Here is a 288,358-nt window from a genome sequence, read left to right on the forward strand (position 1 = left end):
CTTTGACTCCTTCTGATGCGTACTCAAGCCTCACTACTCACCTTTCTGTGGAAAAGACACCTTCTGCATCATGTAGTCGCGATCTCCCACAAAAAAGTCTCATGTATGGTGCTGAGTATTGATATCTCCATGGCTAACAACATTTAACATAACTACTTGTGCTCCCATCATCGTCATTGCATGTTCTTCACCCGCTCAGTGCTTCGGGCACCACTAACTCAGTGACCAAAGAGTCCAAAGTAGTGCTTTGGGAACAACTCTAAAATAGTGTAGAACACGTGGGCTATGTCTTTTGTATACATAGGGTCACGTGTGTAGTGACGGATACGCTGAATTGGTGTGGTGTGGGTGTATATCCGCCATGAGGGAGTTTGTGTGTCGATCTGACAACTAGACCTGCAACTAAGAAATCATTACAATGGAAATGTGGACCTTGTGCTGTTGTTGTGTTTTCGTGGTAGCGTAAGAGTGGCTTTCGATTTTCTATGTTACGATACAGTCACCATGTATGTAGCCTATTTTGTGACGCATTTTATTGTATAATGCGTTTCAAAAACTAGTTGTGGTAGGGTGTTTTTAAATTAAACTGTGTACTCTGCTTACAAGTTTGTTGAGTGTAGAAGCATTTTTTTCCCCTATTTTCTATTCTATCATAATTGTGCTGACTTTTCTCCTTTAGCGTGCAGAACTATATTATTTTATAAAATGTATAGCTGTTAAAATCATCTTTGAAAGTAGAATGGAAGCATGTAAGCTGCTCTCTTTGACATAAAGCAATGCCGGCTCCCACAGGAAGTGGAGAGCCAGCTGGGACCGTGGAGGCCTTGGGGCTATTCCTACGGTCAGCAACGTTACATTTGAGCCACGGGGGATGGGGTCATCGGGTATTATAAAAAAATTGTGATAAAGGCTATTTTTTTATGGTAGATTTATCGTACGCGTTCCAAGCACGTATGGACAACGTTCGGTGCGAAGATTGGAAGCCGTCCTCTAAGCTCTGAAGGAAGAAAAAGGAAGTAAAATAAGAATATTTTTCAGATATTTATGAAGTGTATGTGTTTAGATGTTGGGTGGCTCTAAAAAGAGCCTTTGTGTTTATTCGGCGATTTTAGTACCTACAAGTAAGTACCAATGCAGAGTCTAAAGTTCAAGAGGAAGACTCTGTTTCCCTCATCTGTAAAATGTACACTATCTCTCCTATAGATGTCATACATATTAAAACACAGATTGTTGTGGTAGATGGACCCCATTCTATAGTCTCGGAGAAAGGCAGAAACAGATTTATTCACATGTTTCCTAGCTTTCTCAATCTGTGGACAATAGTGGTTGGACCAGTTCCATTTCTGCCTTTGGCATATATTAGAATAGACAAAGGCAGTTTTGTGGAGAAGTGTCATTAATTGTGCAAAAGTGTCCTTCATAAGCATTTCCAGACCTACCCCAGTCAAAGTGCCCAGGCAATTGCCACCAAAGTGCACAATTATGAGGTCAGGGTGTGAAAAGGATTTCACCAAAGGCATCAATTGATGACACTTTAATCCTCTCTGTCCAATCCATTTAATGTCTACATTTGGTAAACTTAGGTCTTTTCTGTTGTGTGTACCTGTGGCTCCAAAAAATATAGCTGTGTCGCACATTTCACACTGCAAGCATCCTGAAGAGAGGTCTGGATGCACTCTGAAGGTCTCTGTAAATGAAATGGCAGTTTAAAAAGTAAGATTTTATTAAAATTGTGGACAACATGCAGTTTTGAAAAAAGAAAAGAAATGATTGGTTGTTCGAAAACATTCTACACTAATCTAGGATGCATGTTTCTGTTTTTTTAAAAAGTCTGATTTTTATTGGTTAAGAAAAACTGATAGAAAAGAACATTACATAAGATAAGCTAGTATATTCTCAAGGCAGGCACACTTGCTGTTTTAATTTGTATGATTAACTTTTCACATGTGAAGTGGAGAAGTGTGGCTCAGGGGTTAGAGGCGGCAGACCTGGAGCCTGGGTTCGTCCCTGGACCAGGGTTCAATTCCCCGCCTCGGTGGGTCTTGGGCTCAAAAATTCCACTGACTCGTTAATTCTCGCTCTGGTGCCTCCTCGACTCACGGGTTCACACTCTGCGACTCTGGGCAATAGCTTGCTTAATCTCTACAACGGCCCCTCGCGGTGGGATGCCTGGCTTTCACCTTGTGGATACCCTGCCAGGGTTATCTCACAGGGGAATACCAGGACGGGTTCCCTAAGCAAGCGCTGAGATGCCCCAGGGTAAGTCGTGCATTATATAAGTCTCGTTCATTTCATTTCATTTCACACATTGAAGTGTTCTATGGTAATTGGCAAATTGTGGAATGGGGGAAGGGTTGACATTTTTGTCAGTTGGAAAGGGTGCAAAAGTTCAAGCAATATAAAAGTGTGTTTAGTTTTGATTTAATGTGGGAATAAATGTGATTTTTTATTTATTTGTATATGTGTGTAGATTAAGTGTGTAGATTGATAGGAAACATTTGCTATTTGCTATAGGACTTCCTGCCCCCCTAGGAAGGCTTAGGGGGTTTACAATGATCCCCAAGGTCAAAATCTTTGATGGCCTTTGTTTAGCTTTGATGGCCCTGGGATCCACCACCTCCCAGGGTCGGCGCCTGTAGTGTTACGGGAAGCCTATCCCTGGGACACCACTGTTTGCTATGGTAGGGCGAAAATTCTCTTTCAAGCTGGAATGGATCATCTCCTTCCTCGACGGAAGAACACAGAGAGTCCGCCTACCACCGTACAAGTCAGAGGCCTCCGAAGTCATCTGCGGCGTCCCTCAATCAATCAATCAATCAAAGACATTTATAGAGCGCGCTACATACCCGTGGGGTCTCAAGGCGCTGGGGGGGGGTGCCGCTACTGCTCGAACAGCCAGGTCTTCAGCTTCTTCCTGAAGGAGAGGTGGTCTTGGGTCAGGCGCAGGTCGGTCGGGAGGGAGTTCCAGGTCTTGGCGGCCAGGTAGGAGAAGGACCTTCCTCCTGTAGTCGCTCTTCGGATGCGGGGGACGTCGGCGAGGGCGTGGTTGGCTGATCGGAGTAGGCGTTTGGGAGCGTAGAAGTTGACTCGGCTGTTGAGGTAGCTCGGGCCTTGGTCGTGTAGGGCTTTGTGTGCGTGGGTGAGGAGGCGGAAGGGGATTCTTTTGTTGACGGGGAGCCAGTGAAGGTCTCTCAGATGTCCGGAGATGTGGCTGGTTCGTGGGATGTCGAGGATGAGTCTGGCTGAGGCGTTCTGGATCCGCTGGAGTCTCTTCTGGAGCTTGGCGGTGGTACCGGCGTAGAGGGCGTTGCCGTAGTCCAGTCGGCTGGTGACGAGGGCCTGGGTGACGGTCTTCCTGGTCTCGGTGGGGATCCACCAGAAGATCTTCCGTAGCATGCGGAGGATGTTGAAGCATGCCGATGAGACGTTGTTGACTTGCCTGGTCATGGAGAGGGAGGAGTCCAGGATGAAGCCCAGGTTGCGTGCATGGTCTGTCGGTTTGGGTGCGGTGCCCAGGGCGGGAGGCCACCAGGAGTCGTCCCAGGCGGAGGGTGAGGAGCCCAGGATTCGGACCTCCGTCTTGTCCGAGTTCAGTTTCAGGCAGCTGGTCATCATCCACTCGGCTACCTCTTTCATCCCTTCGTGCAGGTTGGCTCTGGCGGCGGCGGGGTCGTTGGTCAGGGAGAGGATCAGCTGGGTGTCGTCGGCGTAGGAGATTATGTTGAGGTTGTGCTGGCGTGCGATGGCCGCTAGGGGGCTCATGTAGACGTTGAAGAGGGTGGGGCTCAGAGAGGATCCTTGAGGGACGCCGCAGATGACTTCGGTGGCCTCTGACTTGTACGGTGATAGACGGACTCTCTGTGTTCTTCCGTCGAGGAAGGAGATGATCCATTCCAGCGCCTTGTCCTGGATTCCGACATTGCTCAGGTGTCCGGAGATGTGGCTGCGACGGGGGATGTGTCGTGCTGAGTGGTTCTGGATCTGCTGGAGTCTCTTCTGCAGTTTGGCGGTGGTTCCGGCGTAGAGGGAGTTGCCGTAGTCCAGACGGCTGGTGACGAGGGCCTGGGTGACCGTCTTCCTGGTCTCGGAGGGGATCCACCAGAAGATCTTACATAGCATGCGCAGGATGTTTAAGCACGACGGGGAGACGGCGTTGACTTGTCTGGTCATGGAGAGGGAGGAGTCCAGGATGAAGCCCAGGTTGCGTGCATGGTCTGTTGGTTTTGGTGCACTGCCTAGGGCGGGGGGCCACCAGGAGTCATCCCAGGCGGAGGGTGAGGATCCCAGGATGAGGACTTCTGTCTTGTCTGAGTTCAGTTTCAGGCGGCTGTTCTTCATCCATTCGGCTACCTCTTTCATCCCTTCGTGAAGGTTGGCTCTGGCGGTGGTGGGGTCGTTGGTGAGGGAGAGGATCAGCTGGGTGTCGTCGGCGTAGGAGATGATGTTGAGGTTGTGCTGGCGTGCGATGTCTGCGAGGGGGCTCATGTAGACGTTTAAGAGGGTTGGACTGAGCGAGGAGCCTTGAGGAGCGCCGCAGATGACTTCGGTGGATTCAGATCTGAACGGGAGGAGGCGGACTCTCTGTGAAGGAGATGATCCACTCCAGTGCCTTCTCCTGGATTCCGACGTTGCTGAGGCGCTGCACTAGTGTACGGTGGCAGACACTGTTGAAGGCCGCGGAGAGGTCTAGGAGGATGAGCGCTGCTGTTTCTCCGTTGTCAAGCAGGGCTCGATGTCATCGGTGGCTGCGATCAGGGTGCTCTCGGTGCTGTGGTTGGCCCGGAAGCCAGACTGCGAGAGGTCGAGGGAGCCGTTCGTCTCGAGGAAGGCGGCCAGCTTCTTGTTGACAGTCTTCTCGATGACTTTTGCAGGGAACGGGAGCAGCGAGATGAGGTGGTAGTTCTTGAGGTCGGTGGGGTCGGCTGATGGCTTCTTTAGTAGAGCACTGAGTTTGGCGTGCTTCCAGCTCTCCGGGAAGGTAGCGGTGTCGAAGGAGGTGTTGATGATGTCCCGCAGCTTCGGCCTTGTTGAAGACGTGGTGCGGGCAGGGGTCGGTCGGAGATCCGGAGTGGATGGAGTTCATCGTGTGGACGGTGTCTTTAGTGCTGATCGGGGTCCAGGCACGGAGGGTGGTGGTGGGGGGCGGTGGTTCGGTCGTGGTGTGCGTCGGTTGAGCGCTGAAGCTGTTGTGTATAGTAGTAAATGTGTTTTGCTATAATGCATGTTGTTTCTTTGTTTAATATCACATTGTGATATTAAACAAATATTATATTATATATTATTGCTTCTTTTATTGGCAGGAAAGTGCCGCTAAAGTGGCGATAATGGGGTTGATAACATGCCCTTGTAAGTTCCCATAGAAGCCCAGGTTATGATATCAACCTGGGCTTCTATGGGAATTCACAAGGCCATATTATCAAGCACATTAAGTTTCCTGCCGATAAAAGCGGCGATAATGTGTCGCCCTTTCTTGATAATATGGCCCTATATTTGTCAATTTTTCCATAATTTCTAGCCTCTCTTTTCATACTTCCCTCTCTCTCCTCTTACTCCTTTCTCTCTCTCATTACTACTGTCTTTTTCTTATATTGTCCTCTGTGGTTATATTGCCCTTCTTTGTGTTTATATTTTCCTGTTTCTCCTCTTATACCTTCTGTCTCCTCATTTTCTTCCCTTTCTCTTCATATTTCATTTTTTTCTTGATACTCCCTGTTGTGTCCTCTTTCTCATTTCTCTCCCTCTATATATAATCTGGGTCGAATTACAAACTCCTTGTGCGTCTTTGTTGTTTTATTGTGTTTGTTTTTTTTATGTAATAGTGGCAGAAATAATGTAGTAAATTGCATATGTATTGTTTTCTCATACTTTTCTTTTTCTTCTAATAGTCTTCTCTCTGTACTCACATTTCTCCTCTCTTTTCTTATACTTTGCACTCTCTACTAATATTATCATCTTTTCTTACTGTCATATTCCTCTCCTCTTTTTCCCCCTGTTCCTATATTCCCCCTATTTTCATATTCTCCTCTCTCTATTACTTCTCCATGTCTCCTCATACTACTGAGTTCTCTTATATTTCCTTTTGTCCTATACTCCTTCTCTCTGTGTTCATATGTTTTTTACTATTTTCAATTTCTGTCCTCCCTGTTTATACTTCTTAAATCTGTTCATATTGTTTGCTCTCTTCTGTTACTCCTCCTTGACTCCCTGCATACACTCTGCAGTACTTTCCTGATAACCTCTGTCTTTTCATACTGATCTCTCTCTTTATATTTGTTTCTCTTGTCATATTTCTGCCTTTTTCATCATATACTTTTCACTCTTCATAATCCTCCATCTGTTTATACTCCTTCTTTTCTCCTCAGACTGTATCCTCTGTTCTTGTACACCCCTTTTTTCCTAATGCTCCACTTTTCCTCACATTCTCCGTGCTCTCTTCTGGGACTGTTCTCTCTGTCCTTATACACACTGTCCTTTGCTAGTATTCCTTTTTTGTACTTATAGTTGTGCGTTTTTTCACATAGTGCTTCTTTTTTCTTTAAAGTCTTTCTCTCTTCTTTTAGTTCCCCCTTCTGTCCTCTTTCTCTCTTTTTTCCTTCTTATACTCTATTTTCTCTCCTCATATTTCCAAAGTACAAATTTAATAACAAATTCTGCACCAAATGCTGTTTTGGATTTCCACGTCCAGTAATATCGAAAGGAAGAGTGAACTTAAGAAGAAATGAAGAGTCAAAATACATAAATGACTATAACCCAGTCATTTTGTCCATGTGGAATGCTAATATGGATATTCAATATGTTGCAGACAATTCCATTGCTGTTGCTCGATATGTAACATCCTACATAACAAAATCAGAAAATACAGAATTGAAGGAAATGTGGGAAGAGATTTCCCATGAGAAGAATCTAAGTAAGAAATGATATACTTACAGTTTGAAGATGTTTTCTCATCGAGAAATTGGAGCGTATGAATGCTCGGATCGCTTATCATCTGCAAGTCTATACTCCAAATCTAGAAGAATCATTTGGGTGAGTCTAGGTCTTGCTGCAACACAAAACCGAGTTCTTAAATCTGTACAAGAAATTAAATATTTAGCTGAAAAAGAGCCAGAAAGTACAGATATTGTGAAAACAAATATGTTGGATACATATCATCCAAATAGAAGTCATCACCTTGAGAACATTTGTCTCTATGAAGTGCTGCAAAACTATATTTTTAAACGGAATATTACAGAAAACATCAATATTGGTATATGTGCTGTGATTGGTTCTGAAGATGTCTGATGAAACAAAGAAAAGGGCATTTGATTAATCACCATAAACTGAGTTGCGAAACACCTGACAAAAGGGAATTTTACTATTTAGCTCTTTTGCAACTTTTCCATCCATGGCGTTCAGAATTGGAATTACTTGGAGATTTCGAGAGCTATGAAGATTCCTTCAATGCAACTAAAGATAATTTAGAATGTACTGTTTTTGCTAATTATGTGAAAATGTTGAATGATGAAATTGAGCAAAAAGCTACAATTGCTGCTGAGATTGCTAGAGACAGTTCTCAAGAGAGTCAAACTTCTGCTCCGTTGATTCAGGACCCACTAGGAGAACCAATTGTTCAAAATGAAGCAGCAAATGCAATGGAAGAGGCGGAAAAAGCAATGTATCAAGCTCAAGAAGATGTAACAAACGTAGGAAACATGAGAGAACAACTAAATCTTGAGCAGAAAGAAATATAAGAGCAAGTGAGAGAACAAATTGACCATGGATTACTTCATGAGAAGAAAGAGTGCTCTTTCTCATCATTTGAACCTATCTGAATGTATGTAAGTGGACAAGCTGGAACAGGCAAACGTTTTTGAATAAAAGTTATCACAACTTTTCTACAGAAAACAACTGAGTCACATTTGTCTTTTGTTGTCACTGCTCCAACTGGATTAGCAGCCCACAATATTAAAGGAATTAGTTTACATCGTTTATTAATGCTACCAGTAGAGCATGAAAACAAATTAGAATACCACAAGCTATCTGTAGAAGCTTGTTGTGAAGTTTCAAGAGTCTTGAGGAAAATAAAACTTCTCATTATTGATGAGGTAAGCATGGTATCAAACTTAATGCTTGCTTTTGTGCATTTAAGAATGCAGCAAATTACTCTGAGAAAAACATATCATATTTTTGAGAGATCTTCTACAAATTACTTCTGTACAAGGACAACCAGTGGTTAAAACACTGGCACATGAAGATACCAGAAAGTCTTTGGAGAGCATTGGAAATGTAAACATTTGTTCATATTTTGAGTATAAGGAACTTATTACAAATATGCGACAGGCAAATGATGCTGATTATGGATCTATTCTTCAAGATATACGAATTGGGATAATGACTGAACATGGCAAATAAGCTTTACAGAGATGATTACCTCCCTATTTGTTTCCAAATGAAAATATTGTCCCAGAGAATATATACATGAGAATTGCAAAAAACAAATCTGTAATCTGCTTATTGCCCACTCTACGTGAATGTTCTATATTCAATGAAGAAATGTTAAAGTTGGAAAATGAAGAAATTATAAAATGGGAAGCTATTGATAAAATAGAACATGAAGGAATCACTAATATTTTTTTTTTTTAAATATTTTTTATTAGCATCATGAGTAACATCAGATACAAATAACTCAAAAAAAGTTCGAAATAGTAAGGATATCAGACAAATCATGTAAGATAAGGCATCAATCAAAACAGTACTAAAAATCAATGTTTCAGTTAAAACATTAAGACATAATTAATCCCCCAATTTTTTTTTCTACTTTTCGTATTTTCTCCTGTCCCTTAGTTACCGCCAAAGAGCTTTCCATATTATAAATGTCTTTAACCAAAAGCCACCATTCCATAACCGTGGGGGGATGACTTTGAATCCAAACCCTGGCAATAGCTAATCTGGCACATGTCATAAGTATATTCATCAAGTCCCGAGATCTGTTATTTTCCCCAGCAACCCCGATCATAATATCAAGTTGCGTGAGTACAATTGGCCTAGCCATTTTGGCTGAAATAACACCAACTACATCCTTCCAAAAAATGGATAACTCAGGGCATGAAAAAAACATATGAACAATATCTGCCCTTTTGAGTGCACATTTAGGACATTTTGTACGATCACTCAAATCATTATTGCAAGCCCATTTTAGAATCCTGTCTGGAGAATAGTACAATTGAAACAAAGTTCTGAACAGCTGTAATTTCAAACTTGACGATTGAACTGCATTATTTAGACTGTTCAGTGAGGAGGTTATCATATCGGGGGTTACATTCACCTTTAACTTTGTACTCCACTTTTCTGCCACCTTACTGATATCATCCTTGTGTAAGACAGAAAAAGTCTTGTAACCATAGCTGATTAGTGCTTTGTCAGAATCTCTATACATACAGCTCCAGATTTCGGATTCAGCTATGCTATCAAGGCCTATTCTACGAATAATATAATCCTTGATCTGATTGTATTTAAACCAAGCCCCTTCTGGTAGATTATGCGTCATCTTTAGCTTTTCAAAAGTAGAAAATCCAATATGGTCATACAGGTCTCCAAGGTTACTTATGCCATTATCCGAAAACATAGTGCTAGCTGAATCATGAAACACTCCTGGCAAACCTGGATTATACCAGAGGGGCGATTTGGCATGAAATAAGGAGATATTATTCCTATTAAGAATAGATCGCCAAATATTAACTGTGTCTCGAATCGTCTTAAACCGTACTCGTTTAAAGTAGTTAGGGTCATTAAGTCTTTATAAAAACATAATAGCCTCCCCCGCTAATATAAATCTATGAAAATAAAGACATTTGTCAGGGATAAGCAAGCTGCGAAAACGAGTTAGAAAAGCAGACCAATAATACAATTTAAAGTCTGGTAACCCAAGTCCACCTTGATCATAGGGGAGTTTAAGCAAAGATAAAGCCCGTCGTGCTTTCTTATATCCCCATATGAAGCTGCTAATGATACCCTCCAGTCTGCTAAAATATGTATTACACACTCTTAAAGGTATAGACCGAAAAAGATATAACAATCTAGGCAAGATCTTCATTTTAATTGAGTTAATTCGCCCCAAAATCCCCAGCGGAAGTTTATGCCATTTCTTAAGGAGAAGAGAAGTTTCTTTTAATAGGGGTTCGTAGTTAAGTGCTATTATTGATTCAGGATTAGAAGAGATTTTTACCCCGAGGTATGTTGCCACATTACATACTCCAACTATTGGTGTGAGTGGAGGAGAGTTTATGATTACTTGCGTTTTGCTGATATTTAACCGATACCCTGATACCAAACCATATTTATCTGCTTCGGTACCTATACCTAGTATCGCATCAGGGACATTTGTAGAGAAAACCGCTACATCATCTGCATAAGCAGTTATTTTTAGTACATTAAGGCCATTTTTAAACGGTATAATCCTCTCTTGCTTATGCAGTGCAATCAAGAAAGGTTCTATTGCTAAAGCAAATAACAAAGGAGATAGAGGACACCCCTGTCGTGTACCACGTTCGATTGGAAAAGTAGGTGAACAAAGTCCTGAATAACATATCTTACCCCTTGGTTGATCATACAGGGATTTAACCCATTTCAAGTACTGACCTTTTATGCCGAATGCAGCCAAAGCTGCCCAAAGGAAGTCCCACCCCACCCGATCAAATGCCTTTTCTGCATCTAAAAGGATCATACCGAGTGGGGTGGGACACGTCCTAGCAACCTCAAATGCTACTATAGCAGTATTAATGTGAGCAGTAGTATCCCGTTTAGGGATAAACCCGTGTTGAAATGGTGAAACCATCTGTGACATTAGTGACGCAAGCCTTGTTGCTAGTATTTTTGCAAATATCTTTGCATCGGCATTAATTAATGATATTGGTCTATAAGACCCTCTCTCTTGTGGGGGTTTGCCCTTTTCAAGAAAAAATATAATTTGAGTATAGTTCCAAGATTTTGGAGCTTGTTCTCCTTTGCCAATAGCCTTGATGACCATTAATAGGAGAGGAATTAGTTCTTCCATGCATTTTTTGTAAAGTTCTAGGGGAATGCGTCTTCGCCTACAGCTTTTCCCAGTGCTAGAGAATTAATAGCTGCCTGAATTTCTCTTGTTGTTATATCTGCTTCTAAGTGATCAGCTTGCTCATCCTCTATATTCTGTACAACATTTTCTGTCAGGTAAGCTTTTATATTATCTCCTGTTGGGGTCGTTTCAGGCGTGTATAGCTTTTGATAGTATGTGGCAAACTGGAGTAAGATTGATTTAGAATCTTGATGTAGTTGTCCGTCGTCACCTTTTATTTCCTTAATCAGCATTTGAGCTCGGTCTTCTGCCACTTTATATGCCAACATTTTTCATATCCTCTCCCCACTTTCATATTGATTCAGCCTGTATTTAGCTAATTTTGAGATGCTTTTCTCCCTAAAGAGATTTTTCAATGCTAATCTTGATTCCATCAATTTTAAATTTAAATCGTCGATTTCTTTTGCCCTTGTAGTAGTAGCTAACATCTTAGATAGTCTATCTTCAATATTAGATATATCATCTAGTATTTTTTTATTTTGAATTCTACCGGCTTTATTTTGTTGCCAGACAAACTGTTGGGTAAACCCACGGATGCTAGCCTTACACGCATCCCACACCATCAAAGGAGATGTAGAAAACCTATTAATATCAATAAAATCCTTTATATATCCTTTCACCAAGCTCACAAACTTAGTATCAGAGAATAAATACCTAGGAAAGGAGAAAGGCCTGGGTGGGCGCATTTCCGTATCAATTTCTATTGAAAATAAAAGCGGGTTATGGTCCGATGTTACCCTAGGGCATATTCACATTGTACTAGCTGACAGAATAGAGTCAGAAGCAAAGACCATATCGATGCGTGAGCAAAGTTTATGGGCAGATGAGTAATAAGTATAACCTGCTATGTGAGGATATAGATACCTCCAAGCATCTTTGATTGCATGTATAGTGGCCAAGTCTATAATAGCAGCCCTTGTCTTACGCATCCTCTGAAACGAACCCTTTCTGGTTGTATCCAAATTATAATCCATGACACAATTAAAATCACCTAACACTATCCGCTCCCCCTCCCAAGTAAGTAACTCCAAATTAACCTGATCGATTATTCTTGGTTCGTCCTGATTTGAGGCATAAATCCCACATATTATATATTGGAGACCTTCCAAAGTCACTTGTACCATGGCCCACCTGCCTGCTTTATCTGTCATTTTTCTGTTGACTTCCACTTTAAACTGTTTATGCTTCAGTATAGCCACACCTCGGATTGAAGCATTAAACTCCGTGCTTACCAAAAGATCATAGCCTAATTCATTCAATAAATGTCTATCCTTGTATGCAATATGAGTCTCAGTTATAACTACTATTTGAGGGTTGAACATCCTAAGCTCTTCATATACCAGACTCCTCTTAGTCCGACTGTTTAATCCAGCCACATTCCATACTAGAAACTTCAATTGATACATTTAATCGATTTTAATATGTATTCTGACATCCCTTCTACCCATAAAAGAAAAGAAAAACACTGTGCCAAACATGTAATCTTTCCTTAGCCAACGAAACACAGATATATTTATACTCATGATGCATTTTTTTTATTATTTCCCCTCCCCCATTTCCCACCCAGTAGCTACCTGCTGGTCCCCCCGTTCGGTTGACTGCCGTTCCCCTGGCAGTCGGTGAGTGGTAAGAGCGCTGATAGGGTCCAGGTATTCAATACTAATCATAGCAACAAAATGAAAAGAAAATCCCGTGCTACACAGTGCTCTTTATCTCGAATATAACCTAGCCACAGGAGCAGTCACCTAAATCCCGCAAAACATTAGAGCTAATAAAAATATAACCAAAAAAAACAAAAAACCAGAAAGCCATATATGCTAAGCATTAGTCATTTCCCCAATCGCCAGGAGGCAATAGCATTTTCAACCTCATTTACTTCCAAAAAGAAATAGGATCGGCCGTTATTAATCACTTTCAGTTTTGCAGGTTCCTGCAAATAAACTTGATATCTTTAATCGGATCGATGAATTGCTTCAGTTTCCATCGTCTTTCAAACGAGAGTTTGCTTAGATCCGATCTCACAAAAAAAATAGTAGAATCAATGGTGACTGGAGTGTTCGGCCGTGCTTTTAAAGAGATAGCTTGTCGGAGCAAGTAGTTACCTATGTAAATCAAAATTGGTCGTGGGAATTTACCACTCTTATCCTTTTGAACTAGGGGTAATCGATGAGCCCGCTGAATCTGAGAGTCCCAATCCCAATCTGAGAGGTCGGGAAAGGCCTTTTGAAATAATTGAGTGATATATGCTCTCGGGTCTGCCCCCTCGGCTCCTTCAGCAATACCAAAAATGTGGAGATTCTGTCTCCTTTGTCTATTTTCTAAGTCTTCCAGCTTAGCTTGCATCTGAAGAAGCTGAGAGGCATGTTTGTTCACTGCTATTTCAGAACGTTGTGATTTCTCCTCTGTTACCACCACTCTTTGCTGCAGTTCCTCTATATCTTGAGTCACAGCCCCCAGTTTACACGCCATCTCTTGCAATGAGGTTTGAGTTCTATTATTGTCTTCCCTCATTTGCTGATAGTGAATTTTAGCTTCTTGTTTCTGTTCATTTAGGAGATGTAGTATTGTCTGAAAAGAAGCAGATACCTCCCCTTGAGGAATCCATTCTGTTGGCCCACTAGATAAAGAAGAAACAATATTTTCCGGATGTATTTCTTGTAGAGTCTCTTCTATCGGAGCTGGTACTGCATCGCATATAGACGCCATAGGAGTATTAGGCAAATCTTGGGTTATACTGCTACTGCTGTTATTACTGCTACTGCTACTGCTACAGCTAATTAACAAAGAAGCAGAGTTGTCTTCCATAAGTATCGTAGAAGGTACAGAAGGGTGTGGATGATCCAATAAACTTTCCCCAGAAGACTTTGTAGACTCCTTAATCAGGCCAGACAGATCGAGTCCATCGGCCTTCGCCTTTGTAGTAATAGAAATAGTGGACTGAGTAGGGCTGAGTGGTATATTGATTTGTTTTGAGTCTTTGGTAATAATATTTTGATCATTAGGGCTATTACCAGACAGTCTCATTGCTATTGACTTTACGCCACCCTTAGCCTGCACCCATTGTCTAATTGGACTGTTTTCAGCAATTGCTTTCATAACACTTGTCTTGGATTTGCTTGTAATTTTTGTGATCTTATTCTTATTTTTACCCTTTGATTTTTTGGTATTGAAAGCTTTATTTTTGTCTTTGATCGCTTTTAAAGGCGTTTTACTCCCTTGATCATTAAGATCCATATATTCTTTGTCTGTCTCAGCGACATCCGGCGGGGACACGCCGAGAGGCGTCACCAAGCGCTTTACAAGCTCCTTTAAATTAAAAAAAAATCCGTATTGTCAGTATTTTCACCTCCCTCACCTTCTTCCACACCCTCGGCATTCCCCTTGTCTGGAGGCATACTAGTTGTACTAGTCATTTCGATGTGAGGGGCTTTCACATTAGTATCGGTATTGATCACCTTATTCAGAGTCTGAGGCTCTAAGGGCTCAATAGCTCCTTTAGCCAGAGTAGTAGACACATTAGTTAGATCTGTAACCCCTTCCTCTGCACCAACCAACTCCCTAGTATCTAACACAGATAAGATATTTAAATTATTTAAAGTGGCATCGCTCTGAGTTACTGCAGTACCACTTTGACAAAATGTCTCAGGTTCTTTTGCTCTTATTTGAATCCCTTCGTTTAGCAACAGGTTATCTGCTGTGTTATCTGCTGTGTTATCCGCTGTATTACCTTTTGCTCGATTTGAGTTTTTTTCCCCGAGTTTGCCGGGGTGCAGTTTTTCCACGTCCAAAGTTGCCTCCATAGCGTTGTTAGTAGATAGAGACTTTTTACATGCTGTTAGTTCGTTTAAAGCCGGCACTGACAAGGATACCGGTGTGGCCGCTGCTCTCCCGCTAGCTGCTGTTGTGCGGGTAGTCCGTGTGGGAGGTTTCGGTGCCATCCCACAAGAGCTCGCCTTCTCCGTCAGTGCTGCTGCCGGTGCCGCGGGGGAACGCTGGGGCAGTCGCAGACCAAACCAGTTGACTGCCGTCAAGTTCACTCAGCTCGTCCAGCCCTTCGTGGATTCTCGAGCAAGACGCGGTATTTTTGAAAGTCTCTGTAGTCTCTGTATGCTGGCGGAGCTCAGCAGGCTCCGGATGCGACTCTCAATCAGCCGTAGCTGCCGCATTCAAGATTCAGTCCTTGCGAACTTTAGTAAGTTCCGAGTTCTTCCGTCTCTTTTACGAAGCAAGTGATTCTAAATTAGAGCATTACAGCTTTACAACGGTTACAGCGTTACAGCTCCTGCGTTGTGTAGCTATATCGGTCGTCCGTTAACCTCGTATCAGCCTGGACCCATTCAGCGTTCTCCACTCCGGCAGTGTCAATCCGCCATCTTGGACCCGGCTCTGTCTTCCAGGAGGAATCACTAATATTTTAACTGAAAAGTTGAAGAGGAAATTTGATTCTTTAGAAAATCGATAAGTAAAACTGCTGGTTTAGAAAATAATTTGTATGCATGTGTAAAATGTAGGGTAATTTTATGATGTTATTTGAATGTGAAAAAAGGTTTAGTAAATGGAGCAATTGGTAAAATTGTTGATTTTCTTAATTATGTAAATAGAGATGGGATTGAATTTTTGCAAATCAAATTTGATGAAATTGCTGAAGTACAACAATGTAGTCATTGTTTAGTTTGGTTTTTGCTTGAAAAATATTTGTATGTACTCAGAAAACAGTTTCCTATTTGTTTCCGCATATGTGGTGACCATTCATAAATCTCAAGGTTTAAGTGTAGATAGGGCTTTAGTGAATATTGGAAGTGCTGTGTTTAAAGAGGGTATGGTATATGTTGCTTTGTCCCGAGTCAGAACTTTATCTGGATTGTACTTGATTGATTTTGATGAGGCAAAGGTTAGTGCAGATGCAAATTGTGTGAAAGATTATAGTAGGTTAAAAGAAGAGAATAAGCACCCAATTTAGATCAATATCCAGTATTTGAAAAGTGTGTGGTAGGTAGAAAAATAAGATTTGAGAATAACTGTAGTGAAACTGTAGAGAAAGAAAAAAAACAAGATGAAGTTGCGCTTGCAAGCAAAAAGAAAAAGGACAGTGCTGAAGAGAGTTCTGGTGACACTGTTTATTTAAAATGTCTGAAAGGTTGGATACATTGTAATGATAGTCAATTAGTTTTTAAGCAAGGTTTGCCTAAAGAGTTACCAAATTCCTACCTAATATTTTTGAAGCCAAAATTTTAAAATCAAAATGTGGCCTTTCAGGATTACTTCTGTTAAGGTAGAATAGTCTGGTGTCGTAGAGTATTTTGTAAGTGAGGAAGAGGAGCTTGAAGGTGATCCTCTTGTTGATATTGAGGCAGTGTAGGTGTATCAGGTGGTGGGTGATTTGGCTGCAGCAGGGGACATTGATGATCACTCAGGTGGAGGTCTTTTGGATTTGTTGTAGTTGTTGTAGGTGTTTGGCTGGAATTCCTGTGTAGACTGTTTTGCCACAGTGTAATCTGCTGCTGATGGCCTGTGTCACTGTTCTTCTTCTTTTGGTTAGGATCCGCTTGTAAATGTTGCAGAGCATGTGGAGGGTGTTATAGCAGTACGAGGAGATGGTGTAGACTTGCTTACACATGGAGAGGGGGGAGTTGAGGATGAATCCTAGGTTGTGGACATGGTTGGTAGGTGTTGGTACTGTCCACAGTGTAGTCAGCTAGGAGGAGTCGCCCAAGGCTGAGGGGCTGGGTCTGAGGATGAGTATGTTAATTTTGTGCGAGTTCATGTTTAGAGAGCTGCTCTTTATGTAGTTGGTGACGTCCTTCATTGTGTCGTGGAGGTTGCTTTTGGTGGTATGTGGCTTCTTGGTGAGGAAGAGGATGAGCTGGGTGTTGTTGGCATAGGAGATGTTGAGGTTGTGATGGTGGGCTACTTGTGTGAGGGTGGACATGTAGATGTTGAATAGCATCGGGTTGAGGGATGAGCACTGGGGTACGGAGCACATAATGTCGGTGGTTTTGGATCAGAAGGCTGGGAGGCAGATGCTCAGGATTACTATTGAACAATTTCCAAAGTAAGAATTTGATGCACACTATTTGGCTGTGCAGAAAAGTATGTGAAACCAATAACGAGTTTTTGTTGTATATTTTGTCAGCATATATTTGTAAGTAACATTATTTTCAGTGTATGAAAATTAATCATAATGTTTTGTTATTTTTTGATTGTTTGAGATGTGTCATATTTACATAAGAAATTGCTCTTAGAAAAAAACATTTAGGATATGTTTTATTTCTATGTTTTAGATTGTTATTGAGAATGTTGAATGTTTTTTTAAAGATAATCTTATTGATTGTCTTTTTTTTTCCTGCTGTTATGTGATGAGTACTATTGAACTCACTGTTTCTAGTGAAATTCAATATATTCTGAGAACATCAAAAAAGGCAAATTTAATACTTTACAAATTAATTTGTGTTGTAAAATATATATTATAACTGTATTTGTTTGTGTCTTCCACATATGGTAATTTTATAATGTATAAATTTTTTTATTTTTTATTATTCTTAAGCTAAGTACAATTAACTGTTAAAAATGGTCGATGGAATGGGCTTCAACTGAGATGAAGTAACATAACATGGATGGAGAACATAAGTGTGTAAAGATGGTTAATATCTTGTAAAGACATTTCAAAAAGTTATGTACTGAGTGTACCTGTCAGAACCCCTAATCAATCAGTGGATACGATAATGACTTATCTAAACCCTAGCTGGCGCAGGAGAGATGAAGAATCCGCAACAAAACAGGGTTGGAGTGCTTTAGTGCAACAGAGGAATTCTAAGATGGCCGCCTCGAGGAAAGAAGCAGTGGCGGTCTAGTCATTTACCACAAACCTGTGGGGAATCCTTGGTGAGGCGCATGCTCCCTAACGAGTGCGCACTTCAGCTAAGACGTTCCCGAGTTCAGACCTGTTTTCAATTGCTCCATAGACATTCCAGAAGAGAAAGCAGAAATATTTCTAAGAGAGCTAAAGAAGGTTCCTGGTTAAACTTACCTTACTTAATTTACTTAATTGTACTAAAACACATCTACTACTTTGGACCAGGTAAGGTGAATAGAGATATTGTACTGTTTTTTACTACTGCATTTTATAATAACAGCCTGTTTTTTTCCGATGTGATAAGGAGTAACTATTTTGATAATTTAAGCCATTTCAAAACTGAACGTTCATATAAATAATTATAATTATATAGTGTTATAAAGAAGTTGGGAATAGTATGTATATAATATTTGTTGATAAAGCTAGTTTTGTGTTCTGTATTAGGAAAAATGATAAAATAAAGTGTTTATGTTTTTGTAGAAGGATCTCAGCATAACAATATTACAATGGAAAATCATGAAAACAATATGGAACACAATTTTGAAAATACTAACACTGTCGTAGAAGAGATGAACATATCTTTTACGAGCAACATTATTGAAGTGGAAGAAATTAATGCTGGAGATATCAGCTATGATTTGTTTGATGAAACCTTTGATGATGCTTTTGTGGAAGTATTAGATGTGATTGAGATTTATCAGATGACTTTTGAAAGTGATAACCAGGAAAATGAAATATCTGATGAAATGATAGTAGAAACTGTATTAACTTATGAAATGTTATAAGAATACATGTATTAATATATAATAACAATGGTGTGAGACACTCTGCTACCAGAATTGTAATAATTTAGCTACTACCCAAAGACTCATGGTGCAAAGTGGGCCTTAGGGTATGGACTGTTTCAAAACGTTATGGACAACATATGTATTTTGTTATGCATCAGCAAACTTGTCTTTTATAGGTTTATTCCATAGTCTTTATCATTAGACCTTCACCAAAAACTCTCACAATACTGTTTTCAATGTTCTAGTGAGTCATTCAGCAGTATGTGCTTATGTATATACTGTTTTAAAAGTGAAGGTGCTATACATTCAGCCAGACACTCTCACTTTCACTCTCACTTGGCAGTTTCACATTCACCATACACTACTAATGTATTCATTCATTCATTTATGAATTAGACTTTCATTTTGACAAAATTTTACAGACTAACATAGAAATATAGAACTGTTTTATTTGTCTTTTTAGTATTCTTTTTTTTGTATTTTTTCAACAATTTAAAAAAAAAGATACGGAACTGGAAGCAATAAAACTGTGGAACAGGAACAAAAAAGTTAAAAATAGAATTAATGTTTTGGACAACGTTGCTCTTCTTTTCTATTCACATTGAGATCAATATACTGCTGATTGTAAGAAAGTAATTTGTTGCAATTCAATTCAATAAAAACTTTATTCGGATACAATTTTGTGTCCATAAATGTATACAGATAATTAAAAAGCGTTATTTAAAATCGTTAAAATATTTAGTACAAAATATAGCACGGGTAGGATACATTTTGTGGTAAAAAGAACCGTAACCAATCATTAGCAGCGAGAATTCATGAAAAAGAGACACATAAACAGAAGACATCAGCACACTTATAATTCCATTAATTTCTAACACGACCCCAGAACACAGTCTATCATTTTACATTCTACACAGAATCATAGTTTGCGCGATACCTAAAACACACTTTTAAAAATCGGGCTATTGGGATGATGTTATACTCAATGTCCAAACATTGAAGGGCAAGAAGGGCCGGACGGCAATGTCGCAAGCCCATGAGTTTCACCAAAGGGATAATCCACCACTTACGTGGAAATTCATAATAGCTGCAAAAAAAGACTATATGCAGTAACGATTGCTCTGACTGCCCATCACATGGGCAGCCGGACAGGGTCCTAGACCAGTCTTTTATCCTCGGAAAGGTTAACTGCCGATGGAAGGTATTAAACCGGAAGCGCATCAAAAGATATTGCATTGACACTGGTTGTAGATATGGCTGAATCCCATGTGAGACTTGCACCGAGACTAGATGGAGATTTTGCAGGTGTTAAGATCTTGGATGCCCAACGAAGCTCACGGAGATGGGATAGACACACATTTTTCAGTTTTTTACGTGAGACTTCAGTTATTTGTTACAATACTTACAATGAAATTTCAGATCTGCAAACTGTGGCTCAATAATAGGATGCGGACTGCTCAGAGGAGGTGGCGGTGCAGTTGAGGTAGTAGGAACTGCAGGTTGATGATTCTCCTGCAACGTTTGTGTTGCCATCCTTGCATAGTTATTTGGATGCAAATTTTTGACATGGTGAACCATGCTGGCTGTATCAAAAGAGTACTTTTTAGTGGGATCACCCCTGGGAAGAGTAACCCCACAGATCTTGCAAGTTACTTTCGGTGCATTGACTTTTTTCAGTTCCTCAGGATATGTAAACAAACTTCCAAATGAAAGCTTCTTTTCTCTTTTCTGAGGTTGCTAAGCAACACATTCGTCCTGAGAGGAATGTTCTGATGAGGTTTCAAAAAGAGCAGCCATTGTATAGTTTGGTTCAAAAGGACTACAGCTCCACAGAATAGATGCTTCTCCTGAGAAAGTCCAAGTAGAATGTTCAAAATGGGAAGGGTTTTTCAACAGTTTAAATAGGAAGTATTATGAACCAATCACAACTTTCTTTTATGCTCACAAGGCTTTGCATACGCTTACAGTGCATTTACAGTGCCTTTACACTGTTAGTACGTACGACGTACAGTTGCATTTTTCGTAATTGCTTTCAAAAGTAATATACAGTTATTAAAGTGTTAAAAAAGTATTTTCATGATTATCCCAGATAATTTCTTCCCTTAGTATGTACATTAAATACATAAATGTATGTTTTAAACAATTAGAAACTTTCGCGCAGTACGTGCACGGGGCGTCGTACATGACGTCACACGAAAGCTTTGATGCCACACATAACGTCAAAACGTATTCCTAACATAGACACTTGTACGCGCAGTGTATGATTACCTGTACAAAGTATATGCAATCACCATACGCGTACAGTACGATTATGCAAAATTATTATTATTATTATTATTATGAGTTTTGTATAGCGCCTGGTTACCCGTAGGCATCCCAGCGCTCACCAGAAAATAACACTAACCAAAAGAGTGCAGGGGTTAAGCAGAAAACAGAAAGGTTTTTAAAAGTTTACGGAACCAGAGAAGACTGGCTTCCGAACACAGTTGTAGGGGCAGTGAGTTCCACAAGGTGGCCACATTTATCGAAAACCTTCTGCCACCCGTTCTGGCCTTCTTCACCCTCCCAACCTGAAGAAGATGTTGATGGTCAGAGCGAAGAGAGCGGGGGGCCAAAACAAAAAGGAAATATATAGAATTTTCTTTTAATATATTGGGAAAAAAATAATAAAATCATTATTTAGAATTTTGTTTTGTTATTATTGTACATTAGGAATATGAAATATAACTTAAAAAATAAAATACCTATAAATAATTATAATACAAATGTAGGAAATTTGTATAAAAATATAATAATGATTACCATCAGTGATGTCATTTGAGATGTCATCAGTGATGTCATTAGTGATGTCACTGACCATGTCATGAGTTATGTAATATGTGACATCATCAGCAGTGAAATGCAGGCACGCGAGTTATAGTTAGCTGAACTAACTATAACGGGAGAATTTCAAAGATTTTGTATGAGTGAAATGTCCAGCTAACTATAACATGTGTGAAACCGATTGTTTTTTCAATGAATTTGCAAGGTTTTTTAAATGCCACTTCCTAACTATAACATGTGTGAAACCTATGGGATTCCTGCAAAACCTTCAGTGTGGAACCTTCAGTGTGGAGGATTCCACACACCTTTTTCTCCCTGGACAAGATTTTCTTGGGAATGAGAGAAGAACCACCTGTCTCCTGGGAGTCTGGGTGGAATTTTGAGTCCAGGAAGTGAGTGCACTCTCCCTTAGAGATCATTCCAATGCTTCCTCTTGTGAGAGCCTATCGTCAGATACATAATTTACTCTTGTGACAATTATATGTCCCATTCACCTTTTCTGGGTAATAGTTGAACAAATACGCCAACAACTGTAACTCAATCCTAATTATCTCATACAGCATAACAGTTCATTCTGTATCTAAACATCTGGAGTTTCTTTTTCCAGACATGAGGCAAGCAAAAACATAGTCAATTGCATGCTGGGAATGGAGAAGACCTGTTGGTTAGATGCTAAAATGTCCATCAAGACGGATGGAGTTTTTCCTCTGCATGTATAATTGAGGTGTAAAAACATCTACCTACATAATGAGTGGATTGCAACCTCCATTAAAAAATCAGACGGAAAAATGCCAAGATAGAAGTCAGCCATCATAGCTCGCTAATAATTGTGAGATGGCTAAACATTGCTGAACAGATTTTTTTTAGAGAGTTTTATTTAGCACAAACTTGACCCAAATTGGGTATCAAAGCGCTTTACATAGCACCAGTTGCATTATATGAAGACACATTATTTTTTTTAGGCACAGGGAGATTATGTGATTTGCCCAGAATCACAGGTTGTTTAGCATCATTGGTGAGACTCAAACCCAGTTCCCCATATTCGACGTCGACTGCCCTAGCAGCTCTGCCAACTACTCTCCCCAGATGTGATTCATACATGACTACCGGCTAGGGTGGGTGGTGAGTAAAAAGGGTGAGCCTTTAAAGAAACAGAAGGGTGAGCAGAAGGAAGGAATAGAGTGGGATGGACTGTCCTCACTGTTATAGTATGTCCATTGCTAGACGTTCTTTCAAATATTTCTTAAAAAGAATTAAACCTAAAATATTCAGGAGAACTGGATGGTTCCACTGCATCGCATAGTGTACCACAAAGCACCAAAATGTATCATTAGAGATAATATTATTACACATGTCACTAGTGCGTTTTAAGGATGTGTTTAAATATTATAAAATACACATTCAGAATTCATATATAATGGAAAGAGGGTGATACCCTATTTTCCAAGGAAAAACAACCACTATATATCTAAACCATCTATTTATGGGCATTAATGAGCACACAAATACACAGAAGAGGTAGAGCATTGCAGAAATAAAAACACAAAATTGAACTTCTGTAAGAAAATGGACAAACATGTTAGTGTAAGATTTAATAATCTTTATTGCTGCACATGGAATCCAATGAATGATCAAATTATCACTCCTCCCAGCAGATATTGACTGAACAACAATCAATTTGACTTTTCAGTAAAGGACAAGATGATATTAATTAATTAAGAAACTGGCAGAGCTAAGGGAAAGTGGTCCCAGCAAAAGCAATGTTCTGTTGTCAAGTAAAGAGAGGCAGAGAGCAGAGCATCAATGGTGTCAGCAGCAATAGGATCAACAAATGAGGAAACAGGGGGACTTTGATTAAGGGCAGGGACAACCTATTCATTTCCTCTCTGTAGACAATATGTCTATCAATTAGGATTTATAAGCACATGAAACAGGTATTTGTTTTTGAGCATGAACAAGTATTAAACCGCTGTAATCTATCACATCATACAATTGATAAACTGTCCTAGGAAACACCTGCAGCTCCTTGATAACATAGTTAGCATCCCCAAGCGCTTTCCTTATAAAACTCTCATCCATACATAGATGGGGAAACTTAAAGCTCCCAGCAGTGTAATAAGTGGTATCGAGGCCCGCTATCAGGATTAAATGCCCTCCATCTTTTAACAGTGATGAGACATTTTTTAAAGCACTGCAGAACTCTTCTTTATTAGTCACGTGGGTCTCCAAACAATGAGGCAACATCAGACAGTCAGCCAATGGCAGGATGGTGGGAGACAAGGGGGCACTTTTGCTGGCATCATATTTAAGAATGTACTTGATTTTTCTTTGTAATATATTTTGCTTCTCAGGCCATGCGTCCCTAAAAAATAAAGTACACACTTTTTTAATTGAATATATTTTAAAACACCTCATTTTCTCATACGGTTTGCATCTTTTTGAAAACTGGTCTGTATGAATAGAAACAATATGGCACTATGTATATATTATATAATATAACATATATAATACTGTCTTGTGGCCTAGAGACCTTTACGTTAAGGAGGCGCACAAACACCTGGATGACACCATATGCAATAGGATCTCTAGTCATAACTAAGTGACTACCAGCAGTAAAGAGTTGAGAACAAATCTTAATTCATACAGAAGTCAAGGTATCCTTAGCAAGGATGAATTCAATTTCTCGAACAATGAATTTCCTGTTCTCCATGTTTTGTAGTTTATGCCCAAAGTGCACAAATGCACATCACCAGTGTCAGGACGTCCCATCATATCAGCCTGTGAAAGTATGTGCAAGTATATCTCTAAATATTTAGGCTTTTTTCTACCGGACCTTCTCACTAACGTACCCACCTATGTCAGGGACACCAGTGATTTCTTGGTCAAAATCAAAGACATTCCCTGGGCTGATGACTGTATTCTAATTTCTCTTGACATCACTTCTCTGTAAACCAGCATGTGTCATGAGGACGGACTGGCTGCCTATCAAAATTTCCTTAACAAGAGACCAATTACCTGCTATAAACACAATGAACCTATTATGTGCCTCATTGAATGGTGTTTGAAACACAATTTCTTACTGTTTGACAGCAAAGTGTACCAACAACTCAGGGGTGTTGCCATGGGAGCCTGCTTTTCCCCTGGTTACGCATGTTTACATGTGGGCTGGTGAGAGGAGCGGGTACTCATGGCAAGCCACTCTGAAGCATGGAATATTAACATCAAGTGTTGCCTCTGCTACATTGATGATGTCTTTGTGATCTGGAGCGGTAACTTTGAAATTGTGAAGGCCCTTTTAACTGGAATTAACAATGAGCTCAATCTAGAGTTCAATGCAAGCAAAACCCCAAGTTTCTTGATGTTAAGCTATATTTTGATCATGGTGAAAGACTACAGCAGGCAACTCCATCCTGCACACCTCCAGTTTCCACCCCAGACTTCTCATTGCGAGCATCCCCTATGGCAAAATGCTTTGCCTATGCAGGATCTGTAGTTCCTCTATTGACCTGACCATATGCCAAAAGGATGCCCACAGCCATTTCATTGTACAGGGGTAAGACATCATAGCAGCCATGAGCAAAGCTAACTCGACACCCAGAGCGGTACTCTTGAATGGTAGGTCCAGCATCAGTCATGCCAAAACTGTTGTATCTACCACTAGCCCAGGCACTGTTAACACCCGCCTTACCATCACCCACAACCCGAGGAGCACGTCATCAGGTCCATTATTAATAACCGTTAGGGTATCATCAAAACTGATCCTACCCTTGGTCCAAAGTCCAGACATCACCTTCAGAAAGGCATACTCCATCCGTGATGCCCTAGTGAGAGGTGTTGGCCCAATCTAGTTGGTTATCTGACATGAAAGGGTTATTCAAATGTAACAATTGCAGATCACTGCTACTTTTCCCTCTGAACACCTAATGATCAAACGTAGACTGTCATGCAGAACTGAGTATGTGAATGTAGTTGTCACCTTGGATACTTGGGGAGCACCAAGGTACAGGTAGATCTCCACATTATTCAACACCTTAGTGCGATGGATAACAGTGACACCACGTATCCAGTGGCACGTCATTTTAAGAAAGTCCATAGTAACAACTTGGAGCACAATAAATATTTTGTGGTAGATTGCGTACCCACACTTAGGCGAGGAGGGAACCGTGAGAGACAACTAAGGCAGCTAGAAACTAGATATATTGTTGAACTCAACACCAAGACTCCTGCATGTCTCAATATGAATGAAGATCTTCATAATGTGCTGTAATGTTGGCTCTAGTGCCACTTCTTCATCCAGTTTCTCAGCCTTTGTATATGCATATGTGATGTTCATGTGATGCCACTGGCTTTACTTGTCACTTATCACCTGTTTTGACCATACTGTTTTAGCGCATTTAGTGTTGCCAACAAAAGGATGTCACTGCTCCATGCAATATTGCCCAGCTATATACTTCACATAGCCGTGATGTATGGATACATGGCTATAGTCCAGTCTTGGATTCAGTGTGGTCTCTCTGTCCACCTTTTGCGCCTTTAGCTACAAATCACTATTAATCTCCATAAGTATGATATCTCTTGGTTGATTGTTTAGCTGTACCTTTTAACTCACGTCTTTCAACTTTTTTAAATTCACATCTGCAATTTATGCACTCATGTCTCATCATGATTAACTATATTACTATTGTTATTGACACACATAGTTGAAAGTATTTGCACTCACATATATTCAACACTCAGCACTTCCCTGGTCCTCGTTTCCCTTCCTTTCACTCACAAGCTTTGGTTTTCAATGCCTTTTCTTGTCTTATCAATCAGTTAGGTTGGGCATGTTTTCTTAGAAATAGTCTACGCGGATTAGACTTAGCGCATTTGTGCCGGGAATTTTAATGTAGTTCAAGTGACAGCTTAACATCAGACAGGGTGTTTTCTATTCCAGTGTTTCAATGAAAGTGTTCATTTTGTGATGCAATACAGAGTCAGTTTGTATAACCCTGTTTGGATTTGGATATTAGACAGCTTCCTTTCCTCAGCTCAGTCTTTCCACCTTAAGACTGTCAGAGATTACGCAAACCTAGTTTCAGACTTGCTAGCCTCACTATGACTGTGTAATGTCAATATGCAACCAACTTTGCATTTTACTGTTTGCGCCCTATTTCCTTAATCCAAACCTCACCTTAACACCTTCGCCGCAAATTTCACCGTGATGTGAGGGGAGGCAGGGTTGGGTGTGTTGCTCCGGTACTTATGAGGCTCCTGGCCATCATAAATTATGGTGGGCATGTGCTCATGACAGCTGGGAGCCGTCAGCCCACTAATTAATTCTCCTGCACAGGTGAGAATCATCCATACGTGCAACTTCATAAAGCCTCCCGGCCATCATGAGCACACGACTACAGTGACTCATGCCGGCCGGGAGCCGTCATGAGCACCGAAGGAGTTAAAAAGGATTGCATTATTGTTTCTTCGCCTGAGTTTACTTTACCTTTATCTATAATCCCTGTTTGAAATGTTATTTCAGTCTATTGTCTATGTCTGCTTTCCGTTTTGTTTTACCGCATTTTTTAAGTCATTATCAGAAGACTCAGTTAATTTACAGCATGACGTAAACACATTGCATTACTGTTAACCAACAGTAGACACTGGAAAGTCACTACCCTTCCCCTTATATAAACCCCAGCACCATTTGAGCTCACTATGTGATAAAGACCGCAGGTGTGCAGCCAAAACGCGTCATCTTGATGTGACACTGCAATAAATCTTCCTAATGTTATCTACAACGGAGTCTGTGTCCGTGTTGTACCCGGCTGGTTCTACTTTGGAATCTTGTTATACATATATATATTCACTGAAAAAACCATAGGTTTCACACCAGTTATAGTTAGGAATTAGCATTTAAAAAACCTATTAAATTCACTGAAAAAACCATAGGTTTCACACCAGTTATAGTTAGCTGGAAATTTTACTGATATAAAACCATTGAAATTCCCACGTTATAGTTAGTCGGACTCACTATAACTTGCGCGTGCAATGCACTGCTGATGACATCACATATTACATCACTCATGACATGGTCAGTGACATCACTCATGACATCACTGATGACACCATCCAGTGAATATGTGCCTTTCTGAAAAAGTAAATATTAGTGAGTAATGTTTAAATATTTAAATATATATATTAGTGTTTTACTTTGTGTATAAGTGGCTACATGTGTTGGTAAGTAGCTACATGCGTATGTATATGGGTTATTAGATGTTTCTCTTAGTATCAGTATGAGTGTCTATATGGTTTGGTGGGGGTATTACTTAGCACATAGATGCATGAGTGACTGACTCTCTGTTTCTATGTTTTGAAGACAGCATATGTACAGGACTGTATGGGTGGATGAGTGTCTATATGTGTTTGTTAGTGAGTGAATGACTGTCTCACTAGTGTCTTTATCAGTAACTACATATGTTTTAATCTAGTATATATGAATATTGATGTATATAAGTGAGTATATGTGAGAGTAAGAGATTGTAAGAGTTCCTGTTTAAATAAGTATGTGTTTCTATAAGTGATTGTTTAAGAGAATAAATATGTGTAATTTTAAATAGAAGTAAGGTGGAAGTGTGTGTATAACTCTATATTCAAATAAATGGATGTCCAATAGTTTATCTGCACGTGTGAATATGTGTGTGAGTAACTTTTGGATGAATGTCGGTGTGTAACAGGATGTATAGGTGTATCACTTCATATGATGAGTGAGTATATGTATGAGTGACTATATAAAACTATTGGTGAATGAGTGGATGTGTATATAGATAGTGGAATTACTGAATTGCTTGTTGTAACTGATATAGGTATCTCCATTTTTTTAAAAATTTCAGTTTCTATTTTTGAATATGTGTCTCAAGGGTTACATTATAGTGAAAGGAGGTCTGTCACTATGTCACAAGGATGGTGTCATGAGTGATGTCACTGACCATGTCATGAGTGATGTAATATGTGATGTCATCAGCAGTGCATTGCACGCGCAAGTTATAGTGAGTCCGACTAACTATAACGTGGGAATTTCAATGGTTTTATATCAGTAAAATTTCCAGCTAACTATAACTGGTGTGAAACCTATGGTTTTTTCAGTGAATTTAATAGGTTTTTTAAATGCTAATTCCTAACTATAACTGGTGTGAAACCTATGGTTTTTTCAGTGAATTTCATAGGTTTTTTAAATGCTAATTCCTAACTATAACTGGTGTGAAACCTTTGGTTTTTTCAGTGAATTTCATAGGTTTTTTTAATGCTAATTCCTAACTTTTTATATAGACTCATACCTATGTGTTTTTTAGTGAATTGCTAAAGTATGTTTTTGTAAAAATGAACACTATAATGTATATTGAGATAATATTTTTAATTTAAAATATTTTTTTTTATATTTCGCTTTCGGTGCGCGCACCGGTGCGCGTACCGTCAGCGCACTAACAAAAAAAAAGAAAAAAAAATGAAGGAGGGACTGTGTAATAGATAGTAAGACAGATAAAAAGTGTAAAAGGAAGTAACTGAGAAAAGAAAAATGAATAAGGGAGCAAAAGAAAGAAGAAATAGGAAGAAGACTAAAGCAGAGGTTAAGGGAGATTGTAAATGGATGTTGAAAGTAAAAAGAAGGACAGTTAAGTATGGGAATGTCAGGTAGTGACGGAATCAGAGGAAAAGAATAGCAGTGATTGAGGGAAAGTAAATATCAGTGAATATAAGTAAAAAGGGGTGAAAGAGGGTACATGTAAGTGAATAAGGGTAACACATGGGGAGTAATAGAGACAAACAAGAGAGAGAGTAAAAGAAGGACTGTCACAAAGGGACTAAGTGAACCAGTAAAAAAGGTAAGTGAAGGAGTGTGCATAGGCAGAAGTACTGAAAGAAATTGAATGTGGTCGGAAGTAAACATGGAACAAAAGAATAAGTGAGGGAAGCAAAGTAAGGAAATAGGGGTGCGGTAGGGTGACAGAAAAATAGTGAAAATAAAACAAAAGGTGATAACAAAAAAGATTTTGTAAACACACTTACCATATAATCAATGCAAACTTGTATCTATGAAAGATAAAAGAAAAAACACGTTATAATTTCTTAAAAATATATAATAAAATAGAAACAACAGTTCATGAGGTTTAAAAATCTACAAAAGTTTACTAAGAAATGATGCAATAGTGAAGGATACAAAAACAGAAAGAAAGTAATGTAGAAAGAGAAAAAAAAAGGAAAAAGAAATAGAAAGAGAACAAATTCCTAAAGGTAAATAAGATACTAAAAGAATGTAAGATATCAAATCAAAATCAGTAAAGATAAGAAAATAAAAGAAAAATGAGTGAAAAGGAGAGAAGTCTGATTGAGAAACTATAAATAAAAAAGAGGAATAGAAGATGATTGAGAGTGAGTGAAGTAAAGTAACAGAGTGAAGGGATGAAAGGAATGAAGTTAGTATAGAACGATGGATAAAACAGGAGTGAGAGAGTAAGTACACAGAAAGACAAAAGGAAGAACTAAGTGAACTACAGTACAATGGATGCGAAAGAAAAAAAAAGGAGAAAAAGAAAGAGAGGGTTAGGAAACTAAAGCAGTGGTACTGTGAGAATATGAAAAAGATAAAAAGTGGTGGAAGGAACAGAGGAAATGCAGACAGTTCCTATTAGATTAAGAAGTTGTGAATGAAGTGCACTAAAGAAACAGCGATGAAAAAAGAGTGTAAATTAGTAAAGAGAGGTAAATAAGGGTGAAAAAGAAAATGAGTATAAGACAATGTGAACACAATATAAATTACACAATGCAAACTACACAATAACTTCTACAATATGTTACATTATTTATTTTTGCTGTTCTCAGAATATATTGAATTTCACTTAAATTAGTGAGATCAAAGTCTTCATCATATAACAGCGGGAAAAAAAAAACACAATCTAAAAGATTGTGTTTAAAAAAACCCATTCAAACATACATCTCATATAAGTACACTAATCTTTGATTCACTTACTTTTCCGTGAGACCAAATTGCAGATAGTGAAGGTCCTTTTGGTGGAAAAAAGTCTGCTGTGCTCTATAACTTCCATTTCATCGACTTCCTATGAAAAAAGATCTAACAACATCATATGTTACACTTTCCTCACGGCCAATTTGTGTCAGATATATCAGTATTTTTTACTTTGAGATCCACTTAAAGTATCTACATGAGATTGCAGATAGTGAAGGTCCTTTTGGTGAAAAAAAGTCTGCTGTGCTCTATAACTTCGATTTCATCAACTTCTAACAACATCATATCTTACATTTTCCTCACGGCCAATTTGTGTCAGATATATCAGTATTTTTTACTTTGAGATCCACTTAAAGTATCTACATGAGATAAATAATTTCAAATATTAGATTAACTAACTAACTAACTAACTTTTATTAACTATTCCCGTCTTCAAAGGCCAATTCCCTTTACTAAAACTTTGGTTTTAAAAACACTAGATAAGAATTTGTAGAGTCATAAGGCAAACGTTGTTTATAAGTTAAATGAGAATCATTGCAGTAACTCCATCCATTTTCAGATTTTAAGTAGCATGTATAATGTCCTGAGGTGGTCGAAGATCCATCATGATAAATAATAGCTTCAGTTGTAAAGGTCCTTCCAGAAATTGATAACTGAGAAGCCACAAAATTTTTGATAGAAGTTGTCAATTTAGTTCCATCAGGTCTACATCGTTGGAAAACTAAAATAATATACTGCCCATACCTTTGTATAAATAATGTGGACAGCATTGTACAGTTACATTGGGTACACACCATATTATGATCTGCTGCTTTAACTAGATTTTTAAAAGACACTGATTTACAGTCTGGTAAAGTCAAATATATAAATCTTTCAGTGTCTATTGTAGTAGTACTTGATAAACTACAATTGTGGCAGTCATGCTGCCATTGATAAGAAAGACTGAAAAGATTATCTACATCTACACCTTCATCTTCCAAAACACCAAACATATACATTAAAAATTCCTGACAATCCTGCTGAATGTTCTGTGAAAATTTATCTTGACCAGAACACAAATCTAAAATATTTCGAATTTCTGTTACACTTTCTATTTGTGCTGTAACACTGCTACATTTCTGAAACACAGAATTCAATAAACCACACAATCTTTGATCCCGATTTTCAACAATCTGTTCTTGTAAACTTTTAAGAAAAAAAACAACATTAACCACTACATTAGCATAGCAGTTGACACCAGAACTGTTTTCAAACTGAAATCCAACAACATTTTCTCCACAATTCTTTTTCTTCCTGTTTTCAATTACAGTTTTCTCTACTTTTTGTCTTTTTGCAACTACCTCACTACAATTATCCTCATTTCTTCTTTTTCGGCCTACCACACGTTTTTCAAACAGAGGATATTGAGGCAAATGTGGAGCATACTCTCTTCTTAACCTATTGTATTCTTTAACACAATCTAGATCGGCAGAAATCTTTGTCTCATCACACGCAATCAAGTACAATCCTGATAAAGTTCTGACTCGAGATAATGCCACATATGCCATACCCTCTTTAAACACAGATCTTCCAATGTTCACCAATGCACTATCTACACTTAAACCTTGAGATTTATGAATTGTCACCGCATACGCCAAACAAACAGGAAACTGTTTTCGGCGAACATATAAGTCTTTTACAAGTAAAAATCTAGCAGAACAACGACTTATTTGTTGTACTTGTTCAATGCCATCAAATTTTATTTTTAAAAATTCAATTCCATCTCTATTTCTGTAATTCACAAAATCAACAACATAACCCATTGCTCCATTTACCAGACCGCTTTCAACATTTAAATTCCTTCTCAAAATGATACGACAATTTAAACACACATTCAGAGTCTTTTCAAAACCAGCTGTTTTTGAAATACTTTTCTCCAATGAATGCAATTTAGTTTTCAAATTTTCTGACAAAACAATTGTTGCACCCATATGCTCTATTTTATCTATTGCTTCCAGTTTCACAATCTCTTCATTTTCTAAGTCTAACATTTTTTGATTGAAGATGGAACATTCTTGCAGAGTTGGCATCAAACATATCCCAGATTTCTTCTCAGTCATTTTTTTAAAAATATTCTCTGGAAGAATGTTTTCATTTGCATACAAATTTGAAATTAATCGACTATGCAAAGCTTTTTTCCCTTTCTCAGTCATTTTTCCAATTCTTACATCTTGTAGAATATTTTTATAATCTTCATCCTTGGCCTGTCGCATATTTTGAAGCAGTTCAGCATATTTAAAATTTAGCCATATATTAACATTTCCAATGCTTCCAAGGGACTTCCTGGTATCTTCATGCGTGAGCATTTTAAACACTGGTTGTCCTTTTACTGGAGTCAACTGCAATAGATCTCCAAAAACAATAATGTGTTTTCCTCCAAATAACACATCATAGTCTGTTTTAAGAATTTCTTGCATTCTCAAATGCACAAAAGCAAGCATTAGATTTGAGACCATGCTTACTTCATCTATGATAAGAAGTTTCATTTTCTTCAAGACTCTTGAAACTTCAGAACACGCATCTCCAGATAGCTTGTTGTAATGCAATTTATTATCATGTTCAACTGGCAGCATCAATAAACGATGTAGAGTAATCCCTTTAATGTTATGTGCTGCCAGACCAGTTGGAGCAGTTACAACACAAGACAGTGGTGAATCAGTCCTTTTCTGCAGATAACTTGCAACGGCTTTAATTAGAAAACTTTTTCCTGTCCCCGCTTCTCCACTTACATACAGTCGGACAGGGTCAAATAATATACATGAGCACTCTTTTTTCTCATGTCTGAATCCATGTTCAATCTGCTCTGTGACTTCATCATATATCTTTTTCTGCTCAATGTTTAGTTGCGTTACCAAATCTTCTAAGTTAACTCCATCCTCTTGAGCTTGTTCCATAGCTCTTTCCACCTCATCCATGGCAGTGGCAGCTTCATTTTGGATAATTGGTCCTCCTAGTGGATCCTGGCTCAATGAAGTAGAACTCTGACTATCTTGAGAACTGTTTCTAGCTATCTCTTCAGCAATTGTGGTTTCTTGCTCCATTTCTTCATTCAACATTTGCAGATAATTTAGAAAAATAGGACATTCTATGGTATCCTTAGTTGCATTAAAAGAGTCTTCATAACAGAGAAAATCTCCAAGTAGTTCCTCTTCTGTACGCCATGGCTTAAAGAGTTGCAAAAGAGCTAAATAGTAAAATTCTCTTTTGTCTGGAACTTCACAACTCAATTTTCGATGATTAATCAAATGGCCTTTTTTCTGCTTCACTAGACATCCTTCATAGCCAATGAGTGCATATTTTCCATTATTGATATCTTCTGTGATGTTCCTCTTATAACTGTAGTTTTGAAGAACTTCATACAAACATGTGTTCTCAAGGTGAGTACTTCTATTTGGATAGTATGTATCCAACATATTTGTCTTCAAAATATCTGTACTGTTTGGTTCTTTTTCCGCCAAATATTCAATTTCTTGTACAGATTTCAAAACTCGGTTTCGTGTTGCAGCAAGACCAAGACTCACCCAAATGATTGTTCTTGATTTGGCATAGAGACTTGCTGATGATAACCGATCAGAACATTCATATGCTCCAATTTCTCGATGCGACAACATCTTCAGACTGAAACTGTATAATTTCTTGCTTAGACTCTTTTCATGTGAAATGTCCTCCCACATTTCCTTCAGTTCTGTCTTTTCTTTTTTGGTGATGTAAGATGTCACATATCGAGCCACAGCAATAGAGTTGTCAGCAACGAACTGAATATCCATGTTAGCATTCCACATGGACAAAATCACTGGGTTGTAATCGTTGATGTACTTAGATTCTTCATTTCTTTTCAAATTATATGTGTTTTTGGGAGATTTTCTCGTCACAGTATGTCGTAGAGATGACATCAAATTATTTACTCTTCCTTTAGAAATCACTGGTCGAGGAAATGCAAAACGACATTTCGTGTAGTACTTTTCCTTGTTTTTAAATTTTCGACGACAGTACTTTCCACAACGATGAGATTGAAAACGTAAAACTTGTTGCCTTAAATTGTTTTCTTCAGTAGATTTTGGAACAGCACATGTTGAATACTCTTCAATGAAACTCATCACTGTTTCATCTGAATCTGATCCAAATTTGGGTGCATCTTTAATCCACAACAACATATGTATATGAGGAGCACCTCTCGCTTGATATTCCTTCCTCCAAAAGAAATCCAAAACCTCTCCAAGGGGAGGATTTTTTTTGTTGGTAATAAAAGACATCATAGCTTCAAATCTATGATTAAAATATCTGCAAACATTCACTGGATCTAAAGAACACAGTTCTCCTGGTGTTTTCAATTCTATATTTGGTATGTTTTCATTTGCCTCTCGTAGAAATTGAAGTAAATCGTCCCAGGCATACTCAGCACAGCTAAGAGTGAGGAACCATGTAGGAGTTCCTAAGTTTCTTAGCATACATTTCAATTCTCCATGACGACGAAACCAATACTCGTTGGTTCCACGTTGACATGCCATGAGATTGATTAGCTGAGATTCCAAAATACTGTCTTGCAGATTAACTTTCTCCATAAAGTCCCTTGCACATACATTTTGCAAATGAGGTCCACTTTTTAATATATGATTAACTGCATAAGAAAGCCCAGACAAATCACTTTCAAACAGTAGATGAAATAAATATGGAATGCATTGACGAAACCTTGGATCTTCTGCATATAATCTTAGAGTCCGGTATTCAGCTGCAGGAATTTGAACTGGTCGATCATCATATCGTCCACCACAACCTGTTGGAAATAATTGTGGAAAACAACGAGCTTCCAAACTTTCTTCCCATACACTAATGGGACTTCCTTTTGCTGCCTTCATTTGAAACAAGTCAATTGCATTTCCCATTACTTCTTTGGAATGCAAAGGATGAACAGTATAATGTTCATATATTTCTTCAGTTCTAGACACATCAACTTTTTCAATTTGACCAACTGAAGAATCACTATCTTCTTCTGTAGCTGTTTCCTCTACTCCAACACTAACATGTTTGTAGTACTCATTGTTTTTAACTAAATACAACGTTGCCTTCTTGACTTTTTTAACATCCACTAAATCTTGCCAAATTTTCTTACTCTTTGTTGGAACCCCATTAACTAGAATAACTAAAGGATCTTCTTCTACTCTTTCTACACCAATTGTATTAATATTTTTCTTTACATCTAGAGGCAAATAAACAACTCTTCCCTTTAATCCTCTCAGTAAATCTGATGGAGGCAATTTCCCTGTCTTAGGCTCCATGCGAACAATAGCCTGAAAAGGATGGACACATTGAATCAAAATAGATTCATAAGTATTTAGATCCATCAATTCAGAAGGAATATCTATCAACTGAAGATTATTATAAACTGCTCTTGCAGGCATTCTATTTTCATTTAATTTTTTCAAACAATAAGTGCAAATACGCTGATCCAAACTCAAATCAAAAGAATTCTCCACCAACAAATAACTTACAAAATCCTCCCATTCACTATTATTTTCCAATTCACTTTTTGCATATAAATCAACTAACCTAGTCTGAATTTTATAATGAGTCCGTCGACAACACACACAAGTTACATTAGGCCTCTCACTTGATTTCACCTTAAACTTGATAATTTCCTCATCAAACTTTTCAATACTTGAAATTTGTCCATTATCTTCTGCATTACCATCCATTACTATATCTATTTCTACACTGTCCTCTTTGTTCCCAAAATAACAAAACTCAATTTCTTCACAAATAGTCTTCACATCCACTTCAGATCCATGCAAAAGAGCACTATTTAACTGTTTAAGCTTAAGTGCAGGACTTTTTGCATAATACAACTTCCTCACTAATTTCCTTACGTTATTATGATGCACTGCTAACATCCTAAAATGATGAAAAACACTCCGACAAACTTTTCTAGAAAGACATGCTAGTGAATGCCCTTGCAAACCTGTGCTTTCTCTCACTCTGCAAGGATCTAACTCTTGCAGGATCTTCATTTTTTGTTTGAGACTTTTTTTACTATATGTACGTAAGAAATTTCGAAGCAAATCAATTGATTCCTGTCGCACACTACAAATACTACTGCATTTCCATGTGTACACTGGACCCTTAGTACGTCTCCCTAAAACTTCATCAGCTAAGACCTCTTCTGCATCTCTAGATACAAGTTTCTCTTTTTCCATCACACAACTATCTTTCACCTCATATGCACGACCACTGGTGTCAACTGCATGCACCAAATCATTTTCCTGAAAGTAACTCTCCTCATTAAAAAAAGGCTCAGAACTTGAACTATGCATCCATTCACCAGAAAATACTTCACAAAAATTACTCCGATTAATAATTCTTTTCCATCTACTGTTCGATTTGAAAACATCCATTGCCTTATTAAGTATCCTAATTCTATTGATTATTAAAATAAATAATTTTTTCTTAACTTCAAAAGCCTGATCAACAATCTTTTCTACACTTTTCTTTTTCTTGTAAAAAGCAGCTTTTAGTTTACTTTTCTTTTCATTTTTTAGCAAATTTAAAACTACCCTATTGCGAAACATTCGCCTACGAATGTCCCTAAAAACATTTACCCTTCTATTGCTAACCATTCTCTTCTCTCCTGGTCCAATGGAAACATTTTTTGTGGGCTTCTCTTTCCTTTTTAGATTTGTTGACTTTTTCTGTATATTCACATTAGCAATTTCATTTTTTTTCCTACGACATATGTTGCGAAGAAAAGACTTAATTGGCTTACCAGAAGCTTTTCTGGTGTTTTTTGAAGTAGTTGTTGAAGAGGATTCCATAAACTCTGTTGTTGATGTTCTCCTTTTCCGTATGGTATTTTTGATATTTCTTTGCCTTGAAGGCATTTTTGCTTCCTTTTCAGAAGTTGATTTGAATCTGTTGTTCTGTTAAAAAAACACATGAAAGACCACTATTAGCAAACAACAAAGTAATGTTAAAAAGCAAACAATATAAACAATAAATTGCAACATATTTAAGTTTATACAATAGCAACACATGGCTTTATTTTTAAAGGCCTTGCGCCACCAGTGCGTCACTTATTACCCATGTTTAAAGTCAAGCATCAGCTGCACATGGCATTCATAAATAAGGGCCAAATGCAAATACCAATCAATTGCACCCAAAAATCGATTTTTCAATAACATGTAAGAAACACTGCGCAAAACCTAAGTACAACCACTCAATATCATCAAACAAAGTCAGGGTCTGATTTATAAAGGCCTTGCGCCACCAGTGCGTCACTTATTACCCATGTTTAAAGTTTTGCATCGGCTGCACATGGCAATCATAAATAAGGGCCAAATACATATACCAATCAATTGCACCCAAAAATCGATTTTTGAATAACATGTAAGAAACACTGTGCAGAACCTATGTACAACCAATCAATATCATCAAACAAAGTCAGGGCCTTATTTATGAAAGCCTTGCGCCACCAGTGTGTCACTTATTACCCATGTTTAAAGTCATGCATCAGTTGCACATGGCAATCATAAATAAGGGCCAAATACATATACCAATCAATTGCACCCAAAAATCGATTTTTCAATAACATGTAAGAAACACGGCGCAGAACCTATGTACAACCAATCAATATCATCAAACAAAGTCAGGGCCTTATTTATGAAAGCCTTGCGCCACCAGTGCGTCACTTATTACCCATGTTTAAAGTCATGCATCAGCTGCACATGGCAATCATAAATAAGGGCCAAATACATATACCAATCAATTGCACCCAAAAATCGATTTTTCAATAACATGTAAGAAACACGGCGCAGAACCTAAGTACAACCACTCAATATCATCAAACAAAGTCAGGGCCTTATTTATGAAAGCCTTGCGCCACCAGTGGGTCACTTATTACCCATGTTTAAAATCATGCATCAGTTGCACATGGCAATCATAAATAAGGGCCAAATACATATACCAATCAATTGCACCCAAAAATCGATTTTTCAATAACATGTAAGAAACACGGCGCTGAACCTAAGTACAACCACTCAATATCATCAAACAAAGTCAGGGCCTTATTTATGAAAGCCTTGCGCCACCAGTGCGTCACTTATTACCCATGTTTAAAGTCATGCATCAGTTGCACATGGCAATCATAAATTAGGGCAAAATACATATACCAATCAATTGCACCCAAAAATCGATTTTTCAATAACATGTAAGAAACACGGCGCAGAACCTAAGTACAACCAATCAATATCATCAAACAAAGTCAGGGCCTTATTTATGAAAGCCTTGCGCCACCAGTGCGTCACTTATTACCCATGTTTAAAATCATGCATCAGTTTCACATGGCAATCATAAATAAGGGCCAAATACATATACCAATCAATTGCACCCAAAAATCGATTTTTGAATAACATGTAAGGAACACTGCACAGAACCTAAGTACAACCACTCAATATCATCAAACAAAGTCAGGCCTTATTTATGAAAGCCTTGCGCCACCAGTGCGTCACTTATTACCCATGTTTAAAGTCATGCATCAGCTGCACATGGCAATCATAAATAAGAGCCAAATACATATACCAATCAATTGCACCCAAAAATCGATTTTTGAATAACATGTAAGAAACACTGTGCAGAACCTATGTACAACCAATCAATATCATCAAACAAAGTCAGAGCCTTATTTATGAAAGCCTTGCGCCACCAGTGCGTCACTTATTACCCATGTTTAAAGTCATGCATCAGCTGCACATGGCAATCATAAATAAGGGCCAAATACATATACCAATCAATTGCACCCAAAAATCGATTTTTGAATAACATGTAAGGAACACTGCACAGAACCTAAGTACAACCACTCAATATCATCAAACAAAGTCAGGCCTTATTTATGAAAGCCTTGCGCCACCAGTGCGTCACTTATTACCCATGTTTAAAGTCATGCATCAGTTGCACATGGCAATCATAAATAAGGGCCAAATACATATACCAATCAATTGCACCCAAAAATCGATTTTTGAATAACATGTAAGGAACACTGCACAGAACCTAAGTACAACCACTCAATATCATCAAACAAAGTCAGGCCTTATTTATGAAAGCCTTGCGCCACCAGTGCGTCACGTATTACCCATGTTTAAAGTCATGCATCAGCTGCACATGGCAATCATAAATTAGGGCAAAATACATATACCAATCAATTGCACCCAAAAATCGATTTTTGAATAACATGTAAGGAACACTGCACAGAACCTAAGTACAACCACTCAATATCATCAAACAAAGTCAGGCCTTATTTATGAAAGCCTTGCGCCACCAGTGCGTCACTTATTACCCATGTTTAAAGTCATGCATCAGTTGCACATGGCAATCATAAATAAGGGCCAAATACATATACCAATCAATTGCACCCAAAAATCGATTTTTGAATAACATGTAAGAAACACTGCGCAAAACCTAAGTACAACCACTCAATATCATCAAACAAAGTCAGGGCCTTATTTATGAAAGCCTTGCGCCACCAGTGCGTCACTTATTACCCATGTTTAAAATCATGCATCAGTTTCACATGGCAATCATAAATAAGGGCCAAATACATATACCAATCAATTGCACCCAAAAATCGATTTTTGAATAACATGTAAGGAACACTGCACAGAACCTAAGTACAACCACTCAATATCATCAAACAAAGTCAGGCCTTATTTATGAAAGCCTTGCGCCACCAGTGCGTCACTTATTACCCATGTTTAAAGTCATGCATCAGTTGCACATGGCAATCATAAATAAGGGCCAAATACATATACCAATCAATTGCACCCAAAAATCGATTTTTGAATAACATGTAAGGAACACTGCACAGAACCTATGTACAACCAATCAATATCATCAAACAAAGTCAGAGCCTTATTTATGAAAGCCTTGCGCCACCAGTGCGTCACTTATTACCCATGTTTAAAGTCATGCATCAGCTGCACATGGCAATCATAAATAAGGGCCAAATACATATACCAATCAATTGCACCCAAAAATCGATTTTTGAATAACATGTAAGGAACACTGCACAGAACCTAAGTACAACCACTCAATATCATCAAACAAAGTCAGGCCTTATTTATGAAAGCCTTGCGCCACCAGTGCGTCACTTATTACCCATGTTTAAAGTCATGCATCAGTTGCACATGGCAATCATAAATTAGGGCAAAATACATATACTAATCAATTGCACCCAAAAATCGATTTTTCAATAACATGTAAGAAACACGGCGCAGAACCTAAGTACAACCAATCAATATCATCAAACAAAGTCAGGGCCTTATTTATGAAAGCCTTGCGCCACCAGTGCGTCACTTATTACCCATGTTTAAAATCATGCATCAGTTTCACATGGCAATCATAAATAAGGGCCAAATACATATACCAATCAATTGCACCCAAAAATCGATTTTTGAATAACATGTAAGGAACACTGCACAGAACCTAAGTACAACCACTCAATATCATCAAACAAAGTCAGGGCCTTATTTATGAAAGCCTTGCGCCACCAGTGCGTCACTTATTACCCATGTTTAAAGTCATGCATCAGCTGCACATGGCATTCATAAATAAGGGCCAAATACATATACCAATCAATTGCACCCAAAAATCGATTTTTCAATAACATGTAAGAAACACTGCACAGAACCTAACTACAACCACTCAATATCATCAAACAAAGTCAGGGCCTCATTTATAAAAGCCTGGCGCCACCAGTGCATCACTTATTACCCATGTTTAAAGTCATGCATCAACTGCACATGGCAATCATAAAAAAGGCCAAATAAAAATACCATTCATTTGCACCCAAAATCGATTTTTAAATAACATGTAAAAAACACTGCGCAGGACTTATATACTAACATACAATTTCACTTCTAAAACATAACTATCTGCTTCCAAATATTCTCCATAGAGAAAATAAATCTCTATCTAAATTAAATGAATCATTACTTACCTTTAGAAATGCTTTTGGAGATTGAAAACAGTGTCAGACACACACACCAATTTTTCTTTAGCAGAGGAGAAGGTGTGCTCTCAATACACTGAAACCAAGACTGGCATAGAAAATCTCTATCTTTGTACACATATGCCTTAATTCAACCAATGAAAACTCTTCCCTCACTATTTTCAAACCAACACCCATCCCCCTCTCAAACCTTTCTATCTGTTACCATAGCAACTCCCTCCTAACTGAACTCTAAGGTTCAAAAGTTTATCTTACAATGTTGCAAATTAACTCAGCAAGGATGTTTGACCTGTCAATACAGCAGCCTATACAGGGTATTTTTGCTTTTGGTGACTTTTTTTAAACCATTCAAATTGCTTCTTTCACACAACATAACCATACACCCTAACTTTCAGTTTTCAACTATCTGAATCCACCAATCATTGCTAGTGATTCAAGAGCACAGAAACTCCACAATTATTTTTTTGTGAACTCCTACTGTTCCAACTGCCATTTCATTCCCACACTTCATCTGACTGGACCAGAACCTTCTCACATCATGTACTCTGTTTGGGTTATTGGACATAGCTACATCCACTGGGCTCAAAGGTATGCAGCTAGCAGAAATTTTCATAACCTTGATTTATCAAATGTGGAAATCAAGTGGATTGGCCACAGAGGATTAAAATGTCACCAATTGATACCATTGGTGAAAACCTTTTTGCATCTGCCAGAACCTGACCTTATAATTGTGCACTGTGGTGGAAACGATCTAGGCACATTAACTGGGGTAGGTCTGGAAATGCTATTAAAGGACACCTTTCATCAATTGATGATACTTTTTCCCCACACTGCCTTGGTATATTCCAATATATGCCAAAGACAGAAATGGAACTGGTCCAACCAATTTGGTCCACAATTTGAGAAAGCACGGAAACATGTAAATAAATCTGTTTCTGCTTACATGAGAGACTATGGAATGGGTTCATTATACAATAATAACTTGCGTTACAACATGCAAGACATCTACAGAGGAGATGGAGTGCACTTCTCAGATGAGGGGAATAGAATATTCCTCCTGAATTTAAGAATGTGTATTGGAACCTACTTGTAGGTACCTAAATCAACCACAGAACCCAAAAGCTCTTTTCAGAGCTACCCTAACTCTGATCATTCAAAGCGTTTATTTTTTTCTAACTTTTTTCACTATTTTTCACCAAAGTACGCTTTCGGGTACGCTTAAAGGTGCGCGCACCAGGCGCTACCCCCGCGAAAAATTAAAGAATTTTTTTTTTTTTTTTAACGTTTATGAGCCTCCTAAGCCCCCCTCAGAAAACCTAGAGGGTCAAGAAGTCTCTACAGTTCCCCCTTCTATCCATTCCGAACATTGTTTACCCTCCATCTTGTGTCTCGATTGTTCCGAAACACAAAATGGAGGACTCCCGTAACGCTGCCAGTGCGCGTAAAGGAGCGCGCACCCCTAAGCGCTCGTTAAAAAAAGGTGGGAAAGTAATTTACGGAAAACCCAATGGAGACACTTTCATCAAATATAGAATACGCCCTACTACATAGCAGTCCCTACCATTTGCCCAAATTTGGTGAAATTCCATTGAGACATTTAGGCTACAGGCCTGTCTAAATATCCTGAGGTAAATTACATGACAAAAACACACTTGTAATGTTAGAATTTACAACCAATTAAAAAGTATCTCTCATTTTCTACGATTATTTCCTGACGTTTGATTGGTTAAGTACAACAATATATATAAAAGAAGAGAGGGAAACACAGCCATTTTGACTACTGCTTCCTGAAGTACACTTGAAAACAAATTTCACTGACAACTTCAACTAATTTCTCTAAGGTAACTTCTAATTATGGAAGTATATTGTACACGTTAAGTTTATTTCTTAAAAAATATTCTGTTAGTGATATGCTATCCCTCTTTAATAGTTAGAGATAGAGATAGACTTCTCTGTAATAGTTATGGATTGAGTTAGGCTTCTCTGGTATACTAGCTCTACTAATATAGTTAATTTATATGCAATTTTCAGAAAGAAAATGGAAGGAGAAAATAAGGCAAATGATACTTCTATCAAAGTAAAGGTGGAAAAACCAGAAGATGAAAAAAAAGAAGTTGATTTCATGGATGACTCTTTGGATGAACAGTTTATAGAATGTTTGGAAGAAATTGAATCATGTACATATAATTATGAGGAAATTCCGGACAATATTATGTTAGAAATTTTATTAAATTATGAAAAAGAATCAGAGGAATAAATTTATCTTTAATAATTTCAATTGTTTCAGACAATATTCTTTTTTATATGTAATTCATGAAGTATTACCAAAAATGTTTAAAATATAAAGTGAGACTTATAGTATACTGTTCAACTATTTTTCTGTTACATAGTAAGTTTACTCATAGTTACTACCTTTCTCCCACTATATTATCTCATATGAATATTTTACACCTCATTTTCATAAGTGAACAGGACAGACTACTCATGATCCCCTAGAAATTCTCAGGGAGTGCTTAAAAGATCTGTTTCTCCTTTCCAGACAGACTATATTATGAATTCCATATACCACAAAAAATACAATAACAACATGCAAGATGTCTACAAAGAAGATGGTGAACATTAAATTTAAGTCTCTTCATTAGTACCTACATGTAGGTACTTACATAAAATAAAAAAATAAAAAAAAAAACAATTCATAAACATACAATTTTTGAAGTGATTATTTTTCCATAGTACCCTCCTCGATACGCTCCCCGGTGCGCGCACCAGGCGCTTCCCCCGCGAAAATCGAAAAAAAAAAAAAAAATTTTGAGGCCCCGCGGGGCCCTTTAATGGCCCCCATATCAAACCTAGGGGGTCAGGGGGGGTCTACCCTGCCCCCTTATGGTCAATTCCACCCTTTGTTTTTGCCACCTCTTATGACTAGATTTTACCGATAGACAAGATGGCGGCCGCTCCGGACTGTTTAGAATGTTTACAGACAACTGAGAGCCAATCAGCTTTCTGCGCGCAAGTCGCGTGTCGCGCCGGGAGCGCTCACCGGTGCGCGCACCGGAGAGCGCCTATAGATATATATATTTTTTTGAACGTTAATTTCTCAAAATCCACTGAAGCACATATCTTGAGACATAGCAAAGGCACATCGGGCTACCAGTCCCTACAATTTTGCCAAGTTTGGTGGAAATCCATTCAGCCGTTCGAGCTAAAAGTGAAATCGACCGCCCTATGGAAATTAACATGGGGAAAACGCGTTTTGGGACCCCCCTTTTATCTCGGCCCCCGCTTGACGAATCCCCCCCAAACTTTCAGGGAAGGACCGGACCGCCATGAGACCATTTTCCTGAAAATTTCAGGCAGATTCGTCAACCGGCGCCAAAGTTATTCAAAATAGAATGTTGAGATTTAACATTGAAAATTATCCTAACTATAACTACCTACTGGCGACCGCCAGTAGGTAATATATATATATATATATATATATATATATATATATATATATATATATATATATATATATATATATATATATATATATATATATATATATATATATTTATATATGTGTGTGTTACCTATTGGCGGTCACCAGTAGGTCATTATAGTTAGTTTTTTGATTTGCTATTAACTCATTTGATGAATCTTCCCAAAAATCCTAACCTGAAAGTTTGGGGATGATTTATCAAGTGGGGAATGAGAAAAAAGGGGGTCCCCAAAAATGATTTTCTCCATGTTAATTTCCATTCAAGTTCAAGTTCAAGTTTAAAAATTGTATAGAGCATTACTCACCCAGAGGGTCTCAAGGCGCTTCAGGAAGGGGGGGTACTTTACTTATCGAATATCCATGTTTTTAGTTGTTTTCTGAAGGAGAGGTGGTTCTGTGTAAGGCGGAGGTAGGTGGGGAGAGAATTCCAGGGCTTGGCCACTAAGTAGGAGAAGGATATTCCCCCCATGGTAGATCTTTGGATGCGTGGAATTGCAGCGAGGGCTTGATTGGACGATCGTAGTTGGCGGGTGGGGGTGTAAAAGGACAGGACCATGTTGAGGTATTCGGGTTCTAGTTCGTAGATTTGTGTGTGTGGGTGAGGAGACGGAACGTTATTCTCTTGTTGACGGGGAGCCAGTGGAGGTCTTTCAGGTGACCAGAAATGTGAGCTTGGCGGGGGATGTCTAGGATGAGTCTGGCTGAGGCGTTTTGGATACGTTGGAGTTTTTTCTGTAGTTTGGCTGTGGTTCCGGCGTAAAGGGTGTTTCCGTAGTCCAGTCAGCTTGTGACCAGTGCATGGGTGACCGTCTTCTTGTTTCGGTGGGGATCCAACTGAATATTTTTTTGAGTATACGTAGGATGTTGAAGCATGATGATGAGACGGCGTTGATTTGTCTGGTCATCGAGAAGGAGGAGTCCAGGATGAAGCCCAGGTTGCGTGCGTGGTCCGTTGTTATGTGTGCGTGTCCCAGGGCCGGTGGCCACCATGAGTCATCCCAGGTGGAGGGGGATGATCCTAAGATGAGGACTTCCGTTTCGTCCGAGTTCAGTTTTAAACGGCTGTTCTTCATCCACTCGGCTACTTCTTTCATCCCTTCGTGTAGGTTGGTTTTGGCGGTGTTTGGGTCTTTGGTGAGGGAAAGGATCAGCTGGGTGTCGTCTGCTGATGTTGAGGTTGTGTTGGCGCGCGATGGATGTGAGGGGACTCATGTATACATTGAAGAGGATGGGACTGAGTGATGATCCTTGTGGTACGCCGCAGATGAATTTGGTGGCCTCTGATCTAAAAGGGGAGAGGCAGACTCTCTGGGTTCTTCCGGAAAGGAACAAGATGATCCAGTCCAATGCTTTTCCTTGTATTCTGACGTTGCTGAGGCGTTGTATAAGGGTGTTATGACAGACTGTGTCGAAGGCTGCGGAGAGGTCAAGTAGGATGAGGGCAGCTGTTTCTCCGTTGTCCAGTAGAGTTCGAATGTCGTCTGTTGCTGCGATGAGGGCAGTCTCTGTGCTGTGTTTGGCTCGGAAGCCGGACTGTGAAGAGTCGAGGGATTTGTTGGATTCTAGGAAGGCGGCGAGCTGACTGTTGACGGCTTTCTCAATGACTTTGGCAGGGAATGGGAGGAGCGAAATGGGGCGGTAGTTCTTAAGTTCAGTGGGGTCTGCTATGGGTTTCTCCAGGAGGGCGCTGAGTTCGGCATGTTTCCAGCTTTCCAGGAAGGTAGAGGAGTTGAGGGAGCAGTTGATGACGTCTCAGAGATGGGGTGCGATAATGGAGTCTGCTTTTTTGAAAATGTGGTGGGGACATGGGTCGGTTGGCGGTCCTGAGTGGATGGAGTTCATCGGGCGGATGGTGTTGTCAGTGGTGATTGGGTTCCAGGCGCAAAGGTTGTTGGAGGGGGGTTTTAGTTCGGAGGTGGGTGGGGTGGACTGGTCTCCAAAGCTGTTATGTATGTTAGCGATTTTGTTGTGGAAGAACGAGGCTAGAGAGTCACAGAGGTCTTGGGAGGTAGTGATGTCGTTGGTGCCGGCAGTGGGGTTGGTGAACTCTTTGACGATGTTGAATAGTTCTTTGCTGTTGTGGGCTTTGTTGTCGAGTCGATCCTTGAATGCTGATTTCTTGGTGGATTGGATCAGTTGGTGGTGTTTGCAGGTGGTGTTCTTGAAGGTCACCAGGTTGTCAGTGGTTGGGTTTTTTCGCCAGGCTTTCTTTAGGGTGCGACAGATCTTCTTGGATTTCTTAAGGTCATCATTGAACCAGGGGGCTTTTTTGCTACCTTGCTTGATTTGATGGTTTTTCAAGGGTGCTAATTATTCAGCGCTGTGGGTGATCCATTGTGTGAGGTTGGTGGCTGCTTGGTTTGGGTCCGATGATTTGGCAGGAGGGTTTTGGTGAAGCGATGTGAAGAGCTGGTCAGTGGTAATTTTGTTCCAGTTTCTGCGGGGAATTGGTTGTGGGTGGTTGTGGGTCATAGTCTTTTTTTAGTTGAAGTGAACGCAGCTGTGGTCAGTCCAATGGAGAGCTGTGGTGTGATTGAAGGAGATGTGCTTGCTGGAGGTGAAGATTGGGTCAATCGTGTGTACGGCATAGTGGGTGGGGGTGTCAACAAGTTGTTTGAGTCCGAGATTGGCGAGGTTTTCCAGAAGGGTGGTGGTGTTGCTGTTGTTGTTCTTTTCCTGGTGGAAGTTGAGGTCTCCCAGTAGAATGCAGTCCTCGAAGGGGAGGGCGTGTGGGCTGATGAAGTCAGTGATGTCTTCGCTGAATTGTGTGCGGGGTCCTGGTGACCTGTAGATGAGGGTGCCTCTGAGTCTGGTCTTGGGGTCAGTGTGGATCTGGAAGTGAAGGTGTTCGGCGGCTGCAATAGTATCGTCGGAGCTTGTCGTGATGCGGATGGTGTTCTTATGGACAATGGTGATGCCTCCTCCTGTTTGGTTAATGCGGTCCTTTCGGATGATCTTGTAGTCGTCGGGGATGGCTATGGCGATGTCGGGCGTTTATGAGGCGATCATCCAGGTTTCTGTAAGAAAGGCGACGTCCGGCGATGTGGTGTCTAGTAGGTTCCAAAGTCCAATGCATGTCTGTGGACCGAGCGGGTGTTGAGCAGGATGCACTTCAGGTGGTTAGTGTCGGAGCTCTGGTTGGAGTTTGTGGATTTGGTGTGGGTTCTGGTGTAGTCAAACTTGCAGGAGTGGCAGGTGAAGGGTCCATGGGTGTGTCATGGGGCGGCTTGGTAGCAATTTGGGAGTCGGCCGGGGTTAAGTGCTGAGAGGGTTGCGGCGTCGTACGTTATGCGGGGCCAGGGGGTTTGGCGCTGGGTGCGGTCCAGGCGCGGATGGGCGTAGACGGGCTTACCTTTGGCGCCCCTTCGGTGCCCATGGGGCGCATCTTCTGCTCTAGAACGCTGCGCGAAAGTGCATCTGTCATAAGTGGATAGTGAAGGGGTGCGGAGCGAGGGACGAGCAGCTGGGAGGCGGGTGCGGGGTGGAGAGATGGGCTAGGAGGCACAACAACAACAAAATGGCAGCAGAAAACAAAAGCAAAACAGGACGAGATTGGGGCACTATGAGGAGCATAGCTATGGCCAGTGGCAGTGGCACAATCAGTCACTAATTAATGTGAGCAATGCAATAGTAGTAATGGGCAATAGAGCGCTATGATGATAGTCAGGCACAACAATTTTTAAAGGCATTGCGAGCACAGCACTATGATAATAGTCAAGCACTACAACATTTAAGGCAATGCGAGAACAGCGCTATGATAATAGTCAAGCACTACAACTTTTAAGGCAATGCGAGCACAGCGCTATGATAATAGTCAAGCACAACAGTTTTTAAAGGCAATGCGAGCACAGCGTTACGATGATGATCAGGCACAAAGTCAAGCACAACAGCTTTTAAAGGCAATGCGAGCACAGCGCTACTATGATGATCAGGCACAAAGTCAAGCACAACAGCTTTTAAAGGCAATGCGAGCACAGCGCTACTATGATGATCAGGCACAAAGTCAAGCACAACAGCTTTTAAAGGCAATGCGAGCACAGCGCTACTATGATGATCAGGCACAAAGTCAAGCACAACAGCTTTTAAAGGCAATGCGAGCACAGCGCTACTATGATGATCAGGCACAAAGTCAAGCACAACAGCTTTTAAAGGCAATGCGAGCACAGCGTTAGGATGATGATCAGGTACAAAGTCAAGCACAACAGCTTTTAAAGGCAATGCGAGCACAGCGCTACTATGATGATCAGGCACAAAGTCAAGCACAACAGCTTTTAAAGGCAATGCGAGCACAGCGCTACTATGATGATCAGGCACAAAGTCAAGCACAACAGCTTTTAAAGGCAATGCGAGCACAGCGTTACGATGATGATCACGCACAAAGTCAAGCACAACAGCTTTTAAAGGCAATGCGAGCACAGCGCTACTATGATTCAGAAAGTGACCTTTTTTTAAGTGGTGTAAATCTGTTCAGTAGTTGCTGAGAAATTCAAAAAATAGGAGTCAAAATATCAATTTTCCATAGGAAACTTTAGCCAAGGCCACAGCCTGAACTGCTGAATGGAATTACCCCAAATTTGGTAAAAATGTACTGCTTGGCACAGAAAGAAACATTTTTAAAAATGGTGTAAATCCTTTTAGCAGTATTTGCTGAGAAATTGATACAAAATTCATCAATATCTAAGGCCTCGGTGGAGTGGCGACCACTCCTGACCAAAAGCTTCATTTTAGTTGGCTGCCAACACTCCAAACCAAGAAGTGGTGGCAGCTATCTTGTAACTCGTAACCGAAACAGTAGTAACACATGAGTTAGTGCATGAGTTGTTGCATGAGTGCATGGGTAGTGAATGGATGATTAGATTGCAGCAAATTGAGTGCATGGTGAATTTATAAGTGCTTGGGTTTTGATGGAGTGATTGCATAAGTACTCACATGTCACCTCCGGCCCCTCCCCCTCCCTTCAATACTGTGCAAATGTGCCCCCATGGCGGCAGGATTTAATTTGGAGAATTAAGTCCCCTATAATCCTGAGGGTCCCTGGGGGCTAACTAGCCCACCAGGTACATCCAGTAAGCGCTACAGAGTTGCGTTGCAGAGAGGTATAAAAAGGGGCATGGTCTTGGACCACCTCTCTGCAACCCAGCTCTGCGGCGCTGACTGAAGGTACATGGTGGGTTAGTTGGCCCCCAGAGACGCTCAGGATTCAACGGGAATAAATCCCCCAAAATATAACCTGCCAGGGGGGGCATTAAAACCTGCCAGGGGGCCCGTTTCACCATGTACTGTCCTTCCAGGCCACTAATCATCCTGTCACTATCCATGTACTCATGCAATGCCCCAAACACTAACACATGCACTGCAACAATTACCCGAACACTACTGATGCGGTCCAGCCATCACCTTGTCACTACCCATACACTCCTCCAATCACCCAGCCAGCACCATGTACTTATCCAATCACTCAGCCAAAATCCAAGCACTTATATATTCACCATGCAATCTTCTTGCAGGACTCTAATCATCCACTCAGTACCCATGTACTCATGCAATGACCCAGGGACTAACACAGGGAAAATACAGTGGAGGTCACATTAATCACTGGAGTAACACAACACAGTTTTCCCTAGTGTATGTCAGTGTTTTCACTGTATTCTAAATGTCTTTCCACTGGCTCTGGTCCTGGTTAGTCAGAGTCAGTTACCACCAGTACCCGTCATTAAAAAGTTGGAGGCACAGGAGGACTTTCTGCTCCTCTGTTGGTTCTTTCTACACTTCGCTTGCTTCTTCCTGCACTTTTCTTCCTATTTCTTCACATGTCCTAACTTTGAAGGCATAGTTAGAAATTAGCATTTAAAATACATTGAAATTCACTGAAAAAAACATAGGTTTCAAGCCTGTTATAGTTAGAAATTGGCATTTAAAAAACTATAGAAATTCACTGAAAAAATCATAGCTTTCAGGGATGTTATAGTTAGTTGGAATTTCACTCATACAAAAGCATAGAAATTCCCCTGTTATAGTTAGTTCAGCCACCACAATGCACTGCTGATGATGTAACATATTACATCATTCATGACATGGTCAGTTAAATCACTGATTACATCACTGATGATATCTCAAATGACATCACGGATGACATCACTGATGCACCGAAAAAATTAACGTTTAATTAGCTGAGTGTTCTAACAACAAGCTTAAGGTTTATTGGCTGTGAACCATTGAAAGTATGAGTGTTGATAGCCATTCCCTTCTCCTCCGCGGAGTCGGAGGGACATCAAATTGGCTGATGTGGAGGAGAAGCTTCCAGAGCTTAATGTTAATTAGATGTAAACCATTAAAAGTAGAAGTGCTGTCAGCAATTCCTTCCCCCTCCGCGGAGTATTACAGACATCTCATTGGGTAATGTATTCCAAGTTGGACGTTCCCAAGCTTAATGTTCATTGACTGTGAAGCATTAAAAGTAGAAGTGTTGGCAGACATTTCCTCCTCCTCTGTGGAACAACATGCACATTTTATTGGCTAAAGTGTTCCGAGTACAAGTTTGCTCCTTATTGGGTTGGAACTGTTCACTGTTGTCAGCCATTTTGTGATGCACTTCAAAGAAGTACGAGGAAACAAAGTTGTAGAGGGGAGGGGAGGAACACTATTAACTCTGTACAGTGGTCACAAGGTGGTGGACAGGGATTGTGAGGAAACATTTGTTTTAAAATGTATTTTAAGGACCACTTATATTCTTGCTGTGGGGTGTACAAATCATGGCTGAAAAATAACAGAGTGTGTTGCGTTCTTCTTTTTATCAAGTTTGTGGGAGGGATACTTTCCAGAGCACTAATTACTCATAATGTGGTGTTTAATTTTCTGACGGGGAGGTGTGGTTGCGCAGCAAAAATTTCAGTCTAGGTTTCAAACAGTTTTTATTTAGCAGATACAAATAAACTTTCTACGGAAACTGACATTGTATATATCAAAGGGGTGACAAATTAAAATTGAATTTCATGAAATATCACTTAAGCGTGGCCACAATCTCCTTTTTTCTGCTATAGTTTGCAAAAGTGTTGCCCTATATTCTTGATAATATAAAAGGGCATGTGTTACTTTTAGATAAAGTAGAAAAGAAGTGCCACAAGAAACATTCCCACACTACATCATCTGAGGACAGAAGATCAAGTAAAGAACACACATGAGTTCATATTACATAGAAATGTTCTTATTATAATTTTCGGAAATTTGTATTCTGTAGAATTTGGAAACGTTCTGTCGTAGTGCTTAGAGGTCGCACACTGTTCCGCTAACAAATCACGTACAAATTAAAGAACATATAGGACAGTACTATTAGAATATACAGTACTGGTAATATATATTCTGTAGGAAAAAGGTGTATAGCGTAGTGTAGTTCCTATTTCGCGTATAGGCTCTGCGCATTGGAATAATATACACTATAGTTTTTGCATAGGACTAAAGTCAGTATGCTCCTATCAAGTATATTACACTGAATTACTTTGTGTGCAAGTTAACACAGAGGTCACTTGAAACTTCTCGTATAAACAAGAAGGGATTCGTTTCTGACAACCACGTAAACAGGCCAGCTTTGTTTCCCTTTAAAATCGGAACAGTTTCACAATCGTGGAACAAATTTTACTCATTCAATCGTGCATGCTTAGTTTCTTCAGAGTTGCACAAAAATAGATAGACAGGTGTTTTCAATAAAAAGATTTATGAGCTGTTACGATCACAAGACAGTATGGAAATATATAATAATTACAGAAATAGTACTGCAATAGCAAGGTCTTTTAGCTATGACATGTATTCATATAAACATACATAAATAACACAGGCTAAAATGTGAAAACTCGTCTGGTGCTTCTAAGTAGTTCTACCCCAGTGTACTTAACCTAAGTGTAGTACGAGGTAAGAAGTAGTTGTTGTTTTCTAAAGTATTATTTAGCTATAGTTTGTATTTATAAACAATTTATACCCGGGGTCAAGTGAAAAAGAACCTAAATGCTCTGACTAACCAAAACTTTAATGGAATATACACAAATTGTATGGATTCCCATCACTCACCTTTCAAGGTGACATGCTTCATCATCTGGGTCTCCTTTAACAGGACTAGAACTCCTCAATAGTGATGGAGGAGCCCAGGATGTTTTAAGATGTACATACAGATATGAGCAAGTGTTTTATGTAGAGTGTATGGGAATAAAAAAAGTGCAATAAGTGATGTGAACTATAAAATTGAAGCGCAACCAGACCCCGAACTTTATTTTAGTCTAATACGATCAAGGGTTAAAAACAGTGCAACGGGACACTTTTAATAAATAAACATGTTTCTGCACTCTCAGGTAGATGTACACCTAGTGCTTTCGTCAGGACCTATTAGATATTAATGCTACTGCTAAGTGAAAAAGTGATATAACACACACAAAAAAATGTGAAAACCATAAAGGATACACTGTGGGCCAGTATTCTCACAGTTAAAAAATCCTTGTGCCTCTTGACAGATCTGTAAAGAACACAAGAGGTACAAACATAGTCTTGAAAAACAGAATATAAGTCCTTAATATCATCTGTGTAGCAAAACGTAGTCATCAGAACTGCCCTCAAAGTGGGTTGAAAATACCATTGAGCCACACCTCAAGAGTATGGAGGAAAAACCTAACCCCACCTGGCAAGAGCTCAGGACGAAGGAGGTACCGCTCTAGAGAGTTAACAAAGTGCACCAAAACCATCATTTATATGGTGAATTGTGCACCCTAGACATTTTAACATGATCACCATATAAATGATGGGTCTGTTACATTAGCATGAACACTCATACCTCAAACACACTCTCGTTCAAAATGCAAACTAGGCCACCCAATATGGCGTTATGTTATTGCTAAAGAGCGCCAGAAGAATAGTAAAAGCCATGTTCAAAGAAGCTCCATGATCTATCCATGGCAGAATAGTGCTTAAACAAAATCTCTCTATAACTAGATATCGTAGTCACCACATCAAGACCCTGGATGTACTGGGTGTGATGCGGACATACGTATAGAAATAGCATGTCTCTTACATTCACTAGATACACCAGGACTCACAGATTCCCCATACAAGCGAGCCCTGGATTCAAGCATTGGAGAAAGGTACAAAGAAGTGCAAGAGAGTAGCAAGATGTGATCTTACCCATCCAGTAGAGAAAACCGGCAAGGTTATGTACAGGAAACATGCACACTCACTGTTACCTAACCGTCGGTTCCTCTGATGGTCTTCCAAGCCGTCGGGGTGATACCAACGCAGGGACTTTGCCATGTTTATAAGGAGCCATTATTAACCGGCTGCACCATCATATTACAATGCGTGATCCCATTCCTCGCAAGATCTCGCTAGACCTCTCTTCTCGCGAGACCATGCCCAGACTACAACCATAGAGATAACACCCTGAAAATAGTAGACCTACTCTCTCTGACCTCCCTATTTGCGGAAGTCCACCAAACATAAGATACCATTGCCCATGAGATCTCTTCAGTGCCTCTACTAATGCCCTGGGAACATGGGACATGTAGTCCCCAAGTCTTCTGAATACATTCTGTATAGTAGATCTGCCCCATAACTATACAGGCTGTTCTTATGTTCTGAAAGTAACACCACTGGGCCCAATTTTACCGATAGTTGATCACTTCAGAATTTTTTTTGAATCTAATCGAGCCTTTCTCACAAATTAGAAAACAGCAACCACACCACAAGAATAAACAAGGTTATCGTGGCAAGTATAAACATTGCTTCTTGATAACCATTCCCAGCCATGATTAGATATCATTAGATATCAAGTTAAACAATGGTTAATGAACAAAAATGCTGGAAGTAGAGTTCGACAACCTATTATGATTTATTCTGTGCAGGCATCAACAAGTCAATTTATGAGAACAGCTGTATGATATCTTGATAGCTGTCACCCACATCACAGAGTGAACCACGGGATAGAGTCATTCAGCCCATCAATATCACTCTTGAGCCTGAAAACCCATCTCTGTTCCCTTAATAAAAGGAATTTCAAAATATCGGTGATGTGTTGTGGGATGAAAGGTTGTTCTAGAATGATCCAGACCATATCTTCTGGCCGGTGGTTCTTCTCTAAATAGTGTGAAGTCAGACGTGTGGCTTGTTTCTTGCATGTCACGGAGTTTTCAATCTTGCGACCAATATGTCTCGAGTTGCATAAAACCTTCTTGAAAATGTTGATGCTGTTCATTTTGCTAAATAAACTCCTCAGGTTGTCGTTTGACACTTACTGTTTCTGTCCTCTATGTACTTTGTTGTTTGAGGGTGGCCTGACCATGTGGGTGGCGGGGCGGCCATTTTGTGAAGCCAAGCATTGTCCTTTTGCCATAGGCATGTATTGTTTTTTTTCTCTTTCTTTTCATGTTGTTGGGGATGGCCAGGCCATGTGGGGCGGCCATTTTGTGTGACCTTCCATTGTGCTTTAGTCTTGTCACTGGCCTACACACTTGTGATTTCTTCTGCCAGTAGGCCTAGAGTCCCAGAGGTAGTCAGCGGGGTTGCTTGATGTAGCGGTTTCCATTTTGTCTGTTGAATTTAACATCATTTAGGGCATGGATGGCAATACATTGAATTTGCATATGTGGTTTATGGGGTGTTGTTAACTGTTTGGGTGTGTGTAAAATCAGGTAAATGCCTTTGTTGTTTGTGTTGTTATTGTGTAACTTTAAAACCTTTTAGCCATGGGGATTTTCTTGTTTTGCATTAAGCTGTGATGTGTAACAGGCATCTTCCTTTTTCTTGTCTATAGACCTGCTTGAGTTTATTGTTTTCTGGCCTTTACCCATGTACCTGATATGTGCCCATGTGGCTGGGAGCTGTGGTGGTAGTGTGCTGTTTTGTTTTGGACAAATTGGCCTGGGTCTTGCCATTGTTTCTGTTGGCTTACTACTGTTCACATCCCCATTGCTATCTGCTGCAGGTCACTGATGCTGCATCCATCCGAAATGATGCACAAATTAAGGATAAACAAGTTCCACTTCCAATTCATTTGCATTTGAGATATTTGCTATTCCTACTCTTACTGAGTGTACTAATACTTCTAGTAGTAATTAAAATTAAAGCTACAAATATTCTACATTCGACTGATGTTATTCCGCCTTCTGTGCTTGTAGGTGCACAAAAGACTGAAGAGTAGGTGTCTGTTATCATTCATCGCCTGTTCTACTGCCAGACGGACATCCTTCTGTACTACGTCACGTGTGTTGTGGCTCACCTGACCAGACATCATTCTCAGCAACTTGTGCAACTGAGTGCTGCTGCTGACATCTGAAGAAGATGGGCCCAAAGAAAGCAGGCACCAGGTCCTCCAAGACCAAGAACATTGCTGAGAAGAAGGATGAGCAGAAGAAGGAAGTGATACTTAAGTCTGGTGTTGACCCAAAAACCTTTTTGGGAAAAAAACATATGCCTGCAGCAGCGGTGACCGGTGTCCAAGCTGGGGCCAGCACCTCTGCATCAGTTGGCCCAAGCCACCAACCCAGGCCCAAGCAGATGAGTTGGGAAGAGGTAGCCAGCCTAATGGTGGAAAGCAGTGATACTGAGCCTGACCTAAACTTAGCGCTATCTCAAAGTAGTACACAATCCACGCAGGAGGGAACAGAGCAGAAAAGTGGTGAACAACAACCAGCGCCCACAATAGTAGATGTTCCAAAACAGCATCCATAAGCACCACCCGCAATAGTAGATGTTCAACCTGAGCCACCGCCCGCAATAGTAGTTGTTCAACAACCACCGCCCGCAATAGTAGATGCTAAATGAAAAGAACAACGACAACCACCGCCTGCAATAGTTGTTGTTCAACAACCACCACCCACAATAGTAGTTGTTGTTCCTCCTGAAGTCAGGGCAGTTCAGGAAATTGAGCCTGATGCAGAGCAAGAAGAAGAGGAATCAACTCATGCAGGAGATCTATTGTTTTCCAAATCCCCACAAAGGAAAAGGGTTATTCCATTGAGTTATTTGCCAAGCATTCCTTCTGATTATCTTGATCTCAATTGGGAGCCACAACAATCTGAGCATGAGAGGGAGAGACATCCCAAGAAGACCAGGCTAAGGAAAAGGAAGGTTCCAGGAAGCCTTACATTTATGGAGTACGATGTTGAACAGTCAATAATGATGGTGATGACGAGTCAGACTCAGTCATCACAAGCATTACTCCTGCGCCTGAGAACATTGAGACCAACATTTTAACCCAAGCGAGAATGGTTGCGACTAGTAGGTATGTAGCACGCATACCTCCAACACAGGCCACACCAAAACTATCTCCAGCTTCAATTTTTACATTTGCACAGGGCCGGCAGCGTCCTACATCCAGCACAAGTTCCACCTCAGCAGAAGTAGGTAGTGGTACTACTGCGCAGCCACATAGTGAAATTCAACATACAACCTCCAGCAGGAGACAAAAGTTAAGCTCCCCAGTGTGGGACTTCTTTACAGTTAGCGCAAATTAGGACAACATTGCTAAATGCTCCATTTGTCATTCCTCTGTTAGTCGTGGTAAGCTCGGTACAAACTATGGTACCGGAGGCCAAATGACCCATTTGAAAAAACACCATGCAATCAAGTGGGAGGACCACCTAGGTAGCATAAAAGGAGGAACCATTAATGTTGGTGGGGAAGTAGTAAAAGGTCCACTCACGGTCGAACAGGAAGAAGAGGGAGACATTCTATCTGGTAGTGGTACACAAAGTACCCCTATCCCCAGCACTGCAGTGGTAGAGCCCACATCCTCCGCATCAGCAACATCTCAGTGGCACCAGAGTAAGAGTAACCTAGAGACACCAAGGAGTACGGGTGCGAAGGCTGCGACACGAAGTACTGCATCGAGCATAACTGAAGGAAATACCGAGCAGCGTACCATTCTTAGCATGTTTAGGCAGGAGGGAAAGTACGAGGCAACCACCCAATAGCACGTTTGTACAATATTAAGCTTGCTAAAATGTTAGCACTGGACCTTCTCCCTTTTTCTTTTGTTGAAGGGGTGGGTTTCCTGGAATTTGTGACAACCCTCTGCCCAAAATGGAATGTTCCCAGCCGCTACTATTTTGCCAGAGTTGCTGTTCCAGCACTACACCACGACATGCTGGAATTGCTTGGAAAAGCCTTGCAGCAGAGTGCTGTTCATAGTATCCACCTGCTTTTGCTTTATCAATAAGAACTAGCTAGAGGTGCGAGACTCTGTTGCGTACGCTTTATCTGGGAAACCGTTGGGTTTGTTTAAAAAGCCCTCACCCACCAACCTAGTTGGTGGCATGCTTCATCATCGGGCCGACCACAGTGGCACCTAGGGTGCCCCAGGTGTGCTTCGACGCCAGTATTGCTGCGGAGCTGGTATACTTGCTGAGTGTGGTGTGCAGTGAGTGAGAAAGTGAGAATTTAAAAGCTATACAGTGGGTTCCAAAGGCTGTCAGACGTGTTGGTGAATTTATGATTCCCTACGTCCGACAGCCTTTTTATCCGCTAACAGGGGCCCAGTCAATAAAATTTACCTACCTTACCCTCGGGTACTGGGACTCACTTTATAGCTTTAAGCGTGGAAGGGTATATTCAGATGTGAGTCTCTTGCTCATTGCACCATCAGGATTCAAGCAAGCCGGGCCGAAGACGGCTGGGATGGTGCAGTGAGCTAAAAACCGGTGATGGATCAAGCCCTGATCTTTGGACTGGGTAAGAGTGGTCTGCTTAATTCAGACACTCTGTTCATCACCACCCCCTTTTCTGAATCATTTTGTCCACCATAAGCGTGGAAGGGTATACTCAGATGTGAGTCCCTTGCTCATTGCACCATCAGGATTAAAGCAAGCCGGGCCGAAGACGGCTGAAATGCCAGAAACCGGTCCCCGGAAGCGTGTTTCCTTCCCAGTATAAGAATTGGCTTGGTAGTCTGGTCTGCCCTGTTCCCATGATGCACTGGGCCAGGGACAGACTAATTTGCATGTAGCTGGGTTCTGAGCTGGGATGGTGCAGTGAGCTAAAAACGGCGATGGATCAAGCCCTGATCTTTGGACTGGGTAAGAGTGGTCTGCTTAATTCAGACACTCTGTTCATCACCACCCCCTTTTCTGAATCATTTTGTCCACCATAAGCGTGGAAGGGTATACTCAGATGTGAGTCCCTTGCTCATTGCACCATCAGGATTCAAGCAAGCCGGCCGAAGACGGCTGAAATGCCAGAAACCGGTCCCCGGAAGCTTGTTTCCTTCCCAGTATAAGAATTGGCTTGGTAGTCTGGTCTGCCCTGTTCCCATGATGCACTGGGCCAGGGACAGACTAATTTGCATGTAGCCAGGTTCTGAGCTGGGATGGTGCAGTGGGCTAAAAAATGGTGATGGATCAAGCCCTGATCTTTGGACTGGGTAAGAGTGGTCTGCTTAATTCAGAGACTCTGTACATCACCACCCCCTTTTCTGAATCATTTTGTCCACCATAAGCGTGGAAGGGTATACTCAGATGTGAGTCCCTTGCTCACTGCACCATCAGGATTCAAGCAAGCCCGGCCGAAGACGGCTGAAATGCCAGAAACCGGTCCTCAGAAGCTTGTTTCCTTCCCAGTATAAGAATTGGCTTGGTAGTCTGGTCTGCCCTGTTCCCATGATGCACTGGGCCAGGGACAGACTAATTTGCATGTAGCCGGGTTCTGAGCTGGGATGGTGCAGTGAGCTAAAAAACGGTGATGGATCAAGCCCTGATCTTTGGACTGGGTAAGAGTGGTCTGCTTAATTCAGACACTCTGTTCATCACCACCCCCTTTTCTGAATCATTTTGTCCACCATAAGCGTGGAAGGGTATACTCAGATGTGAGTCCCTTGCTCATTGCACCATCAGGATTAAAGCAAGCCGGGCCGAAGACGGCTGAAATGCCAGAAACCGGTCCCCGGAAGCGTGTTTCCTTCCCAGTATAAGAATTGGCTTGGTAGTCTGGTCTGCCCTGTTCCCATGATGCACTGGGCCAGGGACAGACTAATTTGCATGTAGCTGGGTTCTGAGCTGGGATGGTGCAGTGAGCTAAAAAACGGCGATGGATCAAGCCCTGATCTTTGGACTGGGTAAGAGTGGTCTGCTTAATTCAGACACTCTGTTCATCACCACCCCCTTTTCTGAATCATTTTGTCCACCATAAGCGTGGAAGGGTATACTCAGATGTGAGTCCCTTGCTCATTGCACCATCAGGATTCAAGCAAGCCGGGCCGAAGACGGCTGAAATGCCAGAAACCGGTCCCCGGAAGCTTGTTTCCTTCCCAGTATAAGAATTGGCTTGGTAGTCTGGTCTGCCCTGTTCCCATGATGCACTGGGCCAGGGACAGACTAATTTGCATGTAGCCGGGTTCTGAGCTGGGATGGTGCAGTGAGCTAAAAAACGGTGATGGATCAAGCCCTGATATTTGGACTGGGTAAGAGTGGTCTGCTTAATTCAGACACTGTTCATCACCACCCCCTTTTCTGAATCATTTTGTCCACCATAAGCGTGGAAGGGTATACTCAGATGTGAGTCCCTTGCTCATTGCACCATCAGGATTCAAGCAAGCCGGGCCGAAGACGGCTGAAATGCCAGAAACTGGTCCCTGGAAGCTTGTTTCCTTCCTAGTATAAGAATTGGCTTGGTAGTCTGGTCTGCCCTGTTCCCATGATGCTCTGGGCCAGGGACAGACTAATTTGCATGTAGCCGGGTTCTGAGCTGGGATGGTGCAGTGAGCCAAAAAACGGTGATGGATCAAGACCTGATCTTTGCACTGGGTAAGAGTGGTCTGCTTAATTCAGACACTCTGTTCATCACCACCCCCTTTTCTGAATCACACGCTTGCTGGGGCAGCACTCATGAAATCAAATGTCAACGAGGCAGGGCGAGGCTCTTCTTCTGCTTGCCCACCTAAGCTCACTGTATGTACTAGTGTACAAGGCAATTCATTTCCCAAAGTGACACAACAAATAAATCTAAATAATTGGTGGCATTGTTTGAATTTAATTTTACAGCATTTAAGTTTACAAGTTGGATTGTGTTTTACGGACTCCGTCACATGAATACAGTTATCTTCTTGTACTTGGCAGTCCCCAACACCATTGATTTATTTGAGTTTAGCAGTTGCAATATTGTTTTTATTTATTTGGCAGTCTCATGTACATAAAAATATCCTCCTAGTCCTATCACACCCCTATACCTACCCTAACCCCAACTAATGTCCAAGTGCAAAGAATGTCCCACAAAATTAACCCCAACACCCAATTCCCACCCACCAACAAAATTATTAAAAAAGGGGCAAATGAACAGGGTCCATTATAATCAGCAGTCTTTGAGGTGTTTGTCCACTATTGTTTTGACGTGCTCCTCTAATTGGTCCTCCAGCTTGGCCACCCGGAGGAGAAGTTGTTTCCGAAATGCACGGCACCTACATTTGCATCCATGATGTGGGGAGGGTGGCATATGTTGTGAAATTCCGGCGGTGAGCGGCTGCCTGACCATGGCGATGTACTCCTGCAGGTGGGGCCTTGCTGGGGCCTGGGGCATTGGTAGAGGCAGCAGCTGCTGCCGCTGCCTCTTCCTCCTCCTCCTTGGCCTGCAGTTTCCTTTGCCGGGCCCTGGCTGCCAACTCCTTCTGTGATGGTTTTTGGGAAGGAGTATGAGTATCTATGAAAAAAGAAACAGAATTGTAACTGAAACTCGTCAAAATTAATTCAACACATAGTGGCATAGTAGCACTACCAAGCGCAGTACATACAATTGGTGGCAACTGTTAGTATCTATCTAATCTATCCTCCTGCTTCCCCCGCCAGTAAATGTCTATCATTCTTTATTATCGCCTTAGCTGGTTTCATTTTCACCAACAACCACCCATGCGTCCTCTCCTTCCTTGACTTAGGTTTGATTGACACAAACTCCGCTCATGATTTTTTCTATCCACTATATCCATTCACCCATATTGTTTGGCCCAACCAGGCATGCATCTTTTTTCACCTTTCAGTTCTACCCATCCTTCAACAACACATGCATCGGATTCATATCAGCCACGTGCATGAAGCTTCCAAAGTATCCTTCTATGGTATTCTTATTACATCTCTTTCGTCCTTCCTCCTTCCACCCTAGTTCACTTCTTTCCCTTTTTGTTCAACACATCCCTCAAGGTCATCTGATCTGACTTTTAGTCTTCTCCATAACTTTCACAGCTGAGTTGGAGTCTTATAGAAGAGGCCTTGTTTACTCAACTCACGCTGGTAATGCTGCAAAGGGTGTCTTCTTCAACCATTGTATATTGTCCAGTACAACTTCAATCATACTTTCTATATAATTCTCATAGCACAGTGAGGGAAATGTTCCCCTTCCACCTAGTAATGCAAATAAGTCATGAATATACCTTACCACCGCCCACCACTGACGTTTCCTCCCCCACTGGTGCTCCTGCAGGTGCAGCAGCCACTGTCCATTCCTGGATGGCATTAGCATCACCGCTGACCCCGTCGGCACTGGTGGTTGGTAGTGATTGTGTACCTATAAAAGCAGGTACACATTTTTAGATGCCTGCACACCTCCCCCTATTTTACTAGTTGTACTTTTTTCACCAGGAAGGAAGATTGAAAAAACACAGTTACGTACAACATAAATCATTGTAACTAGTCCAAATTGCATACTACTGTTCAGCAGTCATTAGACAGAGATTAGTTTTAATTTTAATTCGTGGAGAAGTGTGGCTCAATGATTAAAGCGGCAGACCCTGATGCAGAGGTCTAGTCTGGGACCAGGGTTCAATTCCCCGCCTCGGCGGGTCTTGGGCTCAAAATTCCACAGACCTGATAATTCTCGCCTCTGTACCTATTCCAATCATGGAGTCCCACTCTGCAACTCTGGCCAATAGCTTGCTTAATCTCCACAACGGCCCCCACAACACTAAGGATGCCTGGCCTCCACCTTGGGGGTGCCCATGAGTGGACGCCTCACAGGGAAAGCCAGGATGGGTTCCACAGCGGTATTCATACAAGCGCCTTGAGACCCTTGCAGGTGAGTAGTGCGCTATACAAGTATCAATTTACAATGTATTAGAGGGTCCCTAGGGTCATCTAATCTCTACTCCTTCTCTAGTCTTTGGAAAGTTAGCCTTAGCCATGTAACCATGTTAGATCCGGGTCTACTGCTTTGCCCATGTTACCTTGCAGCTTGTTGCACAGTAAGAAAGACACATTTGAGGCTACATGAGTATTGCATAAAACTAAAGAGGTTGACAGACAAGTATTGTTAGTTCCTTTTGCTTATCCATAATGTTACACTTTTTGGCATGACTGCTAAAAACTTGCATAGTTGTATTCACTGTCTAACGTGCAACATTTTTCTCATAGGCAGATGAGAAGATTGCCTTCTACAAACCAGAGATTTGCAGAGCTTTCGAAAGATGCATGTGTAATCAGTATACGTTCAACGGTGAGGGGTCTCCCACAATTCCGACAGTTCTCTATCGTGCATGTATAGTATTTAATCTTCTTTATTTTGCATGGTGGAGCTGGATATTGTTCATGGAAAAACTTACAAGTTACAACAATACAAAGCTTGTTATTTGAAAAAATAAAGTTTTTGAACTTGCACATAGACTCTGTGGCATATTTTGAGTGTCTGGGGTGTTGTGGACTTAAACGAGTGAGTGAGCAAAAGGGTGTTCTTCTGTTCTGGGTTGTGTCATAAAATCAATGGGTATATCTAACTATCTTCCTGTGGGGGGTCGGAGTGGGACAAATGGCTATGACTGAGACACTTAGGTTTGTAGACGGTCAGTGAATTGTGGGTTCTTCTGACGGAGTTCTGTGACTAGGGTGTAAGGAAGGTCCAACCTCCCTATCACCAACATCCTATTTTCTTGTGCATAGTTCTGTATGTGGCTGTGCAGAGAATAACTACAACAGTAGCAGTAACAAAAATTAGTAGGACAATGTCAGGGACTGTCCGGGATTATGTGGGGAACACAGTCAGGGACTTGGGCAAGGACTGGCCACTAGGTAGAAAACTTACACAGGAAGAGGAGTACAGCGCTGCCTAGGATCATACAGGAGTCAGAGGAGAAAAAGGGATCCAAGGGGGAAGCCTGTACAAGGGAACAAGATGGGTAAGACTTAGAAAGGAAGGGCACTCACAAGGCAATTAGGCATTCAGACTAACTACACCCAGGACAGACGTGCAAGACATATATATAATACCAGATTAACAATAAAGGGGGGTGTGGGGTAAAGCACTCAGGAGCTCCACATGGTAAAACTGAAGCTCAGTAAGTTTCTTACCCGCAATTGCTGTTACAGATACGGACTGCAAATACCCACGTATAGGATATGCAAGCAAAGGCAGGGTCTGTGGAGCTTATACCTATAAATGTAACTCAAAGACAAAACTCAAAGTGAACAATAAACACCACCTAGGTAGTCAGCTGAGCCCACGGATCCTGGCGATCAAACAGGAACGCACAAGGCAGTAACAGCAAGAGGGTAGAACTAAACACAAGCACAATAGACAAGGAGCTAGCAAGGAGGAGTGCTTAACAGGAAAGGAAGGAAAGGAAAGGAAGGAAATGACAGGGCACACTTGGCAGAAAGCAGGTAATAAAAATACAAGGTAACAGAAGTAAGACAGAAGAATAGAAAGGCAGCAAACTAGAACTGGAACCAAGGAAATGGGAAGCAAGGCAGGGACTGGAAAGGGATATACAGAAGGGGAGGCTACAAGGGTATACTAGAATATAGCAGGTTAAGGAATCAAGAAAACAAAGTAGCATAGAAGGCAGTGCTGGGGCAGGAACAAGACGTGAGCTAAGGCTCAGGAGTCAAGGCATTACTGCAGACAGTGCTGGTTCAGGAACAGGGAACTACCAAAGCTTCAGGAGTCAAGGTAGCACTGCAGGCAGTGCTAGTTCTGGAACAGGGAAATTACTAGAGCTCAGGAGTCAAGGTAGCACTGCAGGCAATACTGGTTCAAGGAAACAGGACATAGCTACAGCTCAGGAAACAAGGAGTCAAGAGAGCACTGCAAGCAGTGCAAATCAGGAACAAGAAATAGCTAAGCCCAGGAACAAAGAATAACTATAGCTCAGGAACTCAGGAAACAAGGTAGCACTGCAAGCAGTGCTAATTCAGGAGAAAGGAAACTGCTGCAGTTCAGGAAAAAGGAATACTAAGGCTATGGGGTCAGGGTAGCACTGCAGGCAGTGCTAATTCAGGAACAGGGAAAACAGTGGAAGGTCAGGAGCAAGGCATAATTAAGGCTCAGGAAACACTGGAAACAAGAAAGCAAAAGCTCAGGGAACTCTGGAAACAAGGATTGGTCCCACCGGTAAACAGCCACAATGACCAACCTTGGCCTGAAGGGAGCTGGGGCTTAAAAGAGCTCACAGTAATCATATGCATTAGGTGCGAGCAGGCTAGCAGCAGCCAGCCTCAGGTGTGCTGAATTCCTCCACCCATCCTTGGCCACAGGAGTGGAGACAAAGCAGGGAGCAGGGAATTCTGGGTAATGGAGTTTCAGGCATGAGTAGGCTGGCTTTAAGTCTAAGCAGGCTGGCTTTCACAAAACCCGGCATGGATTGGGAATGGATGTCAAGTCCCAAATAGTGTCCAAATGACTGGAAGTCAAGATATGCATGCAGGGGAGTGTCATGAAGCATATTAGAACACTGGAGAGTCCCACAGTTCAGCCCCCTGGTGATGGACACGAGAACACAGGGAGCAAATTGTGACAGCAAACACCTGGTTGCGCATTTTGTTGGTGGGAATTGACAAAGACTAGAGATTAAAGAGGACATCGCAAAAGGAAGGAGTGGACTAAATGGCTACAGCTATTCTATCACAGCTTTATTCAAAAGAATACCTTAACTAAAGAGTGGCCAACAGAGCAAGCTTAGCTACAGACAGTCTAATAGTATTAGCACAGAGAGTCATAGGGCAGAGGCAGTTTGAAGGAACTGAAAGTCACGAATGGCATTGGATACCTATATTTTGGAAAACAAATTGAAGACCAGAGAAGGTTTTGCTCACATTGAATTAGGAAGGAGGCTTAATAGGTTGTAGGTAGGCGTTAAAGTTAGGGAATATAATTGTTAATATTATGGGCACTGTAGGACTTACTGGGGCCAGCAGCTGGATCCTCGGTAGAGGAGCTCTCCTCTGGCGGTTGTCCCGCCGACTCAGACCCAGTCTTCTTGCCCCTGGGTGGTTCTGATCATGTCAGAAATAATATAGAAAAACATTAAGTGCTGTGAAACAAAGACATCATTCAAAATTCCTCTCAAACATTTTAGGAAACAACAATTCCAATAACATTGAACACGAAGTCTAAATGTCTACTGGCTTGCAGGATTCACAGACCGTCTACTTATAGAACACTAATCAAATGTGCCATAAACAATCTGATTGCAGAATATAATAACAAAGCCAGTACCACCTGACCTACACCACCTATTCCGGAATCCAGACGGGCCAATTGTTCAGTAAGTTGGCATTTCCATTTTATTTTTGCCCACAAACATGCATAGATAAGATGAAGGACACATGCAGAAATTTGTGCATACACAGAATTGTTGGTTTAGTTGGGTCATATGAACTGCTGCTGACTGTCGTGACAATGCTATTGCTGCTAAGCCTACCACTCAGTAAACAAACTTCAAACCGGTTCTATGAAGGGGTGGGATAAGTAAGAACTAACTAAGCATTCAGTGACAGAGGAGGCGTCATGTAGACCGTTAAAAAAATTTGAACTAATATTATCCATCCACCACTATTTCACTAAAGGACAATGTGACTAGACTCTAGCTTAGCATTAACTAACTTCAGTTCTCTAAAGTAAACTCTAGCATAAATAAACACTAGCCCAAGCTAGCACAAAGTTACAAACCAGTAAGAGAAGTGGCAAGCAGCACCTGTGTTATACAATCACAAAAGATTTTGAGACAGAATTGATCTGCAACGTAATTAAGCGCACCAGTAATCGTATTACTTATTCGTCCAAGAATTATACACAACACCTATACTACTATATATATATATAATAATATTACTAGCTGTTCACCAAGCCCCACGACCTCAACACCTAGCAGGTTCAACAGGTCCTGCTCCCTGTCCAGAACGTCTGCCCACCGGTGGGCCAGCTGCTGGTGGGTGCGGCAGATACACGAGCGGCGGAAGACTGCCCGGCGCACCTTTGCCCACCGGTGGTGATGCTCCCCTGAAGGGTAACCGGAGCCTGGCCTGCCGCCTGCTGCCAAGGTCAAGGGGAGGTGGCACTGAATAAAAAAAACAGGGCGGCCACCTCCGCCTCCCCGAAAGGGTTCCGGGCCTGCACCCCTGAAGGTCGCATTCTGCAGCAAGGCAGCCGGCTCTTGGGCGCAGGCACCTTGCCCTTTAAGCCGGTTCTGCTGCTGCCCCTTGCCATGGTTCTGGGGTGGAGGTGGAGGTGGAAAAGAACCAAAGGAAAAAAGTTAGGGGGAAGAAGTAGGAGCTTAAATAAAGAAGTAAAATAAAACAGTAGAAAAGTTAAAAAAAAGAGGAAAAGTAGAAATAAAATGCAAAATATAAACTTAGGGACAGAGAGAGATAGATGATAAGTAAAAAAAGTCAGGAAAACTGTAAAAACAAGTAAATATTACAAAGATAAAAGGTGGATAGAAAACTAGGCCCAGAACCATAGCATAAAGTGTGAAAAACAAGATGGCCGCGCACTTTGTCAGCGTGAACAAGTAGTTGTGTTCCCGAACATGACTTGCACAACGCAAACACTTTAGGCGCGACCCACAATTGAAAAAACAAGATGGCCGCGCCCATAGCCCACCGCATGGGTAAGGTCGCACGCTACAATCCCCCGAGCACACAGACAGCGCCCCGAACATGCACAACGCGCTCCCGAGCAAGAAAAACTGTGCGCGAACGGGTCCAGCAAGCTACTAGGCACGCTGGCGAAGCTACACAAAGCTTGCGTAGTGCGAGAACGTCTTTGCGTAGCTTCGCATAGCGCGACTACGCGTACTACGCCCTGGGTTAATGTAGATGTAGTATCTTTCCGGACATTGGATTCCAATACTTTCCCGATTATTATTACTAGCACGCTGGGCTGCGTGCCGTACGATCTTGACAGGATAGTCTATTTACCCTAAATGAGAGGAGAGTGTCAAAGCATGTTTGCGGAAGTTATCTCTTGTAGAACAATTCCTGCAAATCCGCAGGAATTGGCCATACAGTAGATTTTCTTTCAGCGCCCCAGGGTGATGACTTTTATAACTCAAAAAGGAATTCCTGGCCATGGGTTTGGTATATTGCTCAGTCTCTAGGCCACTGGCAGAGGTGATAATCAGAAGGTCCAAAAAGGCCAACTTTTTTTTGTCAACCTCAACTGTAAATTTGAGAAAGTTGTTGCGACTATTGAGCCAGACCAAAAAATCATTGACACTGGAAATATCACCTCGCCAAATGACTGAAATATCATTAATATAATGCCTCCACAGGTGTATTGATTCTCGGTGAGGATTTGTTTTATTAAGCACATGCTTCTGGTCAAAACCATGAACAGAAAGATTTGCCAGGATGGGAGCAAAAATGCTTCCCATGCTTGTGCCAGAGGTTTGGAGTTAGTTAGTGTCCTCGAATCTGAAAAAGTTATCTTTCATCGCAATTTGAGCACATGCCATAATGAAGTGAGTGGGCGTTATAGAGTTAAGATCTCGTTGTACTAGTAACGCATTAACTGTGTCAAGCGTCTCATCTTGTGAAATCGAAGTGTACAACGACTCCACGTCGAATGAGACAAGTAAGTCTGTTTCAAAATTATACTCAATTTCAGGTAGCAATCTAAGGATGTTTTTCGTGTCCTTTAAGAAGGTAGGCATGTCTTTCACCATGGGACTTAGAAAAAAGTCTTCAAATGTGTATATTGGTTCTAGAAGTGAACCAATTCCAGAGATGATTGGGCGACCCACTGGTAGTCTAGTGGGCTTATGGACTTTAAGGAGAACATAGAAATAAGGCATTACTGGATATTTGGGCTGCAAAAAATTGGCCTCATGTGTTGTTATCCAATCCTCACTCAATGCCTCATGGTAGAGATGTTGTTCTTAATTCTTTCAGTGGGGTCTTCTTTCAGAGGCTGATAGTCATTCCTCATTCCTAGTTGTCTCAGACATTCATCCCGATAAGTCTTAGAGTCAAGGAGAACTATTGCACCGTTTTTGTCAGCCAGTTTACTTGTAATCTGTGAATCTGACATAAGGCTGCCCAAAGCTATCTGCTCCATTTTAGACAGATTCGAGAATTTCCTCTGCTCTTTGTCAAGAATGAGGGAAACATCGTTACTCACAGCCATCTCAAATGTGAGAACCTGAGATGTTGTCAAATGGGTTGGTAGGTAAAAGGTCGATTTTTGTCTCAATCCTGTGTTAATGTCAATGGATTCCCCTACCTCATTCTTTTCTTTTAAAAAAAAGTGTACTCTCACCTTACGGAAAAAGTTTGCCATCTCCCAAGTTGTCTTAAAAAGATCTTCCTTTGTTGTAGTGACAACTCCGAGTCCTCTGTTGAGAACCTGTTCTTCCTCTGTGCTCAGTGTCTTAGAACTGAGATTTATGACTAGTCTGACTCTGTGCTGGGCCCTGCCTGTCCCACTTGTTTCTTCTTGGAACTCCGAAGTGTTCGATGCTGTATATCCCGGTTTGTCTATAAACTTTGGCCTCTGACCCTACACTAAGTATATTGTGTTTTTTATAGTTTGTATTTGCCAGAAGTCCCTTTAGGTTCTAGTCATACCTTAGAATGAGAAAGGATGGACACTCTTTCCGCGTCTCAATCCCTAACACCCCTCAAAGACAGTCAGGACACTGGAAGCTGGATTCTCTGAGAGTAGAATGACAGCGTCTGGTCAGTGCGTCAGGCGGGGACTCAAATTCCTTCCGAACTTGCCGTGGCAAGCCATATCCAGCTGTGTAGCCGAGCCATTTTTTGCCATGGTAAGTAAAGGTATATTTATACCTGGAAGGTTCCTAGGAATGCTAGCATTGACGTAAAGTCGGGCAGAGGAAGCCGTTATGAATGAACTCTTAAGGAATAGTTGTTTATGCATAATAAATGAGTACTTGGGGAAATCAATAATCTAAGCAGGGAATGTCCCATGGCTTATGGGTCTGGTTTCTAAGACCTCCTTGTGTGGTGGGATGGACGGATGTAGGTGAACATGCCTGTATTTAGATAGCATGGCTGATGCCTTAATAAGGACTGGGATTCTGTGCCTAAATAAGGGCAATTTGAATTGTGCCTATAAAAAGGCAAGATTCAGAAAACCTATGTACGGGTATCTAAATCGAAACACAACAATAGGAACCGCAAATGAGAAAAACAGAAATTAGAAAATAGCATTCAGCAATGTAGGGTTTATCAAATGTTTAAAGTAAGAAAGTATGTATGAAAGCTATACTCACTGAAAAATATCAGATTAAGTATGATATAAAGGTTAGTGAGACACATCTCCAATTCCTCTTATGTAACAATGTGACACTTTATTATAATATTAAGAGTGACACCATTGTTTCAGTAAAAAGAAAAGCAAAATAAATGTATGAATACAAGAGAAGATCAATAACGACATACTTTCCAGTGGTGAAGATGATCAGAGTTTCGTTTTTCTGTGACTTCGAAATGTTTAATCTTTGCAGCAAATAATTTTCATGGCAATGGGTCATAAACTGCTCTGAGATCATAATGACTGTGATACATATTCACAGTATATGATCCCAAGGGGGAAACAGCCTAAAAACCAGAAGCTCGTGATGTTGCTTGTATATCTTTACTCTTTGCGCCAACAGGTCATGTACTCCTCTGAGAATACAATGGCTGAAAATACTATAATATACATATTGACAGTATATGTCCCCAGGGGAAAACAGACTAGCAACCGGACGCTGGTGATGTCATTATAAATCTTTAGGGTTCATGCTGACGGGTCAGCAACACCTCTGAAGTGAAGTACTGTGTAAATATTATAATATACACAGTCACAATATATAAACCCAAAGGAGCTAGAAAAGGAGCTATGTTTGCTGTAATCTGTCTGTTTCTGAAAACAAACTGCTGGTGTTATGGAAAAAGGCAAAAACAAGCAATAACACTTTTTTCTAAATAGAAATGTTTAAGACCTTGGTTGCTTGAGATATTTCCCTGCTGTGTTGGAATGGGTGTGGTCATGATGAGCTCAGCTCGTCATGAGCACACGAGCACTGTGCCTCATGACAAGCTGAGCACGGAAGGGGTTAAATATTGACAAATAGCTTTGTATTATAAATATCTACAACTCCATATTCAAACAGCTTACAACTCCGAAATATGTTTTGTTGCCTCAAAAGAAGAATCCGATGGTAGAATAGGAAATCTGGGGGCATGGCTACGGCGTCGCACAGGATGGATGCCTGAGGAGCTTTCTCCAAAACAACGGACCTCTCGGCGTGACCATTGCTGCGGTTTTCCTGTGCCATTTTGTAAAAAAATTGAATAATCATCAACCGGAACCTTACTGGCATTGGGTGAGGGCTTTGTCACACTCTGGCGTCCCGCGACCTCTGATTTATTGCCGCTGATGCAATTCCCTGTCACAGCACCCGCCATCTTAGGAACGCGCGTTTATCTAACATCGCTCAGCTTTACCTCAAGGAGTGCTTCCAATGCACTGCAGCCCCAACACCTGCGCAAATCTGCACTTCTCCTGCAATATACCGTGTTTTCTTTTCTTTATTGTGAAAGTCATATGGGCATTCATCTATTTATGTTTGAACCCTTTTTCAACCACTGCAACCTATGAAGTGATGCCCCACATATACTCTCCGTAGTGTTTCAGGCTTAAGCCTCTCAGTGTGTGGTTGGGTGTCGATATTTCTATGTCAGTTCTTTATTTAAGTTAATCAAGCCTCTATTTTCAAAGGATCAGACCGCACAAAATGGACTGTGTCATTATTTTCATGTCAATATTTCACATTTGAGATGCCTATTTTGTTATCACTATAACAATATATTCCTTTGGTGGCAGACTAGCGAATGGCATGTCGTTGTTTGATGATATATCTTACCTGATTCGTTGTTATATCAGATAAAAACTAAATTATTATATATATTTTTTTCTGTCATTTTCATTGTGGACACATTTTTCCTGCCAATATGTCCAAATGTGAGCCACTTGTATTTTGGAGGTTCTTGTCGCTATTGTTTCATACTTAATCTGCTTTTGTGAGGAGAATTTGGACTGACTTTGTTCTGGTGCTTTAGTGCAGTGTACATCCCCTCGCCTCCCCTGCAGTGATTACTTGTGGTCTTAATTACTATTTTTTCTGTCCCATAAGTCCCTCTGGACACAGCAACATTTCTGTTCATCCATTGCCTGGAGGACTTGGGACTTTATGGAAAACTGCGTACCCCGAAGTTTGTATTTGTTCCCTTCAAGAATATCCCGGTGACAACACTTTTACCTTCCTTAACATCAGAATCTTCCTACACTACATTTCAAACGGCTGGAGGTGCTCCTAATCGTTCTTCCTCAACACAGTCTAGATCAAGAAAATCTTCTCCTTCTACAAACTCTACTAAGCGCTTAAAACATGGCCCTCCATCCCCAGATGAACTGCCATCTCCCATCTCAATGGAGCTACTTTCAGAAGAGATTCGAGCTTTGCACCCATTAGTAGAAGAAACTAATAGTAGAATGCAATTTCTAGAGGAGAAATGGTCAGTTCCGAACAACAGAGTTACGTCTGTGGAGTAACAAGTTTCAGGAATACCAGATAATGCCCAACGCATTTCTACTTTGGAAAAGTCGGTTCTTGCTCTCCAAGAACACACCGAGGATTTAGAAAACAGAAACAGGAGGAATAACCTACGTATTTATGGTCTGCCGGAATCTCTGGAAGGTGATGACACGATGACATTTTTACTTCTTTTCTCCCTAAACGTCTAGACAGGTCACCTACGACATCTCTCAGTATCCAAAGAGCTCACCGGCTTGGTCCAAGCTCCTCGACTTTCACCAAACCACGTGGTGTCATCATCTTCTTCTTAATGTTCACAGATCTTCTTTCAGTACTTTCTGCAGCCAGAACTAAACATCAGGTATCTTGGCTGGGTTAAAGAGTGTTTTTATCCCAAGACGTCTCCAACGTTACAGCTGCAAGACGAAAATAATTTCTAAACCTGCATGCTCCTCTGCTTTCTCTTGGTGCTCGTTATGGTTTATTCTATCCATGTATCTTCAAAGTAAATTATCAATATGGTACATGGACTTTTCAAGATCCCGGAGAACTTAAGAATTTCATTTACATTCAATCTAACAGCGGCATGGATACTTCCACTCCTTCTAGTGGCTGATTGACTGTTTAAACCTGTCTTTCTTTCTCACTGCATTTCTGATGATGTTTTATTTTCAAGTTCTCCTATACATTCAGGTTCTCCTTTAGTTAAATATTCACATGTATAACAAGTTTCAATATGGTTTCTCTCACTGTTTCTTCTTCCCCTGTTGTTTTCTCTCAATCAAGTTTGCAGTTCCTTAACTTATTTTTGACTTCCCATAATTTCTTGATTTATCGTTTATATTCTAATGTGCTTCCATGTGTTAATTGCCTTTATGTTTCCTCATGTAGGTTTGTGGGTCCACCTTCCTTCAACTCATGTGGTTACCTTCCCTCATTTTCGTCCTGGTGTGGTTTGGATTCAGGCTTTTTGGACGGTCCGTCTTGTTGAGTGTCGCCATTTCCTCATTGTCATCTTGTATGTTTCCCCCAAGTATGTTCTTCTCAATCATCCTTATGGAAATGTACTGTGTCGTTTTGTATTTTCTTCCTATTTTCCTTCCCCTCCCTCTCCCTTTCCTTACCTTTGATTCTCTGGTTTCATTCAACTTTTTCTCCTTTTTGCCCTTTCAGTTTCACCTTTCACATTTTTATGAATATCTTCTTCTTTCCTTTATTTCACCCTTGCTGCTTCTCTGAAGTTATCTGTTTTAGTCCTCTCTTTCTTCCTTTTCTCCCATTTTTCGTCTGTATGTTATGTATACATATTTTTACAGTGTTTGTTCCTATTGATTTTATGCTATTACATAATTAAGAGTTGTTTCCTGGAATGTAAAAGGTTTTATTAATCCCATTAAAAGGCAAAGAGTCCTCTCCCATTTGGCTTCAAATAAACCTGATATAGTCCTACTACAAGAAACCCACCTTACTGAAATTGAGTCCCTTAAATTAAAAAGGAGTTGGGTTGGTACAGTTTTGTTCTCACCTTCCGACAATAAAGCAAATGGTGTTGCCGTTTTATGTCATAAGAAATTAAAATATAAAGTTTTGTCACAAGAGAATTATTCAGATGGTAGATGGATACTAACTAAGGTGCTAACTAATTCTATACCTTTAACTGTTTTTAATGTCTATGGACCTAGTCAACCTGACTACTCTTTTTGGCCTTTAATTACGAGGAAATGTATTCAACATAAAGATGAATTATTTATTTTAGTGAGGATTGTAACCAGATTGTTCACCCATTCCTTGATCATGAATCCAAAGTTGGCTTCATACCTCACAAAACTCATAAACAATTTCTTGACATCATTTCGCAATTACGTTTTATTGACTCTTGGCGTCTTTCACATCCTGATACTTTGTACTACTCTATTTTCTCTCCCCCTCACACATCCTTTTCTCGGCTGGACTACATTTTTCTCTCCCACCCCTCTCTCAAAATTTACTGTCTTCTTTTATTGAACCTATTGTTATTTCGGACCATGCCCCTATTGTAACAGATCTTGATCTGGTGATTTGATAGTGCCCCTTCTCACTGACCCTAACTTTTCTTCTTCTTTTTGTTCCTTCACTACAGATTTCTTTCAATGTAACTCTGACCTTAACACCCCTCCTCATATCATCTGGGATTCCTTCAAAGCCTCTGCAAGAGGATTCATTATTGACTTTGGTTCGAGGAAAAAGAAGCATTATCTTCAGAAACAGAAATCAATGTTATACCTCTTCAGATACATGTAGGTCACCAGCTCTCCTACGAGCAAAACTAGAATGTAACAAATTTACTACTGACAATGCATCTTCAATTCTCCTTCATAGTAGCGCTTGTTATTATGTTGGTCGTAACAAGTCAGGGAAAGTCTTAGCTAATTATCTTAAGTCCCGTAAAGAACGTACCCTAATAGAATCTATTTACTCTTCTGATAATAATCTTCCACATAAAGACAAGGAAATACTTGACCAATTTCAATTATTTTATCAAGATCTATATACCCCAGAATCTCCTCCTGCCCCTTCCCTTATTCAGAGTTATTTTGAGAATCTTCCTAATTCTCCTAATTCTCATCTTAATTTTTCAGATCTTGAAATTGATTTCTCATTACATGAACTTTCTGTTGCCCTGACATCTCTCACTAAAGATAAAACACCCGGCCCTGAAGGTTTGCCTGTTTAATTTTACTTACACTTTTCTGATCTTTTATTGCCTAAACTTTTAACTCTTTTTCAGTTTTTTTGTTTATCCGGTAAGGCGAAAGGCACCTTTCAGGATGCCACCATTTGTCTTATTCCGAAAGATGGTCGTGATCCCAAATTTTGTAAAAAATATCGTATGATTTCTTTAGTTAATGTGGACTATAAATTATTTGCTAAATTAATTGCATTACGATAAGACACCTTTATGCCACATCTCATTGCAAAGAACAATGTGGCTTTGTTTAAGATAGACTCACCTCAGATAATTCTTATCTTTTTCTTAATGTCTTAAATAAAGCTCCCTTTCTTCCAATTCCTTTTGCCGCTATTTCTGTTGATGCGGAAAAGGCTTTTGACAGGGTTGATTGGTCTTTTTTGTTTGCTTCATTATGTTGGCACGGCTTTGGTCCTAAATTTATATCCCTTATATCTTTTTTATACTCCTCACCCAAGGCCTCAGTGCTTGTAAACGGTCAGCTCTCCTCACCCTTTACTCTACAGTGGGGTGTTCGTCAGGGCTGTCCTTTATCCCCACTTATTTTTGTCCTAGCTCTTGAACCTTTTTTGTATTCCTCCGTAACAATACTTCCATATCTGGCTTTCCCTAAGGCAACAATCAATTGAAACTATTTGCATATGCAGACAATATCCTTTCGTTTATTTCGATCCAGAAGTGATTGTTCCCCCTTTGCTATCTGAATTCTACTCATTCTCTATGGTCTCTGGATATAAGTTTTATTCAGACAAAATTGAAAACCAAGACCTGTCTTCCTCATCTTTTCTCCTCGACCTGCTTTGCCTAGAATAGTTCCAAGATTAAATATCTTGGTTATCTAACTCCATTTCTTCTTTGATTAAATTAAATAGGTCTGCAGTCTGGTCCCGAATTGAACAATTGTTTTCCGCCTGGAACCCTCTTTTTCTCTCCTGGTGGGGCCAATTGGACTGAATTAAAATGATGATAGCCCCTATTCTAATGTATATCTTCTCCATGTTACATGTTCATATTCCTGCCCTTTATTTTAAACGTATTGATTCCTCCATCTCTAAATTTCTTTGGAAAAATAAAAAAGCTAGAATTTCTCTTGCAAACCTTCGTAAGTCTAAACCTAATGGTGGAGTTAAATTTCCAGACTTCAGTCTCTGCCATAAATCCTTTTTTTTACGACAGGCCTTGTGCTGGCTCTCATTAGATCCTTTCTCTTTTACTCCGCTTTGGCTCCTCATTGAGCAAACATTATTATTACCTTTTTCTTTCGGTGAAGTGGTGCGTTTCACTACCAAATCTCCCTAAACTTTACTTCCTTTATTCAAACATAATTCTTCTCTTTTAAAAACCTTGGTTCTCCCAACTACCATGACACGTGCATTCTTTTTAAATACTCCCATTTGGTATAATTCCTTATAATCCGGAATAATAGACCCATCTCTTGGAAATCTTAGATATTAAAAGGCATCATGTGGTTTACCACCTCTTTGATAGATTACTACCTTGCTCCTTCCCCCAATTTTAACTTTTATTTCACTGTCACCACTCTTTTCTGCAGAAATTGACTACTCTTATGGCTATAATCCTTGAGCGTTATTATTCTCTTCCTTCTACAACAGCATTAATACCTCAATCTCATCTTCTTAAACTCCTCTCTACCCTCCCTAAAGCATCTCTAATTTATATATGTTTCTCTTCTCCTAACCCTGATCGTACTAAAACCAAACTAGAGCTTGCTTGGGAAGCGGAATTTGATTGCACTTGGTCTGTTGATCTCTGGGACAAACTCTGGTCTAGATCCTTAAAAATCATTTGTTCTGCTTCTCTTACTCAATCTTTATTCTATCTCTATCATAGACTTTATCTTTCTCCTCTTTCTTTGTATCGTTTCATACCATCTTCTTGTTGTAATTTGACAGTGATTAGATTGAGCATTAGCGGAAGACTTCTTGTATTTTGCAACCATCGTAACATTTAGCGGAATCCATTTTGTATTTGTGGCAGCCATTTTGTCTACCACATGTTGCCATGTGCTCACCATGTGCTTTGTCCTACCTTCTTGTCCACTCTGCTTGAAATCTGCCCGGCAACGAGTTATATTTAGCATCCCCCATTTTCGCACAGGCCCAGTGGGGTCTGCAGCTGTTAGTAATTAGTAACAAATAGGAATGTGTTTACTAGTTCCCAAAAACCGTTAGCTCCTCCCACTTATCGATTGTGCCTTTCTATATGACCTTATATGTACATAAATCTCGCTCCTCTATTTGTACCGCCTTCTTTTGAGCCCCTGTGTGGGTATACAAGGACCATGCTCTTTTAGTTCGGTGTGCTACTTCATAAAATACCAAAGGGTGCTGTTTGAATTGTAGTACCCCCTCATGAGGTGTAATAAACTGTATCTTTCCTATTCCAGTTTCTGTGCCAATTTCTTCCTATACACTCTGAGGACTTTGTGCAGAGAAGGGCGAACCCCTTGCACTGGTGGGCCTTGCTGAGGCTTACTTCGACATTCTGACTCTAAATGCTGGACTTGTGGCATTTCAAATGCTGATCTTCTACATCTCCTCTTTTTCTGTCCCGTTGTTTCTACTTTTTGGAAAAAAGTCTGGCTCTACCTTTCTCGCATTTTTACACTTTCCGTTCCATACTCAGTTACTCTTCTCTTTCTGGGGTGTCTTTCCGATTCTTTGGAACTTCCTGCACATTCTCATGGTCTTTTTCATCTCATGCTCGCTCTTGATTTCCAGCACTTCTCTTCCAATTGGAAAACCCTTACAAACATATCTGTACAAGGTTGGTGGAACACTTAATGTCATTTTCATAGGCTCTATGTTGCCTTTGCCTCCTCTTGCAAACCAATGCGTAATACTGCTCTTTACTGGTTACCTCTTACCTCATACCTGGATCGACTTGCTCTGAAGAGAATTGGTCATGTTAACTCAGAAAATGTTAAGCCTCCATGAAGTACTTCAACTCTCTCCTTCTAGTTGTTTTGCTATCTTTTACAGGTTTCTCTTGTTATATATCTTTTTATGCTGTACGGTTTAAAATTGATCATTTGTATCATTTGATGGTATGCCATAATTATTCTTAGTATTAATATTTTGTACTGTTATTGCTACTTCCCCTCCCCTTTCCTCCCCTCCCTTTTCTTTTCCTTCCTCTCCTTTGCCTTCATCTTTAAAATTCCCATAAAATGCTTTTTGCTTCCCATGCATTGATATTAGCACTGTTAATGTTATATCCTATTTTTGAGTATATTTCCGGTTTCTGCTGATGTCTATACTTGTGTATAATTTTCTTCAATACCGTTTTTCAAACATAAAAAAGAAAAGGGAATCTGCATCACAGAATGGACACGGGTAAATAACTCACGAAAACAAAACTAATCGAACAAAGGGTGTGGTTTATATACTTTTTGCTTTTTGAGTAGACTATGGAAGGAAGATGCGGCTCCGCTCATTTAGATGTCACATTTTTACAGTTTACACGTGCTGACTTTTTAACTGTTTATCTCGTGCACATGTTGGGAAAAGTTGAAAAATGTGAAGCTGTAACATGTACATACAATGTAGAGCTTAAAAACTGTTACCCGGAAAACGTGTCATTTCCATTCTCATGACTAAAAACATCTAAATAGAAGACATAAAAAAAAACATTCACAATATAAGAAAAAACATATGTGCTAATATTTGTCATCACTATGCTGTTAAAGTTAAAAAATGCCAGCATTTGTAAAGCGTACAACTACCCCAGGAAATTGGTGCCAGCGCTCGGGGACGTCGGGAATCATGGTGTTGCCCACAGTGAGATAGTGGTGGACTAAGATGCCGCTGGAGCCAGAAATCAAACTGTGAACGCTGTTGTTCGAAGTCAGGTATTATAGGTGCTGGGTCACAGTTTTTTCTACACCATGTGGCCGATTCCGATCCGTCCGACATCGTTCAGGAGCAGTAACCCACTGACCTGCTATCGTGGGTTACTGCCCTCACACCCATTGGGGCCCTGCTGGGGGCCCCAAGAGACAGCTTCCGACTGCCTTTTCATGCCAGACAGATGGACATGAAAAGTCAATGAAAAGCTGCCATCATACTCCCTTGGTCGGAAAGAGTACTGTTAGCAACCTAGAAATTCCAGACGAGCCCATTGGAATTGGCCCCTTATATGTTTATTAATGCATTTAAGTTATAAACATTGTTAAATTATAAGTAGGGCTCCCTGTTTTCCGTTTTCTACTTTTACAGATAAATACAAAAAGAAAACTATTCATTTTCCTGCCTGTATTTATTTTAATAAGTGGATGAAAATGGAAATGGTGTTATTTGTTGAGCAATTCTAAATGCTGTCAATCATGACTCCCAGGGCAATAGCTCTGTCGTTCTAAAAGTAAGAGGGTTAAAACAATAAAAGAATTTTAGTAAAGCGCCTTAAACAGCAATATAAATGCTCGTATAAGAAAACCTGCACATTTTAATATCAAGATTGTGCATATTTTATCATCTGAGTGGGTTTATACGACTGAAAACGGTGAGTTCATCAGGCATGAGTGTATATTTATCAGACAAATAAATGTGGAAGTATACTCATTTAAGATTATTTTTTTCACAAAACCCAAAATATATATGGGTAAATACAGATAGAATTATTTAAGTGTTGTCATCAGTGATGTCATTTGAGATGTCATCAATGATGTCATCTGTAATGTCACTGACCATGCCATGAATGATGTAATATGTGGCGTCATGAGCAGTGCATTGCGTGGACACGCATTATAGTTAACTGACCTAACTATAACAGTGGAATTTCTATGGTTTTATACGTGTAAAATGTCCAACAATGTCTAACTATAACACCCCTAAAAACAATGTTTTTTTCAGTGAATACATATATATGTATATTCACCGAAGATGCCTCTGTTTTAAGGACGCCACTCCACAGGCAAGATAAGTTGACAAAACTATTTATTTTCAGGAATATGCATTTTGCATTTTGCAGCAGATTGTAACCAGTCCCCAACACGTTTCAGAGCTGCAGGCTGGTTTTTGCATTTGTCACTCCGAGTCACTCCGAGTGGGCTGGGTATGCTCTGACGTGAGTCCCATGCTCTCCACACCACTGGAGTCAAGCTATCCTGGCCGAAGACTGCTGATAGCCAGAAACCGGTCCTAGGATGCTTGATTCTGGACCAGGAAAGACATGGTTTGGCAGTTCGGGCTGGACTGTTCCCATGAGGCACAGGGTCAAGGCTGATTTGCAGATGACCACGTCTGTACTGGGGTGGTGTGGAGTGCAAAAAAACGATGGATTTAGGCCCATATTTCTGACTGGGGTGAATGTATGACATTGTTCTGCATTCTGTCCATCAACTGTGGTTTTTGCATTCATCCTTGAAACAGAGGCATCTTTGGGGAATATGTGCGTGGAGGCCTCAGCCACGGAGGATGCACCATCTGTCTGGAAAGAGGCGACAGGACCGTGCGGTGGTCATTGTACCAACATGGAATTGGCACAGAAAAGTAGAACACTGTGGAAGCTGCGCATTACATCTGGTGCCCACCGGAGGACTTTTAAATAAAGGTTATGTCCCAAAACATGATTTTACTTTATTGAACTTTAAATAGAAATGTGTATTAGAGGTAGTGGTCAAAAACAGCTGAACAGATTTTAATGACATTTGAAAACATTATAGATTATGTTGTGCAGATGATCCTTTTTTGTAGTAGAGGCATTTAGGGTAAGTATTTTATCCTACCTAAACTTTATTAAAGTGTTAAAAGGAAGACAAAATTTAGATAAAGTTTCTACATATTTTTCCATAGAATCCAGAGTACTACCAAGTGAACCATGCAGAAAACATAAAAATAAAAAATGCAATACACTAACATAGTATACTTCAATTTTCACTTATAAAAATATTTTGTACAGAGTACCGTGGAAATATCAAGGATTCCATGCTATTTAAAATGTTTTAAAAGGTACATTTATTAAACAACACAGTACTTTCTATGTACTAGAACTATTCTTAATAAATATAGAAAAATATCAATGCATTTACCTACCTATTACCACCAGAAACAACAAAAAAACAATTACTTACCAATATTTGAGGGCCTAACCCAGAGCTCAGCTAAAGTATAGGCAGCCATTAGCCAGCCATATACAGGGGTGGGTGGAACTAGCAGCATTGGTGGATAGCCATTTTAATTGATTATTGATGCCGATCAAGTACAACATCTACTCAAATCCCTTGAAAAGCAGACTTCTGACTGCAATTGCTACAACAACCATGTTTAGAAATGATGCTTGGGGAAGCCAAATCTCTGAAAACGTGTGGTAACACATTCTGCCACATATAAGCTGGCAGAATTTAGACAGAACTCTGCGTACAAACGTAGCATAGGGTCACCAAACCAAATTCTGCCCTTTCTGTGAGAGAGAAGCATTTCACTCACCTCTACTCACATACTGCTTTGTCATTGGCATGCATTGGGGTTTGCAGCAATGTCACTTTTGTATACCCTGCACAATATATCACTAAGAGACAGATGTATGGCTGCAGTGCCTTACTATTACATCAAGCATGGTGTTGCAAGGCCCACTTTGATCACGTTTGCCAAACAACGTAAGGCCAACATTCATCACTCTGGGTTGCTTGGTAAATCTGCCTGGAGAAACACAAGACATTACCTGGCACTGCCTTGCAATACTCTGCATACCCTATTTTACAGCACTGCACAATTCCAAGCCATTTGCATGCTACAACTATTTTGAGCTATATTGTATAACACAACATGCCACTCCACTTCAATGCACAATACCACGCATCACTTCTACAACACACCACTCTAATATATGGCATGACACACCACTCTATGTTAATTCACTACACTCTACAATGCTCCACTCCACTCAACTCTATGCCACTCCAGTGTATGCCAATTCAGCTCTATGCCACAGCAATTTAAGATACTCCACTCAGTGCCAATCCACTGTACACCACTGCACTATATGTTAATCCACTGCACCCCTCCCCACTCTATGCAAATCCACTCTACGCCAATCCACTGTACACTATTTCATTGTTTCATACTCCACTGTATGCTTTGGCACTTTATGCCACCCCAGTGTATGCCACTCCACTCCACTCTACCTGATTATATTGTATATAATAATAATAATAATAAAGGAGCTTGTAAAGCGCCTGGTGACGCCATCCCGGCGTGTCCCCGCGCTGTGGAGAGAGTAGCAGAAGAGATGGCAAAATTAAAGGGTGTAAAGGTGGGTTTTTAAGAGTTTTTTGAAAATTGTTTCTGTTTCAGCTAGTCTGATGTTTATGGGAAGAGCATTCCAGTTTTTTGCCGCCAACACACGAAAGGATCGTCCGCCCATCCTCGCCTTCCTTATACGAGGAATTTTAAGGAGACCAGTTCCCATAGAGCGAAGTGCTCTATTAGGCTCATAGGGTATGGCTAGGTCCTTGAGGTATTCAGGGGCTTTCATAGAGTTGATCCTGTAGCATATGAGCAGTGCTTTGAAGAGGATCCTTTTTTTTATAGGAAGCCAATGGAGAGCATCCAAAGTAGGTTTAGAAGGAGCTCTTTTGGGTAGCCTAAGGACTAACCGTGCTGCCGTATTTTTTAGGACTTGTAGCTTTTTTATATTCTTTTATGTTGTCCCTAGAAGTAGCACATTTCCGTAATCAATACGGGAGGTGACTAGTGCTTGGGTCAGGATGCGTCTGGTCTCTAGAGGAAGGAGGTCCAGAGTTCGAATTAAGGTTTTTAGCACCCCAAAGCACTTCCCTACTACTTTGTGGACATGGCTGTCAAAGGAGAGTCTGGGATCAACCCAGACCCCCAAGTTCTTGGCTTCCTTGCCGGGGGTAGGTAAAGGTCCCAGACAAGAGGGCCACCAGTCCTGAGTCCAGCTGGTATCGCTACCACCTATAACAAGAACCTCTGTTTTGGAGCCATTGAGTTTCAGGCAGTTTTGGTTCATCCAACCTGCCAGCTCCTGCATGCAGTTTTTGAAGTTGGTTGCAGCTAAGGTAGGGGCTTGGGATAGCGAGATGAGCAGTTGGGTGTCGTCGGCGTAGGATACTAATTTTATGCCGTACGACTGTACCACATCTGCCAGAGGGGCCATATACAGATTGAACAGGGTGGGGCTCAGGGCAGAGCCCTGAGGTACCCCCTGTTCAAGAGCAATACTGTCTGAGAGGAATGTACCTCTTTGGACCTGAAAGCTGCGGCCTAAAAGGAAAGCTTTAAGCCAGCCTAGTGCTGTCTTGGTGACCCCAGCTTTGTTTAGACACTGTAGCAAGATGGAGTGAGCTACAGTGTCAAACGCAGCACTGAGGTCCAGCATGATGAGTGCCATTGTATGACACTCGTCAGCTCCTGCCCGAAGAGTTTCAGTCGCTCTTAGGAGAGCTGTCTCCGTAGAGTAGTTCGTTCTGAAGCCAGATTGGGATCCATGTAGGGAGTTATTGGATTCTAAGTGGGCCACAAGTTGCTTATTAGCAATTTTCTCGGCCACTTTCGCGAGATAAGGAAGGAGGGAAAGAGGACGCAGATTTTCTAATGTGTCCTGGCTGACGTTAGGTTTCTTTTTAATGGGCAACACTATAGCTTTTTTCCAATCCTGCGGAAGGCAAGCCAAGGAAAAGGATACTTGAATGAAATGCCTAAAGTAAGGTTCTAGTACTTGTAGGCTAGTGGTTAGAACTTTTGGAGGGGCTGGGTCCCGAGGGGATCCTGATTTAACGCTTTTGCATATGTTTATAAGCGTTTCCGTGGAAGGTATCGAAAAGTGTTGGAGACACTGTTCCATAGGATCAATTTCCGAGCTTTCCTCAAAGTCGTGACCGGAAGTCAGGTGTCCAGAGAACTTAGCATAAATGGTGGTGATTTTCCCAGAGAAATACTGCGCTATTTTATTGCAGGTTTCCACCGAATCATTGCAGGATTGGTTATCATTGGTAAGCACCGAAATTTCTTTGAAAATTTTAAAAAGCTCTTTAGAGGAGTTCTATGCCTCCCCTATGCGGATTTTATAGTGGAGAGCTTTGGAGGAGCAATTTTTTTTATTATATTGTTTTTGTGCATTTTTGTACTGTGTTTTTATTATAGGACTGAAATTGGTGCGCCATTCACGCTCCAATTTCTTGCATGCAGATTTAATAGCCTGAAGTTCAGGCGTGTACCACGGGCTAGATTTCCTCGCAATGTTGGGGTTTTTCATTTTCCGAATAGGAGCGGTGCTGTCTAGGGCCTTTAAGATGTGATTCTGCAGGTGACTATAGGCTGTTTCACAGTCTGTGCCTCCCAGGGGACCTCCTATTTCGAGTAGTTTGTTAAAAGTCTCATGGGAATTTTTTTTCCAGTTCCGTCGGAGATAACGGTGATTGCAGGCTGGTTTAGGATCAGATTCAGATAGCTGAATGACAAATGGGATAATAAAGTGATCAGTCCACGGGACCGGAATAGGGGAAGTGGCTTGTACTCCGGAACCATTCATAAAGATAGGGTCTAGGAGGTGGCCCAGTCTGTGAGTGGGATCATTGTTAATAAGGTCGAGCTGTAGGGAATGAAGCTCAGACCTGATGTCCTTAGCCTCTGTGTCGAGGGGATCGTCAAAGTGGACGTTCATATCACCAAGCACTATCACCATTGCACTCTACAGTATTCTACCTTATAGCACTCCAGTCTACTCGACTCCAAAGTATCCCACTCTATTGTACCCTTCTCCAGTGAATGTCATGCTGCTCTATTCCACTCCACAATATGCTATTCCACTGTATGTACCTCCACTCTACACAGCTCACCAATGCTGTTTTCCTCTACGGCACTCCACTATACAATAAACTACTCATTGTTAACTGCTCTTGTCTACACCACTCCACTGTATGCCACTCCACCCTACTCTACAACATGCTATTCCACTCTATGCCACTCCACTCTATGAAATGCCACTCCACTATAAGTCACTTGAGCCTACATCACTCCTTTATATGTTATTTATCTGTATGTCACTCTGATGTACACCACTTGTGTCTACACCACTCAACTCTACTCTATCCCACTCCATTCTACAATCCTCTACTCAAAGCCACTCCACTCTAAGGTTTACCACTTACCACACTTCTCTCTATGCAATCCACTCTATGCTATTCAATTGCATGCTACCCCACTCTATGCTACTCGTCTCTATTCTAAGGCACAAAATGCGATGGCATTCTACACCAGAACACAGTAAGCCACTCCAAAGTATGACATGACACTGTTTGATACACAGTGTATGGGACTGAGCTCTACATTACTCCAGTTTATGCCACAGCAGCCTACTCAGCTCTAAAACACTGTTTTCCACTCAATTACACTATACACCTCTCACGTCTACCAAACTCTACTCTACTCGATACCACTCCAATGTACAACACTATACTCCAGTCTATGTAACTTTATAACATCTATTACTCTGTATGCCACTGTGTGTCACTCTTCTCCACTCTATGATACTCTTCATAACTCCCTCTATGCCACTACACCTCAATCTACGCTACTCCATGACACACTTCTCTAGTCTACGCAACTTCACTACTCCACTCTATATCCCTCTACTCAACATCACTCTATGCCACTATATTCCACAACAATCTAAGGCAGTTTCTGACATTCTACAACAAGCCACACCAGACCACTGTGCGCACAAAACTATACTCCACTCTATGACACTTTACTCCACTCTTTGCTATGCCACTCAACTCTACGCAACTCCACATCACTTTACTTTACAAATATGCACCCAATGCTAATACACTTACTTCACTCTATGGTGTGTTACTCTTCTCTGGTCCACTGTATGACACATTACCCAACTCTGGGTTACTCTCAACACTCTGCTCTATGCTACACCACTCTACAACATTCTACTCTTCTCTATACAACTCCACACTGCAACACTCTATTACACTCTATATCACTGTGAGATACTCTACTGCAATATGCCCCTTAACACCACTGTACAACTGTACAACTCTGGACACACTCTAGGACACACTACACAACCCATTCTATGACTACACTACACAACTCCTTCTATGACACAATACCACTCTACTTTATGCCCCTCCACTCTGTACCACTCTACTCTATGCTACTTTACACCATTCCACTTTACCCAACTCAATCCCACACCACTCCCTTCCACTCCACTCTATTGCACTCTACTCCACTTAACAACACTCAAAGCAAGTTCACTCTACCACATATTACTCTTCTCTATAGTACTCTACTTTCTTATATTTGCAATAAGGCCTCCACTCTAAAGCACTCCACTGGGGGACACAGAAGTAAATGGGTGATGTTTGTTTTTGGGTGTCATTGCTGTACGTATGCAAGCAAAGGTTTGTTAGAAAGTCAAAGACTGGGCACTCACCAAAGATCAAAACACCAGATCTGTGAAGTATGATATAGAATTATGTGTAAGTTAAGTGTGAAAATGAAGGAAGTAAATATACAAAAAGATCAAGGGTGTATGGAGACAGTAGCCTACAAGAATGCAATAGTACAAACATGAATGCAAAATTCAGGTGCATCACCCAGGGAATGGGACAATAATACTAAGCTATTCTGTACATTACCCACTTTTATAAACCCACTATCTCACACCCTACAATAAGTGTACATAAATCATCCAGAAAATTAGAGACTTCTAAATTAGCAATACACTGGAAGCTGGGGATCATAGAATAAGATTGAAGAATATGAAATAGTCAAACCAACATAAGACTCCGACTAGGAATAAACACCTTAGCAGGTGCTCTAAAACATCAAGTGTGTAGAGGTTATCATTACAGCAAGAGCTTAATTGATGCAAAAGGCTATGAATGTGTCTAGATGATGCATTATTTTAAACAGTGCAGCTATGTTTAGTTAACTCTGATCATCATAGGTAGTATAGCTCCAGTTAAAAATGTAGAGGCCTTTAAAAATACTCTGGAGCAGATAGTCAGCCAATGAAGAGATCTTAATGCTGGTAAAATTATATATACATACATATACATATATATATACATGCATATACATACACACACACACATATAAAATGGATGGATGGATGGATGATTGGATGGATGGATGGGTGGGTGGGTGGATGGGTGGATTTTGGGTGGATGTGTGGATGGATGGATGGATGGATAGATAGATAGATAGATAGATAGATAGATAGATAGATAGATAGATAGATAGATAGATAGACTGCAAACAAGCATCCTGGGACTGGTTTTGGGGTTCTTTAGCTCACTTTGGCACCTCAGTTCATACCCAGCTATATTTAAATACGTCTAGACCCTGTGCCTCGTGGGAATACCCCAGCCCAAACTGTCAAGCCATTTCTTTGGTCACTTGCTTACTTCGTCAATGGATTCAAGCTAGCCTGGCTGATGAGGGGTGTTATCCTGAAACTGGTCCTAGGATGCTTATTTCCTGTTCAGGGAAGACCTGGCTTTGCAGTTCAGGATGGATTGTTCCCAAAAGGCACAGGATCAAGACTGTTCTGAGGTAGTGAAGTGAGCTAAACAACAATGATGGATTGAACCCAGATCTGCCACTGGGGGTGAGTGTCTGAAAAGTTTCAATGTTCTTTCCATCTCTCCTTGTGTTTGTTATACCACCCTTGTAATCTTTGAATTTTGAGTGCATTTCTTATGTTTTTTTTTTTTACAAAAAATATATGTTCATCAAACCCACAATATGATAACATTACTTTAACCTTTGGTTTATCAAGTTATTCTAATCTACAAATATTTTAGGTTAAACAAAATAGATACAAATAATAAATAGCTTAACTTAATTTTTCAAAAAAAAAATTGTGTGGATCCATCGAACCATGCTCCAACACAAATGCTGTGATTGGCTGGCTGAAATCTGGGAGGAAAGGTGCAGCAGCAATTTTGTGAATCAGGACACAGTTCTTTGGGAGGGCAAAGTAAAGGAAATGATAAGAAACAAGTGGTCAGGAACAGGTATTCTGACCCCATGAAAACGATGGCGGGGTCGGTGAAGGACCCCTCGTGGGCAAGAAAATATATAAAAAATGTTTTCTGCATGCACAAGATGCCCTCACACACCCAAACAGTCACTCAGGCATTCACTCAAAGACCCATAGCACTACCCATAGACCCACACAGCTACTCACACTGCCATGTGCATACCTATACAACTACACACACACACACAGACAAACACAGCCACTTATACAAACACTTTCACATGCATATATCACAAAGCTACTGACACATCCACTCACATACCACTTAAAGTCACACACAGCCACTTACATACCTACTCATGAACCCACCCATCACAAAATGATATGCCTACTTACACACCCACACAATCACTCACACACCAACACAGACACCCATACAGCTTCTGACACACCCAGTTAGAGACCCAGAAAATTCATGCATGCACCGACTCAATTTGTGGTTGAACTTGTGTCAGCCAATCAAATTGCAGTAGTATTCTGTATGATTTTGGGCTTCCAGATATCTGTATATGTTAAACCTAGTGAACAGATTTACACCAAGTCACAAACAGCACTCTTTCTAAATCAACATCTAGCTTTCTGCCAAATTTGCTGTTATTCTGTTCAGCGGATCGGGCTGCAGTTTTGTTCAAAAAATAAAAAATCCCAATAGATTTGACCTGGGGAAAACACGCTTTGGGACCCCCCCTTTTTCTCAGCCCTTGCTTTACAAATCACCTCAAAACTTTCAACACAGCAGCTGAACCAAAAGAGAAAAGTTTGTTTGAAAAGTTTCAGAATGTTCATCCAGTGGTGCCAATGTTATTGTCAACATAAAGAATGCTTTTACTATTGAATCGTTGGTCCTAACTATAACTAACTAATTTCACCTGTGGATCTTGGCACATTCCTAGACTACCCATGAGTGGTAGACTGGAGAATGTGTCAAAATGCTACACATCACCAGGTAAGGCAAACAAGAGAAATGTATTTATTTCTCCTTCTATTTTCTTTTCCTATGTGTGCTGTATTCAGTATCACACATGGAAAGAGAAAATTACTCAGATTTGTTTTTGTGCAGGAAGGTGTGTCTTTCTGCACAAAAATAAATCTGACTACGATGCAGCCACCCGTGATGGAAAGGTGCCTTACTTCTCACTAGGGAGCCAAAAGTGCAACAGCGCTAGGAAAGGACAGGAATGCACCATATAATGTTAAACATGATGCAGTCCTGCCCTTTCACGTAGAACAGCAAGGTGGTTAGCTGTGTGAAAAAAGTTAAATATGGCCCTACATTCCTATTTGACCTGCCTAGAAGTAGAGGATGCATTCCTCAGAGCAGCAAGCAAAAATGTTGTCACTCTGCCTTGCTCTCTCACCTCGGTGGAAGTCCACAAATTTGCTCTTGAAAGTCCAAAAAAGATTGTGATGGGGTTTTACTCACTCCTTTTTCATGCGGGGCTTCATATGTTTACACCACGTCCACTATAGCGAGGGTCATACAAAACCTGGACATTTATGTTTATTCTAATCTCTCACTTGACTCACTAGAAGAACAGGGGCATCATTTAAATGTCATGCAACAGAGCAAGCTGGCATATACCCTTGGTAAATCTTTTATTTCAGTTTAGGGTGAATTATGCAAATGACGTTAACATGGCCAATCTCTGTCATCAGTGCTCTTCATTGGCTGCCTATCTGCTCCACAGTTTTATTTAAAGCCTGTACATTTGTCCATCACATTTTACATCAGTGCTGTTACTGACAAGCACATCTATACCCTATGCTCCAAATAGGTCCTTGTGCTCAGCCAACCAATTCTTTCTTACTTACCTTGAGCCTATATAGCTACATATGGGGACAGGTCCTACTCTATTACTGCAGCAAAACTCTATAATTCTCTCCTATTGACCCTCAGTGCAACTTAGATATCTTTAGGAAAGTAATATATACTTTGGCCTGATTTAGATTCCAACAGACAGCCGATCTGTGCACTAGGGCGATGGAATACATTAGTCTATCGCCCTGGTTGAGGTACTGCACTAAAGATTCATAATTGCCCACCAACAGGTGGTCATTTAAAAAGCATTACCAGCAACTACCATCCTTGCAGTTTCCGTTAAAGTCATTTTATGGTAAGTGCAGAGTGTTCCAGCAACATGACCAAAGTTATAAAAAAAATCCTTTGCAATTTAAAAAGTAATGCCTCCCCCTCCATGGGAGTTATTTCTAATGCAGTGGGGATATTTCTTTTTCTTTACCACCAAGGTGTGCCTGGCAGTGACACACAGTGAGAGGCAGCTATATGTCCACCAATCCTAATTAGGTAGATGGACATCTTCTATTTGTACATCCCACTTGTTATGTATCTTTCTCGTCTTTTTCAATGTGTTAGTGCAAGCTAAATAAAATAGCATAACTTAACACGTTAGCACATTATATATTGACACTGCATCAAGCCCTAGTTAGCCAAAATCCTCGATTTGACATTTGGAATAAGATACTACTGCTGGCTACATTTCAACAACTATGAAAGAACTGACGAAATTGAGGTCCTCCTCCTTTGCTTTTTTCTAGCATATTGTTTTCAGAAGGAATGTGAGTATCTAAAATGATAGGGTTGCTTTTTATATTTGCAAATCTGATATGTCCGTAACTCTATCCTTGACTGTCTCTCTCTTCTAGCATTTAGGATGGTTAGTATGGAATCAGATTTTGTTAAAAGTCTCCTTACCATCAATTAGTTTGACATTAAGTGCTAGGGGCCTGATTTGAGTTTGTTAGGTGGAATATTATGTCTGCCGTATTACAAGTGACCCAGGATTTAATATACTGACAAATTGGGAACACAATACTTTGCCACATTTTTGAAAGAATAGTAATCAGCCAAAGTCTATTTAGGCTCTAAGTCATAGAATTGTTCACAAGAACTTATTGAGCCTGGCAGCCCTTTCTTTGAAACTGTGGGAGTTCAAACTGCGATCGCCGACTTAGATTTTAGACTCATTGTTGCTTAGTAAATGCTCTCAAATGTATCTTTCACAAATGGTCTATTCACAAAGGTAAAGTTACATGTGAGTAAATCGATAAAGGGAAGCTTACTCAAACACTATTGTGTAACTTTGCTACTTTTGGATATCACCATTCACTTAATAATTATAAAAAATGTTGTATAGAATTAATTAACACAATTAATTAAACATTATTGGATAATAATTTTACAAAATGTAATGGTGTTACACTAATATTTCACTTAAAAAAGCATATTACAATATATTCCAACTTGATAAACATATTTTTACTTTTAGATATGTTTTAAAACATTTAAATAAATGTGTTCATATTTTCAAATAATGTAAATATGCAGTTCCATTTCATTTTATTTTCCATGGGGTTTTATTTGAAGTTATTACCTTGATTATTTTATATGGAAGGGTCTTACATTATCAGTGGTTAGCCATGTGTGGTGCTGGGCTTACACTACCTCAGATGAGGAATACATCTCCAATTGTTTTCATTGTAATAACTTTAGTACTGCAGCTTTTGAAAGGTAGTGGTGTCACTCTTTTGTAGACGGGTGAATATACTCTAAACACCTTCATTAACCCCTCCCCTTCAGCAGTTAGTATTTCCCATTGCAGTAAGTCCTCCCGGTCTCTCCCATATTAGCAACGCAAAGGCATTCTTATGATTGTGGAGACTCCATAGCAAGGGTGGAGATCTCTGCACAAAAGAATGATTTGGGAGGCACAGGTGGAAACACCACATGAAGGTTTGTGACTAGAATTTTGTAGTATGACAGTAGTACTATTGAATTAGAACAGAACATCCTACAAACGCATTTTTTGAATAGGCAGCTGAATATTTATTTAGATTTGGTGTCTTAAAATGTGCTCTTGATTTGATATGGCTGCAATTGTACAATGATGAAATAAGTGAGACATTTCCTACGCTTTTCCAGTTTTAAGGTTCTCTTAGTATGTTGAATGAAAAATGTTGACAGTTCATCTGGTATATGCCCTACTAAGCTTAGGGCGTGGTGTAGAAACAGCTAGTGGTTGGGAGTTGATCACCAGCTCTTTTGAACTATCTGCAATACAATCTACATATTGATATAGTTGCATTGTGAGATTTCAAGTTATGTTGAGTGTCAGAAAAGCTGAGCTAAGGCATATTAAATTGGTAGGACATTTTTTGTGACTCCCATCGACTGTCTCCAAAAACAAGGATGAATGATTACAGGGTACAGCATACCATAATCTGTGTATTTGAATTCCAAAAATTGATTTTTTCCCATTTGAGAACTTCATTTACAGAAGCAGGCACCCCAACAAACTTCCTAGAGAGGAACAGCATCCCTCTTTTAATGTTGTGCCAACTCCTTTGAGAATTGAGTAACTTTTTAAACTTTTATGAGCACAATTGCAGTGACAAACCAGTGACAAACCTCAATGCTAGTCATAAAAACAATGGAGATGCCCAATGCAAAACTTCCCCTATTTGTGATTCATAAGGAGTTGGTAAACCCTTTGTGATACAAAACAAATTACAAAATTACAATTACGAAAACATTTAAATATCACAAATTGGTGAGAGATAGATTTTTCATGCTTGCTCACTTACATGTTAACAGATGGAAGGCAGTTTGATGAACGCTCTACAAATCTCTAGTATCAACAATAGAAAAGGGACATGAACCTGCTGCTCGCATCTGGAAACTTTGAAATTAATTTCAGAAAAGTTAAACTGCTGCCCTCGGCATTAGGATAACTAACAAGGTAAGCAATAGTTGTCATTTGTAATACATCATCAGGCACTGAATACATACCTGTTGCCCTGGAGCTCACAAAACACCTTTGCTACATGACTCCATTCCAGGGCTCCAGGTTCATTTTTCCACCACTTCTCAATCTCTGTAACACACTGATCAGTAGAGCCGCCAAGAATGATGTCTGAAAAATGGTCACATGCTGGAAAAGTCCAATGTAAGTATGGAGCATAGGACAGCTCGATCAGGAGGTCCCCTTTCAAACCACCTGGTAAGAAAAATGTACGGAAATGGATTATTGATTACAATTTTTGAAGTAATTAAATCATATTAAACTCTGCTCCCCTGGTAATGTGGCACAGATCAATCAGGTTTATATTTAGAGTCAGCATGTAAAGTATTTGTGCAGCACCTAAAACAGTAAAACAGTGAAACACTACACAAAAAGAAACCACACCTGGTTGGACAGATGTAGTTTAATTTAATAAACAAAATTAGACAACAGCTACAACAATCCAAAATGGAGCAAATGAGTTATGAGTTTTTGAAGGAATAAACTGAAATGTAGCTCTTAAAAGCGAATCACTGACATAATATCGAAACACATATTATCGACCTACAAATATATCGATACAAAAATATCGATAACATTAATATAGACATCCTATACTTATCTAAAAAGTAACAAAAATATTGAATACACAATATAGATGTACATTAATATCAATATCACTAATATCGCTAACATACACATAGCATAAACATCGAAATACTAAATTATTATATCAAACTACATTAAAAAAGATACACTTGGGGGCGGATTGCGATCCTGGAAATTTTTTTCCGATTCATCGTACCGAGCGATTTTACCGTTTGAATCGTACACCCTCAGCATCACTGTACTTGCGAGCTAGTACGATTCGAACACACAGCAGTTCCCCGTCCGAATCTCACAAGGCCCATATGAATCAACAATTAGTATGAATCACACCCGGATGACGTGGTAAGGATCAATTATGTAATTATATAATATAAGAATGTTTTTATATTTAAATTAAAATGCATGGAACAACATTTTAAATAACAATAATATATATTTTGTATAGATTAACATACAGCAACATTACTGAAGGAGCAGAATTTATAACAAGACAGAAAGAAACATTTTTACTATGCTATATGGGATACACTTACACACACGAAAAGCAATTTGGATTAAAAGTTAACTGGAAATGTTGTAAATACTACTCAAATAAATGTTACGGGCATGCAACCACGAAACTACACTTGAACTATTATTTTTTTTTCCTTCCAAGAGTATTTATTAAGATTGTGGTATATTTTTGTCGTTATTTGGTCTTGGTCTGGGACCAAGACCAAAAAACTAGGTGTTAGACCTGACATCATTGGCCTGAGTCTCTCCTCCATTTTTTCTGTTTGCCTCCTCTGTTTACGATGTTTTTGCTGGAATATTGCTTTGGGCACTGTGCCACTGCTGATCAGTGCCACAGTGCAAGTGCCCCCTATGTTAAAATGTTATTGATTGGATTCCATGTTTGGCTTATTTTGTTTACTGTCAGTCCCTAGTGTAGTGCACCAGGAGTGCCAGAGCTTGTAAATACAAATGCTGCTAGTGGGCTTGCAGCACGTATTGTGCCACCCACCCACAGAAGCAGCCTGGTAAAATATGTCTAAAGGTCTGCCATTGCTAGACCTACGTGCGGTCTGGTACTGTCATGCGGGCTGCGCAAGTACACCTACTTGCCAGCCCCCAAATCTTCCCTTAACTTCATGTTAGGCACCCCTATGGTAGGCCCAAGGGCAGGGTGCATTGTTAGCATAAGGTAGGACAAGCCCTGATGTGCGTGGCATGTCCTAATAGTGAATTACAGCCATATTTGTTTTTCACTATTGTAAGGTTACCTGCTCTCCATAAGTTAGAATGGGCTGCCAGGGTTATTAAACGCTATAATCCTAGCGGGCTCGGGGAGCATGGTACAATGTTGAGTTTGGTATCCCTGAACTCAGAGTTTAATAACAAATCTGTTTGGGTGGATGGTTTTTGGACTCTGGGTTTGAAAATAGCACTTTTAGAACGTGGCTATTTTCTTGGCTGACTATTTACCGGTCTCTGCTGGTTTGGTGTGTGTGTGACAGAAGCTGGGTGGCTGCAGAGGTCTGGATGAGTCAGTGTTGGGTGAGTGAGGCATTTTGCATTGAGAGTAGGGGAAGAGTAGCTCCTGATAGCCTGCCCTGCCTGACACAATGCTGGCTCCACCGCCTGCCGGGTGACTGATGGCTCTGTGCCTGCCAGGGACAATCCTGGCTCCACCTCCTGCTGGGCGGCTGAGGACCCTGCCCTGCACAGTGAATAGGCCAGGTGCCTCGGCCTGGCCACACCCACAACATACCCAGGATGAGGGGAATTCCCCTGCATGGACAAATGGATCAAAGCAGAAAAGGGGTATAAGAGAAGGACCCCTGAACCAAAGAACTTAGATAAATTCTGACAAGGAACCCTGAACCAAGGACAAGAAGCCTGCTGATCCAAGGACTTGCCTACCCCTTCTGCCAGAGTGCTGTTTTCTGGGGGGAATCCTGCAGACACTGCTTTATTTTTGCCAAGGAACCAGGAGAGAGGAACTGAGTGTGTACTCTCAAGCTTTGCCAATGAAATCTCCAAGGGCTGGAAGGGTGCCAGCCTCCTGTTGAAGTCTCAGGGCTAAAGGACTTCACCATTTGCTGAAAGTGCTTGTTGCTGGAACTTGAAAGTCCAGCACCTCTGAAGAAATCCAGCAATCCTTACGCCGACGGACGCCGCCGAATCCAGCTCGACATTGTGAGTGCAGCTCCCGTGTCCAGCACCTTCAATGCCGCCCGCCGGGCCCGATCAAGGCTAGTAGCGAAGCCGCTACCGACGCCTCGACACCGTGCCCTCTCAACGCCGTGAGCGCTTCTCACTCTTGCAACATCAACATCGACGATGACGCCGTATCCTGCTTTGCCTCATGAGCGCTGCTCCTGCCTGACATCTGTCGACGCCGCTGCAGATCGCCCCGACTCGGAGGCCCGACGCCGGGACACCTCGACACCGTAGATCATCGTTTTCCAAGGTACTGTGTTGTGGGGGTCTGTTTCGACTCCGGGCTCAACGTAGCGCTCCTCGCGGTCGACGCGGAACCTTTGGATTAACTTTGCCTCGACGTTGTGTGAATCCTGCGGGGGTTACATTGTTGCCAAGAACAGTGATTTAAAGAAGAAGAGTTGCTTTTGTTACTAAATAGTTTGTGCTAAGAAGAAACTACACTTGAACTATTATTTTTTTTTCCTTCCGAGAGTATTTATTAAGATTGTGGTATATTTTTTTCGTTATTTGGTCTTGGTCTGGGACCAGGGGAACGAAAAGCTAGAAGTTGCAATGTCCCTAAAGTCAAGGATACCCGTAGGAGAGATCCCCCGGGGTTTGGTACCCACTGCACAAGTTCGATATCAAATTTAGACGACAGCATGCACAGGTATCAATCATTTAGTGACAATATCATGAAAATTGATTTTTATGTGACAGGAAAAGACACTACAATAAAATTTAAAAATTAAACATGAGTTTATTCCACATTCCTGAACAGATTAAAAGAAAAATGTCTTCATACAATTGCAGAGTGCATCATGTTAAACAAAAAAGTTTATACAATATTACATAAAACGTTAAAAATTTTCATGAGAACACAAAGTTACTACATCATAATGGAACTTGTACACAGTGTCTTAAAACAATTATCTAATGTATTTGACTGTCTCCAAAAATTATAACATTGACAATACTACAGATCAAACGTTTGCAAAGTTTAACATTTCTTGAACATGTTGATTATTATTTCTACATTGGAATTGTAATAGACAATATTTTATACTGGTAGTTGAGCCAGTAATCTCGTGGGGACGGACAAACTAAATAAAACAAAAAGGTTTTAATACTTCAAATAGTCAGAGGCTAAAATACACATCAACCCCAAAACCACACTCAGAGGCACCCTCCTTTACAGGCCACCAGGACCTCGCGCAAAATTCAGTGAAGACATCACGGACTTCATCACCCCACACGCGCTCCCCTCCAAAGACTACATCCTTCTGGGAGACCTCAACTTTCACCTTGAAAAGATCAACGACCACAACACCGCCATCCTCGTGGACAACCTCGCCAACCTCGGACTTAAACAACTAGTCACTTCCCCCACCCACATCGCAGGTCACACACTCGACCCCATCTTCACATCCAGCAACCATGTCTCCTTCAGCCACACCACAGAACTCCTCTGGACTGACCACAGCTGCGTTCACTTCACCTACAACAAACCAAAACCCAGCATCCACCTCCAACCTACCCTGCAAAGAAACTGGAACAAAATCACCACGGACCAAATCTCCGCATCGCTCCTTCAAAACACCCCAGCCCTCTCTTCCAACGCTAACGAAGCCGCCGCCAACCTCACCATATGGTTATCCAACACCGCTGACACCTTAGCGCCACTGAAAAAACGTCAAAACAAACCTGGCAGCAAGAAGGCCTCATGGTTCAACGATGATCTCAAAAAGTCCAAGAAACTCTGCCGCTCCCTTGAAAAGGCCTGGAAAAAAGACCCAACCACCAGCACCAAGGACGCCTTCAAAAACGCCACTCGCATTCACCACCAACTAATCCGAAAAGCCAAGAAAACAGCATTCAAGGATCGACTTGACAACAACGCTCACAACAGCAAGGAACTTTTCAACATCGTCAAGGAATTTTCCAACCCCTCGGCCAACTCCAACGACATCACCCCCTCTCAAACCCTCTGCGACTCCCTAGCCTCATTTTTCCACAACAAGATTGCAGTCATCCACAACAGCTTTGACAACCAACCCGGAAACCAACCCACCCTACTATTTGCTGATCATCTTCCCCCCGCGAACACCCTTAACGACTGGAACCCAATCTCCACTGATGACACCATCCGCCTGATGAATTCCATCCACTCAGGATCCCCCACAGACCCATGTCCTCACCACATCTTCAACAAAGCAGACTCCGTCATAGCACCGCACCTCCGAGACGTCATCAACTGCTCCTTCAACTACGCCACCTTCCCGGAAGACTGGAAACACGCTGAACTCACCGCCCTTCTGAAAAAACCCACAGCGGACCCCACCGAACTCAAAAATTACCGCCCCATCTCGCTTCTTCCATTCCCGGCCAAAGTCATCGAGAAAGCTGTCAACAACCAGCTCGCCGCCTTCCTCGAAGCCAACAAATCCCTCGACCCCTCACAATCTGGATTCCGAGCAAAACACAGCACTGAGACCGCCCTCATCGCAGCAACTGACGACATTCGAACTCTACTGGACAATGGAGACACAGTCGCCCTCATCCTCCTTGACCTATCTGCAGCATTCGACACAGTCTGCCACAAAACCCTTTTACAACGCCTCAATAACATCGGAATCCAAGGAAAAGCACTTGAATGGATCACCTCGTTCCTCACCGGAAGAACCCAGAGAGTCCGTCTTCCACCATTCACGTCAGAGGCCTCTGAAGTCATCTGCGGCGTACCACAAGGATCCTCACTCAGTCCCACCCTCTTCAATGTATACATGAGCCCCCTCGCGGCCATCGCACGCCAACACAACCTCAACATCATCTCCTACGCGGATGACACACAACTGATCCTTTCTCTCACCAATGACCCCAGCACCGCCAAAACTAGCCTACATGAAGGAATGAAAGAAGTTGCCGAATGGATGAAACAAAGCCGTCTGAAACTGAACTCAGACAAAACAGAAGTCCTCATCCTAGGTACATCCCCATCTGCATGGGACGACTCCTGGTGGCCGGAAGCCCTCAGAAAAGCACCCATCCCGACAGACCACGCACGGAACCTAGGCGTCATCCTGGATTCTTCACTCTCAATGAACAGACAAGTCAGCGCCGTATCCTCTTCCTGCTTCAACATTCTTCGCATGCTCAAAAAAACATTTCGCTGGATCCCCTCCGACACAAGGAAAACAGTCACCCACGCTCTGGTCACGAGCCGACTGGACTACGGAAACACCCTCTACGCAGGTACTACCGCAAAACTCCAGAAGAAACTCCAACGAATCCAAAACGCCTCAGCCAGACTCATATTAGACATCCCACGCAACGAACACATCTCTGGTCACCTTGAAGACCTCCACTGGCTACCCGTCAATAAGAGGATCACTTTCCGACTGCTTACCCACGCACACAAATCACTCTACGGCATTGGTCCAGAATGCCTCAACTCACGACTGTCCTTCTACACCCCCTCCCGCCAACTACGTTCCTCCAGCCAAGCCCTCGCCACTGTACCTCGCATCAACAAGACCACCATGGGAGGCAGATCCTTTTCATACCTGGCTGCTAAAACATGGAACTCACTCCCCGCTTACCTTCGCCTTACCCAGAACCACCTAGCATTCAGAAAGCAACTTAAAACGTGGATATTTGACAAGTAATCCTCCCCCCTTCCTAAGCGCCTTGAAACCCTCTGGGTATGTAGTGCGCTATATAAATTCTTTGACTTGACTTGACTTGGGTGATTTCCAATATGACCCAACCTATAGTCTAAGGGTATCTTACCTCAAAGTATTTGTTGGAATGTCTACCTCAGCTATTTATTCTGAGGTCTAAGTTGTGACAAATAGAGGTGTCCTGTTTTGGGTCAACGCTCAAAGTTACTGTAGTCCCATTTATTCGGGATATGGTAATGCCTGTCTTTATCTACAGAGGGAAAAAAAGGAAGAAGTGGGAGGATAGTATGTTATACAAACCCCACTATTTCTCATATGAGGGTGGCTTAAAAAAGCTTTGGTCACATGAATACCTTTTTATCAAGTCTTTTTCACTGTGTTGGAGGGGCCACCAGTAGGTATACGTTCACTAAAAATAAAATAAGAGAGATGTTCTAGTAGCTCTTATGAAGAATTCATTATCATAGCTAGCATACGTTTGCCCTGTAATCCATGGAACTCACCAAGAGTGCTGCTTGTGAAATCGCTGTAGCCGCGTGCTAAATGTGCTTTGTCAGCTAGTTTTAGTCGTCCCGATCTATAGAACATCTGCAAATTAATAAATCCATATTTCATTTTTGTAATTGTGTTTAAGATTTATATAAAGAGGTTTAGAGTTAATTGCCTGTGGCCTCTATTTAATCCTAGTGGCTTTCTTTATACTTCGCGGGAGTATCACATTTACTCAAAGATTTTTTATCAATGTTGGTATAGAATCTCCTTGATGTGCGGGTTAGCTTGCATATGGTGACCTGAATGTTAATAGTTTCAGTTCTATATTTGTTTTTATTTATTATCAATTTAATCTTTGTCACATAGGTATAACTATAAGAGGCGTATTATAACGCATGGTTGGCTACTCTGTTTAGAAAAAAAATATTAGCAAACAGTATTAGCAAACAGTGTTATCTATTATATCCCACACTGTTGTCAATAGTGTTGTCTCTCACTTGTTTTAATCTCCATTGACAAAAGTATTTAATATAATTTGATTTGCTCGTTGTATATTCTAGTGGGGCAGTGTTAGAATCACTTTTTTTCTACTTATTAGCCAAGTTTAGCAGCATCTAATGCGCTTCCCTAGGTTTAAAGAAACTATCTTCCCTACTTTTCTTTACGTATGGTTTAATGGTTATGTTATTTTCAATGATTTTGAACGCTTTTTAATGCAGGATGCTACGGGCAAGTCAAATAGTCATCAAGGCGCGGGGCCTCGTTACTGAAAATTAGCTTAGTTAGAAGATGTGAACTATCATGGTCACGTGATCGCGCTTTTAAAAAAAAAATGTTGTTGGTACTTAAAATTATCGTTCACCCGTTGTTTAGTAAAGGTGTTATCAGGGTGTGAATTTTATCTTGTTAGACACTTCCAACTCTCCTATGTTAAATCTCTACTGCCCGCAGTGTACTCTTTACTAAATCATTATGCCTGGTAAATCTTCAAGAAGAACAGATTTCTGGGGGTTACCTAGATTCAACATCAAGCCACATCTATTGCGCTCACCTGGATTTAAAAATCTGGCCTCCCTGCTCCTCCGTACACAGAGTCTGGGGGTTCTGGTGATTTCAGTGAAAGACGCTCCGGCCATGTACATTGGTCTTTAAATATAAGCAGCCTCCCCATTGGTCGATATCAGGAGCCATATTATTGGATGGGGTATAGTCACGTGATCGCAATATAAAATAAATGTGATAAAGTTAACATTTTATCATTCGACTAATGTTTTATTGTGATATTGTGGAGGTTTGGAGGTCTATGCTACCTATTTAGTAAAATGTACCTCTTTATCGTCAAAAGACATGAGTGATACTCGAGCTAATTGCGCAGTTTCTATAAAGTATTACAATCCCTTACAGGAACTGTCATGTTGTTAAAATTGTTTTATATTCAGGCAATCCTGTGTTAGGCATAGGGCTTCGGTGTTCATGCTCTTCATTTATGCGGGTCTTTGGGTACTTAATCTTAGGTTACCATCGGGTCCTCGTTTGTTTACGGTATTCATTTTTACTTAGTTGCCGGCAAGGCCTTTATTGACAATGTATAAAACTTTATTAGTCAACGATAACCTTCCTGGGTTTGGAATGGCATCATCATAATTTGTGACATTTGATGCTATGTGAAAGGAAGTTAAATGGTTGCATAAACTCAGAATGATTATTTGGTTCATTGCGATAGTACTGGTATAATAAATGTTTACCAGATAGTAAGGGCACAGTTGAGGGGTGGATCAAGGGCAGCAAGGTGACCACTTACGAGCAACTCTTTGATCTTATTGTGTGGGAGCACCTTTCTAACAACTGCTTCGTCGAGCTCAGGCAGCACCTCCTCGACAGTAAACTGACTGAACCCCGGCAACTCGCCGCCGAAGCTGACCGATGGGAAAGCACCCGAGTTGCCCGAAACAGGCCCAGCGAACAGAACAGAGCCAACCAAGGACCCCATCGCCCCCGAGGGGGAGGAGGAGGCCAGGGTCGGGGCAGAGACGCCGTCCCGGTGGCTCCCGCCAGCAACACCCCGCCCCCGGCTGGCAGGGGAAACCCCCCGATGCGTCCAGGGTTCTGAGCCAACGTCATTTGCCACCGATGCCAGCGACCCGGCCACTACGCCAATGACCCTAATTGCCCGAAGAACCAGAACCCTATGCCCCGCCAGGTCGCTGCCGCCGCCCTGTGGGAAGAGCAAACCCCAGAAGATCCTGAAGAGTACGAGGCCGACCAGCCCGAGTGGGAACCGGCCGCCATGTCCCTGGTCTGCCTAGGAGAAAGAGACATGATTCCGCGGGCCCCCCTACCCGCCAATACGCGAAAATACAGCCAGTGGGTCAACATTAATGGACGCCGGGCTGAAGCCCTACGCGACACCGGGGCCAGTGTGACGGCAGTCCGCTGTCATCTGGTGACCCCGGATCAGATCTTGCCGAACATCCTTTGCCCCGTCCGATCAGCCGACAACTCAGAGAGCCTGTGTCGGATAGTCTGCGTCCCCTTCGAGTGGGGAGGAGTGTCCGGAATGCTGAAGGTGACTGTCCACGATGATGCACAAGTGGACTGCCTCCTGGGGAACGACCTCAAAAGTTCCCCCTGGGCAGCCTTCGAAAGAAGAGAGCACCTGGGGATGTTGGGCCTCCCTGAATGGGCCTGCATATCAACCCGGTCCATGGCCGCCCGTGCCATCCCCAGTCCCGAAGAACCCGAATGGCCAGAACCTCCTCCCCCCGATCGTCACGGAGGGAGCCGCCCTAAGAGCCAATCCCAAAGAGCGAAATGAAGAAGGGCCCGTTCAACTCCAGGACCTTCCCGAACTGGCCCAGTGGCGGCAAGAGGGTGGTCCCACCCAGGAACAGTTCCGACAAGAGCAGAAGACCTGTCCCTCCCTCGAGGGACTCCGGCAGCAAGCCCTCGCCCAGAGCGCAGGTGACACCTCCGGGACCCACTGGATTTATTGGGACAATGACCTGCTTTACAGTGAGCAAAGAATTGCTGAACTGGGGGCCAGTCGAATGCTGGTGGTGCCCCTCCGCTTCAGAGACTTCCTTTTGAACTTGGCACACGATGTCTCCCTTGCTGGGCACCTGGGGCAAGACAAAACGTACAACCGCCTAGTAACTCACTTCTACTGGCCCAAAATGCGAAATGATGTCTCCAACCACTGCTGGGCCTGCCCCACCTGCCAGGCCAGCGGGAAGAGCGGCCGAAAGATCAAAGCACCCTTGCAACCCTTTCCCGTCATCACTACCCCGTTCAAACGGGTGGGAATAGACATTGTGGGGCCCCTGGACCCCCGAACGGCACAGGGGCACCGGTTCATCCGAGTCCTGGTGGACCATGCCACCCGCTATCCCGAGGCCATTCCTCTTCGGACCGTGACAGCACCCGTGGTAGGCCAAGCCTTGATGGGGATCTTCTCTCGAGTGGGCTTCCCCCGGGAAGTCGTCAGCGACAGGGGCACGAACTTTATCTCGAAGTACATGAGGTCTCTCTGGCAACAGTGCGGGGTCACCTACAGATTCACGACCCCGTATCACCCACAAGGAAATGGACTGGTCAAGCGGTTTAACCGCACTCTCAAGGGAATGATCATGGGTCTAGAAGAACCCCTACGTCGCCAATTGGACGTGCTGCTCCCGTGCCTCCTCTTCGCCTATCGAGAAGTTCCCCAGAAATCCCTCGGCTTCAGCCCCTTTGAGCTCCTGTACGGACACCCCGTCCGGGGCCCCCTCAGCCTAGTCAAGGAAGGCTGGGAGAATGCCCCCCAGAAGGCTCCTACAGATGTATATAAGTATCTCCTGACCCTCCGCAACCAGACCCGGCGATTCAGGGAACTCCCCAAAGCCAACCTGGAGGCCAGTCAGGAGGACATGAAGAAATGGTTCGATCAGCATGCCTCCTCCATCGAGTTCGAACCAGGCCAACAAGTCTGGGTGATGTCTCCAGTCGAGCCCTGTGCCCTGCAGGACAAATGGACAGGACCTTTCAAGGTGATCGAGCGCAAGGGCCCTCTCACCTACCTAATAGACATGGAGTCCTCCCGGAACCCCCTACTAGTCATCCACGCCAATAGACTCAAACCCCACTTCGTACACCCGAAACTCAGCCTACTGATGGCGACAGATAGTGGGATGGAAGAAGACTCCGAGCCCCTCCCTGACCTACTGAGGACCCGTGAAAAAGATGGCTCAGTGGAAGGGGTCAGACTCTCCGATGCCTTGTCCCTGGAGCAACGCCAAGACTGTCGAGCTCTCCTGCTACAATTTGCAAACCTGTTCTCCCTCACCCCCGGGGTCACCCCGTGGTGCCTTCATGACGTGGACACCGGGGATAGTCCACCCATTCGACAAAGGGCGTACCGAGTGCCAGATCGGGTGCGCGCCTGCATCCAGAACAAAGTCACCAAAATGCTGGCTCTAGGAGTAATCGAGCCCCCCGACAGCCCCTGGGCCAGCCCAGTCGTACTAGTCCCCAAGCCCCCGAGCTCCGGTTCTGTGTGGACTATCGGGGCCTGAACGCCGTTACCTGAACAGACGCTCGCCCCATCCCCCGGGCGGATGAGCTGGTTGACGGCATGGGGGCTGCCCGGTACCTGAGCATCTTCGATCTAACAGCGGGCTACTGGCAAATCGGCCTCACCCCCAGGGCCCAAGAACGATCCGCCTTCTCGACCCCGGATGGCCACTACCACTTCAAAGTGATGCCATTCGGCATGAAAAACGCTCCAGCTACCTTCCAGCGACTCGTGAACCAGGTACTGGCGGGCCTCGAAGAATTCAGCGCTGCCTACCTGGACGATATCGCTGTGTACAGCCGCCACTGGGCAGACCACCTTCACCACCTTCACTTCACCAGCAGGCCGGCCTCACCATCAAAGCCAGCAAATGCCAGATTGGCCAGGGGTCCGTGACCTACCTCGGACACCAAGTGGGGAGCGGTCTGGTGGCCCCCCTTCAGCTCAAGATCGCTGCCAACCAGTCCTGTCACCCAAACCGAGGTCCGAGCCTTCCTGGGGCTCACCGGATACTACCGCCGGTTTGTGAAGGACTATGGCAGCATTGTGGGGCCCCTCACAGAACTCACATCCAAGAAAAACCCCAAAACAGTCCACTGGACTCCGGACTGTCAAGCGGCCTTCGAGAAGTTGAAGACCGCTATGTGCACCGCCCCCGTGCTCCAGGCCCCCGACTACAGCCGGGAATTCATAGTCCAGACGGACGCCTCAGATCATGGCGTTGGGGCAGTCCTCTCTCAACTTAACGCCGAGGGAGTCGATCAGCCAGTGGCCTTCATCAGCCGACGCCTGCTGGCTCGAGAACAGCTCTGGAGCACCATCGAGCGGGAGGCCTTCGCAGTGGTATGGGCCCTCAAGAAACTCAGGCCCTACCTCTTCGGTACCCATTTCAGGGTACAGACAGACCACAGACCCCTGCAATGGCTGATGCAAATGCGGGGGGAGAACCCAAAACTGTTGCGATGGTCCATCTCCTTGCAGGCGATGGACTTCACTGTGGAGCATCGTCCTGGCCAGGACCACGCCAACGCGGACGGCCTGTCACGCTTTTTCCGCCTCGGCGAGGAGAGTACCCAAGAGGATGGGTGACTCTCCCTGCCTTCAGCTGGGGGGGACGCATGTTGGACAGGCCTCATGAACGGCCCGCTCCCTCCCCGCATGATAAGGCCCGAACGCCGGCTCTCCCTGTATCCCCAGAAGGAACCATCCCGGCAACCCACCGAGGCCACCCGCAACCCATCCCCAACGGGACGCCTGCTCCCAAGCATCCCGGCATCGGCTGACCCGGGTCCCCGCCAGCACCATTGCCCGGCCCAGCCGCCATCTTTGGACACTGCATCACGAGGCCGCGTGGCCTCGGCGCGACCCCAACCATGGGCCTGGCCAGGCCCCGACATCGAGGCACCACCATCCACTCAGGAGGTGAAGAGACCACTTGGCAGGTCAATGGGAGGAAGGAGTGTCAATGGCTCTCCCCCGCCAGGTGCTGATCGCCCCCGGCCTCCCCGGGCGCTGGCTCCACCCCCCTGTTGGGTGTCTGGACTCCCTCACCCCGGACCTCCCGACCTCCAAGCGCGAGGGTCCGGACATCAAAGGAGGCCAGACCTATAACTGGGGAGCTCCAGAGCAGGAAGGCAGTTGTATCCTGGAGTCGAGAGACACCTTGAAGAACTCATCCCTGACGGACTGCTGGCGCTGCCGCAGCCTTGCCTTGCAAACCATCCCCGAAGCCTGCTGGCGCTGCCGCGGCCCTCTGCAACGTGCATCTTCATCGGGACCTGCTGGCGCTGCCGTGCCCCATCCTTGTGAACCATCGCTCTTGCCTGCTGGCGCTGCCGCGGCCTTCTGCAACGTGAAGTCATCCTTGCCTGCTGGCGCTGCCACGGCCTTCTGCAACGTGAAATCATCCCAGCCTGCTGGCGCTGCCGCGGCCCTCCTTGCCGAGAACTTTCATCCAAGCCAACTGGCGCTGCCGCGGCCCTCCTTGCTGAGAACTATCTCCAAGCCTGCTGGCGCTGCCGCGGCCCGACCTTGCAGACACCTGAGCTTGAGGATTGTGAGCTCCTTCTGGCCGCCCCTGTAAAGCACCAGTACCAAGACTGTCCCGCTACCCCTTACCCTACAGAGACTAGAATTGGGAGGACCCTTGTGTCCTGCCCCCACTGTATCGTTGATAACCTTACCACAAGAATCCTATATAAAGTGTGCAGATCGCATCCTTGTGTGGTGTCCCTTTGTGGGGGGGGAAGTTACTTGTCTGAACCATCGCCGGAGGGGTCCTCACCGGAGACCTCTCCCCCTGTACTCGGCCGACCCTCAGGGTCCCCGTCTAACAGTCAGTATCTGATTTATGTTTACCACTAAGCAGACTGTTTCGATTATAGTATTTTGCCCGTTTGTATGCATGCCTTATCATACGTTTGGGATTTCCTCTTTCAATAAATTTTTGTTGAAGGGAGCTTGCATGTTTGTCAAAGTCTTGGATCATTCTGCAGTTGCGCTTTAATCATAGGAACTGACCGAAAGGAATATTAGTGATTTGACTTGGGGGGTGATTACTGGAAAAATGAAGGATAGTGTTTTTGTCAGTGGGTTTAGTGAAAAGTTCTACCTTGATATGTCCATCAACATGTTTAATTATCAGATCCAAGAAATCACACTGTTGTTTGTTAGTGTGAGAGGTGAAATTAAGATTTGCATCTCCTAGGTTTAGCCAACTAATGAATTCATCTAACATCTCTGATAGCCCCGTCCAGATGAAAAAAACATCATCAATGTAACGGGACCACTCAGAGATGTTTTCAGCAAAGGATGCAAGGTCGTTGTAGATGTGATGTTCTTCGAACCTGGAGACATAAAGACATGCCAGACTGGGAGCACATGTGGCTCCCATGCTGGTACCTTTAACCTGTTTATATAGATCATTGTTGAATAAAAAGATGTTATTTTTAAGCACCATGGATACGCAATCTATGATAAAGGTTTCATGAGCATTAGGGTCTCTTTCTTCTGTGCTGAACATGGATTTAATCATTTCAATTGTGGCGTCCTGGGGAATATTGGTATAGAGTGCCTTGATATCTAGTGTTACCAAGACTTGGGTTTCAGGGTTGAATTCAACGCCTTCCAACTTCTTTATTATAGCTGTCGTATATTTTATGTATGCCTTTTGAAAAATTACGAGAGGCTGTAAGAATACATCTGCATACTTGCTTAATGGTTCGGTGAGTGATCCTATGCTAGAAACGATTGGTCTCATTGGCGGATTGATACTGCTCTTATGGACCTTACGCAGTCCATATAGGGCTGGGATAGTTGGATTGGTATTATTTAAGAAGTGGAATTGATCTTCACAGATGACGTCATCTTCTTCAGCTTGTGTCAAAAGAGTTTGTATTGATGTTTTTAAATGAGTCCATTCACAGAAATTAGATCATTTGTAATGTTCCCTATTGTGTAATAGGAAATACATTCTGTTGTTGTAGTCAAGAGTATCCATGACAACAAAACCCCCGCCTTTATCGGCTGGCTTGATTGTTAGGTTGGTATTGTTCTGTAGTGTCTGGAGAGCAACTTTTTCTTCTCTAGTAAGATTATGTTTTGTCCATTGTTTCTGTCTCAAAAGGTCATCCACGCTTTTATCAACACTGCGTTCAAAGGCTTCAATATCTTTTGGTACCATACTAATATTAGGAGTCAAGATTGATTTATTTTTTTAAACAGATTCATTAGCCCTAGTCTGCCTTTCTTTGCCTTCAAAGAAGATTGCCAGACGGATCTTCCTGAAGAAGCTCTCTAGGTCTCTTTCAAGCGAATATCTGTCAACTGTAGCAGAGACCGCAAAGCCTAAGCCCTTCTCTAAAAGGGTGATTTCGCTATCTGTGAGTTTGTGTGCTGACAGTTTAATGATAGGTGCTTTTTTGGAGTTCGCTAATCCCAGTTTTTCTGACTCCTCGTGTGAGGACGTCAAAGGAATTGGGGAGTTTGATTGTAGTTGCCCCGACCCCTTCCTTTCCCTCGTTGCTGGCCAAAAGTTTGTTGGCGTGAGTCTAAAAAAGAAAGGCCTTCTTTGTTGGGACCTACACTTGGTTCTTTTGAGTTTCTGCCCTCGTCATGGCACTCACTTTCCAAATCTGAACTGGTATATGATGTATCAAAAAACCGGACTCTCTTCCTAGGGTTATTATGTGGTTGGTAGCGAGGTTGGTTTTGTCAAAACTTCTAATAATTGAGACAGAATTCGAAATTTTAGTTATCGAACGTAAAGATATTGAAGAGATGGAAGCAAAATTCATGAATGATACGGCATTACTGGATGCCAAACAAAAATTAGAAGAAATCCAAAAAGATGTAACAGGCTACAGTGATTATCTAACTAACAAGAAAACTTACAAATTACGCAAGGATATCCAAAACTATAAACTAGAATATGTGTATCCTTATCTTCAACAAGATTTATATGACAGACCCAGGGACACATATCAACCTTGCAGACATTGACACTTGTAATAAAATACAAATCAAAAATATTAATAATAAAAACATTACCCACCCACAATGAATAAAAATAAATAAACTTACCAAGCATATTATAAAGACTATACAATCTATTTTCAGCCAATATAATCCATAGAAAAATGAAAAAATACAATTGCAAAAATGAATAAACCATGTAACGAAGGTCCCTTAGAAATCCATAAAAAAAAAAAATGTATAAAAAAGTAAAAAAGGCTACAGGGAAACCGAATCATTTAAAGAAGTGTTAAAAATATATTAGTTAATAAAACTAATAAACAGTTTTTTTTTTTTAAAAAAAAGACTCCTTCCGATACAAAGAACTCCTGAAATTAAAAACACTAAAAACAAAAGCACATGCATTCCCACCCACACGAAACAACGCATAAACACTCACAAACAATAATACTAACTTTAAATTTCATCAAAATATACTTTAAACACTGTAATTCTAACTCTCCAAACAGGCCTAGACAATATAACATAAAAAAAACGCCAGATTCAAATAATTTACTTCTAATTACACTAAACAGTATTAAACTAGTATCAAAATTAATATAAAAGACACATAAAAGATATAAAACAAACCTTACCTTTAGCAACTTGAAGTGTCTCCCAATCGCGAGCTTCTCTTCAACCCAAATGACACAAAACAACATAATGCGGTTACAAAATAGAAGACCCAAAACATAATAAAAAGGTTAACATTAAAAATATATCATTTAATGCATTAAAATATTACTTGACATGTACAAAAATGAAAAAATATTTCTATAAAATAGTCCTTTTTTTACTTGTATTAAAAAATGCAACAAAATATAACTATATTGTGAAATTATAAAAATAAATAAGTATTATAATACAAAATAATATTTATTATGAATAAAAGTACAGGTAAGTGAATTATATAATTAATTATCTGTTTTTAATTTACTTTTACTTGAAAATGTTGTTTAAAATGTAATAATAATATGTTAAATATTAATATTAATTTAAAATAATTAATATGTATTCAAAACATGTATTAAAATGTTGAAAACATGTACATTTTATGCAATGAATGGAAACTTTCTTTTTATAACTGTATACAATACCTACTACTGTATTAAATATAATTTGTTAAAAAATTGTACACACTTTGAAAAATGTAAAAATAAATTGTAAAATGTACATAACATATGTTCCAAAATATATGCATTATAATATTTGTATAAAATAAAAATATAATAACAATGTTTTCTGTTTCATCCTACTAATATTAATAAAAATATAAAGAATATAACAACTCCAATAAAAACTGTGTGAATACTATTTATTTGACTTTATTTCCATTTGATACAATTTATAAACATAAAAAATCACTTATTCTAACACACATTATAATATAAAAAAGGAATACTCAATATATTAACTCCTATTTGACAAATGCTAAATACAATATTATCTAAAAATACATTTTAATGTATTAAAAATATTATAAAATTCGGGTAGATGCTGGACACTAATCACACATAATTTACTATTCTAACTCCAGTCTATTTAAAACTGAATAATTTACTATTTCCACTCCAGTCTACATTAAATTGGGGTAGGTGCTAAAAACTAATTAAAGCGGTTAGGAAAGCATTCCCACCTAAGACCTGATTCTGATGCATTTAGGAAGGCCTCCTAACAGCATTTGCTCCTTCCAAATTGGATCGGGAACATGTCTTCCTAACCAAGGGCCAAAGTATGATGTGGTTTCCAGTCAATTGGATGCTGGTTGGAAATCTTGAAGCTTTCCAACCCGCATCAGAATCGGCCCCTAAATTGTGGTAGGTGCTGGACACTAATCAAAAATAATTCACTATTCACACTCCAGTTAACCAAAAAATCTAAATGTTTTAAATTATTTAAAATATTACAGTTAAAAATCGTATTTATTAAACAACTGTACACACTTATGCCCTATGAACTAAAAATGTCAAACCTAAAATTGATTTTCAAATCATGTTTTACTATTCAATTTTATAATTGTTATTACATTCTAAATTGTATAGAAATCTGTAAAAATATGACATTTATAATATATATTTTGAAACACTGCACGCCCCTATCCCCTATAAAATCAAAATCCCACTGATAAAAATGTTTTTCTAATTTATTTTTAATATTTACATTTAAAAAAAAAATATTAAAAAATGTCAAAAAATTTTAAAAATAGATATTTTGATTAGTCACCCTGGAAAGCATAATACGCCAACTGGAGTTATCTGGGTATGCTTCACCGGAACAATTACAACAGTTCAGGCCAACCACGATGGAGCCTGGTCCAGATAAGGGGATCAGGATTGACCCGCTTCAAAAGTTCCTTAAGTGCATCATTGATGGGGCAGAGATGCAAGAAGCAAAGGGGTGATGTGTCGGTTTTAATCTATAGGATGATGGTGATGCATCAGTTCTGACCCGCGCAAAGTCAAAGCATCAGAATTGTTGTCACTGTGCCACAGAGTCAGAGATGCATCACAGTCAATCCTCTTATTGGTGGTGATGCATCTGTTGTTGTAGTTGTACACTGGTTCTGAGCTGCTCTGTCAATGGCAATGCATAGAGTCTGCTGGAGAAGCACTTCAGGCCCATTTACAAGGGTCCAGGAGTAGGCTGGCACCACTTGGCAGGGCAGACTCACAGAGGGCAGATAGCAGGTGCTGCTGCAGGCTGGATGGGAGTTTTTTATGCCCCTGAGGCATCAGAACAGGATGTAACCCAGCAAGCAGATTAACACAGCAGAAAAGCAGTTCTTCCAGAAGAGCAGTCCAGCAGAGTGATAGTCCTTGAGCAGCACATCAGTTTGTCCTCCTGCCAGACTATGCACTGGGCACAAAATATACTGAGTGAATTCAAAAGTCCAGACCTTTTACCCAGTGGGGCCTTTGAAGTGGGCAAGACATCAAAGAGGGGTGTGAAGTGCACAGAGGTCCTCCCTTCTTACCCTGGCTCCAGAATCACTGCAATGGTGTTTTCAAGCATTTCGCTCAGGATGGCCCTTCAGGATGTGGATGGCCTGTGAAGTTACAAGTAATCTCCCTTTGTTTGTAGTTGTTCAGAAAAAATGCACAGACCCCCAGCTATCACACATCCCAGATGTGCATTGGAGAAATGCTAGAGGCGCACAGGCCTAAACTGAAAATGTACATTCTATCTAAAAGTTTCATTTTTAAATTTGGAATAATACATTTTACTTTACCATTAAAGTGGATTTATTATTACCATTCTATTGGTACTACTACAGCAGGCCACCACCTGACCCTTGTCTCCTGGTGTCTGTTTGATTGAAATCTTGTGTTCTCTAAGGGCCCAAGAGAACGGCTCGTCAAACCATATTGGGCCATCCATGTTAGGAGGGCTTGCCTGTACTGTTAATAAACTGCCCACTAAGGGGCCGATTCTGATTCCGTTCGGAAATGGACCCGACCGACTCATCCCGGGAATGGAGTCTGATCGACTGTGATTTCAACATTTGCCATAATTTATATAGGCTGTTGGTTTTTGGAATAATTCCAATTCCTGATTTGAAGTTTGTAAATACCTATCTCCTGTTTAAGTCTGTGTAATTTCCCTAACTTTTTCACAGCCTTTGAGCACCACTCCTTCCTTCCCTTTCCCTTTCCCAACTTGGGGCTATTTCAATTTTTCACTCTTTCTACAGTGATTGTAAAATGCTTCACTAAGTCAAACGTAGTGTTGTTAAATAAATGACAACATTCTTACAAGAATTATTTTTGATCTTTATTTGAATTTGCAATTGTGTTACTGTGTGTCAACACTTTCTCCTTACGGGGACCCCCTATTTACATTTACCACACAACGCCCAGGTCCCCGTGACTGCATGGGTTCAACCCACCTTTGTAATGTGATCGACACCTACAGGCACCGTATTACCCATGCAGTACGATGTAAAGCCCGTGACCTACAATTGAGTTGAGCGGAAAACAAGCCGTACGACCTAGCAGTACAAAAAACAACTATCAGGCTGGAAAATGGACACAAGCCGCACAGACCAAAACGAACCCGGAATTAACCCGACCGATCCATACCCACGACGTCCGACACGCACAGTATGATGCAAAACGCATGAAACCCGACCGATTCGAACTGAGCCCGAAAACGTACCTGAAGCGAGAGAAACCTCTGCGATAGACTTGCATGCAACATAGAACACATTCAGCGTGAAAGACATGTAGCAGACCGGATAAGCCAACCTTAGTGTCCGACATGGTCAGAAGACAGTCTCCTACATGACCACAGAAAACAATGGAAAAACACAAATAAAGGACCAGTCAACTAATGACAAAGTCAATAAATAAAAAAAAACACTGTCAAACCCACAACTACACCTATAAAAAGGGCAACATACTCTACCATGATCCTTTGCAAATACTGCAGAGCAGCCAGCACAGAACAACTTGAGACACAGACACACACACACTCACCCATCACACAATCTACACACCATCAACATCCCTCCAAAAGCTCTCACACATACGGCTACCAAAACAAACACCCATCCACCCACCCTCATTTGTACCCCCACACCCACCCACCCACACACATATCTCCTATACACCACCCATCACCATGCCCCCTAAGAAGAATGCACAGTTCAAAGACACTGGCCTAGAAATATTGGTAGATGAGATCCTCAGAGTGGAGCCACATTTGTTTGGCACATTGGTACAAAGGACCCACCTTGTCGCAGAAAACCAAGATGTGGGAGAGGATTGTGGACAAGGTGAGCGCTCAAGCACCAGCGTATCGCACCAAGACTGACATCCAGAACAGGTGGTTTGGCGTGTGCAGGAGGCTCAAGAAGCTCCTCCAAAAGGAACACGCCTTGAGCCAGTCTACTTCAGGTCCTGGGAGGAGAAAGTGCGGGACCTCCTACCACCAGAGGGCATCCATGGCCTAGGAGATATACCAGAGCCTGGTGAGTACACAACCAAAACACTCAATATTGTGTTGCAATACACACACATCATTGTTAAGGGGACTGAGTGACAGGAAGGAATAGTGGTTATGCTGGTGAAGTGAGTGCATACAAAAGCATTATGGGGTTGTTGTCACAGATAATGAACCCCTCTTCCAATTGGACCATCAACACCTCTCTGAAGAATGCTCACCTCAGAAGTGCTGGAAATGGCCTTGAAAGTACTCTGTTACTGGGCATTTTTGTGGGGAGCATAAGGCCCTGCTGGGAATTGACCACCACCAAACACCAGAACTCCACCGCACCAGGGTTGTTCACTGTTGGTCAGCATGTTGCAGCCCCATGGGATCCTACAGCCTATTTTTCCTCTGGACACTACTGGGGAAGCAGCCAGTCAACCTCCAGGTGGAAGCACATCATATTGACCCTAATAAAATGCTGCTACAGTACACTGAGGCTGAGAATCAAGATGCAGTGCCCCATTCATGTGTACGTGTATGAGGGTATCTATAGTGAATGGAAAATGTAATTACCATGGTTGCACAGGATGAGTGATCCATTCCCTCCTTCTTCATTGTTAGTACTACCCATTGCAAGCTGATGTATCTATAGCTAAATACATATGTAAATCATGATGCCTGTAGTAACATCACTGACAATATGTGTCTCTTCCAAACACAGGTGCCACTGAGGACACAGCAGCAAGTGAAGAGGAGTCCCTGTCCCAGGCTATGGTGGAGGATGCGCTCTCTGGTGTGGATCTGGCTCTGTACTCTTCGGATAAAGAACTACCTGGGGCCTCGGGAGTGAGTCATCATGCAGCCCCACTTTCAGTAACATCTGCACCCCCTGCAGCCACGCCAACAACATCTGGCCCAGACCTAACACCCAAGCCAACAAGGACAGACCGACAACACCAATTTCAAACAGTATAGCGACCCCGGCCACCCAGGAAGGTACGGACAACAACAGCAGTATCAACACCCAAGGTGGCCCAGGGTCAATTGAGCGTGCCACCACAGGACCTGCACGTGTGTCTAGGGGTGGTGGGAGTGGTGTTAGTCAGAGGTCATGGCCTGCAGAGGGGACTGGACTGCATGATGACCCCTAACTGGATAGCACCGGAGGATTCAGCCATGTAGTGGAGATCCTCAAGGACATGCAACAGAAGCAGGCTGGCCATCATGCATGCATGCATGCATGCATGGAGGCCAAGAGGGACAAACTTACGGCCTACATACCGACATCTTGACCTGTCTCCCCCAGATCAGCAGAAATGTGTCCACACCTACTTGTGTGCCCACACCATCTCTTGCAACAACATCTGCAAATGCCACAGGGAGGGAGGATGCATCTGGTGGAGAGTCCATTGCAACGTTGTCGCCTGCTCCTGAAGATTTCCCCCAGAAGAAGAAGAGGGGTCGTCTGAAGAAGGTCAAGTAAACCAGAGTTGTCCCTTCACATCCCCCAGGAACCAAGATCCTGTTTTGGATATTGGTCTTCATGTGCAAAGCGTTTACCTTGTTCCACATGACACAACTCCCCAACATAACATGGAGGGTCCATGTTGTTCTAATGTAGAAGATGAATGTGGACTTCACTCTGGACATTTCATCTACCAAGACTTCTAACTCATCAATGAACTTTGGGTTCAAAACCTCATGTACAGTACAATCTCCACACATGTATGTAAATAAACTCACTATCACACTATACTTGCCTATGTTGTGATTCCAAATTTGTATGTGTCGTGGAGCTGATGAAAGTCTGAAGTACACAGTGCATGCAACATACTACTGCAATGTCATTGGTGTTATGTGAGTCATGTTTGATGGGAAAAATAAGAGGGAGACACACCAATAGGGCACCACAACACATACTCACTATGGACATGTAACACATTGCCTACAAAGATGTTTGCCAGACATACGGTGGAATGCACAGACACCACACCTTCCCACAGTCAGTGCTACCAGGCCCACAGGTGAGGTAAACAAATGTCAGTCAGATGTGTGAAGACAGGTACCACACATAACCAAGTGAAGCACAGGTTCATTACACATCAGAAACAATTTTATTACACAACAATAGCAAGGTGAATCCACATTACAGTGGGCCAATGGTCACCAAGTGTCATCAAATTGACCTTCAGGGGTGGGTGGTACATCACATGACAGCATACTGGAAGTTCCACCCTGGCATTGGCTACTGGTTGTTGTGTGTCAGACGTGATGAAGCAACTGCCAAAGTACCTTGTGAAGGACAGAAATGAGACACTCATAAGCACACCTGAACATGATAGAAATGCAAAACACATACACTAGAAACCTACACTGTAACAAATTAGCATGTCAACACTATTGTGGAGCACAGACCATCTAACAGGCCACATCACTGTATGCATCCAGTCAAGTACCACACAGACAACCTCAAACAGCAACTGAGCTGCACAAACACATCACAGGCTAACTCAGGGCATTGACATGACAACCCTGTGAACTAACACTCAGTTGAAGACGTTTTTGATGAACTGTGTGTGGACCTCACCCTCATCATCAACAGGTGCTGGATGTTGGTCATCGTTGTCCTGTATGAGAGGCACCTTCTTCCGCACTGCCATGTTGTGGAGCATGCAGCAGACGATGATGATCTTGCACACCTTTGCAAGCTCATATGGGAGGGCCCCTCCGGTCTTGTCCAGGCAGCAGAAGTGGCTTTCAGGGGACCAAATGTACGCTCAATCACTCGCCTGGTTCCGCCATGTGCCTCATTGTAGCTCATCTCGGATGCTGTCACAGGGTTCCTGAGGGGTGTCAGCAACCATGGCAGGTTGTGGTATCCAGAGTCACCTACATACAAAGAATTACAGATTAGTTGAGTTTTGTAAGGGGTTGGGAGACAACGTTGCCAAACACACAAAATGGTAAACAGTATACACCAACAAGCCAGGCACACTGGTTTGGCATCTAAGACATCATCAATGGTATGCGACTCCTCCTCAAGATGTGTGCATCGTGTGCAGACCCAGGGAAATGTACACACACATGTGTAATCACCATGTCCGCCAGACATACCCCAAGAACATTGATTGAGTGGAAATGTTTCTGGATGCAGTGTGTCTGTTCATGTGCCCGTGGTGGTATCAGGGCCACATGTGTTCTATCAATTGATCCAATCACGTTTGGCATCCTCCCCAGTCTATAAAAGGCTTCCTTAATCTCAGCGATTTCACCCGGTGTAGGAAACTTGATGTAGGAGTCTAGGTGATTCAAAATCCCCTCCAAGACATCTCGAAGCACACAGCTGAACATAGTTTGTGACATACCACCAACACTAGCCACAGTGTGTTGAAAGGTACCAGTGGCAAAGAAGTGCGGGGCTGCCATCACCTTCACCTTTGATGTCAGTGCTGTTGGGTATATGCGGCCAGGTAGCAGATGTGGCACCTACTGCTCTGCCAAATCATCAATCAGGCTCCTGGTGAAGTGGTATTGTTGGATGCTGTCACCTTCCACCATGGTCTCGGGGTAAGAGAGCGGTCTATGGACTGCTGGCGCCCTGCAGTACAGAGATGGGTCATGTAACATCATACATTCAGCTACCCATGTGGCACGGACCTTGCAAAACATCACATGATACATCATAGCAATACACAATTAACTGAGGTGTGTGCTGTTGGTTATGGACACATATGTCACCTTCATGCCCATCATCTCACATATCAATGACACGTGTACATGATTTCCTTGATGTGCAATGGCCAATCATTGGGCTGTGGCACAGTACCTATGGACTGCTGTCACATTTATGACACACAACACAGTGATAAGTGAGGACTGATGTTTCACAGGGATCACACCTCCATGTCAGGGAGATAGCCATGGTCCACATATTGCCACATGTGCACTGGAATGACATGTTGTAGCATGGACATTCCATAACTAATCATGAGTCCCACAGTCAGTGGCCCCTGTGGTCCCTGCAGGCCATACATCGACGTCCCTGAGACACACACACAGCAAAAATGTGGATGCACAAGGCACATGGTGGACCCTGTCTCACATTGGGCACATGGAATCACAAACATGCACACCGACTGTGTGGGTACATCATGATTGTGGCCATGGGTCTCGCTGTGAAATACATGACATGCAACCCTGTACTTATGGTGTATGTGACAGGTCGTACACATCCTCATACTGGTACTGTGTCCATGACTCATGCCCATAAGCCAACACTTGGACATTACATTTGTGAGGTGCACTACACCAAAACTAATCTGTCCCCATGAACCCCTGCTCAGCCTGGGAGTGGCTGCACCAAAGTGCCACAAAAGAAAAGAAATGTTGCCCCCCATACACACACAGGTGATGCGCTTACATGCTATTTGATGGAGTGTGGGACATGCTGTGGTGTTGGAGGTGTGGCCATAGCAATAGTGTATGTGTGTAAACCGTCTGCAAGTCACACCAATGTGATCCGATGTGGGTGACTTGTATGTAGACGCGCCGTACATGCATGGACCGAGTGGTGCACACACCTTGTCCATTGACTGCACAATGTGTATGCATTACAGTCACTCACATCAGATCACATTGATGCCAATGGGCACTGCGTGCGCACGGCTCGGTTCATGCATGTATGACGCGTATGCAATATGTCCCGATGCGGGTGACTTCTACAGTGATGCGTTGTGCTGTACTGGTCCAAACGTGCGCACGCATAGCCCATAGAATCGTATTGAGACGGATGCATTTGTTATAAAAAATAAGCATCATATAGGCAGTTAACCGAGCCGTGCGCACTCATTGGCAATGGACTGCCGTGGATACAGAACCAAATTAAAAAATCTTTTGAGTTGTGCGCTGGAAATTCAGTTGGATGCCTACAACAATGTTGCAATACTAGGGTGTCCTGCAGGTGAGAGTTTTGAAAAATGTGGACAACGTGTAGGAGTCTTACATTTCCATGGATTGGACAGATTCATAGAATGCAACTTTGTCTGGCCTATCAGTAAGGGGCAGTGTCACAGAATCTGCCTTTGCAGCACTGATATAAGGCTGGCAAGCCCCCAGGGAGCTCACTTGCCTGCACTACATGCTACAGGACAACTTTCCAAAATCCACTGCTGCTACTGTCTGTGCTTCCTCTGGAACCTGCAATGGCACGTACTCTGGGAAAAGGCCCCAGCATTCACAGAGGAGAAGAAACCAGGCCCTGCTGGATGGGGTCTTCCCAGAGTACAGCACGCTGTATGGGAAACCAGGGGAGCAGGTGAGTGTGCAATCCACTGCCTATCATTTTCTGCACATTGTCTGACTTACAGTAATAGAAGTGTTCACAGCAGTGTGAGGCATATGTACTTTCAGCTCCCTATTTATGTGGGTACTTGTAATGAACAGGTGTCCTGCTGCAGTAGTGCAGTAGAGCTAACCTTAAATTCCTAGCCAATGTTACCATGTCAGACCTGCAGCACAAATGCACATTTATATGGGTGGACTACCTGTGCACCTCTTTTAGCTTTGTGATGACTACATGTGTCTTCAAATGTATTCAGCACAATTATGTGGCATGTGTGGTAACGTCTTCTTCACATTGTAATCCTCACAGGTTGATGCCAACCAGGAGCAAGAAATCTGGCTGACCATCACCCTGGCAGTGAGATAAGTGGGGGTCTAACAGCAATGGATCCGCAACTGCCAGAAGAGGTGGCAGGACCTACGTGGTTGGACCTGGAGGATACCAAGGGTCCAGCTGAAGCTGTCACCTTCTCCCCTGACCCCACATATGCTCTGGATTCTGGCGGTGGTCTTCCCGGACATGGATGGGCAATTGAAGGCCAGACAGCAGCAAGGAGGGGGTAAGTCCATTCCTGATTTGTGAACATGTGTGACATGCCATTTGCAGTCTTTTGGCCTGGTCATACTCCCACATTACGTCTCATGTCCCTCAATTGTGTCAGTCACAGTCCTCATCTGACCCACAGTTGCGGCCCCTACAGCCTGTGCCTTATTTAACTCAGGCACTGTGTCCCTTCATTCTGCTATGCCGAGGGTCCTGCACAGCATATGTTACTGGGACTCGGATGTGTGCATCATGGGTGGGTTCATTTGGTGCACTATGCCTGGTCTCTGACAAGTGTTATATGTGTGCCTTTCATATGTGTTCAAATTGCTATTCTGGGTCACAACATGTGTGTGGAGTTCTTAACACATTCCCATGTAAAAATGAAAACAATTCTCTTAGTATGTAGCTTGTTAGAGATCTGTATGCATAGTGGACAAAACATAGTACCTGTACTTGGGTTAGTGGCTGGGCCATTCCTTTAGTATATGACTAATAACTGGAGTAATTTCAGTGCTGCAAAGAGAGTGCATGCTAAATGTTTAAGTGCCAAGGTATTGCCAGAGTGATAGGATACGTACATAGTGCTGGATAGGTAAATGGACAAGTTCATGGGACAGCTAGAAGGCTTCCTAGACCGTATATGTACTAACTGAGTATTTAAAAGACTGTATCAATGATATATAGCTGAGTAGTGGTCTGTATGCATAGTGCATAGAATATTGTAGCTGCACTAGTATTGGTATGTCTATGGTTTCAAGAATGGTAGTATGTTTTTTAGGGTGTGAGGAAGTGTATCAGATTATCAAGTGTATGACGTCCTCAGTGATGTCATTCGATATGTCAACAGTAATGTCATCAGTGATGTTACTGACCATTTCATGAGTGATGTAATATGTGATGTCATCAGCAGTGCATTGCGGGGGCGCAAGTTATAGTTAGCACAACTAACTATAACAGCCGAATTTCTCTTGTTTTGTATGAGTGGAATGTCTAATTAATTATGACGTCCATAAAACCTGTGGTTTTTTCAGTGAATTTCTGAAGTTTTTTTAAATGCTAATTTCTAACTACATTGTCCTTGAAACTTGTTTTTTTGTCAGTGAATTTTAATCTGCAAAGGACGTGATCCATGCGTTTTGGCTCATCCGAACCTTGATAACGATACAAAACGTCCCTGTCGCATCCTTATTTAAATGTACAAATGCCTCCAGTTGCCAACATTAACAAAGTACTACATATTACTCTAATCCAAAAATCTAGTGGCCATATTGGTGTGATCACAATGTGAAATTTCAGGAATTGATACAATAAAGAAAAGAAAACATGTGTTAACCTGCCCTGTGACCGCCATACCTGTATGTTCGTCACCGTGACTTATTCTAAATAAACATACTTAGGATTGCAAACATGATCATAAACAATGGACTACACATTACTTTAAAGTGAAAGGGTATCAGCCATATTAATATGGGCATGTTGCGTATTATAATGGTTCTTACACAAAAGAAAATTAAAAAAGGGGTGTTAATATACCCACACCATCCCTATAGAAAGTTCTAGTGATTATAGTTCCATCACATTCACAGCTCATTTGAGATGTCATGAGTGATGTCATGAGTGATGTAACTGACCATGTCATGAATGATGCAATGTCTGAGGTCATTAGCAGTACATTGTGGAGGGTCAGGTAACTATAAATGCTGAATTTCACTGGTTGTGTATGAGTGAAATCTGAGTCTAACTATACGGTCCCTGTAATGTTAGTTTTTTTCTGCACATTTCTAGTTTTTTTTTACGTTAAGTAATATGCATATCACAATGGATGGTGTGGGGTTGGAAGCAGGGCCTTGCATAGTGCTGCCCCCACCCAAGCTTGCTGCTCCAGTCTTCCCTCCTCCTAGCCATCCATTATCCAGGTCTGTGTCCCAGCTCCATTATTACAGCCCTGTGTGGCAGATGTTCTGCCACTGGCCTTCCCCCCTTTTCTGAACAGTTAGTTTGTGGCCCCATCCAGCTTATCTCTATCCTCTGTTGTCTGAATCCATGGGATAGCCTCCTCCCTCCTGCCATGCATGGCCTGAAATGCTGCCACTGCCCTCCATTTAGCATGATGTACCAGTCCAATCCTCCTGCCCTCCATTGCCCAATTCTATATCCCATCATTGACCTCCTGCTTAGCCTCTGTGCTTAGCTTACTGCCGCTATTCTCCTTCCCTCTTCCCTCCGATGCCTGTGTGCATGCCCCTGCTCCATTGTTTTGTGCCCATCATGTTCCATGGACCTACCACTCCTATCTACTCTGAGTGTTCTGTTGAGCAGCCACTCCCCTCCCATCTGCTTAGCATTGCCAGGTGACTGTAAACTATACCTGTCCATATTCTGTGCCCCTATCCCGTTCCTCCTGTCCTTCATGGTCAATTTTACTGCCACACAATTCTGCCCTCCCTGGGCTGTTGTGCTGCAACTGCTCCTCCTGCCTGGCCTGCGTGGTCTGTTGTGAGGCCCCTTCCCCAGAAATGTCTTGTCTGTGCCCAGGTCCTGACCCTCCCTTCTATCCACCATGGTCCTTTGTGCATGCTCCTGTACCCTCCTTCTGCCCATCATAGCTATTGTGCTGCCCTAACCCTCCCGGCTGCCTTGCATGGTCTTCTGTGTTTCCACAGCCCCTCCCACCTTCCCTGTGTGGTCAGCTAGCTCCCCCTGACCCCCTCCATCCTTTCCTCCATGGTATGTGTGTATGCCACTATAGTCTCACTGTTGCTCTCCATGGTGTGTCTTGCTTCTAGTGCCCATCCTGCCTGACCTCCATGGACATCTTGCTGCTACTGCCCTACCCCTGGCCCCCAGCCCTCTGTTTCCATGTGCCGACCCGTATTCCCTCCCTCCTGGCTTGTCTGTTCCATTGTAAAGTCCCTGATCCATTCCTCCTGCCCTTTATGGTCCGTTATGCTGCAGCTTGTTCTCCTGTCTGTTCATTATGGCCAGCTAGCTACCATTGCCTCTTTCCCCTCTGTTCTCTGTTGTCCATGTGCATGGTCCTGTCCCCTCCCTTTTGCTTTCTATGGATTGTTGTGCTGCACTCCTGTCCTGCATACCCTGTGTGGTGTATTGTGCTGCTGCAAACCCTGGTGCCTGTCCTGTAGGGTCAGTTTGGTGCACCTCTCCATGTCCCTCCTGTCCTCTGTTATCTGAGTCAATGACCCTACCCCAATTCCTCCAGCCTTCTCTGATCCAATGTACCGCACTTGCTAACATTTTGAACTTGGTACTAGGGAGATTTTGAAAAAAAACTGGGGTATTGATTTTATCCTTTGACCTACATTGAAAAAGAGGCCCATTTGAGCTTAAAAACATTGGACGTTTCCTGGCTGTATCAGGTCTGTTGGAAGTATGGTTGTACTACCACTGACTCCTTCTACTGCCCAAAATGGTCTATTATATTGCCACAGCCTCTCTTGCCAGTCCTGTATTGTTGGAGTGTTGCCCCTGCACCCCTTTCCACTGCCCTCCATGTCTGTTGTGCTGCCACTGCCCTTCCTGCCTGCCCGGTGTGGTCAAAATGTTGCCTCTGCACCCTCCTACCTGCCTTCAATTATCAGAGTCTGCGCTCCTGGCCTCTGCCTCTCAACAGTATCCTAATGAACCAATAGATTGCTAACATACTATATTTATTACAAAAGTGTGGCACGCCTTGATGTAATCAAAACTGTAATACCTAGAGCATTTCTTATAGAAATTACATATATGAGAGGGTCGTATGTTCATCAAAAGTATGGTTAGTGCTCTAAAAACCTAAAATGAGGACACATTTTCTGAGTTTTCAAATAGGGACAAAGCACTTTAAAATGTTTTGTTATTTTTATGTTTTTATATCCAGATGACCACTTGAATAAATGTTGCACTTAGGGGAGAGGATGTGGAGTTACTTCCAGAGCTACAGACTTTGCAACTGGGGAACCAGGTTGGAGTTTCTGCTTCAGCTCGACATTCTGTGATTCTGGTTGAATCATTTATTCTCCCCATGTCTACAACCAACATTAATTTGTTTGACGTAACCACTGCTCATGTAACACACTCCAATACCTGACAAGTCTGCACTATATAAAACTGCAAAATCACAAACAATAAAAGGTGTTTTGCCCACTTCTGTCATTGGGCTAAATGTGGGCTACATCTCAGTGATATTTGTGCTAGATCTGGGCTCTTTTGTCTCTGGTGGCCATCTTGGGAGACTTATTTGTTATGAAGTTTCCTAATGTCCTGATTTACTGCAGTCTCCTCAGTGGGAAATACTTTCAATGTTTTACTTTGGTTCCATCAAGAAGGTATTCAGATATGTCACACGTTTGCCATACACCCTGAATGTTAGCTCTCTTGTTGCTCATTAGATCACTGTAGTAAAGCTACTACTTACCCCTGAAGTCTGCTGTTGGTATTCTAAGTAAAAAAACACCAAAGTGCCTTGACTAAACTCAGTAAGGCTGAGTCCATATGACATCAAAACAAAACAATTGCAAGTACTGAGTAACAATCATAGAAAATGATTCTCTCAAGGGTATATAAATGAAACATATACATCCCTACATCTTTATTACCGAGGATTGTCATTCTTTCGTTTGGCGTAGGGATTTACAAATTGGTTCACCGGCTTTCTATTAGCATTGGTGTGTTATATGGATGATACGTATGACAGGAGGAGTGCTTGTGAAATGAATGTGGGAAAGAGTGGTTGAGTGAGAATTTGGAATGTTTGTGGGTGTCACATTTGCATGTAGAGAATTGTATATAGCTATTTTGGTTTTGATATATGTTTTACTACACATGGTTTTGTAATATTTTTGCTAAAATGTGCTTTAAAAGAATCTATAAAATAAAAAAAATGATGGATTAATTCCAAGATGGATGCCTATGGAAAATCTCTCAAAATCTGGATCTTCGCTCGATGTACTACATGCTAGAATTTCTGCATCTCTTGCTAAACTACTGTCAGACCCTATCTGCTCCATACTGATCCAATCTCTTGAGGAAGGACAACTACCACCCTCATGAAAGGTGGACGAGATAATCCCAATGCGGAAAAACACCAAAATGCCTATGGAAAATCTCTCAAACCTCCGCCCCATCTCCCTCCTACCTTATTTGAGAAAAGTGGCTGGCTACATGGACCCGGCTCAATCAGGTTTCTGACCCAAATATAGCACAGAATCAACCCTGATGGCCATCACCGATAACATCAGGCTTGCCCTAGATCAGAGCCAACCCACCCTTCTAGTGCTGTTAGACCTCTCCACTTCTTTTGATACAGTTGACCACCAGACTGGTAGGGATCAGTGGAGTGGCCCTGAAATGGATGACCAGATTCCTCTCTAACTGCTCCCAGACCATTAACCTTGGCCCATTCCGGTCCACAACACAATAACTAACCAAGGGTGTACCCCAAGGATCATAATTGATTCGATCCACCAAGAAATCAGCATTCAAGAATCGACTCGACAACAACGCCCAAAACAGCAAGGAACTATTCAACATCGTCAAAGAATTGACCAACCCCACCGCAGCCTCAAATGACATTACTCCCTCCCAAGATCTCTGCGACTCGTTATCCTCTTTCTTCTACAACAAAATCGCCGACATACATTACAGTTTTGAGAACATTTCCAAAGAACAGTCCACTCCACCTACCTCCGAACCTAAACCGCCCTCTAACATCCTTAACGCCTGGAACTCAATCACCACTGAAGACACCATCCACCTAATGAACTCCATCCATTCAGGCTCGCCAACTGACCCCTGCCCCCAACACATCTTCAACAAAGCAGACTCCATCATCGCACCCCATCTCCGTGATGTCATCAACTGCTCCTTTAACTCCGATACCTTCCCAGAAAGCTGGAAACACGCCAAACTCAATGCCCTCTTGAAGAAACCCACAGCGGACCCCTCTGAACTTAAGAACTACCGCCCCATCTCCCTCCTCCCATTCCCTGCCAAAGTCATTGAGAAAGCCATCAATAGACAGCTCGCCGCATTCCTTGAATACAACAACTCCCTCGACTCCTCACAATCCGGCTTTCGAGCCAAACACAGCACCAAAACTGCCTTTATTACAGCGACAGACAACATCCGAACACTACTGGACAACGGAAAAACAGCTGCCCTCATCCTACTCGACCTCTCCGCCGCCTTCGACACAGTCTGTCATAGCACCCTCATACAACGTCTCAGCAACATCGGCATACAAGGAAAAGCCTTGGACTGGATCATCTCGTTCCTTGCCGGGAGAACCCAGGGAGTCCGACTCCCCCCTTTCATATCAAAGGCCACGGAAGTCATCTGCGGAGTACCACAACGATCATCACTCAGTCCCACCCTCTTCACATTTACATGAGTCCCCTCACATCCATCGCGCGACAACACAACCTTAACATCATCTCTTACGCTGACGACACCCAACTGATCCTTTCCCTTACCAAAGACCCTAACACCGCCAATACCAATCTTCACGAAGGCATGAAAGAAGTAGCCAAATGGATGAAAAACAGCTGCCTAAAACTTAACTCAGACAAAACGGAAGTCCTCATCCTAGGATCATCCCCCTCTGCCTGGGATGACTCATGGTGGCCATCGGCCCTGGGCACAGCACCCATACCCACAGACAACGCACGTAACCTAGGATTCATCCTAGACTCCTCCCTCTCGATGACCAGACAAGTCAACGCTGTCTCATCCCCTTGCTTCAACGTACTTCGTATGCTCAAAAAAATCTCTTGTTGTATCCCCACCGAAACAAGAAAGACTGTCACCCACGCACTGGTCAACAGCCGACTGAACTATGGAAACACCCTCTACGCCGGAACCACAGCCAAATTACAGAAAAAACTCCAACGCATCCAAAACGCATCAGCCAGACTCATATTGGACATCCCGCGCCAAGCTCACATTACCAGTCACCTGAAAGACCTCCACTGGCTTCCCGTCAACAAGAGAATAACGTTCCACCTCCTCACCCACGCACACAAGGCCCTCTACAAACTAGGACCCGAATGCCTCAACACACAACTGTCCTTCTACACACCGACCGCCAACTAAGATCCTCCAATCAAGCCCTCGCCACAGTCCCGCGCCTCCATAGATCCACCATGGGAGGAAGATCCTTCTCCTACTTGGCGGCCAAAACCTGGAATTCTCTCCCCTCTTACCTCCGCCTTACCCAGAACCACATTTCCTTCAGGAAGGAACTTAAAACCTGGCTATTCGATAAATAATGCACCCCTTCCCCCAAGCGCCTTGAGACCCTCTGGGTGAGTAGTGCGCTATACAAATTCCTGAACTTGAACTATGTTCAACATCTACATGGCCCCCTTGGCAGCTCTATTAAGGGACTCTAGGTTTGTCCCAATATCCTACGCGGACAACACCCAACTCACCTTCTCCTTCAACAAAGCCTCTCAGACAGCCCAATCCACCGTCTCCTCAGGCATGCTGGCAATCTCACAATGGATGGAAAACAACTTCCTCCAGCTGAATGCCGGGAAAACAGAGGTCTTGTTCTTCGGAGAAGCCCCACTTCTGTGGACACCTTACTGGTGGCCTCCGGAACAGTGAAATGCTCCAACTCCTGCTACCACAGCTAAGAACCTGGGAGTGTACCTCAAACAGACACTCATGATGAAAAAAACATGTGACACATATGGTGGGGTCAAGTTTCCACATATTGGGCCTACTGAGAAGAGTTTTCTTCTATCTTCCCAACTCCATGAGAAAGACCCCGATTCAGACCCTAGTACAGAGTAAGCTAGACTATTTCAACGCCTTATTGATTCACGCCAATGAGTCCCCATTAAACCACCTTCAGATGATACAAAATAATGCCCCCCAGAGATCATCTTCACTCCCTCTCCTCCACCAGCTACATTAGTTGCCCATACAGCAGCATGTGAAGTTCAAGATCTGTTGCCTAACTCACAAAGCATTATGGGGAAATGGACCCTCCTACTTGGCGGAGAGGCTTCACCACTACACTCCCATCAGGCTCTGCGATCAAGCTATAAATCCCTTGTTAAGATCCCCAGAATAAAAAAGACACAAATTGGAGGCAAGTCCTTTTCATATCAAGCGCCACTCATATGGAACCAACTCCCTATTGCCTTAAGACAATGTTTGGACCATCGGATATTTAGAAAAGCCTTGAAAACAGCTCTGTTATAGATTAGCCCACTGCGGTTACCTCTGCTGCATTTCCTGAGCACGATGTAGGACGGTAAACTAAACTAAACTAAACCTTCATTATTTTTTATGGAAGGTGTTCAGTATCAGTGGTTGGCCAAGTGTGGTGCTGTACTTACCACTGTTCCTTTCTGGCAGTAGTAACTTTTCACTTATAAATGTAGCTCTTCCACCTGTTTCAAGGGTGATGGAAAAGTAAGTCTACATTTTTGAATAATTTTACAGTCCTATTTTGTTAATACCTGAAAACATTAAATACACAGTTTTGTAGGAGTACGTTCTACTAGTAGTACATTTACCTTTCTGACCAGTGCCAGAGTATCCCAATATATTGCTGAAGAGGGGAGTGATTTGGTTGTGGACTGTGGAGGCTGGAATCAGTACGTACAAAATTAAAATTAGAATATTCTGTCCAAGTTATACACTCATAAGTATCACACCTTTATATTTGAATTGTCCATTATTTGTTTGCAATGAATTAATCATAGCATGTTTTTCCTTTGCTTGATTTTGCTAGAAACAGACAATTGTAAGGAAAACATACATAACATTTACAGACATAATAACAAGTGACAAGTAACTGACATTACAACATTTCTTGGATACATGTACAAGGCTAATTCAAAAGACAATTAATATGCAGCAAGAATGTCCTAAATCTTAAATACAGTTCATGACTTGATGTACGAGCATGCAACAGAACATATACCGTTGCCTGTCTACTGTCCTTAAAAGTGTTTTCATGGGGACATTTACCACTTGCATCCCCTTGTGTGAAGTGATAAGTGTTACTATTGGGCATGGTTATAGTTAGGGTCAGAGCATGAGTTTGCCCCATTTGTATTTCAGCCTTTAAAGATGGGCCTGTGGTTAATTTCGTGGAATTTCTTCTTCAGGGCAGATGCTTTTTTAGGAAACTCTATGGAAGTTAAAAGAAACGGTCACTGGAGTGAATTTCTCTTGTTCTTAACTTTTGGTAGGGGACGTACCAGTTGGCTACATGCTTTGTAAACCGCCTTGTTTGTTGTGTCTTGTTAATTTCTTGTTCCCTGTGCATGTCTGGTCATTGAGTCCTGCATGATGATTGGACATGAAACAGGAGTGAACTTTGTTTCAGAGGTTGAGGAAAAGCTTGATCTCTGATTTCATGTAGCTTGAATGGGGAGGGAATGATACCTTATAGTTTTTGGTGTCTGTTCCCTTCATCTAAAAAGGTTTTGTAGCCTAAAAGACAGTAAAGGGTTTCTTGTCAACAACTTGATAAGACCACTAGGAGGGTTATAAGATGATAGAGTCCAGGGTGTGCTTTCGGGTGGGTCCACCATCATTCCTTCATGCTGGCCCCAGTGTGGGCTGTGACTAGTGAGATATATTTAGTAGCAACACTTGCAGTGGTACCGTTTTGTGCGGAAGCATGCATTATTTTTGGTCACATCATAAAACCTGTCCAGGTGGTCCTCAGCAGGCCAGGTTCTATACTCATGTGTATCACTGGGCCTCGTTGGTCTCTGGAATGAGGCCTCTGTGCAATGGTTTTGTTGGAGGCAGGTAGATACCTAATCAGCATGGTTCCCCTATTAGTGTTAACATGCAATGCTCACTAACTACAAACTTACCATGCTATATGTGATTCCCCATCATGCATGCTGATTACATCAGTGGGCAATGTGCGTGTGCAGTTCTCTTTACATTAGTGTGGATCTGCGGTGCTAGATTATGGCTGAAGGTTCCCACGGGAATGGGTCAGGATCAGAGGTACCTCTTGCTTTGGCTCTGCTGATATATCTCCAGACCACCTCGGAAAATGGAAGTCAACGGGGCCGGACAATGATTAAACAATGATTGCATGGCCTCCTGCTTGAAGGTTGCTAAGCTTCACTTTCTTCATGGGACCGGCTTCCTGTTTCCAGGTATTTGACACGGATAGCTTTATTGGTGCATGAGGTGGGTCTTTGCCCTGGCACTGAAAGTTAAAATATTATTGAGGGTGATTTCTACAGGGCCTCCTTCTGGAGCTCTGCATGTTTGTTGTGACACAATGTATGTTATAAGGTGTCATCTCTAACTCATTTTGTGTTGTAATCTGATGGTACTGCTTACATTCGCTCACACGTTTAACTTCCATTCAACTTAGAAGTGATTTAATGCACAATCTAACATACTATCCCAATGTAACACACCATTTAAATATGTGTCATTAGAAACTGCCACCTCCAGAACTGTGGCAGACTGATATACCTTTGAATGCAGCCCTTGAACATGCACTAGTTATGCTCTGGGCAAGATAAAGGGTGTGGGGGTCTTGGTGTTATGTCTGATGTTGAGTCTAGTTTACATAATCTTAGGTAAAATACCTCCAACTGTGCATATATACTCAGGTATAACTGTGTTATTATGAAAAAGTGAGATAAAAAGGATTTATTAAAAGAATAAGGGGAATGTATTTGTTTATCGCTTTTATGAATCAATATAATTTTAATGTCACCAATATTTAATGGGATCAGATCTGTAATACAATTTGTCTCTTCTCAGTCTCTGGTGCATTCTTTATATTGAGTTTCAGAAACAGACTCTTGGGTTTTATTCAAATTCTGTATTTTAAAAATGTACATTTTTTGTTCAACATCATTGAAAATAAGTGACACCTTTGTCGTCCATCTTGCTTTTTAATACACAGTGTATGAGACGCTATGGATGAATGGTAAATATGTATATACTTTACAATGTACTTTTCATGATCAATGTGTTTTTGTCCTAAGCACAAACATTTACATTTTATCATTCTGTCAATTGTCCGTCCCTGCTTTTAATTTCATTGGCCACAAAATTAAAATTAATGTAATATTAAAAACAGACCTGAAGAGAAGATTCTGTTGAAAGAAGGTAACATCCGTGTAATCGCATCATCAAGGAAGACAGAATCATTTGCAGTAAATGCAGTCATCGCTGTTATATCCAAGTGTCGATCATGGAGCTCTTTCAGCTCAGAAAATGATTCCATGTTCAGTGATGAAAAGTTTCAAACTTTACTTCTTCTGTGTGTGCACCTATCCTTATATTAAATAATCTAAATTGCAAATTATTGATGATTAAAAGTCAGTTTGATGAGTGTGTGCTCCAAACTTCTTCCAAGTTTGAATCTTCTTTGATGTCAGCTGAGTCACGCTTATACATATTTAGATCTAGACTTACCTAGTGCTGCATGCTGGCAGATTTATCTAACCCCAAATTTTGCCTGGAGTTGTGTTACCCAAAGTAAGATGTATCAACAGTGCTGCAGAAGAAAGGAAGAAGGCTGATCATAGGCAAACAAAACAAAATTATCTAACATATGCTACTGGCAAGTCACAGGAACGATAAGGAGTACATAACAGGGGGAATTAGGCAGAGGAACTAATCAGCCTGAGTCTGAATGTGCTGGCGCTTACTATGTGATTCTGTATATTTGCCTGCTCTTACTTTTTGCCAAGTGTGCAGTCGTGGTTCTCTTTTATGGGCTACAATGTTTTGATGACCAGACAGCACCCCCTTCTACCGACTGCCCTCCCTCTTTGGTTTAGGCTTAAAGGGGTATCTTCTATGGAACTGACACACATGTATAACAGAAGAGAGCTCCCATGAAGGGGTTGTCTGCATTTTCTAAAGTGAAATGAAGTCTTTACTTTTTGGAAAGGGTTTGTGCCACAGCATAATAAAACTAAGTAATGGAAAGTGGTGCAAACTCAGAAGGTATTTTGCACTGGAATGGTGTCCTTTTCTTACAGCACATAGTGTTGCCATTCTGCATGAAGAGGGTGTCACTTGGGTATATTTTGAGTGGAACACCCCAAGCACACAGAGTTTTTGACAGATAGGGTGATCTATTGATACAAATCTACTCAGGGCTCTATGTAAAACAAAATGCTTCTTCAAAGTGGAAGCTAGTAAGGAGAAATGGTTTCCTTTCTCCAGACATTCTGCACATCCCTGATACCACATCAACGGATCAGCTGAATTGAAGGACTTGCTTGAAGTTCCTGATTGGTACTCGCACCCCTCATCCTTTTTACTACCTCCATGAACCTACCCACTCTCTCATTCGGTGACCCATTTGTCGATAACTGCCTCTTGAGACCTGTGGGGGATTGTGGATATTGTATGCCCATCTGGCCCTCGCTGCACGGATTCCATTGGAATTGCCTGTGGCTACGTTATCTGATTCACAGTCCTTTCATTGAGTGACCCATCTGGCGAATACTGCCTCTTGAGACCCGTGAAGGATTGTGGATATTGTATGCCCATCCAGCCCTCGCAGCACAGATTCCATTTGAATTGCTTGTGGCCACGCTATCTGATCCATAGTCCTTTTATTGAGATCTTCCCCACTTTGTTCCTTATGATGATCTACGCCCTGAGGAAGGTGAGACCCGTAATAGGTCTGTCACCAAAACATACGTCGCCACTGACCCCACAATTGTAAAAACTGGGTGAAGTTTACCACATATTTATGCTTTTCAATACCTATTTAGTCTGTATATAGCCATGTTTCTATTCTGTCATTTTTGGACATTGACTGATAACTTGGATATTATTTAATTATCTTTCCAATTTGCTATGTATTTGGGAAACTATTGATTTTTGCTTAATAATGATATTTTGTGACTATTTATGCATTATGTGGTTTGCCGCCTTTATCTATCTGTTTATCTTTGCTTGACTGACTGGATCCACTAGGATCAGGACGAATGTTATTGTGTGAATGTGGAATATATGCTGTATGTTTGAGTGTGAAACTGAATGAACGATGTGGGGAAATGTATTTTTGTTATTATGTTTTATCTGGTCTCAATTGTACTGTACATATGAACATTGATTAAATAATCTATTTATGGATTAACTACTTATAAATAGTTTAATCTCCCTCCTTTTTGATCGTTGGTCTTCAAGGAGGGAGATTGAACTTCTGGTGACTTCATTAGCACCGTTTTGACTTATTTGGGGTGGAGACATTCCTGTGTTTATTTATTAATTGAAAAGCAAGGTCATCATCTTGTTGTGGAATTCAAGGAGAAAGGAGGAGGCTGCGGTGTGGCGTGGGAGGCAATTCCTTGTTTTAGGAGCAATATAAGTAACAGCTCATCCTCCTGGTCTTGTTTTGTTTACTTGTTGGATGTATGTTGTTAGGAGTCCTGTATAGGGAATGTGCTTGAGTGGTTAGTGGAAAGAGATGTGTTAGACCTGGCACCTTTGGCGTGTGTCTCCCTTCCATTTCTCGCTGTTGTCTCATCTGTTTTTGCAGGTGTTAGATGCACTGGGCTCTCTGCCACTGCCATTCAGTGCCACAGCACAAATGCTCCCTGTGTAAATATGACTGTGAATTGGTATATCCCTGATTGGCTTATTTGGTTTACTTGTTAGTCCCTAGTAGTATGGCCTGTGTGTGCCCAGGGCTAGTAACCCAAATGCTGCTGGTGGGCCTGCAGAGTTGGTTTGTGCCACCCACAGAAGTAACTTGTAAAGTGAACCTCAGACCTACCACTGCAGTGTCTGCGTGCAGTCCAGAACTGCCATCTTGGCTGTGAAGTGCCCACACTTCCCAGCCCCTGACCCTTCCATTAGCCTCATGTCAGTCACCCCTATGGTAGGTTCATTGTGTGTGTAAGGTAGGACATGGCTTGATATGTGTAGCATTGCCTGGTAGTGAATCACCCTCCATTTTGTGTTTCACTGCTGCAAAGCTACCTGTTCTCCATAGGCTAGAATGGGCAGACTGGCTACTACATCTTATAGTCCTATCTGACTCAAGGAACATGGTAGAAATTCAAGTTTAGTATGCCTGAGCTCAGAATAATACAATGCATCTTTTAGTGAAGTTGGTTTTAATCTGTGTTTGAAAATACCACTTTTAGACAGTAGGTATTTTCTTGCTTAAGCCTTCCAGTGTGCTCTGCTGTTATGTGTATTGGCTGTCTGGGTTTGGAGGGGTAAGGCAGGCTGGGTCAGACCTGGGTTGAATAGAGAGATCTGCATTGAGTACTGGGGAGGGGTAGCTCCTTGACCTGAATAGGGCTGTGACTGGCAAGGTGAATGCTGACTCCACCTCCTACTGTGTGTCTGATGCAAGACCCCCTCTTTCTGAAAGGAAGGATGCAGCCTGGTAAACAAAGTGCTCCAGGCCTGAGCAGAACTAGTTCTGGCTGGGTTCAGTGACTAGAGTCTTTTGAGAACAAAGACTTTTCGGGCATAAATATCTATGCCCAACCCCCTGATTTTTGTATTGCTCCTGGATGTCAAGAGGAACCTCTGTCCATGTTACTGAAGGAATCTGCAGGAGAGGACTGTCCTTGTGCGGGTGTGCTGTTTCTTGGATTGGCCTGCAGTAATTCCCCTTGGACTTGGAAGAAGAGGGAAAAGGACTTTTGAGAGACTTTTATTTTTGCTAAGCAATCACCCAAGGGCTAGAAGAGAGCAAGCCTCCTGCTGGTGTCACAGGCACATCTGGCTTCCCCACCAGCCTCCTGATTACTCCCAGCGAGGAGTTCTATCTGCAAGTGAGGCCTCTGTGAGTAGAGTCCCTAACACCGTTTGCACGCTGCAAAAGCTGAAGAGTGTAAGAAAAATTCACACGCTGCTGCCGCCGAGCGCTTGCAAACTGAAGATCATTGTATCGCACGCTTGCAGGTCACAAAGTGCTCGCTATCACCGAAGATCATCGCATCGCACATTTGCAGGCGTTTCGAAGGCTTGCTGACCCTCGATCATCAGATCAAGATCATTGCAGCACGGACGCCGAGCGTCTGCCATTTTCCTTGCATCGCACTCGGATTGTCACTACCTCATGGGGCGCCATTTTCTTCCATCGCAACAAGATCGCACTCGCAACAGGATCAGCGCATCATCCTCCTTCACGGCAAGGAATCAACGCATCGCTGGCCTAGCGTAAGGAAATCTGTCGCTTAGTCCCACACGCACCCGCAGTTTGGTACATCATCCTCCCTTTTGGCAATTCAACACATTGCCTGCCTTACGTGAGGAAAACCATCGCTTCAGCTCCTTTGCTACCTTTTGTTTGTTTTGCTATGAAATCCAGGTACTTTGTAAGTAAAAGGGTCACAGAGACCCCTGCCTTGAACTGAACCCCTATTTGAACACTTTGAACTCTTTTTCCATCCTTTCAAGAGTGTCCACATTTTTCAGTATTGTGGCTTTTTACCATTATTGGTCTTGTGTTAAGTCTATATATAAAGATACGTATTTTTTATAACTACTTTTGTGGTGTCCCTTATAGTGTCCTTCACTGTGTTACTGTGTATGATCATAAATTCTTTACACACTGCCTCTGAGATTGAGATAAGCCTAGCTGCTTGTGTATGTTACCACAGGGTTGAGCAGGGGTTATCAAAGGGTGTAGCCCCCTTACTCTGACTTAAGAAGAAGGTTTCCTACTTGGACTGTGGCCAGCCACTGCCAACTAGAGACCCTAATTTCCAACAAGATGCAACTGATTGGGTACATGTTGCCTGAGTTGTGTAGTGTCTTGAATGTGTATGTGAGGTGTTGGAATTAAACACATGTTTGTATAGAGAGCGAAGGGGTTTTCTGGATGTGTGGTGTCATATGAGTTCTGTGTGTGAGGATGGATCCAGCTTTCGAGTTCTAGATGGTTTGTAGCCTTGGAAGAGGTGTGGAACGGAGAACAAGAAGGGTAGAAAGCATTGATCAAGCGGTGTTTTGGTCATAAATATATTAGAAAAACAGCATCAATAGTGAAGGGGATGACAACTGGTTAGCAACGGTGCACAGACAAAATATCGACTCCAAAATATCGACCGGACATAATATCGACTTTTAAATATAGACTGGACAAAATATCAACTGGACAGAATATCGACTACAAAAATATCGTTATTAAGGTAAGTGAAGTAATATCGACTGTATAAAATATAGATAGCAAAAATATCGAATTTTTAATAATATATAATATTTTATAGTGTATTATTATGTAATAATATGTGTGAAAAGTGTGTATTAATGTTATAAAATATTTTATTAAATGAATTTTGTTTTTATAATAATTGCGTAATGTAATTCTGTAGCGGGTTGTGGGTTTATAGGGGAATAGGGTGGGAAGTAATTTAATAATAATTAATTAATTAATATATGTTTGTAAAATATGTTTAATTAATAATTAATTGATAATTAATTAATATTATTTCGTTAATTAATTATTATAATTTTGTACATATTTTTATTAGTAATTGATTGGTAATTATATATATATAATTTTGTGTTATTGTTAAGTAATTAATTTGGAAAAAAATAATATTAATTATTAAATTAATTACAGCTAATGTGCTAATATATTTACTTTGTTGTTATTGTTAATTAATAATTAATTGGTAATTAAATAATATTGATTAATTTTGGGTAAAGGAGTATTTTTAGGGTTCAGGGTCAGTTTTCAGTTTATGGGTAAAGGGGTATTTTTAGGGTTCAGGGTCAGTTTTCAGTTTTTGGGTAAAGGGGTATTTTTAGGGTTCAGGGTCAGTTTTCAGTTTTTGGGTAAAGGGGCATTTTTAGGGTTCAGGGTCAGTTTTCAGTTTTAGGGTAAAGGGGTATTTTTAGGGTTCAGGGTCAGTTTTGGGTTTTTGGGTAAAGGGGTATTTTTAGGGTTCAGGGTCAGTTTTCAGTTTTAGGGTAAAGGGGTATTTTTAGGGTTCAGGGTCAGTTTGGGGTTTTTGGGTAAAGGGGTATTTTTTGGGTTCAGGGTCAGTTTTCAGTTTATGGGTAAAGGGGTATTTTTAGGGTTCAAGGTCAGTTTTGGGTTTTTGGGTAAAGGGGTATTTTTAGGGTTCAGGGTCAGTTTTCAGTTTTTTAATGATATTTTAGCAAGTCGATAATGTGACCGTCGATACTCTTTGGAGTGGGAATAGTATTTTTTACACTTCTGGTATTGTACGGTAATATAATAGGATCTTATTTAATTATAGTATGTTACTCTATATATATGTTTTAACAAATATGATAGTAAAAAATTATTTTTATTATTTTCATTTATTATTTAATTAGTATAAGTAAACGTAAGTATTTTTAAGTATATTTTAGTAATTACATTTTAATATTTATTTAATTAAACACTGTTTTTAATAAAGTCGATATTTTTTATAACTATATTATTGTAAACGATATTTTGTACTCGATATTTTTGTACTTACCTGTTTGTAGATACAAACTCAATATTTTGACTGTCGATATTTTGTCCATGATATTTTTGCAAGTCGATATTTTGTCCCTCGATATTTTTTCAGTGATCCGTTAGCAACAGGTGTCTGCAGAAAACCAGACGTTCCTGCCTAGCTAGAAACCAAAGGAACAATGGGAAGCAAAAAAGAAAAAAATGTGAGGCAATGCATAATAGGTAAATATAAATTCAAAAGCAAAGTAAGCCCAAAAAACTATCATGCCAAGCACAGTAATACATACGTAATCTCTTTTTCGTTGGCACTACTTTTCATAGCCTTGAAGTGAGGCTAAACATTGACCCATCAAACCCAATATTCACATCCCAGCCTCAACGGGTCTTCCCAGCTTTGATCTACACAATCCCAAGTGCTCCCAAGCCTGTGAATGTTTTTTATGCCTCCATATTGATTGTCAGCATCCCTGCCAAGTGTTATTTACTGGAGGTTATAATGCATTGTGGGCAATATCATTGATGACAGGGCCAACCCCTGAGCAGTATCACAGGAAGCAAGACAGGATACCTTACAATGGCAGTACTTGTGCTTCCCTAACAGTAATGATTTCCCACAGCGTACAAGCCAGTGCCTAATCTTTATATTCTCACTGGACGCAAAATGATAATATGTAATTACTCCGATGTTAATCCCTGCGATACAAGACTGCAAGGAAATGTTTTTGGCACGTCACATGGAGCAGAAATCACGGAGTACGGACTAATTAAGTCTCTTTTGAGAGCAGTGGCAGCTGTAAGGCCAGCCAGCCACTGTTAAAAAGTTATTTGACAACTAATAGACTCTGCCTGATGCCCAAGATGTAGCAAAGAAGTCTCCAATTGGATTACTATTTCTCCTATTTAGTTGATAGGTGAGGTATTATGGTTCTACATTTTCAACATAGTTTGCCAGGTATTAACGGTCTCTCAATTGCATTTTGCTGCAATTACTATTTATGAGCAGAAGCCTCAGCCACACTATCAGTGTTATGTGTATCTGTCTGTCTGGTGGACGGCTCTTTTCTTCTAGAAGGTTTTACTTTATTGTCATCAAGTGGATTGAGAACCATTTCAACACCCCTTCTAGGGGTAGTGGAAGAACAGCCTTTGTTCATGAACTTGATCTCACTAAGTATGTTGTTTATTTCAAGTAGATTATAGCTAAATATGTGCAGATTACTACTGTTGAACAAGATACTTATATTCGGTAATGCTCATTCTATTGAAGACTCTATCTAACTACAGATGTCTCACCTTCTGGATATTACTCCAGCATCAGGATGGATCCAGAAACCTTTCAGCAGTTGCTCTGTGCATTAGTAGGTGGCACCATGCGGCTTCACAACAGCATCATTTTTCTCTAGAAATGATGTGTGGAGCCAGTGTGGATGTTACTCTGCACACTGATGTCAACTTCTTTTGAGATTGTCCATTTCTCCAGACGCAAAACCCAAAAGCAAATTAGTCTGACCAGTGTGCAAATCGCTAGACTTTGGATCTTATTAATGGATAGAGTCCAATTGCAGAAAAATAAGTGTGGGAGGGTAGGGGAAGAATCTGCAGCTGGATAATCTCAACCAAAAACAGGTTTACCAAAGGTAGGTACCTTGTTTTCAAATCAACATTTAGCCACAGATTTTACATCTTTTGCATCCATAACAAAACAGTCCTTGTGTATCTTTAAGGGCTTGAAGTGGCGCTTGTCTCCTATTCTGAAGTCTCAAGGACCGCAAAAACTTCCCCCTACTTCTAGGTACCCGCAACGCAACACCCTGTCCCTCGCTGCAGTCCAAGCAGACCAACGCCAGCTCCCCACAACCGTTGTTTACACTATGTTGTTTTCAGTACCACGGTATCCCTGGATTGAGCTACCAAATCGAAGTTGTTCTGTATGTTCGATTTTTATCCATCTGTCTTGTTTGAAATACATAAAGTATTGGATATTTTTCAAAACTGGTATGTATTATTTTGTTTTTTTTCAACACTAACAAGATAACAAAGAAAAATTGCATGATTATCCAGATTACTTAGTTGGAAATTAATTCATTGATTATTGCAAGTTAATTGTAAGTACTGGTATAATACAGTGGAAGATAATAAAGTGCCAGCTAGAGGAGTCCTCCAAAAATTGTAATTATTTGCATTCCCTGGAGACGTTTGTAATGACGGAGGAGACATGAGGAAGTTGAGGTAAGTTTTTTTCACAAATACAAATTCCTACAGACGAATGCTGTCTGCATGCAAGCAGCTTAGAGGATGTAACCAACTGCCACCGCAACTGTCAGCGCAAACCAACTGTCAACCAGGGGAAAGGCTGTCACGCCAATGGGCAGGACAAGGCAGCTTACAGAATATTGACCACGTGCGAGCGACACAGATTTGTCACCTTTTGAATCCATACCAAAGCAGTCCCTGGGTGTCTTCAAGGGCTTGAAGTGGCGCTTGTCTCCTATCTTGAAGTCTCAAGGACTGCAAAAACTTTCCAGACTTCTGGGTTCTCACAACGCACCACCCTGTCCCACGCTGCTGTCAAAACGGACCCACAACCGTCATCTACAACGTGAAATGAAATGAAATGAAAAACTATTTTTATCGCGCAACTAAGCCCAGGTGGGCGTCAAGGCGCATAACCAAATACTACCAGCTATCAGAGAATAGTCCTAATTACGGATATGCCCTGACAAAACACCAGGTCTTGAGCGCTTTTTTAAAAGAAGACAGAGAGGGTTGCATCTTAATCTCAAGAGGTAACAAGTTCCATAATTTGGGGGCAGCAATGGAAAAAGCTCTGTTTCCCCATCGTACCCTTTTGGCACGTGGGACAACCAACAAATTCATCTCTGAAGATCTCAAAGATCTACAAGGCTGGTAACTGGTCAGTAAGGCACCAAGGGGATCAGAAAAACCCTCTGCCAAAGCTCGATAGACAAGACATAGGATCTTAAACGAGATCCTGAGATGAATAGGGAGCCAATGAAGGCTCTTTCTAGCCATCGTAGTAGATGAGGCGTTGGGAAGTGCTAAGACAAAACGAGCAGCCGCATTTTGAACGACCTGTAATCGCTGAATGAGCCCCTTGTTGGAGTCTACATAAAGCGCATTACAGTAGTCCAACCTTGAACCTACCAATGCCACTGCCACCTGCTTACGTGCTAAGGGAGAGTGAGGTTCCGTGACGATTTGAACCCGTGTTTTCAAGTTTGTCGGAAATACATAATATTAGTATCAGCGAACCGCAAATGATCCATTTAGCATATCCTGGTGTTTTCGCTACGATACGAGTAAGAGCACTCTTGTTATGAACACATTTCTGATCTACCCATGGCATCCATCTTAGATCATGGCCGCCATTTTGTGTTTCCTTGCCCTCACATATGCAATAGCCTCTGATCACTTCATTCACTTCACTTTGATTAAGGACACGTAGCCTTAGCCGGAGATTCACCTCTTTCATGACACGTACACCTTAAACTAGATCACGCTGAAGCTGCATGACTCGACAAAGGCTGCCTCCTCTGCCCGAGGCCAGCCCACCTGAACTGGTTTTCCTGTCCATTGTCCTGATCATGATTAGGCGGCCGAAGCCGGTAGCCTTGCCCATTTACAACCCACAAACATCTCTTATCCCGCTTTCCTATCTTCTGCACCTGGCTCTGCTCCTTTCCTTCTGGGCCTTTATTAGGGGGAGGTAACGAACTTTACGATGAGGCGGTCCGGCTCTTGAATGCAATATTGACAAGGGATTGTGATGGACTAGTGGGAACCCCTCTTCGTGATGTTTGGCATCAGATATTATCGACAGTTCCTGTGTAACGCCAAATATTTATTGTTTAAGACACAAAGGTTTGGGAATGTACTGACATGTGAAATATTTGCCTGAAGCACAATTTTTGGTATATAAGGAGCAACCCACAATGTACAAATCGAACAGTCTCCTAGATTCTGCCCGTGTGTAGATTCTGTGATTTCTGTGTCCCTGCAGTAATAAACCTTTGGTCTTTGACGCCACCTTCGAGAAGCCCGTGTTTCTGTTCATTTGCGCACCAAGGCAGGTGGAACTCCGGGGTCTTTGGGTGTTGTTCCCTGACACCTCTGGACGGAACCAAAAGGTCCAGAACTCCAAGAGAGATAGTGAAGGATCTTCCTGAGAATCTTTAACACCCCCAAGCAGGTGGCCACCGTACGGTTGACCTGCAGAGTCATGGATAAGGAGGTGTCAAAGATTACCCCAAGATTTCTTGCAGACTGAGAGGGAGATGGACAGGTTCCCAGTGAGGCCGGCCACCACTCATCCGACCAGATATCCTGGTCCTTGCCAAAGACCAGGATCTCAGTTTTGTCGCCATTCAACTTCAGGGAATTCTGAAGCATCCAGTCGGAGACTGTCTGCATACAGATCCTGAAGTTGGTGGCAGATGTTGAAACTGAGTGGGCAAGTGACACCATAATTTGAGTGTCATCGGCGTATGACACCAATTCCATCCCCTGAGATTTTACTAGCCTTGCAAGGGGGGCGACATAAATGTTAAATAGGGTCGGGCTGAGAGCCGACCCTTGTGGCACCCCACACTGCAAGGACATAGCAGGGGAAAGGAACTCACCAAGCTTGACTCTTTGCTCCCTGTGCTGTAGAAAGGAGTGCAGAAGGTTCAGAGCCATGCCGGAGATCCCTGCCTCCCTCAACCGAGATGTAAGCGTTGAGGGAGACAGGGTGTCAAACGCCGCTGTGAGGTCCAGTAGCACCAACACAGTAGTTTGGCCAGCGTCCACATTCCTACGGATGTTATTTGCCACCATAGTCAGAGCTGTCTCAGTACTATGCGCCTTTCAGAACCCATGCTGGGAGCTGTCAAGATACCCAGATGAGTCCAGGAAGGCAGTAAGATGGCCGTTAAGGTGTGACTCAAGAATCTTAGCAGGAGCGGGTAACAGTGAAATAGGTCTAAAATTTTTCAACTGTTCCGGTTCCAGCATGGGCTTCTTGAGTAGGGGCTTCACTATCGCCCTCTTCCATATTAAGGGGAAAGTTCCTTGGGTTATAGCGCCATTCATAACTTCCAGGAGCGGCGGGAGCAATATCGCTCTGCATTCCTTCAGTATCCTCAGAGGGCAAGGGTCAAGAGGGGATGAGGATTTGATCCTATCGAGCAGAAGTTCAAGTCCTTCTCGAGTAAGTAGCGGAAACCCGGTTAAAATATCAGGATGGTCTCTAGTCCAGGCTTCTAACTTGTTCAAGGTTTGGAGTGAAGAGTCGACTAGGGACTTTCTCTGAGTTTCCAGCGCAAGATAAATGTCCTCAATTTTCTTGTGGAAGAACTCGGATATGTTGTTGCAGAGCTCCTGCGAGCCCACAACTGGATCAGGGACCTGAAGGGAGCAGAGGGAGTCGACAATCTTAAAAAGCTCCCTAGAGGAAGTAAGGGAGGTAGTGAGATTCGAGAAGTACTGCTGCTTTTCCCTGATAACACTAGATTTATAGTCGGCAAGCAGACCATTATGTACTTCCCTTTTGATAGGATCCCACGCTTTCCTCCATTTTCTTTCCTGTCTTCTACAGCCTTGTCGAAGAAGTCTTAATGAATCCATATACCACGGAGCAGTGGGCTTATGGCGAGCTGAATATCTAAAGGACGGGGGAGCCAACTCATCAACCGCCATGGTGATAGAGTCCGAGAGCAATACCGCTGCTTCCTCCACATCTCCCAGGGAAGAGTAGGTGAACTTCTTTATGTATGGTTCAAGACTGTCATTGGTGATGTTCTTAAAACTCCATTTTGGACCTCTGGTAGTGGGGAATGAGTCAGATGTTACTTCCAAAGGAAGGGCCATCAAGAGAGGAATCGCCGAATGATCCGACCAGACCAGAGGCACCGGAGTGTCAACAGACAGTCTGTCGTCATTAGTGAAGACTCCGTCTAGAATGTGGCCCGCCAGATGAGTAGGGTTATTGACCAGCTGTATACATTCACAAGCTGCTAGTGCGTCCACTAACCTGATGATATCCGGGTCCCTTGTGTTATCCAAATGAAAGTTAAAGTCCCCAAGAATGGACAGATGGGAATTGCCAAAGTAGGGTTCCAGGATTCTGAGAAGATCTTCAGTGAACGTAGCTCTGGAGCCAGGGGGTCTATACATAAGGATTCCTGAAAAGGAGACCGAGGGAGTACACAGGCTGGAGAAATGCAGAGCCTCAAAAGAGTCCGAGGCTACAGACAGGGATTTAATTGTGGAGGGCAAGTTGGCCTTGCAGACAATAGCCAGTCCACCCCCTCTGCGTTTAGGTCGGTCTTGTTGCAGCAGTTTATATCCCTCAGGGATGGCCATCAATAGGTCATGACCAGAAGACTCCGAAGCCCATGTTTCTGTGACAAGCATCCATTCGGGTTGCCTGTCTACCACAAAATCATGGATTGCAATATTATTTTTAATACGGGACCCAGCATTGATTAAAAAGCCCTTTTTTATCAGTGTATTCCTACAGGAATGAGAATGGTCTCGGGTAGCCACTTTAGATATGTCAGCACCTCATCAAGCACCAGCTACATTCTGCATCGCAGCCCTGTTCTCACTGATGCTCCTGGACAACTGTTAGTGAGCCTCTGCCAGCACGACTCCTTGAGGGTACTGCACAGAGCACTGTAAATGTATTGCGATTTATATAGCGCATGTATCACCCGAAGGCATCAAGGCGCTTGCCTTGGGAACCCGTCCTGGTATTCCCCTGTGAGATAACCCCAGCAGGGTATCCACAAGGTGAAAGCCAGGCATCCCGCCATGAGGGGCCATAGTAGAGATTAAGCAAGCTATTGCCCAGAGTCGCAGAGTGTGAACCTGTGAGTCGAGTAGCACCGGAACGAGAATTATCGAGTCCGTGGAATTTTTGAGCCCAAGAGCCGCCGAGGCGGGGAATTGAACCCTGGTCCAGGACCGATCTCAGTTTCTGGGTCTGCCGCCTCTAACCCCTGAGCCACACTTCTCCACTGCTACGCTACCCATCACAACTGCTACAGTTGCTATGACTGGCTTGCACCAACATGACAACTGCAATGATAAGGTACTGTTTACAAGTTTTCACTATGGCTTGGGGACCCCACGACTAACGCGATAAGAAGGAACTGTTGGATTATGTTCTTTTCAGTACCAAATCAAGGTTGTTCTGTATGTTGGATTTTTATCCTTCTGTCTTATTTTAAATATATAAAGTATTGGATATTTTTTAAACTGGTATTAAATATTTCTTTTTTTTTAACTCCAAAAAGAAGATAAAGATACATTGCAAGATTAGCGAGCGAGGGTGAGAGAGAGAGAGAGAGAGATAGAGAGAGAGGCAGAGAGAAATAGAAAGAGAGAGAGTGAGAGAATGAAATAAAGAAATCACCTGCACCTTACTGGTAATCTGACAGCTCTCGAACTCCTCCTGGGATAAGCAAGATGGTTATGGATAACATCAAAATCACAGTGTCTTGGAATTGAAGAATTTGACGAGGCCATATCAGAATTTACATTTGGCCTCTCACCAACCTTCTCGTTTTTTTGTTTTACAATGTGGTCCAATTACACTTATTGAAACAAACTGCACTACCATATATTTTATCAATGGAGACAGGTTTGTTGAACTTAGAATCATCCTTTTTCACAAAACCCTGTCTCTTTATTTTCACCATGTCACCTACAGCAAACTTTCTGTTGGAGAAATGTTTCCTGGCATCAAAATATATATTTTGCTTGTTTTGAACGTCACTAACTTTGTTCCTAACAATTACATCAAGCTCCTGTGCTGTTGCGCTGCAATTGAACCACTTAGGCATCCATGCTAGCTTAAATTCTGAGCTGGGCTTCCTGCCTTTGAGCAGTTCAAAGGGGGACACCACTGTGGATGAGTGAAGTGTGGTCCTGTAAAACCACAGCATAGTTTTTACAGCGCTGGGTATGGCTTTGTTGTGATCAATGGAACACCCTGTACAATCCCCAATTACTCTGTTAAATATCTCCACAAGCCCATAAGTTTGGTGATAATAGAATTAGCTTTTGAGGTGGTTGATGGTAGGATTCTTTAAGGAATTCTTCATCATCAGCCGAGATCAACTGTCCCCCGTTGACTGAGATGACAGTGTTGAGAAAAACCCTCCCTCATGAAGATTTCTTTCATAAACTCTAGAATCTCTATTGAGTCAGCTTTGGATACAAATTTGACTGGCCATTTAGAGTAGTAGTCAACTAAAACTATAGCAAACCATGTCTGATGGGGTTGGGTGTGAAGGGACCCAAAACACAATTTTTCCCAAGGATTTTCAGGATGAGGTATAGGAGTGAGGGGGGTTGAATGTGGGTCGAGTCTTATCACTACCTGCACTCATGGTACACATGGTATACTCTAGGACCAAAGCATAAATGTCTCTTTCCATTTGAGACCACCAGAAGTATTCACAAATCCTATGTTTGGTGAGTGTAGCTTCCCGGTGCCCCTTGTGGGCCTTGGTCCGCATCGTTTTCCTAACATTGAATGTGGGAACTATTTTATCTAGCCAGAAAACAAGACCATCGTCTTGCAATAACTCATCACAGACTTTAACACATGGTTGAATATCAACATTTACATTCCTCTCTTTAGGCCAGCCATTGATAATATATTGTTTTACATCTTTCAATGTTTCATTCCAGTCCATGGCAGATCACCAGTTGCTTTCAACAATGGATCACACATTTTGCAGTTCTCCCCTTGCAACTATGCAGTCTTCATCCTCATCATCGTCAATATGCTTTTTGCCAACCTCTGACTCATTGGGACTTATTGTATTATTATTTATTTGAATTTATAATGCGCATCAGCTACCCGCAGTGGGTTTCTCGGCGCGAGGGATAGACTGAAGTAGAAAGAAGGACACATCAACAGTACCATAGACCAATTACAACGGCAGGTAGAATATGGAATAGGAGGCACACGTGAAAGGGCATCCGCTCGAACGTTCTTTCATCTGGAGATGTGTACAAATTCGAAGTTGAATTTGAGCAGTTTAGATGCAATAGTGGCTATCCGTGGTATGGTGTTGTGATGGGTGGGTTTCCCCAAAATGGCTACTAATGGTTTCGGGTCTGTTTGTAGGGTAAACTTCCTGACCCGTAGGTAGGACTTGAACTTTTCGATAGCCCACCAACAGGCAAGAAGATCCTTTTCTATGACAGAGTATTATGATTCTGTGTTGAAAAAGGAGGCTTAACTTCACTGGGTATGAGACAGTGATGCAGCAAAGCAACCCGACCAACATATAATGACTGTCAGACCATTAACAAGATCGCACTCCCTGCACTGACACATTATAACAGATTACCCAACACCTTAAAATAAGGCTTCAAATAGCTATCAGCGTTCTTAATCAATCTGGCACTACATCATGCTTCCCAAAATGATTGCATAGGGCATGATGTTAAGTTCTTTTCTTTTTTTTAAAATGAGTTTCAAAATATCTATACCTTTTTGCATCCCAGATCCTTTTGAAAAAGAAATAAACTGTCATTTCGACAATTATACTATTAATAATGGCGCCTGTAAAGACTGTTTTTAAACAGTTGTTTACATTGTCTATGTCGAGTACTTGTTCCAGAATCCTAGATCTTCTGCAGGAGCTGATGCTTATTCCTCTATTCCCAAACAAAGATACCAAGGTCATATAGATCCTGGCAGCAAAGAGGGGGAAAAGGGGATTGGCAGTAAAGAGAAAAATGCCACGTCTTCTATCTGCTGGACTGGACTACAATTCTTCTTGTATGTTCTTCCTGTAAAAGACAAGCACTAGTAGTTCCCACTATAACTTTGGAACTTTAATCTTAAACACCATTTGACTTAATTACCAGTCCTAGCTTAGTGGCAAACCATTCTCTTGGTTTGTCGTCTACAAGGTTTCTGCTACAATTAAGTTTTCTTGCAAAGCTGTAATAGAGATGCAATCCTATTATTTAGGTATGTTAAACCCCCTAAACAACTAAATCTATTTTTACCTTGACTTCTTTTACCCTATGTAATCTTCTATAACCATTGTCTGATTCTTTTTCTCGCTTGTGAAGATAGTGAAGGCTAATGAAATGAAATGATGCATCCAAGACTTCCACTTGAAAGCCCAAGAAGAGGTTTCTCTAAAGGTGGTATATATATATATATATATATATATATATATATATATATATATATATATATATATATATATATATATATATATATATATATATATATATATATATATATATATATATATATATATATTACCTACTGGCGGTCGCCAGTAGGTATATATAGTTAGGATTTTTTCCCTATGGGATTTCTGAAAATTCTATGCCTAATAACTTTGGTGTTTGTGGACGGAATTGGCTGAAATTTTCAGGAAAATGGCACATTTTGTTTCTGAGCAGCCCCTGAAAATTTGGGGGGGTTTTGTGGAGGGGGGGCCGAGAAAAAAGGGGGGTCCCAAAACGCCTTTTTCCCATGTTAATTTCCATAGGGCGGTTGGACTCACTTTTAGCCCGAACGGCTGAATGGATTTTCACGAAACTTGGCAAAATTGTAGGGACTGTTAGCCCGATGTGCCTTTGCTAGGTCTCAATATATGTGCTTCAGTGGATTTTGAGAAATTAACGTTTAAATCAAGATATATATCTGTAACAGCGCTCCGGGCAGCTATCCGGTTAGCGAACCTTTCGCGTAACGGAACTTTGCGATGAGAAGCTGATTGGCCCTCCGGTGTCTGTCAACATTCTAAACAGTCCGGAGCGGCCGCCATCTTGTCTCTCGGTAGGATCGAGAGACAAGAGGAGGCCAAAACAAAGGGGGAAATTACCATAAGGGGGCATAGTAGATCCTCGTTGACCCCCTAGGTTTTATGTGGAGGTTTTAAAAGGGCCTAGGAGGGTCCAAAAAAAAAAATTTTTTTTTGCGTGGTAAGCGCCAAGTTCGCGAACCGGATAGCTTTCTGGGCAGCGAACTTTATGGATAAAAGAATGAAAGACTTTTCTAATACTGTATGTTAATTGTTTGTTGTTTTTCTTGGTTTTTTTTGTTTTCTTTTTTTTTAAAGTGTTTTTTTTATTTTGATTCTTTTTCATAATTTATTAAACTTTCTAACATTTCAGTGTCTGAAATGTCATTATTTTCTTGAAATATTGTTTGCAATCTGTGAGGTTGCAAAATGTCCTCATTTGCAAGGAGGAGATCTACTGCTTGGACACATTGCAGCAGTTCATTATCCAAGCTTTCATCCATAAATTCCATGTCATTTGGTTCTATTAATTCCTGGCTGCTCTCTTCCAGGTCCATCTCAAAAGAAACTTGCTGCTCGCCTTCCATTTTGCCTGAAATTTGGATTAAAAAAATATATATTAGTAGAGATAGGGCACTGTTGGGATTAATTTTAGATAGGCAGTTTTTATCAGTGAATTTATCTTTTGGAAGTGTATAGTATGAGAGTGGAAATAGGACTATAAAAAAGTGTATGTGATTTAACCAAGACAAGCCTTACTCCATTGATAACTATAACAGAGAAGTCTATCTAAATACATTACTACTACAGAGGGATAGTGTATATCTAGCAGAAAAAGTCTACTATATTAAGTCATAGTGCACAATATATTAAATTATAACTTACCTTCACAAAGAAGTTGAAGTTTTTTGAAGCTATTGAAATAGGAGGTACAACAAGAAGTAGTAGTCAAAATGGCTGTGTTTCCTTCTCTCCCTTTATATATATACAGGTATATAACCAATTAAATGTCAGGTAATAAAAGTAGAAAATGAAAGTAACATTTTCATTGGTTGTCAATTCCAACAATTCAGATGTGTTTTGTGAAGTAATTTACCTCACGGTACTTGGAGAGGTCTACAGGCTAAATGGCTAAATGGAATTTCAATGAAATTTGTGAGAATGGAAGGGATTGTTATGTAGTATGAGCTAATCTATATTTGGTGAGAGTGTCTCTAGTCGTTTTTCTGTAAATTACTTTCCCGCCTTTTTTTAGGACCGCTTTCCGGGAAGCTGCCCGGTTAGCGAACCTTAAGCGTCACGGGAGTCCACCATTTTGTGTTTCGTTCGCATTAAGATACAAGATGGAGGGCAAATAATGTTTAGAATGGGTAGAAGGGGTCATGGTAGACTTATCTTGACCCCCTAGGTTTTCTGAGCGTGGCTGAGGAGGCTTATATGTGCGGAAAAAAAAACTTTTTTTAAAAAAATTCCGCGAGGTTAGCTTTCGGTTAGCGAACCGGGTAGCGCTCCGGGGAGCGAATTTTGTGGAAAATTAGTGAAAAAAGTTAGAGAAAAATAATAATTGTGAGTGATCATATGTAGGGTAGCTCTGAGAAGAGCTTTTGGGTTTATGGTACATTTACGTACTTATAAGTAGGTACCAATGCACAGTCTTAAATTCAGAATGAAAATTCTGTTGCCCTCATCTGAGAAGTGAACTCCATCTCCTCTGTAGATATCTTGCATGTAGTAACGCAAGTTATTGTTGTACAGAGAGCCCATTCCATGGTCTCTCATGTAAGCTGAAACAGATTTGTTTACATGCTTCCTCGCTTTCTCAATTTGTGGACAAAATTGGTTGGACCACCTCCATTTCTGTCTTTGGCATATATTGGAATATACCAAGGCAGTTTGAGGAAAAAGTGCCATTAATTGCTCCAAGGTGTCCTTTAAAAGCATTTCCAGACCTACCCCTGTCAAAGTGCCCAAATCATTACCTCCACAGTGCACTATTAACAGGTCAGGTTTTGGCAAATGCATAAAGGTTTTCACCAATGGTATCAATTGGTGACATTTTAATCCTCTTTGGCCCAACCAGTTAATTTCCACATCTTGTAAATTGAGGTTGTGTAAATTTCTGCTCTCAGCATACCTTTGAGCCCAGTGGATGTAACTATGTCCAACAATCCAGACGTTAAACATGGTGGAAGAAGGTTGTTCTGCAGTCAGATGAAGTGTGGTAATGAAAGGGCAGTTGAAAGAGTAGGAGTTTCTAAAGAAAAAAAACTGTGGATTTCCAATGCTAATGATTCATTAGCAGTGATTGGTGCATTTCCATTTCTGAAAACAGAAAGTTAGGGTGCATGGATGTGTTCTTTGAAAGATGTAATTTGAATGGTCAAGGAAGAAACAATTAATGAAAGATTGCACTGGATACGCAGGTGCACTGAGAGTTCAGAGTTCAATTGAAACATTGTTGTGTGAATTTGCAAACATGAGAGGTCTTCCAGGAGGTGGTTGCTATGGAAACAAGGCAGACAGGGCAGAGGGGGGAAGGGTTTTGATTTGAAAAAAGTGAGGGAAGAGGTATGATTGGCTAATATGAGAGATATGTGAAAAGAATATCTGTATTTCTGTGCTTTCAATAGCTGCAGCCTTTGGAGTGCATCCTTTTTCTTCTGCTGAAGACAATTTGGTGTATTTCTGAGACTGTTTTCAAAACTCAAAAAATATTTGCTAAGGTGAGAAAAGATTTATTTAATTTAGATAGAGAATAGTATGATTTAAGGAGAAAATGATGAAGAAAGCTGTGTTTTTAAAATGTGGTTTTGTCTCTAGTTATATACTAATAGAATTAGTTTCATAGAGAAATTATAATTGTATATTTGGTGTAACATTCTGGCATGCAGTAACACAAGATATTGTAATACATGGAGGCCATTTCATGGTCTGTTATGTAAGCTGAAACAGATATGTTGCTTTTAAAAACGATTTCAGAAATCAATTACATTTCTGGATATTTACTGCTAGAGCTTCATAGGTTGTTTTGGGCCATATTTATAAGGTATTTGAGTGTCTAAGATGTTATGTTCGCCTTTTAAAATGTAAAGTGTTCCTCATGGGGCAAGTGTCTTGTAAATACGCTCCCACTTGTGCTTGGCAAATTTAGATTTTGATTATGGGAGTTACCTAGCCATGTTAATAGTGTCCCAAAAATGGTGCTAGGGCATTCCAGAAAACACTTTCATGTGTCTCAAGGACATTTTTAGTTATTTCTTCATGAATGCAGGTATACAATTGATTTATATGCTGTGTTTAAAAACGAATTTTGAAATGAATTAAATTTCAGGATATGTACTGTTAGAGCTTCATAGGTTGTTTGGGGTCATATTTAGAAGGCATTTTAGTGTCTTTGATGTTATTTTTCCCTTTTTAAATGGAAAGCGTTCCTCATGGGGCCCTGAGCAGTTCTTAGCCATGTTATTTAATAGGAAGTGGATAACATGGCTAAGAGCATTTGCTGGAAAATGCATGAATATCGCTGATTTTTCTGCTATATTCATGGATTGTGGCCGTTTTTTTTCACATTGCTTCATAGGTCGTTTGGGTTCATATTTAGAAGGCATTTTAGTGTCTTTAATGTTATTTTTCCCTTTTTAAATGGAAAGCGTTCCTCATGGGGCCCTGAGCAGTTCTTAGCCATGTTATTTAATAGGAAGTGGATAACATGGCTAAGAGCATTTGCTGGAAAATGCATGAATATCGCTGATTTTTTTGCTATATTCATGCATTGTGGCCGTTTTTTTTCACATTGCTTCATAGGTTGTTTGGGTTCATATTTAGAAGGCATTTTAGTGTCTTTGATGTTATTTTTCCCTTTTTAAATGGAAAGCGTTCCTCATGGGGCCCTGAGCAGTTCTTAGCCATGTTATTTAATAGGAAGTGGATAACATGGCTAAGAGCATTTGCTGGAAAATGCATGAATATCGCTGACCTCCTAAATTTGTCTTTTGCTCATGGGACCGTGCCCCAGCGATGGAAAAAGGCAGTGGTAAAAGCCTTATTGAAGAAGCCAGGATTGGATCCATCCAACTTGACTAACTTTAGGCCAATTTCACTGCTGCCTGGGTTCTCTAAAGTTGCAGAAAAATTGGTCAACCGCCAGCTCTCTTACCATCTAGAGTCCAACCACCTGTTGGGAGACTCCCAGACTGGTTTCCGTCCCGGCCAGGGAACAGACACAGCCTTGTTGGCAGTAGTGGAGGAAGCTAGGAGCACCCTAGATTCAGGAGGGTCAGTGGCAGTGATCCTCCTGGACTTGAGTGCTGCCTTTGACACCGTGAACCATCAGGTGCTCCTCCAACGTCTGTCAGAGGTAGGTGTCTCAGGGACGGCCCTGAAATGGTTGGGATCGTTTCTCGCCAACCGTTCCTATCAAGTCTGGGAAGGAGCAGAGCAATCTGCCCTATTTCCCCTTCAAAGTGGAGTCCCGCAGGGCTCATCGTTGAGCCCTACCTTATTTAATATATATATGACTCCACTTGAAAGGCTGGTCGCCCCCTCGGGGGTGAAGATCATCAGTTATGCTGATGATACTCAGCTGGTGGTGGGTCTAACTCAGCTGGCGGAACAACCCGAGGTATTACACGACTGCCTGGCCAATGTCTATCGCTGGATGTCCAACTCTGCTTTAAAGCTTAATGGAGGAAAGACTGAGCTGATGCTCCTGGGTACTACCAGTCCCTCCATTATTGCTAGCTGTTGGCCCCGGTCTCTTGGTGAGCCACCATCTCCCAAGAAGGAGATCAAGTCCTTGGGAGTATGGTTGGAGCAAGATCTGTCCTTTAGGACCCACGCCAAGAAGACCGCGGGGGTCTGCTTCGGTCTTCTGAGGTCAGCTCGAAAGGTGTTACCACTACTTCCTGAGCCAGCAAGGAAGCTTCTGGTACGTGGTTTAATCCTCTCGAGGCTTGACTACGGGAATGCGCTGTTCCTGGGCGCTCCCGAAGCAACCTTTAAAACTCTCCAGCAGGTGCAAAATGCAGCGGCTAGACTTCTTATGGATGTCCCTAGAAGACAGTCCGCTGCTCCGGCCCTTAAGATGCTTCATTGGCTCCCGGTGAAGGAGCGGGTAAAGTTTAAGGCGCTGTGCACGGCCCACAAAATCTTGCATGGCAAAGGTCCCCCTATCCTTTTTAACATGGCCCGTCCGTATAAGCCCCCACGTCCTTTACGCTCGGACCAGCAACATCTACTGCAGTCAGCGAGAGTAAGGAGAGTTCGATCTGGTGGCAGACGCTTCTCTGTACAGGTGGCGACTTTATGGAACTCTCTGCCCCTCGAGATTCGCTCTGAGCCCAAGATCTTACTATTTAGGAAACTTCTCAAGACCTTCTTGTTTCCACAATAATGATTACTGGAGTCTCTCTTTGGTCTGTCTGCGCCGGGATGCCCCAGGGTAAGCTGAGCGCATTATAAGTTTCCTATTATTATTATTATTATTATTATTTTCTGCTATATTCATGGATTGTGGCCGTTTTTTTTCACATTGCTTCATAGGTTGTTTGGGTTCATATTTAGAAGGCATTTTAGTGTCTTTGATGTTATTTTTCCCTTTTTAAATGGAAAGCGTTCCTCATGGGGCCCTGAGCAGTTCTTAGCCATGTTATTTAATAGGAAGTGGATAACATGGCTAAGAGCATTTGCTGGAAAATGCATGAATATCGCTGATTTTTTTGCTATATTCATGCATTGTGGCCGTTTTTTTTCACATTGCTTCATAGGTTGTTTGGGTTCATATTTAGAAGGCATTTTAGTGTCTTTGATGTTATTTTTCCCTTTTTAAATGGAAAGCGTTCCTCATGGGGCCCTGAGCAGTTCTTAGCCATGTTATTTAATAGGAAGTGGATAACATGGCTAAGAGCATTTGCTGGAAAATGCATGAATATCGCTGATTTTTCTGCTATATTCATGCATTGTGGCCGTTTTTTTTCACATTGCTTCATAGGTTGTTTGGGTTCATATTTAGAAGGCATTTTAGTGTCTTTGATGTTATTTTTCCCTTTTTAAATGGAAAGCGTTCCTCATGGGGCCCTGAGCAGTTCTTAGACATGTTATTTAATTGGAAGTGGATAACATGGCTAAGAGCATTTGCTGGAAAATGCATGAATATCGCTGATTTTTCTGCTATATTCATGCATTGCGGCAGTTTTTTCCACATTGCTTCATAGGTTGTTTGGGTTCATATTTAGAAGGCATTTTAGTGTCTTTGATGTTATTTTTCCCTTTTTAAATGGAAAGCGTTCCTCATGGTGCCCTGAGCAGTTCTTAGCCATGTTATTTAATAGGAAGTGGATAACATGGCTAAGAGCATTTGCTGGAAAATGCATGAATATCGCTGATTTTTCTGCGATATTCATGCATTGCAGGCCTTTTTTTATCACATTTGCAAGCACTTCTTAGCCATGTTATCCAATGGGAGGTGGATAACATGGCTAAGAGCATTTGCTACAAAGGTTGTTTGGGGTTATATACCATTTTTGGGAAATTATTAACATGCCTATCTAACTCCCATAATCAAAATCTAAATTTGCCAACCGCAGGTGGGAGCGTATTTACAATAAATTTGCACCATGAAGAATGTAAAATAGCATACTAGATACTCAAATAACTTATAAATATGACCCAAAACATCTTATGAAGCACTAGTAGTGCATATTTCCAGAAATGTATTGGTTTTCATTTAATGATTTACTTCATTGGTAGGCCTTCACATGTTTTTTTACCTTGGTTTTTTTTCAGTGAAAATCTTATCTGCAACCATGTGTTGGCCTCACCTCAAATAAACAAAACAGGTGATGGACTGAATGTGGATCAATGACACACATTCACCCCAGTCCAAAGATCTGGGCCTAAACAAACCTTTAGATAGGCTACATCTTATCGTCATCCTGAATTAATGATTTAAAATATTAGGGAGTGATTTATGAGTGTTGTATGCCTGTTTTGTACCATTGAGTGTCATTTTTGTGATGCAGTGCTGGTGGAAAATATTTGCTATGTTAAATAATTAGTATGGCATTAAGTTTTAGATGACTGTTATTTATTTACTGTTTGGTAATAGTGGTTAATAACATTTTATATTATATTTTTTCACAGATTCAACTGCAGATTCTTTCATAGTTTAGAAAATGCCTTCCAGAAGTCGAATACGAAAGGCTAGAAAACGTCAAAGACAGCAGGATGATGTTTTATTGCAGCAGTCCTCTTCCCCAAATACTTGTCAAAACACCACGAAAGGTCCGGGTAAGAGCACGAAATCATTCTTAAGAAATATTTGTAGTAAAAAAAATTTTGCTCAAAAAAATGTGTCTGTTCACAAAAAGAAAAGTAATTTAAATGGAAAGGAGAGACACATCACAAATGTTACTGGTAGAGGAAGAGATAACTCTGTGCATGATAGTAGAAGGAAACAACAGTTTAGGGACATTCAACAACGAATGTTCCGTAATAGGATATTAGTTAATTTATTGAAAAATATTAAAAAGAAAGGCCAACAGAAAGCGGCATTTTATAGGAAGAAGAAAAATGTAGAGAAAATTATTGATCATGCTTTTGAAATCAAGCGAAAGTTGTTTATTTTGGTAATCAATAGAATTAGGAAACTAAGCAAGGTAATTTCTGATTTCAAAACAAAAAGTAGATGGAAGAGAGTAGTAAATCGTACTAACTTTTGTGAAGTTTTTTCTGGAGAATGGATGCATAGTTCAAGTTCTGAGGCATTTTTTAATGAGGAGACTTATTTTCAGGATAATGATTTGTTGCATGCAGTTGACATCAGTGGTCGAGCTTATGAAGTGAAGGATGGTTGTCCAGTTGAAAAAGAACAACTTGTGACAACAGAGACAGAAGAGGCGCTAAGTGATGAGGTTTTAGGAAGACGTCCTAAGGGTCCTGTGTACATTTGGAAGTGTAGTTCTATTTGCAGTGTGCGACAGGTTTCCATCAATTTGCTTTGTGATTTTATGCGGACATTTAATAAGAAAAGTTTGAAGCAGAAAATGAAGTTGTTGCAAGATTTAGATCCTTGCAGAGTGAGACAAATGACAGGTTTGCGTGGTCATTCACTGGCTTGTCTTTCCAGGAGAGTATGCCAGAGTGTTTTTCATCATTTCAGGATGCTAGCAGTGCATCATAATAAAGTGAGAAAATTAGTGAGAATGTTGTATTATGCTAAGAGTCCAGCAATTATGCTTAAACAGTTATGTGCTGCTCTTTTGCATGGTTCTGAAATAGATGTGAAGAATCTTTGTGAAGAAATTGAGTTTTGTTACTTTGGTAGTAAAGATGAGAATGTTCAAATTGACCCTGAAGTAGAGGGTAATGTGGAAGATAATGTACAGGTTTCCAGTACAGATAATTTTCAGAAGGAAATTGCCACGTTTCAGATGAAATCAAGTGAGAGGCCTAATTTCACTTGTGTATGTTGTCGACGCACTTATTATAAGAATCAGACTAAGGTAGTGGATTTATATGCAAAAAGTGAAAGGGAAAATAATAGTGAATGGAAGGATTTAGCCACATACTTGATGGTAGAAAATTATTTTGATTTGGGATCGGATCAACGTGTGTGTACTTATTGTTGTAATAAATTAAACCAAAACCAGATGCCTGCTAGGGCAGTTCATAATAATCTGGGATTGGTTGAGATTCCTTCTGAATTGAAGGATTTAAATACTTATGAATCTATTTTGATTCAAAGTATCCATCCCTTTCAGGCTATTGTAAGAATGGAGCCAAAGACAGGGAAGTTGCCTCCAGCAGATTTACAGAGAGGATTAAAGGGAAGAGTTGTTTATTTGCCTCTAGATTTGAACAAAAACATTAACACAATTGGAATAGAAAAAGTGGAAGAGGAACCTCTGGTTATCTTGGTTAATGGGGTTCCGACAAAGAATAAGAAAATATGGCAAGATTTAGTGGATGTTAGGAAAGTCAAAAAGGCAACAGTGTATTTGAAGAAAAATAATAAGTACTATAAGAATGTATATGTTGCAGAAGAGGAAGTAAGTGATGAAGAGGATAGCGATTTGTGTGCTGGCCAAATTGAGAAAGTAGAGGCCTCTAAAAGTGAAGAAATATATGAACATTATAGTGTTCATCCTTTGCATTCCAAGGAAGTCATGGGGAATGCTATTGAGTTGTTTCAAATGAAACAAGCCAAAGGGAGTCCCATTAGTGTTTGGGAGGAAAGTTTGGAAGCTCGGTGTTTCCCACAGCTATTTCCCACAGGTCAAGGAGGAAGATATGATGAGCGACCTCGTGAAATTCCTGCGTCTGAATACCGGACTTTACGATTGTATGCAGAAGATCCTAGGTTTCGGCAATGCATTCCCTATTTGTTTCATCTCCTGTTTGAAAGCGATCTGTCTGGACTTTCATATGCAGTGAACCACATCTTAAAAAGTGGTATACAGATGCGAAACATCTCGGCAAGTGACTTTATGCATAAAGTCAATGTCCAAGACAGTATTTTGGATTCTCACTTAATTAATCTCATGGCGTGTCAGCGTGGTACTAATGAGTACTGGTACCGTCGTCATGGTGATTTAAAATGTATGCTGATGAACTTAGGAACTCCGACATGGTTCCTCACTCTGAGCTGTGCTGAGTATGGCTGGGATGACTTACTTGAATTTCTACGAGAGGCAAATGGAAATATTGAAAACATTGAATTCAAGACACCTGGAGAACTGTGTTCTTTGGATCCTGTGAATGTATGCAGGTACTTCAATCATAGATTTGAAGCTATGATGTCTTTCATCCCAAATAAAAAGAATCCACCTCTTGAGAGGTGTTGGATTTCTTCTGGAGAAAGGAGTATCAAGCAAGAGGTGCCCCTCATATACATATGTTGCTGTGGATCAAGGATGCACCTAAATTTGGAACAGATCCGGATGACTTAGTGATGAATTTCATCGAACAGTATTCTACGTGTGCTGTTCCAAACGCAACGGAGAAGAAAAGTCTAAGAGAACAAGTTCTACGTTTCCAAAGCCATCGTTGTGGAAAGTACTGTCGTCGTAAATTCAGAAACAAGGACAAGTTCTACACTAAATGTAGTTTCAACTTTCCACGACCGGTGATTTCTAAAGGAAGAGTGAACAGTTTGATGTCTTCGTTGCGACATAATGTGACGAGGAAATCACCCAAGAATACATACAATTTGAAAAGGAACGAAGAGTCCAAGTACATCAATGACTACAACCCAGTGATTTTGTCCATGTGGAATGCCAACATGGATATACAGTTTGTGGCTGACAACTGTATGGCTGTGGCTCGGTATGTGACATCTTACATCACCAAAAAAGAAAAGACCGAACTGAAGGATATGTGGGAGGACATTTCCCATGAAAAGAGCCTCAGCAAGAAGTTGTACAGTTTCAGTCTGAAGATGTTGTCGCATCGAGAAATCGGAGCTTACGAATGTTCTGATCGATTGTCTTCAGCAAGTCTCTATGCCAAATCCAGGAGTCTCGTTTGGGCGAGTCTTGGTCTTGCTGCAACGCGAAATCGAGTTCTAAAACCTGTTCGGGAAATTGAGTATTTGGCAGAAAAGGAACCAAACAGTACCGACATTTTGAAGACCAACATGTTGGATACATATTATCCAAATCGAAGCAGTCACCTTGAGAATGTTTGTCTATATGAGGTTCTCCAAAATTATATATTCAAGAGGAACATCAAAGAAGATATTGAGAAAGGAGTGTATGCTGTAATTGGAAGTGAGGGATGCCTGGTCAAGCAAAGAAAATGCCAATTAGTAAATCATCGAAAATTAAGTGGCGAATCTCCAGAAAAAAAGGAGTTTTTCTATTTAGCACTTTTGCAACTTTTCAAGCCTTGGCGTGCAGAAGAGGAACTGCTTGGAGATTTCCTCTGTTACGAAGACTCTTTCAATGCAGCCAAGGAGTCCATAGAATGTCCTGCTTTTTCTAAATATCAAGAAATGCTAACTTTGGAAATTGAGCAGGAAGCAACGATTGCAGCCGAGATTGCCAGAGACAGTTCTCAGGACAGTCAGAGTTCTGTTTCATTGAGTCAAGATCCACTTGGAGGACCTATTATCGAAAATGAAGCTGCCACTGCTATGAATGAAGTAGAAAGAGCCATGGCACATGCTCAGGAGGATTCAGTTAACTTACAAGACTTGGAAAAACAACTCAACGTTGAGCAGAGGAAAATATATGATGAAGTTACCAAGGAAATTGAGCACGGATTAAGTCATGAGAAGAAAGAGTGCTCGTGTACGTCGTTGAAGCCTGTCCGACTGTACGTGAGTGGAGAAGCGGGAACTGGAAAAAGTTTCCTCATTAAAGCAATCTCTTGTTATTTGCAGGAAAGGACTGAGTCATCGCTGTCTTGTGTTGTCACCGCTCCTACTGGACTGGCAGCACATAATATTAAAGGTATTACTTTGCATCGTCTATTGATGCTGCCGGTGGAGCATGACAACAAATTACAATACAACAAGTTATCTGGAGATGCTTGCTGTGAAGTTTCAAGAGTCTTGAGGAAAATGAAACTACTTATCATTGACGAAGTAAGCATGGTTTCCAATGTCATGCTTGCCTTTGTGCATTTGAGAATGCAAGAAGTACTTAAAACTGAATATGATGTCTTATTTGGTGGGAAACACATTATTGTTTTCGGAGATCTTCTACAGCTGACACCAGTAAAAGGTCAACCTGTGTTCAAAATACTCACGCATGAAGATACCAGGAAGTGCCTAGGGAGCATTGGCAACGTCAATATATGGTTAAACTTCAATTATGCAGAACTGCATCAAAATATGCGTCAGGCAAAGGATGAAGATTACAAGAATATTCTACAAGATATTAGAATTGGAAAAGTGACCGAGCATGGGAAAGAAGCTTTAAATGCACGGTTACTGTCAAATTTGTATCCCAAACAAGAGATTGTGCCTGAGAATATTTTTCAGAAAATTATGAGAAGAAATCCGGGATATGTCTCATGCCAACTCTTGCAGAATGTGCCATCTTCAACAACAAAATGTTGAATTTAGAAAAGCAAGACATTGTGAAACTGGAAGCTATCGACAAATTAGAGCATATGGGATCAACAATTATTTTGTCAGATAATTTGAAATCAAAATTGGATTCATTAGAGAAGACTATATCTAAGACAGAGGGTTTTGAAAAGACTCTGAATGTGTGTTTAAATTGCCGAATCATTTTGAGACGGAATTTACATGTAGAAAGAGGTCTGGTAAATGGATCAATGGGTAATGTTGTTGATTTTGAGAAATACAGAAATAGAGATGGAATAGAATTTTTAAGAATTAAATTTGATGGCATTGAAGAAGTACAGCAAATTGGTCGTTGTTCTGCTAGGTTTTTGCTTGTTAAAGATTTATATGTTCGCCGTAAACAGTTTCCTGTTTGCTTGGCATATGCGGTGACAATCCATAAATCGCAAGGTTTAAGTGTAGACTGTGCATTGGTGAATATTGGTAGTTCTGTGTTCAAGGAGGGTATGGCATATGTGGCATTGTCACGAGTTAGAACTTTATCGGGATTGTACTTGATTGACTGTGATGTCACAAACATTTGTGCAGATCTAGATTGTGTTAAGGAATACAATAGGTTAAGAAGAGAGTATGTGCCACATTTGCCTCAATATCCTTTGTTTGAGAAACGTGTGGTAGGCCGGAAACGTAGAAATAGCAGTAATAGTAGGGAGGTTGTTGCAAAAAGACTAAAAGTCAATGAACCGAAAGTTGATAGCAGAAAGAAAGTGGATACTGTTGAAGAGATTGTTGGTTTTCAATTTGAAAACAGTTCTGGTGTCAACTGCTATGCAAATGTCGTTGTTAATGTTCTCTTTTCACTAGAGAGTTTAAAACAACAGATTGTGTTCAATTCAGAACAAAGTTTATGCTGCTTGTTGAATTCTGTGTTAGAGAAATGTAGCACTGATCGAACAAAAGTAGAAAGTGTGTCTGAAGTTCGTTATCTGTTAGATGAATGTTCAGGTCAAACAGACTTCTCTGAAAATAATCAGCAAGATTGTCAGGAGTTTTTAATGTATATGCTTGATATATTGCAAGATGAGGGTGTAGATGTAGATCACCTGTTTGGGCTTTCTTATCAATGGCAGCATGACTGCGAGAACTGTATGGTATCAAGTACTACTAGTGTAGACTCAGAAAGATTTATATATTTAACTTTGCCAGACAGTAAATCAGTGTCCTTTAATAAGCTAGTAAAAGCAGCTGATCACAACATGGAGTGTAGCCAATGTAAATGTGATATGATGTCAACATTATTTATACGTAGATATGGCCAGTATGTCATTTTAATGATTCAACGATGTCGGCCTGATGGATCAAAATTGTCAACTTTAATAAAAAATTTTGTGGCTTCTCAGCTGTCAATATCAGGGAGGACTTTTGTTACTGTAGCAATTATCTATCACGATGGTCCATCAACAACATCAGGACATTATACAGCTTACTTAAAGTCTGGAAACGGCTGGTCATTCTGTAATGATTCTGTTGTAACTTTCAAAAAAAAATTGCCGTTTGACCTTAAAAATTCTTACCTGGTGTTTTTAAAACCAAAATTTTAAGTAGAGGGAATGTAAGTCTGCAATGCTGTCTCGATTAAAAATCCAACTATATAAACCTGATGCAAGTAAGTCTGCTTCATAGTAAGCAGTATCAGTGTCATAGGAAAAGGAGAACATGAGTGACAAAGAAGACTAAGATATTAGTAGTCCAGGATTGTGAAAATAATCTCAAATATTTTATTTTTGAAAGTTGCGAAAATAGAAAATGTCGGGATTTGATTGGAAGAATTACAAGACTTGCGAATCGCGGCAACATGATTTGGCCTAGTGGAAACATGTGATATAATGAGAGAAGTTTTTTTTCTATGTAACATATTTCACGTATCGATGGAGGTTTTCTTTCAGAAAGTGGCGGGCTGAAAATATTTAAAGCACAACAGAGTGGATGCTGTTTATAGGAGATCGTTTGACGTCATTGAAAGTAAGTTAATTTTAAGAAGTTTTGAAATCAGAATTCTTAGGTTTTATGGGTTTTTTAAACACAGTCATTTTGATTGTGTTTTTTTTTCCCCGCTGTTACATGATGAATACCTTCAAGTCACTGATTTATGTGAAATTTGATACATTCTGAGAACAGCAAAAATAAACCATTTAACATGTATAATTAATGTTATGCTTTTTGTCCTTATGATATATATTTAGAAATGTGTGGTACATATGGGTAAGCTGAGTTCTGTAAATATCAATTTTAATGCTTAGAGTGCTGTACTTCTGGGTAGTGTTTTTTTTTTTAAAAAAAAGAGGCCTCACCTCAAAGAAAGCTCTTGAAAGCACACATCTTATTTGCATCCTAAAACAATCATTTACAATGTTAGACACAATTTTATTATGGCTTTACATCTTTTTTGCGCTGCTATTGCATCACTATTGTGAGACATTAGCAGTGCAAGAAAAACATCATGTTCCAAAATAGGCCTCAGTTCAGCAATATCAAGATACAGTTTCTTTCAAATATATATCTTTAGGATTGTGTAGGGGACGTAGAGAAGCAGAGACTTCTGTAAATGTCAAAGTTGGTGAAAAACTGTTTGTTTTTGAACCTTTTCCCTTGTCTTTTCTAATTTTTAAATACATGTTTTAATATTTTTTGAAATGTTTGTTCTTTGTTTTACAGATTGAAAGTATGAAAAAATATTTAAAAAAGGTAACAAGAATTATAAGGTAAATGTTTTCCACTCTTTTTACCCGCAATGCACTGCTGATGATGTCATTGACACTATCTCTCATTTACTCTCTCTAGCTGTCTTTCTTTTTACATTATTCTCTGATTACTTCCCTTATACTAACTCTTCTTTTTTTAAAAAAAATATTTTTTTAGTTCGCTTAAAGTTCGCGAACCGGTCAGCGAACTTGAAGCGAACCAAAAGAAATAGAGCTTGCCAGAGTGATAAACATTCTAGCAATTTTGTTTGAAAGGGGAGGTAGTTCTGAAAAGAACTGGTTTTTTTTGTTTTTGTTGTTTTATATTTTTTTTTTATTTTTTGAACATTTTTTGATTTTTTTGTATTTTTAGAACTGTTTTATGTTTTTTTTGTGTTTTTTATGGAGGGGAGACAACAAAAAACAGGCTTTCAAAACGGCTCAACTGGAGCAAAAAAAAGAAAATTACTTCTTGGGTGCTTTAGGGCATTTATGATTTTCATATGCAATGTTCATGAGCTTGACACTCATGTTGCCATATGACAGCATATCTCCACAGTAAACACAAGATAACTTTATGTGCTGGAAGTTAGGTTGGATGTTTGGCACAGTCTCTTGTGCCTCTCTTCCCGTCAAAGACAATGTGGATGTAGATCTTGCCACAGGAGTTGCCGTCGGATTGTCTTCAAGATCCCTTAATTCAGCCCGGCTATAGTTCAAGGGATGCCACCTGCTCATGTGACGATGCATTGTATAGTTCCCCATACTGTACTTCTTTTCTGTGCCTCTCGACAATCTGTAGTCACAGATGAGGCAGGTGGCATATTTTGCATTCACTTTCTTTGTTCCAGGAGGGATGGTGAAAAACTGCCAGATGAAACTGGTTTTTCGTTTAGAAACCCGGGGCAACTCATCAACAAATTGTTGTTCCTCTCTCTCCTCTTCTTCTTCTTCCTCATTTTCCTCCTCTCTGTTAGTCATAATTTGACTAGGTGGTCCTCTCTTCTTATGAGGAGGTGGAGGTGGTGGTGGGGGTGCACCAGCTGCAGCAAGAATGGAAGCCATTGTGGATCTTCAGATAAATGGTCTTTCTCTCACCAAGATGAAAGTCAGAGTGAGGAAATAAGGAGGGGTTTACATGATTTGGGGAAAACAAAAGTTCTGAGCCAATGAAAAGTGTTATTTTTAGGTCACATGACCTAGTCATACATCATTTGGAAACCAAAAGTGAAATGAACCAATGAGAAGTTTGATAAACAAGTCACATGACCTGTTCCGCTTACGTTACGCGGCGCGCGCCGCGTCGCAGATCGCTTCCGGTTCGCGGTCCGGAGCACTTCCGGGAGCGCTAACGCGACGCGTCATTAGACGCATTATGCGATAACGTGATATGTCGCGCTTCCGCGACGCGTCACTGTTCCGCTAACGTAACGTTGACCGGTTCGCGGACTAGATCGCGGCATCAAGATGAGCTAACGGAAAGCTTCCCGGTTCGCGAACTAGAAGCGAAGAAAAAAATATTAAAAAAAAATTATCAATAAATATCTATATATATTTTGGGATTTAAAGAATAATACATTTTACAGCTACAGATGTTAGCTTTTAAAAAAACAATGAAATTCACTGAAAAAACCATAGGTTATAGACCATATATAGTTAGAAATTTGCATTTAAAAAACCATTGAAATTCAATGAAAAAACCATAGGTTATAGACCATATATAGTTAGGAATTCGCATTTACAAAACCTTATTTTACTCGCACAAAACCATTGAAATTCCATATATAGTTAGTTGCGCTAACTATATATCGCGCACCCGCAATCCACTGCTGATGATGTCACATATTACATCATTCATGACATGGTCAGTGACATCACTGATGACATCACTGATGACATCTCAAATGACATCACTGATGACATCTCATTTGACATCACTGATGACATCTCATTTGACATCACTGATCACATCACTGATGACATCACTCATGTGATAATACAATGAACCTCTTCAGACTCTAATATAACCTTACATACACTCAGTATAAACAGACACTCACAGACTGTCACTCATCCATAGAGTTACTCACACACCTAGTCAGTCATGGAAAGAATCAATCACACTCCATTTCCTCAACTATACAGTTATACACACCTTACTTATTCAAACATATTCTTAGACATATTTACTCTCTTATACAATCCCTGATACAAGCTCACAGTGATCCATACAACCACTCACACATTCACTGGCTCTTATCCACAGTTATTTATATATGTCATCTCTCACATGTATTGTGTTTTACATACGTATTTACTTGCACATGTAGCACTGAGATATCCATTCACTCACCAACACACCCATGCACAGTCAACCGCCCATATAGCTGTTTCCACATGCACTCTTGAACTCATACACCTAGTGAATCAACTGCTTACACATCTATGCACAGACTCACACACCTCCCAGCCACCCACACACACACTCAGTCTCCCATACAAATACTTGGGCAACCAATGAATATCCCATATAGTTACTCATATAGGTACTTATCAACACATGCAGCAGTTTACAGAACAACAGACATAATAATGCACAAATTAAGACAGTTTAGTCACTAACCCATGCACTCAGTGAGACACATTTAATCACTCACTCATACAGTCAGTCATGCACCTACTAAATCCTTCATCCAGACACTTATACATCCACTCATTCTTCAATATGTAAGACATATTTCAACTTTACAGAAACATACAGTCACTGGGTGTTGTCATCAGTGATGTCATCAGTGATGTCATTTGAGATGTCATCAGTGATGTCATCAGTGATGTCACTGACCATGTCATGAATGATGTAATATGTGACATCATCAGCAGTGGATTGCGGGTGCGCGATATATAGTTAGCGCAACTAACTATATATGGAATTTCAATGGTTTTGTGCGAGTAAAATAAGGTTTTGTAAATGCGAATTCCTAACTATATATGGTCTATAACCTATGGTTTTTTCATTGAATATATATATATATATATATATATATATATTTATATATTCACTGAAAAAAACATAGGTTTCACACCAGTTATAGTTAGGAATTAGCATTTAAAAAACCTATTAAATTCACTGAAAAAACCATAGGTTTCACACCAGTTATAGTTACCTGGAAATTTTACTGACATAAACCATTGAAATTCCCACGTTTTAGTTAGTTGGACTCACTATAACTTGCGCGTGTAATGCACTGCTGATGACATCACATATTACATCACTCATGACATGGTCAGTGACATCACTCATGACATCACTGATGCCACCATCCTTGTGACAGAGTGACTGACCTCCTTTCACTGTAAAGTAACCCTTGAAACACATATTCAAAAATAGAAACTAACATTTTCAAAAAAGTGTAGATACCTATACCAGTTACAACAACCAATTCAGTAATTCCACCATTTATATACACATCCACTCATTCACCAACAGTTCTATATAGTCATTCATACATATACTCACTCATCATACGCCATCATAACGGGCCATCTTCTTTGAGAAATTCACATACATTCATTAACCGGTGCCAAAGTTATTCCCAATAGAATGTTGTGGATTTCCTATGGAAACTAGGTCCTAACTGTATATGCCTAATGGCAACCGCCAGTAAGTAATATATTTACAGAAAAAAACATAGGTTTCACGCATGTTATAGTTAGCTGGACATTTCACTCATACCAAACCATTGAAATTCCCCCGTTATAATTAATTCAGCAAACTATAACTCACGCGCCTGCAATGCTCTTCTGATGACGTCACATATTACATCACTCATGACGTCACTGATAACATCACTGATGACATCATCCATTTAATGTGTGTTTTTCTGAAAAATAAATATTTTTTATATATGTATATCTAAAGGTCGACGGAAGAATAAATGGGTTAATACGTGTGTAAATCGATGTTTGTTTGTGAAAATTGATTGTATAACTGACCTATTAAGTGTATCTTAGAGAATAGATGTATTAGTGAGTAATGTTTAAATATTTAAATATCTGTATCAGTGTCTCACTTTGTGTATAAGTGGCTGCATGGGTTGGTGACTACCTATATGAGTGTGTTTATGGGTTATTACTTTGTTTTTTGAGTACCAGTATGAGTGTCTATATAGTTTGGTGGGGGATATTACTTATCATATAGATGCATGAATGAATGACTCACTGTTTGTATGTGTATGTTTGCAAGACTGTATGAGTGGACGAGTTGGTGTATGGGTGTGTTAGTGAGTAAATGACTGTCTCAATAATGTCTTTATGACTAACTACATACATTTTAAACTAGTATATGTGAGTATTGATGTATATAAGTGAGTATATGTGAGAGTGAGAGTTTGGAAGAGTTCCTGTATAAATTAGTATGTGTTTCCATAAGTGATTGTTTAAGAGAGTAAGTATGTGTATGTTTCTGTAGAAGTAAGTGTAGTGGTGTGTATGTTGCTGTATATGCAAGTAAATGGATGTTTAATAGTGTATTTGTATGTATGAGTATGTGTGTAAGTAACTCTATGGATGAGTATCAGTGTGTAACAGTATGTATAGGTTTATGAGTACATATGATGAGTGAGTACATGTATGAGTGACTATATATAACTGTTGGTGAATGAGTGGATGTGTATGTAGATGCTTGAAATACTGCAGAGGTTGTTGTAACTGGTATTACTATCTCCATTTAAAAAAATATATAGTTTCTATTTTTGAATGTGTGAATGAAAGGTTATATTACACTGAGAGTGGTCTGCCACTCTGTCACAAGGACGATGTCATCAGTGATGTCATCAGTGATGTCATTTGAGATGTCATTAGTGATGTCATGAGTGATGTCACTGACCATGTCATGAGTGATGTACTATGTAACATCATCAGCAGTTCATTGCGGGCGCGCAAGTTATAGTTAGCTGAACTAACTGTAATGAGGGAATTTCAAAGGTTTTGTATGAGTGAAATGTCCAGCTAACTATAACATGTGTGAAACCTATGTTTTTTTCTGTGAATTTGCAAGGTTTTTTAAATGCTAATTCCTAACTACAACGTGTGTCAAACCTATGTTTTTTTCTGTGAATTTCTAAGGTTTTTTAAATGCTAATTCCTAACTATAACATGTGTGAAACCTATGTTTTTTTAAATGAATTTCAAAGGTTTTTAAAATGCTAATTTTAAAATGTATCAATTATTATATTTATTATATATTTATTTTTCCACAAACTGCTTTTGTATATTGTAATATATGCCAAAGGCAAAGATGGGACTGGTCCAACCAATATTGTCCACAGATTGAGAAAGCAAGGAAACATGTGAATAAGTCTGTTTCTGCTTTCCTCAGAGACTATGGTATGGGTTCTATATACCACAACAACTTGCGTTACAACTTGCAAGGCATTTATAGAGGAGACGATGTACATTTCACAGATGAGGGGAACAGAGTCTTCCTCTTGAACTTTAGACTCTGCATCGGTACTTACATGTACGTACAAAAAACACTCAATGAACACAACAGCTCTTTTTAGAGCCAACCAACATCTAAACACTCACATTTGTTATTTAACGTGTGTGCACCTCACTTTTTTTTTAAAGTTTTTGTTGCCCTTTGGGTTCCTTCAGGGACCCCCTGAGAAGGCCTAGGGGGTCAGGGAGTCTCTACCCTGCCCCCTTTTCACGTTCTCCACTTTCGTTTTTCACTTACTTCTGCCTCAAGGGTGGTGCAACGTGCAAGCACCTCGCGATTTGTTTTTTTTAAATGTTTTTTTGCCCTTCGGGGTCCTTCAGGGACCCCATGAGAAGGCCTAGGTGGTCAGGGAGTCTCTACCCTGCCTCCTTTTCACATTTTTATAACCATTTATGAAAATCGGGTAAAACGTCATTCATATGCGACGGTCGTGCAACGTGCGCGCACGTAAAGTCATGTGACTTGAAAACAACACTTTTGATTGGTTTATAGTAGTTTCTTTTCCAAATCTTCAAAAACCCATACCCACTTCCCTCACAATCTGATTCACTTCTTTGAGTGAAGCATCTTCAAGATTTTTCTACAAGATTTGAAAATGACAGAACAACAGCAGCCACAGGAATCTTCAGACTCTGTGGTCGAGTACTTACCAGAGCAACCAAAGAGTCTTTTTTTTGGAAAATGTTTTCAAACCCAGAAGGGCAAAAAAAGGTGAATGCCCAAAAGGTGACATGCAACATATGTGGCTCCGTTCTATCGAGAGGTGATCCCACCAAACACCTTGGGATTCAACTCAGCATTTGAGGGACAATCCTGCAGCTGATGTCCCCAGTACATCTTCATCGGCAGCATCTCCATCCACAAGTACTCTTGACATCCGTCCGGAATATGCGGACGTGCACATACAATGCAACTTTTGCAATGAAATCTTGTGCTATGGAGAGCAGAGCATAGACATGATTGTGCTAAAGATTAGGCAGCACTCATGCCCCCGCAATTCATTTTTTCTTTCATTATTTTTGTTCCTGTTGAGCAGTTTTTGGTTACCAGTTTATTTTTTGTTAACATAAAATCCCCAAAAAATATAAAATTGTTCAAAAAACAAAAACAAAAATTAAAATCAAAAAAAGACAAAAAAACAGTTCTTGAAAGAAATAACTTCACTTCTCAAAGAAGAGCTATATTTCTTATATAATGTGTCATACTTTTTTAATGAATGTGTAGTATATAAATGAATGACTAAAATGACTGAGTGAAGGGGAGGGAGGGACTGAGGGAATGAGTGAGGAAAAGGTAGTATGGTGAGTGAGGATAGGGGAGTCAAAGAGTGACTGAAACAAGGGGACTAAGGGTAGGGGAGTAAGGGAAGGGGATTGAAAGATTAAGGGAAGGGCAGTAAGGAAAGGAGAGTGAGGGAGGGGGAGTGAGAAAAGGGTAGCAGGGGATGGAGACAGGGAAGGGGATTAGGTAGAGCAGGGTAAACGGAGTGAAGGTAAGAGAAGTAGAGTGACGTGAGGGAAGGGGTATGAGGATGAGAATAGGGGGGTAAGGGAAAGTGAGAGATGGGGAGGGAGGGAGAGAGAAGTGGAGTGAGGGGATGAAGGGAGTTAGGAAAGGGGAGTTAGAGAAGGGGAGTCAGAATTTCAATGAGGGAAGGAGAGTGAGGGGGAGTGAGGGAAAGAGAGCAGAAAAGGGAAGGGGTGTGAGATACAGACAGGAAGAAGTGTAGTGGGGGAAGGGGAGTGATGGTTATTGAAGGGCAGTGACAGTTAGGGAAGGGGTCTGAGGGTGAGGGAAGGTGAATGAGGGAGAAGGAAGAAAATTAAGAGAGAGGGAAAGTGAATGAGGGAGAGAGGAGGAGTGAAAGAAAGAGAGAGGAAAGGAGATTAAGGGTAAGGGACAGAGAGAGAGACAGAGTGAGAGAGAGGGAGAGCAAGGAACTGAGATGGAGTGAGGCAGTTAGAGTGAGTTAGACAGAGGGAGATAGGTAGAGAAAAATGGATGAAGAAAAAGTGAGGGAGGGAGTGAACGAAGGGGAGTAAGTGAGATGGAGTGAGGGAGTGAGGGAAGAGGAGTGAAGGAACGGGAGTGAGGGAAGGTGAGTGAGGGAAAAGTACTGAGGGTTAGTGAAAGGCAGTAACAGTGAGAGAAGGGGTATGAGTGTGACGAAAGGAGAATGAGAGAGAAGGAAGGAGATTAAGAGAAAAGAAAGGGGACTGAGGGGTAAAGTAGGAGTGAAGGAAACAGAAAGGGAAAGACAGGAAGGGTGAGGGAGAGAGAGAGAGAGAGAAAGAGAGGGAGAGTGAGTGACCGAGAGGGATTGAAGTGGTTAGACGGAGTGAGACAGAGGGAGAGAGGGAGAGAGAAATGGAGTGAAGGGGAGTGAGGGACTAAAGGAATGGGAGTTAGCAAAATGGAATGAGGAAAGGGGAGTAAGGGAAGGGGACTGACGGATGGAGTGAGGGAAAGAGAGTGAGGGTGAGTGAGGGAATTGGAGCAGGAGAAAGGGAATGGGAGTGATGCACCGAGATGAGAATATGAAGTAGGGGAAGAGGAGTGAGATTGAGTGATGGGCAGTGACAGTGAGGAAGGGATATGAGGGTAAAGGATAGGGAGTGAGGAAAAAGAAGCATATTATGATAGAGGAAAAAGTAGTGAGTGAGAGAGAAGAATTTATGGAAATAGAGAGGAAAGAAAAGGAAGATTGGTGGAGAGAGAGGGAGACAGTGAGAGAGAGAAAGAGAGGGAGAGTGAGGGACTGTGAGGGAGTAAGGCAGTTATAGTGACTGAGACAGAGGAAGGGGAATAAAGGAAGGGGAGTGAGCAAAAGGAAGTGAGGGAATTAGAGAAGGGGAGTGACTGAAAGTGAGTGAGGGATGTTGTGAAGGAAAGAGAGTGAGGGGGAGAGAGAAGAGAGTGAGTGATAGAGTAAAAGAAGGGTAGTGATGGAGGAAGAAAGACAAGAGAAGTGAGGGTCACAGAGAGGAAAGAGGGAGCAGGAGAAGGTAAGTGAGGGTGAGGGATGAGGATGAATTAAGGGGAGTAAAGAGAGTTAGGGAAGGGGAGTAAGCAGAGAAAAGGAAGTGGAGTAAGAGACAGAGTGAAGAAAGTGAAAAAGGGAAATAGAAGTAAGAGTGATGAGAACGTATTTTTTGTTTGTCATACTTACCTTAAAAGTAATGAAAATATACTGATATATTTTTATAAATATAATATCTCTGGAAGACAAGAAAAAAGTAGTTAAATTATGTATTTCACAATACAAAATAATTTGTACAATATGTTATGTATTGCATTTTGCAGTTTTTAGAATATATGCAATTTCACCGAAAACACTGAGTTCAATAGTACTCATCATATAACAGCGGGCAAAAATAAAGACAATCAATAAGATTGTCTTTAAAAAACCCATTCAAAATTTTCATTAAGAATGTAAAAATTAGAAACAAACATATCTTAAATATTTTTTTCGAACAGCAATTTTTTACGTAAATATGGGATATCAGCAACAATCACAAAGTAACAAAACATTATTACTTCTTTTTTATACACTCTAAATAAAGTTATGTACAAACATATGCTAACAACATTTACCCGAAATAGTATTTTTTTGTTTCAAATACCATTCCTCATGGCCAAATGGTATGTGTGAAATCCTTAGTTTGGAAGATACGTAATAGTAGTCTTAAGCATCCGTTTCCCAACCTTCTGAATCAAAAGCACCAATATCTTTCGTACCATCTAACAATGGTTATACCTCCACCCGATGCTATTTATCATGCACATAGAACCTTAAACAACTTGCATGCTACTCTCAACATCATCTGGTATGTCGATCACACTCTGCTCATCCTTTATCTTAGCAAGGAGCTGTATACCATTAAAAGAAACCTCTACAAGGGAATAAAAATGTCACCAACATCTCCAACAACTACAACAAATCTAAAACACCTCTGCCTCACTGATGATCAACAGCTCCTGTGATAGCCACATCACACACTATCTGATACACTTACACTACCTCTACGTCAACTACAAGAAATTTTTGAACCTTATCACCCTCACTCACAAAGTACTTTTCAACACCAGACTACCCTTTCTTAACAGCAGTAATTTTCCCAGGCTAATTATTTTCCCTAAAATTTGGGTTGTAAAAACACTAGGTAAGAATTTGATAAGTCATAAGGCAAACGTTGTTTATAAATCAATTGAGTATCATTACAAAGAGTCCAGCCTTTTGTACAAATTTTGTAAATAAGCTGTGTAATGTCCTGATGTTGTAGAAGGACCATCATGGAAAATAATTGCTACAGTTATAAAAGTTCTTCCTGATATTGATAGTTGAGAAGCCACAACATTTTTTGTAAGTTTTCTTCCATCATATCTGCATCGTTGCAGCATTAAAATTATGTACTGTCCATATCTTTGTATAAATACTGTTGATAACATTTGTGAGTTACATTGGGTACAGAAAATATTTTGATTTAATTATCTAACTAGATTGTTAAAAGACACTGATTTGCAGTCTAGTAAAGTCAAATATATAAATCTTTCAGTGTCGTTTTAGTACTACTTGAAAACTAACAATTGTCACAGTCATGTTGCCATTTATAAAAAAGGCCAAAAATATTTTTAATATCTATACCTTCATCTTGCAATACAACAAGTATATACATTAGAAATTTCTGACATCTTGCTGAATATTCTTTGAAAATTGATTTAAACCAGAACATAGTTCTAAAACATTTAGAATATCGGAAACATTTTCTATTTTAGTTTTATCATCACCACATTTCTCAAACACAGAATTCAACAAACAACATCTTTTATCCCAATTTTCAACAATTTTTTGCAGTAAAGTTTCAAGAAAAAAAACAACATTAACCACTACATTAGCAAAGCAGTTGACACGAGAACTGTTTTCAAACTGAAAACCGACAACCTCTTCAATAAAATCATTTTTCTTTTTGGCTACTATCACTGGTTCATCTAGTTTTTTTTCTTTTGTCTGCAACCTCGCTACAATTTTTCTCATATCTTCTTTCAAAATGAATGATCATGATTTTCAGCAATCTGTTCTTGTACAGTTTGGAGAAAGAAAAAAACATAAACCACTACATTAGCATAGCAGTTGACACCAGAACTATTTTCAAACTGAAATCCAACAACATCTTTAACTGAATCCATTTTGTTTCTGCTTACAATTACTGGTTCATCTACCTTTTTTCTTTTTGCTTCAACTTCACTACAATTTTTCACATTTCTTCTTTTTCGGCCTACCACATGCTTTTCAAATACTGGATATTGAGGTAAATTGGGAGCATGTTCTCTTCTTAACCTGTTATACTCTTTTACACAATTTACATCTGCACTAATCGTTGTGTCATCAAAATCATTCAGGTATAATCCAGATAAAGTTCTGACTCGAGATAACGCAACATATGCAATACCCTCTTTAAACACAGTACTTCCAATATTCACCAAAACACAATTCACACTTAAACCTTGAGATTTATGAATAGTCACCACATACGCCAAACAAACAGGAAACCGTTTTCGGCAGACATATAAATCTTTTACCAGTAAAAATCGAGCTGAACAACGACTCAATTGTTGTACTTCTTCAATTGCATCAAATTTGATTTTTAAAAAATCAATGTCATCTCTATTTGGGTAATTAACAAAATCAACAACATTACCCATTGCTCCATTTACTAAACCTCTTTCCACATGTAAATTACGTCATAAAATTATCCGACAATTTATACATGCATATAGATTCTTTTATAAACCAGCAGTTTTAGATATTGATTTCTCTAAAGAATCCAATTTTGACAAAATAATAGTAGCTCCTTCATGCTCTATTCTATCAATAGCTACCAGTTTTATAATATCTTGATTTTCGAAGTTTAATATTTTTTCATTGAATATTGAACATTCTTGCAGATTTGGCATCAAGCATATCACTGATTTATTTTCTGCAATTTTTCTATATATATTCTCTGGAAGAATATTTTCGTTTGGAAACAAATTTGTAAGTAATCGTGCCTGTAAAGCTTCTTTGCCGTGTTCACTCACTTTTCCAATTCGTATATCTTCAAGAATACTTTTATAATCAGCATCCTTTGGCTGTCGCATATTTGTAATGAGTTCTGAATATTAGAAATATGACCAAATGTTAACATTTCCAATGCTTCCCAGGCACTTTCTGGTGTCTTCATGTGGAACTGTTTTAAATACTGGCTGTCATTTCACAGGAGTTAGTTGTAGTAGATCTCCAAAAACTATGATGTGTTTGCCTCCAAATAACACATCATACTTCTGTTTTAAGAATGTGTTGCATTATTTAATGCACAAAGGCAAGCATTACATTTTATACCACGCTTACTTCATAAATAATAAGAAGTTTCATTTTTTTCAAGACTCTAGAAAGCTCACAACAAGCTTCTCCAGATAGCTTGTGGTATTCTAATTTATTTTCATGCTCTACTGGCAGCATCAAGAAATTATATAAAGTAATCCCTTTAACCCCTTCCCTGCTGGCCCGTTTCCGCCGCTGTGCGGTAAACAAATGAACAGGGGCGGGCCATGACGAACCCCAGCCGTCATCAGCACACGAGCACCGTAGTGCATGACGGCTGGGGTTCGTCATCAGCATGGAAGGGGTTAGTGTTATGTGCTGCCAACCCAGTTGGAGCAATAACAACACAAGAGAGTGATGATTCAGTTCTTTTCTGTAGATAAGTTGCCATTCCTTTAATTAGAAAACATTTTCCAGTAACTGCTTCTCTACTCACGTACAGTCGGACAGGTTTAAATGACGTACATGAGCACTCTTTTTTCTCGTGATATAAACCATGCTCAATCTGTTCTGTCACATGATCATATATTTGTTTTTGCTCAACATTTAGTTGTTTTTCAAATTCTTCTAAGTTTATTACATCCTCTTGAGCTTGTTGAAGTGTTGTTTCCACCTCATCCATGGTATTTGCTGCTTCATTTTGAATCATTGGCTCTCCTAGTGGATCCTGACTCAACGGAGCAGAACTTTGCCTGTCTTCAGAACTGTCTCTAGCAATCTCTGCTGCAATTGTAGCTTCTTGCTGTATTTTGTCGTTCAACATTTTCAGATAATTAGTAAAAACAGGACATTATATAGTATTTTTAGTTGCGTTGAATGAATCTTCATAACTATCAAAATCTCCAAGTAGTTCCAGTTCTGTACGCCATGGCTTAAAGAGTTGCAAACTAGCTAAATAGTAAAATTCCCTTTTGTCAGGAGTTTCGCAACTCAGTTTTCAGTGATTAATCAAATGCCCTTTTCTTTGTTTCACTAAACATCCTTCAGATCCATTCACAGCATATACTCCTTTATTGATATCTTCTGGAATATTCCTCTTAAAAGTATACCTGTGCAGTACTTCATAGAGACAAACTTTCTCAAGATGATTACTCATATTTGGATAGTATGTATCCAACATATTTGTCTTCAAAATATCTGTACTGTCTGATTCTCTCTCCTAAATACTCAATTTGTTCTACCGATTTCAAAACTCGGCTTCGTGTTCTTCCCAGACCTAAACTCACCCACATGATTGTTCTATATTTAGAGTATAGACTTCCAGATGACAAGTGATCTGAACATTCATATGCTCCGATTTCTCGATGAGACAACATCTTCAAACTGTAGCTGTACAATTTCTTGCTTAGGCTCTTTTCATGAGAAATGTCTTCCCACATTTCCTTTAGTTCCGTCTTTTCAGATTTAGTAGTGTAAGACATTACATATTGACCCACAGCAATGGAGTTGTCTGCAACATATTGAATATCCGTGTTAGCATTCCACATAGACAAAATTACTGGGTTATAGTCATTTATGTATTTTGACTCTTCATTTCTTCTTAAGTTGTAGGTATTTTTTGGTGATTTTCTAGTGACATTATGTCGCAAAGATGACATAAAATTGTTCACTCTTCCTTTTGATAATACTGGACGTGGAAATGCAAATCGACATTTTGTGTAGAACTTATCCTTAGATTTATACTTTCGACGACAGTATTTTCCACAACGATGGGTTTGAAACCATAAGACTTGATGTCTTAAATTCTTTTGTTCTGTACTTTTTGGTACAGCACATGTAGAATATTGTTCAATAAAACTCATCACTGTGTCATCTGAATCTTTTCCACATTTGGGGACATCCTTGATCCATAGCATCATATTTATATGAGGAGCACCTCCTTCTTGATAATGCTTTCTCCAAAAGAAATCCAGAACCTCTCCGAGAGGAGGATTTTTTTTGTTTGTGATAAAAGACATCATAGCTTTAAATTTATGATTGAAATACATGCATACATTAACTGGATCCAAAGAGCACAGTTTTCCAGGTGTCTTGTATTCTATATTTTCTATGTTTGCATTTGCCTCTCGAAGAAATTGAAGTAAGTCTTCCCAGCCATACTCTGCATAGCTAGTAAGGAACCATGTAGGAGTTCATAAGTTTCTTAGCATACATTTCAATTCCCCATGACGACGGTACCAATACTCATTAGTACCACGCTGAAATGCCATGAGATTATTTAGCTGAGATTCCAAAAGAGTATCTTTCTGTTGGACTTTATCCATCAAGTCCTTTGCTGTAACATTTTGCAAATGTACTCCACTTTTTAGTATATGGCTCACTGCATAAGAACATTCAGACAAGTCACTCTCAAACAGAAGATGTAAAAAATATGGAATACATTGGCAAAACCTTGAATCTTATGCATATAATCTTGATGTCCGGTATTCAGATGCAGGAATTTGCACAGGTCGTTCATCATATCGTCCACCTTTGCCTGTTGGAAAAAACTGAGGGAAACAACAAGCTTCCAAGCTTTTTTCCCATAGACTAATGGGACTTCCTTTTGCTTCTTTCATTTGGAATAACTCAATAGAATTCCCCATCATTTCTTTAGAGTGAAGTGGATGCACACTATAATGTTCATTAATTTCTTCAGTTCTGGACACATCCACTTTTTCAATGTGTGCAGTTGACAAATCACTGTCCTCTTCTACAGTTGTTTCCTCTTCTCCTACATATACATTTATATAGTATTGATTATTGTTCAACAAATACAACTTTGCCTTTTTCACTTTCCTAACATCCACTAATTATTGCCAGATTTTCTTACTCTTTGTATGAACACCATTAACTAGAATAACTGGAGGTTCTACAGCAATTGTTTCAATATTTCTCTTTAAATCTAGAGGCATATATACCACTCTTCCCTTTAATCCTCTCTGTAAATCTGAAGGAGGCAATTTACCTGGCTCCAAACGAACAATAGCCTTAAATGGATGCACACATTGAATAAGAATAGACTCATAAGTATTTAAATCCATCAGTTAGGAAGGAATATTTACCAACTCAAGATTATTATGTACAGCATTTTGTTTTCATTTAATTTGTTATAACAATATTTACAAATACGTTGAGCAGACCCCAAATCAAAACAATTCTCTCCCACCAAATAAGTTGAAAATTACTTCCATTCATTATTATTCTCTAACCTGGTCTGATTTTTATAATGAATTGGTCTACATCAAATACAAGAATAGTTTGGCTTTTCACCTGAAATGACCTTAAACCTTGTAATTTCTTGATCAAAATTTTCTGCACTAAAATTCTGTGCAATTTCTTCCACATTTCCTTCTATTAATGTATCTGTTTCTGCAATGTCTTCTTCAGGACCAAAGTAAATAACCACAATTTCTTTACAAATGTTGATTACATCTAATACAGATCCATGCAAAAGAACACTGTTTAACTTTTTTAACATTAGTGATGGACTTTTTGCATAATACAACTTTCTCAATAATTTTCTTATTTCAGTATGATGTACTGATAACATCCTGAAATGGTAAAAAACACTATGACATACTTTTTTAGAAAGACAATCCAGAGAATGACCTGGCAAACCAGTTTTTTCTCTCACTTTGCAAGGATCTAATTCTTGCGACATCTTAATCTTTTGTTTAACACGTTTCTTATTATACTTGCATAAGAAATTGCAAAAAAAATCAATTGAATCCTGTTGTACACTACAAATACTCCTACAATTCCAAGTGTACACTGGAGCCTTAGGACGTCTCCCTAAAACTTAATCAGCTAACACCTCTTCTGCATTTCTAGGGGCATTTTTCTCTTTTTCAATCGGACAACCATTCTTAACCTCATAAGCTCGACCACTGGGGTCAACTGTATGCAACAAAGCATTACTCTGAAGGTAACTCTCTTCATTAAAAAATGGCTCACAACTTGAACTATGTTTCCGTTCTCCAGAAAAAACATTACAAAAATTAGTTCTATTAATTAGTCTTTTCCACTTACTTTTGGCCTTCATATCATTGATTGGCTTATCTAGTGTTCGAATCCTACTGATTACTAAAGGAACAACTTTTTTTAAATCAAAAGCCTTCTCAACAATTGTCTCTATATGTTTTTTCTTATAAAAAGCTGTTTTTCTTTGACAATTCTTCATATTTTTTAATACATTTAAAACAACTCTGTTATAAAACATTCGCTTGTGAATTTCAACTAACTGATTTTTTCATCTGTTACTATACACACTATCTTTATCACATATTTTCCCATCATTTTTCTTTTTTGTCTGGTTTATCTTTATAGTTTCAGATATATTTGTTTATTTCCTGATTCTCTACCCTTTTTATTAGCTTGTGTTATTTTCCTTATAAAATCCTTTGTTGACTTACCAGGAGCTTTCTTTGTTTTTTTCAAACATTGCTGTTTATATAAATCTTGTATTTCTTTTTTCTTGGAAAAGTAAGCCTGTTTATATATTTTTCTTTTCTCACTCTTTGACAGCATATTGTTTTTTTCTTTCTGTAGAAAATTAAAATCTATTGTGAAGAAAAAAAATATTTAATTTTTTTTTTTTTTATAATTGTAGACCACTACTAGGCATACTACATGGAAATTAGAAGCACTATATGTTGTAAAGTCTGGTTCACTCCAGAAGTAATTTTAAGGCACAGCAGCAGTGTTCGGGCAGTGTAGAAGATCATGCAGGGAGTGCTGTTTCAGGATTTAGGAAAGTGTGGTGGTGTTTGAACATTATAAACATGCTAAACTCTTTCAACACTAATGCACTGCTCTAAACCATGAAACAGTACTCCCAGCACTGTAGTAATCATTTTACTGAATTGCAAGAGATACTGTCATGTGTATAAGATCACAGTGTGAGAGTATTCATTTCTGAAAAATGTGACAGAATAATTTGCTTTACTCATGTGTTTAAAAATATGGGACTACATGTACTCATGAAGTGAGTCAGGCTTTAGGACACATGGTGCTAGAAAGTCCTATGCAACATGTGTGTCAGGCCTCTTAATTCCCAAATAGTCTCAATAGTGTGTACTAAAGATGCTGGGTGTGCTGTAGAAATGCCATAGCAACTCTCTCTGTAGCATGTAGTAATAATGTCAGTGAAACTTCATTTCTACATTCTCAGTCCCACCTTCACCCGTTATACTGCTTAACCAGTACTGCACTGTCCTAAACCCTGAAACACCATCCCTAGCAAAACCTGCTAAACTCTTTCAACACTACTGCACTGCTCTAAACCCTGAAACAGTCATGAGTCTAAAATAACACTGTGAGTTGGTATTCATTTCAAAAAATTTCAATAGTACTCATCATACAACAGCCGGCAAAAAAAAGACAATCGATAAGAGGCCTGACACACATGCTGCATAGGACTTTGTAGCACTAAATGTCCTAAGGCCTGACTCACTCTATAAGTACATGTATTCCCTTTTTTTAAATGTTTTTATTGAAATACTTGACTGCATACATTGTAACAAATAATACACATTGGATAATAAAAATTTTACAGAAATATTACAGACACCCCGAGAACAAACTTTATCGAACAAGCATCCGACATAAAACTTCACCAGACTTAATCTGCCGACAGTGCAAAACATCTATTCAAAATAAGATTCCCACATTTTTGAGAATTTTCTCAACCCCCCGATCCTTTGTGCAAATACATGTTCACTTTTCCTGACTCTTTTAATTTTTTGAAGCCACTCATCTACGATGGGAACCGTCTCTGACCTCCAATACTGAAGTATCAATGATTTTGCCACTGCAATTATGATATAAATCAGTTTTGCAACTGATTCAGGCAATTTAGGTTCTGGATCAAAACCATATAATATTAAATTCACGTAACAGGGAACCATAATGTTTAAATGAAGATGAAGCAGCGCAAAGATTCCCTTCCAGAATAACGTAATTTTAGGACAGTGGACCATTACATGAGACCAGTTAGCGAGATCCGGTTGACTGCATCTAAAACAGGTAGATGTTGATATACATTTTCGTAATGACTGCTGGAATATGATATAGGAGCCATTTACTAAAATAAAGCATTCTTCACCAATTGGCGCCTCTCAAAACACTCTCAAAACACTAAAATTAAATTTATTTAAAGTTTTTGTGTTTTTGCCATTTTCTAATTGCTTTAGAACTTAGGTTGCCCTCCCTACTTTGCGCTAAGCAACGTCTCCAATTTCCGGGGTTCTTAGAGCAAGGGTGCCAAAATAGATAATTGGTCAATTGTGTAGATTGACCAATCTCTGCTAGATCAATTTGCCCCAAAGACTTATGGATCAAGTTATATGAACCTATCAACAAAAAATTCCCATAAATTAAACTTGCCATCTCATTCAAAGTTAACCATGACCCATTTGTCACAAAATTCATCAGTGTACAAACCCCAGCTCTTCCCCAATTGGCTATATATTTGGGACCCCATTTTAATCCCTATAAGAGGAAAAATGTTGCTTAGTGGAGATGTTAAATTCAAGAGGGAGAGTGAACACCTTTTGAGCATAACACCACGTTTTTAAAAAAAACAGATCAGGACCTTGTAGCGAACCAATTTTGGTGATTTAAAGACCTGAAGCAGGGTGGGAATTTTAATCTGTTTGCAAATTAGGTCGAAGAAAAAATGTATCAATAGTGTCTGACCAAGGACTGGATGTTTGAATCTTGACAGATACTGTGCGAAATATACGTAATAATAATCTTTAAGGTTTGGTATAGCAAGACCTCTTTGTTCCTTGTCTGCGTAAAGTGTACTAATTGTGATTCGGGGCGTCTTTTTGCCCACACAAAGGCAGAAAATAGGGACTCAACCTTTGAAAAGAAAGAACGAGGCAAAGAACATGAGTTAGTGGAGGACATAAAGTTAAATAATGGTAGCACTGACATTTTAAATAAGGCCACCCTGCCCAAAATGGATAATGGCAGTACATTCCTTTGTGTAAACATATTGCGTACTTTTTGATTGAGGGGATCAAAATTAAATATATAGAAATCCCTTACTGAGGCAGAGAAGAAGACCCCCAAGTATCTCTTAGGTCTGTTATTAATACAGCTCTGTATATCAGGGTGAAGTTCAGGATCTATGCCACCACAAACTAATATCTCCGTTTTCCTTTTGTTGATCCGATACCCCTTCAGATCTTCGAATTCTTCAAAAATCGAAAGAGCCTGTATTTGGGAGCACATCTCAGGTTTAATCAGCAACATTATATCGTCCGCATATAGTTTAATATTGGCCATGGAAGTAACGGGTAGGGAGATATATACACAATTCCGAATAGCCACTGCTAAAGGCTTGATAAAAAAAGCGAATAAAGCAGGTGGCAATGGGCATCCTTGCCTTGTGCCCTGCTGAACTCCAATCGAGCCCACCATAGATTCATTAATAGTAATATTAGCTTTTGCGCCCCTACATAAGTTCTGAATTAAATTAATGATTTGTGATGGAATCCCAAAACGCTGTAAAATAGTCAAAAGTGTCCCCCAAACCACCAAATCAAAACTTTCTACGCATCTTAAAGTAAAACTAAGGCCGCAATCTCTCGAGTTTCAAAATAATCTAAAGCTTCAATCAGATAATGTGTGTTAGTAATAAGTTGTCGACCTGCAATAAATCCATTTTGGTCAGGATGAATCAATTGTGCGGAAAAACTGTTAAAACAAATTGAGAGTAATTTTGTAACAATTTTATAATCAGAGTTTAATAATGTAATTGGTCTATAGGTAAAACTCCATAGAACACCTAACTGAACACACAGGTGAAAAGTGCATCTGCAAACCAAACCAGCAAGGGTGTTTGACTTCTCAATACACCAGCTTATCCTGTGCAATGTTCCTTTCAATTACTTTTTCTCAACCATTAGCATTTCTCCTTTTAAACAGTAGCATGCACCCATGTTTTCAATGTTGAATTTTCATAAACCACCAATCATTTCTTTTTTTAATAGTACACTGAATCTCATCCACATTTTTTCTAAACTCCTACTTTTCAAACTGCCATTTCATTTCCAGAGCCCATCTGAATACAACCAGATCTCCCTTCAAGTTTGGATTATAGGACACATCTATATTTTCTGGTGTGAAAGGTATGCAGCAAATAGATGCTTTCTGAACCTTGATTTACCAAATGTGGATAGCATGTGGATTGGCCAGAGAGGATTGAGATGTCACCAATTGATGCCATTGGTAAAATCTTTTTTGGATCTCCCCCACCCTGACCTCATAATTGTGCACTGTAGTGGCAATGACCTAGGCACTTTGACTAGGGTAGGTCTGGAAATGCTTTTAAAGGACACCTTTGGGCCATTTATGTCACTTTTTCCACAAACTGCCTTTGTATACTCTAATATATGCCAAATGCAAAAATGGAATTGGTCCAACCAATATTTTCCACAGATTGAGAAAGCAAGGAAACATGTGAATAAGTCTGTTTCTGCTTTCCTCAGAGAGTATGGTATGGGTTCGATATACCACAACAACTTGCGTTACAACATACAATGCATTTATAGAGGAGACGGTGTACATTTCACAGATTAATGAAACAGAGTCTTCCTCTTGAACTTTAGACTCTGCATCGGTACTTAATTGTAGGTACAAAAAACACTCAATGAACACAACGGCTCTTTTTAGAGCCAACCAACATCTAAACACTCAAACCTGTTATTTACCTGTATTTTTTTTGTCTTTTTTTTCCACGTGTGTGCAACGTGAGCGCACCTGGCAATTTTTTTATTTTTACAAATATGTTTTTTTTGCCCTTTGGGGTAGTTCAGTGACCCCCTGAGAAGGCCTAGGGGTCAGGCAGTCTCTACCCTGCCCCTTTTTCACGTTCTCCACTTTTGTTTTCAACTCACTTCTGCCTTGGAGTGATAAAATGGCCGCCAACACTTCCTCGTTTCCACCGATCGGAACGTTGACAGATGTCTAACACCAAATCAGAATTCACTCGTGCACACCCGATGCGCGCACGGTGCACGCGTATAGATATAAATATTTTTTTCTTTTGATTTTCTCAGGAACTACTGGATGGATTTACACCATTTGAGCAACAGTGTGATCTGCGAATCAGACTCTACCATTTTGCCAAACGTAATTCCGTTCAGCCGTTCGGGCTGTAGCCGTGTCTAATCGTCCTATGGAAAATAACATGGGGAAAACAAGTTTTGGGTCCCCCCTTTCTTCTCAGCCCCCACTTGAAGAATCCCCCCAAAACTTTCAGGGAAGGAGCCTGAGCGGGCCATCTTCTTTGAGAAATTCGTCAACTGGCGCCAAAGTTATTCCCAATAGAATGTTGCGGATTTCCTATGGAAACTAGGTCCTATCTATAACTACCTACTGGCGACTGCCTGTAGGTAATATAATTACACATACTTGTAGACTCTATGCATTGATGACTTCTTTATGCCTTACTTGGTAGAATGTCTGGTGCAAATATCCAAAGAAAGAAACTAGCTTCTGCCAAACACGATATTCTCCTCATACCGATTCAGCACATATCTATATGTCCCTGAGCAACTGGAAACTTGACTATGCTTAAGCTTCTGGATTGGCAACAGTCTCAGGGAAATATGTGTATTGTGTTCAGTCTTATTTCATAAACAAAATTCTTAGCAGATGTGCGTTCAAAAATCTGTCAGTAGTCCTGTCTGCATCCGTGAACTCAAACTTCTCTGTCTACTCCGGACAAATCAAAATAAACATGCGACTTATCACAGCTGTGTAGTGGAAAACAGTTCTGAATTGAATTCTAGCAGAACTACTCACGGAACCAAGTTTTAGGAAATAGGAACGCCGCAAAGAAGAATAGCAACCGTTCCACGCAATTTTTGCAGTTGCAGTGGGCAGTAAATTTAGGAGAGAACCGCAAGCATAGCTGCGGTTAGATAGTCTAGAAACACTAGACCGACAACCTACAAAGTGAGCCAATGGTCTTTTAAACGTATGAGAAGACCACCGTTGGTGCAAGTATTTCCTGATGCAGGGACAGTGGTCTTTAAGGGAATTAAAGGCCACTGGAAGGACCATAGTGGGACTTGCTCGACCAGCCCTGACAGTACCCCCCACTAAAACTCTTCCCTTCCCCTTCCTTGGGCTTATTAGGATGTCTCTTATGAAATTCTCTAATCAATCATGGGGCCTGCAAATTGTCTTTTGGGTCCCAAGTTCTCTCTTTGGGACCGAAACCTTTCCAGTCCACCAGACAGAACAGCCTTCCTTTCTTGAGTTTGGAATCTACAATTTGCTTGACTTCAAACTCTTCCTCAGATTGGATCTGAATTGGAATTCGAGGACCCTTCTTCCTCAACTTAGGTGGACTCTTTCTTAATAAAGAAACATGAAACACAGAATGTATTCTTCTGAGGAAGTCAATGCTTAACACTAACTGGGATTATCATCTTCTCCACCAAAAAAGGACCAATAAACCTAGGCAGAAACTTTCGACTCCCCTTTAATCATTTCGTGTTGAAAGCCAAACCTCCTTCCCCGCCTCATAAGTGTAACTAGATTGTCTCTTTTTGTCAGCTTGTCTCTCATAGGAAGCATTAGCCTTGATTATATTGTCTGTTGCCTTTTCATAAACTCTTTGTGGATTCTTGACTATTTCCTCAACAGCGGGCACATCACTCTCCTGTCTTCCCACAAATGTGTTAGGATGCCTACCAGCATTTAAATAAAAAGGAGTGAGTGCTCAGCATTATTATTAGCAAACTCTAGAGCCCAAATTATATCTGGCTACTCTCCCTCATTATCCATCAGAAATAAATGCAGATATTGCTCCAATTTTTAATTAACTTTTTCCTTTTGGCCATCCTTCTCTGGGTGGAATCTAGAAGCACACGTGAGTCAATATCCAGTCTTTTTATAAATGCCCTCCAGAAATGAGAGCCGAATTGTGGACCTCAATCAGAAATAACAACATTTGGAATCCCATGTGTCTTAACTACATGTTGTGTGAACAGATAGGCTAATTGAGTTGCATTAGTAAGAGATTTTAAGGAATACAATGACTCATCTTGGTGAAATGATCTACAACCAACCAGGTAACAGAGAAACCCTCACTAGAAGGTAATTCCACTATAAAATCCATGGAAACTGTATGCCAAGGATAAGGGGCTGGGGTCAAGGGAAGTAGTAAACCTTGTGGGGCCAATCTAACAGATTTTCCTTTAAAACACTGCTCACAAGAGGCCACATATTGTCCCACCTGAGCTTCCATTGACAGCCACCAAAAATCACGTTGTACTAATTCCAGCGTCTTTTTCACTCCTTTGTGTCCAGCCAACAAATCATCACAAGAGTGTTGAATAATCAAAGTTTGAAGTCTTTCATGGGAATAAAAAGTCTTCCATGAAAATATGGTCAACCATTCTTTACCTCTCAGTCATCACCTTGCTCTACCCATTCTTCTAGATTGAAAGAAGCAAGCTCCTGATCCATCTGTCTTTCCAACTCTGGAAACAGATTTACACCAATGATCTTTTCCTTAGGAATAACCAGCTCCTTCCCTAAAACTGGAGACTCTTCTCCAGTATACAAATGTGATAAAGCGTCTGCCTTACCATTCGTGGAACCAGGTTTGTACGTTAACACAAAATTATAATCTGCAAAAAATAAAGACCAACATAATTGCCTAGGTGTCAAAGTTTGGGCAGATTTAAAAAACTGGAGATTCCGATGGTCAATGAAAACAGTAACCTCATGCTGCGCACCTAACACTGCCAATAACTCCTTATCGGCGATGGAGTAATTCAACTCAGCTGGCGCTAATCTACGCGATCAATGAGCAACAGGATGAAGCTACCCAGTAGATCTATCCATCTGAGATAAAATTCCCCCTTTGGCCAAATTGGAAGCATCAGCTTCAATAAAGAAAGGCTCTTCTGGATTTGGAAACATAAGCACTGGTGGAGAGGTAAAAACTGTCTTTAGTTCACAAAAGGCTCTTTCAGTATCGGGTGTCCAGACAAATTTTGCTCCCTTCTTCAATAACTGCGTTAATGGAGACACCTTCTCAGAAAAGTTTTCGATGAAACATCTGTAGAAATTGGCACACCCAATAAAACTCTGAACTTGTTTGATGTTTTGAGGAGAAGGCCATTCCTTGGTCGTCTTCACTTTAGTTTCATCCATGGAAACTCCATATGGTGTCTATTCTTTTTGGGAACAGAATTCAAGGCGCAATAATCAATGCAGGATCTCAAACTTCCGTACTTCTATGGAATAAAAAAAAGAGGGGAAGATACTGGTAACTGAGAGGGATGAATAAAGAGATCATAAATGCGACTAAATGGCAAAGAGGATCCAGGTTCCAACTCTATTTTACAGCTGTAATCTCGGTGTGGAGGCAGATTATTAGCTTCTTTCTCGTCAAACACTGCTGCCAAATCCAAGTACTCACTGGGATCTCCTGAGTTTCCATCACACAAATCAATTTGGCTTGACTAGCCAAATATTGTGATGATGAAACAGGAAGGATTTCAGACCCCCTTTTGTGAATCCATTTTAATGGTTCTCTTTGACCAATCTATAAGAGGATTATGCTCTGTGAGCCAGGGTAAGGCCAAAATAAGCTGAAACTGGGGTGCATCTATGAGGCTAAAACTCAAAATGCTCACATGGTCACCAGGCCCAGTTAATCTAATCACCTCAGTGTCATATACTATCGGGTCGGATGCCAGATTGGTACCATCAACCACTCGAACCGCTTGACAAATTCGATTCCCAACTGTTTATCAAAACCAATGTCACTAAAATTCGATGTGGCTACGGAGTCCATCATCACAGAGATATCATTTAACTTTGCTCCACCAAACTCTATTGAGCTTGCTACTGTTAAATGAGGAGCCGAAGATTGCAATGAATTAGCTACTAACTGAATCGAATCTTTAGTTTCCACCAGAGCAACTCCTCTTACTGGTGGAGCCTGTCTTTTACTGCCACATTACTCCTTGGTTTCTTGGAGCATTCCTTCACAAAATGCCCGAATCGCCACAATACATACATAACTTTCCATTTCGTCTTCTCTCTCTTTGCTCCTTGGTAAGATGACCACGTACTGAACTGATCTGCATAGGTTCTTCTTCTGAAAGTATTTTCTTAACCATGACATTGTCAGATTTGATTAGGTCGAAACAAGGAGAAAAATATTTAACCGCATGCGAGCTAGCGGGTTTTCCCGCTGCGCGCTGAAAATTCGAAAATCGCACGTTACGTGACAAAGCCAGCTCGTCATGCGCGCAGCGCAGGTAACGCCCATGACGAGCTGGCTTTGTCATCCGCATCGAAGGGGTTAACTTCCTTCTTTCGCTCACTTCTTCTCTCACTTTGACGCTGATCAATTTGTAATACTAAATCTATTAGTTCTGAAACCTCTGTTGGTCATTTAGGGATCTGTGCCAACCTATCCTTTAGCTCATCATTGAGGCCTTGATAAAAGATTAAAGCTCTCTTAGCATCGGGCCAATTGGTTTCCACAATTAACATATTAAATTGTGCTAAATATGCAACCAAGTCTCTATTTCCGTGTTTTATATCCAACAGCTCATTATCAATGGTTCACAAGATTTAACTTCTATCACAAATTCTCAAAAATTACCTTTTAAACTCATCAAAATCATAAAGAATGTGGTCGTTGTTATTTACTAGAGGCATCAACTAGGCTGCTGCGTACCCGCTCAGGTAGGACAACATGAAAGCCACCCTTGATTGGTCCTCCTTAAATATAATGGGCTTGCAGAGATAATGTGAAGAGCATTGAGTGAGAAAGGTTTGGGCCTTATGTGGGTCCCCACTGAGCCTTTTGGGAGCCGCTAGTGGAATGATTGGGGATATGGCATGAATAACCTGAGAGTTTAACTCTGCAGCCGACTGTGCAGATGCAAAGGTTGGGGACTTACTTTCGTTCATACCAGAGACTGAGCTAACTGATAACTCTTCTATTCTTTGTCGCAAAAACTGAGTCTCTTGACTAGACCGTCTAATTTCCTCTCTAAGAGTCTTGTTCTCAGACATGGCATCGCTTACTTGGGCCTGTATCCCATCCAAAACAGTTGCTAAGGACTTAAAATCTATTCCTTCAGCCATCCTGCTCGGGCGGAAGTATTTTGGACTGGCACTTTAATCTGTTGAGTACCTGTTCCAGAACCCTAGATCTTCTGCTGCTTATTCCTCCATTCCCAAACTAAGATACCAAGGTCTTATAGATCCTTGCAGCAGAGAGGGGGAAAAAGGGGATTGGGAGTAAAGAGAAAAACGCCACGTCTTCTATCTGCTGGACTACAATTCTTCTTGTATGTTCTTCCTGTAAAAGACAAACACTAGTAATTCCCACTATAAATTTGGAGGTCTAATCTTAAACAACGTTTGACTCAGTTACCTGTCCTAGCTTAGTGGCTAACCAATCTCTTGGTTTGTCTTCTACAAGGTTTCTGCTACAATTAGGTTTTCTTGCAAAGCTGAAATAGAGATTGTGAGAAGTTGGCCTGGTATGTGATGCTCACTAGTTCTAGTGATCACCTTGTACCATGCCAAGCAACCCTTATGATGATTGAGTGTAAGTCAACCTTATAGACCAGCTATCCTAGTGGTAGCGTGGACAAAGCAGTCTTAGGCTAAACTCTGAAAGGCATGTGAAGCCAGCTGTATTACCATACACAACCCCCTTGAATACCAAATGAAAGGACACCACACAGATATATATTGAAAATATATAAATATATTTTTAACTACAAATATCCCCTATACTCTTTATGAGCACAGAAGCACAAGCGTTAAAACAAAATACAGTTGAAATACACAAAAGTTGCTCAATATGGATGAGCCCTAGGGGCCACCTAAACCATATACTAAGAAAGTGGTATAAGAGGGTAAACAGTCATAATATCTATTCCAAAATATAGAATGGACATAATATCGAAGTAAAAATATAGAATGGACAAAATATCGAATGGACACAATATAGTGGTTAAAAATATCGAATTTAAGGTAAGTAATATCGATTTTCAAAATATAGAAGTCAAAATATCGAAATATACAATATAGGCATTAAATATATCGATTTTTTAATAATATCAATTTTTTTAAAGTGTTTTGTATGTTAGTATATGTGTGAAAAGTGTATATTAATTTTTGTAATGTATGTTTAATGTATTTTAAGTAATGAATTTTATGTTATTTAATTTTTGCGTAATTTAATTCTGTAGCGGGTTGTGGGTTTATAGGGGAATGGGGTGGGAAGTAATTTAATTGTAATTAATTAAATATTTTTATTTATTTATTGGTATTCATTTTGAATTTATTGTTATTTTGTAATTGGTAATTAATTTTTATTAATTGCCAATTAATTTGTATTAATTGATTAATTGTTAATTATGTTAATTTTCTAAATTTATTTTCTGTAGCGGGTTGTGGGTTTATAGGGGAATAGGGTGGGAAGTAATTTAATTGTAATAAAGTAAATATTTTTTTTCATTTATTCGTATTGATTTTAAATTGATTGTTATTAATTTTTAATTGGTAATTAATTTCTATTAATTGGCAATTCATTTTTATTAATTGGTAATTATTTTGTATTAATTAAATATTTGATAATTATGATAATTGTATTAATGTATTTTCTGTAGTGGGATGTGGGTTTATAGGGGAATAGGGTGGGAAGTAATGTAATTGCAATTAATTACATATTAAAAATAATTTTTGTGTATTGATAATTAATTTACTGTTAATTTTTAATTGGTATTAATTTTTATTATTAATTAGTTTTTGTTATTTAAAATTAATTCGTTGTTGAATAATTATGAATAGGTTATTAATTTTTAATAACTAATATGTAGTTGTATTTCTAATTAATTATTACATAATATTAAATTGGTTATCAATTTCAATTAATGTTTTATTGGTATTGATATTTAATTTATTTTTAATAATATATTACATCATTACTTTCCCTACTGTTAAACTCACTGGAGTGGGAATAGTAATTTTCACCCTCCCGCTATCCAACGCTTTCCCTACTGTTGCACTCTCTGGAGTGTGAATAGTCATTTTTACCCCTACGCTATCCAATGCTTTCCCTACTGTTGCACTATCTGGAGTGGGAATAGTAATTTTCACACTCCCGCTATCCAATGCTTTCCCTACTGTTGCACTCTCTGGAGTGGGAATAGTTTTTTTTACCCCTACGCTATCCAACACTTTCCCTACTGTTGCACTCTCTGGAGTGGGAATAGTAATTTTTACCCCTTCGCTATCCAATGCTTTCCCTACTGTTGTACTCTCTGGAGTGGAAATAGTAATTTATACCCTTCCAATATCCAACGCTTTCCCTACTGTTGCACTCTCTGGAGTGGGAATAGTAATTCTTACCCTTACGCTATTCAACGCTTTCCCTACTGTTGCACGCTCTGGAGTTGGAATAGTAATTTATACCCTTCCAATATCCAACGCTTTCCCTACTGTTGCATTCTCTGGAGTGGGAATAGTAATTTTTACCCTTATGCTATCCAACGCTTTCCCTACTGTTGCACTCTCTGGAGTGGGAATAGTAATTTTTACCCCTATGCTATCCAACGCCTTCCCTACTGTTGCACTCTCTGGAGTGGGAATAGTATTTTTTACCCCTACGCTATCCAACGCTTTCCCTACTGTTGCACTCACTGGAGTGGGAATAGTATTTTTTACCCTCCCGCTATCCAACGCTTTCCCTACTGTTGCACTATCTGGAGTGGGAATACTAATTTTTACCCTTACGCTATCCAACGCTTTCCCTACTGTTGCACTCACTGGAGTGGGAATAGTATTTTTTACCCCTACGCTATCCAACGCTTTCCCTACTGTTGCACTCACTGGAGTGGTAATATTAAATGTTACCCTCCTGCTATCCTACGGTAAAATATTGTACATTTTTTATTAATAACTTAAATTAATTATATCTTAATTTTAAGGTTATTTGAGTATTTTTAAGTATGTTTTAGTTAATTATATTTATTATTTCATTAATTTTAAATTACTTTTAAGACATTTAAAAAAAATCGATATTTTGACTGACTATATTTTTTACAGACTATATTTTGGATTCGATATTTTTGTACTTACCTGTTTGTAGATAGGAATTCGATATTTTGGCATTCTATATTTTGGTGACTATATTTTGGTAAGTCTATATTTTGTCATTCTATATTATGTCAGTGATCCGTATAAGAGATACCAATCGTAAAGGAAATAGGCCTAGGGCCTTTGGAATCGCTGGAGCTGATCGGGACTAGCAGTGACTAAGTCGGGAAAGGCCCGCAGGACTCAGGTGCAGTGTTTAAATTGCACACATTCACCAATGCATTGTCTATGGTGCGGAAAAGTTACAATGTTAGTGTTTTAGGAATCTTCTGAGTGACCTAGAGGAGTGAAACTTTAGACACAGACACTAGAGGTGTGTACCAGTGTAGTTACACCGGCGTTGTTGAGTTACCTCACCCACAGGAAGCGGGTGCACAGGTGCGAAGTAGTGTCGGGTTTCGTCACGCAGGTCGATGGTGCTTGGAGCTGAAGATGCTGCAGGCGGCTCGATGTGAAGAGTTCCGGTGGATCCAAGGGTGGATCTGAAGTGGTGAAGACCTGAAAGCAGAGGGGACAATGTTCAAAGTCACTAGCCAGTGACTACCGTGGAACCAGATTGGAACCTGGCGATGCTGGGTGCAAACAGGCGATGAGGTGTAGCTTCTCTCTGCAGCCACGTGGACACGAAGAGGTCGAGGACGTCCAGGCGTTGGTCACAAGCTGTCCCATAAAGGCTCTGGCGGTATCGGCAACTTGATCAGAGCAAACAGGCCTTGGCTAAAACAAGCAACACAGGAATCAAAAAAAGGCTTATCCCTCGAATCAGCAAGGTCAGAGCGGGTGCTCCCTTTTAAAGAAGCGAGGGCAAGTTTGGAGCAACCAGACGCGCAGTGTAGATTGTAGGTTTCATCACCAAGATGGCCGCTGACCACGTGGCAAGTGGCCAGGATGGCGCATCGAGTAGCACAATGCAAAAGGGCCCCACGCAGATCGTGGAGATGCTGGGGGGCTAATCTTCAGTGCAATAGCTGATCGGTTGTAGGGCTTCTCAAACCCCAAAGCGCAGCGTCGAGGGTGCATCGGGTGCTGCGCAGTCAGCTTCTCGAGGGTCTTTCAAGATGTCCGGTCCCACGTCTTTCAGTTCCTTGCAGGGACTGTGGATCGGGCTGTGAGAAGTCTGAGAGTCTAGGTCTCGGGCTCCGGCGGGAGGCGGCGGCAAAGCAGACATCGAGTTGCTGGATGGTGCCTGTGTTCACAGGGTGGCCACTCCTAGGCCACGAGGGAGATGCTCTTCTGTCTTCTGTGCAGCAGAATGTCGAAGTCCAGTCATCTTCTTAGTTTCAAGTTGATCTGATGTGCTATGGCACTGCTCCCCCTGTTATTCCCAATCTGAGGGGTGGATCACCTGCTAGGTCCCTCCTCTGGGTGGGACCAGGAAGGGGGGCAGTTACACCCCCTTTCCTTTGTCCAGCTCCTCGCCAGGCCTGGGTCTGGAAAGTCCCAGGAACGGTTTGGACTGGCTTATGCACAGGGACACCTTGTGTGCCCCGGGCATGTCTGATTTTATTCAGCCCTGTCCTAGCCAATACACAAAATCCTGTCTGGGGTGGTGCTCGCAAGGCAGGTAAACCTTTGTCCAAGCCTCCCTCACTAGAAGGACTCCCAGCAGCAGGAGGTCAGACTTGTGTCTGTGGTGGCAGCATCCATTTTGTGATGCTGAGGCTCTGGTTAACTTTAACCGGGCTTAAGGCTATGTACATGTCGTGTCCCTCTAGAAGGGTGGAATGCTATCCCCGTCGACAGAACTGTCGAGGGGATAGTATTCCAAATTGTATGACACCTTACTCGACATGTTTTGATAAAGCCAAACCAAAGTTAGCATATAACCGCGAGGATTATAATGCACTTAATAGTATATGGTATGGCAATATCCCGGAACAGCTAAAGGAGTTGTTCCCGACAGCTGCAGACAGGCTCAGCTCATGCTAGAGCACCATCTCACATGAAACGATGCACTCTGCCCCCAGGATTGACATGTGTCCAGTTAAGGTTAGATATAGGGATACTATATCTAAGCAAGAGGTGATTACACCAACTTACCCCAGCTGAGTGATCAGCCAGTTGTGTCAAATATGGAGGCCAGGCCAGGGGTGGCACAATACATGCTGCAGCCCGTGGTAGACCTTGGATACACCTATGCCCTGGGTACAAATGGTACACTGTTACAGGGGCCTATAAGGTGACCCAGTATCCAATTTGTAATGCACCTAGAGTGCATTGGCATTAATTTAGAGAGAGAACAGCAGGCTGTGGGTCTGATTAGCAGGCCCACAGCCACATTAAGTCATAAACCAGTGAAGCAAAAAGCAAAAATTTGGGGTGACCATAGGATAGCAGACCCTACTCTCCTACAGAGATGCAAAACTATTATTTTGGTATGTTAAACCCCCTGAACAACAAAGTCTATTTTCACCTTGACTTCTTTTACCTTATGTAATCTTGTATAACCATTGTCTGATTCTTTTCCTAGCTTGTTCAGATAGTGAATGCTAATAAAATGAAATGATATAGCTCCATAACTTCCACTTGAAAACCCAAGAAGAAGCTTTCCTAAAGGTGGTCAGTATTTTTTTATATATATAAATATATATATTATCACACATACTTGTAGACTCTATGCATTGATGACTTCTTCATGCCTTACTTGGTAGAATGTCTGGTGCTGATATCCAAATAAAGAAACTAGCTTCTGCCAAACACGATATTCTCCTTCTACCGATTCAGCACATATTTATATGACCCTGAGCAACTGAAAACTCAACTATCCTTAAGCTTCTGGATTAGCAACAGTCTCAGGGAAATATGTTTATTGTGCTCAGTCATAAACAAAATTCTCTGCAGATGTGCGTTCAATAATCTGCCAGTAGTCCGGTCTGCATTCGAGAACTCACACTTCTCTGTCTTCTCCGGACAAATCAAAATAAACATGCGACTTACCACAGCTGTGGTAGTGGAAAACAGTTCTGAATTGAATTTTAGCAGAACTACTCACAGAACCAAGTTTTAGGAAATAGGAATGCCGCTAAGAAGAAGGTGACCATTCCTCGAATTTTCGCAGTTGAAGTGCTCAGTAAATTTAACAGAGAACCGTGAACACTGCTGCGGTTAGTGAGTCTACAAACACTACACCAACAACCTACAAGGTGGCAATGGTGGACAGCTTGAAATTCTGCCGCCAACGAGCCAATGGTCTTTTAAACGAACAAGAAGACCACCGTTTGTGCAGGTGTTTCTTGAGACAGTGACAACATTCTTTAAGGGAATTAACGGCCACTTGAAGTGTTGTAATTTGGCAGCGATTAGGTTAGCATTAGCCGAAGCCATCTTGTATTTAGAAGCTATCTAGTCCGTTTTGTGGAATCCAATTTATATGTCTATCCGCCCTTTTTTATGCCATGTGCTACCACGTGCTCGCCATGTGCTCTGTCCTACCTTTCTGTCCCTTGTTCTTGTATTCTGCCTAGCACCAAGGAATATTTAGCCTTTCCTTGTCTCACACAAGCCCAATTGAGCTTGCAGCTGTCTTTGCAGCTGTTCATAGTTTGTAACTGTCATTATGTGTTTACTAGAAGTAGCCACTTTTAGCTCAACCCACTTGTTGACTGTAGGTTTTCTATATGACCATATATGTACCTAAAACCTGTGTCTTGTACTTGTACCGTCTTCTTCTGAGCCCCTGTGTGGGTATAAAAGGACCATGCTCCTTCCATTCAGTGTGCTACTTCATACACTACCGAAGGGTGCTGTGTGAATGTGGTTACACCTCATGAGGTTTAATAAATCTTGTATTTTCTATTCCAGTTTCTTTGCGAACCTCTTCCTATTGGTCTAGGGACTCTGTGCAGAGAAAGGCAAATCCCTTGCACTGGTAGGCCTTGCTGAGGCTCACCACCACAGAAGGACCATAGTGGTCCTTGCATGACTAGCCTTGACAGTCTGTCTCATTATGATTTTTTGTAAATTTATGGTTAAATATCTTATGAAGCTTTTATGACGCAATTTGCCGAAATAATTCATTGATTGATTGATTGAATGATTGATTAGTTTTGTGTCCTTCAGAACCCTAAATGCGAAACCTATTGTGTGCACCCAGACCATATCATCTACTATCAAGGTGCAATGTATTGTGTAATCAAATGCTTTTAAGGCTTTTATCACGGCGAGTTGAGTTTTGAGACATTCAAATGCATTTTTACATTGTTCATCCCAGACAAACACAGCTTGATATTTGAGCAGATTTGATATGGGGCGTATTTTGGTTGCATAATCGGGAATGAACCTTGAATGAAACCCAGCCAGTCCCAGCAAGGATTTCATACCTGTTTTGTCCTTTGAAGATGAGGCATCCACAATGGCTTGGACAAGACTGGGTTTAGGCGTTACACCAGCACTAGAGATCATGTGATCCATGTATTCTACAGAATCTTTTCAGAACAAGCATTTGTCAAGTTTAAGATTAAACCCATGCTCCTGAAATGTGGAAAGTACCTCAATTATACTACAGTGCATACACCCAAGCAAATCTGTAGTGCATATGGAACCAAATACAGGGAAGTTACCTCTAACTGAGCTCCGAAAAGGGCTTAAAGGAAGAGTTTTGTACCTGCCATTGGATTTCAATTGTAGGGGTGGAGAGATATTTGAAAGAAGCACTTATAATTCTAGTAAATAGTCTCTCTATCAAGAGTAAAAAAATATGGCAGAAGTTAGTGGATGTTGGTAAAGTAAAGAAAGCAACAGTATGCTCTTCAACATCTATGTCAGACCTCTGGCAGAGATTGTGGAAGAGGCAGGTCTTTCCCTATATTCGTATGCGGATTATACGCAGATTGTCTTTTCGCTTTCCACCACTAAAGACGCTAATACATCTGCCCTTCAGTGCGGCCTACGGCAAGTGACAGAGTGAATGCTCCTTAACTTTTCGAAGTTAAATGGGGATAAGACTGATGTCCTTATCCTGGGCAAGCACAAGGACCTATGGGGCCCTCACCACTGGTCTCAGGAAATGGGTTCCTTTCCCCTACCTGTCACCCATGTCCGTAATCTGGGCATCATTATTGATGATAGTCTATGAGATAACAGGTGGCGAGTGTTGCTGCCATCTATTTCACGATCTTGAGGTGGCTTCATAAGATCATTTGGATGCTTCCTGCCTCAACCGAACGCATGGTAGTCCAGACACTCATCACCTCTAACCTCGATTATCGCAATGTTCTCTATCTCGGTAGCTGCCAAACGGTATTGAGAAAGCTACAGGTAGTCCAGAACTCTGCGGTACGCCTTCTTTGTCAAGTTCCGAGAGAGGCTTCCATCTCGCTGTATTTACGTGACCTTCACTGGCTTTGAATTGATCAAAGAATTGCATTTAAAACCCTGTGTTACATCTTTAAAATCAAACAAGGTGTGGCACCAGCGTATCTGCAAGAGCTCATCCATCCTTACATTCCTTCTCGTCCCCTGTGCTCCACAGCCCATGGAGACTCCCAGATTTAAACTTGCAAGAATGGGAGGCCGTTCCTTTTCTTGTCTTGGCCCCAAAATCTGGAATTCACTTCCGGTGTCCCCGAAGAATAACCAGTCCTAACTCAGCTTTAGAACAAATCTTAACACTTGGCTCTTTTAGTAGCATATTGTTCTTGACTGCTCCTTTTCTAGCAATTTGTGTGCTAGATGCCGGGAAACCCTTTTTGGGTAGCTGCGCACATTACAAAACTAATGTAATAATAATAATAATAATAATAATAATGGCTGGTATAAAATAATATTCAATATTAAAATGTATATACCCTTAAAAGATGAACAAATATAGAGGGTGACAGATCATTATCAAGAAGTCAGATTGGAAAGGTGGATCAATTCCTATCAGAGTAAGGCAATAAACACTAAAGTAGCCACCATCTGCATTCTAAAGAGATTATTACCGATGCAATTGGTCTCTTTCAAGTTAAAGAAGCAAAAGGAGCTCCCTTGAGTATCTCGGAGATAAGGTTAAAAGCTTGATGTTTTCTACAATTTTTCCACACAGCACATGGTTGTAAGCATCATGACCGGCATGTACCGATACCAGCAGCTGAGTACAGATCAACTAGACTATACGCAGAGGATCCTAGGTTTCCTCAGTGCATTCCCGATGAATGTCACCTTTTATGTGTGAATGACTTGTCAGACCTATCATATGCAGTACATCACATTCTCTAGATAAGAGTGAATTTGTAAACCCTCACACCAAGGGAACAAGCTGATAAATTTCAAGGAAAAGATTAACATCTTAAATACAATTTGATTGATTTAATGATATGTCAAACTGACACCAAAGAATATTGGTATCATCATCAAGGTTAGCTAAAATGCATGTTGAGAAATCTAGGGGCAACTACATGGTCTACAGCGCCACAACGCCTCAGGGCAGCAGTGCGCTTTACAAGACCACATACATTACATGGTTCCTAGCACTCAGTTTTGCTGAATATGCATGGGGTAACCTGTCTGAATTTCAGTGAGAAGCAAACTCAAACATAAAAGACATCAACCTGAAAATACCAGGGTAATGTTACTCACTTGATCCTGTCAATATATGAAGATATTTTAACCACAGGATACAATCAATTATGGTTTTCATCTGCAACAAGACTAACCCTTCTCTTGGCCATGTAATTGATTTATTTTGGCACAAAGAGTAACAAGCTAGAGGTTCTCCACATCTTCATATACTGCTATGGGTAAAAGATTCTCCAACATTTTGAACAGACACAGATTAGTCTGTCTTGACTCTCATACAAGAATAAGTGACATGCACAATCTCAAAAGAAAGTGCTGACAAGGGCTTGAGACAGCAAGTTTTAGAGTTTCAAAAACATAAATGTGAAATGTACTGTCATCGCAAATTCAGATGTAAAGGTACATTTTATTCAAGAATTTGTTTTGGATTACCATGTTGTGTCATCTCAGAAGAAAGAGTCAACAGCATTTCTGCCTGTAATCAGACTTACCCTGACACAGAAATCACCCCAAAAAATATAGTTTGAGAAGAACAGTCGATTCTAAGTATAACAATGACTGCAATCCCGCGGTTTTGAAGATATAGAATGTAGATATGGATCTACAATTTGTTGCAGACAAATCCATTGCTGTTGCTCGCTATATGACTGCATATATGACAACATCTGAAAGAGAGAGATGAAAGAGCTGTGGGAGGAGATTTCTGCAAAAAAGAGCCTCATGAAGACATTGTAGAGATTCAGCTCGAAAAAGTTTTCCCACAGAAAATTGGGTTCTTATGAATGCTCAACAGGTTGAGCTCGACTAGTTTGCACTCCAAGTAAAGAGGAATTTTGCGGGTAAACCTAGACCTTGGAGGCAGTCAAGTCTTTCCCTGGTATTGAACATGGCAATAAACTGAAATCAGTCAAAGCAAGGGGAAGTAGTGGCCTAACAATCTCACTGCGTTACAGCAAATAATGTACGTGGATGCAGGATTATAGGATGGTGCTTTTGGGTTATCCCACACCCTACTGCCCGAGGTGTGGGCTCATTGTGGACCAAATGAAAGAAACTATAATATTCAGTTAGTAGTTATCGTCAGTTTGGTACATTCCCATTCACATATTGAGTTTTCAACACTGGACAACAGCCAACACAAGTTTCATCACACAGTAACTTTTTCAAGGCTGTAATGTTATCATAAACAAAGTTCAAACTAGAACATGTTTAAAAAAGCAGAGAAAAATTTGTAGGGTGTGTATCTAGTTTATATGTTTAAAACTTTAAAGGAAGCAATTATGAACCGATACGCTAGGTAAGAAAATGTAAGCAGAAGTGATAGAAGAATGTAAAGCAGAAAATTCATCCTCAAATGTATTTATCAGATATTAGAGGAACAAGTGACAACATAGAAAGTATTAGGAAAACCATGTGAGTCATAGGAGCTATAGTGTGAGAACAAGCAAATTAAGTGACCCAAGTGTGATGAAAAATCCATACCCATAGCTCAAGAAGACATGTCCAAAAGGAAGACTCAAACAATAGTATTCGACAAACTGTATAAATGGTATTGAAAAGGTCATATAGTCCATGTAATGCCCTCTGCAACAGCACTCCTGGAAGATGTGTGGTGACTATTGAGGAAAACCGACTTTTTGAAAAAAATATAAAAAAATAGAAGATGTGATCAGCTCACTTGTAATGACTGTGTATTGTATTATTTATTAACTCACAACAAATCTGTGTGGGTGGAATAGTTGTCCACATAGGGGGTGTGTCCCGAGTTAAATGTTAGCTCAAATATAGGTTAGGTTCCTGAAGGAAAGAAGTGAAAGTTGCAATCAGGTAAGGGGGAAGACAAGGAAACAGCAAATTAGGTTTATCTAGAAATTATAACTATGCACATCTAAAAGGTTGTCATTTAGAATAACCTCTCTGTGAGCTCAAGGAACAGGAATGTTTAAAGGAACACACCTGAAAGTGTGTGGTATTTCAGGTGTTAGGTAGAAAAGCTCATGCCATCCAATAGTCGTCCTTGGAGATAGAGCACAGAGTGTTCTAAATTGTCATGGAAATTAAAAGTTATAGAGAAAGAGAAATGAAAAAAAAAGTGAGGACTGGAAAGGAGAAAAATGGTTAAAAAGATGGAAACACAAGAAAAAACAGCATGTAGCCCAGTAGTGGTAAGATCAAGATTACCTACCTTTGGATCCAAATAATGTTGGTATAGTATCCAAGGTCCTAGTGTAAGTTATTGGCAGAGATATTTAATGACCTATGTTGTATACAAAAGCATTGAGGAAGCCCAAAGAAATAGCAATATGAAAAAGGTGGTGACTAAACACTGAAATACAAGTATATCTTACCTAAAATGACCATGTGGCTAGTATAGGTCAGATAAGTTATTACAGATAGATTTGGACCATAATTAGCTCCTATCTGTAAGAACAATTACTGATATGGGTATAATGAGTGACATCATATGTCAAAGAGTTAGAGCAAACAGGGAAACCCTCCCAACAAAAGCATTTACTTGCTAGCGTATCTAGGTTTTGGTTTGCAATGTTAAAATACACTCATATTTCAGTGTTTTTCCTCACTATGATGCAGTGTAGCTCCATTTCAAGTAGGGCTTATGTTCCAAATAATGGCTTCCAAGCAACCTTTAGCAGTAAGTTGTACCTTTCAATGCTGACATATCGTTCCTCATTAATCAACTGATGGTGTGGTCTAAGAACGGTTTACACTTCTTTCCCTTCCTTTTCCTTGTCAGGCTCCAAGACACCCTGGGTTTATTCCACAGTCTCTGCATGCTTTTGATGAATGCACATCCAGCAATCCAAGGATACTTTATTACTATATTGTCATGCTTGAGTGTCAAGACTTTTTTTTTTACTATTATACTGGAAACTTACTTAGGGTTTGCACACACTTGGTTAATGTCAAGTCTATATCAGCAACTCATTTAACAACAAGGGGTGGTGATGGACAGAGTTTCTGAATTAAGCAGAATACTTTCACCCAGTCAAGAGATCAGGGCTAGATCCAACACCGTTTTTTAGCTCACTGCACCATCCCAGTTCAGAACCTGGCTATATGCAAATTAGTCTGTTCCTGTCCCAGTGCATGATGGGAACAGGACAAACCAAACTACCAAGCCAATTCTTACACTGGGAAGGAAACAAGCTTCCGGGAACCGGTTTCTGGCATTTCAGCCGTCGTCGGCCCGGCTTGCTTGAATCCTGATGGTGCAACTAACTAACTATACTAACAAGCACATGTTTTTGGAGGATTCACCTATTTCTTTAAATCATGGCCACTACATTGGGAGATGACACAATATGCCACTCATTACCACAATTAATTCTGGTGAAGAATTTTCTGTTTTACTTCTATCGCTTTTGATCAATATTTTCCCACGTCATGGATTATAACTGGGTCCTTTAAGGTTTCATATGTATTGCAGAAACTGAATGTTTTAATCATTGATGAGATCAGTATGGTATCCGATTATTGCTTTGTTGTATGCACTTGAGAATGCAGCATATTTTGAGAATAAACTATGATGTACTCTTTGTTATTTGGTGACCAACAGCAACACTCTCTCCAAAAAGGACAATCTGCTTTCACAACACTTGTGCGTAATGAAACAGGTATTTCTATGGGGAATATTGACGATGTAAATATGTGAATACAAGGAACTAGTAAAAAATATGTGTTAAGCATCCGATGAATGGAAATTGGAATAGGGGTTAGGTGGAATTCTGCTTATCAACAGTAAAGTAGCTGAACTAATACACACTTGAATTGAAGAACAGAAGTCTATAATTTTTTTAAAGGCAACATTTCAAGAGTGCTACAAATTTAATGAACAACTAATACAATTATAAAATTAAAGTATAAGGTAGTCACATTACTACTCACAGTTAAACTCCAAGCAAAATTGGGGGAATATTATCAAGGACCGGTGGTAAAATTATTGCCATTTTATCGGCAGGAAACTGCCGATAAAATGGCAATAATGGGCTTGATATTACGCCCTTGTTAATTCCCATAGAAGACCATGTTCTGATGTTAACATTAGCTTCCATGGGAATTAACAAGGGCGTATTATCAATCCCATTATCGCTGTTTTATCGGCAGTTTCCTACCGATAAAACTGCGATAATTTTAACACCGGTTTTTGATAATATGCCCCAAAGTTCTTTGGAGAAGTCTACAGCGAAATCTGCAGGATTAAAAAGTATTTAACTTGTCATCAAACATGTAATTTTCTGCCATAATGTAAATGTAGAAGAATGTTTAGTAAATGGTCGAGTAATTCATTTTATTTTTTTAAACAGAAATAACGTTGAATACCATATAATTTGATCAGAAATGATGATGTGAAGCCCATTGTGTTGTACACTTTTCACAAAAAGTTGCCACTCTCTCTAGCAGATGATTTTACTGTCCATAAATCACAAAGTGTAAGTGTAGATACAGCTTTTGTTACTATTGGAATTACTGTATTTAAAGAAGAAGTGTCATATGTAGCACTGTCATGAGTTAGAAGGCTGTCTGGTTTGTTTATGATTGATTTTGATGACATAAAGGTTAGTACTGACACAAGCTGTATAAGAAAGTACAACCTGTTAGGAAGTGTATACAATCCTCATTTAGGCCAATATTCTGTTCATGAGAAACAGATAATCTGTCTAAAATGGAGGATTGCAAAAGACTGTACAGATTCTGAAGAAAAGAAAGGATAAAAGAAAAAAGAGAAGCTTTTAAGAGGAGAAAAGTGGAAAATTACACGGATATTGTAGATTTCCACTTGGAAAACAGTTCAGGTGTCAACTGCTATGCACATGTTGTTCTCAATGAATTCATTCATTTACCACATTAAGTGAACCAAATTAATCAAAAACGTATTAATAGATTGTGTGCTGCACTGCAACACTTCCTCCAATGTTTAATGACAAACATGGCTCTGATTCATTCTGCTTCTGGTATTAAAGACCTCTTAGATATATGTAGTGGATCAGTAATGTTTACTCTCAACAGTGAACAAGACGCACACAAATGTATTTCGGTTATGTTTGGAGTTTTAGAAGAAAAAGATGTAAATATAGATGATTTATTCAGACTGAGTTGCATATGGAACCATCACTGAGAGCATTGTGAATATTCATCTACCACTCAAATAAAGTCTCAGGGGCAGATTTACTACTTCACGTGAATCTCTGCTAATCAGCAGGGAGACACCAGAAGAGTTACAACGCATCTGCCCACCTGTGAGCCACCATTGGCGAATGGATGGGCAGATGCGTTTCATCCCACGTTGGAAAGGCGGCATGGGATGCGGGTAGGTCGCATCTCACCCCGGACTACATCCTCCTAAGGGACCTCAACTTCCACCGGAGAACAACAATGACAGCAACACCGCAGCCCTACTGGACAACCTCGCAAACCTTGGACTCAAGCAGCTGGTGAACACCCTCACCCACTATGCCAGCCACACTCTAGACCCCATCTTCTCCTCCAGCAAGCACATCTCCTTCAGCCACGCCACACGACTACACTGGACAGACCACAGCTGCGTCCACTTCAACTTCGAGTGAAACGACAAACCACCAACACCCGCAACAGGGTCCCTGCAGAAGCTGGAGCAAGATCACCACCGACCAGCTCACCAACTCCCTCAGCTAGAACCCTCCCACCAACACGAAGGACCCCAATGAAGCAGCCCACAACCTCACTCAGTGGCTTACCAGCTGTGCCGATGACCTCGCACCGCTGAAGAACCCTACCAGCCGGCAGCAAGAGGGCATCGTGGTTCACCAACTCCAAGAAAACCTGCCACACGCTTGAGAAAGCATGGCGCCACGACCAGACACCAGAAAACATGTCAGCCCTCAAGGACGCCACCCGCAAACACCACCAGCTGATTCGCACCACCAAGAGGACATCATTCAAAGAACGATTGGACAACAACACCCACAACAGCAAGGAACTCTTAAGCATCGTTAAAGAGCTCTCCAACTCCAGTGCCGGAAACAACAACATCACACCCTCGCAAGATCTCTGCGATTCACTCGCCTTGTTCTTTCACCGCATGACCTCTGACATACACAAGAGCTTCGGCGCACAGTCCACACACCCAACCACCTAACCAGTGCCCCTCACCACCACCCTCTGCACCTAGACCCCGGTCAGGACCAAAGACACCACCCGCATGATGAACACCACCCACTCCGGCTCCCCAACTGAACCCTGTCCACACCACTTCTTCAACAAAGCAGACAACATCATTGCACCCCATCTCCGGGATATCATTAACTGCTCCTCCGCATCCACCACCTTCCCGGAGAGCTGGAAACACGCCGAGCTCAGCGCCCTCCTGAAGACACCCACTGCGGATCCCACGGACCTCAAGATCTTCCTCCCCATCTCGCTCCTGCCTTTTCCTGCCAAAGTCATCGAAAAGACCATCAACAAACAACTCTCCATCTTCCTCGAGACAAACGGATCCCTCGACCCCTCGTAGTCCGGCTTCTGAGCAAACCACAGCACAGAGACCGCCCTCATTGCAGCTACCGATGACATCACGTCCCTGCTCGACAAAGGGGAAACAGCCGCCCTCATCCTCCAAAACCTCTCTGCAGCCTTCGACACCGTTTGCCACCGCACCCTAGTACAGCGCCTCAGCAACACCGGAATCCAAAGAACGGCCTTGGAGTGGATCATCTCGTTCCTCAGCGGAAGAACCCAGAGAGTCTGTCTCCCCCCATTCCGCTCCACGGCCACCAAAGTCATCTGAGGCGTTCCACAAGGATCCTTGCTCAGCCCCACCCTCTTTAACATCTACATGAGCCCCCTTGCAGCTATCGCACGCCAACAATACCTCAACATCATCTACTATGCTGACGACACCCAGCTGATACGCTCCCTCACCAACGACCACACCACTGCCAGAACCAGCCTCCAGGAGGGAATGAAAGACGTTGCGGAAAGGATGAAGCTCAGCTGTCTGAAACTGAACTCAGACAAGACGGAAGTCCTCATCCTGGGACCTTCCCCCTCTGCCTGGGATGACTCCTTGTGGCCCCCAGCCCTGGGCTCCGCCCCCAAGCCACCGGACCATGCACGCCACCTTGGCTTCATCCTGGACTCCTCGCTCAAAATGACCAGGCAAGTCAACGCCGTCTCGTCATCCTGTTTTAACACCCTGCGCATGCTCCGTAAGATCTTCCAGTGGATCCCCACCGAAACCAGGAAGACAGTCACCCAGACCCTCGTCACCAACTGACTGGACTACGGGATCACCCTCTACGGGGGAACCACAGCCAAACTCCAGAAAAGACTCCAGCGCATACTGAACGCTTCTGCATGACTCATCCTGGACATCCCCCGTCGCAACTACATCTTGGCCCATCTGAGAAACCTGCACTGGCTCCCCGTCAGCAAGAGGATCACGTTCAGGCTCCGCACCCACGCACACAAGGCTCTCCACAACATGGGCCCCAAATACCTCAACAGCCACCTCACATTCTACACACCAACCCGCCAGCTTCGATTCGCCAGCCTCGCCCTCGCCTCCATCCCACAAATCCGCAGAACCACCGCCAAAGGAAGATCCTTCTACTACCTGGCGGCCAAGACATGGAACTCCCTCCACAGCCACCTTCGGATTACCATCTCTCCTTCAGGAAGCAACTCAATACCTGGCTGTTCGAGCAGTAGCGTCTCCCCCTCCTCCCAGCACCTTGAGACCCTAGCGGGTGAGTAGCGCGCTTTACAAATTCTATTGATTGATTGATTGATTGCTGGAGTTACGTCGCAAGCAAGATGCAGCTCCAGCAAGGCTCGGGTGCCCCTATCCCTAACATGCTACGTCAATCCTTACGCCTGCTTCAAGCAGGCACAGGGTTTTGACACAGCATGGCCTTAAAAGTGACTGAGTGAAATCTTGTATATTTCAAGCAGCCACCTTTTAGGAGGCGTTCCTGCACCGGAATGCCCCCTCCTTCACCGGTACACCCATATACCCTGCAGCATGGAGCTGACTTTGCGCCACCTCCCGGCAGCATAAAAGTGGCGCAAGGGGCTTGTAAATCTGCCCCTAAGTGATTTCTTTATTTAATGTTACCAGTTTCAGAAACTTCGTTTTTTGAGAAATTTTGGAAGAATTCTAACCAAATATGACCCTCCCAAACTACAGATCTGATGTTATGCCTACATTAAACCTAAAAAGAACTGGGACATACCTTTTAGTAATAGTAAAATAGTGCAGAGCATTTGGTTCCAAACTGGAAACTCAAATGACAAACTTAGAAAGCTGTACTAATATCTTATATATATATATATATATTCACTGAAAAAACCCTGGGTTTTACACACGTTATAGTTAGGAAGTAGCATTTAAAAAACCTATGAAATTCACTGAAAAAACCATAGGTTTGACACATGTTATAGTTAGCTGGACATTTTACTCATATAAAACCAATGAAATTCCCCGTTATAGTTACTTCAGCTAACTATAACTCGCGCGCCCGTAATGCACTGCTGATGACTTCACATATTACATCACTCATGACATGGTCAGTGACATCACTCATGACATCACTGATGACATCTCAAATTACATCACTGATGACATCATCCTTGTGGAAGAGTGGCAGACCTTCGCTCACCCTAATATAACCTTTATTACACACACTCAAAAATAGAAAATAACATTTTCAATACAATAGCCATACCAATGCCACTTAGAACACACCTATTTAGTAATTTGAAGATCTATATACACAACCACTTATTCATCAACAGATATATACAGTTGATCATATATTATATACAGTCACTCATATATGTATTCAGTCATCATATGTTCTTATACACTGATACATCCTGATCATCCTGTTACACACCGACACTCAACCATAGAGTTACTCACACATAACTTATATGTACTAGTTTAAAACATATGTACTTACTCAGAAATACACTATTAAAACAGTTATTCATTCACTTAGACAGTCATATATACACTCATACAGAAAAAAAAACAAATAATAACCTATATACCTTTCACCACACAAACTCACTCACCCATACAGTCTAGCATATATGCTGCCTACAACACATACAAACAGTAAGTCACTCATTCATGCATCTATGCACTACATAAGATCTCCCAACGAAGCATATTGACACTTAGACACTCAGACACTCCAACTAATAATCAAACAAACAATAACCTATATAGACATTATGTATCACTCATATAGCTACTCACCAACACATGCAGCCACTTACACAGAAACTGAGAGACTGATAGAGATATGTATATATTTAAACATTACTCACTAGCCCATGTACTCATCAAGATATACTTAATCAGTGAGTAATACAATCTATTTTTCGACTAAAAAGTAGCCATTTATACACTTATATGCTCAATTCTTCTTCCATTAACCTTCAGATATACATATATAAAACAAATTTAATTTTCAGAACTAACCCATTCACTGGATGATGTCATCAGTGATGTCATGAGTGATGTCACTGACCATGTCATGAGTGATGTAATATGTGAAGTCATCAGCAGTGCATTACGGGCGCGCAAGTTATAGTTTGAAAGAACTAAATTTAACGGGGAATTTCATTGGTTTGATATGAGTAAAATGTCCAGCTAACTATAACATGTGTCAAACCTATGGTTTTTTCAGTGAATTTCATAGGTTTTTTAAATGCTACTTCCTAACTATAACGTGTGTAAAACCTAGGGTTTTTTCAGTGAATTTCATAGGTTTTTCAAATGCTATTTCCTAACTATAACGTGTGTAAAACCTATGTTTTTTTTCAGTGGATTTCATAGGTTTTTTGAATGCTAGTTCCTAAGTATGAAAGATATACCTGAAATAAATATCGACATACCAATCTTACGTGCACAACCGAGTGCACGCACCCACCTATTTATTTCATGAAAGCTTTCCAATTTAAACCTAATGAATTTCTTCATAGACCAATGAAAGAACTTATAGTATGTTAAGACACTGAACCTAGGCTTTTTTTTTGTCATATAAACCTTTTAATTAAATGGAGCCGATTTTTTTTTAATCGTTCGTGCGTGACTGGTTGTACACACCTTAATATTTTTTAAAAAAAATATAAAAGGTTTTATAATTTATTAATTGTATACTTAAATCGAGCTCTAAAAATATGTGAAATCCGTATGTGTTTGAATTCACTTCTTTTCACGTTTTTAAACTTCAGTAAAGAACATCGCTACTTCCAAATCACGTTCGTAACTAGATAGTGTCACCGCCTACACGTCCTGAGAAGCACATGTAAAGTCATGTGACTTGAAAACAAGACTTCCAATTGGTTCTTAGTAGTTTCTGTTCTGGAATTTACACGAAGCACTCCACCCACTTTCCTCACAATCTTTTCTACTCTCAAGAGACAACAACGTCGAGCATCTTCCGTAAAACTTTGCTGAAATGGCTGCCCTTCCGCATTCATCTTCGGAATCTGATGCAAATGAGCGACCACCTTTAAGGAGAAAAAAGGAATCTTTCATTTGGCAATTTTTCACTTATCCTGAAGATCAAAAGAAAGTGAATGCGCCAAAAGTAACCTGCACGATATGCAATTCGGAGCTCTCAAGGGGAAATCCAAATAGAAAATATTCCTTTTCTATAAATACCATGCAGCGGCATGTTAAACAAAGGCACCCTGAGCATTATGCAAAAGCATCGACAAGAGCCCTGGCCACGCTATTACTTTCAGAGGCGGCCAGCACATCTTCCGGTGGACGACCTGTATCTCCATCGAGTGCTGAGATGGACTTGAGACCATATCTTGCGAAGGTGCATATGAAATGCAACGATTGTGGAGAAATTCTTTTGTATGGAGAGTAGAGCCTCGCTCTTATTAAACTGAAAATTGAAAGTCACAAATGCCCCAAGAAAAGATACATTTCTTCATTTCATTTCTATAGTATTACATACTGAAAAATGATGTAGCAACTTTAAGAAATCGAAAGCATCATAACACTTGTTTCCCAAAAAAAAAAAAAAAAGTAATTTTCAGAACTAACTCTTTCTACCAAAACGAGCTCCAAGAGCATATTATGAGATGTTTTTTCGCCGCTTTATTTTAGTGCGCGACCGGGTGCGCTCACCCACCTATCGCGTACAGGACCTGAGACTTGCATGTGAAGTCATGTGACTCATGAAATGCAAGAACTGTGGAAAACTTCTTGTATACGGAGAGCAAAGCCTTATTCTAATTAAACTCAAGATTGAGAGTCATAAATGCTCTGAGAAAAGTTACATTTCTTCACTTTATTTTGATAGTATGACATACTGAAAAATGTCGTAACAACTTTAAGAAATCAAAAGCATCTACACACTTGTTTCCAAAAAATAAATAAAAAAAAAAGTTCTTTTCAGAACTAACTCTTTCTACCAAACGAGCTCCAAGAGCATATTAGCTGATATTTTCTCGCCGCTTTCTTTTAGTGCGCGACCGGGTGCGCGCACCCACCTATCGCGTAGAGGCAGCGAGACACGCATGTGAAGTCATGTGACTTTAAAACAACACTTCCAATTGGTTCTTACTAGTTTCTATTCTGCAAATTACACGGAACACTCCACCCACTTCCCTGGAAAACAAGTTTATCGAAAAACTTTTAAAGCCTCCTCTTATGAAACATTCGACATCGTTCACATAGCAGTGTAGTAAATAGCACTAGATACACTCCGTTCCTTAACTATAGGAGACTTATTGCTATGTGAGAACAACTTTTGTGTTCACGCGATAATGTGAAATGCTGAGCCTGTTACAGAATTTTCTTTCACATATATGTTACTATTTTCCTTCGAGCACTAACACCGTACAAAATACCACCAATAGCGGTGATATTTTTTACACCGAGAACGGGCGATTTGTATCGCTTAGAGCCCTTGCTATTATAAAGTTTTATTTTCTAAGTCTGTGATCTCCAACTGTGCAACGTGGCTCCCCTGTGTGTCGTAATGAGCTGCTAAGAGCACCACGTACACTCTACTGTGACTAAGCATCCATAAATTTAATGGACATCTGTACCCTGCTATCTGCAATTGTAAACATCAAAAGGAGCTACGCTGCACCCCTTGGAGATGCCTCACTCCCACTGCTACAACGGCTTGGCAGTCGCCAAGATGCACAAGAACAACGTCTCGGATCCATTGAACTTCTGTGACGGTCTCAATGAAAATAAGCACTAAACAATATTCAAGTATGTAGTAGACCTTCTACTTGGTTAGAGACTAAAAATGTACCCCAGTGCTGCAGCGATTTCTACCGCAAATAAACCTTGGTATTAATGAGGTTTAACGCAAATGCGGTAAAAAACGTTGCAAAGCATGAGTATCACAGAAAAGTCAGAATTATTCATGTATAGCGACCTAATGCTATTAGCCATGTTATCCACCTCCCATTGGATAACATGGCTAAGAACTGCTCAGGGCAGGTGTTAGCTTTTAGAAGTATTCCCGCTTAGCGCAAATATCTCCAAAAGCTAGTAATAAGAGATAGCGATGTTAAAGACTATTTTCAGTCGCTAACATCTTGGCACGCCCACTTTGCATCTCATTAGATATAAATGCAACTGACATGCAAAGTGTGGCCCAAAATGTTCACTATCTCCTACTAAGTGTCGCTAACTGGTGTTAGCAGCAGCTAGGTAATAGAGATAATTTTATCTCTGCTTTCTTGGCGTTTAAAGCAAAAAAAAACACAGATAAACACCGTTGATAATATACCTCTATATTCAAATTGCTGCATCAAGACCTACGCCTACTTCAATCACATGCACAGTTTTGAAACAACATGGCCCAGAAAGTCACTGAGTAAAATCTCATAAATTACAGTCAGCCACTTTCAAGACGCATTACTTCAGAGGAACACTTCTTTATAATACAGGGCTCTACAATGACACACATATCTCGTCTTTATAGAAACCCCTCAGGTTTTTTTAACAGCTGTTAAATGCTTCCATACTCATCAGAAAGCTGCTCCATCATGAGCATTGCCTCATCTGTCCTCAGGACGGACAACATTTGTGATGAACTTGCCGCTGTGCATGCACAACACTAACACTGTGCTTCCTTAACACGTTCTATTCACTAACCAGAACCATGACGGAACCCCTCTATCATAAACACACCTGAATCATGGCTCATAAAAGGAGTAGCTCTATCATGACCATACAAGTACCACTAAGCCCCCCAGCCCCCTAATCTTGAGGCAGAATTGGCACTGCAACACAGGATTTAAAGTCCTGCAAAGAACACCATGTAACATTTAATATCATATCCAGCATTGTTTTCATATATCACTTTTGCTAAACTCACTCAGTGAAATGTCGCTCATTTTATTAAATCACTTTTAAAGCATACCTTCTAACAATGCACCCAATCCTATGTGGAAGTGTTCAATATAAAAGATGACATTGCTTTAAGAAGGATAGAGAAATAAATAACACAATGATGTAAAAATGTCTTTATTATATACTTACCTAATAAAAAGGAAAAAAAAAGTACATTTCTTATTAAAACGTAGCACCTGTGGAAAAAAATTAAAAATAACATATAAAGTATATTATTTAAAGAAAAAACAATATGAAACAATAAGAGAGATGCAAAGAAAACTGTCAGATAATATTAATTAAACTTACCTTATAAATATAATATCTATGGAGGAGAGTAAAAAAAATCTGTTATAATACATACTTCTGAATGCAATGTAACAAAATAAGTAAACAACATATTAAATGATTTATTTTTGCTGTCCTCAGAATACATTGTTTTTCACTATCAAGAGTGATTTCAATATTAATCATCATATAACAGCGGGGAAAAAAAAACACAATCTAAATGGTTGTGTTTAAAAAACCCATACAAAATCTGCATACATATTATAAATATGTGAAAAAAACATGTATTAAATGTTTTCCTCAAATTCGCAATTTCTTGAGTAAGCACACTACATCTTCCTCAGTTACAACCTAAGTAAAGTATACCACTTATTTTTCAAATATCTCAAGAAAGCCCTGTGCAGCAATCTCCTATAAAAATATGTATTTGAAAGACACAGTTTCTTCTCTCATACCTTTCCGCGTGGCTAAATTGTAGAAGCTAACTCATTATCTTTTAAATACCTCTCCCAAACACTTGCGTCCATATAAGTTTTGAAATAATTCTCAAAAGTACTCATTTTCTTCTCTCATATTTTTCCACATGGCCAAATACTATGAGTTAAGTAGTTTTTTTCTGAAATTATTTAATCTTAGTCTTATCTATTGTTTTCTGTACTTTCACAATCAAAATTTGTACCATATTTTATACCATCAAACATTAAGTAAATTTGTACCTGATGTTATCACTATGCAGAACACAAATTTCATTTATAGATTTGTACACCCTCATTTACATAATATTTGTAAACTAGTAAGTTTCAGATCTTTATAGTATACATATTCCTACAGCAAATCATTCTACTGAAATTTGGGTTCCAAAAATAACAAATAAGAGTTACTTAAGGCAAAAGGCAAACGTTTTTTAAAAGTCAATTGGCTATCATTGCAAAGCGTCCAGCCACTAGCACACTTCAAATAAGCTGTATAATGTCCTGATGATGTAGAAGGCCCTTCATGAAAAATAATGGCTACAGTTACAAATGTTCTTCTAGAAATAGAAACTTGAGAAGCCACAACATTTTTAATTAAAGTTGACAATTTACTCCCATCAGCTCTGCATCGTTGAAACATTAAAATTACATATTGTCCGTATCTATGGATAAATAAAGTTGATAACATTTCAGACTTGCATTGAGAACAGACCATGTTTTCATGCGCATCTTTAACTAGTTTATTAAAAGGCACTTCTTTGCAGTCTGGTAATGTCAAATATAAAAATCTTTCACTGGGTATCTCAGTACTACTTAAAAATGAGCAATTATCACACTTATGTTCCCATTTATAAGAAAGCCCAAAAAGACTATCAATATCTACACCTTCATCTTCCAAAACTGTACATAATAAATTCCTGACAATCTTGCTGAATATTCTGAGAAAATTGATTTACTCCTGCACATATGTCTAAAACATTCCTTAGTTCCGAAACACTTGCTACTTCACTATCACTACTACTACACGTTTCAAATATAGAATTTAAAGAATGACAAAAGGTATGCTCCTGATTTTCTATAATCTGTTCCTTAACATTTTTCAGAAAGAAAACAACATTAACTACTACATTTGCATAGCAGTTGACACCAGACCTATTTTCAAACTTAAATCCAACAATCTCTTCAATACTAACAGTTTTGCTACGGCTACCAACAACAGCTACATCTTTTTTTCGTTGTTTCTGGTCTACTTCAGCACATTTGTCATAATTTTTCCTTTTCTGACCAACTATACGCCTTTCAATTAAAGGATATTGAGGTAAACTTGGAGCATATTCTCTTCTTAACCTATTATACTCCTTCACACAATATAAATCTGCACTAATCTTTGTCTCATCATAATCAATTAGATAAAGTCCAAATAAAGTTCTAACATGCGATAGAGCAACATACGCCATGCCCTCTTTGAATACAGTGCTTCCAATATTTACCAAAGCACAATCTACACTTAAACCTTGAGATTTATGTATAGTCACTGCATATGCCAAACAAATTGGAAATTGCTTACGACGGACATATGAGTCTTTCACAAGCAAAAAACGAGTTGAACATCGACTAATTTGTTGAACTTCCTCAATCCCATCAAATTTTATCCTCAAAAATTCAATCTCATCTCTATTGGTATAATTGACAAAACCAACAGCATTACCCATTGCTCCATTTACCAATCCTCTTTCTACATGTACATTTCTTCTTAAAATTATCTGACAATTTAAACATACATACAGATTTTTCTCTAAACCAGCAGTTTTAGATATAGTTTTTTGAAGAGAATCCAATTTTAATTTCAACTTTTCAGACAAAACAATAGTACTACCTTCATGCTCTATTCTATCTTTAGCTTCCAGTTTCTTAATTTCTTGATTTTCTAAATTCAACATTTTCTCATTAAGAACTGAACATTCTTTCAGAGTTGGCATCAAGCATATCACTGACTTATCTGCTACCTCTTTACTATATATTCTCTCAGGAACATTATCTTCATTAGGAAACAGCTTGGAAAGTAATCGAGTTCGTAGAGTGTGTTTCGCATCTTCCGTTAATTTTCCAATCCTAATATCTTGAAGAATACTTCCATATTTAGTATCCTTTGCCTGTTGCATATTTTGAATCAGTTCAGTATATTTGAAATGTGACCATATATTTACATTTCCAATACTGCCCAGGCACTTTCTGGTCTCCTCATGTGTAACAGTTTCAAATACAGGTTGTCCTTTCACAGGAGTTAGCTGCGGTAGATCTCCAAAAACTATGACATGTTTACCTCCAAATAACACATCATACTCTGTCTTAAGTGTCTGTTGCATTCTTAAATGCACAAAAGCAAGCATTAAATTGGAGACCATGCTTACTTCATCAATAATAAGAAGTTTCATTTTTTTAAGGACTCTAGAAACTTCAAAACAAGCTTCTCCAGATAGCTTCTGATATTGTAATTTATTTTCATGTTCAACTGGCAGCATCAGCAAACTATGTAAAGTAACACCTTTTATATTATGTGCTGCCAATCCAGTTGGAGCAGTAACAACACACGACAGTGTTGACTGAGTTCTTTGCTGTAGATATGTAGTAATTCCTTTAATTAGGAAACTTTTACCAGTCCCATCTTCTCCACTTACATATAATCGAATAGGTTCAAATGACATACATGAGCAATCTTTTCTCTCATGACGAAAGCCATGCTCAATGTGCTGTGTCACTTCATCATATATCTGTCTTTGCTCAACATTAAACTGCTTCTTTAATTCTTCTAAGTCGATTACTTCCTCTTGACCTTGCTGCATTGCGCTTTCCACCTCATCCATGGCGGTGGCTGCTTCATTTTGAATAATTGGTTGTCCCAGTGGATCTTGACTTAATGATACCGAACTTTGACTACCTTGTGAACTATCTCTAGCAATCTCCGCTGCAATTGTCGCTTCTTGCTCTATTTCGTCATTCAACATTTGGAGATAATTACTAAAAACAGGACATTCAATACTACTTTTAGATGCGTTGAATGAATCTTCATAACTATCAAAGTCTCCAAGTAGTTCCTCTTCTCTACGCCATGGTTTAAAGAGTTGCAAAAGAGCAAAATAGTAAAATTCTCTTTTATCAGGTGTTTCGCAACTCAGTTTCCGATGATTTATCAAGTGTCCTTTTCTTTGTTTTACCAGACATCCTTCATGTCCAATTACAGCATGTACACCTTTATCAATATTCTCCGTAACATTTCTCTTAAAAGTATAAATTTGAAGTATTTCATACAGACAAATGTTTTCAAGCAGAGTACTTCTATTTGGATAGTATGTATCCAACATATTTGTTTTCAAAATGTCTGTACTGTTTGGTTCTTTCTGGGCTAAATACTCAATTTCTTGCACAGGTTTCAGAACACGGTTTCGTGTTTCTGCTAGGCCCAAACTCACCCAGAGAATAGTCCTTGTTTCGCATAAAGACTTGCTGATGATAATCTGTCACAACATTCATCTGCTCCAATTTCTCGATGAGACAGCATCTTCAAACTGTACGTATATAATTTCTTGCTCAGGCTCTTTTCATGAGAAATGTCTTCCCACATCTCCTTCAGTTCCGTCTTTTCAGATTTCGTGATGTAAGACGTTACATATCGAGCCACAGCAATAGAGTTGTCTGCAACATATTGTATGCCCATGTTAGCATTCCACATGGACAAAATGACTGGGTTATAGTCATTAATATATTTCGATTCTTCACCTCTTCTTAAATTGTACGTATTTTTAGGTGACCTCCTTCTGATATTATTTCGCAAACATGACATCAAATTGTTGATTTTTCCTTTTGAAAGTACCGGTCATGCAAATCCAAAACGACATTTGGTGTAAAATTTGCTCTTTGATTTGAATTTCACTGACAATATTTTCCACAGCGATGACTTTGAAAACGTAACACTTTTCCTCTTAAGTCCTTATCAGTGCTAATATTAGGAATGTCACAAGTGGCATACTGTTCAATAAAAGACAGTACAGTCTCATCCGAGTCTATTCCAAATTTAGGAGCATCCTTGATCCATAGTAGCATATGAATATGAGGAGCACCTCTTGCTTGATATTCTTTTCTCCAAAAGAAATCCAGTACTTCACCAAGAGGCGGATTTTTCTTGTTAGTAATGAAAGACATCATAGCCTCAAATCTATGATCAAAATACCTGCAAACATTAACCGGATCTAACGAACACAGTTCTCCAGGTGTCTTGTAGTTTATGTTTTCTATGTTTGCATTTGCCTCCCGAAGAAATTCAATTAAATCTTCCCAAGCATACTCTGCACAGCTTAGAGTTAAAAACCATGTTGGTGCTCCTAAGTTTCTAAGCATGCACTTCAAATCTCCATGATGACGTACCAATACTCATTAGTACCCCGCTGACAAGCCATTAAATAATTAGATGAGAATCCAAAACACTATCTTTCTGTTGCACTTTATCCATAAATTCCTTTGCTGAAATATTTTGCAGATGTACACCACTTTTTAAGATATGATTTACTGCATAAGACAGACCAGATAAGTCACTCTCAAACAGAAGATGAAACAGATATGGAATGCATTGGTGAAACCTTGGATCTTCTGCATATAATCTTGTTGTCCGGTACTCAGATGCAGGAATCTGCTTAGGTCGATCATCATATTGTGTACCTTCACCTGTAGGAAATAACTGTGGAAAACAACGACCTTCCAAACTTTCTTCCCAGACACTAATAGGATTTCCTTTCGCCTTTTTCATCTGAAATAATGCAATAGCATTCCCTATTGCTTCTTTGGAATGCAGTGGATGAACACTGTAATGTTCATAAATTTCTTCAGATCTGGATACATCAACTTTTTCAATTTGTCCACTAGACAAATCACTATCCTCTTCTTCACTTACATCTTCTTGTTCTACGTATACATCTTTGTAATACTTATTATTTTGCACTAAATACAACGTTGCCTTTTTCACTTTCCTAAGATCCACTAAATCTTGCCAGATTTTCTTACTCTTTGTAGGTACACCATTAATAAGAATAACTAGAGGTTCCTCTTCTACATTTTCAACACCAATTGTTTCCATATTTTTTTTTAGATCAAGAGGCAATTACACAACTCTACCCTTTAATCCTCTTAGTAAGTCTGAAGGATTTAATTTACCAGTCTTAGGCTCCATTCGAACAATAGCCTGAAAAGGATGTACACATTGAATCAGAATCGTCTCATAAGTATTTAAATCCATCAATTCTGATGGAATATTTACCAACTCTAGATTATTATGAACAGCTCTAGCAGGCATTTTATTTTCATTTCATTTATTATAACAATATTTACAAACACGTTGCTCAAAACACAAATCAAAATAGTTTTCCACCAACAAATAAGTTGCAAAATCTTTCCATTGACCATTACTTTCATCTTCACTTTTTAAATATAAATCAACTAACCTCGTTTGACTTTTGTAATGAATGCGTCGGCAACAGACACATGAAAAATGTGGTTTCTCACCTGCAATTACCCTAAACTTTATTATTTCCTGTTCAAAATTTTCAATATTTACATTCCCAACATTTTCTAACACATTTCCTTCTATAATTATAACACTTTCTGCATTATCTTCCTCTGGACCAAAATAACTTACCTCAATTTCTGCACAAATCTTCTTAACATCTAATTCACATCCATACAAAAGAGCACTATTTAACTGTTTAAGTTTAAGTGCTGGACTTTTTGCATAGTATAACTTTCTCACTAATTTTCTCATTTTAGTATGATGCACTGCTAACATCCGGAAGTGATGAAACACACTCTGGCATATTTTTTTAGAGAGACAAGCCAGAGAATGGCCTTGCAGACCTATTTTCTCGCGCACTCTGCATTCATCTAATTCTTGCAACATTTTAATTTTTTTCTTTAGACTTTCTTTAGTGAACTTACGTAAGAAATTGCGAAAGAAATCAATTGAATCCTGTCGTATACTACAAATGCTACTACAATTCCAACTATAAACAGGAGCATTAGGACGTCCCTCTAAAGCTTCTCTACCCATAACATCTTCTTCATTTCTAACCACAATTTTCTCTTTCTCAATAACACAACCATCCTTCACCTCATACGCTCGACCAGTGGTATCAACTGCATGCAACAGATCGTTACTTTGAAAGTAACTCTCTTCATTCAAAAATGGCTCAGAAGTTGAAGTATGCATCCACTTCCCAGAAAACACTTTACAAAAATTACTCCTATTTATATGTCTCTTCCATTTACTTTTACCTTTCAAAACTCGAATCGCCTTATTTAAAATATTTATTCTATTAAGTATTAAAATAAATAATTTTCTTTTTGTCTCAAATGCGCACTCAACAATACACTCTATATATAGTTTTTTTTAAGAAAAACAGATCTTTTTTTAGAAACTTTCTCTTTTTGTAATAAATTCCCAACAACTCTATTGTAAAACATACGCTTCCTGATTTGGCTGAATTGATTGCTCTGGGTTTTACTGTACTGACTTTCATCTTTCCTAATTCCTGTATTAGTACTCTGTTGAACTCCAAATCTCCTTTTAGATGGTGAAATCGTTTTCTCCTTCTGAACTTCAATATTTACATTTTTCCTTCCCAAAATGCTTTTAAAAAACTTTTTAGTTTGCTTACCAGGAGCACTCTTCTTTGTATCCGTCCTCTCACTCTTTGAAAATAATTCTGTACTTTTCTTCTTTAAAATGTACGTCCGTTTGTAGAGTTTCTTTTTTTCAATTCTGGTCGGCATCTTAATTTAAAATTTTGATGAGATTGTGAACCTGTAAGACACAAAAATAACAAATATTATAGTTCACTACTAGCATATACCATACAAATTAAAACCACACATTCATTTTCTAATAAAATACAGATAATAACGGAAAATCTCTGAACAAAGTAGTAAATCCTGTAGTGAATTTTCCTTGTAAATTTATCACACTTTATATTTCTTTAAACTTTATAGACAATTTTGTAAAAAAAATTTTAAAGCATACAAACAGTACACTTTTTTCAAGAACTATCGGTCATCATAAGTGTTTTAATCTTTTTTTCTACAATCTCTTTTACACTTCATGAGAACATATCTTATCACTCTCATGAAGCACTTCATCGACGAATATATCAAGAAAACTATCATCACGAATGCTTTGCTATCATTTCTTTTTATTTATTTAAAAGTTCATAATTTAAAAGAACTTCTAACATCAGTTCATCAGGGACTTCTTCAAGTCCATTATCCTCCTCTTCTATCAGCTCTAAATATGCTGAATCTAATGAAATGTCCATAAAATAGTCATTTTCATCTGCTTCCTCTCCAACAACCGCGTCTAATATTTCCTCCATCAGTTCATTTATAATTTCAAAATGTACTTCATTTTCTTCAGAAAAATTCTCCATTTTATTTTTTCAATAAATTCTTCTTTATCCTTTTAAAAAAATATAAAGACTAAGGGGGTCATTAGGATGGCGGGCGGGCTTTGGCCGCCCGCCACCCTACCGGGGATGTGGACCACCCGCCTACAGGGCGGGGGTCCCGAAATGGGCATTAGGATGCGCCCGCCACACAGGCGGGCGCATCCTGTATATTTACCATTGCGGCGGGCGGAGCTGAAATCTCCGCCCGCCGCAATGGTAAAAATGCACGTTGTGCATTTCAAAGCACAACATGACAGGCACCGCGCGGTGCCTGCCGTGTTGCACATTCAAATGCGGGGGGGTACCATAGGTACCCCCAATGTGCACCCCCCAAGCCCCGGACTCCCAGGGGGCCCGCAACGGGCCCCCGCAGGGAGTCTCCGCATGCCTTTCCATGGCGGCATTGCCGCCACGGAAAGGCATTGACAAATGCCCATGGTAATATGGCGGGCGGTGTCTAACAGACACCGCCACCATGTTACTGGTTTTCCGCCCCGGCCGCAAGGCGACCGGGGCGGAAAACATGCGGGCGGTGTTTTGCACCGCCGCGGTCCCCCCCGCCATACTAATATGGCTGGGGGGAATTGGGCTGTGGATGTCGGGCGGATTTGCTCCGCCAGGGTGGCGGTGGCCACCGCCACCCTGGCGGAGCAAATCCGCCCGACATCCTAATGACCCCCTAAATTATATCTTTGTCCATAAGTGTATAATTGAAAACTACCTTTACTAATTTTTAAACTACAGGTAATTTTATAATCTCTAACTTATTAACTCTATAATTTGTAAGATACCACGTTCCTCTTGTTTTGAAAAAGAAATTGGCAATATAACTCTAAACATTGACACTGTGCTTTTTTGAAAATTACATAATTACTGTTGATAAAAGACATTTCACTGTAAAATTTATTTTTAGATTTTCTACATATTTGAAATATTTATTACCTGTACAATAATTTTTAGAGACCCATTTCTTTTATTTCATCACTACAAAGTGCAATATAAATGTATGCACTCTAAAGAAAAGGATCACACTATACAAACCATTTAATTCACTTTACAGATTACTACTTCCCACAGAGACAGTTCCATTTATATTACAACAGTATACTCACCATTTCAATATCTTAGCATATGCAAAATGTCATACTTACCATGAACAACCACCTCATAATAAAGCTCTACATTAATATGTAAAAAACTGCCTATACATAGTATATTCACAGAAACGCAGGAAACATGAGCATTACATTTAGATCCATATCATAATACCTCTCTGTAATTAAAAATGGAACACTGCCAAACATAATACAACAAGATTTCAAAAATAATGAGCACTTCACAAGTATTATTAAAACAAACCTGAAAGAATTATACTCCAATGATTTCTAAATCTGAACTCCTTGCAAAAGAACACATATCCCAAGCTCATTAAAACATAATTTGAACTGTCCATGGAGAACATCTCAAAAAACATATGTAGTATAAGCAGATAGAACCACATGTGAAAAATTTAAGATAAAATTATGTTCAAAACATTTACAAATTATTCTTTATTATTTTCATCACCACCCACAGAAACTGCCAAAGCATAAAAAGGAACTCACCTGAAAAAAAGAATATATACTCTCAATATATATCTTCAAATAGGAGGTTGATCCTTACAGGCACCAAACACTCTAAAAATGGAAATAATACAATTTTATTAACTTATTACAAACTTATTTCCTACACAATATACAATCATTATAGCATTGAACAAGCATAACTAATAAGTTTCCCAAAATCCTCTCCATTAAAAATAAATACAACATTTCTCATTTATAAAAGCATTGTGCCACAGATATGTCACTTTTCCCCATGTTAAAATTCATGCACCTACAACAGTAGGCTTTCAAAACTAAAAGGCCAAGTCACAATCCAAAAAAGCCTTATTTATGAAAACATTGCGCCGCCACTGCGTCACTTTTACCATGGAAAAAGTGATGCACGGGTGACGCAAAGCCGTCATAAATAAGGCCCCATGTCCATAGACAAAAACTACAGGGCCAGCATTATACACATCCAAGCAGTACACTTGCACAGAACCACAAAACACCAGGAGCCACCATGTTAATATATATCCTTAATATAATAACCTATGAGAATGGATACATATTTCCGTGCCAGCCCATAACAGAAATTTGGCGTCCTCTGACTCTGCTTTATTACCAAACACCCTAACCCCCCGCCCCCCTCACTCTTCACTAAACTCCGCACTCCACCCCACCCGGACCCCCTATTACAAACCCCCACCTACCCTCCCTGTCCAAGGCCACCATGAGCCTCAAACCGCCCCTAGTAAAGTTATTGAACAAGCATAACTAATAAGTTTCCCAAAATCCTCTCCATTAAAAATAAATAAAAAATTTCTCATTTATAAAAGCATTGTGCCACAGATATGTCACTTTTCCCCATGTTAAAATTCATGCACCTAGAACAGTAGGCTTTCAAATCTAAAAGGCTGAGTCACAAAAAAACAAAAGCCTTATTTATGAAAACATTGCGCCACCACTGCGTCACTGTTAGCATGGGAAAAGTGACGCACAGATGGCGCAAGGCCGTCATAAATAAGGCCCCATTTCCATAGACAAAAACTACAGTGCCAGCATTATACACATGCAAGCAGTACACTTGCACAGAACCACAAAACACCAGGAGCCACCATGTTAATATATATCCTTAATATAATAAACCTCTGAGAATGGATACATATTTCTGTGGCACCCCATAACAGAAATGTGGCCTCCTCTGACTATGCTCCATTACCAAACACCCTAACCCTCCCCCCCCCTCCCTCTTCACTAAACTCCGCACTTCACCCCACCCGGACCCCCTATTACAAACCCCCTACCTACCCTCCCTGCCCAAGGCCACCTTGAGCCTCAAACCGCCCCTGGTAAAGTTATAAGACACAGCAGTACTAAAACTCAAAGAATAGGCAACAGGCAGATAATCTAAATAGTACATAAAGACACATATTTTTTACATAATACTATTGAAAAACATATAGTATTTTTTTTAAATCTATCATGTATCTGGACCTCTAGAACCGCTTTCAAAACGTGAACTATAAACCTTTACATTTCATTTTTAAACCATACACTTTCAATTACATTATTTTTTTATTTACAAATCATGTAATGTTACACACCTTTTTTAAAATACACCAGTCCCTGTTATTTATAACAAATTATTTTCAGTCTTCATCAGTGATACTTTCTTAACATATAATGAAAATCACTGTAACTTTTTAAACGACAATGCTAACGCGGTAAAAATAACCCTTCCTTTGCATTCCTTTAAGAATGTAGACTATCCACCCCACGCATGCGTTTCTTGATATTTGCATTTGGCAGCGAATACCGACCTTGAATCGGAAGACATGAACAAGAGCTCCATTGTCACATTTAAAACTGAACGTAGCATCTGCTCACACACATATCTTTCACTTAGCTAACATTCATAGAAAACAGCATTACTGTAAAAAATTGACCTTGCTTTACAACTTGCTCAAATGACTCCCTTATGTTTTAACGCATCCTCCACTTCAAGACAGGCTACTTTTTTGATAACTACTAAGCAATATTTAAGTGACTAGACTCCTAGAAAATTTATCAAGTCATTCGGCTCCTCTCCACTGCATAGCCGGCGACCTAATTCTGTGGAGTTGCTATACAACCGGCAGTGCTGCGCCGTTTCCTTTACCATCTTGGTAAATTCAAAATGGATGTCCCTCCTGCCTTTGCAAACGAGCCGGACCACTTAGAACTATTTCGACAGAGAATGCTTCTCTACTACGGCACCTTAGCACTCTCAACTTTGAATACTTCATATCGATTATCATTTCGATATTCGTATTTCACCTGTGTGCAGCCTGTATTTCATTGCCTGAGCTGTGATTTCACGTGGGCCCTGGATTTATGTCTCTGCAATTTGGTACCTCCTGAAGCGAATTACAATCACCTCATGAATCCGTTACTTGATCATGAACAGCTTTGTTACAACGGAGGGTTTATGGCCTTTGCAGCAATACAAGGAGTTCTGGGTCATTGGAATATATTCACAGAGGCGCAAGATTTCCTAACAGAGAGCTACATCGAAAACCTACCGAGCTGCCCACTCATGGTAAAAGACGCTCCAATAATGACAGATCATGAATGCTCCTTTCCTCTTCTCAATTGGATGGCTGACATGTTTTCAGATAATAACAGTGATTTCCTGTTAGAAGCACTTGCTGCCTATTTTGCCTACACAATGGACGGTTAACTCTTTCCTAACAGAGAGCTACATCGAAAACCCACCGAGCTGCCCTCTGATAATAAAAGAGGCTCCGATTTTAACAGATCATGAGTACTGCTTTATTCTTTTCCATTGGATAACTGACATACTTTCAAATGATAAAAGTGATTTCCTGTTAGAAGCAGAAGCTACCTATTTTGCCTAAACAATGCTTCGATAACTCTTATGCAAGCCATTGACGTCCTCATTTCCTTTTGCTTCCCTATATTCTTCACGTTCTTTTCCATATTTTCTTTTGAAGAACAGACCTATTGGCTTTACTAACAGTGGACATTATGATTTCGTGCTGGTTACATTTTGGTCTTTTATGTGAACTACATTTCTCTCTTCAGCTACTCGATTTTCAACTTTATTTTTTTACAGTCTAATCTCAACAATTCTATTGCATATCTTATCTAAGGTTATTTCAAACGTACTCGATGCAAATATATGCTACATGTGCCCTAATTAATGTATAAATTTTAAACGAGTTTTTTATAACTGTAAACGCCATTTCGCATCTCAACTGCTTATTTCCGCCTCACACGCCCCTGCTCCTTTAATTTTCTATAAAATTATTTTTTAAAAATACTTTACAGAAAAATATGTTCTTTCAACAATAATGTTACTTGTGCTGTATTTCAAATGCAATGCAAGGCGCCACCCCCCTTCGGGGAATGGCGTCGTTAGTGGCAGCCAAAGGGCCGACCCAGAGTAGGTTCACTTCCGAGTAAGCCGACCCGGAAGTGGATATGGTGCAAGGACCAATAGGAACGGGGGGCGGCGGAGCGCCCCGGAAGTAGTCATAGGGCGCGAAGCATAAAAGCCCGCGACCATCTTAGAGGCCCCCTCTTTGTCCACTGACCGCCCAGGAGTCGGACGTCGCCTAGAGAAGACATCGCGGGACCTTCGTGTGGGAGTGAACAGCGAGGGTCAATCCGACTCGTGATCTAGGTTAGCGGGCCGTGCAGTGTGTTGTATGATTGAGTTAAAGTTGAGGGAGCCTTATGCATGCATATCTCTTTGTTCATACGTTTTGTTGAGGGAGGATCGGGGTCCAGCGGCAATTTTAAATGCTTTTGATGTCGCCCCCTTGTTGTCTTCATATCCAGGGGGGGTGAGCGCTGGCGCATTTAGCACAACCTGATTCCCCGGGAACAAGCCCAAGCCGCGGCACGGCTTGCCTAAATGCATGTAATATCAGTTAAAGGATGCCGCCGAAGAGGGCACCGAAGGGCAAAGAACCCGCAGCCAAAAATGATGAATACCTCTCTTTTACGGAGCTGCTGGAGTTCACAAGAGAAAAAGGCGTGGATTGGGTACTAAAGAACATGAGAGAAGGAGCTAGAGCAGATGCGAATTCTCAGGAAGAAAGGGGGAGAGGCAGGAGAGCGAAGCGTACCCCAGAAAAGCTTAAAGGTGCGACAAAAGGCAAACGGTCTAGGCCGGCAGACCCCCAACCAGCATCACCAGGTGAGGAGGAGGTGCTAGAGACATTTGACTCGAATTCAGGCGCAGATAAAGACAAAGACGATACTGAAGGGCAGCACGTGGTGACTAGGCCCACGCAAATAGGAGGGCTCCCCGTCACTCCTGTGGGGGGGTTCCTGTTCGCAGGGTATGTTACCGCCAGTTGTGGCGCAACCGGGTAGCGGAGTGTCTCAAGTGTGGGTGCAACCCGGAGGGTCGCGCAGTTACCAGGGATGCAATTATATTTGTCGCATGGGCAAGCGATAGGTAACGGCCTCATAAGCTCAATGCTTCCTGCCATGTCCTACCCGACAAATGGGGCCCCCGTAATGATGAATGCTTACTCGAATTTAGGGTGTCCAACACAGGGCCCAATGGCTAGCACCGTGGTTGATGGGACTGGGTCTCCTAATAGCCAGATACAAGGGGTGGTTGGGGGGCAACCAACAGGTCACCCACTGTTAGTATTCAGCCCGTTAATGTTTGGTTCATCCTCAATGACCCTATCGCCATCCACAGGGATCACCTGGCACGTGCCAGCAGATATGAAAGAAAAGATACTCAGAGGTGAATATGTGGAGGTGTTCGACCTCCTTAATGCAGGGGTAGCGGCGGGAAAACCCAAAAGTGGGAAAGTGGGTGAATATAATCAAAAGAAGTCGTGGGTGGAGTGGTCCATGAAAAATTGGATCACGGGATTTGCTATTTATGCCGCAGTTATATTGGAAAAGTATCCTGTGCTGGGCCCTCAAATGATGAGCTATATATCCCTGATTCATGGTGCGGCAGCTGAGTTTCCAGGCCAGGGGTGGTTAAAGTATGATAAAATGTTTAGACAGATGAAAGCTGCCCACCCAGGTATATCATGGGACCAGCGGGAGATCAATCTATGGCACACAGTGTTCTATTCCTCCCCCTCAGCGTCTAACACTGCTCCCCCTGCTCAGAATCAGTCCTTTCGGAGTGACAAAGGCGTCGGAGAGAAAAAACAGGCCTGCTGGCAGTTTAACAGAAATGAGTGTACCAGGGGGGTCTCGTGCAGGTTCAAACACTGCTGTTCGTATTGCGGTGGAACCTCCCATCCTGAAATCAGATGTTTTAAGAAAACTGGAAATCCCAAAGAACAGTCCAGCCATGTCACCCCAAAGGGAAAGCCAGCTAAAACTTCCGACAAGGCTACCAACTCCCATTAAACGGCATGTCCTGACACACCTCCTCAGTAAGTATGACAACCTCGAGGAGGCTCAATTCCTGCTTCATGGTTTTACGTTTGGCTTCCGTATCCCGTCTTCAGCCCCCCCTTCCAATGTCCCGCCCCGTAATCAATGCTCAGTGTTGCGAAATATGGAGGCAGCGCGAGACAAAATCATGAAGGAAGTATCCTTGGGACGGGTCGGGGGCCCTTTCAAAGATCCACCTACCCATAATCTGGTTTGCTCGCCGTTAGGATTAGTTCCGAAAAAAGAGGAAGGTAAATTCCGTCTGATTCATAATCTATCAAGCCACCCAGGGTTATCTGTCAATGATAAGCTAGACCCAGACCTGTGCACGGTGCGGTATACCAAGTTTGACACGGCCATTGAAAAATTGCAGGCACTGGGAGAAGGAGCATTAATGGCTAAAGCTGATATTGAGTCGGATTTTAGGTTGCTGCCTGTTCACCCAGAAGATACCAGGTTCTTGGGTTTCACTTTTGATGGTAACTACTTCGTAGACTTATGCATGCCTATGGGGTGTTCTATTGCCTGTGCAGTTTTCGAGACGTTTGCGAGGTTCTTGGAATGGGCGGTGGAGCAGTTCCTGACCTCAGACAAATCGCATGCAGTAGTCCACTACTTGGATGATTTTTTATTCATGGGTCCCGAGGGTTCCCAGTCTTGCAGGAAGGCCCTTCTGGGCTTCCAGCATTTGGCCGGGGCGCTGGGGGTGCCATTGGCGGCGGAAAAAACCGAAGGCCCAACTACATGTTTGACCTTTTTGGGCATCGAAATTGATACTACAACAGGTGTGTGCAGGTTGCCAAAGACTAAAGTCTTGGTGGAGAGGTGTGGCTCACTGGTTAGAGGCGGCAGACCCGAGTGCAGAGAACGGCCCGGGACCAGGGTTCGATTCCCGACGCGGCAGGGTCTTGGATCAGGATCAGCGGACTGATAATTCTCGCATCGGTGCCTACTCCGACCAGGGAGCACACTCGGCAACTCTGGGCATTAGCTTGCCTCATCTCCACAACGGCCCCACACAAACGCCGGGGATGCCTGGTTTCACCTTGGAGACCCCCAGGAGGGACTATCTCACAGGGAAAGCCAGGACGGGTTCCCCAGCGGTCTATAGCGCTACGAGGCCTCCGGGTAGCAGTGCGCTTTATAAGACACAACAATTAATTAATTAATTAAAGTAGATGCCTTCAAGGCCGCAATTGATAGCTGCCTAGGAACAAGGAAGGTAACCTTACACCAGTTACAAGTTCTTTTGGGTCAACTGAACTTTGCCCTGCGGGTCATACCAATGGGCAGGGCTTTCTCCAGGAGTATAGTGAGGGCAATGTCCGGGCTGCGGGCAAAGCACCACAGGGTGAGGCTTTCAGCCGAGGTGAGAGAGGACCTACTGATTTGGAAATGTTTTTTGCAGGATTTCAATGGCACGGTGTTGTGGCGGGCAGCCAGCACCTCAAATGCTGACCTTGAGCTATTCACTGATGCTGCAGGGAGTATTGGCTTCGGGGCGATCTTGGGCCCAAAATGGTGCATGCAGCATTGGCCAGACGAATGGATAGAGCGAGGTCTGACCCATAACATTTCTTTTCTAGAGTTGTTCCCCATAGTGGTAGCTTTGCACTTGTGGGGGGATATGCTCGCAAACAGGCGCATTGTATTCTGGTCGGACAGCATGTCAGTAGTCATGGTGATTAATAACCAGAGAGCAACCTGCCCTTGGGTGCTCAGGCTGTTGAAAGAGTTAGTATTGCAGTGCCTGAGCCACAATGTCCAATTCACTGCTAGACATGTTCCAGGTGTAGAGAACAAATCGGCTGATGCATTGTCTCGTTTTAAGTTGACAGAATTCCGGGAGCATTGGCCGCAAGCAGAGACGACAATGACAGCCTTCCCAGCGGAGCTATGGAAGTTTGGTGCCCCACGGCTGCCGAGTTGATATCTGCATCCTTGGCCCCCAAGACTAAGAGTATGTATCAAAAGTCATGGGAGTGTTATGCGGCATACTTGAGGGGAGCGGGCCTAGTGGACGCCTTTGTGCCTCAGAGCGTGTTAGGTTTCATAGTACAATAAAAAGAGAAGGGGAAATCAGTGGCATTCATGAAAAGACAGTTGTTGGCATTGGCATTCTATGCAGGTCTACAGGGAGTTTCGGACCAGACAAAGGATCAGAGGGTAAGAAGAGCAATGAGAGGTTGGGAACGCTTGACACCAGGGGAAAAAGATTCCAGAAGACCCATAGACGTAGGGAAGTTGGTTAAAATCTTGGAGGCACTGCCGTTCGTTTGTTTTTCCCCCTATGAGACGCAATTATTCTGGGTGGCCTATGCCTTAGCCTTTTGCGGAGCATTGCGGATCTCTGAATTACTCCCAGCGTCCAAGACGGATAGTGAGGGGGGCCTAAGGTGCTCGGACATAATTGAGTCGGAAGGTGTCCTGATACTTAGAGTTCGTAGATCGAAGACGGACCCTTTGAGTAAAGGGACTTGGTTACAATTGGGTAGAGTAGAGGGGGAACCCTTTTGTCCAGTTAACCTACTGAGGGGATTCATCCAAGTCAGGCCTCAGGGAGCGGAGGATAGACTGTTAATTCACAAGAGTGGTCTACCCCTTACCAGGTTTCAGTTCACACGAGTAGTTAAAATGACCCTGGCAAGGATCGGAGTTGATCCTACCGACTTTACATCCCATTCGTTCCGAATTGGAGCAGCAACAACAGCTGCTGGCTTAGGCCTGCCCGAACAGGCAATCAAGAGATTAGGTCGCTGGAAATCAGCATGTTATGAACGTTATGTCCGCCCGCAATTAGTTTAGCAAATCTGTATCACTAATTTTCTGTCCCCTTCTGCTTAGATTCATTCTCACCATATCTCTTAATGTTTACTATAGGTACCTCCCCTAAGAGAATCCAAATATGTTGGTGTGGCCACTCCTTTATTCGCAGGGCGGGGGCGCACTTCGAAAAGACGCTCAAAGACAGGGCGACCATGATGCAAGGTTGTGATCATCATTGGGTAGGCATAGGCGGGCAGCGCCTAGCGGACGTCCCGAGTGATGTTAAGGCGGCTTTGGCCAGAGGCATGCCTTATCCGGATGTATTCGTGTTGCACTGCGGAGGCAACGATATGATTCCGGGCGGAAGGAGAGGAGTGAAGGAGTCCCTGTTCTCTACTCTAGCAGCGGTCAAAAGCATTTTTTCGGAAGCCATAGTAATGTGGTCAGAAGTCATCCCGAGGCTCGTTTGGGCGCGGGGCGCACCTATGAAAGCAGTGAACAAGTCTATTAAAAGGTTGAACCAGTCGGTGGCGGAAATCCTCCAAAAATCTAGTATTAGAACTATTCGTCACAAGTTGATACAAACGACCAGACCGGAGTTATACGGGGGGGATGGAGTGCACCTTTCTGAGGCGGGCACTGAGATATTTATAGAAACAGTCCTAGGGGCCATCTCCGAAGCTCTCGAGCATGGGGGGGGAGGTCGAGTCCGCCAGTAAGCGCCTCGCCCTGTGGCGGGGTTCCGGATAAGAATACCACGGGAACTTCTTGTCTAGTGACAGTTTTTACCTCTGAACAGGTTTTCTAAATCATTCTGGACTCTGGGCTGGCGGGAGAGTTGGGGCTGACCTGCTGGTGGCCTTGGCTCTTCAGCCCTACCCCGGAGGCCGCTGGTTGCCCAAGTGGGGGCACATTACTCACCTGCGGCTCTGTTGACCGGAAGGGGGTTAACGTAAAGAGAGCAGGTGATCTGGGTTGTGGCCTGCTGGCGCAACCCTGAAGTCAAATCAAAGGCCCATTGGAGAATGGGCGGTAAATGAGTGTATATTGTATATAAGTGCAAGTTTATTCCTAAATACTGTGATGGAATATTTTACAAATAAATAAAAAAATGGGTGGGTCAATGAAGTAATTGACCTGTGAACTTAATTTTTAATAAACAAGCACACTGCAGAAAATCAAGCATGACTCCCGAGTTTGATGTTGAATTGGGGCCTCGTAAAGCATGCAGTGGGGAGGGGGGAGAATGCACTTTGTATGCCATCTATGCAAGGCGCCACCCCCCTTCGGGGAATGGCGTCGTTAGTGGCAGCCAAAGGGCCGACCCAGAGTAGGTTCACTTCCGAGTCAGCCGACCCGGAAGTGGATATGGTGCAAGGACCAATAGGAACGGGGGTCGGCGGAGCGCCCCGGAAGTAGTCGTAGGGCGCGAGGCATAAAAGCCCGCGACCATCTTAGAGGCCCCCTCTTTGTCCGCTGACCGCCCAGGAGATGGACGTCGCCTAGAGAAGACACCCACCCACCCATCCCTATAATAAGGATTTCAGGTAGGGCAGTAGCGGGGTTCCGGACAAGAAATGGGTGGGTCAATGAAGTAATTGACCTGTGAACTTAAGTTTTAATAAACAAGCACACTTCAGAAAATCAAGCATGACTCCCAAGTTTGATGTTGAATTGGGGCCTCGTAAAGCATGCAGTGGGGAGGGGGGAGAATGCACTGTGTATGCCATCTATACTGCAACCTTCAAAAGATATCTCAAAACAGTAGATCTCCTCAATAGTGATTTGCGCACCATCCAGCACATTACATACATGCACCTCTCACCATTTTGTCGCTCTTGACACCTTTTTTTTCCCTCACACAGTAACATAACACAAACTTGATAGTGCTTCGCATGTAGACAACTTTTTTCCCTCACACAGTAACATAACACAAACTTGATAGTGCTTCGCATGTAGACAACTGATTGATAAAGTAATGATATATAACCACTTGCATTTTCATATATCTTTCCTAAACTGAAAGGCCAGAGACCTCTCACCATTTTGTCGCTTTTGGCGCCTTTTTTTCCCCTCACACAGTAACATAACACAAACTTGATAGTGCTTCGCACGTAGAAAAATGATTCATAAAGTAATGATGTATAATCACTTGCATTTTCATATATTGTTCCTAAACTGAAAGGCCAGAAACCTTCTTCCATTTATTAAAATATAATGTACTTCCTTATAAGAGTGTACAATGTTTTTTTCCAACTATATTCATTTTTCTTCAACTATAGCGTTTGTATTCCATGTACTACTGACAATACCAATTACTGTGTTTTTTGCAATTTCTGTACTCATATTACATAATGATTTGCCTTCAAAACAGTACTTTTCTAAATAAACATTTCAAATATTCACGTTTTCTCTTTTAATCCATAATCACAACTGAAATGATTTCATATTGAAAAACTATTCATGGGTTCCACATAACCTTAACTGTAGTAACTGAGGACCTTATTTATAAAGACCTTCCGCCGCCGGTGCCTCATTTTTTAAAATGGGAAAAAGTGACGCACCGGTGGCGGAAGGCCTTCATAAATAAAGCCCTGAATGTTTTCTTTTCTCGACCTCACTTACTGATTCTAGAACCTGCAAGCCAATTACGGCCTGTGAACTCTTTCTTAGTAGGTCGCGCACCGTACAGACAGTTATACCACTGTTAAAAACTTTTTTTTACTGTTACCAAGCACCGCCACAGTTCCGCTTCACTCAGAGTTAATCACTGCTCCCACGCTTCTACAGGCCATGTCGTATTTCTCTCCTTATCACCCTTTCATCTCCACAATACCAAACAGTTCTCAGAGTCAGATGCAGAGGCACCAACGAGTGAAATACGACATACCGTGTGCTCTGAGAAAGCAACCAAGCGGTAATTGTGAAAGAAAACATTCAGTAGCGCTTTAAAAATACCAATGCAATTATATAATTATTTTTTTGAAAACGTTCCAATTACTTTGATAGGACTATCTGTGTTTGCCTCCACAGCAAACTTCCTCAGCCTGGACTGAAGGCAGACACACACAGACAATAAGATAACACAGGGCAACGGAGATTGAAAACAGAAGGGACATGAAGATGCAGTCAAACAGCAGGACTGAGAGAGATATTTATATACTCTGTTTCCAACCTCAATGTACGAACACATTTACTGCACAAATCTCTGTACAACCTCATGGTCAAAACTTTTCATTTTATTTCACTCGACCACCTCCCTCACCCCACCAGTGCAAACGGCGACCAGAAACCGCACTATAATTTTGACGTCTAACAGAAACTTTGTGAATACCTTACTCATTACCACTTTAGCCCACTTCGCCGTCCCTCTCGCCCCACCCCCACCAGTGCAGGCCCCGGCCACCAACCAGCCTGAAATTTTGTCGACTGACAAAAAGTTTACAAATTCATTAATCATTAGCATTTTTGACAACGGTATCACTAGTAATTTACCATTTCTCTCTATATCTGCATTATCTGTCTCTCTGCTAATATCATTTCTTCATTTCCTGAACAACTTCTCTCATTATATATAAACACTTAAAAATTTCAAAAATAATTACTCTCTATATTAAAAATATTTTTTACTGCGTATTCAAGATTTAAATGGAAGAAATTACTTTTAGAAATAGAACACATTATGACAGCCAAAAATTAGTTTTTACATGGAAAATCAATCATTGTTTGTGATTAAACTATATTATACGGTACATGACAAAACAAACAGTTACAAACTTACCTTCACCAATGCTTTGAACGATGTAGAACAGTGAAAGTCACAAAACAGATATTCGTTTGCGGAACTCTGAATAATGCTACTATCACTGCAACCAAAATTCAATGGCACAGATATCCAGTCAATACACCTCATATAACTCTCTTCAGCCAATCACATTTCCTCACGCAAAATTGTAAAATCAAATTTACATTTCAATTGGTTGTCCTTCACAATATTTTCAGTCTCACGTGAGAGTCACCCATCACGAACTGCCATCTCCGGCTGTTTCCATGGTAACACCTCATTCTGCACCTTGCTGAAGGCACAGGTCAAAAGTTCATGTCTCAACATTCTACAGCAAACTAAAAAGACTGTTTTCCCTCCAGAAACACCTGCCAATCCACAGCTCTGTTACATGTCTTTTTTTTTCACACCCAAAAGTACTTTTCGTTTAACATAAACATTAACATGCAACGTACTCTTCAATCTTCACTTATTACAATGAACTAATCATTTTTAGTTTTTTAACCACACCCAGCCTCATCCTTTTTTTATATCCTGGCTTTCAATTTCTAACTACCATTCCACTTCCAGAACCGATCGGAGGACGACTACAAATCCCTTGAAAATGAAGGTCTGGTTAATAGGACACAGTTATATTCACTGGAGTGAAAAATTTGCAGTAGGCAGACGAATTTGCAACCTTGGCTTACCAAATGTACACATAACATGGATTGCCAAAAGAGGATTGAAATGTCGCCAATTGATTCCATTGGTGAAAACTTTTATGCATCTCCCAGAACCAAACCTTATAATTGTGCACTGTGGTGGGAACGATCTAGGCACAATCACTGGGGTAGGTCTGGAAATGCTTCTAAAAGACACCTTTCGAAAATTGATGACACTTTTATCTCAATCTGCCTTGGTATATTCCAATATATGCCAAAGACAGAAATGGAATTGGTCCAATCAACATTGTGCACAATTTGAGAAAGCAAGGAGACATGTAAATAAATCTGTTTCTGCTTTCCTCAGAGATTATAGCATGGGTTCTATTTACCACAACAACTTGCGATACCACGTGCAAGACGTCTATAGGAGAGACAGTGTTAATTTCACGAATGAGGGAAACAGAATCTTCCTCTGCAACATCAGGCTCTGCATCGGTACTTACTTATAAATGCAGAAAACACTCAATTAACACAAGGGCTCTTTTCAGAGCCACCTTATATCTAAGCACTCAAACTTCTGATTTATCTCCATTTTCACACTCTTGTAAATAGGTGTGCGCGACCGGGTGCGCGCACCCCGTAATTTAAAAAAAAATAATAATAATATCTTTTCGCGTTTAAGGGCCTTACTGCACACCCCGAGAAAGCCTACGCAGCAAGACTATCTCTACTTTCTCCCCTTCCCATGTTTCAACGCTTTGAAATAAACAATATATTTACTCGCAGTGACAAAATGGCGGTCAAAACTTCCTGATTTCCTTCGATTCGAACGTTAACAGACGTCAAGCAGCAGAAAAAAATTCCGCTCACGCGCAGCCGCTTGGGTGCGCGCACGCGTGCGCGCCTATAGATATATAATTGACTTTAACTTTAATTTTCTCAACAACTACTGAACGGATTTACACCATTCCAAAAAAAGCGTAATCTGCGAACCGGACTGTACAGTTTTGCCAAATTTCTTATAAATCCATTCAGCCGTTCGACCTGTAGCCGAGTCTAAAGGTCCTATGGAAAATAACATGGAGAAAACATGTTTTGGGACCCCCCTTATATCTCAGCCCCCACTTGACCAATCCCCCCCAAACTTTTAGGGAAGGAGCGCAGCGAACCGAGCCATCTTCTTTGAGAAATTGGCTAAGATTCTTCAACCAGGGCCAAAGTTATTCCAAATAGAATGTTGAGGATTTCCTATGGAAAACAATCTTAACTATAACTACCTACTTGCTACCACCAGTAGGTAATATATATATATATATATATATATATATATATATATATATATATATATATATATATATATATATATATATATATATATATATATTCACAGAAAAAACCATAGGTTTTACACACGTTATAGTTAGGAAGTAGCATTTAAAAAACCTATGAAATTCACTGAAAAAATCCATAGGTTTGACACATGTTATAGTTAGCTGGAAATTTTACTGACATAAAACCAATGAAATTCCACGTTATAGTTAGTTGGACTCACTATAACTTGCGCGTGCAATGCACTGCTGATGACGTCACATATTACATCACTCATGACATGGTCAGTGACATCACTCATGACACCATCCTTGTGACATAGTGACAGACCTCCTTTCACTGTAATGTAATCCTTGAAACACATATTCAAAAATAGAAACTGAAATTTAAAAAAAAAATTCAGATACCCATATCAGTTACAACAAGTAATTGCACCATCTATATACACATCCACTCATACATATACTCACTCATCATATGAAATGATATACCTATACATCCTGTTACACACCGACAATCATCGAAAAGTTACTCACAGACATACTCACACGTGCAAATAAACTATTGAACATCCATTTATTTGAATATGGGCTTATACACACACTTCCACCTTACTTCTATTGAAAATTACACATATTTATTCTCTTAAACAATCACTTATAGAAACACATACTTATTTAAACAGGAACTCTTTCAATCTCTTACTCTCACATATACTCACTTATATACATCAATATTCACATATACTAGATTAAAACATATGTCGTTACTGATAAAGACACTAGTGAGACAGTCATTCACTCACTAACAAACACATATACACACTCATCCACCCATACAGTCCTGCACATATGCTGTCTTCAAAACACATACAAACAGACAGTCAGTCACTCATGCATCTATGTGCTAAGTAATACCCCCACCAAACCATATAGACACTCATACTGATACTAAGAGAAACATCTAATAACCCATATACATACGCATGTAGCTACTTACCAACACATGTAGCCACTTATACACAAAGTGAAACACTAATATATATATATTTAAATATTTAAACATTACTCACTAATATTTATTTTTCAGAAAGACACATATTCACTGGATGGTGTCATGAGTGATGTCATGAGTGATGTCACTGACCATGTCATGAGTGATGTAATATGTGACGTCATCAGCAGTGCATTGCACGCGCAAGTTATAGTGAGTCCAACTAACTATAACGTGGAATTTCATTGGTTTTATGTCAGTAAAATTTCCAGCTAACTATAACATGTGTCAAACCTATGGTTTTTTCAGTGAATTTCATAGGTTTTTTAAATGCTACTTCCTAACTATAACGTGTGTAAAACATATGGTTTTTTCTGTGAATTTCATTGGTTTTTAAAATGCTAATTCAGAAAAATGTCGTGTATGCAACCTATACTTTTGGCAATAAAATTCTGGCAATATTTTTTTCGAAAACAAGCCATTTTCTTCACTGTTCAAGTTCCATAGAGACTCCTTGTAAAGCAATACAGAATTCGAAAGTCTGTACCTTGCCTTTTTTTAAACACATTAAAATTTGTCTGTAAATAAAAATAGCCTTACTAAACTTTCGTGCGCGACCCGGTGTGCGCACTCTCGGCAACTGTTGTCAATAAAATGGATATCGCATTTCCAGGCTTTCGTGCGCGACCGAGTGCGCGCACAGGCCTATATATTTCGTAAAAACCTTTCGATTTCAACTTATTGAATTTCTTCATACACCCCTCAAAGAACTTATAGTGCGTCAAAGAGACTGTACCTAGACTTCTTTTTTATTCTTATGAAACTTTTCAGTAAAAGGAGCCGAATGTCTTTTTAAACTTTCGTGCGTTACCCGATGTACACACCTTGGTATTCTTTTTAGAAATATAAAACGTTTCATACTTTAACATTTGTGCGCTTAAATCCAGCTCAGAAGATATACAAAATCATGATGGTAGTTGGTTCAACCCGGACCGTTTATTAGAGGTAGATCATCCGACTCCACCGGAAGACACCCCTAATAAAAAGGACATATATATAAAATGCGGACTAGCCGCTGTATCGTGCTAGCAAACTATAACATATAAATCGTTCGAAAAAACAAAAGGAATCGAGCAAAATCAGTAGGCCACTGATGGGATCTTTTTTTGACCTCGCTAAAATAGAAAAATTAGGAACAACCCCTCATGAGAAATATGAAACTAGTGAGAGAAACCGAGCTCGACGCCATGATGGCTGCAGCTCGGCTCCGCCGTCCACCCCACCCAAAATAACGACAAATATTATAAAGATACACAACACACCAGCAAAGTAACAGGGTAAAACGTTTTATTAAATAACTATTTACATGACAGCCAACTGCAACATGAAAACAACACTTTCAATTGGTTCTTAATAGTTTCAATTCTGGAATTTACACGCAGCACTCCACCCACTTCCCTCACTATATTTTCTACTCTCAGGAGACAACAACGTCCTACATCTTTTGGAAGACTTTGGTGAAATGGCTACCGTATCTCATTCATCTTCCGAATCTGACCAAAATGATCGACTACCTTTAATGAGAAAAAAAAAATCTTTCATCTGGCAATTTTTCACTTATCCTGAAGATCAAAAGAAAGTGAATGCACCAAAAGTAACCTGCACGATATGTGACTTGGTTCTCTTAAGAAGAAATCCAGCAAAAAAATATTTCTTTTCCATACATACCATGGTGCGGCATGTCAAACAAGTGCACCCTCTGCAATTTGCAGAGGCAACGACAAGAGCCCTGGCCACGCTATTACCATCAGAGGTGGCCAGCACATCTTCTGATCGACGACCTGTATCTCCATGCAGTGCAGAGATGGACTTCAGATATTTAACTATATATGGTCTATAACCTATGGTTTTTTCAGTGTTTTTCTTTGTTTTTTAATAGCAAATATCAAAAGCTTTTTTGTGCAAAATGACTACAATTAGGTATACATAAGCGGCGTTCATTTATGTTCACCACAGCCATTGTTAAAAGTAAAGTGAAAGTCGCGAAACAGTGGCCACGCCATCTAGTCCCTTTTAGGCCCCATCATGCACGTAAGTAACAGCCATTTTCTGTGTCATGGCCTCTCTGCCCACTGCCAATAGCCTATGATTGTTCAAAATTGGTTCTCTTTGGGTCATTCTCTGTTCACAAATAAGCATAAAGTCGCAATACTCTGTTTAGTTTTTAAAAAGGACATATATATAAAATGCGGACTATCCGCTGTATCGTGCTAGCAAACTATAACATATAAATCGTTAGAAAAAACATGAATATAGAGAGAGGAACCAACCTCGACGCCATGGTGGCTGCAAGACAGCTCGGCTCCGCCACCCACCCCGCCCAAAATAATGACAAACACTATGCAAATATTATAAATATATACAACACACCAGCAAAGTAACAGGATAAAACGTTGTATTAAATAACTATTTACATGGAACCTAATGCAACATGAAAACAACACTTCTAATTGCTTCTTAGTAGTTTCAATTCTGAAAATGAACACCCAGTACATCCAGAGGTCATGTCCGACAAGTTGTGTGGGGGGATACCTTGCTAATGCCGCCACCCCCACCACCTTCTGTAGGAAGGACTCTGCATATCCCTGCCTTGCACAAATGTCATAAGTTCTGGATGTTGAGAGCCATACTTCAGGGTCCAACAAGTTGTGTGGGGGGATGCCTTGCTAATGCCGCCACCCCCACCACCTTCTGTAGGAAGGACTCTGGATATACTTGGTCCCTGAGAGGCTTCGATGTCCCTGCCTTGCACAAATGTCATAAGTTCTGAATGTTGAGTGCCATACTTCAGGGTCCAAGAAACGCGGACTCGGAGGGGGCACTTGGCTCCTGCCCCCTCCCCAAGTCTTGTTCCCCTGGTATGGCCTGAGATCGCCCACGACATAGGCGGCCGGCTCCTGGGGTCAGGCGGAACTTCTTGCCTTTTAATGCCTCTTCCATTCTGGACCTTGTCCCACAATCCGTTTGACCTGAAGACACGTCCTGCGGTGCCCTGGTCCAACCATCACATTTACACCGTCTCACCCGCCATCCGGCTGAATTGCACCCACTCTTCCGATACAGCGACAGGCGGCTGCCACGAAGCTCAGGAAATGGCGGTCGGTTCCACAGACTTGGGCCTGGCCTGCAAGGATGGCTCTGGGCAACCCTGGAACTCGGACGCTTGACTGCTAGGGCATGAGCCCCATTCCCAAAAGCGTCCCGTCAGCCTTGAAGATTCTACAAGAGTCACCGAGGCCCCCGACTCCTGCAGACTTCCGGTGGGGAGCGACTGCCATGATTGCTCGCGGAATTGCCACGACGTAGCCACGGGGTGCTCTCATGCTGACGCCAGCTTCAGTCTGAAACATCCAGAAACACTGTAGACTACCAATTCGGTCAGTTCCAGTGGAGCCCCAACGACGTATCGCGTTCTTGCGTAATCCGTCATATGACGCGCCGCGTTAGCGCACCCGGAAGTGCTCCGGTGCGCGAGGCGCGAAGCGCAGCTTCCCGGAAGCAATGCGGAGCGTGTAACGTAAGCAATTACATTTCAGTTGGTTCTCCCTCACAATATTTTCAATGTCACATAAAAGTCACCCATCACCCACTGCCATCTCTGGCTGTTTCCATGGTAACACCTCATTCTGCACCTGGCTGAAGGCACAGGTCAAAAGTTCATATCTCAACGTTCTACAGCAAAGTAACAACACTGTTTTCCCTCCAGAAACACCTGCCAATCCACGACTCTGTTGCATGTCTTTTTTTTTCACACCCAATAGTACTTTTCGTTTAACATAAACATTAACATGCAACGTACTGTTCAATCTCCACTTCTTACAATCAACCAATCATTTTTATTTTTTAAACCACACCCAGCCTCTTCCTTTTTCTTTATTTAGAATTTCAACTTCTAACTACCATTCCACTTCCAGAACCGATCGGATGACGACTACAAATCCCTTGAAAATGAAGGTCTGGCTAATAGGACACAGTTATATTCACTGGAGTGAAAAATATGCAGTAAGCAGACGAATTTGCAACCTCAGCTTACCAAATGTACACATAACATGGATTTCCAAAAGAGGATTGAAATGTCACCAATTGATTCCATTGGTGAAAACTTTTATGCATCTCCCAGAACCAGACCTTATAATTGTGCACTGTGGTGGGAACGATCTAGGCACAATCACTGGGGTAGGTCTGGAAATGCTTCTAAAAGACACCTTTCGACAATTGATGACACTTTTTCCTCGATCTGCCTTGGTATATTCCAATATATGCCAAAGACAGAAATGGAATTGGTCCAATCACCATTGTGCACAATTTGAGAAAGCAAGGAGACATGTAAATAAATCTGTTTCTGCGTTCCTCAGAGATTATAGCATGGGTTCTATTTACCACAACAACTTGCGATACCACATGCAAGACGTCTATAGGAGAGACGGAGTTCATTTCACGAATGAGGGAAACAGAATCTTCCTATGCAACATCAGGCTCTGCATCGGTACTTACTTATAAATGCAGAAAACACTCAATTAACACGATGGCTCTTTTCAGAGCCACCTTATATCTAAGCACTCGAACTTCTGATTTATCTCCATTTTCACACTCTTGTAAAAAGGTGTGCGCGACCGAGTGCGCGCACCACGCAACATTTTTTTAAAAAATATATATATTTTCACGTTTAAGGGCCTTACTGCACACCCTGAGAAAACCTACGCAGCAAAACAATCTCTACCTTCTCCCCTTTCCATATTCCAACGCTTTGAACCCCTTTTATCTCAGCCCCCACTTGACCAATCCCCCCCAAACTTTTAGGGAAGGAGCGCAGCGGACCGAGCCATCTTCTTTGAGAAATTCGCTAAGATTCTTCAACCAGGGCCAAAGTTATTCCAAATAGAATGTTGAGGATTTCCTATGGAAACTAGGTCCTAACTATAACTACCTACTGGCGACCGCCAGTAGGTAATATTACCTACTGGCGGTCGCCAGTAGATATATATAGTTAGGATGTTTTCCCTATGGGATTTTTGAAAATTCTATGTCTAATAACTTTGGCGTTTGTGGACGGAATCGGCTGAAATTTTCAGGAAAATGGCACATTATGTTTCTGAGCAGCTCCTGGAAATTTGGGGGGTGTTCGGCAAGGGGGGGCTGAGATAAAAGGGGGGTCCCAAAACGCGTTTTTCCCATGTTAATTTCCATAGGGCGGTTGGCCTCACTTTTAGCCCGAACGGCTGAATGGATTTCCACGAAACTTGGCAAAATTGTAGGGACTGTTAGCCCGATGTGCCTTTGCTAGGTCTCAATATATGTGCTTCAGTGGATTTTGAGAAATTAACGTTTAAAACAAGATATATATCTGTAACAGCGTCCCGGGTAGCGCTCCGGTTCGCGTACTTTTCGCGTAACGGAACTTTGCGAAGCGAAGCTGATTGGCTCTCCGGTGTCTGTCAACATTCTAAACAGTCCGGCGCGGCCGCCATCTTGTCTCTCGGTAGGATCGAGAGACAAGAGGATGCCAAAACAAAGGGGGAAATTACCATAAGGGGGCATAGTAGATCCTCGTTGACCCCCTAGGTTTTATGTGGGGGTTTTAAAAGGGCCAAGTTCGCGAACCGGAAAGCGTTCTGGGCAGCGTACTATAAGGATAAAAGAATGATAGACTTTTCTAATACTGTATGTTAATTGTTTGTTGTTTTTGTTGTTTTTTTTGTTTTCTTTATTTTTAAAGTATTTTTTTTTATTTTGATTGTTTTTCATAATTTATTAAACTTTCTAACATTTCAGTGTCTGAAATGTCATTATTTTCTTGGAATATTGTTTGCAATCTGTGAGGTTGTAAAATGTCCTCATTTTCAAGGAGGTCATCTACTGCTTGGACACATTGCAGCAGTTCTTTATCCAAAGTTTGATCCATAAATTCCATGTCAATTTGATCAATTGTATCAATCAATTCTTGGCTGCTCTCTTGCAGGTCCATTTCAAAAGAAACTTGGTTTTCGCCTTCCATTTTGCCTGAAATTTGGATTAAAAAAATATATATTAGTAGAGATAGGGCACTGTTGGGAATAATTTTAGATAGGCATTTTTTATCAGTGAATTTATCTTTGGGCAGTGTATAGTATCAGAGTGGAAGTAGGAATATAAAAAAGTGTATGTGATTTAACGTAAGTAAATTTATAATTATACAAGAGAAGTCTAAGTCCATCCATAACTATAACAGAGAAGTCTATCTAAATCTATAACTACTACAGAGGGATAGTATATAACTATCTGAAAAAGTTTACCATATTTACTTATAGTGCACAATATACTTCAGTTTTAAAAATAACAACTTACCTTTAGAAACAAGTTGAAGTGATTACTGATATTCCAAATGATATATACAACAAGAAGTAGTAGTCAAAATGGCTGTGTTTCCTTCTCTTCCTTTATATATATTCAGGTACATAACCAATCAAATGTCAGGTAATAAAAGTAGAAAATGAAAGTAACATTTTCATTGGTTGTCAATTCCAACACTTCAGATGTGTTTTGTGAAGTAATTTACCTCACGGTACTTAGAGAGGTCTACAGGCTAAATGGCTAAATGGAATTTCAATCAAATTTGTGAAAATGAAAGGGATTGTTATGTAGTATGAGCTAATCTATATTTGGTGAGAGTGTCTCTAGTCGTTTTTCTGTAAATTTCTTTCCCACCTTTTTTTTGGACCGCTTCCCAGGAAGCGGCTCGGTTCGCAAACTTTAAGCGTCACGGGAGTCCACCATTTTGTGTTTCGGTCGCATTAAGATACAAGATCGGTCGCATTAAGATACAAGATGGAGGGCAAATAATGTTTAGAATGGGTAGAAGGGGTTATGGTAGACTTATCTTGACCCCCTAGGTTTTCTGAGGGTGGCTGAGGAGGCTTATATGTGCGGAAAAAAACATTTTTTTTAAAAATTCCGCGAGGTTAGCTTTTGGTTCACGAACCGGGTAGCGCTCCGGGGAGCGTATTTTGTGGAAAATTAGTGAAAAAAGTTGGAAAAAAATAATAATTGTGAGTGATCAGATGAAGGGTAGCTCTGAGAAGAGCTTTTGGGTTTATGGTACATTTAGGTACTTATAAGTAGGTACCAATGTCTTAAATTCAGAATGAAAATTCTGTTGCCCTCATCTGAGAAGTGAACTCCATCTCCTCTGTAGATATCTTGCATGTAGTAACGCAAGTTATTGTTGTACAAGGAGCCCATTCCATGGTCTCTCATGTAAGCTGAAACAGATTTGTTTACATGCTTCCTCGCTTTCTCAATTTGTGGACAAAATTGGTTGGACCACCTCTATTTCTGTCTTTGGCATATATTGGAATATACCAAGGCAGTTTGAGGAAAAAGTGCCATTAATTGCTCAAAGGTGTCCTTTAAAAGCATTTCCAGACCTACCCCAGTCAAAGTGCCCAAATCATTACCTCCACAGTGCACAATTAACAGGTCAGGTTTTGGCAAATGCATAAAGGTTTTCACCAATGGTATCAATTGGTGACATTTTAATCCTCTTTGGCCCAACCACTTAATTTCCACATCTTGTAAAGTGAGGTTAGGTAAATTTCTGTTCTCAGCATACCTTTGAGCCCAGTGGATGTAACTATGTCCAACAATCCAGACATTAAACATGGTGAGAGAAGGTTGTGCTGCAGTCAGATGAAGTGTGGTAATGAAAGGGCAGTTGAAACAGTAGGAGTTTGTAAAGAAAAAAAACTGTGGAGTTTCAGTGCTAATGATTCATTAGCAGTGATTGGTGGATTTCCATTTCTGAAAACAGAAAGTTAGGGTGCATGGATGTGTTCTTTGAAAGATGTAATTTGAATGGTCAAGGAAGAAACATTTAATGAAAGATTGCACTGGATACGCAGGTGCACTGAGAGTTCAGAGTTCAATTGAAACATTGTTGTGTGAATTTGCAAACATGAGAGGTCTTCCAGGAGGTGGTTGCTATGGAAACAAGGCAGAGAGGGCAGAGGGGGGAAGGGTTTTGATTTGAAAAAAGTGAGGGAAGAGGTATGATTGGCTAATATGAGAGATATGTGAAATGAATATCTGTATTTCTGTGCTTTCAATAGCTGCAGCCTTTGGAGTGCATCCTTTTTCTTCTGCTGAAGACAATTTGGTGTATTTCTGAGACTGTTTTGAAACTCAAAAAGTATTTGCTAAGGTGAGAAAATATTTATTTAATTTAGATAGAGAATAGTATGATTTAAGGAGAAAATGATGAAGAAAGCTGTGTTTTTAAAATGTGGCTTTGTCTCAAGTGATATACAAATAGATTTTGTTTCTTTGAGAAATTTTAATTGCATATTTTGTGTAGCAATCTGGCATGCAGTAACACAAGTTATTGTTGTACATGGAGCCCATTCCATGGTCTCTCATGTAAGCTGAAACAGATATGTTGTGTTTAAAAACGATTATTGAAATCAATTACATTTCTGGATATGTTCTGCTAGAGCTTCATAGGTTGTTTTGGGTCATATTTATAAGGCATTTGAGTGTCTATGATGTTATTTTTCCCTTTTTAAATGGAAAGCGTTCCTCATGGGGCAAGTTTTTTGTAAATACGCTCCCACCTGTGCTTGGCAAATTTAGATTTTGATTATGGGAGTTACATAGCCATGTTAATAATGTCCCAAAAATGGTGCAAGGGCATTCAATAAAACGCTTTCATGTGTCTCAAGGACATTTTCAGTCATTTCCTCTTGAATGCAGGTATACAATTGATTTATATGCTGTGTTTAAAAACGTTTTTTTGAAATCAATTACAATTCTGGATATGTACTGCTACAGCTTCATAGGTTGTTTTGGGTCATATTTATGAGGCATTTGAGTGTCTATGATGTTATTTTTCCCTTTTAAAATGGAAAGCGTTCCTCATGGGGCAAGTTTCTTGTAAATACGCTTCCACCTGTGGTTGGCAAATTTAGATTTTGATTATGGGAGTAACATAGCCATGTTAATAATGTCCCAAAAATGGTGCAAGGGCATTCCTAAAAACGCTTTTGTGTGTTTCAAGGACATTTTTAATCATTTCCTCTTGAATGTAGGTATACAATTGATTTATTTGCTGTGTTTAAAAATGATTTTTTGAAATCAATTACATTTCTGGATATGTACTGCTAGAGCTTCATAGGTTGTTTGGGTCATATTTATAAGGCATTTGAGTGTCTATGATGTTATTTTTCCCTTTTTAAATGGAAAGCGTTCTTCATGGGGCAAGTTTGTTGTAAATACGCTCCCACCTGTGCTTGGCAAATTTAGATTTTCATTATGGGAGTTACATAGCCATGTTAATAATGTCCCAAAAATGGTGCAAGGGCATTCAATAAAACGCTTTCATGTGTCTCAAGGACATTTTCAGTCATTTCCTCTTGAATGCAGGTATACAATTAATTTATATGCTGTGTTTAAAAACGATTTTTTGAAATCAATTACATTTCTAGATATGTACTGCTAGAGCTTCATAGGTTGTTTTGGGTCATATTTATAAGGCATTTGAGTGTCTATGATGTTATTTTTCCCTTTTTAAATGGAAAGCGTTCCTCATGGGTCAAGTTTCTTGTAAATTCGCTCCCACCTGTGGCTGGCAAAGTTAGATTTTGATTATGGGAGTAACATAGCCATGTTCAATATGACCCTAAAATGGTGGAAGGGCAATCTAAAAAACGGTTTCATGTGCATTAAGGACATTTTAAGTCAATAAGGAAACACAGGTGATATAATTCTGAAATGAGGAAAAGAAACTTCACATTTTTTCAATATGGCCGAGATACCCGCCACCCCCTCTCAACACAATCCCCAAGAATTGGGAAACCGGAAACAGTTCTTGAACTTTTGGAAGGCGGGAAGGGAGTCACCCTTCCCGGCCATATTTATTAAAATATGAAACAAAAGAAAACATTAAAATAACAGTTTCATATAATGTACAATTTCATTTCCACATTACGATGTTTGGCTAACCTTAACAGATCTCTAATACAAAGGTTCTCCTAGCCGAACTAACATCCTACAAAACATTTGACTTGAAATTGTACATCCTAACGTTAAGGGCCAACGGCAAGGTCGTAACCGGTGTCAGATCCCTAAACCAGAAATACCCCCCTCACTTGTGAGAGGAGCGACCGCACAGAGGCGTACCTCAAGTGCATCTACCAATTTCCCTTTGTACTTGACGGGGGCCCCAATAAACTCGACGCCATTTAACGGTCGTTCGAGGACTCGTGTGAGGTGTCTAAAAAGGTAGCGTAAACCCCCTCCCGCACCCCACACAACTTACCCATCTGTCGTCGCAGATGTCCTGGCCCCGGGAAATTCCCCAGGAGGGGCCGTAGCCCCTCCTATCCAGGAAGGGGCCTTGACCACCTTTCCTTTCTTTCCGGCGGCCTCTCCTTAGACAGGACCGCCTCCCCGTTGAGGGGCCAATTGGCCACCTCCCCCACGCGCTCCCATCCGTAATGGGTGACGCCCCCTCATAGGGATCTTCGAATTACTGCTCACCGATCATGACCTTACCGCCCGACCAAAATAAATACGACAGTTCTACCTAAGTTACTAAGATTTACAAAGCAAAACAACATTTATTATCAAGCGTAAATACTGATCAATCCTCGTTCAAAATTACTTTATTTGCAAAACATACTGAAAATAACCAATCTTTATTGCATCTTTAGGAAATTTCACGACAATCATCACATCCTGTAAGAAAACAGAGAAAACAAAAAGATACTATATCAACTGTATTCACAACGAATCGCTGTCCTCAGGGGCTGGTGGGTGGGTCAAAATTGCTCTTCGCTCTGTCTCGAGCTCACGTGCAGCGGGGATGTGCAGCTTCAGAGCACAGAAACAAGAGGATGCTTTCTTGGCTTCTGCTCCTTTTATCCGTCTTCAGGGTGGGCGTGAACCCGCCTCCGCCTGCCTCCGAGGGCGTGGCCGGCCGCGTCGGTGTCTAGGCCAGCCCACTCTAGGGCGGGAAAAAGGCGCGCCCCGGCTACGCCGCTTCGGGCATACCAGCCGAGACCCGCCTCCCGCCCAAGATGGCTTCCCGGGGGGATCGTGGTACTCCACCATATGTTCGGGGGGACCGATTGGTCGCCCCTTTCCATATGGCCGAGATACCCGCCACCCCCTCTCAACACAATCCCCAAGAATTGGGAAACCGGAAACAGTTCTTGAACTTTTGGAAGGCGGGAAGGGAGTCACCCTTCCCGGCCATATTTATTAAAATATGAAACAAAAGAAAACATTAAAATAACAGTTTCATATAATGTACAATTTCATTTCCACATTACGATGTTTGGCTAACCTTAACAGATCTCTAATACAAAGGTTCTCCTAGCCGAACTAACATCCTACAAAACATTTGACTTGAAATTGTACATCCTAACGTTAAGGGCCAACGGCAAGGTCGTAACCGGTGTCAGATCCCTAAACCAGAAATACCCCCCTCACTTGTGAGAGGAGCGACCGCACAGAGGCGTACCTCAAGTGCATCTACCAATTTCCCTTTGTACTTGACGGGGGCCCCAATAAACTCGACGCCATTTAACGGTCGTTCGAGGACTCGTGTGAGGTGTCTAAAAAGGTAGCGTAAACCCCCTCCCGCACCCCACACAACTTACCCATCTGCCGTCGCAGATGTCCTGGCCCCGGGAAATTCCCCAGGAGGGGCCGTAGCCCCTCCTATCCAGGAAGGGGCCTTGACCACCTTTCCTTTCTTTCCGGCGGCCTCTCCTTAGACAGGACCGCCTCCCCGTTGAGGGGCCAATTGGCCACCTCCCCCACGCGCTCCCATCCGTAATGGGTGACGCCCCCTCATAGGGATCTTCGAATTACTGCTCACCGATCATGACCTTACCGCCCGACCAAAATAAATACGACAGTTCTACCTAAGTTACTAAGATTTACAAAGCAAAACAACATTTATTATCAAGCGTAAATACTGATCAATCCTCGTTCAAAATTACTTTATTTGCAAAACATACTGAAAATAACCAATCTTTATTGCATCTTTAGGAAATTTCACGACAATCATCACAACCTGTAAGAAAACAGAGAAAACAAAAAGATACTATATCAACTGTATTCACAACGAATCGCTGTCCTCAGGGGCTGGTGGGTGGGTCAAAATTGCTCTTCGTTCTGTCTCGAGCTCACGTGCAGCGGGGAGGTGCAGCTTCAGAGCACAGAAACAAGAGGATGCTTTCTTGGCTTCTGCTCCTTTTATCCGTCTTCAGGGTGGGCGTGAACCCGCCTCCGCCTGCCTCCGAGGGCGTGGCCGGCCGCGTCGGTGTCTAGGCCAGCCCACTCTAGGGCGGGAAAAAGGCGCGCCCCGGCTACGCCGCTTCGGGCATACCAGCCGAGACCCGCCTCCCGCCCAAGATGGCTTCCCGGGGGGATCGTGGTACTCCACCATATGTTCGGGGGGACCGATTGGTCGCCCCTTTCCATATGGCCGAGATACCCGCCACCCCCTCTCAACACAATCCCCAAGAATTGGGAAACCGGAAACAGTTCTTGAACTTTTGGAAGGCGGGAAGGGAGTCACCCTTCCCGGCCGTATTTATTAAAATATGAAACAAAAGAAAACATTAAAATAACAGTTTCATATAATGTACAATTTCATTTCCACATTACGATGTTTGGCTAACCTTAACAGATCTCTAATACAAAGGTTCTCCTAGCCGAACTAACATCCTACAAAACATTTGACTTGAAATTGTACATCCTAACGTTAAGGGCCAACGGCAAGGTCGTAACCGGTGTCAGATCCCTAAACCAGAAATACCCCCCTCACTTGTGAGAGGAGCGACCGCACAGAGGCGTACCTCAAGTGCATCTACCAATTTCCCTTTGTACTTGACGGGGGCCCCAATAAACTCGACGCCATTTAACGGTCGTTCGAGGACTCGTGTGAGGTGTCTAAAAAGGTAGCGTAAACCCCCTCCCGCACCCCACACAACTTACCCATCTGCCGTCGCAGATGTCCTGGCCCCGGGAAATTCCCCAGGAGGGGCCGTAGCCCCTCCTATCCAGGAAGGGGCCTTGACCACCTTTCCTTTCCTTCCGGCGGCCTCTCCTTAGACAGGACCGCCTCCCCGTTGAGGGGCCAATTGGCCACCTCCCCCGCGCGCTCCCATCCGTAATGGGTGACGCTCCCTCATAGGGATCTTTGAATTACTGCTCACCGATCATGACCTTACCGCCACAGGCCGGATAGTTGACCGGCTATCCGGACCCCCCACAACACTCCTGCCTAAAGGTCATGTCATAAAGTCTTTAGCCAGGCTATCAAGTCTCCTATGAGTAACTCGTTCCCCATCCGGGACAAATGAACACCATCCCCCGAATACATACTGTCCCCTTTAATACAACCATGCGAAATAGAATGCAGTGTACTTGAATGGAACAGTCTACTCATTTTATTATTAACTTTCCTTACTGAATGATTCAGAGCAGAAACAGAAATAGCCCCCCGCCACACTTTCCGTGGGATCATATGGGACCATGCAATTGTGCACCCTGGAACTCTTCTTGCCAACCAACTTACCGTGGAAAGCATCGCCTCAAGAAGAAGTCGTCTACCAGTGGCCACCAAATCATTGCCCCCAAGATGTACTATGACTACAGACGGCGGTGACCTCGTCCGCCCTAACAAACCCTCGAAAAATGATCCAAACTGGTCAATACAGAGCCCGCCCTTTCCGTAGAAGGACACACTGTACCCGTATTCCCCAGCCACGTGAATCATGTCACCTGCTTTGAATACGTCCGTGGCACGCCTCACGTATGAGTGGCCCACGACCCACACCTCCTGTTTCACAGCCGGTAATGTCTGACCGCTGGCCCCCCGGTGTCGGGTCGACTGGATAGTCCGCCCCGCCTCGTAGGCTTGCGCAACTGAAAACCAAACAAAAACAAGAAGCGTGAGTACATCATTACAGCTTCACAACATGTGCAACCGCACATACCTCTTATAACAGTTCGAGGACCAACGCCCCACACGTTTTACTTGTTCGACATTCAGACCCCTGGCTGTGGCTTGCGTAGCAGCCCCTATCCGAAAGGAATGGGTCCCAAAGTCGCCGGGGTTCAAGCCCGCGGCAGAAATCGACATCGCAAGCACCCGCTGAAACTGAAACCTCGTCAGTGGGGTGGCGTCAGCGTGTCTTAACAAGGTCCCCCCCCATGCTGCCACCCTCTGCGCTAAAAATTCCTCTACGCATCCAACAGGGCACATGGCAGACCCGGGAATCCTCTGTATGATTACGCAGTCCCCGATTGCATCCTGATTGGATTTGGACCTGACAAACGAGACCGTCATTGTCTCTTCCCTGACCTGAATGTGTTCCCGGCACAGTCCCCCCATCGTATCCTGCTTGTTCTTTGCCACTAATTCGCTTACCCGCATAGCCCCATGGAATGCTAATGCAAATGTGGCTCAGAACAACACTGCTTCGTACTGGGATGAACATGTTACCGGTAGCACGGATAATAACAGGGCCAACCTATCCAGACCTATCGGGTGCCTATCGTCTACTCTGCGACCCTCAAGGCGTTGCCACCCACGTAGCGCTTTCTGCACAACGAAAGACGCTGTCGGGTCCTGGATCCCATGAGCCCTTGCCATGAAGGAAATGGCGGCCCGATGCCTCTGGGCCGTAGCTACTGACTTGCCTGCGTGACGTAAAGAGAGCAGGAATCTCACTACACACTCTTCCAGACCCCAAAGCTCCCTCCCGGCAGTACCCAAAAAGGCCCAATAGGAACGGAACGCCCCTTCATATGCCTTCCTCGTCCTGGGTGCTAAACTCTCTCCCACGAGGTCTTGTAGTTCGGGGCACCGAGAGACCAGAGAGCTTCGGGAAAGGGTGCCGCCACCGGGTCCGCTGTGGGCAGAAAACCCCAGAAGGCCTGCATACGGAAACGAGAGAGCGCATCAGCCGCTTGGTTCATCACCCCCGGCACGTGTCGCGCTCTAAACAGTACATTTAGCTGCATGCACAACTACACAATTTCCTTGAGCAGTCTCAGAATAAATTTGCAACGTGCTGCCTGACTATTGATACACTTAACCACGGGCATGTTATCAGACCAGAACACCACAGAGTGATCCCTAAACCCTTCTGGCCATGTTTTCAAAGCCACCAGAATAGGGAACAGTTCGAGGAAAGCAATGTTACTCGTCAACCCGCACTCATGCCACCATGACGGCCATTTTTGAGCCGACCATTGTGTACCCAATATGGCGCCAAAACCCATACTCCCCGCCGAGTCTGTCCATAGCCCCAACTCCTCGGAAGACACTGCTGGTTTATTCCAGACAATTCGACCATTGAAATCCGCCAGGAATGCAATCCAAATGCGCATGTCCTGGCGAACCTCTGCCGAGAGTCTCGTACGATGATGTCCTTCCTTCAAGCCGACCATGGACTGTGCAATTGAGCGGGAAAAGGGGCGCGCCATCGGCATTACTCTTAGGGCGAAACTGACCCACCACCTGTTGCAATTGATGCAGGTTCACTTTCGTTGCACGAATACATGTCTCAAGGGATAACCTGAATTTTAACACTTTTTCCTTAGGTAATCGAAAACAACCTTCCACCGAGTCGAGCTCGATCCCCAGAAACTCGATCAGGGTCGAGGGACCCACCGTCTTACCTGGCGCCAATGGCACACCGAATTGATTCATTAGGACACAAAATTCATGCAAGGCCTGTCCACACTCAGAATCCCCGGCTGCCCCCAGAAACAGAAAGTCATCGAGATAGTGCATAACATGTTGAAAACCTGTCTTTCTCGTGAATACCCACTGCAGAAAACAACTGAATTTCTCGAAATAGGCACATGAAATCGAGCATCCCATTGGCATACATCTGTCCATGTAATAGCGACCCTGAAACTGAAAACCAAGGAGACGCTGATCGTCTGGGTGTACCGGGAGCAACCGGAACGCTGACTCGATGTCCGATTTGGCCATCAGCGTCCCGGGCCCCAGGCGATTCAACATGGCAACGGCCTCATCGAAAGATGCGTACCGCACCGAACATACTTCCGGGTCTATCGCGTCATTCACGGAAAGACCACGTGGGGCTGACAAATTATGTATCAGCCGAAACTCACCCGGGTCCTTCTTGGGGACCACCCCTAGAGGAGAACACACAAAATTAGGAACAGGTGGCAAATCGAATGGACCGGCAACACGACCTCGAGTCACCTCTTTCCCAATCTTTACCTGCACCACCGCCGTGTGCTGTAAGACCGACATTTGATTCTTACAGTCCGGTACCCCCTGAAAATCCCCCACTGGGATGCGGAAACCATATGAAAACCCGTTCCGTAACACCCCAGCGGAAGCATGATCTGGGTATTCGCTGAGCCAAGGAATCATTGCCATGGTATCAATCGGGGTTGGTAAAGGCGCCCCTCGGACTATTTTAGACCTGTTTGGTGCCTCCCTTACCACCGTTATCACCCGTTTTGGCTATGCACATGGACTCAGGATGGGATGGCTGCCCGCACCCCCCACACTCATGTCTGAATTTGCATGACCCCTGGGGCCTGGTACATTTGCCCCTGTTAAAATTCCAACAGATCCCCCTTTTACCTGTGTTGCCACTCGGCTTCGAGTGGAACTCGTTACCTGCACCCGTCCGAAAGGGCGTCCCAGAGTTTTGGCGGGAGGATTCCCCCCCGTTACTCCCTACTAATGGCACCTTCAACATCCCTGTACTCTCCATTTTTTGCCAAGACACAGAGTCGTAACAATCCCAAGACAACAACGGGTTGTGTTCTTTAGCTTTTCTAAACAGATTATCATAGCAGAACCACTGATTGCCCCCATATGCCACAGAATACTCCATAATACGTGACTGATAAATGGGTAACTCGGTCAACAACTCAGGCCTGCGCTCCCCCATGATGGAAGTAAAAATTCCCCACGCTCTGCCCCAAGTCCCAATGGTCTCGTCGACCTTAAAGGCGGCCATTTTTGCGCGCCAAACACTTGGATGCATGAGCTCCTTTTGACTCTTCACATGCTCGATCTCGTAATGGTCGGTAAGCAATGAAAACATGTTTACATATTTATCCGCCCAAATCAATTCCTTGATTTCTAGTGGGACGTGCTGGGCAATCTTCTCCTTTCGAGAAGGTGCAGACTCCCCCCCCACAATCGGCAATGGCCGCTTACCTGAAGTAGACCCCACGCTTGTCGCCGAACTTGGGCCTGCTGTACTTCCAACCGCCGGGACCTGTGGGGGAACAGAAGATGGCGTCTTCGCAGCCTCCCTAGATTCCCGCAGTTGCCTCATCACTGCCCGGGCGTCGTCAGCCGTGGCGCCCTCGCTATCGTTTCCCAACCACGCTGCCAATTGTGCCGCTAACTCGGGGGGCATATCCTCCCTGTTCGCAGGGGTGACCACCACAGGGATTGGATTCCCCTCCTTCGGCGCCGGGGTTGGCTCCTCTCGCAGAGCTTCGGGAACCGGGGTCTCCCCCCCAAGTGCTCCCCTTCTAGGCCTCTTGCTTTTTCCACTGGGAATTGTTCCCTGTAAAGGCCGTTTCGGTCCTCCCTCCCCGTCCTTAGCCTCAACCTTTCTCTTCAGATCGGCTATCTCCTTCATGAGTATGCGGAGCATCTCCTCGGTACCGACCCGCTTTCCGACCTTCTTGGGCATTCTTAGACGGGATATCTGTAAGACAAAAAGAGAGATTACAACGCTCAAAATTGCTCTTCGTTCTGTCTCGAGCTCATGTGCAGCGGGGAGGTGCAGCTTCAGAGCACAGAAACAAGAGGATGCTTTCTTGGCTTCTGCTCCTTTTATCCGTCTTCAGGGTGGGCGTGAACCCGCCCCCGCCTGCCTCCGAGGGCGTGGCCGGCCGCGTCGGTGTCTAGGCCAGCCCACTCTAGGGCGGGAAAAAGGCGTGCCCCGGCTACGCCGCTTCGGGCATACCAGCCGAGACCCGCCTCCCGCCCAAGATGGCTTCCCGGGGGGATCGTGGTACTCCACCATACGTTCGGGGGGACCGATTGGTCGCCCCTTTCCATTACATCACTAGTGTTTCCTAAGTTTATGAATGACATTGTGCAGATGAAGTTTAGGTCTGACCACAGATTCAAAAGAGGTCTGCCCTTTGTTCAAGAGTGAAGTGGACACGACTTACTTCATTGCTAGGCCTTCACATGTATTATCTCCTTTGTTTTCTTAAACAAGTGAAAATCTCATCTGCAACCATGTGTTGGCCTCACCTCAAACAAACAAAACAGGTGATGGACCGAATGTGGATCAATGACACACATTTACCCCAGTCCAAAGATCTGGGCTCAAACAAACCTCTAGATAGGCCACACTTTATCGTCAACCTGAATAAATCATTTAAAATGTTAGGGAGAGATTTATGATTGTTGTATGCCTGTTTTATACCACTGTGTATCATTTTTGTGACGCAGTGGTGGGGCAAAAGATTTGCTATGTTATATAATAAGTAGGGTGTTAAGTTTTTGATGACTGTTATTCATTTACTGTTTGGTAATAGTGGTTAATAACATTTTTTATTATATTTTTCCACAGATTCAACTGCACATCATTTCTAAATTTAAAAAATGCCAACTAAGATTCGAATTATAAAGGCGAGAAAACGTCAAAGACAGCAAGATGATGTATTATTGCAGCAGTCCTCTACCCAAAATACTCGTGAAATCACCAAGAAACCTCCGGGTAAGAGCACGAAATCATTCATAAGAAATATTTGTAGTAAAAAAAGTATTTCTCCCAAAAATGTTTCAGTCCAAAAAAAGAAAAGCAATTTAAATGGAAAGGAAAGACCCATCAAAAATGTTACTGGTAGAGGAAGAGATAACTCTGTGCATTATAGTAGAAGGAAACAACAGTTTAGGGACATTCGAAAACGAATGTTCCGCAACAGGATAATAGTTAATTTATTAAAAAATATTAAGAAAGGCCAACAGAAAGTGGCATTTTATAAGAAGAAGAAAAATGTAGAGAAAATTATTGATCATGCTTTTGAAATTAAGCGAAAGTTGTTTATTTTGATAATCAATAGAATTAGGAATCTAAACAAGGTAATTTCTGATTTCAAATCAAATAGTAGATGGAAGAGAGTAGTAAATCGTAGTAACTTTTGTGAAGTTTTTTCCGGAGAATGGATGCATAGTTCAAGTTGTGAGGCATTTTTTAATGAGGAGAGTTATTTTCAGGATAATGATTTGGTGTTTGCAGTTGACACCCGTGGTCGAGCTTATGAAGTGAAGGACAAGTGGGAGCGTATTTACAAGACACTTGCCCCATGAGGAACACTTTACATTTTAAAAGGAAAACATAACATCTTAGACACTCAAATGCCTTATAAATATGGCTCAAAACAACCTATGAAGCTCTAGCAGTACATATCCAGAAATGTAATTGATTTCTTAAATCGTTTTTAAAAACAACATATCTGTTTCAGCTTACATAACAGACCATGGAATGGGCTCCATGTACCACAATAACTTGTGTTACTGCATGCCAGAATGCTACACCAAATATGCAATTACAATTTCTCTATGAAACTAATTCTATTAGTATATCACTAGAGACAAAACCACATTTTAAAAACACAGCTTTCTTCATCATTTTCTCCTTAAATCATACTATTCTCTATCTAAATTAAATAAATCTTTTCTCACCTTAGCAAATATTTTTTGAGTTTTGAAAACAGTCTCAGAAATACACCAAATTGTCTTCAGCAGAAGAAAAAGGATGCACTCCAAAGGCTGCAGCTATTGAAAGCACAGAAATACAGATATTCATTTCACATATCTCTCATATTAGCCAATCATACCTCTTCCCTCACTTTTTTCAAATCAAAACCCTTCCCCCCTCTGCCCTCTCTGCCTTGTTTCCATTGCAACCACCTCCTGGAAGACCTCTCATGTTTGCAAATTCACACAACAATGTTTCAATTGAACTCTGAACTCTCAGTGCACCTGCGTATCCAGTGCAATCTTTCATTAAATGTTTCTTCCTTGACCATTCAAATTACATCTTTCAAAGAACACATCCATGCACCCTAACTTTCTGTTTTCAGAAATGGAAATGCACCAATCACTGCTAATGAATCATTAGCATTGGAAATCCACAGTTTTTTTTCTTTAGAAACTCCTACTGTTTCAACTGCCCTTTCATTACCACACTTCATCTGACTGCAGAACAACCTTCTCCCACCATGTTTAAGGTCTGGATTGTTGGACATAGTTACATCCACTGGGCTCAAAGGTATGCTGAGAACAGAAATTTACCTAACCTCAATTTACAAGATGTGGAAATTAAGTGGTTGGGCCAAAGAGGATTAAAATGTCACCAATTGATACCATTGGTGAAAACCTTTATGCATTTGCCAAAACCTGACCTGTTAATAGTGCACTGTGGAGGTAATGATTTGGGCACTTTGACAGGGGTAGGTCTGGAAATGCTTTTAAAGGACACCTTTGAGCAATTAATGGCACTTTTTCCTCAAACTGCCTTGGTATATTCCAATATATGCCAAAGACAGAAATGGAGGTGGTCCAACCAATTTTGTCCACAAATTGAGAAAGCGAGGAAGCATGTAAACAAATCTGTTTCAGCTTTCATGAGAGACCATGGAATGGGCTCTCTGTACAACAATAACTTGCGTTACTACATGCAAGATATCTACAGAGGAGATGGAGTTCACTTCTCAGATGAGGGCAACAGAATTTTCATTCTGAATTTAAGACTGTGCATTGGTACCTACTTATAAGTACCTAAACGTACCATAAACCCAAAAGCTCTTCTCAGAGCTACCCTTCATCTGATCACTCACAATTATTATTTTTTTCTAACTTTTTTCATTAATTTTCCACAAAATTCGCTCCCCGGGGCGCTACCCGGTTCGCGAACCGAAAGCTAACCTCGCGGAATTTTTAAAAAAAATGTTTTTTTCCGCACATATAAGCCTCCTCAGCCACCCTCAGAAAACCTAGAGGGTCAAGATAAGTCTACCATGACCCCTTCTACCCATTCTAAACATTATTTGCCCTCCATCTTGTATCTTAATGCGACCGAAACACAAAATGGTGGACTCCCGTGACGCTTAAGGTTCGCGAACCGGGCCGCTTCCTGGAAAGCGGTCCTAAAAAAAAGGTGGGAAAGTAATTTACAGAAAAACGACTAGAGACACTCTCACCAAATATAGATTAGCTCATACTACATAACAATCCCTTTCATTTTCACAAATTTGATTGAAATTCCATTTAGCCATTAAGCCTGTAGACCTCTCTAAGTACCGTGAGGTAAATTACTTCACTAAACACATCTGAAGTGTTGGAATTGACAACCAATGAAAATGTTACTTTCATTTTCTACTTTTATTACCTGACATTTGATTGGTTATATACCTGTATATATATAAAGGAAGAGAAGGAAACACAGCCATTTTGACTACTACTTCTTGTTGTACCTCACATTTCAATAGCTTCCAAAAACTTCAACTTCTTTGTGAAGGTAAGTTATAATTTCTAAAAATGAAATATATTGTGCACTATAACTTAATATAGTAGACTTTTTCTGCTAGATATACACTATCCCTCTGTAGTAGTAATGTATTTAGATAGACTTCTCTGTTATAGTTATTAATGGAGTTAGGCTTGTCTTGGTTACATCACATACACTTTTTTATAGTCCTATTTCCACTCTGATACTATACACTGCCAAAAGATAAATTCACTGATAAAAACTAACTATCTAAAATTAATCCCAACATTGCCCTATCTCTTCTAATATATATTTTTTTAATCCAAATTTCAGGCAAAATGGAAGGCGAGCAGCAAGTTTCTTTTGAGATGGACCTGCAAGAGAGCAGCCAGGAATTGATTGAACAAATTGACATGGAATTTATGGATGAAAGCTTGGATAATGAACTGCTGCAATGTGTCCAAGCAGTAGATGCCCTCCTTGCAAATGAGGACATTTTACAACCTCACAGATTGCAAAGAATATTTCAAGAAAATAATGACATTTCAGACAGTGAAATGTTAGAAAGTTTAATAAATTATGAAAAACAATCAAAATAAAAAAAACTGTAAAAAAAAGAAAACAAAAAAAAACGAACAAAAACAACAAATAATTAACATACAGTATTAGAAAAGTCTATCATTCTTTTATCCTTAAAGTTCGCTGCCCAGAACGCTTTCCGGTTCGCGAACTTGGCGCTTACCACGCAAAATTTTTTTTTTATTTTTTTTGGGACCCTCCTAGGCCCTTTTAAAACCTCCACATAAAACCTAGGGGGTTAACGAGGATCTACTATGCCCCCTTATGGTAATTTCCCCCTTTGTTTTGGCCTCCTCTTGTCTCTCGATCCTACCGAGAGACAAGATGGCGGCTGCTCCGGACTGTTTAGAATGTTGACAGACACCGGAGGGCCAATCAGCTTCGCATCGCAAAGTTCCGATACGCGAAAGGTTCGCTAACCGGATCGCTGCCCGGAGCGCTGTTACAGATATATATCTTGATTTAAACGTTAATTTCTCAAAATCCACTGAAGCACATATATTGAGACCTAGCAAAGGCACATCGGGCTAACAGTCCCTACAATTTTGCCAAGTTTCGTGCAAATCCATTCAGCCGTTCGGGCTAAAAGTGAGTCCAACCGCCCTATGGAAATTAACATGGAAAAAACGCGTTTTGGGACCCCCCTTTTTTCTCGGCCCCCCCTCCACAAAACCCCCCCTAATTTTCAAGGGCTGCTCAGAAAAAAAATGTGCCATTTTCCTGAAAATTTCAGCCAATTCCGTCCACAAACGCCAAAGTTATTAGGCATAGAATTTTCAGAAATCCCATAGGGAAAAAATCCTAACTATATATACCTACTGGCGACCGCCAGTAGGTAATATATATATATATATATATATTCAATGAAAAAACCATAGGTTATAGACCATATATAGTTAGGAATTAGCATTTAAAAAACCTTATTTTACTCACACAAAACCATTGAAATTCCATATATAGTTAGTTGCACTAACTATATATCGCGCACCCGCAATCCACTGCTGATGATGTCACATATTACATCATTCATGACATGGTCAGTGACATCACTGATGACCTATGTTTTTTTCATTGAATTTCAATGGTTTTTTAAAAGCTAATCTCTGTAGCTGTAAAATGTCTTTTTCTTTAAATCCCAAATTATATTTTATATGTTTATTTTATTTATTTTTTTAAATATTTTTCGGGTTCGCTCCTTTTTCGCGTACCGGGAAGCTTTCCGTTAGCTCTATTTGATGCCGCGACCCGGTCCGCTAACCGGTAAACGTTCCGTTCACGCAACTACCGCATCAGAAATCAACATCGTGATGCGTCGCGGAAACGCGTCATATCACGTTGTCGCGTAATACGTCTTATGACGCGCCGCGTTAGCGCTCCCGAAAGTGCTCCGGAACGCGAACCGGAAGCGATTCGAAGCGCGGCGCGCTCCGTGTAACGTGAGCGGAACAGGTTATGTGACTTATTCATTAAAGTTTTCATTGGTTCATTTCACTTTTGGTTTCCTAATGATGTAACACTAGGTCATGTGACCTAAAAATAACACTTTTCATTGGTTTAGAACTATTTCTTTTCCCAAATGATGAAAGCCCCCACCTTTTTTCTCACTCTGACTTTCAACTTTGAGAAAGGAAGACCTGAAAATTTTCTGTGATGGCTTCAATAGTAGCTTCAGCTTCTGCACCCCCACCACCACCACCCCCATCTCCTAATAGGAAGAGAGGACCCCCTCCACAATTTATTGGAAACATAGAGGAGGAAGAGGAAGAAGAAGACGGAGAGGAAGAAGAAGGACCACAATTTATCCAAGAGTTACCCCGGGTATCTCATCGGAAAGAAAGCTTTATATGGCAATTTTTTAGCATTCCTTCTGGAGAAAAAAAAGTCAATGCACGATATGCTACGTGCCTTATCTGCAAAGAAAAATTATCCCGAGGAACAAATAAAAAATACAGCTTTGGAAATCACACGATGCACCGACATATGCAGAGGTGGCATCCAATGAACTACAGTCGTGCAGAGATGCGTGAACTGCAACAAAACCCCCCAACTTCGGTGCCTTCAACATCTTCTGATCTGTCTCTGTCAGTGGCAGAGGCGAACGAAACAGTGCCAAACATACAAAAAAAATTGTGCATCTGAAGCTGACATGCTTGTATTGTGGAACACTAATTTCATGCGCTAACATGAGTGTGAAATTGATTAATCTGGCTTTCGAGAAACACCAATGTTCCAAACGTAAGAAGTTTAAATTTATTTTTTTGCTCCTGTTGAGCCATTTTCAATGCCTCTTTCTGTTCTTTCCCTTTAAAAAAACAACAAAAAAAACAAAAAAGTGTTCAGAAAATACAAAAAAATGAAATAATGTTCAAAAAAGTAAAAAAAAATATAAAAAAAAAAAAAAGTTCTTTTCAGAACTACCTCCCCTTTTTACAAAAATTGCTAGAAAGTGTAACACTCTGGCAAGCTGTTTTTTTTTAGTTCGCTTTCTGGTTAGCTCTCCGGTACGCGAACCGGGAGCTAACCCCAAATTTAAAAAAAAAATAAATAAAGGAGTAAGTACAAGAGAAGAAAACAGAGAGTGATGTACAAAGAAAGACAGCTATAGGGTTTAAACCAGAAATGGTGTTTAATAGATTTATTTACCTAAGAAAAGAAGTAAAAGGATATAATTGTGGAAAACAAAATACATAAGAAAGTGAAAGAATCAAGCATTGAAAATGCAATAGGTCTCACAATAGAAGAGTTTGTTCTTTTAGTTTTGCAAATGGATGAGTGGCGTTGTGTGGATGAGAAGCATTGTGTGGATAATTGGCGTTGTGTGGATTATTGGTATTGCGTGGATGAGTGGTATTGCGTGGATTAGTGGCATTGCGTGGATGAATTGCGTGTGTGAATGGCATAGTGTGTGTGAGTGACGTTGTATGTGTGAGTGGCGTTGTGTGTGTGAGTGGCGTTGCGTGTGTGAATGGTGTTGCGGAACCTCTGGTTATCTTGGTTAATGGGGTTCCGACAAAGAATAAGAAAATATGGCAAGATTTAGTGGATGTTAGGAAAGTCAAAAAGGCAACAGTGTATTTGAAGAAAAATAATAAGTACTATAAGAATGTATATGTTGCAGAAGAGGAAGTAAGTGATGAAGAGGATAGCGATTTGTGTGCTGGCCAAATTGAGAAAGTAGAGGCCTCTAAAAGTGAAGAAATATATGAACATTATAGTGTTCATCCTTTGCATTCCAAGGAAGTCATGGGGAATGCAATTGAGTTGTTTCAAATGAAACAAGCCAAAGGGAGTCCCATTAGTGTTTGGGAGGAAAGTTTAGAAGCTCGGTGTTTCCCACAGCTATTTCCAACAGGTCAAGGAGGAAGATATGATGAGCGGCCTCATCAAATTCCTGCGTCTGAATACCGGACTTTACGATTGTATGCAGAAGATCCTAGGTTTCGTCAATGCATTCCCTATTTGTTTTATCTCCTGTTTGAAAGCGATCTGTCTGGACTGTCATATGCAGTGAACCACATCTTAAAAAGTGGTATACAGATGCGAAACATCTCGGCAAGTGACTTTATGCATAAAGTCAATGTCCAAGACAGTATTTTGGATTCTCACCTAATTATTCTCATGGCGTGTCAGCGTGGTACTGATGAGTACTGGTACCGTCGTCATGGTGATTTAAAATGTATGCTGAGGAACTTAGGATCTCCAACATGGTTCCTCACTCTGAGCTGTGCCGAGTATGGCTGGGAAGACTTACTTGAATTTCTACGAGAGGCAAATGGAAATATTGAAAACATTGAATTCAAGACACCTGGAGAACTGTGTTCTTTGGATCCAGTGAATGTATGCAGGTACTTCAATCATAGATTTGAAGCTATGATGTCTTTCATCACAAATAAGAAGAATCCACCTCTTGGAGAGATGTTGGATTTCTTCTGGAGAAAGGAGTACCAAGCAAGAGGTGCTCCTCATATACATATGTTGCTGTGTATCAAGGATGCACCTAAATTTGGAACAGATCCGGATGACTTAGTGATGAACTTCATAGAACAGTATTCTACGTGTGCTGTTCCAAACACAACGGAGAAGAAAAGCCTAAGAGAACAAGTTCTACGTTTCCAAAGCCATCGTTGTGGAAAGTACTGTCGTCGTAAATTCAGAAACAAGGACAAGTTCTACACCAAATGTTGTTTCAACTTTCCACGACCGGTGATTTCTAAAGGAAGAGTGAACAGTTTGATGTCTTCGCTGCGACATAATGTCACGAGGAAATCACCCAAAAATACATACAATTTGAAAAGGAACGAAGAGTCCAAGTACATCAACGACTACAACCCAGTGATTTTGTCCATGTGGAATGCTAACATGGATATACAGTTTGTGGCTGACAACTGTATGGCTGTGGCTCGGTATGTGATATCTTACATCACCAAAAAAGAAAAGACAGAATTGAAGGATATGTGGGAGGACATTTCCCATGAAAAGAGCCTCAGCAAGAAGTTGTACAGTTTCAGTCTGAAGATGTTGTCGCATCGAGAAATCGGAGCTTACGAATGTTCTGACCGGTTGTCTTCAGCAAGTCTCTATGCCAAATCCAGGAGTATCGTTTGGGCGAGTCTTGGTCTTGCTGCAACGCGAAATCGAGTTCTAAAACCTGTCCGGGAAATTGAGTATTTGGCAGAAAAGGAACAAAACAGTACCGACATTTTGAAGACCAACATGTTGGATACATATTATCCAAATCGAAGCAATCATCTTGAGAATGTTTGTCTATATGAGGTTATCCAAAATTATATATTCAAGAGGAACATCAAAGAAGATATTGAGAAAGGAGTGTATGCTGTAATTGGAAGTGAGGGATGTCTGGTGAAGCAAAGAAAATGCCAATTAGTAAATCATCGAAAATTGAGTGGCGAATCTCCAGAAAAAAAGGAGTTTTTCTATTTAGCACTTTTGCAACTTTTCAAGCCTTGGCGTGCAGAAGAGGAACTGCTTGGAGATTTCCTCTGTTACGAAGACTCTTTCAATGCAGCCAAGGAGTCCATAGAATGTCCTGCTTTTTCTAAATATCAAGAAATGCTAACTTTGGAAATTGAGCAGGAAGCAACGATTGCAGCCGAGATTGCCAGAGACAGTTCTCAGGACAGTCAGAGTTCTGTTTCATTGAGTCAAGATCCACTTGGAGGACCTATTATCGAAAATGAAGCTGCCACTGCTATGAATGAAGTAGAAAGAGCCATGGCACATGCTCAGGAGGATTCAGTTAACTTAGAAGACTTGGAAAAACAACTCAACGTTGAGCAGAGGAAAATATATGATGAAGTTACCAAGCAAATTGAGCATGGATTAAGTCATGAGAAGAAAGAGTGCTCATGTACATCGTTGAAGCCTGTCCGACTGTACGTGAGTGGAGAAGCGGGAACTGGAAAAAGTTTCCTCATTAAAGCAATCTCTTGTTATTTGCAGGAAAGGACTGAGTCATCGCTGTCTTGTGTTGTCACCGCTCCTACTGGACTGGCAGCACATAACATTAAAGGTATTACTTTGCATCGTCTACTGATGCTGCCGGTGGAGCATGACAACAAATTACAATACAACAAGTTATCTGGAGATGCTTGCTGTGAAGTTTCAAGAGTCTTGAGGAAAATGAAACTACTTATCATTGACGAAGTAAGCATGGTTTCCAATGTCATGCTTGCCTTTGTGCATTTGAGAATGCAAGAAGTACTTAAAACTGAATATGATGTGTTATTTGGTGGGAAACACATCATTGTTTTCGGAGATCTTCTGCAGCTGACACCAGTAAAAGGTCAACCCGTGTTCAAAATACTCACGCATGAAGATACCAGGAAGTGCCTAGGGAGCATTGGCAACGTCAATATATGGTTAAACTTCAATTATGCAGAACTGCATCAAAATATGCGTCAGGCAAAGGATGAAGATTACAAGAATATTCTACAAGATATTAGAATTGGAAAAGTGACTGAGCATGGGAAAGAAGCTTTAAATGCACGATTACTGTCAAATTTATATCCCAAACAAGAGATTGTGCCTGAGAATATTTTTCAGAAAATTACTGAGAAGAAATCCGGGATATGTCTCATGCCAACTCTTGCAGAATGTGCCATCTTCAACAACAAAATGTTGAATTTAGAAAAGCAAGAGATTGTGAAACTTGAAGCTATCGACAAATTAGAGCATATGGGATCAACAATTATTTTGTCAGACAATTTGAAATCAAAATTGGATTCATTAGAGAAGACTATATCTAAAACAGCGGGTTTTGAAAAGACTTTGAATGTGTGTTTAAATTGCCGAATCATTTTGAGAAGGAATTTACATGTAGAAAGAGGTCTGGTAAATGGATCAATGGGTAATGTTGTTGATTTTGAGAAATACAGAAATAGAGATGGAATAGAATTTTTAAGAATTAAATTTGATGGCATTGAGGAAGTACAGCAAATTGGTCGTTGTTCTGCTAGGTTTTTGCTTGTTAAAGACTTATATGTTCGCCGTAAACAGTTTCCTGTTTGCTTGGCATATGCGGTGACAATCCATAAATCGCAAGGTTTAAGTGTAGACTGTGCATTGGTGAATATTGGCAGTTCTGTGTTCAAGGAGGGTATGGCATATGTGGCATTGTCACGAGTTAGAACTTTATCGGGATTGTACTTAATTGACTGTGATGTCACAAATATTTGTGCGGATCTAGATTGTGTTAAGGAATACAATAGGTTAAGAAGAGAGTATGCGCCACATTTGCCTCAATATCCTTTGTTTGACAAACGTGTGGTAGGCCGGAAACGTAGAAATAGCAGTAATAGTAGGGAGGTTGTTGCAAAAAGACTAAAAGTCAATGAACCGAAAATTGTTAGCAGAAAGAAAGTGGATTCTGTTGAAGATGTTGTCGGTTTTCAATTTGAAAACAGTTCTGGTGTCAACTGCTATGCAAATGTAGTGGTTAATGTTCTCTTTTCACTAGAGAGTTTAAAAGAACAGATTCTGTTGAATTCAGAACAAATTTTATGCTGTTTGTTGAATTCTGTTTTCGAGAAATGTAGCACTGATCGAACAAAAGTAGAAAGTGTGTCTGAAGTTCGTTATCTGTTAGATGAATGTTCAGGTCAAACAGACTTCTCTGAAAATAATCAGCAAGATTGTCAGGAGTTTTTAATGTATATGCTTGATATATTGCAAGATGAGGGTGTAGATGTAGATCAACTGTTTGGGCTTTCTTATCAATGGCAGCATGACTGCGAGAATTGTAGGGTATCAAGTACTACTAGTGTAGACTCAGAAAGATTTATATATTTAACTTTGCCAGACAGTAAATCAGTCTCCTTTAATAAGCTAGTAAATGCAGCGGATCACAACATGGAGTGTAGCCAATGTAAATCTGAAATGATGTCAACATTACTTATACGTAGATATGGACAGTATGTCATTTTAATGATGCAACGATGTAGGCCTGATGGATCAAAATTGTCAACTTTAATAAAAAAAATTGTGGCTTCTCAGCTTTCAATATCAGGAAGGACTTTTGTAACTGTAGCAATTATCTATCACGATGGTCCTTCAACAACTTCAGGACATTATACAGCTTATTTAAAGTCTCGAAACGGCTGGTCATTCTGCAATGATTCCGTTGTAACTTTCAAAAAAAAATTGCCGTTTGACCTTAAAAATTCTTACCTGGTGTTTTTAAAACCAAAATTTTAAAGAAAGAATCTCGGGATTTCCTGTGAAGAATTGGAAAAGGATCATCAAGTTGAGGGAATGTAAGTCTGCAATGCTGTCTAGATTATTGGTCCAAAACTTTTAATTATAATGTTATTTTGTAAAATCCGACTATATAAACCTGATGCAAGTAAGTCTGCTTCATAGTAAGCAGTATCAGTGTCATAGGAAAAGGAGAACATGAGTGACAAAGAAGGGTAACATATTAGTAGTCCAGGATTGTGAAAATTATCTTAAATGTTTTCTTTTAGAAAGTTGCGAAAATAGAAAATGACGGGATTCGATTGGAAGAACTACAAGACTTGTGAATAGCTGCAACATGATTTGGCCAAGTGGAAACATGTGGTAGAATGTGAGAAGTCTTTTCTTGTATGTAACATATTTTTCGAATCGTTGGAGGTTTTCTTTCAGAAAGTGGCGGGCTGACAATATTTATAGCACAACACAGTGGACGCTGTTCATAGGACATCCTTCGACGTCATTGAAAGTAAGTTAATTTTAAGGAGTTTTGAATTCAGATTTCTTATGTTGAATGGGTTTTTTAAACACAATCATTTTGATTGTGTTTTTTTTTCCCCGCTGTTACATGATGAATACCTTCAAGTCACTGATTTAAGTGAAATTTGATACATTCTGAGAACAGCAAAAATAAACCATTTAATATGTATAATTAATGTTCTGCTTTTTGTACTTATGATATACATTTAGAAATGTGAGGTAGATATGGAGAAACTGAGTCTTCTGTAAGTGTCAATTTTAATGCTTACAGTGCTGTACTCCTGGGTACTGTTTTTAAAAAAAAAAAAATTAATAGGCCTCACCTCAAAGAAAGCTCTTGAAAGCACACATCTTATTTGCATCCTGAAACAATCATTTAAAATGTTAGACACAATTTTATGATGGCTTTACATCTTTTTTGCGCTGCTATTGCATCACTATTGTGAGACATTAGCAGTGCAAAAAAAGCACCATGTTCCAAAATAGGCCTCAGTTCATCAACATCAAGATACAGTTTCTTTAAAATATATATCTTTAGGATTGTGTAGGGGACGTAGAGAAGCAGAGACTTCTGTAAATGTCAAAGTTGTTGAAAAACTGTTTGTTCTTGAACCTTTTCCCTTGTCTTTTCTAATTTTTAAATACATGTTTTAATATTTTTGGAAATGTTTGTTCTCTCTTTTACAGATTGAAAGTATGAAAAAATATTTTAAAAAGGTAACAAGAATTATAAGGTAAATGTTTTCTACTCTTTTTACCCGCAATGCACTGCTGATGATGTCACTGACACTATCTCTGATTTACTCTCTATAGCTGTCTTTCTTTTTACATTATTCTCTGTTTATTTCCCTTATACTAACTCTTCTTTTTTTTTAAAAAATATTTTTTTGGTTTGCTTCAAGTTCGCGAACCGGTCAGCGAACTTGAAGCGAACCAAAAGAAATAGAGCTTGCCAGAGTGATAAACATTCTAGCAATTTTATTTGAAAGGGGAGGTAGTTCTGAAAAGAACTTTTTTTTTTTTGTTTTTGTTGTTTTATTTATTTATTTTTTTTTTCTGAACATTTTTTGATTTTTTTGTATTTTTAGAACTGTTTTATGTTTTTTTTGTGTTTTTTATGGAGGGGAAACAACAAAAAAACAGGAATTGAAAAGGGCTCAACAGGAGCAAAAAAAAAATTACTGCTTGGGTGCATTAGGGCACTTATGGTTTTCGAACACCATATTGATCAAGTTCACACTCATGTTCCCATACGAGAGCATTGCACCACAATATATACAGGTAAACTTCATATGTTTAAAGTTTGGTTGAATGTTTGGCACAGTTTCCTGTGCCTCTCTTCCTGTCAAAGACATTGTTGACGTAGATCTGGCCACAGGAGTTGTCGGGGGATTATCTTGTAGGTCCCTTAACTCAGCCCGGCTGTAGTTTAAGGGATGCCACCTGGCCATATGGCGATGCATAGTATAGTTGCCCATACTATATTTTTTCTCTGTGCCTCTAGACAATCTGTATTTACAGATGAGGCAGGTGGCATATTTAGCATTCACCTTCTTCTGCCCTGGAGGGATGGAAAAAAACTGCCAGATGAAACTTGTTTTCCTCTTAGAAACACGGGGCAACTCTGGGATAAATTGTGGTTGATCTCTATCCTCTTCTTCTTCTTCCTCCTCTTCCTCCTCTCTGTTGGAGATAAATTGACTTGGTGGTCCTCTCTTCTTATGAGGAGGTGGAGGTGGTGGTGGGGGTGCACCAGCTGCAGCAAGTATAGAAGCCATTGCTGAACTCCAGGAAAATGGTCTTTCAAGATGAAAGTCAGAGTGAGGAAAGAAGGAGGGGTTTACATGATTTGGGAAAAGCAAAAGTTCTGAACCAATGAAAAGTGTTATTTTTAGGTCACATGACCTAGTCATACATCATTTGGAAACCAAAAGTGAAATGAACCAATGAAAACTTTGATAAACAAGTCACATGACCTGTTCCGCTTACGTTACGCGGTGCGCGCCGCGTCCCGGATTGCTTCCGGTTCGCGGTCCGGAGCACTTCCGGGAGCGCTAACGCGGCGCGTCATTAGACGCATTACACGACAACGTGATACGTCGCGCTTCCGCGACGCGTCACAGTTCCGCTAACGTAACGTTGACCGGTTCGCGGACTAGGTCGCGGCATCAAGATGAGCTAACGGAAAGCTTCCCGGTTCGCGAACTGGAAGCGAAGAAAAAAAATATTAAAAAAAAAAATATTAATAAACATCTAAAATATATTTTAAGATTTAAAGAAGAATACATTTTACAGTTACCGATGTTAGCTTTTAAAAAACCAATGAAATTCACAGAAAAAACCATAGGTTATAGACCATATATAGTTAGGGATTTGCATTTACAAAACCTTATTTTACTCGCATAAAACCATTGAAATTCCATATATAGTAACCCTGGGCGAAGCACTACGCTCCATTTGCGGAGTTTGCGGAGTTTTGGCAACTCCGCGTTCCGCGGAGTTCGCGTAGCTGCCGATAACTCCGCTATCCGGTGCGGAGCGTAGTTGTCGCGCGCTAAATAACATTGTCGCGCGCTAAATAACATTATCGCGTGCGCGGCAATGGCTTACCTTGGTTCTGCGTTCGCTTTTTCCCGGTCGCGTCGGCCACCATGTTTGTAAACCCTTCCGTGCAGCTGTGCGAACGCGATAACGTCATTGGAAGCGCGATAAAGCCATAAGGACGCGCGAGTATGTTTGTTGGTAAGATCGAGTTGCCGAACACGCAGAACCTGCAATCTTGCACAGAATAACTCGCGAGCATGTTAAAAGTTAAACCATAATAATAAATTACCATTTTGGTTAGCAAACAAGTGAGAAACCCCTCAAAGTTGTACCTTTGGATGTATTTTTTGGGGGGAAGGAGTCCTCTTTCTGTTTCTACTGTATTTTTGAATATTAAGGAGGAAGGGCTCTGGAGTTTACAACTTCCTGTTCCTGTCCACCAGGCTCCTCCCAGTGCTTTGTCCATGAGGTGGTCACTTTCATTTGGATTTTGAGCTGGCAGGATCACTTTCTGTGTGTGTTGGCTGCATTACTGCTTTTTTTGAATCTTACTGAGGACTTTTGGATTTTGAATTCTCTTTTTCAAGTAAGTTCAGTAATGTATGAGTGAGTATGATGTTGTAGACTTGTGTTTGTTTGATTTAAAATGTTTTAACTACATTATTCATTCCTTGATTTAAATTATTGATGGGTGCCTACTTTTATGAGGTCCCAACTTGTATTTCTTTTTAAATTTCATCCAGGCTGCATAGAGAGGTACCCATGGGTAACTAAAATCATAATTCTGTGTTTAAATTTTTATTCAAGTTTGTAAACAAACATCATGGCTGGCATTGGATTATGGTCATCATTATGCAATAGCAATGTCTGCTGTGGAATTTCTGTTTGTGTAATGAAAAAGTTTTTTTATTTTTTTAAGCCAATAGCTGACCCTAGTACTCCATGTAGTTAGTGTGTAGGCATGTTTGAGTTCATTGTAATAACTTTCTGTGGTTGGCCTGGCCATGTGTTGTTGGCGGCCATTTTATGTTTCCCAGCCACTTTGGTCTTGCCATAGGCCTCCAAACTTGTGGCCTACTCTTCCAGTAGGCCAGAGGTACTAGTCATAGGGTCATGAAAGGTAATCAACTGTTTTTCTGGTGTACCTCTAATTAGGAAATCATGGATGGACTGGATTGATTTAGAAAATCTTATGTTTATGTGTGGGGTATGTCAGGTTTCGGGTGTCTGTCAATTTCTGCCATTAGGTAACCCTAGGAATACAGCTCGGGTAGTTTTGGTAACGTCGTGCCGTGTGGGAACGCGACCTTACCTTTTTTGTCTTTTTCGCGCGCTCAATGTACTGGCTCGGGAACGCGATAACGACTTTTTACTCGATTCGCGTTGCCGAACACGCCGATTTTGCATTCTCGAGAACAATATGTCCCGAGTTGCATAAAAGTTCCTCGAAAATGTTTAATGTGTCCCCTGTGCTACCAAAAAGTCCTCATTTTTTGTCTTATTTACTTCTTTGGTTGTAGTTTTGTCTTCCTGGAGCATGGGCCACTCCCAGTTCCTTTCTGTCCTCTATGTAATGATTTCTTGTTTATGGTTGGGGTGACCAATTTGGGGGGTGGTGTCTGGTGTGTTCATTTTGTGAAGCAAAGCATTGTCCCTTTGGCATAGGCATTTATTGTCTGTCCTCTCTTTCTTTTCATGTAGTGGTGAGGGCCATTTTGTGTGTACTTCCTTTGTGATGATTCTGCTATGTTGTTGTTGGTGGGCAGGCTATGTGGTGGCGGCCATTTTGTGTATGCTTCCTTTGTGACTGATTTTGCCATGTGGTGGAGGCCATTTTGGGTGCATCCCCTTTCCATGTTGTCTTTGGGTGTCCCTGTCCTCCTGGCCCTATGGAGGCGGCCATTTTCTGTGTCCTTCCCTGGTCCTCTTCTTTTGCCATAGCCATCCAAGGCTTTTGTAGGTACTACCACTCAAAGCCATAGGTGCATTCAAGTTAATCAACTATTTTTGTGGTGTAACTTTAATTACACCGTGTATGGCTTTGGATTGCTTCACATTTTTTTGTAATGGTGGTACTTTTAGTTTTTTGGTTGCTTGTGTGTAGCTATTATGGCACTCCCTGCCATTAGGTAACCCTAGGAATACAGCTCGGGTAGTTTTGGTAACGTCGCGCCGTGTGGGAACGCGACCTTACCTTTTTTGTCTTTTTCGCGCGCTCAATGTACTGGCTCGGGAACGCGATAACGACTTTTTACTCGATTCGCGTTGCCGAACACGCCGATTTTGCATTCTCGCGAACAATATGTCCCGAGTTGCATAAAAGTTCCTCGAAAATGTTTAATGTGTCCCCTGTGCTACCAAAAAGTCCTCATTTTTTGTGTTATTTACTTCTTTGGTTGTAGTTTTGTCTTCCTGGAGCATGGGCCACTCCCAGTTCCTTTCTGTCCTCTATGTAATGATTTCTTGTTTATGGTTGGGGTGACCAATTTGGGGGGTGGTGTCTGGTGTGTTCATTTTGTGAAGCAAAGCATTGTCCCTTTGGCATAGGCATTTATTGTCTGTCCTCTCTTTCTTTTCATGTAGTGGTGAGGGCCATTTTGTGTGTACTTCCTTTGTGATGATTCTGCTATGTTGTTGTTGGTGGGCAGGCTATGTGGTGGCGGCCATTTTGTGTATGCTTCCTTTGTGACTGATTTTGCCATGTGGTGGAGGCCATTTTGGGTGCATCCCCTTTCCATGTTGTCTTTGGGTGTCCCTGTCCTCCTGGCCCTATGGAGGCGGCCATTTTCTGTGTCCTTCCCTGGTCCTCTTCTTTTGCCATAGCCATCCAAGGCTTTTGTAGGTACTACCACTCAAAGCCATAGGTGCATTCAAGTTAATCAACTATTTTTGTGGTGTAACTTTAATTACACCGTGTATGGCTTTGGATTGCTTCACATTTTTTTGTAATGGTGGTACTTTTAGTTTTTTGGTTGCTTGTGTGTAGCTATTATGGCACTCCCTGCCATTAGGTAACCCTAGGAATACAGCTCGGGTAGTTTTGGTAACGTCGCGCCGTGTGGGAACGCGACCTTACCTTTTTTGTCTTTTTCGCGCGCTCAATGTACTGGCTCGGGAACGCGATAACGACTTTTTACTCGATTCGCGTTGCCGAACACGCCGATTTTGCATTCTCGCGAACAATATGTCCCGAGTTGCATAAAAGTTTCTCGAAAATGTTTAATGTGTCCCCTGTGCTACCAAAAAGTCCTCATTTTTTGTGTTATTTACTTCTTTGGTTGTAGTTTTGTCTTCCTGGAGCATGGGCCACTCCCAGTTCCTTTCTGTCCTCTATGTAATGATTTCTTGTTTATGGTTGGGGTGACCAATTTGGGGGGTGGTGTCTGGTGTGTTCATTTTGTGAAGCAAAGCATTGTCCCTTTGGCATAGGCATTTATTGTCTGTCCTCTCTTTCTTTTCATGTAGTGGTGAGGGCCATTTTGTGTGTACTTCCTTTGTGATGATTCTGCTATGTTGTTGTTGGTGGGCAGGCTATGTGGTGGCGGCCATTTTGTGTATGCTTCCTTTGTGACTGATTTTGCCATGTGGTGGAGGCCATTTTGGGTGCATCCCCTTTCCATGTTGTCTTTGGGTGTCCCTGTCCTCCTGGCCCTATGGAGGCGGCCATTTTCTGTGTCCTTCCCTGGTCCTCTTCTTTTGCCATAGCCATCCAAGGCTTTTGTAGGTACTACCACTCAAAGCCATAGGTGCATTCAAGTTAATCAACTATTTTTGTGGTGTAACTTTAATTACACCGTGTATGGCTTTGGATTGCTTCACATTTTTTTGTAATGGTGGTACTTTTAGTTTTTTGGTTGCTTGTGTGTAGCTATTATGGCACTCCCTGCCATTAGGTAACCCTAGGAATACAGCTCGGGTAGTTTTGGTAACGTCGCGCCGTGTGGGAACGCGACCTTACCTTTTTTGTCTTTTTCGCGCGCTCAATGTACTGGCTCGGGAACGCGATAACGACTTTTTACTCGATTCGCGTTGCCGAACACGCCGATTTTGCATTCTCGCGAACAATATGTCCCGAGTTGCATAAAAGTTCCTCGAAAATGTTTAATGTGTCCCCTGTGCTACCAAAAAGTCCTCATTTTTTGTGTTATTTACTTCTTTGGTTGTAGTTTTGTCTTCCTGGAGCATGGGCCACTCCCAGTTCCTTTCTGTCCTCTATGTAATGATTTCTTGTTTATGGTTGGGGTGACCAATTTGGGGGGTGGTGTCTGGTGTGTTCATTTTGTGAAGCAAAGCATTGTCCCTTTGGCATAGGCATTTATTGTCTGTCCTCTCTTTCTTTTCATGTAGTGGTGAGGGCCATTTTGTGTGTACTTCCTTTGTGATGATTCTGCTATGTTTGTTGTTGGTGGGCAGGCTATGTGGTGGCGGCCATTTTGTGTATGCTTCCTTTGTGACTGATTTTGCCATGTGGTGGAGGCCATTTTGGGTGCATCCCCTTTCCATGTTGTCTTTGGGTGTCCCTGTCCTCCTGGCCCTATGGAGGCGGCCATTTTCTGTGTCCTTCCCTGGTCCTCTTCTTTTGCCATAGCCATCCAAGGCTTTTGTAGGTACTACCACTCAAAGCCATAGGTGCATTCAAGTTAATCAACTATTTTTGTGGTGTAACTTTAATTACACCGTGTATGGCTTTGGATTGCTTCACATTTTTTTGTAATGGTGGTACTTTTAGTTTTTTGGTTGCTTGTGTGTAGCTATTATGGCACTCCCTGCCATTAGGTAACCCTAGGAATACAGCTCGGGTAGTTTTGGTAACGTCGCGCCGTGTGGGAACGCGACCTTACCTTTTTTGTCTTTTTCGCGCGCTCAATGTACTGGCTCGGGAACGCGATAACGACTTTTTACTCGATTCGCGTTGCCGAACACGCCGATTTTGCATTCTCGCGAACAATATGTCCCGAGTTGCATAAAAGTTCCTCGAAAATGTTTAATGTGTCCCCTGTGCTACCAAAAAGTCCTCATTTTTTGTGTTATTTACTTCTTTGGTTGTAGCTTTGTCTTCCTGGACAGGCCATGTGGTGGCGGCCATTTTGTAGGTACTTCCTTTGTGCATTTATCATTGGCCTCCCTGCTTTTGGTCTGATCTGATAGTAGGACAGACTCCCAGAGGTGGTAGTTAGTTACTAGTGAGCGGGGCTGCTTTATGTAGCTGTTTCTATTTGGTCTATTTAATTACCATCATTACGGCATGTGTGTATGCCATTGCATTTCCAAGTTGGTTGTCTGGGCAGGGGGGTAGGTAACTTTTTTGTGTGTGGAATAATTTTATGACTTGTATGTGTTTTTGCCGTGAAGTTTTACAAACTCTTAGCCATGGTGTATTTTGATTTTCCTTGCATTAACCTGTCATGACTCATGTGTAGCAGGCAACCTCCTTTTTCTGTCCATGTTGGTATATGATAGGCCTGCTTGACTTTATTATTGGTTATTTCTAGCTGGGAGCTGTGGTGCTCGTACTATTAGTCTTCTTTTTTGTGTTTTATACATTGCCCTGTGTGTCTTTCAATTGTTCATGTGTTGTTGGCTTACTGCTTGTTTGACTGACGTTTTCTGTCTTCTTTGCTTGTAGGTGCACAGAAAAAGACTGAGGAGGTGCTGGCTGTTTTCATCCATCGCCCGTTCAACTGCCAGACGGACGTCCTTCAATTGTACGCCACGTGTGGGGTGTGACTCATCTGACCACACATCTCTGCAATTTGTGCTACTGAGTGCTGCTGTGTGCTGCTGACATCAGAAGAAGATGGGTCCTAAGAGAGCAGTTACCAGGTCCTCCACCACCAAGAAAGTTGCTGAGAAGAAGGTACAGAAAAAGGAAGTGTCACTTAAGGCTGGTATGGACCCCCAAACCTTTTTTGGGCCCCCAAAACGTACGCCTGCAGCAGCGGTGTCCATGGTGCAAGCTGGAGCCAGCACATCGGCATTAGCGGGGGCAAGCCACCAACCCAGGGCCAAGCACATGAGGGTCGAAGAGGTAGCCGACCTAGTGTTACAAAGCAGTGATACTGAGCCTGAACTTAACTTATCGCTGTCTCAAAGTAGCACACAATCTATGCAAGCTGAAAGTGCTGACCAACCGCCGCCAGCAGTAGATGTTCAACAACCACAACCACTTCCCGCAATAGTTGTTGAAAAACCACAACCACCGCCCGCAATAGTTGTTCAACAACAACAACCAAATCCCACAGTAGTAGTTGTTGAAGAACCACAGCACGCTATAGTACTTCCTCAAGAACAACAACCACCGTCTCCACACGCAATAGTGGAAGTTGTTCCTCCCGATGTCGGGGCAGTTCAGGAAGTAGAGCCTCATTCCGAGCAAGAAGAAGAGGAAGCCACTTCTGGAGGTGATCTACTGTCTTTAAATTTACGAAAGGAAAGGAGGGTTAGTGGCAGTGCATCGAGTTCTTCGCATAGCATCCCTTCAGATGACCTTGATAAGGATTATCATCCACGACGAAGAACTGAGCATTCAAAGGAGAGGCATCAAAAGACCAGGCTGGGAAAAAGGAAGGATCCGTCAAGGCTTGAACTTCCGGAGTTCGATGTAGGTGAACAGGATACTGATGGTGATAAAGACGGGTCTGACACTGACAATGTCATCATCACAAGCGTTATTCCTGGTGCAGAGGATGTAGAGACCAGCATTTTCACCCTATCTAGAAGGGCTGCGATTAGTGATGAGCAGGTAGCACGTGTAACTCCTACACACTCAGCGCCCAAAGTAACACCAGCTCCCATTTTTGCATCAGCGAAGGCCCGGCAGCGTGCGACATCCAGCGCAAGCGCCACCTCAACAGAAGGAGGTAGTGGCAGTACTAGTACTGAACTGTCACATAGGGAAATGCAACCAAAAGGCTCCAGTTCATCCGGGATTGGAAGTGGGTCCTCCTCTTCCTATGGCAGGAGACAAAAGTTTAGCTCCCCAGTCTGGGATTTTTTTACGGTTCACCCACATCAGGAGAACATTGCTATATGCTCCATTTGTCACACCCACGTTAGTCGTGGTAAGATTGGTACAAACTATGGTACTGGAGGCCCAACGACCCATATGAAAAAAACACACACAATTGTATGGGAGAACCACCTTGCAAGCTTACAAAAAGATGTAAGCACTGGTGTTGGTGGGGAGGATACAGTACTACAAGGTCCACTCATGGAAGAAGAGGGAGACGATGACCTTCTATCTGGGAGTGGTACACCAATGAGCCCTGTCGCCAGCACTGGAGTGGTGCAGTCCAAATCCTCAGCATCAGCAACTTCTCAGTGGCACCAGAGTCAGCCGGAGACACCAAGGGCAAGGAGTGAAAAGTCTGCGTTGAAAGGTGGTCCGTCTAGCAGAACAGACAGAATTACCAAGCAGCTTACCATTACTGGCATGTTTAGGCAGGAGGGAAAGTACGAGCGGAACCACCCAACAGCACGTTTGTACAATGCGAAACTTGCAAAAATGTTGGCACTGGACCTTCTCCCATTTTCATTTGTTGAGGCAGTGGGATTTCGGCAATTAGTGGCAACACTCGCCCCAAAATGGGACGTTCCCAGTCGCTACTATTTTGCAAGAGTTGCTATTCCAGCACTACACCACGACGTGCTGGGATTGATTGGGAAAGCCTTACAACAGAGTGTTGTCCATTGTATCCACCTGACAACCGACATGTGGAGCAGTCGCGAAGCCACAGCAGATTACATGTGCATCACCGCACACTGGATCTCTTTTGCAGGTGTGAAAGACAAGTTAACATCAGGCCTTCTTGATGTTGCTGGGATTTTCAATGACACTCGCAAACATGCAACTGTAGCCATGTTTGGTATGGAGAAAACTCATACTGCTGACAACATTTTGTCTGACTTTAACAGCAAGGTCTTTGAATGGCTGAAACCAAGAGGCCTTAAGATTGGTTTTGTTGCCACCGACAATGGCAGTAATGTAGTGAGGGCAATGAAAGATGGACAGTATTTCAGGGTACCCTGTTTGGCACACTGCATTAACTTAGTCGTGCAAGACTTTCTGAAACATGAACAACAAGTCAGCAACATACTGACCATCTGCAGAAGAATATGCACGCATTTTAACCATTCTTTCAAAGCGCGGAAGCTGCTACGCGTCATTCAGCGGGAGCATAATTTGCCAGTCAAAGCACTGATCCAGGAGGTCCCAACACGTTGGAACTCGACTTATTTCATGCTTGAGCGTCTCTTTGAGCAGTACATACCACTGAATGCTTATGTAATGTCAAGAAGATTAGTGGATCCTACTGTTAATCTTAAAAGCCTGCCCGTTGAGATGTGGCAGTGGGACATCATTAAATGCTTGACAGAGATGCTACAACCTTTTGAGGTGTTCACACGTGCAGTTAGCAGGGAGGACTGTACTATGGGCCAAGCCATCCCATTGTTGTACATGCTCGAGCAACAGCTGAAGGAGGTCTGTGAAGCATACGAAGGTGACGAAGAAAAAGTTGATGCATGTACCTTGGCCAAGGCCTTACGCAACCGCTTATCTGTAAATGCAAGGCTTAAAATGATTGTGTCAGATCCAAATTACATAACTGCAACAATCTTGGATCCACGGTACAAATTGTTTGTCAGCAGTAGCGCAGTCATTCCTTTTTCAGATGGGGATGTTGCCAATTACAAAAGTTCCATAGCTGTGGAAGCTAATGATTTCGAAACTGAACGGCTGTTACTTAAAGGCCTGACAGTGCCAGCCCAGGACAGTCAAAGTACTCCAGGCCATCCTCCTGAGGCAACTCTGGCAAGTTTATCACAGCATGAGAGCGGTGCGTCCGCTTCCCAGCAGGCACCAACAGTACCAAAAGCAGCACCTGCACGATCTGATTCAGCAGACACAACCAAAAGCATAACTGCTTTTTTTCTACAGAAGGGAATGGGTAAGTCCGTTGCTGTTGCAAAGGGGAAAGAGGAGCAGCAAAGCCGAGCACCATTGAACACTGAGCGGATGGTTCAGGCCTATCTGGATGACACAACAGAGGTGTTCATGGAGCAAAGCCCATTGGTCTATTGGTATGAAAGAAGGAGACAGTGGCCAGTGCTGAGCAGGCTGGCGATAAAGTATTTGGCTTGTCCTGTAGCCAGTGTCGCCTCTGAGCGGGTTTTCAGTGCTGCTGGTGCCATTGTGACATCGAAAAGGACCAGTCTCTCCCCCAAAAGCGTCGAGAGGCTGACAATGATAAAAATGAATCAACACTTCATACCACCAGACTATACTGTACGTGAATCAGAGCAGGATGAAGAAAGCGAGCCCGAAGAATTTATCACTGCTGGGTTACATGACCTACTGCTGTCCGGACCCGCAGAGTTTGAGGACGAGCACCTCTTCCCTGACCAATAGGCTGTTAAATTGTGACTTTTTCCCTTCTTTTATTTGTGTTATTTATTTTCTTATTAAAAATGACTTTCTGGTGCATAACTGCTAATCTTAAAATAAAAAGCTCAACCAAATCCATCCCCACCACTCATTCTTTTAATGTACCTACTGGAGTTGCACACCTGTGCATTTTATTTTCGCTGTATCTTTTTTAGTTACCTCCTGGAGTTGCACGCCTGTGCATTTATGTTCCATGTTGACTGCACTCCTCAGAGTCTTGCTGCATCTTCTTGACTCCCACTCAAGTCAATACAATTCCATCTTGGCAGCCATACATTTGATGTTGTAGATGGAGTATAGTACAATAACAATAATGTAGCCTCTAACAGTCCCTCCATAATAAGTGAACCGTACATGACTACAGCCATCCTCTATTTCATTTGAAATCTGCAACTCATAATAACTGCCTTGCTGAGTCTTACTGTTAAGGCTACCACCTCTGTCTGCAGGCATTCAGAGACGACTCTTCTGTGTCAAAAGAAACTTGAGCAGGCATCCACAACTGAAGTCAACTTGTTGTGATGATGACTCGCATTACAAAGGCTCGGCAGCATCTGTGATCAATCGTCTGACAGTGAAAGAGAAGAAGAGCAAAACAGGTATAAAAATGAATGCCATGCATTGCATGGGATGTATTTTTTGGCTGACTCTGAGCTAATGTGCATGGAGTTGAAGTATATTAGTAACTTCAGTTCAGACTCACGTGATAGCCAATTCTTCCATGTTATTTACTAATAATAGAAATTATTTACGCACTTGTGTTCCTACTACTACAGATGCAGTCAGGACTTAATTTATCTTTGCTGTCCGGCGGTTGGATCTGAGCTGATTGATGCACGATGTTTCTTGGAGTGGAATACAAGGTAATAAATAAAATACAAATAAGAGTCACAGCACAGTAGACCCAGGCTACTACATGTTTGTGCACAGTGCTGTGGTAGAGTACAATAGTGGTATGATTGATGACTGAGAATGACGCATTGATTTTGTTGATTAATTTTGTAAATGCTAGGTTGCTTTTTCAATTTCATTCACCTTTCTGTGGGTCTGAAATTTTTAGGGAAATGCAGTTTGTATAACGGCCAAACCTGTGTCGTCGTGGGCCTGTTGTTGTGTGCTTGCTCCTGTCTTTTTTTGTACTTCTTCATTAAAAATGATATGCAACTAGTAGACTTATACAAATTGTATCCAAGCCGCCTCAGTCTGAAAGTCCTCTCATACGACTACTCCTCTTGTTTTGTATTGTTTTTTTATCTTCACTGTATTACAATTTGTTTAGGTCATTCACATTCTTTTGTATTTGCCTTTTCTTTTTCAGGCTGGACATCTTTCACGGTTCACCCACTGCTTTATAGTATGAGCATCAACTCTCATCCTTACCACAGATCCTCATCATCAAGCAATTGGATTGCGGGAAACCAAGAATCATATTCAGCGTGTCCTTTTCTTACGTCCATTGCTTACAATCATTAGCTAGCTGATCAACATCATTAATCATCGTCTTCATTGTTTTGCTTTTGTTGTCTCCAATCTCCATGCGTACTGTTTTTCTTTCTCAAACCTTTCCCAAAACCCCGTACCCATCCATTAAACAATCCCTAACCCTCTTCCCCCGGGCTGCGTGGTTACATTGAGGTGTGATGTTTCTTACATTAAATATACACCAACAATTTGATCACGCGCTTGCTGGGGCAGATGTGGTCAAAGCAACAATAGTGAAATGTCAACAAGGCATGGCCAGGATCTTCTGCGGCTTCCCAACTCAAGCTCTGTGTATAACGCCAAATAATTTACCATTTAACATCAAACAACGAATGCATCTAATGAATTGGCGTAATTTATTTTTTGGGTTTAAAGTGTAAAGCATTTATGATTTAGAAAAGTTTGACGTTGCCGTGAGTACTACAAGTAACGTTGAACTTCTTATCTTCTCTTGCACTTTGTTTCCAGTCCCCAAAACCATTGTTTTGTTTCAGTTTAGCAGTTGCAATATTGGGTCACCCATGCAATGTACTGTACTTACTTATACTACCCCCACATTGTCTGTCATGCGAATGACTGTCTCTTTCTTTTTGTCGCTACTGGCAGGGTCTGTCTACTATCACAGAAGTTCTGATTCTGAACCACAGATTCTTCGCCATTGTCTTGGAAATCAAATGCAGCCCTTGCAGTGCCACACTTCATGATAAATCATCATCATCTCATCAGCAATCACAGGTAAGATAAGTTTGCAGTGAGGTATAACGCAAGACAGACTGGTCGTTCTTCTAATACTACCAATATAACTCGGTGAGGGTTTACTGCATCTATCTGTTTGCATGTTAAAGATGTGGGCAATATATTTTATTATTAAAAAGCACTGTCCGCCGACCTGCATGGCCAAATTAAACCTTGCGAGGTTGCACAACGTACATTATTTGGTGAAACACTCCCCCCTCCAACCCCACAAGAAACGCAAATGAACTTCAAATGTTTTCTTTTTACAATAACTTTGTCTCGTTTATTTTAACATAATGTAATATATATATAACTAAAGATGATACAAAAATAAAATATATATAAATCCTACACCAAGCTGTCCCCCTACCCGCCTCCCCTAACCCCAACCAAATTCCCACGCTCAATGTCATGTAAAAAAAAAGTAAAAACCCAACACCCAATTCCCACCCACCAACAAAAGGATTGAAAAAGGGCCAAACAGGGTCCATCTCATAGCCGGCGGGCTTTTAAGTGTTGATCCACCAGGATCTTGACACGCTCCTCTATCTGTTTTTTAGTCTGACTGCTTTGAGCCTCCAGCCTGGCTACCCGGAGGAGAATTTTTCGCTGGAACTGGCGGCACCTACATTGGCAGCCATGTTGTTGTGGGGGGGTGGACGATGCAGGGAAAATCTGGCGGCGGGCGGCTGCCTGAGCACGCCGACGTACTCCTGCAGGCTTGGGGGCCGGGGCATTGGAAGAGGCAGCAGCTGCTGCCGCCGCCTCCTCCTCCTCCTCCTCGGCCTGAGCCACCAGCCGGCGGTAGGCCTCAACGATGGCCTGCAGTTTCCGCTGACGGGCCCGGACTGCCAGCTCCTTCCTGGTTGGTTTAGAAGGAGTAACTATAAAGAAAGAGACAGAATTGTTGTAATCAAAAATCCCAGCAAATAAAGAACGCAAAATGGATCCAACACATAGTGGGCGGCACAGTACAGTAGCAATAGCAAGCAAGTTGAGTACCTAAAATGTTGTTTTATCTATCTTGAACATTCTATTCTACGCCTTATATACTTCATTTGTCTGCCTTTTTGGCACGGCATTATGCCTGCCCTAGTAACATAGTATGGGTGTACTTGAACGGTCACATACGAACACCTGTCTTTTTCATATCTCGTTCTTTTATATCATATACTCTGTGCTTCCGGGAAAAGTGACAGTCTCAAACTAACATTAAATTAACAGTGGCCAGCTAGTACTAATAAATGTCTACTCTAGAGACTATCATTCTTTATATCGCCAACAAACGTTAGGTGGTTTGTGTTTCGCCAGCAACGACCCAGAATGCATCCAGTGGTCCCCTCCTTCCCGTGCCTTTGTGTTTAACCAAAACACCGCTGCCAACACTAGTATCCACTATCCACTAACCACCAATATTGGATGTGTCTCCCACCCACGCAGGCAGCTGTGTTTTCCACTTTCTATGCTTCCACAACAACCCACGCATCCAACTGCTCTCAAACACCTGCATTGCTGATTCCAAAGTATCCTTCTATATTATATGATTAGAGCTTTTTCCTTGCAACTTTCATCATACTTTAGTTAAAATCAATCTCATGTTAATCCATCGCGGTCATGTAATGTTGTGGATAAGACTTTTTTAGTCTGCCACCAACCTTTCACAGCTGAGTTGTAGTCACATAGAAGAGGCATGTATAACTAATTTTATCAATTCTGGCCGGTGGTAATGCTTTTGCTAAGCTTGGTAATGAGAACAGTGGCGTCATATATTGTCCAGTAGACCTTCAAGTTCACTATAAATATCAGAGTACAGTGAGGAAGTTTTCCCCACCCACCAAGTAATGCGGATCACTATTGAATGTAACTTACCATCGCCCACCGTTGTTGTCTCCTCCCCCGCTGCTGCCGGTGCTGCTGTAGGTGCCTGTGGTGGTCCTCCATTCCCCTCCGGGATCGCCTCTGCTGACGGCGTTGCAGCGCCGCTGCCCCCGTCGGCACTGGTGGATGGTACCGGTTCTGCAAAAATAAAAATAAGTAATTAAGTACACCTTTTTAGATGGATGCACAGCCCCCATTGTACTTGTTCACCAAGAACGGAGTTCTGCAAAACAGTTAAGTACAACGTAATCACTAGTAGTCCACATTGCCTAGTACAGCAGAGTAAGTAACACACTACACATATCAGCATTTATTTGGTATGGTATGGTACCCAAGCTCATCTCATCTATTCTATACTGGTACTCTAGTCCTTGGAAAGTTAGACTGAACCATGTAACCTAACCAGTTTACTTTGTACATCAATGACATGTCTACAGTTTTGCGCATGCTACCTCACAGCTTGTTGCGCAGTACGAGGAGACGCCTTTGAGGCCACATGATAGTTCAAAGCATACACCTGAAGAGTTTGGAAAATAGAGGCCCGTATTTACTTTTTGAATGTGGATTGTGGAGTCCAGTTTCCTTACAGCCTCAGGTTACACCTTCTTTTTTGCATGACAGCTAAAAAGTTGAATAAATGTATGTAATGTTTTCATACTGTCTAACGTGCACCACTTTTGTCATTATCTTTCGGCAGATGAGAAGATTTACTTCTACGAAGCAAAGATTTGCAGAGCTTACCAACAAGAGGCATATGCAACCAGTATACGTTCAATGGTGAGGGGTCTCGGACATTTCCCACATTTCCCTATCGTGCACTGGTAGCTGTACAAATGTAGGATACTTTTTATTGAGCCTTTTTTAACTCTGGATTTCTTCTGGTGGCCCTGCCCTTGACGTATTTGACAGAACAACTTAAAAACATTGATGTTACTTACTTAGTTACTTCTAACAAAATAAAGGTTTTGAAGTACCACATTGACTCGGGAGTATATTTTCAGTGTCTGTTGTCTTGTAGACTTACACGAGAGAGTGAGAAAAAGGGGGTTACTTAGGTTATGGATTGTGTAATAAAAAAAGCATTTGGCATCTTCATATTGGGGTTCAGGAAAGGGGTAATTGAATAATTGACCAATGACTGAGCCCATATAGGTTGTCGTTCATTGAATTGTGGGTTCCTCTGAGTTCTGTGACTGAGGTGTAAGACTGTAAGTAAGTAAGGTCCAACCTGCCTATCAACAACAACATCCAATTTTGGGGTGCATACATAGTTATGTATGTCACTGCATAGAAGAATACCCGCAAGAGTAGTAGTGGTATTCTTACTAACGCTTACAAAATAGTAGACCATTATCTGCATGCATACTTGGTTGGTGTCAATTGCCAAAGAAGAGACATTATAGAGGAAAAAGCATAAGACAGGAGTGGACCCTGTGCCTTCCGCTATTCGATCACAGATTTTTTGAAAAGATTGATACCTTAACTAAACAGTTAGGTGAAATGTCATTAATCGGTTGGAAAAAAAGCTCCGTTAGAAAGTTAGGGAAATATCATTGTTCCAAAAGAAAACACTGTTGGACTTACTAGGGACAGCAGCAGGATCCTCAGTAGAGGAGCTCTGTGCCTGTGGTTCACAATCACGTTCACCCGCCGACTCGGTCCCAGCCTTCTGCTTGCCCCTGGGTTCTGTGGTTCATGTAAGAAATAATAAAGAAAGAGAAAACATTGAGTGCTGTGAAACATAGACAGCAAGCATTTCAAAAACCACTGCTACAACATTAAAAGAAACAAACATTGGTCTACCAAATGACTACTGCCTTGCATGATTCACTGACTAGTGTACTTGGTGAAAACAAATCAAATGTTCCATAAACATTCTGATTGCAGATTACTAAGTAACACAGAGGCAGTAAGACCTGAACAACACCACAGATTCAAGAATGTAAGTAGCCATTTCTTTTTCATTTTTTGCCAGCAAAATACATAGATCGCAAGGAGGAGACAAGCTTAACTTTGTGCATACTAACTAACACGAAATTGTACGTTCATGGCATCATATTTTGTTTTGCTACTGACTGAATGCTACTGCTGCCCTACCCACTCAATAAACAAACTACATCAGTTCTATGGAGGGCTGAGGCAGGGGCAGCTATAGGCTCATGGTGGTCCTGGACTCCTGGCCAGGGAGCGTAGGTGGGGGGCCCGGAAGAGGAGGTCGGGGCGGAGCACGGAGGCCAGTGAAGAGGGGGGAGTCAGGGTGTTTGGAAGTGGAACAGAGCCAGAGGCACCAAATCCCTGCCAGGGGCCGCCACGCAAATATGTATCCATCCTCTGAGGATTATTAAATTAAGGATATATATTGGTGGGGTGGCCCCTGGCGTTTGGTGGCCCTGTGCAGTTGCACAGCTTGAACATGCCTAAATCCGGCCCTGGCTGAGGTAAGAAGAACAAAGTAACTTTTGCATTCATTGCCAGAGGAGTATTATTCATGCAGAAGAGAAGGCCGTGAAAAAAAGATACAATATGCATTGCAAACACGTACAATTATCCATCAACGGCTATTTCACTGACGGACAAAGGAAGGACAAGACTCTATTAATAGCATTAACTAACTTCAGTTCTCTACAATAAAGAAAATCTCACACCAATAAACAGCAAAAGCTAGCGCCAAATTGAACACGCAAGAGTCAGTGAAGATGAAGAAGCGCAGCATAGACCAGTGTCATACAATTACAGTAGATATAATAACGGAATACATCGGAAATGTAACTAGGAGCACCAGTCATTGCGTTACTTATTCAGCCAAGATTTACAAAGATACAACAACAATACTTATACTACTATAGAGATATATTACACACACTTTTTTTTTGGGTAGCCACTCACCAAGACCCACGACCTCGACGCCAAGCAGGTCCAACAGGTCCTGCTCCCGGTCCAAAATGTCTGCCCAACGGTGGGTCAGCTGGTGGTGGGTACGCCGGATACCGGAGCAGCGGAAGACTGCCCGGCGCACCTTCACCCACCGCCGGAGACGCTCCTCAATATGCTGGTAGCCGGAGCCGGGCCTGCCACCTGCTGCCAACATCAAGGGGAGGTGGCGCTGGATAAAAAAAACAAGGGCAGCCACCTCCTCCTCCCCAAAAAGTTGGCGGGGCCTCACCCCTTGGGGGCGCATTCTGCCGCAAGGCAGCCTAGTTTTTTGGGGCACTGGCGCCTTGCCCTTTGAGCCGCCGCTGCTGCTGGCGCCCTTGACCATGGTTCTGGGTGGAGGGTAGAAGAAAACTAAAAGTTCAAGACAAAAAGGTAGGGGAAAGAAGAAGCAAGGTAAAAGAACAAGAAGGAAGTAAAAAGCAATAGAAAAGTTGTAAAAGTAGAAATAAAATGAAAAATATAAACCTAGGCACAGAGAGAAATAGGTAATAACTAAAGAAAGTTAGAAAAAGTGGGTAAAAAGACAAGGATTAAAGAGATTTTAACAGGATGCAAAAGTAGGCCCAAAACCATAGCCAGAGTGTGTGATCCACAAGATGGCTGCGCCCATCGCGACCGCATGGGTAGGTTCGCGCGATATTTAGCGCGATCACGCACTTTTGTAGTGCGAACGAGAAGATGAGTTCCCGAACATGTCTTGCACAACGCGACCACGTTAATTGTGACCCGGAACAGGAAATAAGGGAACGCAAGCAGGCGGGACAAACCTCTGTGGTAATTTAGCGCGCTAGCCATCCCGAGCATGCAGGCAACGCCCCGAACACGCGCACCGCGCTCCCGAAGACGAAAAACGGCGCGCGAACGGGCCCAGCAAGCAACTCCGCATGCTTGCGGAGCTACGCGTAGTTCGCGGAGTGCAACTACGTCTTCGCGTAGCTCCGCGGAGTCCGACTCCGCGAACTACGCCCAGGGTTAATATATAGTTAGTTGCGCTAACTATATATCGCGCACCCGCAATCCACTGCTGATGATGTCACATATTACATCATTCATGACATGGTCAGTGACATCACTGATGACATCACTGATGACATCTCAAATGACATCACTGATGACATCACTGATGACATCTCATTTGACATTACTGATCACATCACTGATGACATCCTTTGTGTGATAATACGATGAATCTCTTCAGACTCTAATATAACCTTAGATACACTCAGTGTAAACAGACACTCACAGACTGTCACTCATCCATGGAGTTACTCACACACCTAGTCAGTCATGCAAAGAATCAATCGCACCTCCATTTCCTCAACTATACAGTTATACAAACTTTACTTATTCAAACATATACTAACACATATTTACTCTCTTATACAATCCCTGATACAAGTTCACAATGATCCATACAGCCACTCACACAATCACTAGCTCTTATGCACAGTTATTTATATATGTCAACTCTCACTTGTACTGTGTTTTACATATCTACTTACTTTGACATGTAGCACTGAGATATCCATTCACTCACCAATACACTCATGCACACAGTCAACCGCCCATACAGCTGTTTCCACGTGCACTTTTGAAAACATACATCTAGTGAATCAACTGCTCACACATCTATGCACAGAGTCATACACCTTCCAGCCACCCACACACACACTCAGTCTCCCATACAAATACCTGGGCTACCAATCAATAACCCATATAGTTACTCATATAGCTACTTATCAACACATGCAGCAGTTTACAGATCAACAGACATAATAATGCACAAATTAAGACAGTTTAGTCACTAACCCATGCACTCAGTGAGACATATTTAATCACTCACTCATACAGTCAGTCATGCACCTACTAAATCCTTCATCCAGACACTTATACATCCACTCATTCTTCAATATGTAAGACATATTTACACTTTACAGAAACATACAGTCACTGGATGTTGTCATCAGTGATGTCATCAGTGATGTCACTGACCATGTCATGAATGATGTAATATGTGACATCATCAGCAGTGGATTGCGGGTGCGCGATATATAGTTAGCGCAACTAACTATATATGGAATTTCAATGGTTTTATGCGAGT

At 41.3% G+C, this 288,358-nt stretch overlaps 1 protein-coding gene across 1 annotated transcript; it reads right to left on the bottom strand.

Moving 5' to 3' along the window:
* Positions 1-23,162: 23,162 nt before the first annotated feature.
* On the bottom strand, positions 23,163-131,485 carry LOC147718252 (nicotinamide N-methyltransferase-like). Its single transcript, XM_086918246.1, has 3 exons — positions 131,332-131,485; positions 93,416-93,623; positions 23,163-23,918 (listed from the first exon to the last, which is right to left on the bottom strand). Exons 1-3 carry the CDS (start codon positions 131,474-131,476, stop codon positions 23,465-23,467), a joined length of 807 nt encoding a protein of 268 aa, XP_086774372.1. The 5' UTR covers positions 131,477-131,485; the 3' UTR covers positions 23,163-23,464.
* Between the last annotated feature and the right edge of the window lie 156,873 nt (positions 131,486-288,358).

The sequence above is a fragment of the Lissotriton vulgaris genome, chromosome 4_1 (assembly GCF_964263255.1).
Source record: "Lissotriton vulgaris chromosome 4_1, aLisVul1.2, whole genome shotgun sequence".
In the NCBI taxonomy this organism is placed as follows: Eukaryota; Metazoa; Chordata; class Amphibia; order Caudata; family Salamandridae; genus Lissotriton; species Lissotriton vulgaris.

Coding starts and splice junctions, on each gene's coding strand:
- LOC147718252 (XM_086918246.1), bottom strand. CDS start 131,476: ATGGAATCATTTTCTGAGCTGAAAGAGCTCCATGATCGACACTTGGAT. Junction 93,624..131,331: donor CAACAGAATCTTCTCTTCAG/GTCTGTTTTTAA, acceptor TTTTCTTACCAG/GTGGTTTGAAAGGGGACCTC. Junction 23,919..93,415: donor TGTGAGCTCCAGGGCAACAG/GTATGTATTCAG, acceptor TTTATTTTTTAG/GGACGCATGGCCTGAGAAGC.